General features: G+C 44.1%; 1 long non-coding RNA gene across 1 annotated transcript; it reads left to right on the forward strand.

Annotated features, from left to right (window-relative positions):
• Window positions 1-20,193: 20,193 nt before the first annotated feature.
• LOC144825287 (uncharacterized) lies at window positions 20,194-152,960 on the forward strand. Its single transcript, XR_013609377.1, has 3 exons — window positions 20,194-20,295; window positions 54,066-54,123; window positions 152,884-152,960. It is a non-coding gene; the product is annotated as an uncharacterized LOC144825287 (long non-coding RNA).
• Window positions 152,961-288,358: the final 135,398 nt, after the last annotated feature.

Below are 288,358 nucleotides of genomic sequence, written 5' to 3' on the forward strand. Positions count from 1 at the left end.
GTCTGAGGCTGCAATGGGATGGGCAAAGAATGTGGCAGGATTGACTGTGTAAGAACAAAAAGTATTGAGTGAAAGGAGGGTCCAAGGGAATATTTATAGACCCCACAACAGTTAAAGCCCCCTAAACAGAACATACAAATACACAAGAGTAACTATGGGTCTAGGCAGAAAAAAACAATATTATGTCTCTTGGAGCTGTGTTTAGATACCTAGATGTATCAAGAGATGTGGTATGCAACAGGATGTCCGCACAGTGTAACAAGTTGCCATCAGTTAACCATCCGATAACGCCCATTCCATCATTTGGACCACTACACAGAGTGGAGAGTCCTTGTTGCGACCACTTCACTGGAATCTATCTGTGATGTGTGTAGGGCGCAATGAGATGTTAGATAAGCAGGGTATGGTTACTAGAAACAGTGCATAAAAGATAAGTGCAAAAAAAGAGAAGGGTGTGCAGTTAAAATTGGAGAGTGGATGCAAAAAATACTTTATTCTATGAACGTACACTTCCAATGAATAAAAACAGAATTAGTGCAAAAAATCAGTAGGTTCAACAAATAACTACTGACTGGATGTAAAGGTCGGCATGTTTCTGCAGTTAAACGATCCTAAACAGGTATCTACTGCTTCTTCAGGACCAAATAATTTTTGCTACTGTTTCAAAAATGGATGTGAGTGAAAATATATAAAGAAGATATCACCTGATTCATCCTCTCAAACCTTAGATGCGAGAGGACCGTGCTTCTCCTCACCTGGCTACAGCTCAGGTTCAAGGGGCACCGCTCTCTCCGTCGGTACTCCACTCTGCCATCTAGTTAGCAGTGTTAAAGTGCACAGAGTCTTAACCTCTTCAACGCTCATGATGAGCTCAGCTCGTCATGAGTTACACCCCTCGTATGCTCATGACGAGCTGAGCTCGTCATGAACTGCAGGATTCCGCAATCTTCAGCGCACAGCGGGAAAATGGGCTGCACCGATGCGGTTAATGTCAACAAAAACAGGTTCAGCAACAGAAGGCAAAAATCTGGGGAAAGACACTGCCAGGTCCAACAATTATGTTATAGGTAAGGAACGTGTTACATTGAGAATAATTCAAATCACATAATTGCAGTATGAATCACTGAAGGTCCGCTTAGAAATATGCCTTTCAGTTCTGGTTATTCCGGAAAACTATCATGTAGGATTAATTTATATTTATATTCTAGGATGCCGCAGAGTTTCAACCAACTGAAGGGAATCCATTAAACAGAGATTTGTCTCGAGGTATGTCATATTAAGAATAGTGAATTAGAATGCAAATGATAAAACACTGAAAGGGATATAACTTATTGTAGATATCAATGCTTCTCCACTGCAGGTTGCATCCAGATGTAAGAACAGGCAGAGTGAATGAATCAAGGGGCATATTTAATATAGAAGTGGCGGACTTAAAGCCACGCTCGACCACTTCTAAAATGCAGGGCTGCACCATATTTACAACAATTTGGAGTAGCCCTGCATTTCTCCCTGTGCTGGTGGTAAATGTATCTGCCTAGTGCCAACGTAGGCCCCCTTGCACCATAAAGCATCGGTGTCTACATTGCAGGGGAAGATTGCTTATGTGCAGGACACCTTCCTGCACATAAACAATCTTTAAATGGCGTTTTTTAACTTCTATGTGTGCTGCTTAGAGTAGCACATATAGAAGCTGTAAAACATAATTTTTTAAATGATTGGTTATGTGCAGGGAGGGACGCCTTCCTGCTCATAAACAATCAATGTCTTTTTGCTGTTTCCGTGTGTGCTACACAACGCAGCACACTTGGAAACAACAAAAAGAGGGAGAAAATTAAACCTTTGTCCTCATTGCGCCAAGGTAAGACTAGGCTTTTCCTGGTCTTAATTTTGGCAATGCCCAATATTTATGCCACTCTTGTAAATATGTGGCAGCATCAAAATCAATAGGTGTTGCAGTGGAACACCTTCCCTTTCACGCTAAGTATAGCGTGAAAGGGTGCCTTATTCACAAGGCAGCGTTAAGCCACGTTAAGTGGCTTTACAATGTTGTGTAAATAAGGAGATGCCCCTATCGCCATCACACATTGTGAAAAGTGACGTTGTGATTGCGATATGGGCTTGTAAATATGCCCCCAGTGTCTCGGTATCTCTCTATTTTGTCACATTCCAATTTCCTTGGTCCGCTGCATGCTTAAATAAATATCCTTGGCGCTGTTGTCAGTGGTTTAAGGGGGGTGTGAACATTTGCATCATGCTTGTTGGATCTGGATTATCAGAATAGTACAATCTGTCAATAATTTTTCCTGTCATTTATCCTGCTTCGCTCATGATTATTTTATATGCGCAGTATTTCGAAAAGTAGCACAATCAAATTAACATTTAAAGAGGAAATGCCTTCATGCTGTTGTTTGTAAATCGTTAGCTTATGGCGTGCTTGCCTCTCTTGTGCTTGCTTAGTGCCCTGTAGATACATTTACCTAATTTCTTCAGCTGCCACATTGATGGATGGTGGCACGGTAGAACCTGCTCAGCCAGAGCACGTAAAAAGACTTTCCCATTCATCACCCTTTCTTTTGTCAGATTCACGATCCGAAGTGTGGAGCAAGTCCAGATATGTCTGGGACATGATGTCACAGGAAAGCCAATCAGTTCGTCATCCATATACATGTCTCACTCTTGGGTATTTGACATTCGTAAATCAGATTCAAAATATAAAATTCTTCAAAATGCTATTGTGCGTTGTAATATGTGTTCACACCTACGGAGTGAATCGAGAAACCAATTGGACTGAATGTAACTCTGATGTACAAAACAATTGGTGCAATCGTGAGAAATGAGTTTGCAAAATAAAATCACATCTAAAATAGTAGCCTTGTGTTAGGTTTTATACCAGTCATTAAAAGTCAGTATATGTCCCGATGCTTTGCTCTTGGCACCAAAACAATAACACATCAGACATAAAGGAGCAGTAGAAGAATTCGCATTTTAGGATGCCTTTGTGGAAAAAGACAACATTATAGCTCTCCGAAACCTCAAGAAGTTATCGCTGTGTTTGATAGGTTGAAATTATTTCCATTGTTTTAGATCTGTGTGACACCTGAAGCAACGAGCCCTAGCCACTCCTACAAGAGGCAAGGGGAACAAATTCTTAAAAGAAGATTTCAAAGAGCAGGTTTGGCTGCTGAAGCGGAACATACTAAAAGGCAGATGCTCAGTGCATAATGCACAGAACCTTGCATTTTACTCTCTGTAAAACCATGCAAAACTCTCAGCACTGGCTGATTCTGCATGTATTATTTCCATGTAACAGCTGTCTCGTGCTACTAACGAAAGTGGTGGCTTAACCGCTATGGAGGAGGAGCCTCACCCCACTGCTTTCAAGCAGTACAAATAAAGGAAAGATAAAATGATAACTTTGAATTATTATCATTTTATCTTTCCATGCTGCTTTGCGGGCGGGCAGTTGGGTGGGGCTGCTTTTGTCTCTGAGCACAGCAGGGGAGGAGTGGTTTGCCCACTCTTCAGTGCACATGACTGTTTGGCCAGCCCACTGGGACCTGTCATGTACACTTTCCCTGTTCTCCACGAAGGATGCATTACAGCCTGAGTGGAGAACATGCGAGGTTCCCATTCCCTGGCTAAGCGTCGAACCACGATGCTCAGACTAGTCACAATGCTGCATTGCAACGTGAGCTTTGTGATTGGTCAGGGGAGCCTGGGTGTTTTCCAATCACAATGCTGCATTGCAGCATTGTGATTGGTCAGGGGAGCCTGGTTGTGTTTCCTGTTCCTGGAGTCTGACGGAGGAGAGCATGAGCAGAGATGTGGGTAATAGTTTTATCTTTTTTAGTTACATTTCAACCCCCTGAGCATCCTCCCCACTCCTGTGCCCACACTGCCACCCACGAGCCGTGCCGGCCACCACTGCTACTAACCCTTTAAAGACCATTGCAGGATGCTTTGTAAGTCACCTCATGAATGCTACATTTGTGTTTTGAATTTCATGAAAGGCCATAGATCGGTTACACAGCAGTAACATTTCTAAAATTGTGAAAAGCAAATTCCTATGCACACACGGTATAAATTGAAATACAAAGTTTTGTACTCTATTATATATTCAGTATAAAACAAGAAATAATTTTCCACTTCTTCTCATTTGAGCAATTCTTTCTTTTTATTGCTCAAGCAATCTCACGCCAGCAATTTATACCGTGTGTGCATAGGAATTTGCTTTTCACAATTGGGTGAGGGGGACGAGCTGGGCGAGCACTCTAGTGCTCAGACCCGCCCGCCCCTGACGCTACAAAAGCTCCTCGTACCCGTGCCTCGCTGATTGTTAGCGCGGTAAGAGTGCTGTCCTGAGGCGGAAAGCCGGGACTGTTTTATGTTCCTAAATTGCTGCTATTATTTTAAATTGTTGCCATTTGTTTATACAGAGTGCTTGTATAAAACTGCTCCACTGTGTTTTAAAAACTTACACTGTAGTTAGCAGGGCGCGAACCCCCGTTCCCTCCTCACCGGTCCCGCCATCTTGGGTGAGGGGGATGAGCTGGGCGAGCACTCTAGTGCTCAGAACCGCCCGCCCCTGACTCTACAAAATGGTACCCTGGCCTAGGAAGCGCAGCGGACGAGCGCAGCGGGCACACTGGGCGCGCGCCGAAGCCGCGCCAAAGCCAAGCCCGTCTGCGCCCGTCCGCGACCGGACACGGCCCAGGGCCAAAACCCCTGGTCCTGTTAACCGGATCCGGTGGAGTAGGGACGAGCTGTTGAACCTGTCCTCCGCCACATGCAGTCACGGCCTCCACACCATGCATACAGGGGTGGACACAGGCTGCAGATTCTGCCAATTCCGGTTCTGCACTGCAATGGCAGATACCCGGGACAGCCCCACCCTTTCGTGCGGCTTGCTTAATGTGAGGTCGCTGCGCTGCCATAAGTTCGACATCCACGACTTACTCGTGGACAGACAATTGGACCTGCTATTTCTTACAGAAACATGGCTGGATACACACTCTGACCCTGACATCATTCAGGCACTACCGGATGATTATCTGATGGTAAGACTGGATAGACCCGAGGGCAGAGGAGGAGGCATAGCGCTTGCATTTAAACACCACCTTGCCTGTCAAATTGAATCAGTCCAGCTGGCGGCAAGTGAGGTGGGGATGTTCACGTTAAAAATCAATGGGGGTACAACTGTGAAGGGTTATTTAGTCTACCGCCCTCCTGGCCCCCTGGCAAGGTTTAAGGGCACTCTCATAGAGTGTGCCACAGAGATGGCGCTGCGGAGAGACAAGTTTCTGCTACTCGGAGACTTTAACATGCACCTCGAAGATTCACTAGACAAGGGAGCGATGGAGTTCCGGCAGGATCTTCAAGCGTTACAATTAGAGCTAAAGGGCCACCTTCCTACACACCAACATGGTCATCTGCTTGACCCAGTTTTTGCGAACTGGCAGGAAGTTAGGGTGGCTCCCCCAGTGCCTCTCCCGTGGACTGACCATTTCTTGGTGCCTTTTGAAATCTCTCTCCCTAAGAACAAGGTCACCGCTCCCACTCCCCTTAACTATCTCAGGCGCAAATGGGCTAGGTTTTCCCTGCCCAAATTTAATGAGGCTCTTACTGCCAATGGCCCCCCTGGAGGCGATGATGCGGATTCGGTAAACAAACTACTTAACGACCGAATCACGGCTGCGCTGGACCAAACGGCCCCTTTAGACCATCCAAAGAAGGGTGGTCGTAAACAGAGATCGGCACCATGGTTTAACGAAGAATTGCGTGGCGCCAAGAGGGAGTGCAAGCGAGCGGAAAGGAAGTGGAGGGAAGCCTATGACAGTCAGGCGAGAGAGAGATATCTCATCCACAGACGAGCATATCATAATCTTATCAGGATAACGAAAACTGCCCACTATGCCGAAAGAATTTTGGATACAGAGAACTCAGCAAAAGAACTGTTCTGTATATACAAATCTCTTGCTGTCCCCAAATCCTCAGCAGGATCAGAGGACTGCTCTATGGCTGCTTGCAATCGCATTGCCGACTACTTCAGCGACAAAGTGTCCAAAATCTATTCTGCCTTCCCTGCCCAACCAGCGGTAGATGGAAAGTTCGAGGCATCAGTTAGAGAGGTAGATGGTCACAATCTACTGCTTAATTTCTCTACCCCGCCAGCTGAAGACCTGATCAACATATGTAGATCAGTGAAATCAGGTTCCCCACGGGACCCAGCATCTCCTAAACGGCTGGGGGACAGCCTGACAACACTAGAGCCATATATTAGGCACCTGTTGGACATTTCCTTTAGGTCCAGCACTGTGCCTTGGGAATGGAAACAAGCAGTTGTGCTCCCCCTCCGCAAGAAGCCTAATATCAGCTTCGAAAAGCTGGAGAACCTGCGCCCCATCTCCCTCCTTCCCTACTTCTCGAAAGTGGCTGAAAAGCTGGTGAATCGGCAGCTAATGCAGTTTGTGGAAGAGTCAAATCTCCTTCACCCCACCCAATTTGGATTCAGACCTCGACATTCGACTGAGTCGGCACTCCTCATGGCTTCCGAATCCATCAGGCAGGGGGCCGACGAGGGCCACACTATGGCCCTGATCCTGCTGGACCTCAGCGCCGCGTTCGACACTGTAGCACATTCCATCTTGCTACAGTGTCTGAACAAAGCAGGGATGGGTGATGCAGCGCTAAAATGGATCCAGTCGTTTCTATCGGGTCGAGGTTTCCAAGTCAGGCAGGGCGACTGCTATTCCAGGCGAGTGGCATTGGACCAGGGGGTACCACAGGGCTCGTCCCTAAGCCCAACGCTTTTTAATCTATATGTGGCCCCAGTCGCCGCCATAGTGGAGAGCTACGGGCTGCGCATGGTGTCATACGCTGACGACACGCAGCTGGTCATCTCCCTATCGCGTGCACCCGGCCTTGCGGCTGACATCTTCAGAGCATGCATGCAAGATCTTGCTGCCTGGATGTCTGCCAACTGCCTCAAACTTAACGGCAACAAGACTGAGGTGTTGGTGGTAGGGGGAGACCGGGCGGCGTGGACGTCAGTGTGGTGGCCTCCTTGCTTGGGACTAGCACCCACCCCCTGCCTGGAGGCGAGGAATCTAGGTGCCTGGTTCGACTCCGATCTAACCTTTGGCCCCCAGGTCAACCGGGTGGTCGGCACCTGTTTCGGGATCCTCAAGACCCTCAGGAAGGTTTTGGAGCTCCTTCCCACCAACGCCCGCCGAACACTAGTGCATGCTCTAGTCACGTCCAAGATGGACTATGGCAACCTTCTCTATTTAGGAACCCCCGAGAAGAATCTGAGCCGCCTACAGGTCTTGCAAAATGCCGCGGCCCGGCTAGTTCTCAGACTACCGAGAAGATCAGCCTCCAAAGCCGCGCTCCAGGCCTTGCACTGGCTTCCGGTCAGGAGCAGGGTAGAATTCAAGGCCCTCTGCACCTGCCATCGGATCATTAATGGCAGGGCACCCCTTCCACTTCAGGGTCTCCTGACACAATATGAGCCATCCCGTGCGCTAAGATCCTCTGGCTCAGGGCGCTTGACTATTCCAAAGGTGTCCAGAGCAAGGATGGGTGGCAGATCCTTCAGGTACCTCGCCGCATCCTGCTGGAATAAACTTCCGGTAGCGTTGCGTTTGGAACCATCAGAGTCTATTTTCAGAGCCAAGCTGAAAACATTTCTCTATGCCAGATAGCGGGCCTTCCCCTCGGAACTCCCTCTGAACACGCTCGCATTTCAGCGCGGGGATACGCCGTTGTGCGTCACCATTGCGCTCTACAAGACTGCCTATTATTACAATTGTCGGGTGTTGCGCCCAACACCTTTGGTAAGGGTTCAGTGGGTTTCCCTTTTTCCTGTGGCACCACTAATTATAATTGCGAACCATACAGGTAGACAGAAACAAAGTGGAGTGCAAATATTCCCTGTAAATCAAAACCCGGTTGCTTTGTTAACATACGAACATTTCTAAAATTCTCTTGTTTTATGTCCTCTGAGTGTATTGTATTGTATTGTATTGTGATTTGTAAAGCGCGATTGCTGCCCAAATGGGCGTCCAAGCGCTGGAGCATGGATAGCCGAGCTGAGGGTGGCGGAGACTGAGATTTAAGTGGGCCTGGCAAACAGAAAGGTTTTCAATTGTTTGCGGAATGAGAGTAGGTTAGGGTTGGACCGGATTTGTAGTGGGAGTGAGTTCCACATTTTAGCGGCCTTTAAGGAAAACATCCTTCCTCCGGTCCTGGCTCTCCGTACTCTTGGGACTACGGCCAGAAAGGCCTCCGTGGACCGAAGGGGTCTATTAGGGTGGTATTGAGTGACCAGTTTGTTAATGATCGCTGGACCTGACTTCCAGAAAGCTCGGTGGGCAATACATAGTGCCTTGAAAGCCACTCTCTGTCTCACTGGGAGCCAGTGTAGGCTGCTCAGTGCGGGTTTAGCAGACTGTGTCCTTGGAATCTGTAGCAGGGCGCGGGCTGCGCAGTTCTGGACCACCTGTAGCTTTCGCATGGACGTCTCAGGGGCACCCACATACAGGGCGTTGTTTGAATCCAGCCGGGACTGAATCAGGCCCTGAACTGCCACTTGTTTGGCTTGAGTGTGGCCTTCCTACCGAGTTTTGTGCTTCTATTTCACTGACGATTTGCTTTAGCCAGGGCACACATTGTTGAATGGTTTCAATTTCCCTAATTTCATTAGTAACATCACATCTCTAGCCTTTATGAGTTTCGAACCTACTTAACTGGGAAAACAAATTTCTTAAAACACATACTGGTATATGCCTGCTGTATCCCATATATCTGCAAACCTTTTAATCATATCCCCTGCAAGTCTCATATTTTTGAGTCACAACCAGTGTTTGAATAGAATTTAAGTAAAAGAATATAAATTAAGTGCAATGTAAATGTTAGGCATAGGGTGCTTTGCAAATATTAAAGATCCTAGATATTGAAGAATGTTTAGTACCTTCTTATATATTTGAGTGATTATGACATACAAAATACATTTTCGGCGTCAGATACAAAATGTAACCACCTAGGGGATTTCACATTCTTCCGCTTTTGAAATTGTATATAAATCATTCGGCAAAAAACACTTAGAGCATGCTCTAAAAGTGTATGCTGTAAAGATTTTTCCACAGCTTTCTATGGTGTCTAATGAATGCCTTGTTCGAAAACCTTCATATTTGAGTAAACAAGAAAGTATAACATTAAGATCATTACTAACAGTAAGAGAAAGTGTTCAAATAGAACTTCTGTGCCTTGAGCTGGGTTCAGTCGCTGTCAAATATATGGGCCAATTCTAAGATGAGGATAAAAGATTGTTATAGCTAGTCAAGACACAATATGTGCAGTTATTGAGAGTACCCTATAAACAGATGAATTCCCTAGCTATACTTTTATTAATATTTTGAGTTTTGCATTTACAGCTTTAGGTTTGAAATCTGGGCAGAAGTTGATACTTCTTGCAAAATTATTCTTCCTTTATATAAAAAAGTTGATACTGAATGCTAATTTTACATAATTTTGGAATTATATGAAATAGAAGGAGCAATATAAGTACATTCTTTTTTTTTATAAAACTTTTTATTAACAGACATCAGCTTATCAATTACAGTACAGAGGATGTAATACATCCGGCAACATGGGGACAATAGGTAAAATCAATCATTACAAAATATCACTTGGAATGTCTAGGGTGATGGTGGGTCATAACTGCCGATGGCAAGGGGCGGTTGATATACGTCCCCAAGATAGGAATTCCACAAGCCCCATATACAGGCCCACTTCTTAGGCCAGCCTCGGCCCACATATACTGTCTTTTCTTTGAACATTGACCAATCCATATGTTTCTTCCAGTCTCCCACTGTAGGAGGATGTGACGATCCCCACAGCTGGGCAATGTTTCTCTTAGTGAGCAGAAGCCCCAAAGTGACCCATTGTGTCATGCTATCAATCAGATCTTTCGGCCCCCCAAATATTCAATAAGCATCTATGAGCTTCAAAGCTGAGTTGCATGGACAAGACTGTGTTAATGATAACTTTTCAACCAAAATAATGCAATCTTATCTCTAGCTTTCTGTGAATCATGATTTACGTAGGTTAACTCTAAATCTCAGATTACAGGGTCATCCATTGCAAATTAGTGAGGAAAATAGTACTAAAATAAAGTCTTGGTGGACTTTGAGGCTGATGCATGAATGGGCTCCCTTCCAAATAGCAATTGCTTATGGTATGTATTGATGTTTTGCAACTGAAATCCGGCCACAAATCGTTAATATTTTACCAACTACTGAAAGGTAGTAGTAGCAGGTTCGTAAATGGGAAAGATTCTTCAAGGGACCCCTACCCCTCTGGGAATGATCATAAAATATGTTTTTGGAGTAGGCAGAGGTCCATGGGATCAGTGCCTATGCTTAAAATTTTGTTTTTAAAAACATTTTTTATTTAAAGACATCCCATTTTCCTTTAAGGAAATTGCATTGTATTTATTATTGCTTTACTTATAAGCACTAACAGACATGATGGTCTGCTGATCCTAGCAGACCACCCTCCCTGTAATTGCAGTGAAATGTATAAGGTCGAAATTTGTGACCTAGCTCACTATTATTTATAAGGTAGGTAGGTCAAATTGCGACCCACTGCCATTCGGTATGTTGTGATCCGACCTATTGATACATAGATTGGTTTGCAAACACCATACAATTTACAAAAAGTTAGTGCACAAATTGCAACCACATTTTGTAAATCCTATCCTAGTTTATCTGGCCCAGAAAATGTGATTCCCAAATTGCATTTCAAGATGTAAGACATGTTTTATTTAATTATCCTGCACTCCAATATTTATAGGGTGACGTCACTACTTAAAAAGAATGTTTTCATCCCACCAAACATATACTGCAGAAAATCACATTTTTCTTCATTCCTGAGGATGTTTAAATTTTATAACTATTTTCCTACTTTACAGTGCATTTTATGTGCTGTTCAAATCAGTTTTAGATATTTATTTATTTGCAAAATTTTATATAGCACTGGCTATACCCGGGGGTATCAGAGCGCTTTACATGAAGATCAATGATTTACAGGTTTCATAATTACATAGACAAGTATAGACATAGGAGAAAAGAAAAAATATGAGATTACACAATAATGTGAGATTATTAGCGCATACTCACGTCCTATGGGGAGTGAAAAGGTTGAGGGGGAATGGTAAACAGGGGTAGAGAATGCAGGTAGGAAAACACAACGGGGAGGCGAGGAAAACGATGTCCGATGTCCGGGGCTGGGTAGGTTGCAGGCCAAGGAGTGAACCAGAGCCAAGATCCTCTATAGCTAGATACGACAGATCCATCGGGCATCAGCCAAAGTTGCTCGGGCACCGCGGTAGGTACAGACAGTTCTGGTTTCCACCCAGGGGGACATCGTTAAAGATTCATCAAGAGCATCAGTCAGGGTGTTGCTGGTAAACGCCGTCCACCTCATCCTCCAGCTCATTCCCAGGTCAAGAGTGGAGAGAGGAGAGAGGAGAGGTGGAAGGGACAGTTCCAAAGTCCGCAGATCTTCCCCATTCACAGCAGCAGTGGTGAGTGTTGGGCATTTGAGCAGGATCCTGTTGGTAGGTGGAACATGGGTGCTTCGGAATATGCCTCCCGTACCTAATCTGGAGCAGTCTCCCTGCATGCTCCTGCAGCCGTACCTCTCTCGGAAGCTCTGCTGGGCACCCTTATGTCACGGCATAGAAGCGGTCGTCTCCTTCTCTTCAGCTCGCCCCCCACCGTATCTCTCCTTTTAGGGGTTTGTAGCGTGCCCTTGTGTGTTGTCTTGCTGCCCCCCCTGCAACTTTCCAATGTGAATTAGAATTAGAATTCATTGCCAGGAAGTGAAGGTCAGTGCGATTTAAAAAGCCAACCTGATAGTGGCTTGGAAGAAAAAAAGAGTTTCTTGCTCATAGAACCTTTTTTTAAGTTTTTTTTTTAGGTGGTTTCAATTCAGTTAAGAAGGCACGTAGGAGTATCAATTTCAACTTAATTAGCTTTCAGAAGTACTAGGTGAGCTAACCTTTGAAGTTCTGACTTGCATATTTCACTAAGAAATGAAAAAAATAAAGTGAAATATTAGTTGCTTAGCCACATTACTTAGCGAAGTAACAGGAACTCATCTGAGAAGTAGACATTTTATATACCCTGTTCAATCAAATTGTTTCCCAATGTGAAGGATACCAGCCGTAGAGCATAAGTAAAATCAGAACAAATGAAGTATGGAAAATGGGCCTGCTGATGCCACGTTCGTTAATAAAACTCAGCCATTATAGGGATGTAGAAGGTCTGTTAGAGCCAGCAACTCTGGTGCCACTGCCTCTGCTGTAGCAAAGGCATACACTGTTCTGAAGGACAACCACCTTAAATCCAAAGCCGCCTAGTGAAAAGGAGGCAAGACTTGATAAAGACAGTCTTGCCTTTAAAGTTTATATAGGATGGAACAGTGTAAGGCAAATATTTGCTCTGTCGTGGGTGCCTGTATACATTCTGAGAGGCTCCCAGCCTAACCTTTGTGAGCAAATGTATCTCCTTTGGCAATCCAGAAAGTTCATATACCCACAAGCTATCCGATCTTTCATTCCAGAACCAGATGAAATGCAACAATTATATTTCACCCCATTACTTACTAATTTACTCGTGTTCCTTGGAAAATTATTTTGAAAACATACTTTGCTCCATCACATCTTAATTTCCTTTTATCCTTAAAATTCTGTCAGCTGCTGACAGAAACCTGTTTTTGTTTGAGGGCTCTTAATTATATTTTGTACAAGAAGGAGTGACATTAGGGCTTCTCCTTAGAAATCAACAATTGAATTAGACTAGATGTTCTTCGTCAAGTTCAGCTATTTCAGCAGATAAAGCTTACAATACATTTGTAGTGCATGCGCATGTAAGTTTAAAGTCAAAAATACAAATAATCCTGCAAAAAAAGAAGCTACATTGCGGATCAATTAATCTATTATGAGAAAGTTCGGGTTACATTTCGGCACAATTTTGCGTAATTTCCTGTATTTTGCATTACAAATGTTACACAAATGGCTGAGATGACTCTATTACAGGACAAAATTGACAGTTCATTTTAGTAAAAATAATTTAGCAGGAGCACAGAAATAATAAGAACGATAGGAACACAAGAGGATGCTATTCATGTCACATGCGATTTTATGCTATTTCCTTTGATCAAAATGCTTCCTCATACCAAAAAAGGCCATTAGGATGCATTTTGCACAAAAAATAATGTTAAGTGCTAGAGCCAGCATGTCATATAATAATGGGTACGTTTCCATAATTTTTTGGCATTTCTCATTATTTCCACAATTTTTCCCAGGCTTAATTATGATTTTATGGAAATTGTTTCTGACTATGTTTTGGTAAGCCAAAATAACTACAAGAAATTTCATCCCCTGACTATTCTGGAACACCGCAAACATGATTCAGAGGTTCTTTATCACAAGGAGATTGCTTGCTTCCTGCCATGTGTTTTGCTTTTCCATAAAGATTGAAGAAACCCCAGTTCAGATCATGTGGTTATAGGAAGTAGAGTATGGTCTTTGGCATTGGAGTAAATTGACGATCTTTTCCTTATTCCCAAGGAACAGAAGGAACATGGCACACGTGCACAACACACTTCATCTATTGCTCAGGCAAAGGGGAGCATTTTCTGCTTACACAGACAGGTTGTGATACCTCTGGTTAAGGTGACCAGATCTTGAGCACCAAAAACGTGTCTTTTCGCAAACAGAGAAGTAGAAGTGCCTCAAAATGACTTATTTGACAATGATCACCAACATAGAAAACACAGTCAGGCACTCAGGGGAATTAAATGCAACCTTTACATACAGTATCATTAGTGTTAACTAACCTACTATTGTGCTAGGGGTGTCTAACTAATGCAATAGTGGAACCCATGAAAACGTGCCTCCCTCTGTGTTCACTACACTCTGAAAACCCTGAAATAAGCTGAATTTACTAAAATGTGCCATGACAGATGTAAAATGATGGGATTGTCAAGGTAAATGCTGGGTGCCAGTTGTATGATGTTACAACGCGATCAAAATGATTGCGGTACATCACAACGCATCTTTTACAATGCAAGTCGTTACCACGACTTTTGCTGTAGGGTGCTGGACTTAGGAATAGTAAGATTTACTATTCCAACTCCAGCCTACGTACAGTAGGGTAGGTGTTGGCATTGGTGCAGATAAAAAGAAACAATATTTTAAATATCATACTTAACATTAGAGAAGTTACCTTCTTCCATGAGATAATCTAAAACTAATAAGTACATTGTTTCCAATATTGTTTATACAGATTACACTGGGAACATTTGCGAAAGATACATATTCAACTGCTTCATGGTGGTATTTATGTGACTAATAAAGAAAATTGGTGTTACAGATGGTTATAATGACCCTAAATGGACATTGTTACAAACAGGTAATATCAAAATCCAGAATTCCAAATTTCGAATGAGTGACACACCAACACGGTGTATTTGGGCACAACCAACTGATTTGCACAAATAAGGCTTAAACCATCTCTGATAAACAATCCTGTTTGATGATACAAATGTTAGTAGCTAACTTGAAAGGTTTTTGGTTCAAAATTACCATGCTGGGTTTCTATCAGGAAAGGGTCTTTCTTTGCTATTGTTGGACATGGCCCTCTCTGTATGCTCACCCTCAAACCTTTCACATGTTTCCTTCCAGTTTCTGCTGAATTTGTTTTTGTTGGCCGTGGGACTCTGCGCACTTTGCCACTGCTAAGCAGTGTTAAGGTGCTTGTGCTATCTCCCCAAAACATGATTTGATTGGCTTACACCTGATAGGCATATTTAATGTACTTGTAAGTCTGTTGTAGAGTGGCATACCACATACACAGGGCCTGTAAATTAAATACTACTAGTGGGCCCGCAGCACTCATTGTGCCACCCACTTAATGAGCCCTATCATTGCAGCCTGAATGCAGTGTTAAACTGTCATGTTGACTTGGCATTACACCCCCACCGTGACAAGCCTTAAACTTAAACTTTCCTTTTATTACATATAAATCACCCCTAAGGTATGTCCTATGTAGCCCATAGGGAAGGGGGATGTGTAATTAAACGGTGGGGAATGCACGTTTTAAGTTTGACACTTCCTGGTAGTAAAAAACTCCTAAATTCATACATGTGAGGCATACCCCTCCCATTGGATAATATTGTGGATTCCCCATTATATTTACTAAGCTGTAATTTCAAGTGTTAAGCTGGTGGTAATGTCCTGTTTTGTGTCAATGAAATTGTAATGCTAAACCCTCTTTAATGGTAAAGTCGGATTTTTAATTGCAATTTTAAAAATTACACTTTCAGAAAGTTCTAAAGACAAACAGGAGCAAGCTGTAATTTTTTACCTACTTCTTTTTGGAATCAAGGACAAGAAAATGAATTAATCTTGGCCCATGAATTTAAACACATATCTTTCATTATCATTTTAAAATGATAATGAAGGATATGTGATTAAATTCATAGGCCAAGATGAATTAATTTTCTTGTCCTTGAATCCAAAAAGAAGTGGGTTAAAAATTACAGCTAGACCCTGTTTGTGGATAGAAATATTAGTGGCCCAATCTAGCTGGTTAGGGGCCAACACCTTGGTATGTTACTTTTAGAAAGTTACAATTTTCCTGCCTTTTTGTGCCTATTGTCTGTCTTGGGTCAAATGACTGAGTGTAGCTGACAGTTAGACTTTAAGAATTCCTCCCCAGACAGTCACAAAATAGAGGGATTAGGTGTGCCTGAATGAGCCATCTGCTGGCAGGATGGGTGGCAGGGCTGAGGACAGCCCCACTTACCACTAAATAGCCTGTGCTCTGCCTTCAGACAAAGGGCCTAACAACTCTGCATTTTAACGCCATCCAGCTTGAAGGCAGGGAAGGGGAGGCAGGGAATCCCATGCCCTTCAAAGACACTATCTCGAAGCTTCCCCAACATTTTAGAACCAGGGCCCGGTGTATACAATTCTCTTCAGTACACTTCTGCACCTGTGGATTCTCTGCCAGGAAAAGAGACTGCTGTGCTGCTACAAAGACTACCACTCTGCAGTACTGCTGCCCTGCAGTGCTAACCTGCTGCCAGCTGCCCACTTGTCTGGGTAAAAAGAACTGGATCTACATCTTCATCTTGAATCTAGGACCACATGGCGACTCAAAGGGCTAGTTTGCTGCCCTCCTGTTCTGAGTCTTGAGGACATAAAAGACTCAACAACCAGCTCCAGGACCCAGCTGCCGCGAGCTTCTGACCCTGGGTCCTCTTAGATCTTGGACCTTTGGTGTAGCTCACAGGCTCTTTAAATCAAGCTTTTAGGCTCTTCAATACTGAGAACAGGTAAATTCGTACCAAGACCCTGCTGCTCGCACAAAGTAGCGGAGGTAACACTGCCAGCCCGTCTTTTTGCACAGTAAGCATTGATCGCCCACGGACGACCACCAATGCGTAGCTCCAGTCTGCCCATCCGCGATGCCCGACCTGCTCTTCGCAGCATGCCATCCACTGCCCGCGGTGCTCTCCTTGGTTCCTGCAGCCCTCTCCAATGTGAACAGGACTCTTGTCACAAAACTTGAGAAGGTAAATCTTCAGTGGGGCTTATCTGGGACTTTATTCGACCAGCGTTCCATCACAATCAGCTGGAGCATTTTACTTCGACCTGATCCAGTACGACCAGATAGTCCCAGATGACGCTTTATGTTTTTGGGTGTTATTTTATACTTTATTCTTTAAAAAGTAATAACTCCGTTTCTACTGATTGCTTTTTTGTTGTTTTGGTCTTGTTTTATTTATTAAATTAAGCTTTATTTTTCTAACCTGGTGTGGGATCTCGTTGTGGGATTTTTTCACAAATACTTTACACATTGCCTCTAAGTTAAGTCTGACTACTCTGTGCCAAGCTACCTGGTTGGCTGAGCACAGGTTAGCTTGAGGTTTGCTTGTGCCTTACCCTGACCAGGGATGTGGTTTCTGCTTGACCAGGGCTGACACCCCAGTCAAGCAGTAACCCAATTTCTGGTAAATATGTCACAATCAATTAGAAAGATTAGAGAGTGTGAAGAGTGAACAATTGCAGGATGAGGTTTATACAGGATCTGTGGTGACTGTGTGTCTTGATGACATGCTTAGGTAGATTATACTGTCCTGTGTAGTCAAGACCGCCCCTCGTCATTCCATGTATATACAAAGTGATATGGATGACAAGCTGGAGCTCTGGGAACCTCGCAGATGACAGAGAATGGGGTGATCTTTAGGTTTTCACTTAGACTAGTTGCTGCTAGAGGGAAGAGTGAGATATCAAATAAATCCTATACCTTTATGAAAAACAAAATCCATTGTCATTTCGTCAAGAGTAACAATTGTTTCTTCCAGGTATAGTTACCCCATTACAGTACCTGAATATGTCATATATCCCACCCTGAAGACTGCTGTTATACACTGCTGCCAGTTAACTCCCCTAAGCCTATCTGTGTTCCCAAATCTTCTAGTTTCAAATGCATGGGGTATAATGATTTAGCTGCAAGCTCTTGTGAGCCTGCTTTAATGGGAATACACAGTAATGTTCATATTTTGATACCCATTTTTTTAAAACTGCCTCTAATTGGTTACCTTGACCCAGATGTGAGAACCCTACTGCAGCAGTTCTGATTGTACTGGGTTCAATTAAATTACCAAGCACAGCATGAAAAAACTCAATAGGGAATATTTTATAAGTGAATGTGCTTCTTGATCCATGAATTCGTTTTTATGTGTGGTTGAGTGACTTGATGACTATGTTCAAGTGATAATGAATCAATGATTCGATGAATGGAAGGTTAGTGAATGCAATGAGAAATGAATGGGTGGCCGTTTTATAGAGGAATAGGTGACTAAATGGATAACTAAGCCTCTGAATAGAAGACGGTGCACGGAGGAATAGATACGATTTAAGCGTCTCATGTTTCTCAACCAGTCCAATATTATCACAACCCTCTCCAGCTTTACTTGCTAGTAACTGATTGTATTTGTGAATGGCCCAGCAAAGGTCTAAATTACCATCACTTAGCCTGGGTCTGAAATTTGAGAAACGTGGGCATCATAATGCCGTGGATACCCACATTATGCTAAGAACTACCACCATTATGCCACATCCAAAATTAATCCTGGGATAGGCAATATGCTGGCAATGTGGTGAGAATAACCTCCAGTAGAGCAGGGCCAGCATTTTGCCTGTAAAAGATTGGCACAAACCATGGGTATCAACTGCTTAACAAAAATTATCCTTATTGTACCTGAGCATATCAAGCATTTCCGCAGCTATGCCATGGCATTGTTCAAGCCAAAAAAGTGGACCTTTATCCTGACCACTTGGGTACAAAGCCTCTGTGAAGGGGAGGGCCATCACTCATTCTAAAAGCATTATTATTATAGCAGAAAATGGTGCTTTACGCAAAAAGAAGGTGGTAGTCATTTTTAGGTCTCGCCTACGCAGTGCCCATGCGCTGTTTGGAGGAGAACTTTAGGAATTGATTCAGTTTTTTGGCCAAAAACGTGCACGCTTTGCACTGCTATCAATGGCAACGGGTGCACATTTGTTGATTCCCTTGCGGGAGCGAGCTTTGAAACCATCTGTTTGTGATCAACTTTCAAACAGATGGTGCCCCGGCTCACTCCCGCAAGGGAAACGCTGTGTGTGGTCTTGGCCGCACTCCCCCCACCCCTCCCACTTGTTAACTCGCAGGCTACGCCTAGAGAGTCATCTACTTAATAGCCTTTAGAAACGTCACCGGTGATCTAATTCATAAAACGCTGCATTGAGTTGACATGGCTATCGTTATGAAGCTTGGAAAGATTTTGACTGAACTTTTGTGTTTTTTTTATTTTTAATTCTAATTTAGCTCCTGTTCCTGCACGTAAATAAGATGAAAACTTGGTAATGCATGCATGCATGAGTTCAGGCTGAGTTGGTGATTGCCACAGTGCACCAGTTTCCTTACGCCACCATTACTCTTACACAGCCTTGGAAAGACTAAAAAGTAAAATAATTTTAACAAATATGCTGTTTTATGTGCGGATGACAAGGTTACTCGCCTTTCCAATACTTTGGAAAAATAGCAACAGTTATTTTAATTACTGATTATTATTTTTTTATTTACAATTATTAGGAGAGGTTTTATGTCCAGTTCCAACGGTTTTTTCCCCGTGTACGTTCTGTGTCACATGTCTTGAGATGTCGCACTTCTCTAATGTCATACGTGGTTGAACGGGCTGGTAATGCATTACCCTACGAGTTTTGTAATGTAACACCTGTTAAACCTTGCTCCTACCTTTACTCAGCAGTAGTGTAAGCAGTAGCCTCTGGCAAGTTGGTAAAAGAGGAACACTGCACGCTTCTTTGTTGAGTGAAGCTCGCTGAGCTGCCTAAGAACCATTTCTTCTTTCCAGTGCAGGTTCGCAGTGTATCCCAGGAGCCGGAGGTGGTGCAGGGCGAGGCACCCTTGCAGCGAGTTACTCCTGCGCTCACAGCAGGCTCTGGTGTTTGTTGTCTACACACTGGGCTTGCACGGCTGCTAGGCTGTGTCAGATGACACCTGATCACATGACACCCATTACAGAGAAGTGCGTGGCCAGCATTGGAGCACCCTTGCAGCCGGGGGCAGGGCAGAGCAGCACATACAGGATAAACCTACCACAGCACAGCCGTCCTGGCAGGTCTTGTGACCGAGGGACTGACTGCATAATCCCACCCAGGTAGACACTGTTATCGGGGGCAGACATCATGTGCTGTGGCTGTCAGATGCCCTGGCTGAGATGGCAACGGTGCCCGGAGAATGCACGCAACTGGTTGAAGTTTCTTTTTGTTTTTAGTGCACGTTTTTGGAGTTCTATGGGTTTTTCTCTAATTGCAGACATATCTGTACGCAGTAAACTTCCATTTCCCACATGCCTCTTGAAAGAAGCATGTTTTTTCAGCTGCCAGTGGCTCTGCATAAACTCAGTTGAAGAGATAAGCACACACGCGAGATAGTCGCCCAGGGAGCTGGAGTAAGAGACGGCTCGCGCAATATGTGGGGTGATCACTCAGACCCACCCAGGTGGGCAGCTGGAGGGCCCGGCGGGGTATGGCCATGTCTCCTCCGCTGTGAAAGCTGTACATGCACGCGCCGGGAATCTCAGGATTACCTCGACAGATTCTGCAACAGGGCTGGAAGCTCCTGAGCACAGCAGCACAACTGAGACGCCGTAGAGGTAGGACAGAATGCATAATTAACATTTTTTGCGGTTGGAATCTTTCTTAGACCTTCATTACCTTACTGTAGTGGTTTGAAGTTTTTGAGTGCTGCTTTCACATTTCTACAATTGTACTATAGCAAACGAGGTGTCATTTTGGAATTTCACTTTGGTTTCATTTTGGAATTTCACTCTGGTTTCCTTCTCATTGACAATATGGCACACTCGTCTGTATTACAATTATTGTTTTACATGTTTTGTCCTGTCAGTCAAAGACAAAGGCCACAAGGCTCCAGTGAGTAGACCTGATAAGGCAGTCCTACCTTACAGAACTTTGTTTTTTCTTAGCAATATTTAGCATACTGAATACATTTTCATTAGCTGCATCTCCGACTACTCCTTAAAGCTTCAACCAGAGTTATTGTACAGTATGAATTATGCTACAATACTAAAACTATGTTCTACCCCCTACCTAACTTACTTTACCCAAGTGAACCTGTGCCAAACATGTGTGCCAGGAAGTAAACAGCAACGGTGTGGCAGTGTACAGGGCAGGTGTACATTGAGTCACTTGGGCCTGATAACCAAGAGTTATTCTAGGGTAAGACCATTTAAGTATGTTTTACTGCAGAAGACAAGTGTGAATTCTATTTTGAGCCTGTAGTAAACCTTCGTAAATCGGGCACCCATGTGTAAACCACTAAGCCCCAAGATTTGTTTGAGTGGTGAAATAACCCCTTATTGTTCATTTTCCCTGTCTCTGTTTCGCCCGTTCCTTTCCGGTTCACCACTCCGATTGCCAAAGTCAAAAGCTCGCCCATGGGCGAGACCTATTGGCTATGCCAATGCTTGTTATATGTGGATGTTTCTTCTTATACTACAGTAGTTGCTGCAGAAAGGGGTGTCAAATATGAACATATATGTGTTTAGTTTAAAAAATATGCCAGACGTTGGTACTACCCTAATAAAAGGACTACTTGAGCACCAGCATCAAAATATTATGAAACGTGGTACCATTCTAATAAAAGGACTACTTGCGCACCATCACCAAAATCTAATTGAACACAATATTACAATGTATTCCTCCAGGAAATGTTCTTAGTAGGCTGTCTGTCTAAGCAATGCCAGGCCATTTAAATCACATGAAAAACAATGTCTGAATAAGGTTGACCCTAAGATCACTCTTTTTTTTTACTTCTTATTGTACTTTTTGAAGAGTTGGTGACATACGGTTCACTAGACAGCCAAAGCTGTCTGCACCTAGATGATGAAAAATTGATTGGCCCAGTATTCAGTGCCGAAATCTCTGGCACCAATAATAAGTTCTAGCCAAGTGGCGATACACAATTAAAAACCAGTTTTCTGGCATCCAGTTTTCATATGTGCAGATCACCAGACCCAATAAAACTGCCTGGAAAATCCGACCGGTAAAATCACATGAGGTCTGAGTGACTGGACACCCAGACCTCTTCCTGTGGGACAGGGAAACAAAAAATGCTCCACGCCTTCACACAGCTACTGCTGTCTTATGAGTCTCTCCGAAACTCCACCTCCTAGCCACTGCTCCACACAGTACCTCAATCCCCTTTGCTACCTTTCTAGAGTGATTGGTAAATGGAAGTAGATTTGTCCCCAAAATGGGTATATGGCTTGAGGATTTGGGTCTGATAATTGAGGTCTGCGTGTTATTCCCCATTTCAGGGTCAAATACTTTCAATAGCCAGTATTCCTGAACATAAATCCAACCAACTTGTAATCAGAACTTAGAGGCATGACTAACAAATGCATTTTTGGTCATGAGCATATGTTTAAAACTACAAATAAATTCAATTTCACCTGTGAGAAACACGAGTGGGTCTACTAAGACGAATTTCTCCGCCAGGATTGCTGAGAAAACTGTAGAAGTAAATCACACTTAAGGATGGAATGTGGGAGGAACATAGCATGGTTTGGCTTATAAATTTGTGAACGTCCATAATACAGTCACCTGATTTAGAAAACCAAAAAATATGACACTATAAACGTAGAAGAAGGAATCCAATTTTGACTGATGGGCACAAAATGGCTTGACAGCACTCACCAACATAGAAAACACAGGCAATGAGGCACTTAGGGAATTAAATGCAACTTTTACACAAGGTATCACCTTGGTTATTTAAATTGCTGCCAGATAAAGACGGCTATCTAATCCTCAATTAAAAACATGAAAACTTGTCTCTGTGTGTGTTCACTGAATCCTCTCAGAAAAATGGAAAACTATGACTATCTAGGCAAATACCGGAAGCCTGGTCACCATAACCCAAAAATATGTATGTTTGTGGATATTCAAAGAAATCTACCACCACGGGCATATGCTTTAGTAAGTGGAAAATGCTATCCACAACCCCTGTTTCAGTGGATCAGAATGGTCTTTGCCCAGCCACAAATTCATCTTTTGGTGCAAATTGTTTTAATTTGGCACTAACTGTCGAAGAAAGTACTTTGATTTGAGGTTGCTTCAGTCACCAGTATCCACAAACACTGTGACATTTTTTGCAAGGGGCATAGCTACCACTAATGCAACACGTGCAGTGGCACCGGAGCCCAGAGCCCGTAGGGATCCATTGAATCCTGATAATTGTTGCATTTTCCAACCCACAACAACAGACAAGGAGGCTAGTTTTCTTGTTTGCATCTGGGCCCATGGCACCCTTGTTATGTTACTGAACACAACAGAAGCTCTAATGTAGGAATCGTATTATTCTATTCTTAAAACCCAAATTCTCTCATAGATTTGCATTTTGCACAGAAACAGAAAGTCCGTAAATCAGTAGATAGTTTGGAAGACTGCCACTTAAACGGCACCCACCCCCTCGGGGTCAGTCTCCTGCTAACTGAGATCCAGTGACTGACTTTATTGTCTGTCGGTCCGCCTTATTTCCCAAGTGAAAGGGGATTAAGTTCACTATGAATCATTAGTAAAATATTAATAAAGTTCAAGAGCCGTGGCTGAGCTGAAAAGCGCTGGGTTAAGTAAAAGGTCTCGCTGTTAAGGCGGGGTGCAAAGGCGGTCAGTGCATGGTGCAGAGACAGACAACTCTCGCACAAGGCCCAAACTGTCTGCTCCTCGACACAAAGGCCGTCTTGTCCTTGCTTGGCTGACCGCAGGGAAACGAAGCTCGCGGGGCTCCCCGCTGGCTTCACTAATGCAGGCTTCTGGTGCATTTAATTACATTCTGTCATAAACGTGGGGATCAGGCTGTCAGGCACAATGAGCACCTCACTACTATTGTAATCACGGGGGCACTCGAGCACTGAAAGGAGGCGACAACCTTTAGATTGCAGAAGAGGGGGCAAAATGCATTTCATTTTCAGCATCACAATGCCTCTTCTTTATCTAAACAATTGCAAATGTACAGGCCCACTGACACTGCAAAACACACAAAAGGGGCATTCATGCAAACCCTCGCCGAGGCAAGATGGGGGGAAGGGGTCAGGGGACGGTGACCTTTGATCCATGGATTCAGATTTGGCAGGTCTTGGAAAAGTTCCTGCTTCAGTAAATTTCTTGATTAACCCAATAGGAATTAGATCCGAGGGGCTGTGATCTTAGCACCGCGTCGGATTAGCTGCCTGCACAGTGTGGCACGAAGCCGAAAAATCCCATCATGGAGAATAATGAGCAAAAAGTCGACAGGAATAGCGAAGGAAAGGCCTTAAATTGGTCGTTGAACAGGAAATTACCTGGGATTCTGTCTTCCGTAAACAAAGAAATTGTTGCCCAATTGTTTTTTGTGAGTACGTTTGTTATTTCTGAATTGAATTGAAACAAATACTAATAAAAAGGCCATTCCGTGTAGCTTTATATCCACTGGAAATAATTCCCTGTAAGACTTGAGTTTGCTAAGAAATGGCAGCCGTCGGTAAATGAATAGTGTTTTTGGTAGAAATGCGCTCTTGTGAAATAACATCATTGTGAAATATGTACTTGACATGATCTGCGGTGCAGGACCTGTTCGGCCCACTTTTGCTACAGTTAAAAAAAACATAACTCCATGATCGTAAAAGATGCAGCTAATACTTTTTTTACCCCAAAGCCTACAAAATGTACAGTTATTCGTGCTTTTAACAATGCACGGTGTTGCTCCTTCTCAGTATTATGGGAAATAGTGTTTAAACGAACGTACATTTTGATCGGAGTTGACATGAGTTTATAGTACACAGCCATTTAGTGGTCGCATACACTGCGAATCACCAAATCACAGAGCTTGCGATTGCTAAAGGGCTTTTCAAGGCAAATAAGGTGCAGAAAAAATACCACATTTAAATGCATCATGCTGATTTGCTGGCTCCAGCAAGCCATAAAAGTCAGTGTGGACATTTGTGACCATCTTTTTGCGAAACGATTCTATTTTCATCAGGACCCCTGTCCTTCATTCCTTTCAAACATAAAAAACAATCTGTAGTGTACCAACCTCTTCTGGTTTTCTCTGCCCTCAATATTTTTAGAACCCACATTTGAGCACAAGCAAGTCTGGGAACTAAACTGAATAACAGGGCTGTAAAGTTATTATCCTCGAATCACACAATACAAAAATCCGAATTTTTTTTTTTTTTTTTTATTTAGAATTTTTTTTTATTGGCATACAAAAGAAGGTCGTACAAAATTATATATATACAGGTGTAAGTACAATGGTGGCGGTCATATCTATTGTTCTCCCTCCACTGGAGAAGAAAAAAAGAAAGGAGAGGAGGAGAAAAGAGGGGGGGGGGGTGCGCACGCACGTTATTGTCCTTAATTGTCCTTTATTGGGTCTTCCTCAGGAGCTCGTCGAGCGGGTCCCACATGTGCAGCTTGGCTTTATGTTCTTTTGAGAAAGTGCCTGTAATGTTGTCGGCTCCTCTCAGGAAGGTGACCCAGTTGATCCATGTTTTGAAGTTTGCTTTGGCTGTGTTTTTCCAGTTCGTTAGGATTATTTTAAGGGCTGCTGTGAGTAGTAGGTCTAGGAATTCTCTCTCTTCTCTACTTTTTAGGTTCGCTGTTAGGTGCTCAGTCGCCAGGCTGACGAAGCTGATTTCCAGATTTGCTTTGAGCATATCGTTCAAGAAAGTGTTGATTTGTGCCCAGAACTTCTTGACTTTCACGCAGGTGAAGATGAGGTGTTCGAGGGTGCCTTCCTCTTTCAGGCAGTTCCAGCATTTGTCTGAGTCTGCGATGCCGACCTTGTGGAGTTTGGATGGCGTCCAGTAGGCGTTGTGGAGTAGCCAGTATTTTGTTTGCGCTAGCTGTGGGGTGATTTTGTTTGTTGTCGCTGAGCTCCACATTTTTGCTCGCTCTGTTTCATTCAGTTGCCTGCCCAGGAGCGTCTCCCATGTGTTAGTTGCTTTTTTGTTCTGCGCCAGCTTGGATGGGCTGAGGAGCTTATAGATCTTTGCCGTTTGGTGACCTGCTGAGTTGATGAGCTGCAGGTACTTGATGATTCCCGGCTCTCCTCCGCACAGGTTGGCCTTTGTTATTGCTGTCTTAATTTTTAGGAAGTTATAGAACTCTTGGTTCGGGAGGTCATGTAGCTGCTGTAGGTTCTGGAACGTCAGCGGTTTTTGCCTGGTCTCCATTTGGCTGGGCGTGCTGATGCCTTTCCCGATCCACGTGTCGTTGTGCAGTGTCGCCCCCTGGTAGGTCACTTTAGTGTTGAACCAGATGGATTCCCAAGCAGTGCCTTTCAGTTTCTGCGCCATGTGCCTGTCCACTTTCAGCAGGGCGTCTCTCGTGTGTTTTAGTATGGCGCTGGCTTTCAGTGGGTGCCGGTTCGCTGTTAGGAGTGCTATTGGCTTGAGCCCTCCCAGGATGTCCTGCTCGACCTCCAGCCATACTGGCATGTACGTTTGTGTGGCATCTACCCAGGCGATACCCTGTCTCGCCAGACATGCCGTCTGGTATGTCTTGAAGTTCGCCAGGTTAAGGCCTCCGAGGTCTCTTGACAGTCTTAGTTTTTGTAGGCTTATCCTTGGTTTCTTGTTTTTCCATAGAAAGATGTTTATGAGTTGGTCCAATTTTTTGTGGAATATCTCTGTCATTGGGAATGGTAGCATTGTTAGCGTGTAGTTTATTACCGGTGTTATCATCATTTTGATCGTTTCAATGCGTCCCCACCAGCTGATGTACTTTGGTGACCATAACTCCAGTCTCTCTTTTATCTTCTTCAGCGTGAGGTCTTCGTTGTGTTGCAGCGTTGACGTGAGGTCTCTCCCAAAGTGGAGCCCTAGATATTTCAGTGGTTTCGTCTGCCATGCCAGGCCGGATTCGCCTAGGACTTCTCTTGTGGTGTGGACATTCATTGGCTTACACTCCGATTTCTCCTTATTGAGCTTGTAGCCTGAGGCTTCTGCGTATTCACCTATTGTGGCCATCAGAGCTTTTATCAACGTGGAGGGGTTTGCTGTTGTGATTAGGATGTCGTCGGCGTATGCCGCTAGTTTGACGGTCTTCCTCTTGAGCTTTACGCCCGTTATCTCAGTGTTGTCCCTGATTCTGGCTAGCAGGGGTTCTAGAGCGAGCAGGAAGAGTCCGGGGGAGAGGGGGCATCCTTGTCTGGTGCCTCTGCCCAGCGTGAGCGTTTCGGATGCGCTCCCGTTTACCACTATTTTTGCCTTCGGTTTGTTGTAGAGGGCCATGACCATCGCCGTGTACTTCCTGCCTAGGCCAAAGGCTCCCAAGCAGTTACCCAGGAAGGGCCACGAAACTCTGTCGAAGGCTTTCTCTGCATCCAGCGCTATCATGACCGCCTGTTCGTTGCTGCTTGCTGTGTGGTTGATCAGGTGGCACAGTAGCCTTGTGTTGTCCTGCGACAGTCTGTTTTTTATATATCCCACTTGTGAGGAGTGGATGATGTTCGGCAGGATCCTGTTTAGTCTGTTGGCTAAGACCTTTGCGTAGATCTTGCAGTCGACGTTTATTAGCGATATTGGTCTGTAGTTCTGGGGATATTGTGGGTCTTTCCCCTCCTTGGGAATTATGGTGATGTTGGCCTCGCACATGGACTCCGTCATCCTCCCGTTCTGGATGCATGTGGAGTATGTTTGTGCCATCAGTGTCTTGATGTGTTCGCTGAAGGTTTTGTAGAATGTCGCGGAGTAGCCATCCGGTCCTGGCGCCTTGTTCCGTTTCAGTTGGCCTATGGCTGTTTCAATCTCTTCCTCCGAGATGTCGGCTTCGAGCGACTCCCTCTCCGCCTCCTCTAGCTTCGGCAGATTGGTTTTACTGAGTAGATCTCGTCCTGCATCTTTGCTTAGGTTTTGATCTTCAGTGTACAGTTCTTGGTAAAATTGTCTGAAGACCTCCAGTATTCCTTTGTTCGTTGTTTGGGATGTGTTCGTGCGATCAGTTATCGCTGCTATCGTGTGTTGCCTTTGTTTTGCCTTTAAGTAGGACGCCAGCTGCTTCCCTGCTTTGTTTGCTGCGCATAGGTTGACTGACTTGAACTTCGTCAGCCAGGAACCCGCTCTTTCGCTTAGGATCTTGTTCAGCTCGTATTTCCTTTTTGTGAGCAAGGTGAGCGTGTTTTTGTCCGTTGTGTTAGCACAGTGACCTCTCTCCAGTGCTGTTATTTCCTCCTCGAGCTCACGGATTTTCTTGCTCCTTCCTCTGTTCATCCTGGCCTTGATGTTTATCAGTTTCCCCCTTATTGTCGCTTTGAGGGCGTCCCATACGGTGTCTTTCCCTACATCGCCATTGTCGTTGTGTTCGAGGTATTCCTTGATTGTAGCTTCAATTTCTTTGACGTTCTCTCTGTTCTGGAGGATGTCATCGTTCAGTCTCCACCTCCTCGTTGGGTTTTCATTGTGTTTCCCACTTAAAGTGAGTGTTATGTGAGCATGGTCCGAGACGGTGATTGTGGCTATCTCCGTTTCTTCTATGAGGTGCGTGTGTGTGTTGGACATCAGTATGTAGTCAATCCTGCTGTAGGAGTTATATGGGTGTGAGTAGAAGGTGTACTCTCGCGCTGTCGGGTGTTGGAGCCTCCACGGGTCTGCCAGTTGTTGTTTAGCGCATAAGTCTTTCAGGGTGTTGTTGTTGTTGTTGGAGTTATGACTTGGTCTGTTTGGGTGTCTGTCTGTTGCCTGGTCCATTGTCTTGTTCATGTCCCCAGCTGTGATCAGGAGGTCCTCTTGGGGGAGGTCTGATAGCTTGCTGTCCACTCCCTGCCAGAATTGCTTGTCTTCCGAGTTAGGACCATAGATATTGACCATGTGGATTGTGTCGCTTCCTCTCTGGACGCTTGCTATGAGCATGCGGCCATCTTCGTCAGTGTCCACTGCTAGTGTTGTTAGGTTGGCCTTCTTGCTCAGGATGGTTATGACTCCTCTTTTTTTCCCTTTTGCCGGTGAGCTGAGTACCTCCCCTATCCATCTAGCTTTGAGTAGTTTCGCCTCCTCTTTGGAGAGCTTGGTCTCTTGGAGCATGTATACATCTCCCTTTAGTTTGGACAAATAGTCCAGGATTTTCCTGCGTTTGACCGGGTGGTTCAGTCCTTTAACATTCATGGACACTATCTTCAAGTCAGTGGACAGGCCCGCTCTTGTTGGGTCTGTCATGGTGGTTTTGTTGCGTCGCTTGTGCTTTGCGTTCTGCGGCCCCCCCCGGGGTGTTGGATGGGAAAAAAGAGATAGGAAAAGTATAGGGTGCCTGTGAAGAAAGGCAACATTCTAGGTCCTTTGTTCATAACACAACCGGCGGCTCTGCCATGTACTGTCATATCCGCCGACTTCACTCCCCCCCTGGCCCTCCCACCTCCCCCCCTCCCCCCTCCCCCCCATCAGTAGTAAACCGGGTGTGCGACAGCAAGGGTCCTCACACTCCCCCCCCCCCCAAGTTCTTCTTGAGTCTTTAGTCTTTAGTGTGTTGGCCAACCCCCCGCCCCTCGTGGTTGCTTTAAAAGGATATGGTCGTCGGTGTCTTGCCTGTTCTTCCCGTGGCCACGGTGGCCTTGCTGAGGTAGGTATGGTTGTTTTTGCTGTGCGGTAGCTCACGGCATATTTCCGTGTCTCGGTGGCTGTGGTCTATCTTGTTCTGTGACTGTCTGAGGTAGAATGTTGTTGTTGTTTGAGGTAGGTTGTTTGAGGTAGGTTGTTGTTAATGTCAGAGTGTCCGTGCATGGCTGCGCATGCTTGTTACTCCAAGCCTATTGTTCGTTGTAATCAGAGTCTCGGTGGCTGCGGTTGCTCCTGTACATGGTTGTCTGAGACAGCTTGTTACGTTCAGAGTCTCGGAGCTTAGTTGCACATGCGTGCTACTTCAAACATTCCTTCTTATTCACCTCCTTCGTGTGTTTCGTCAGAGGATGCCCTTCTCTTTGCCCCAGGGCTCGGCAGCTCCAACTCTTCTGGTTCCGGGTCTTGTAGGTATCGGTGCAGGTCGTTGGGGTCATCGAAGATTCTGCTTCCGTGTCTATCTGTCACTCTCATCCTGGATGGGCCTGCAAATGTAAATGCAATGTTCTTTTTCCGCAGATGTTCCCTTTGGGCTAGGAAGCCTTTCCTCACCTCGACTGTTAGTTTGGAGAAGTCTTGGGTGATGGTTACTTTGCTTCCGTTTATCATCATCGGACGGCCTTTCCTGGCTACCGCAAATATCGCCTCTGTTTGATTTTCTCTTAGTGGTTTGCATATTATGGGTCTGGGGGCGTTGCTGTTCATTTGCTTCCTGGCCGGTATGCGGTACGCTTTGGTGATCTCCAGCGGTTTGTCGAAAGTGAGTCCCGTTATTTTAGGTATTAGGGCCTCCAGCATCAGGGCGCATGCTCCCGGTGTATCTTCTTCCTCCTCGGGCACTCCCAAGAGTCTTATGTTCCCCTTGCGGCTCCTGTCCTCTTGCTCCGCCACGGCCTTTTGTAGTGCCGTTGTTCTCTTTATCACAAGCCCCATGTCCTTATGTGTTATGTTTGCGTTGTCTTCTAGCGCACCTATTCGCTTCTCTGCCTCGTCAATTCTGCCATTGGCTCTGCTTTGCTCGGCTCTGATTGCTATTAGCTCCATCTGAATGCTGTCTACTGTTTTTTTCGTGGCTTTTGCCAGCTCGTTCCCTTCCGTTATTTTCTTCAGGAGCATGTCCAGCGTTATTGTGCCATCCCCATGGTTGTTTCGCTCTTTGCCCGGTGAGGGCGGTGTCTCATTCTTGCTTTTCTTCAAGTCGTTGGCCCCTTGTTTCCCGTCCCTGCCTGCCATGGCTTCGGTCCCTCTTTTGGCCTGGTTGAAACTGAGCCTCCCTTCTGTTTGCGGATGTCTTTTTGCGGCTTTGTCTCCTCTTTTTCCCTCCTTGCCCCTCGGGGTGCTAATCGACGTTATGGGGTCGTCTCTGAACCTGGGTGGCCACCTGACCACTCTGGTTTTAGTCCTAAGCTCCGCCAGCCTCCTGCGCTGTACTTTGCTCTGGCGGTGCACCCTTACTGTTTATGCTCCAGCACTCGCCGTCGTCTGCTCGGGCTTGTTTCTCACAACGTTAAGATATATAAAGGGGTCCCTGACCAAACACACAACACTTAGAAATATTATTTAATTATTTAAATAAGACACAAATGATGGTGAACAGTGTTTTTATTATCACTGTACCAGAAAAAACATGTATTATTTTTGCGATTGCTAGTGCAGTATACAAAATTACAGTGCGCCCACAAAAGAAGGGGGAGGGGGGGGGGGGTGCAAGGGAAGGGGTGTGTTTCAATTAGTTAACATCACTAATCAAAAAAATCATTAAGCACCAATACACAAGCTGAAAACATTATCATTGATCCATATGTTGGAGATCAAGAAAACACACATGTTGAGCAGCAGAAACATATCACATAAAACAGAAACTCCCGTGATGATTATTATTATCAATCTTGGGTTAAGGAGTTCTTGTAGGTAGATGGTGGTCTACGTTTCGACCCAAAGGTGTAGGATACTTGATCCTTACTCGCGGGTCTTCATCAGGACGTGGGGGGAGGTGAAGGATGGGGTGGGGCTGTGTCCTGGTCTTGATGCCAGGACAGGATATATGGATTTATAGCCGCTTTACTGGGACACGGGCGTTCATCCGAGGGGATTAGTACATCAAACCCTCAGAAGGAGCAGTCACAGCACGTCACCTTCGCAGTACAAGTATGCTTCGTAGTCGACTTCCTGGTTGACACGCGCTGACGCTGGCTCATTCTCTGACCGACCACGGACGGCGGTCTATGGTGCGCGATCCACCTTTTGGACGCGCTACGAAGCATACTTGTACTGCGAAGGTGACGTGCTGTGACTGCTCCTTCTGAGGGTTTGATGTACTAATCCCCTCGGATGAACGCCCGTGTCCCAGTAAAGCGGCTATAAATCCATATATCCTGTCCTGGCATCAAGACCAGGACACAGCCCCACCCCATCCTTCACCTCCCCCCACGTCCTGATGAAGACCCGCGAGTAAGGATCAAGTATCCTACACCTTTGGGTCGAAACGTAGACCACCATCTACCTACAAGAACTCCTTAACCCAAGATTGATAATAATAATCATCACGGGAGTTTCTGTTTTATGTGATATGTTTCTGCTGCTCAACATGTGTGTTTTCTTGATCTCCAACATATGGATCAATGATAATGTTTTCAGCTTGTGTATTGGTGCTTAATGATTTTTTTGATTAGTGATGTTAACTAATTGAAACACACCCCTTCCCTTGCACCCCCCCCCTCCCCCTTCTTTTGTGGGCGCACTGTAATTTTGTATACTGCACTAGCAATCGCAAAAATAATACATGTTTTTTCTGGTACAGTGATAATAAAAACACTGTTCACCATCATTTGTGTCTTATTTAAATAATTAAATAATATTTCTAAGTGTTGTGTGTTTGGTCAGGGACCCCTTTATATATCTTAACGTATTACCCAGGTCCCATTGATCACATGGGTCGAACCCCTCTATTCATAACAAACATTGTTTCTCACAACGCCGCTTGCTGTTCCCTCAGGATGGCCACCTAGAGCTTCACTTCTGTCTTGAGATGTCTCAAATGGCCGCTGTTGTTGTTGTTGTGGAGCCCACTGCCTGTGTCTGCCACTTCCTAGTTCCCGTGGTTACGTCCTCCGCCTGCCTCTTATTGCTTCGGCCAGCTGCTGGGTGGTCGCCCTCTAGACAGCCGCTCTGCGGCGGTATTGTCTGAAAGCTCACGGTTTGCTCCGCGGCGATATTGTCTGAGACCACGATTTGCCCCACGAGCTTGCGCCCTGCTCCTTGCTGCTGCCTCCGTCTGCCCTGCTTTGGCCGCTGTCCCACTTCAGGGATGCTACAGCAAGATGGCTGCCCCATGTTTCTCCTCCTCTACCAAGATGGCCGTCTTATCGATGGCCTTATCGATGGCCTCCCTGCCGCCGCCGCCTGTGGTGTGCGTCACTGGTGCGTGACTGATTGCCCCTTAGTTCTCCGCTGCGTCGGAAAATGCAAGTTTGCCGCTCTGACCTGCTTGCACTGTGTTGTCGGGCCGTCTATCGCCAGGAGTGTTCCGCCGTGAGGTGCTTTTAGCTTTAGCAAGATGGCCGCCCCTGCTCACTCCCCCTCTACCAAGATGGCCGCCTTGTTGTTGTTGTTGTCTTCCCTGCTGCCGTAGCAGCTGCGGTTTATTACTGCCGTCTTGGCCCCTCGTCAGAATTGTGAGACCGTGACTGGTTGCTCCTTAGTTCTCCGCTGCGTCGGAAAATGCAAGTTTGCCGCTCTGACTTGCTTGCACTGTGTTGTCGGGCCGTCTATCGCCAGGAGTGTTCCGCCGTGAGGTGCTTTTAGCTTTAGCAAGATGGCCGCCCCTGCTCACTCCCCCTCTACCAAGATGGCCGCCTTGTTGTTGTTGTTGTCTTCCCTGCTACCGTAGCAGCTGCCGCTCCCCGGTCCGCGGTTTGTTACTGCCGTCTTGGCCCCTCGTCAGAATTGTGAGACCGTGAGAGAAGCGGCCAGCTCGTTCCTTGCGCTGACCTGCGCGCGCTGTTCCGCTAAGCCGGTACTCACTTGCTCGGTCACCGCACGCCGTGACTGCCTCTCTCTCCCTCCTTCCTGAGACGGGGGGGGGGTGCCAGGGCGGTCGGGTATTGCGTTCTGGGTGGATCTGCCCGCCTGTCTTTTGTGCGGCTCGCTGTCTTCCCGGTCTTCTGACTCACGCCGCCATCTTGGGATCGCTCCTCTCCCCCCTGGCCGTTCGCCTTCTCCCCCGCCGCCGCCTCGTTCTTGGTTCTTTTTGGTCGCGGAGCCTCTCGTAGGGTGCCGGTTTGGTTCCCTCACACCTTTTTTTGATTTTGGCTCAGTTTCTCTCCGTTGGACTATGATGCGCGCCGCTCGTTGAAACTTGGGGGTCGGGAGCTCCGGACTTAGGTCTCCTGCCTCCTTGCCATCCAAGCCACGCCCCCCCAAAAATCCTAATTTTTATTTTAATCGAAAAGATGGAGCTTTTCAATGTTTGGTTTTATTTCTAAAAGGCGCAGCAATATGCTAGACTCTAGCATATTTCTTTATCCCTTTTGCTCTTTGTGCATGCTCTCCACTCGTTGGTGTGTACCAAATCTTCCTTTAAGGCCACCAGCCATCCAGACTACATTCTGTTTGAAACACCGCTCTCACACAGTTTGGCTCAGGATACCAACTTAATTTTTAGCCTCAAATTTAAAATTCTTTCAAATGCATTGTTTGCTTTTTTAAGTACATATATTAATCTGCTAAAAGTATTTAACTGTCTTTATGCTCTTGGATCTTCTGAGTGGTCATTGTGTCCAGGCTGTCTTATACAGATTGTTGCCAGTGTTAGTCAAAAGTCAGATCCAATTGTCACAATTGTCAAACATTTGAGATTTGACTTGTATCATTTGTATTTAAAATATGCAAAATAGAAAAGCTCGAGTTAGACTAGATGACCAACAGTGTCCTTTCCTTATCACAAAGGGGTTCTAGATAATGTACCTGCGCCACATGCAGGATAGCATTTAGCCTCTGTGGCATGCCTGTGGGTGAAAACAAATTATTGGGCCTTTCGTTGGAAAAGAGTCCCTCAGAACCAGTCTTTTTTTTTTTTAAGTAAGTAAAGTAAGCTTTATTCGATTTTACCAATAAAATCATAAAAGCACTACAGAGAAAATTTATATACAACGATTAAAATATCATATACATGATTGATACAAATAGGCGCTTACTTTAACATTTGAAAAACAATCATTTCGAAAACAGAAATAAAACACCATGATTTACAGAAAAAACAATATAACAGATAATGATATTACAAGAAATGAGGAGGTTTTAACCCAAAGATTTTCTGTACCTTATAACCAATTTTAAGAAACATGAGACGGCAAATATAACATGGTCATCTTCTAGCTGTAACATTTTTAAGAAAGCTAATCTGCATTTTCGTAGCCCCCATCGTTTTAAAAACGGCTTCAAACATTGTTGTCTGGGGTTGGTATATAGTTTGCAAAAGAACATTATGTGTATGTTAGATTGCACTGAGATGTTGTCACATGGGCAGATCAATTTGTTAGATGACCAGTCATTGATGTTAGGTAAAGTAACCATGCGAAAGAAGGTCCCCAGGCGCAGGCGGGACAAAAGCATTCGATGGTATGGGCTAGGTACCACAACCAGGTAGGTTTGCAAACCTTCTTTGGGGGTAGTTTCCTGGTAATTTAAAACTGTTTGTTTTGATTTTTCAAGGGTCCATCTACCAGTTTCTTGATGGATGGTTGTCATTTTTTTTAAGGCCGATCTCGAGACACCCTCCAAAGTTCTAGGATTATCAAAGTACTCCGGGTGACCCAGATCAGTAAGTATAGATCTTACATACGACAACCATCTGACATTGGCAACCCCATCTAAGGCCAAGCAGTCTTCAATTAAATCTCTGTTAAACCTAGCTTCATGTGTAACCCACACTTTATGCCAGAGCAAGATTGGGGACATCTTAATGATGTCGCTAAGATAATTAACTCCTATCTCGATATGTGACATGTACGTTGAGGTACTTTTGGCCACTCCCAGTAGATACCGAATAAATTGGTTTTCTCAACCCTGCAGGGAGTGGTCCTTCTCAATGCCCCATAAGCCCGCACCATAGGTAGCTGTTGAAGCGCATTTAGCCCGATAAATCTGGACCAGCTCTTTAATAGGCTTACCGCCAATTCGATCAGAAAAAGCGCGCAAGGCGCCTATGGTGCGACTATATGCCAGTTTTCTGGCTGCTATCGCAGCCTGCCAGCGACACCGTCTATCAAACAGAACTCCAAGATAACAAAATTTATCTGTAGATGCGATTTTTTGTTTATCTAGGTATATGGTGCATGGGGCTCTATTAAACTTTCGAGTACATGACATGGTAAATGTTTTCGAGATATTGATTCTGAGACCTCTGTCCTTCATATAACATGCAAAATTGGTTACCACCCTTTGTAAACCGACTTGGGTCTGGGACATTATGGCCGCGTCGTCGGCATACAATAGAATTGGAACAGGTAAGCCTTTAACGGTTGGGTAGTCATTTGGTAGAGAAGAAAGGTACTGTCCAATTGAATTTATATAATAGGAAAAAAGCTGCGGGGCCAAAATGCAGCCTTGTCTCACCCCTCGGGAAATCGAAAATTTCTCAGAACATTCCCCCTGTTTGCCAAACCTCACTCTTGCCCCTGCCTCTTTATAGAGTTGTTTAATAAAAATAATAATGTGATTGTCAATACCCAGTTCGCCCAGTGTGGCCCACAGTAATGAATGATCAACGCAGTCAAAGGCGGAGCTTAAATCAATGAATGTTATAAAAAGAGCTCCGCCTTTGACCTCGGTATACTTAGACATAAGGAGGGACAAGTTTAGACATTGTTCAATTGTCCCAATTCCTCTTCTAAAACCATATTGTAAATGGGACACAGCATTATGGTCTTCCTCCCAGAGTTGTATTCTCTTTAGGATAATTCTTCCTGCCATTTTCATTAAACCATCCAATAAGGATATCGGCCTGTAGCAGGTAGGGTCGTCCCTGCTACCCTTTTTAAATATAGGGACCACGATAGCATCCTTCCAGGATTCAATGAACCCGTTTTGGTTTCCTTTATTCAAAACATTTGTAAGCAGGGGGGCCCAGAAATCCGGTTCTGTTTTGTAAACATCTACCGGAATGCAGTCGGGTCCTGGGGCTTTGCCTGGTGCACTTTCCCTGATGGCATCGTGAACTTCCTCTATAGTAAAGAGTAAGTCTATAGGAAATGGGTGGGTTAAGGGGTGTTCAGGGCCAATGTTGTCTACTCTATTTTCTATAATAGGACACGCATCTAATAATGATGTAGTGTCTCCAACCATTGTGTGATTATACAGTTGACTAAAATGAGTTAACCATCTTTCACCAGTTATGGCTAGGTCAATAGTGTTAACACTTTCCCTCGGTTGGTATAGAGTTTTTACCGCCCTCCAGAAGAGAGAACTATTCTTCTGCCTAGAAGCCTCAGTCAGTGCTTCCCACGCTTCCTCTTTCAAAGCCAATCTTGTTTCTTTGATAGCTGATTTATATAATTTCCTGGTCTCACGTATTAACGGGGGATTTCTTGGTTTTAAGGACAAGGCTCTTTTTAGGTCTTTCAACGCCTTCGTGCACTTCCTGTTGAACCACCCATCAGGATTTGTTGGATTTCCTTTTGGGCACTCAAACCAGCATAGTTTTGATGTAGCGTTGGATGTTTGCAAATGCGGACATAACGTTCCTAGGAGCGCCATGTTCCTCCAAACAGACAACAACATCAGCAGCACATTGGGTGAGCACATTCTGTAGGAACACTCGGGGCACAATTTTTTCCCATTTGACGACATATCCATTAGTTCTGGATAGATTGATCTTATATGGATAAGTGCGGGCAATCCCCTTTTTACCGTGGCACCCAGTCACGTTTACTCAATTATCAGAGGATAGTGGTCACTCGATAAATCCTTTCCAAATTCCCAGGAGGTTATAAACCCTGGGTTGGCAGGGGTGATTAAAACAAAGTCAATTGTCGAGTTACAACCTCTGCCATAGAAGGTTGGCTCGAATGTGGCAGGTGGTGAGCAAGTCTGGTTGGCAAATGAAAAATCAAAATTGAAAACAATGCCATTCAAAAGGGACCCCATCTTGGTGTGAGAGAAATGTATTGGACCCTCCTCCCCATAATCTGACAGACCACACAAATCTGTTTCAGAGGGTGAACAGATGGTGCAATTAAAATCCCCCACCCAGACAATCTTTTTTGCCCCCACGCAGTCATCAGAAAAACGGGTAATATAGCTCAGCATATTTGTCATTATGGGCTCCATTTCACTATTAGACATATTATTGTAAAAATTCACTAGTAGAATATTCTCATTGAGGCCCCATTTAAATGATAATAGTTGGAAATATTGACTAGAGAAAAATGTATATACCTTTACATCCGCGGTAGTTGAAACATAAATACAGAGACCACCCTTGTTGTGTCCCTGTACTGATGGCATAGCCAGGGAATGAAAGGTCTGGTAGCCTAGCAGATGTACTTCTTCGAAAAGCCACGTTTCTTGGAAGCAAAGTATACAATGATTTTGTATAACATCTAACCAAGCGTTATTGGCAACTTTGCTTCCCAAACCCGCCACATTCCACGAGAGCAGAGAATGAGATACCTTACTAGGATCCCCTTGTATGCTTCTAGCATTCTCTACGGGAGTCCGCGGAAGTGGGAGAAGTATAGTTGATGTGGCCACTGTAGTCGTGGGAATAACAGAGCTACAGTGATTGAGGGTTAGTTGGGAATGATAAGGGACAAAGTTAGGGTCCGGAGAATAACTAGGTAAATTATTCCCAACGATCTTGTTATCCCATTGCTCCTTTAACGTGCTAGGCAAATCATTTTGGACAGTAGTACCTCCACACATCAAATACCCATCAGGCAACTTTTCCCTATTACCTGTCACATTAAGTCATTCATTCTCATCCATTCCGGACAAAGGATGGAATAAATTAGTCAACGGTATATTCCAAGTATCCTTGGGGTTATAGGTTTGGGGATGATCCCAGGGAATATAGGCAGAAGGATTATTATGATTAGGCAAAGGTTGGTTTGGGTACAAAGATGGAAAACGAAAATCATTATTTCTGTTATAAAAAACGTGGGCCATTGGATTCATCAATGAAACTGGTCTATGTGATGCGTGAGGTCTATAGTTCTTAGGCTGGTGAGGAATAGGTGTTGGCTGGAAAAAGGGAGAGTCGTTACCATTATAATATCTTTGGGCTGGGTTCAGGGTTTGAATGGGTCTGTGTAGGCCTTCAGGTCTCCAATTATTTCTGGAGCGGAGATTACTCTTCCTTATTGATAGGTTATTAGGGAGTGGAGGTTTCATGAGCGCCTCCGGGTAGAAGTAGCTCAGGTTATGCGTGGCAATCCCCCCCTCACCATTCCCAGGAAACCAATCACTAATATGTGTGACCAGTCTGTGGTCTTTTAAGTTGACAATGATCACGTCCCCTTCGATATCCTTGGGTCTAGATCCCACCCAGTTGCATCGCCTAACCGAAACTATGTCACCATTAAGGTGTGTTGGAAGTGGTCTGTTTTTCCGCAGCCAGTAGATAACCTTGTTTTTTAAACTAGAGTAATGTTCTGGGTTACCATCTGGCATAGGCGGGACACCTGTGAGGACGATGACATAATTTAGGCATTCCGGCGGCAAATCGGCGACATTTCTTGTTTTAGTTATAGGTGCAAGGGTTGATCTGCCCAAGGGATCTTTAATAGTGGGGCATCTTTTTTGTATCCCTGTATTAGAATGGGGCATTTCTTTGTTGGTTGTGTCAATAGCTAAAGAGGATTTCTTAGAAGATTTAATATCCAGCACTGGTTTGGAGCACCCTGCTGCGGGCTTTATGGTTAATCTAGGAGTACCAGTTAGTTGCTTAGATGGTTCAATGTGAGATTGTTTAACACACTGATTTACATTTCTTTGCTCATCAGGTTTGTGACAAGATGTTACCTTTTGCCCTAAAAGGATCTGGTCAAATTTATCCCCTAACCTTATGACCCTTTCGGTGAGTGGAAGTATCAATGCTTTAATAAGACAATTGATATCATTTAATAGACCTTCATAGCTAGGAACAGATATCGATTTCGCACTCAAATGCCCTGTTAAATCTGCTTTCCCTACTTCTTGGGGAATCGTATGCGGAATGTGCATAGGATTGATGACAGGTCTGTTCCCCTTTTTAAATACTCCCTTCCTGCTTCTCTTCCTCGGTGGTGAACCAGAGGCACTATTGCAACCCTTATTGGTTTCCCTAGATTTTATAGGCTTTCTGTCAGGTACACTATGGGAATGTTGGTCAAACCCCAAGGGTGTAAAGATAGGGGAAAGTACATTTATATCATGGAGAGGTGCTAAGTCGTTAAGGGGAGTACTTAAATCAATAATCTGATTGTCAATAGACTCAGAGGGGATAGAGTCAGGGATAACTATGGTGTCAGTTTGGACTCGATAATTGGTCTGGAATATAAGTGGGATATCCTCTGTGCTGAAAGACTCACTATCAGATGCCTTGGATTGAGTTGAATCAGTCAAAGTGCCTGTGACTACATTCAGAGATGGTAGCGGTCTTTGTTTTAGCAGCTCGATGCAAAGGCGTTGCCCAGCTCGCTTCTCTGCGAGTGTAAGCTCCCTATCAACTTCACTCTTAATTTTTGAAAAGAATTTGTCCAGTGGGCCTAAGATGGAAAACCCCGCCGTGCCCGACAGAGAGTTCACTTCAAGTGATGACATTTTAGTCATAAAAACAGTTCAAGGTAACGAAATGACTAATACCTAAAAAATTAAATAAGATAAAAAATAATGGCAAACACTACTAGGGTTGGAGTGATGCGAGGCACGAAAAAAGAAAAGATGAATAGTACTGGGCATATAGGTCTATGGTCAGAGTCATAAACACAAAGATATTGTCAGTACCATAAGACCGCTGACACGATGAAAGGGTGTAGGCCCAACCCAACCTTGTCCGACCACGGACGGCCACAGACGGTCCCGCCCTAGTCCCGGGCTTCTCCCGGCGCACTCCCGCGCGCTCCCGCGCAGCGGGATCACGTCCACCTTTAAATGACTAGTAGTGCGACTAGCGGGTGGGCGGGGCCGGCAGGGAGAGCAGCCCAGCTGGTCCAGGGGCGCGCAGGGACTGCTGGTCCTCGGAGTCCCTGCTGTTGATGCTCGCAGCCCTGCCGGTCGTGGAGTTCCTGCCCCCTTTCAAGTGGTCCTGTCACCAGTTTCAGGACGCGCTGCGGGACCCGCGAGCGGGTCCGGCAAGGCGTTGCTTCCCGCAGTTACCGGGTCCTAAAAACAGAGGGTGAGCTGAGTTGACGTGCGGCGTTTCAAAATGGAAAATCAGCACCAGTCTTCTTTTCACGTTTCTTAACAATGTATCTCAAATGGCGATGTAACCATTATGGTATGGGCACATTTTTTACATTGGATGATGTCACAGAGTACTCTCATTCTTCCTTTGACACCAGAGCCCACATCATACACTTTCAATGTTGGTGTGAGGAGATTGTAAACTAACCAAAAATAACTGAACATGGATTAAGCATGCTTCATCAGTGACATGATTGAACTATGATGAATTATTATACTAAACCTTAGCTGCAATTCCTTATGGGATTATAACATGTGGTAGTTGTATGCATTACCATTTGCATTTTTTATAGGAGGTCTCCAAAATATCAGTTTTTGGAATTGAATTTGTTTAATTTTATTTACAATACAACAAGAAAGAAAACAAGACAATTTAATAGTTTGACTTGCTTCCTACAAATTCATTTTGAAAATCGTACAATACGTTGCCTTCGCTGGTTAGCCTGTATGCATTCGCAGCGTGATTAAAGCTGAAAACGTCTACTGTGACAAATGTAATAAAGCCTACCCAAATTACATGGTCAACTAACAATAGAAAAATAACCAATCACTCCTTACTAAGATTACTTTGTAATGAAGACAGTAACATATTTGTCCATACTGCATCAAAACAGTAATCTATATAATGACATTACACTGGGCACCTAAAGATCCCAAAGGATGAGTGGTCTGCCGGTGATCCATCCTTCCATCTGGTATCTTGAGCCTCTAGGAGAGGGCCCTTGTTGCTTTACTCACAAAAGGAAGCATCAAAAGTCACCAGTATGACAACTCTACTTGGAAGTCTCTTCTGATCCAGGCATCCAATGCCTGGATTCCCCTCTCGTCCAGAAAGGTTCCTATTCAGTCGCTTCTAGTCAGTAGACTAGACTATGGGAATTCTTTACTGGTTGGGATTAGGGAAGATCTGTTATCAAGGTTAAAAGTCGTCAAAAAACACAGCAGCACGCCTTGCCCTCAACAAACCTGCACAAACCCCATCATTGCCTCTGCTACGAGAACTGCACTGGCTCCCAATTAGGAAAAGATCGTTTTTTAAACTTTTATGCCTGGTATTTAAATCTCTCCATGGGCTAGGGCCGGCATATCTAACAAAAAAACTAGAATGGTGTACTCCGGGATGCCAGCTGAGATCCAGCATTCAAAAGCTGCTCTGTCCCCGGAGAATCAAGAAAGTCAAGATTGCAGGGGGTGCCTTCTCCCACCTAGCCGCGAAACACTGGAATGGTCTGCCAGAGGATATTCGGGCATGCATCAATCTGGCACAATTTAAGAAACGTCTTAAAACCTGGTTATTTCAATGAGCACTGTTCATCCATGTTGTCATTAGCTGTCTGCCACCCGGGCACTGAGAGATCCCCCTGGGGATTATTCGTTGCGCCATACAAATACTAAATTAAATTAAACTCTGACTGCACCTCACCTAGGCATGGATATCTAGTGCATACCTGATGCTCAACTCCACCAAGATAGAATTTCATTTTTTTTGCCAAGAAGAACAAACAAGAAATGGAGCAAACCTGGCTCACTGACATGAACCTTGCAGGTTCAAACTACAACTTTCGCTGAATGTGAAGTCGCTTGGGTTCACCCTGGACACCATCATCATCCATCAACACATTGCCAAACAATAATGCAATGGAATGTCCTGGCTGGAAGCAGCTCTGTCTTATAAAGAAAATTACATTATTTGTGGCAGAAAGTGTTTTTCAGAACTGGTGCTCAAGTCCTCATACTCTTGCATCTGATTAATGGTAATCCTCAAGACTCCACATTAGCTCTCCTTAAGGGCATGCTATGTAGTGCAGCATGACATCCACGGGTTACAGAAATTTGATCACAACTTCCTGGCTCCCGTTGATGGGCAGCACAATCTTCAAAATCAGTTCCATCATTTACCTGGGCTGTCTGGGCCACCCCCTGGTTTCCTGGAATTCTTAATGCTAGGGTAGTGAAACCCCTCTCGTAATAGGGAAGAGAACATCTACACAAGGGACTGGCGATATCAGGGGAACTTCCTCTTTTGATAATTTGTTCCCTGGCAATATGGGCTTCTTCAACGATAAAATTGTGATGGTAGAAAAAAGATTGGTGGGCACCCAATTTGCCACTTACCAGAATATAGAATATTCTGAATCCACACTGACAAATCCCCTAACTTGGTACTTGGAAGTTGCTGGAAAATCTGAAATAGTTGAAAGTATCACCAACCCTGTGGTTTCGGCAGGGAATTCATTTGTATTTAAGGGCACTTTGCAAATTATTTTGGACACTATTTCTTTAATGTGAGAGGGTTGGTGTGGGAGTGTGAGTTGGTGTGTGCCACTCAGCCAAAGCCCAAACCATATCCAATGGAAGCATTTTTGCATCTAGGCCACTGTAAGCGGGGTGGCAATGCTGCTGTTAATCTGCAGGAAGTTGCTTGCACTGGCAAGGACATTCTGGATTCATTAACTCTATCCATCAGCGCAATAAAGGGCACTAGTTAAAGGTTTTTGTAACGCGCAGACAGGAAAGCTAAATCTTGAGAAACAGACACATTTCATATCCACCAATAAAGGGACAAGTGACACTTTATTGGACAAGACACATGCCCAGTGTAGAACAGATCCCATTAAAAACAAACCTGCCGTACATGAGAATGAAAGGGTTGGGGAGGTCCCCTCAGTCCACGAAATTTATATCTACAATCACTCTGGCAGAATGACACACTCTGAGGCTTATGGCACCTACGAAGTATCAACTGAATATGCCTGAAGAGGAAATACAAACTGACAAGACCATGCCTGTGTATGTGCCTATCAATCATTACAACTTCCCCAGAGACCACCTCCTAAGTAGTGGTTCTTAAGGATGCAACACCAGTAAGGAGCTAACTAAAAGAGGGCTAAAGGGAGCGTAGAATCAATTGACCCACTGGCTAGCCAAACACCTAGGGCCCTCACAGCAGTGCACTGAAGACTTTAGAAACGTGCCGTGGGTAGGCATCGTACCCAAGACATCTGTAGGTGGTTGTGTTGTTATTAATTTCAAGAATCCGACCATGGCAGGCAACATTTTATATAGGCTGCTTCAAGGAACTGGTGGTCCTACTGGATGAGGGCTGCTCCTATGAGTTATTTCTACTAATGTCCTACATATGACAGGCCATTACCACCTCTTAGCAAGGACCTTCATAACTGTGCCTCACTACCAACTATTGCCACACATAATCCTTTTCAGCGGCTAGCATTACTTGAAGAAAGCGACTGAATTGGCAACTCTGAAACTGCCTGTGCAGGAGATAATAGTACAAACTGTGTGGCTCAACTGGGCATTTCATTTAAAATTGTTCAAGGTAATCACAAACCTGAATTGGCAAGAGTACTTTACAGAATAAGGAATGGATGAACTATGTTAAACAGTTCGACCTAATTTGCATGCATGAAACCAGTGCGTTAAGCACATTTCACTTTGAGAGGTTTTCCTCTTTTCATAATGTAGCCACACCATCAAGAGTCGGGAGGGCGAAAGAAGATTTGGTAAATCTAAAATCTGTTGTCTGTCAAAGGAGAGTGATCTAGTCTTATACTGACACAGACCAATTCCAGCTGGTGCATATTATATTTGAGACAGGCATGAATGTCCTGATCATTAACTTTTATAACAATATTTTTAATAATAATCATATTTATATACCCCACATGCTTGAAAGTGCAGTGATACGTATATTACAGGGGGGCATGGCCAAGCAAGCGACCAAGATGGCTGCTTGCTGTTGAAGCTCCGTCGGCTCTCCAAACGCTACCAGCATTATCTCTGACTCTGCCTGTGGCATTGGTCATGTTTGGAATGGCACCGCATAGATGAAACAGTCCTGGTCTCGGCGGTCCGACTCCGAAGCCTGAGGGTGCCTCAAGTATTGAGTTGCGGCAATCGAGGGCTCGAGACACCGGGAGGCGGGGCTCATCTTCCCAGGCCCTGCTTCTGTGGGCGGACGAGTGGCGAAACGACACCCGGCATTCATGGTGGTGAGTGGGGGCCTACAGCTGCAGTGATGGTACCGGTCGCAGGGCGGTAGTGGTGACTCCCCCTTGATATGCTGCTAACTGGGCTGAACGTGAGAACAACTGGCTGCGCCCATTCACAAGCGCACACGCCCGCCATGTTCTCGAGGCCGCGCTGGGGACAGGGCCCACCATGAACCTTATTGGTGCCCATCTATGGATGTGGAGGCGTAAGAGAAGGCGGGGGGCATCTCTGTGCTAGCCCCGGACTCGTTGCGGCTGGCTGCCCGGTTGCGTGGTCCCTTCTCCTTAGCTCCCCGGCTGCACAACCGTTGGTGATCTGCCCCAGTGCATGGCTTCGTGAGACGTGGGGGGGGCCTACATTCACATGCGGTGGTTCCCTGCTACAAGGAGGTTTTGAGGGCGCTACATCTTTGCTCCCTGTACCCACTGTGCTGGCCAGGCCTGGCCCTCTTGCTGGTTGTCTGCATTCATTTGGCCAATGTTCCCAGATCCTGGGTCGGGGGCCTGATCTGGCTCTTTGACAGGCTCATGGCCCATTTCTCTGCTCTCCGGCTAATGGACGATCCTCCTGGGGCTCCATAAGCGGTGCAGTGCCTTCTGGTTTGGGACAAGGGTGTGTAGACACGAGGGGTCAACGGGTCCGGCCTGCGGGACTTACCCCTGTCACTTGCTGCACTACAGCTTCCCCCGCTCTTGGTATCATTCCCTTGTCAACACACTGGGCCAGCGATAGCTTGCGCCACCTCCATTATTACTTCAGGAGGTACGCTGCAGGCGGCTGGTTTAACTTTAGGTAGCTGCATTAGCTGCGAATACAGCAGAGTATTTCCTGGACACCCTGCGATTCCGTCACGATGCGGCGCCGTGAGATGGGTCGCAAAGACCCCAAACAGAAAACCCAACTCTTTGAACAGCTCACAGACAAGCCTGCAGAGGAAGACCTCACAATGGCGGAGAGTGGGCAGAATACGGAGCCTGTGGAGGACCTTCTTGCACTATTGGCGTCAATGCTTCAGGAAATGAGGGCAGGTTTCAGAGCTCTGGATGGACGGTTTGACGCGCTAGACAAGAGCTTGGCGGACATGGTGGCTAAAATCCATGATCGACGCCTGGACATAGCTGAAGCTCGCATCTCTGACATCGAGGATGGCACAGCGCAGTCCCTGAAGAGTCTAGAGCGTGTCGAGCGTATCCTCAAGGAGGTGGCTATAAAGAATGAAGACCTCGAGGCACACAGCAGGCGCAATACCATTTGCATTTTGAATGTCCCCGAAACTGCAACCGCGGGCCAGATTGATCTATTTGTAGAGACCCTGTTGTCTGACATTTTTGGAAAGGAGCCCTTTAACCCCAGATTTGTGATAGAGCGAGCATATAGGTCCTCGGGCCCCGGCCCAATCCTGGCTCCCCCCCAAGACCCATCATTGCGCGAGTCATGAACCTCCAAGATCGAGATTCGATATTGCGACTTGCCAGGGAATGAGGAGACACCATATGGCAGGGCTCTAAATTGTTCTTCTACCCAGACTTCACTGTGATGGTGCAGATGCCCACCGGAAGTTTAATGGGGTGAAGGCTACCCTTAGAAATACTGGTTTAAAATATGGGATGTGGTATCCTGCCAGACTAAAGGTCGATATAGCTGGCCGAGCTCGCATCTTTGACACTCTTAGGGAGGCTCAGGAATTCTGTCACTCCTACAAACAAAACAACAAAAGGTCGGGCCCAGGAGTGGGGGCCCCTCCCCTCCGCACAGCGGATCGGACCAAAGTGTTGAATTATTCTCCAGCTCTGGTACCGGTTAGCGACATGGCAATGTCTCTCCATCCTGATTGATAAATGGACCAGAGTTAATGTACATTATACTTCTGTGCTATTTCATTTAATTGGTCGGCTGACGTGGCGTCGCCACCCCTCAAGGTGTACACCTTGGATTTTTTCATGTTTTGCGATAGTGCCCTTCTCAGGGTACGTCATTTGAATGGAAAGTTACTTGTTACTTCCAGTTCTATGTTTTGTTATGGGATTGCCTCGCTTGGGTAGAGGTGAGTTTGGGGGGGGGAACTTTTCATTGCTTAGATGTATCCAGTCACGGCATTGATGGTCACTGTCATTGTTTTTCTAGTTCTTTTCTGCTGTCACACAATGATATGTCTGCTATGCAATTTTTTTTTTACAGAGTTTTATATAGTGCGAACTTGACCCGAATTGGGTATCAGAGCGTTTTACATAGCACCAGTTGCATTACATGAGGAGACACATTCATTTTTGTTAGGCAAGGGGAGATTTAGTGATTTGCCCAGAATCACAGGATGTTTAGCGTCATTGCCAAGACTCAAATCCAGTTCCCTAGATTCGAGGGCGACCGCCCTAGCCGTTAGGCCAACTCCTCTCCCCTATGAGACGGTTAGGTAACATTGAAGGTCCCTCTAGCCTGTCCCTAATGTCATGGAATGTCAGGGAGCTGAACAACAACTGTAAAAGTCGACAGGTTCTTACTTATTTGATGCGACACAAAGTAGACATTGCTTATTTGCAGGAAACACATTTGCCGAAATCGGACACAACCCGCTTTGCTGCTAGCTGGGGAGCACACAGATATTTTGCGAATTATAATACCTATGCCAGGGGCATGGCCATCATTATCCACAAGAGAGTTCCCTTCAGCCTCATCTCAGTGGTAGGGGATAGTGAGGGACGCTTCCTCATCGTCACAGGCAAGCTCTTGGGACATTACATGGCTTAGGTGAATGTTTATGGTCCGAATACTGACTCCCGTAATTGTTTTCACTCTTTACACGCCCAGTTGGCAAGGTTGGAACCCAGCTTTATTTTGGTAGGGGGGATTTCAATTTACTATTGAACCCAAGCCTTGACAGCACTTCCACCTTTCCAGACACCAAACCTTGTGTGCGCCGCGCTCTGTCAGATCTCTGTGAGCAACTCTCATTGCTAGATATTTGGCGCAAGCGCAATCCTGCATTTACGGAATATACCCACTACTCGGGCCACCATAATGCTTGGACCAGGAATGATTTTTGACTAATCTCCCCCAGGGTTGCTGGCTGAATTCAGATCACTGGCGACACTGCCGCGCACTTATTCGGATCACACCCCAGTGCAGCTTCAACTGAATGTCCCCCGCCCAGAGGGTTTAGAGAGACAGTGGCGATTCCCGAGCCGCGCCTTCCATGATGATCTTTTTGATGTAGAGGTTCACAAAGCCATAGAAGACTACTTCTCTATTAACACTGGTACAATAGATACATGGGCCGTTCTGTTGGAGGGTTTTAAGGCATATATAAGGGGCATATACATCGCCAAGGATGCTGGAGTGCTTAAAGACCTGCGTAATACACTTGCACGCATTGAACGCCAACTCACAGTATTAGATGCCACATCACTAAACACCTCTGACACAGATGCAGAGGGTCAACGGTTGTCCCTACTTGTTGAATTTCGTGAGACAGTGGACTGGGAATTATTATTCTTGTGCAAATACCAGTCTGCCAGACGGTCTGGAGAAGCTGAGCGACCCAAGAGGGTACTTGCACAGATGCTACGCCCCCCCCGTACAGCAGGCCATACATCACTCTACTACGCTCATCCAAGAATCAAACGCTCTCTTCTATTCCAGCTATTCGAGATGAATTCCTGGACTACTTCACAACTTTTTACTCTTCTAAAATAGGGAGTGATCTTTCGGCAAGTTATTTGCTGTAATTCATAGAATTAACCCAAAAGTGCCAGCTGCTGCTATTCTTTTGGATGTGGAAAAAGCTTTTGATACTTTGGAGTGGCCCTTTTTTTTCAATTATGTGCCGCATGGGCATGCCTGTGGGCTTCGTAGCCACTACAGCACTACTGTATTGTCGGCCATCGGCGAGACTCCGATTGAACGGCACTCTATCCTAGCACTTTTCGTTGTCTCGAGGCACCCAACAGGGCTGCCCCCTGTCCCCACTTTTCTTTACTTTGGCCATGGATCCCTTGATTTGCCATTTTCAAGAATGTCATTTACACAGAGGCTTACAATTCAACACTGGCCCCTTATTAGTCTTGTTATACGCAGATAACACTATCCTTTATGTTCGAGACCCCCAGGAGAACTTAGAACCACGTATCAGAGAAATACTCAGATTCAGCTGTTTTTCTGGGCTGGGCATCAACTGGCACAAGTCAGTGATCTTCCCATTAACAACAAGCATGGTCCCATTGGACTGCGGATTCCCCCTTGAATGGTGTCAAGACTCGGTAAAATCTTTAGGCATACATATCCACCTGGACACTGCGCAAATCCTCAGTTTGAACTATGGGCTTGCAGTATGCCCCTTGGAACCCCAAGTGGAACGCTGACTGCGTCTGCCGCTGTCCATAGCTAGCAGAGTCACTCTACTTAAAATTGTGGTGCTTCCTAAAGTATTGTATCTTTTTGATAATATCCCGGTACCCCTCAGCTATGTTTTTCTTTTACACTATGTACACACCTCATCAGGCTGGTATGGAGGGGTAAGAGGGCACGCATCCTCTGGCAAGTGCTTACCCTTCCTTGCGACAGAGGGGGATATGGTGTCTCAGATTTTCATCTGTATTATTTAGTAGCTCAATGCTGCTATGGCCTGTTTTCATCCCGATGCAAGGATCCCATTTTTATGGCTGGAAGCGGATTTTGTTTTACCTGACACACTAGCTACTGTACTTCTGAGGGGCGTTCCTAGAGATCCGCACGACATACAGACTGTCTCCGCCACCAGCTGGACATGGGACGAACTACGAAGGATAGTTGGTGCCACCACATTATACTTGTCGGCCCTACCCCTCCCCAACCCCACTCGGCTGCCAATAACCAGGAAAAAATTGGTGCAACGCACTTTAGCTAAATTTTATATCACAAAAATGGGGGACTTATGAAATGAAATGAAATTAAATGAAATGAAAAAGGGTTTTATTAAGCGCGGCTGCTGCCCTGAGGTGTCCAGGCGCTAACAGACTAAGTCAATACCCTCCAAAAAAGAGCAAGAATGGAGTTAAACTGATTTATTAAAAAGGAAGGTTTTGAGCTGTTTGCGGATGGTCGTCAAATTAGGATTGGATCTTAGGTGAAGGGGGAGTGAGTTCCACAGTTTGGCTGCATTGTAGGAAAATGACCGGCCTCCCGCTCTAGATCTCCGATTCCGAGGGACTACCGCCAAAAAGGCGTGAAGAGAACGGAGCTGTTTTGTGGGTCGATAGGGGGTGATCAGCGTGTGATTAATTACTGGGCTGGATTTCCAATATGCTTGATGTGAGATGCACAGGGATTTGAACTCAATTCTCTCCCTCACCGGGAGAACATATTTTCTCAGTGACTGAAGACCCCCGGTTCCAGTCAATCACCTTTATGAATGGCTTATATATTTGGATGCATCCGCTCAGCTCTACGTGCCACACTACACACTTACCCAGTAGAACCCGTCTCTTTTGCACCACTCATGAGTATCATAGAAAGTGAGACAGGTACTCACCTAATTTCCAAGATATACAAAGCATGCGCTAATGCGAGACAGGTTAGAGATGACGAGGTTCGAAATGCATGGAAGCAAGATCTGGGCCGGGCCATTACAGATGAACAATGGGAGAAATGATGTGCGGTTACAAGGGAAGTTTGCCTTAACAATCGGCATAAGCTCCTGCATTTCAAATTCCTATACCAAATTTACTGCACTTCCGTCAAACCACACAGAATATATCCGTCTAGACCTCACAATTGCCAGAAGTGCTCAGCACCAAATGCAGACTTTGCACACCTCTCCTGGACCTGCCCCAAACTGCAGTCTTATTAGGAGCAAGTCCACAACACACTAGGCATTGTGACTAAGATGACAATTGTTCCAATTTGAAAAGTGGCGCGGCTGGGTTACACTGTTAATTTTCCCAAAAAAGTGAAAAGATTTGCATACCTTGGATTATTGCTGCCCAAAACGGAGATAGCTTTATTATGGGGCTGACGGATTGCCCCTACCCTGCACGGATGGTTATGCAGTTTGGCTTATTGTAACAGTGAGATCTATGCCAGCATCATGCCCAGTTTGTCGCACCGAAGGACATATGGGGGCCCTACCGGGCTTATGTTGAATCGCTGCATCAGACGTCCAACTCACAACTAAAGAATGGCATTGTCCCAGAGGGTGTGGGGTGATGGAGTATATTCCGCAAGCTTGATGCTGTTGCCATACAGCTCAAAAATTCAGGACTACTGTAATATCCTTAGACTGCAAGTAGTTGTATATAAGGTCACGCAGATTCAAACACGGAGGCGATTACATGCAATGGTTAGAAGAGAAGCTGGGACTGACAGAGGGTAATGTAATATCAGGAATGTGTAGATGGTGACTGTTTTTCATGTAACTGATGTGTTACATTTTCTATAATTGACTGTGTTGTTACAGCTCTTATGTGTATGATGCGTCATAAGACGGTGTACCACCAATTGTATACTGTTGATATGTGAGAAAACCTGGAAAATAAAGTGTTAAAAAAAAAGTATATCCCAGGGATAAGGTATAGCTTTTTCAATATATGGGCCAGTGACCTCAATATAGGTAATTGCATGCATTTTCATGACAAGAAAATTCGAAGAGAGGCGTACCCGTGGAGGCGACGTTACCTACAAACCGAGAGAACATATCGAGTTCATCCAGAGGGTACTAGGACGCGATTGCCAGTCCGAACATACAGAGGAACCACGGGGAAGTAGGTGCCACGAACTACATGAGGAGACCTTAATTGGAAGAAGGGAAGTAATCCAACTCAAGTACTTTATCCAGTGGCCTATCGAAGAAACAGGGGAAGGAAACAAAAGATCTGTCTATAACAGTCTTACACAAAGAAATACGACTGAATATCGAGTTGGCAGAATAACCTGATCTGCTGACCATGATACTCGATTGAACATGAATGCATACAGAGACTGGAAAACCTAGAATTCTAAAGTGTGAGAAAGAATACCAGTCTATTGATCTTGACGACCCCAAGCGAATATGTACTGTCCTGATGAAGGTGTGACCACATCTGCGGGCCATAACACCGAAACGCGTCGACGCACTTTTTTAATACAGAATTCAATAAGAGCCTAAGTGACTCCAGATACATTGTATTCTAGAATACTGGTAGTCCTTACGAATTTATAGGAAGCCTATTGAATCAGACACTCTGTAGCAACATTAGGTGCTTCATTCATTATAGGGGGTTACTGTTGCTTATATACAATTTATTTTGTAATCTACTGTACGATTATTTCAGACAACTTGTAAAATGTATTTCTTCTTTTTTTAATATGCTGCACAAATGTATTTTATTGTGTTTTTTTAAAATAATTTTATACTATGGGATGTTTTTATGTTATATGTTTTCAGTGGATTCGAATTGACTTTATACCGAAATTTTAACGAATAAAAAGACTGTTAACGTTATAATTTAGTTTGTGACCAGTGATTTGAGAAACTGATTGAGTACCTGCCTTGAGTGAATGAGATAGGAATATTGTAATTTGAGTGTGTATATTCCCGGCCATTAACCTTTCCAGGGATAGCCCTTTGACTTTCTATTTTCATGACAGAGTCTGCGATTCTGAGGGCCCAGTGGGAGATGTCTTTCGGAATCCCTATGCCTAAAAGAGACTGGAGTAATATCCTGACAAGAGTATCTAAAATTTCCAGAAATGCACAATTCAAGCTGATTAAATATTTTTCCCTTCATAGTGCATACCACACCCCAGGCCGCATCGTTAAGTATTTTCATGCAGAGGGAGCGACCTGCCAGAGATGAGGGACCATAGGTGGGGAGTTTAAACACATAAAATAGGGCTGTCCTTCATTAGTACAGTAGTAGGAGGAGGTCACAACAGAAGTAGCAGACACAATTTCCAAGGAGGTCCCCTGCACTATGGGCCATTGCAATAAATTGGTTCCCCCACAGAGCTCAAACGAAGGTCACCAGCAGATTTCAGGACCTAGCCTTCATATACCCGAAACGTGAAATAACAAGAAATTAGAAAGCCCCCAGGGAACTCAGAATAGCCGGATGGCAGAGGGAACTGGAAAAGTGGGCGGGTTACGAAGCTAGGAGGGGCATAAGGTCCATACAAGTAGAACGATCCTGGGAGATGTTAGTGAACTCCTTGAAAGACCCAGAATCGAACACAAGGCACGCCTCTCCTGAGGGCTCACTGGTGCCGACACCGCTGACCACCCGAGAAAATAGTCCATCCCACCCACATCTGATGATACATGGAGGATAATTATCCCTGTACTGCTTAAGAGAGGCAAATTGATCTCAGACACGCTGCCCTCATCACATTTCTTATGCACAAAGGTATTGACTCATGTAAGGTGGAGGTGGGGAAGTTTTACATTTTATTGTATATGCAGTTGATATTGTTTTGAAAAAGAAAAAAGAATTGTTGAATATTTTGTACAAGTTAGGCCTTTGAGGCCAATGTAACAATAGTGACCCTACACAATTCTTTTGTCAATGCTTTTAATAAAATGTGTTAAATAAATAAATACATAAATAAAATGACAGTCTGTGATTTCAGCACTATACATGGTGAGGCACAGATGCACTTCATACACAATCCCTATGGACAAGTACTCAATAATTTAGAAATGAATTACAAATTCCATATCTGCACTTCTGTAGTGCTGTTAGCCCCAACTTTCATTGGAAGGGGTGCAGAAAGCTCAATTGATTTTATTCTTTTTTCAGAGACTCAAAAAGATCACCTGGCAAATGTTCCAGTTGATTAATTGTAAAAGTGATCGTAACCCTTTGTTAGTGACTTTGTAGTTCATCTCGAGACCAATATCGAGGTTAGAAGTGGAGTTTTCATTAAATTGAGGGGGTTCAGGATCAAGTGGTCCAAGTATATTATACTAAATCGATATGATTGGTTTCCTTTAAATACAGCAGCTTGCTGGGCATGTGAGGATGATAAAGCTGAGGCCATATTAATTTTACATCCTTTTGATTCTATCTGTTGGAAACATCATGTGCCTTTTGGACCGAAGCACTCCAAGTTATTTTCCTGATTTGACTCTGCCTGTACTAAGGCTCTTTAAACTCATTAAACCTTTGAAAGCCACACCACACATACTCTCCGAGGTGAAGTTCTTCAGGAGTTGTTACAAAGTCGTTATTGAGATAAGAAGGTCCCTGATTAGAGAGGAAACATTGGTTAAGGCAAATACACTCAGAGATAGTGGCACCTTTTTAAATTCACCCTTGCTCAATCAGTTGGCAATATCTAAAATTGCCAACTAACCAGGGCTAATGAGGGAATACCCAAGACTTAAACTTACCAATTGATTGCCCTTTTTGTTGTAACAGATTTCACTTCAGCAATTCAGTCGAGTCCCAGTTGCCAGGCGATGGTTACACCCACATGGTAAGTATGTATTTTATTAGCACAGTTAATTAAAACCAATGCAAGACAAAAGCAGAATGTATAAAACAAAGATATAAAATGGCATGTATTTTAAAAACATAGCGTGGACATTGTTGTTCTCAAAAAGAATGGAGGCAGCACCAAGTTCAAAGTCAATCAGCGGAACCAAAGTTTGTTCAAAAAATATATTTTTATTTTTATTTTCTTATTCTCAAAGTGCACAAGACAGCCAACGCATTTCGCTCCCCAACCATGGGAGCTTCGTCAGGGCATAAAAGGTTATCGTTCGAGAGAATCCGCCGCGGGCCATCTTTGCCGGACACATTCTCGTAGCACGTGTGTCAGCAGCTTATCAAGGACTGCACATACGTCGCTTCACGTCCAGTGTACCTAGGATACTAATATATACCCTGCGGGATAACCTTTTTATGAAATCTGTGTGAACTACCCGACGGCCCTTCATACTGTCTGATATCTTTATTCCCACCTTGGAATACCTGTACTAGTATCTGTTCCATTACATTGGCCAGATTCTTTTTATTCAACTTGACTACACTACTGAAAGACCAACCGCCCATTACTATTGCCCTGACGAAGCTCCCATGGTTGGCGAGCGAAACGCTTTGGCTGTCTTGTGCACTTTGAGAATAAGAAAATAAAAAGAAAAATATATTTTTTGAACAAACTTTGGTTCCGCTGATTGACTTTGAACTTGGTGCTGCCTCCATTCTTTTTGAAATCTTTTGTCTGGAATTCCAGTGGGACCGAACCACAGCAGGTCCTGGAGGTTGACAGCACAACTATATGAAATACTTTAAGGGACTTTGGAAATCTGAGGTGCTTGCTGGCTGATCCGCTGTGGGACATCTTTCTTTGGACATTGCTGTTCTGTTCGTACTGGTAATAAGGTGTATTGTTCTTTCATTTTTCACGCAAAAAGTACTTTGGCAGTGGAGATAGTTTTTATTTTAAAAGCGGTTAAAAATCGGTTCTGGGCATTTTTTTTTCCACTGCCTTTATAAATTTTACCAGGCTGCAGCTCAGCTGGGGGTCCTGAGATGAAAAACAGGTGAGAACTGCATTCCTTCGTGTGCGTATCCCGAATCGGATAAAATGGCGCTTCAGCAGGAGTTTCCGCTCGTCTAGCAGTTTCTCGCAGGAGCATAGCAAGTATAGCATATCCTCTTGCGTAACGCCACATAGCCTGCATAGCGTGCCTGCTTTCTCTTTTAACCAATGTGGAAAATGCTGAATGCAGGGTAGCAGACCTAACCGGTACCTTAGGAAGCACATTTTGGTAGTTTTGGCGTAGCCCAAGCCGAGATAGTTCTGAGGAGCTATTGCCGAATACGAGTTTAGAATCATCCAAGCGTGCGTTCTTTTTGAGAAGTCAGCTTTGTCTTGAACCCATGACAGTTGGTTGATTGACTTCTTGGCCAAATTTTTGAGCGTTGTGTGATTTGTGGAGGTGGTCCAGAGCTGTTTCAACCCAGTGTTTACAAGACTGTTTGCCAAATACTTAGCTGCTGGTGAGGTTGGATGCTGCTCTAGCTCCCTCCATAGATAGTCGTTCAGTGTTCCTTGTGCGGATTTTCTCACTTTATCCCATGCACAAATGTAGGCCCCCTGTCTTGCCAGGAGCTGTCGTTGGATGCCAAACTCCAGCCTAATCTGCGATGGAGAGGTTCGCTTGGGAAGACTGAAGATGATTCTATATGCAGCTGTAATCGTACTATCAAGTGTTGTTGCGTTCTTGCCTCGCTGCACCTCGCTCCCGTAGGGAATAGTTGGCAAAAATTTGGCGCGAATAACTTGTGTCAAAGGTTTTAGAGAAGGGCCAGAAAGTTTATTGTTGAGTGCTTTTAAAGAGATTGCCAGTGCGAGTCCTTTTCCTCTGATGCTTGATCTTTGCACACTGAATCGACCACCATCGTCAATCTTCACACCTAGGTATTTGTATGTTGACGTATCTTTGATGCGAGAGTTGTTCCAGAACCACGAGAGGGATTTCTTTTTACTTTTGCTAATCGTCATCGTTTGGGTTTTCTCAAGGTTTATTGTTAGATCGTTTGACTTGGAGTAGCTTTGCATCGTATTCACAAGGTTTTGCAGCCCAACCTTGGTTTGACTTATTAGGACTATATCGTCCGCGTATAAGCGACATGGTAGGTGCAGCCCTACTAATTTGGGAGCATGGGAGTTACAGTTGTCCAAGATTGGTACCAGGTCACCTAGGTACAGGTTGAAAAGAGTGGGGGCCAGGATGCAGCCCGGCTTGAGACCCTTGTTGGTCTGTATGCGCCTCGACAGCAATGAGCCGTCCCCTACCTTTATCTGAACCCAAGTCTCCGTATGCAGATTTATCAGCAAGTCCAACAGTGGTTTTGAGATCCCCCAGCCGTTTAGTTTTGACCATAAGATGTTCCGGTTGATGTGGTCAAAATCAGCTTTGTAATCTATGTAACAGAAGTGTAGGGGCATTTTTTTTATTTCTGCCTTGTCTATTAGCATGCCCATAGTTAGAATGTTGGTCATTGTGCCCACTGATTTGACAAAGCCTGTCTGATTGATCGGTATTAAGGATTTCTTTGTGGCCCATGCCTGTAGCTCCTCCAGCAATATGCCTGCAAAGTACTTCGCCTCATTGTCAATTAGGGCCACTAGTCTGGAGCTTTGTGGGTGGGCCCTGTCGCCTGCCTTATATATTGGGGCGATGATAGAACCCTTCCAGGAGCCTGGCAAGATGTTGAAGTTCCTGATCTCCAGGAAAAGGGGTTCAAGTGCTGCTGCCCAGCTGTCCGCGTCTTGTTTATAAAGGATTGGCGGGATCCAATGGATAAATATGTATATAAGGACCACTTAGATCTGTGCATTCCATCATTATTAAGTTATTTAAGGCAGTTCTCAGGAACATTAATTCATCATCAATGTCGGAGTCCTTAATAGTACCAGTATTAAAGAAAGATGACCCTGATATTCTGAGGTGCAACTGGCCGAAATCCCTGTTGGACCATACCATCAAAATATTAGGCAGAATGTTACTGGTAAGGTTAAAGCAAAATACCATCCAGGTCAGTGTGCAATACGGCTTTAGACAAGGTTTGGGCACGGTTAGCCAGTCTTTGAATTTATGCCTTCTTATCTCCAAATATAAAGTGGTGAAAAAAGGGTCCTGTGCCTTTGATTATGTCAGATGGATCAAGCTATTGGCTATAATGTCACACTGTGCCCTTTATTGTGTCAATTGACCAAGCTACTGGCTATAATGACACCCACGGGGCTGGAAGAGATAATCGTCAGGTTTTTGAGTCAGTTTCACTCAGATGTTTCAGCGACGGTCTGTTTGAGACCACTGGCAAGTGATCTGACTGATCTAAAGTGAAGAGGGGTGTCAAGCAAGGATGCATTTTACCCCCTTTTTCATTTGCGCTGTACATCAATGGCTTAGAATCATCATTTTTAACAAATTTCAGGTTGTTGTTGATACTGTTTTATGCAGACAAATCAGTTTTACTAACAAGTACGGCCATAGGCTTCCAAAAACTGCTTACATTCTTTGTAGACTTTAGGGCCAAGCTATCTATATCTACTGACAAATATACCTATGCCATATACAATAGTTTATGGCCCAAAGCATACAAAGAAGTGTCTGTATAGTTTAGGTGACTCCCTGCTGGGAGATATAAACACTTTTGCCTACCTTGGTATCCCCTTTTATTCAAGGGTAAACTGGGGGCATTTGTGTATAAAATGGCACAACAACTTATTAGAATATTAGTTTTTTCCTATATTGGGAGCTAAGCCAGTTAATGTATTGATTATGGTCTATATTAGTAAATATATTTCGGGGACAACATAAGGGGTAGGCCTCTGGCAGGCTACTGCTGTAGCACAGATATGTTCAATTTACATTTGTCATGATGAGCTGGGGATGATATATTCAGACATTGTAATTAAATTATGCCACCTTTTTCTTTGGGTTTCTGTATGAGCAAAAGAAGAAGCAACTCTAACAAGGAAAATCTTGCAAGATTGTATGACACTTGTGTAATTGTCAAGAATTCCCCTACAGCTGTACAGCTAGAAAGTGTCTGCAAGGTTTGGTGCAAGTGACATCTTTATAAATCCTGCCTCTATCAATGCACATACTAAAGATCATGTGAAGGTAATGTTTTTGAATACCATGACAATATGACACCTTTAGATTACAGAGCGAAAATGAGAAACCCACTGGAAGTGCTCACTTGATTGTTTCGAACCCTGATGTAATGGAAAATTAACTACAGTTTGTAACCAACTCGCATCACAGATTCTACTCAACTCGCTTTATGTTAAACACCGTGCACCTTCTCGTTGTGTTCCCTTTAAATGGTTCCTGTGCTGCGGAACTTCCATGATGCCCTTGTGACAATTTGTCACTGCAAAGCACATAACCTTGCATTTCGTAGGTCGAGCATCAGCGCGCATGCGCTTTCTGCAACACCTGCTGTCTTCAATACAAACCACTTTTTCCCGCCTCCTGCTTGCCATAGGTTCAGTCCAGTTTCACTCTTCTTGTCCACCTTCTAACTCGTCGCTTGGCCATTTGAGGCTGAGGAGCACCGGCTAAGTACAGGTTCCATGTGCATGCATCCTTATCTGAACTTTGGGAGAACTCTTTTTTAATTATTGCTTTCCACCTGTTGGGGACTGCTATTCACACTGCCTCCCCATCTGCTTTGTAATTGTTTTATCCGCTGCCAGGGTGCATCATGCAGGAACACACAGCGTTATGCATGGGGCGCCATGCTTTATGTTTGAGCAAGATACCTGATTTTCTGTTGAACCCCGTCTGCTCGTTTCCTCTCAGGGAACCAGTGTTTCTTGCCCTGTTCTGCCTGGGGGTCAAGGCACTGTGGCAGTGTGCCCACTAACACGTCTCCACTGTTTTGTATACACTTTAGGGTGGGTGCACAGAAGGACAGAGCAAGCAATGTGTAGGCAGAGATAGGGTAGATAGTGTGCTACTGCTCGAGCTAGGCGTGACCCCGACATGTGAAACAGAGAATGGAACATAACCAGCCACGTGCCTGCTCCGAGACCACAAGTAACTCCACAAGTAACTCTCCCATCCCCCAATCTGGACAAGTATTCCAGCTGCCAAGCAGAGGCAGGCCGTCCTAAAACATGTAAATGTAAATGTATGAAACTTATATAGCGCAGGACTTACCCTGGGGCATCTCTGCGCTTGCTTAGTGAACCCGTCCTGGTATTCCCCTGTGAGGAACCCCGGCAGGGTATCCACAAGGTGAAAGCCAGGCATCCCGGCGCGAGGGGCCGATGTGGAGATTAAGCAAGCTATTGCCCAGAGTCGCAGAGTGTGACCCCGTGAGTCGAGTAGGCACCTGAGCGAGAATTGTCGAGACCGTGGAATTTATGAGCCCGAGACCCGCCGAGGCGGGGAATCGAACCCTGGTCCACGGTCGATCTCAGATTCCGGGTCTGCCGCCTCTAACCACTGAGCCACACTTCCCCACTGAACAACAAACAACCTGACCATGACATGGTGACTTTAAAACACAGGATTATTTAAAATGTAAACAACTTTGTCGTTTACTTTAAAATCAGCAGGGAAAAGAAAAGCCAGTTTCAGGAATTGTTTACATCTAGTTACAATAGCACAACATTTCGTTACATCTGATAACAGGATATTATTTCCTGCTGATTTGTAAGAACCATTTACAGGGACAAACGTGTTTCAATATTTCCCAACTTTTCTTGTACGCTTGCCTTTTTTGTAGCAGGCTGTGTATGCTTTCGTTTGCTGAGCATTGTGAGGCACCACATTTCCACATGCTGTTTGTATTTGCATGTCTGCGTGAAATGTTTGGCCATAACCAGGGCTTTAAGTGGGATGAAAAAACGGTGGGGTCTCTCAAAGAGGCGTGGCTGGTGTAAATAAGGGTGTGGCTTAAAAATCTGTGCTTAGCATAGTGTGCCATCTGACTGGTATTTTGCTTTTTTGTCATTGTATCGAGATATATATTCGAACATGTAACATTATGAGACAAGAAACACAAGAGTGTGAGCGTGTAAATGTGTGCATGCATGCCAGCATGTGTGTGTGTGTCTGAGTGTGCACATATGCGTAGGTGTGAGTGCCTGTATTTGTGTGCCTACATACATGTGCATGCGTGTGTGAGTGTGTAAATGTATCTCCTCTTGGTAATGCTGTGTATGTATATATGCATGCTTGCTTATGTGCATGTCATTGTGTCTGTCTTTGTATGTGCTTGTGCCTGCATGCATGTGTGTGTGTGTGAGTGTGTGTGTATGCTTGGGTGGCTGCATCTATCTGTGTATGTAACTGCAGCTGAATGATTCCAAATGTGTTCATGTCTATGTGTGCGTTTGTGTCTGTGTAAGAGTGTTTCTTTATATCTGTGCTTGCACGTTTGTTTGTGTCTATCTATGTTTATTTTGAGGTTTATTTTTCATTGCACATTAAAGGCCCATGGGGTGGGTGGGAGGGCTTTACTGAAAACAATATCTGTGACAATTACTACTGGCTGGGAAAATATTAACCTCATTCGTACCAGTTTATAATTTAAATTCAACAATCAGCAACTGTACGGTGAGATTAAACTTTTCGGAGAGCATGCCAGTGCCCAGCACCACGTGTCATGCTTTTCTCTGTTTGAGCTACACTGTGTTTGTTGTTGTAATGTGAGATTATGCAGTAGGTTGTGGATTATGTGTCATATTCGTGAAATACATAGTCTTGCTTAAATCTTGTGGCTTCAAGAGAATTTAATTCCATTGTTACTCTTGTCTCCCCTCCGTCATAACCAATTTCTAATTTTCTGGTTCTCCAGGACCACAACGTCATATGAATGGCAATAGCGCTATGCAAATATCATCACCCCACTACATACTAAAAACAAAAGTAAAAAAGATTGTCATTTCGGACACCAAGAGCTCTAGCTTTCACAAATGCGAGACCGAAAGCATTGCAAATGCTTATTTATCTCCTGCCCATGTTACAAACTTTAGATCTTAGGCAATGTAGACAAGCTCTTTGCACATCCAACAACTTTCTTCTGAGTGGATTTGTCTGGCAGTAACAAAATGTGATCAGACTGCATATTAGATAAGAAAAAAGTGTTGATGCCTTAGTTAACCCATATGCTGTGTTCAAATTATTTTACTGTTTTTATTATGTTAATAGAATGTATTTTAGCATTCTTATAACGATTGGCTTTGTACACATTACTTTTTTATTTGTTGCACTTTTATGACTTTTAAAACCGAATACAGTATATAATGATTGATTAGTGGTATACATTGACTATTGCTTTGACTAGTCTTTAGATTGCAGCCAACCTATACATTCTGCAGAGCTTGAGGTTCACACACATTACATATAAACACTCACAAATATGTCTTCCTGTGTGTCAAAATCCTTACAGCAGCAATTTCTGTTCAGATATCGAGTTAAGATGTGATCCTTGCAAAGTCGGTGACTATCGCTTGTTCCTTGTAGAATGGGTGTTTAATCACTGTTCAAACAGGTTCATATACCTGGGGAATTTAATCGTGTGACCTGTTTTTTCCATTGGATAGTTTGAACATTAAATGTTGTACTTGTCAGGGGCGTAACTGAAAATGATGTCCCCCGCAGAGTATGATGAGGGGCAGTTCAGCCTCCCATATCTCACACATTTTCATTGCACTTGTGTTGAATTGCCCCCCCCCCCGAAGAGTCTGGGGCTGTCCCCCCTCAATGCCACAGAAGATGCAGGAGCCTTCCTATGCATCTGGTTCTTGTAGAAATAATTTTCGAAATCCAGATTTATGTAGATTACAACTAATCCTCGCCTGTTTCTCAGTGATAATCACTCAGTCACTAGTCAATATGTCTAGGCATTTGTCAGCCTCTGCCTTTGTCTTAGCAGAGTTTCATATGTTGTAAAGCATTTTTCTTACTAAGCTTCTTTGGTGCAACTAACTAGACTCGCGTTGGGCTGCGTGCGCTCACTGTCCTGTCATAGGCCATGAGAGAAAACAGGACAGTCATACTCGTATTATTATTTCCTTGCCCAACGATCACTAAAGTTGATCACTGTTAGTTAGCATCATCAGTGCAACTCTTGGCGAATTTATGTCTTCAATTTATCTTGCAAAATATCTAGAGTATCATTTAGGAAGCTGGAAATGGCTGTAGCTCTTTAAAATTATTTTTGACCCACTCAGCAGAAACCTCAGTGGCCATCAGCCTTCCATGACCTGCACTCGACGTCATCCTTGATGAGCGTCTTACAGCTAGTGGTGGTGGGGGGAGGTTGGAGGGGCATGTGCTTCATTTTACAATTCACCTACTATCCACCATCATGAAGGGAAAAGACATCTGCCAGCAATATTTACAAAGTACTGTGGGGCCTGTATGAGAGGTGTAAATAATTCACAGGATATCAAATGTAATTTAAGCCCCTGGCCCATGCCGTAGAAAAGCTTGTTGCTATTATATTCAATTCAATTTATTTTATTTTGATATGGAACTCCAACAGAGGTCCACAAAAGTGCACAAATAAATTATGAAAGAAAAACATTATGTACAATACAAATATTCTTCCATATTCAACCAACAGATATTACAATGTGAAAAAATAGCATTTACAATTATCTAATAAATAACCAGAAATGTTCTAAAAAATTGATATATCTTAAAACAGACCATTTAATTTGGAGGGGGCAAAACAAATGAAGAATGTATATTATATTTGCTATAAACAGGTCTTGGAAACATATGCCTGGCGCTTTGTAGCTTTGTGCAAACAAATAACACATGATACAAATCTTGAATTTGCAATTGGCACATTTTACAGATTCTCTCCTCACTAGGAATTTTGTCCCAAATACCGGCAACATCTCTTAAGGGCAACAAATTAATTCTTAATAAAAGGATTAGCCTTCTGATTCCATGAGTAAGGTTCCATGTTAAATAGGGCTGAGGTCTATTCCCCAACGCACTCCCACAAACCACCTCATTACGAGTCTTAGACTGGCTCAAGTTGATGTCTCTAGCCAAGCTGATAGATGCTGCAAACATCTTTTTAAACAGCTCTAATGCAGTATTTAGCCTGGGGGAATCGAAATTCAAAGTAAGCCCAAATTAGTCATTTGCTTGAACGAAGGACCTAAAAAATGTTGAATGTTCTCTCAATTTATCAAAGATTTTCAATCTCAAAGCAGCCCTGAGAGTACCGTCCTCCCCCAACACAGAGAATTACCCCATCTCAAAAACGCAGCCCACGATAGAACATATGAGGAAACTAAACCAAATTCCAGGCGTAAGACATGTTTGGCAGCCTGAGAAATTAGGTTGCAAATTTGACGAAGGATTCAACATCAGACCTGTCAAAAGACAGCCAGTGTTTTGTGTCCAATACCTCAACAGTGTATATTAATGAGGGGGGAATTTTTACCTTTAAAACTGACAAAACATGATCAAAATGGTGTTTCCCACAAGTTTTGTAGAGTCTGTTTAAAGCTCCCACCTGGGAGACAGCCTTGCTAACACAGAAATTAATGTAGTCTAGATCTCACCCAGCTTTCGAAAAGACCTTACCCAGATATAAGTCCACCAACTCCAGTTCTTCGGACCCCAGTGACCACGTAAAACATTTCTTTAATCTATGGCTTTTCTTACGGAAGACCAAAATTGTGCTTTTAGCAATTTAAATTATTTTAAAAGTGGGCTTCTGCATAACTAGTTGGGGCATCCCGACGACGCTGCAGACCAATAGGTGTTAAATCAAAGACCACAACGTCATCCGCATATAATAAAGTAACAACGGACATTGTGCCAATCTTGGGGGCATCCCCCCTCACTGAGTTCATGCCAGCGGGGAGATCATATATGTACAAAGAAAACAATAAAGTTGCCAACAAGCAACCCTGCTTTAGCCCATTGTACGTTTTAATCTTACATGATAGCCCAAGTGCACCTCCCATCAGTACCTGACACCAAGTATCTGTGTGTAATTCTATAACTAGACATAAGAGGTGCTGCAAGTTTGGCGATCAACGTAGTCAAATGCTATGGAGAAGTCAATAAATGCCGTATAAATTGGCATGCTTTGCAGGAAGACATAGTTCTCTACAATGGTCTACCATTATTCTTTCTAAAGCCAGCTTGCTCAGGAGGAAAAATGTTCTGATCATGGGCCAATGTTGCAGATGACATTAAATACTTTTTGCAAACAACTTGCCCAAAGCATCCAACAGAGCAATCTGTCTAAAACTAGTTGGTGTATTTTTTGGTCCCTTTTTTATAAAAGGGGACAATTATACTCCCTTTCCAATAGGGTGGAATGTTACTCATTAGAAAACAATGTTTAAACGATGGCGCCAGAAAAGAACCCCATGCAGCTTACTCCTTTTTAATTAACGCAATCGGAAATCCATCTGGCCCCTGTGTGCCAAAGGTTCTGGCGTTCTTTATAAATCCTACTACCTCATTCCCTTACAGAGGCCCATATTCCAGAAGAGAAGACTCCTCCATGCGTATTGCTACTGGAGCTACTGAGCCATTGTTTTTACATAGTAAAGAGATATAACCCACCGACTCCTTCTCTGGAATTGGTGTGGGTAAAGACCTTTGCCTTGACTCACAGTGTTCTGCAATCAAGTGCCAGTACTTTCTTGAGTCTTTGGGCCTTGCGGCTTCACTCAACCCAATCCATTTGTCGTCAAACTCCCTTCTCTTTTTGCTAAGTTTGTGGCAGCATCTTATTCGCTTGAGGCAATTGATTTCCTGCTGTTGACCTATTGAAAATTAAATTTGTTGATTACGAACCAGATGATTAATTTCCTGGTTTAACAGTTTCAAAGCTGACTTGCCCTGGATGAGCAGACTGGGACTTAGATTCTGTATCTCTTCCATTTGGGCCTCAAAATGCTGTATAACATTCGCGTATGCAAGGCCCTCCTGTTCTACATGAACCTTCTTCACTATTGAGCTCACTTCAATAATATTTTTGAACGTCTAGAAAGAGCATCCATTTATTTAATTATAGACCACCCTGCCCTAGTCCAAGTTCTTCGGATCCATTACGGGAAGAGCAAAAGCCATTGTCATAGCCACTGTACTACGGACACTCCATATTGCCATTATATGTTTAGAAATATTGTGACTAAACATTACATTAGGCAGCTTTCTCCCCTCACTAGGGAAATAAATCAGATTACAGGGATGTGTTACCTTAATTCCCCCTTTCAAATATGAGTAATTTAAATGAAAAATGAATATCTAACCAAAACTTTCACCTCTATGTTCTATATTTTCATCAATATTGTCGGTAGTAAAACTCTAATATGAAAGTACATTACTTCTATTTCTCGCTCTTTGGTAATGCTTAATTTATATGCGTTATGGGTTATGAATTTGAATCGTATTATTCCTACAGTTTTATTAACCCCTTCCATGCTCATGACAAGGTCAGCTCGTCATGCAGTGCACTGGAGCTGTGCTAATGACGAGCTGACCTTGTCATGAACAATGGAATTTTCCATCATCAGCACCCAGCGGGAATTGCCTTAGCACCAATGTGGTTAATGTGGTAGAAAATCATTTAAAATTGTTTAATGAGCGCTTGCACTTGTTGTTTTATCTGGCACAATCGTTTTTACACTCGTGGTTACGTTGTTTTTATATCGCTCGCACTACTTACACTACAGCACCTAAAACTCCACCTTGACCATAGAGAGGATTGTTCCTCCTCTCGGTCATAGAGTGGATATGTTAGCGATCTAACTGCCTGTGCTTGCCTATTTATGGCAGCTGCAGCGTGGACAAGCTGCTGACACGCCAAATGCAAGCCTGCCTGCGCCTGTCCGTGCCCGACCGGGACCAGGGGCCAGGAACCCTGGGCAAATCCCACACAGCACTTTAATCTCTTAAAGTACAATGCTGACAAGCTGTGTCAGATCAGGCCTGCCTTGCCCCCACAGTGCGAGCATACCATTCAGCTGGACAGTCTCCTTTGAAACAGAGCGCTCTGTCAGAATCGTGGTTTCACCCTGGACAGGAACCTACATTACACCAGCAACCTGCAGGACATGCAGGAAAAGATAGTACACTGGAAAATGGGGCTCATAAACAGCAGATCCCTCCCAGGGCATAAAATGGAGATGGGCATGCTTCTTGAGGAAGAAACAATTGACATACTGTTCATTACAGAAACCTGGCTTAAAGAGAGCTGAACTCCTGAAATTATTATGACCCTCTCCCCCGGGCTATAGCATTAGCAAGCAGGACTGGTTGGGAATGCCAGGTGGAGGGGTGGCCATCATTTATAAAGAACAGTTTAGTTGTTCTATCATGCCCCTGACACTAACCAATTGCGATGCCATGAAGTTCCGAATTACACCCGCCATGGCATCCTCATTTTCTGGAACCCTTGTCTATAGACCCCCAGGCCCACCTACATCATTTCTAAATGCCCTTTCTGACCTCCTAGCCAGCATTATTATAGGGTAAGGAGCTTTCACAGCACTTGTTCACTTTAATATTCACCTCGATGACTTCAACAATCCAGGTGCCAATAGACTGCACTCAGGCTCAAAGCCTTGCAACTCTTTCCGCTGGTGAACGTTGCCACTCTTGAAAAAGGGCACATTTTAGACCCCATCTTCTCCAATGACACTAAAATACAGACGCTCAACCCGGTCCAAGTTCCTTGGTCTGACCACTGCTACATCCCTTTTTTGTACGTGAAATCACTCAGTCATACACTGTCAGTTGGGGACATGAAGTCGAGCAGGAAATGGCCAAGGGTCACTCCAGGAAAATGAATTAACTTCCTAAAATCCATCACACCACTCCTAATAGATGACCCTAACAAAGGTCATGCGTTGGACTAGATTAATCATTCTGTGGAGAAATGGAGAAATGCTTTAGATATCAAAAACCAAAGCACAATGTAAGCCCATAGGGGCCATCTGGTTTAAAAGCCAGCTAGCCTCTCAAAAAATAAGTGTAAGAGACTAGAAAGGGAGTCAAGGAAGAACAGAGCTCCAGGCCTTAAAATGCTGAATAAAAGCGCCATACGGCAATATCATAATGATATCAAGGAAGCCCAGGCTAAATACTTTGAAGAAAGGATTAGTATGGCCTTTAATTCACCCAAAGTGCTATTTAAAATCATGAAGCCCCTTACCACGATTGAACAGAGTATCCCCACGCACAAATCCTCCAAGGAAAGATACAATGAGTTAGCCACTTTCTTCAAAAACATAGTGGAAAACCTTTATAACACATTGCACCTGAGCCAAAGGGGTGGCCCCGAAACTAGGCAGGATACCTCTGGTAGGACAGGCCAGCACTCCAGTCTAGTCCATTGTGGCATGTAAACTGCACCAGTACTAGACACCTTTTTGGTCCTAAGCAAAGAACATGCGAGTCTTCTTCTGAAGAACATTAAATCAGGTTCCCACTTGATCCAGCCCCCCTTACACACTTCTCCACAATGACAGACCTTATCTCATTATCTCTGAGCACTGGGATAGTATCAAAAAGTGGAAACACGCCATTGTAAAGCTCCTGCTTAAGAAGCCTCATCTTGATCCGCTCCACTTCATTGCTACCCATTTTGGGTAAAATAGCAAAGAAACAGGTCAACAGCTTAACGATTAGAGTCACCAGGTTCACTCACGACCACCTCTCAGCCTTCCATACCAAATGAAGAGTAGGTCAGGCAGTTGATAATACAAATCAGTAACTGTTTATTCAAAGTTCAAAGTACACTCGGAACGGAGCCCTGTCTGCCCAATCACTAGGAGTGCTGCAGAGGGACTACATTCCACAAGCATAGAGATACATTTAGTACATTTCGTAACTAGGCTAGAACACGCCCATAGTGGAATTTTCCAGGCAGGTGCTGCAAAGCAATACAAACAAGAGAGAAAAGAAAAAAAAAAAACAATATCAGTACTAATATCTTACAAAGTTACAGAGTCCAAGGCCACTGCATGAGTGCCCGTCTTCAGACTAGTTGGAGAAGGCCCGTATATTATGAGAAATGTATGCGCTAATAAGTACAGTACAATCATTAGTGTAGCAAAACTCAGCTCCAAAGAAACATAATGAAGAGACGGTTGTTTCTTGAACGTGACAAAGGATAGGTTTTGATTATGATAAAAGATGGCACCCATACACAAAATGATGCCGTGAATGCTAACTTACACAAAGCAATGCAAAAACATGATTTTTAGTTCAACAGACCCTCCTTTTAGCATGAGCTAAATCATTTTGTGTGATAAGGAATAAGGCACATAAATCAACAAATCATGAACACATATCTAAGAGCACTCCATATTTTCATTTTTGGGAAGAGGAATAGTAAAGAGGAAAGAAATCTCCTCCCTCTCCATGACCCGACAGGTCAACGCCGTCTCCTCCAGCTGCTTCAACACCCTCCGAATCCTCCAAAAGGCTTTCAAGTGGATCACCTCCAAATCAAGGAAGGCAGTCACCCAGGCACTCATAACCAGCAGACTGGACTACGGAAACGCCCTCTATGCTGGGATCAACCAGTCTCTGCTCCGCAAGCTCCAGACCATTCAGAACCCTGCAGCCAGACTCGTCCTTGGCATTCCTCGTCACAAGCACACCACCCAACACCTACAGAACTTCTACTGGCTCCACATTGAGAAGAGAGTCACTTTCAAGATACTCACCCACGCCTACAAATGCCTCCACAACACCAGAACACAACACCTAAATGAGTGAATCTCCTTCCATGTACCCAAGAGAAACCTTCATTCTGCCGACCTCACCCTTGCCGAAACCCCACGAATCCACAGAGCCAGAACAGGTGGAAGAACCTTCGCTTACATCGCGGCCAAGACCCGGAACGAGCTCCCGATTGACATCAGACTTGCCCCCTCCCCTAACATCTTCAGGAAGATGCTCAAAACCTGGCTCTTCGACTGAATGGAGCTTCTTATCCACCCTGCGCCTTGAGACCCTAACGGGTGAGTAGCACACTTAGTTAGTTAGTTTTTGTTGTTTATTTAATTAAAACCTTACAATATATATGCAATAATTCTTTATTATGAAATCAGTTATAAAATCAGTTCTATAAACATTATAAACTTCATGTTTGTTACACTATTTACATTTTATGTACTTCCTAGATTACATTCTTTCAATTTTGATGTTCTAACTTAATTCTCAATTGCGTTAGAAATCTTACAAAAGCCGAGCTTAAAATGATATCGTATGGAGGCATCTTATCAGTGCTTGTCTGCAACTCCTTATTCCACGAACATTAAAATGCCTCTTTAGAATAGATATTCTTTCAACTTTCAGTTCTGGACAAACACACAGCATGTGCACAATATTCTCTTCACCAAGTTTGCATGGATTACAAGTCATTGGTCCCTCTGTTCTCAACCATGGCATTAGATGACATGTGCCCGGAAATGCTCCAAAGCGAGCTTTTATAAAAATTTGTTTGAATTTCTCAGACCAAGGAATTTCGAGGTACGGTTGCACTTTTACCTTGGTATAACCATTCATGAGAGGCCATGCATGTTTTCTTTTTGAGAAGGTATCTTTATCCAGGAGTAGTGATAAATGCTTAGTTGTACTATTAATGATTTTTTTTAAAGAGTTCAAGGTAATTGGCATTTCCCAGACTGAGTTTACTGAATATTCCTCTAATGATGTAAATAGATATTTCCACGCCTGGGCTTCCGAATTTAAATTTATTTTCGGCCACAATAGTTTGGACAATTGATTTACAGTATCCGTTTTTATCCTTTTCCACACTTTAATAAAATGTCCTTTTCGCGCAAGTACCTGATTAGTTATCCCAAATTCCATTTGTGTCTGCGTAGGTGATGCATTATGTGGGATTAAGAAGAGGGCTTTATAGATTTTCGTGACTGCATTGTTGATTAGGAATGAGTCATTTCCACACAATGCTTCACTTCCATATGTTAAAGTTGGTAAAAGCTTTGCTGATAGTACTTTCAATAATGGCCCATAACTCTGCCCTCCTAAGGATTTCTGTATAATTCTGAATGCCACTAACAAAGTTTTAATTCTCCGTTGTATATCAATCTTATGTGGTTGATACGATCCTCGTTCATCAAATAGTACTCCTAAATATCTATATGTATTCACTTGCTCTAGTTGCGAGTTATCCAGAAACCATTTATACTTATGCTTGGACCTTGAGTATTTGTTTATCTCCATAATTTTTGTCGATTCATTTATCCCCATTCTATTTTCTTTAGAATAGGTAGGTATCCTATTTAACAGGCATTGTAGTCCAACCTTAGTTTGGCTGAGAAGGATAACATCATCTTCATATAGCAAGTTTGATATCGAAGTATTGGCTAATTTAGGTGGGCAAGCATTCACCTCATCCAAGGCTTTCGTTAGGTCAGCTAAAAATAAATTAAAAAGCAACGGGGCCAATACACAACCTTGTTTCAAACCTGATGCTGTTGGTATTCTTTCTGTTACTGTTAAGCCATCTCCAATCCGAACGCTTACCCATGTGTCAGTGTAGAGAAGTTGGACTAATTTTAAAAGGGAGGGTGGTATACCTTGATCTATTAACTTCTGCCATAAAAGATCTCTATGCACACAGTCAAAGGCAGCCTTAAAATCTACAAAGCACAAGTATAGTGATTGCTTCATAGTAATGTATTTATCCATTAGGACTGATAACACAAGGATATTTCTTGTAGTGCCTAATCCTTGTGTAAATCCAGTTTGATTAGGCGGTATTATCTGCTTTTTTCTTACCCATTCTACTAGGTTAGATAACAGTACACCTGCAAATAGTTTAGCATCAGTATCCTGGAGCGTACTGAGTCTGTAATTTCCCGGCAAAGACCAATCTCCTCTTTTGTAAATGGGGGCTATCAGCGCTCCCTTCCATGTTTCAGGTATCGATGATGACCTTACGATTTCCTTAAAAACTGTCGTCACATATCCTGACCATAAATTGGGGTTGCTCTTATAAAGTGCAAACGGGAAACCATTTGGGCCTGGGGCACCATTTTTTTGTTTCTGAATTAATTTACAGATTTGTTTATTTGTTATATGGATTTCTTGAATCTTAACATTCCTTATTGGTTCGAACATATTAGCCCAAGGTTTCAATTGCTTTGTATTCCCACCAGGATTTAGATGTATAAACAGGAACCTGATCCACTCGTTCTCGGTTAAGGATGATATTACAGCTGTTCTGTTTGGTCGGGCTAGGCTGTTTATCAACATCCAGAATTTTCTGGAGTTTGATTGTTTACTACAAAAGAGTATTTTAGCCCAAAAGTCATCATTTTGCTTTTTATTCTTTTCGTCCCACAATAACTTCTGTAGGTTACGATTGACCCTTTTTAGTTTTAGACCCAAATCCATATCTTTAGGATTCTTTTTTATCTGTCTTCTCAGTTGATTACGTGATCTTTTCAGAATCCTTGTTGTTTCAGTTAGAGTAATTTTGTTATCTCTTTCAGCTTGAACCTTTTCTTTTTTGAAAATGTTTTGCTTGTAGGGTTTAACAAGTTTTTGTATAAAATCAACCCATTGTTCAATTACAGTTACGGTGTTATCTTCAAAACACATTCCTACCAATTTAAGGGCCGTCTTGTTAATGTGTTCTTTATTATGGTCCTTCTAAATTAATTTCTTATAGTTTACTGTGCCCGTCTGACCTGGCAATGTTCCATATTCGGTATGCTTGTTAACACTCAAATTAGTAATAAGAATTTGTTGACTGTGATCACTCTCCGATGCTTTTACAATTGAAAATGAGATCACGTTAATAAAGATATTCAAGGATACCATGGTATAATCGATTCTTGATTCATGATCCTGCGATTGAAATGTCCAAGCCGGTTGGGAGTCTTGGGGTAACCTCCCATTTAAGATTCTTAGGCCCTGCGCTTCTAAGTCTTTAACAAAAGTTGCGGCTATTTGGGTTTTGAAGGTGTTAGAAAAAGTTGGAAGTGTTTGCCGCGGGATTGGCCAGAGATAATCACGTTCCTGAATTAACCCATCTCTCATATTGGGTACAAACAGATTTAAATTAAAATCCCCTGATATAATGTACTGTGTAAAAGGGTAATCCATCATCAGCTTAGATAGTATTGCAATCAGGGTGGGCGTCATAGTGCTTCTCGCGCTTGACGTGGGATGTATGTATACATTTATTATAAGCAGGTTTTTTAAGTGATTATTTACCATGTACCGCATCTTTACTATCAATAAATTTGGGTTATTTATATCGATTTGCTCGTGTTCCATTCTTAATTCTAGAGCAACAAATGTGGCTAAAACCCCACTAGGGCGCCCCTGATTACTTTGTTTGATTGCAGGCTCAAAGTATCCTTGTATCCCTCAAGCAGTACAGGATTAGTAGACCAGGTTTCTTGTAGAAGTATAACTTGGTAATAACTGGACATTGGTGATAAATAAGCATTGCTTATTTTTCTTTGTAGGCCATTAATATTCCATGAGCATATTTTTAATTTTTAATTTTCTTCATTTACTTTAGCTCTGGACATTACTTTTGTATTCTGTCATTGTGTTTTACTGCCATGGAGAGCCATACCTATCCATTTTTTATTGACTCCAATTGGTTTTTCTATTTCCACTGGATCCGACAGTGGTTTGAACTGTGATTCTGTAGTGTAGTTCCTATATTCCCAATAGGCTCTGCGCTTTTGAATAATATATCCTGCAGCTTAGACGTAGGATTTAAGTCGACTAGGTCTGTGCCGAATATATTAGACTTAATTGTGAGTGGCAGCTAGCTCAGAGGTACTAGAAACTTTCTCGAAAGTACAAGAAGGGATTAGTCTCTGACAACCATATAATATGACAACTTTGTTTCCCCAGAATGAAACGTATCTCTAGAGTCGCGGAAACAATAGACGGCTATTTCACTCAGTCAGATGTGCATGCTTCCTTTCACCAGAGTTGCTTAGAAATAGAGAGACGGGCGTTTTCAATAAAAGTATTTATTGAACAGTCTTATTTCTTAAGAATAAGAAATGCACTGCTACAATTGAAATGCTGGTTAAGAAGTACAATGCATATAATACGAATAGTATTATAAAATAGTACTGTAAGAGCATGATATGGTTTCTAAGCCATAAACATAGAATACATAAAATGCATAAAATACATACAGTGATAAAATAGTGGCTAAAAGTACTCAACTGGTGCTTCTAAAATATGCCTACCCCGGTGTACCTAACCTAGGTCTAGTACGAGGGAGGAGTAAGTGTGATGTAGCTTAAGTCTAGTAATTTTTTTCTGCCAAGAATCTGTACCAAGAATTCTCTAAGGGTCTAATCAGCTCTGTACCTTGGTTTCAGAATGATAGAGGTCTTGTATCTCTCTCTCAGGACTCGATCTCCCAGCAACCCGCAAGGGTAGCCTGGAAATACCGGAGCTGGATTTCTCGGCAAGAGAAAAGACAGCGTCTTCTCAGTGCGTCCGTTGGAGGGTCGGCTTCCTTCGACACTTGCAGCAGCAGGGTGTCGGGCAAGTAGTCAGTTGATCTGCTTCAAACCACCGTGTATTTGACTGGGAAAATGTAGGCATATTTATACTTTGAAGGTGCCGAGTTTGACGTAAGATTGGACATAATATCGTCACTAGGGCCTCAGTTCCTTGAAAACTCCAGGAGTTCTTGGATAAATTAGTATTCAAGCAGAGGGAAGTCCCTGACTGCTGAAGGCTGGTTCCAAGAAATCGTTGTGGATTCTCGGAGTTTAGTGGAAGTAGCCATTACTGTATTTGAGCTGCACAGTCTAAGACTAAATAAGGTAATATTAAGGATTGGGTGAATTATACCTATGTATGGGCAATTAGGAAAATTTCACTAGGGTCCTAGATTCCCACATAACACCCACTCCACGATTATTAAGTTCAATAATACCTAAGCACTGAACAAATCTAAAGACAAATGTACACAATCCCACCCCAAAATACAAAAATGCATTTGAATAGGCTTGCTCACATGAAATGAGTATATACTGTATGTAAAAAAGTTATAGGCGTCATCTGAAATCAAGCATAAATCATGAGCATATATTCTCTCAATAAATAAAACGAAAGTACATTCATCAATTGATACCTGAAATCTGTCCCATAGCATAAGTTCTTTAACTGTGTGTGTTTTCGAGGTTGAAACCAAATATTGTTATTTTAGGAAGTTCAAACACGAAATCTTGTTCTCTAATAATAGTTCTACTTTAAGCAGATAATGCTGTGCCAGCATTTGGAAAAAGTTCAAAATAGTAGATTGTTTTGAAAAATGAAACCCGAATTTCAGAGTTCAGAATGCTGTGTGAAATAATCAAAAGTTATTCTCAGGAGTGTCAGGAGAAAACATCAGATCGTCTAGCTGGCAAAGAAACCGTTTACCGTAGTAGGTGAAAGTGGAACCACTTCAGTTAGCAGATCAAAAGTGCAGAAGCGTGGATCATTGCCGTCAGCGTTTGATGCATTAGCAATGTTCGTAGTAGATGGTAATGTAATGTAATGTAATGTAATTGGTTCTTATATAGCACAGCTTTCACTCCAAGGAGCATCTTGGCGCTTTGATAAGACAGGGCAGTGCGGACTGAACGCTCTAAGCAGCTGGGGGTAGGGCCAAGAAAAAGAATCATATCAGGTTTTTACATAAGGTGTCGGATTGGCTATATATCCATGTTTTGAGGGGTTTTTCAAAGACTGATTCCACAGAGATTTTGCGGAGGTGCAGGGGTAGTTTATTCCATGCCTTTGAGCCTAAGACCGCCTGGGCCTTTCCTCCTCTGGTTTTAAGTCTGAAATTAGGGATGGTGAGGAGGTTTGCTTTGACAGATCTGAGATTACGTGGGGGAGTGTAGTGTTTGAACATGTTCTGAATATATGGTACCTGTATTCCTGTAGTTTCTTGTATCTCACCCTCAGTTAGATTTGCCGGTGAGACCTCAATGAATGCCGTCATCAGAATAGGCAGCCGTTGGGGGCAACATGATGCATGAGCCATTACTGGACCTAGCAAAGCGTCAACATCCGATGGCAGTACTGATGGAAGTGTAAGACAAATGTCCAACACGCATTCCTGTCCGCAAAGCAGGCATCGAAGAACAGGTAAGATCCAATCTTGCCAGACTGGTCTGAACGATAGAAACCAGGTTGTGTTCAGATCTCTTAAACGAAACAAGCCAAGAATCTGTGAAATTCTCTCACGATACCTCATGGCAAGGAGGCATAGTTCCATGGTAGTTTCGGTCTTGCTGGTGACTGGACTTGCCATATCGGAGCAGAAGGAATAAAAATAGAATTCCTGCTACTGGTCCCAAGATGAGAGGCAGGCCGCCGAACACAGAGTGCACACATTTTTGAAAAATGCAGAGGACTGCTTCAAATGGTGTTAACAGTCCCGAAAAAATCGTCTTAAATACATGTGCGATGCCGCTGGTATCAGACATGTTTAAGATTGGACTTAACATTTCTGCGAAATGTACTGGGCAGTTTGTTGATAATAATGCATGTATCTCTGCAGAAGACCTTGCTACTTGCAGATCATACGTTTCTCTAGACGAGGTCAGTGGCACATTTTTTTGTAAAAGAATGGCTTTCATTCTGCTTAAAGTATCAATTCGTATAGAAGAGATATTCAGTGAAGGCCATAAAGCCGTCTCCCTTCCTGTCTCGCTTTTTGGATACAATACTTGCATACAACAAGTGACCGTGGATGACACAGTTACAAGATAACTTTTTCCTGGCAACATGCCATAACAGCTGTGATCATTGAGCATAACGTAGCTGCCATTGGATAGCTGCCTGAAAATCGGTACTATCGCTGTGGAGGGCGAACTATGCAGGTGGCAAGAGAGGTTATTTGCAGAACCTTTGCAGGCTCCATGCAAATTATTACCCTGGCACAAAAGTGTACCACTCAGTGAGTTTTTACAATTCTTACCACTAAGGAATACTTCATGTCCCCCATTCCAACATTTGTGTGTGTGTGGTAAAACCCAGATTGACTTAATGTATTCTTTACCCAACCTTTCATACAGGCCCACTGGTATATGCTCCAGACAATACTTAAACAGGAAGGACTGGTATCGTAATGGTGCCATGAATTATCCATTCAATGACATGCTTCTCAGAAACTGTTAATTGTAATCTTTCGAGTTTTTCAATGCTCAGCAGCATATAGTCTGCTCATCTTTGTGCCAAAGAGATTTGTTTATCCGTAAGGTTAAATACAGCAAACAATGACGTGGTATTGATTAGATGCCATGGCACATAGCTTGAACGCAGATTTTGCAATGTCCAGCCTAGCAGCATGATAGAACGTAATTGAGACTGGCCATGTTGTAACATTAACAAGTCTTGTTCTATGATGTCAATGGCAGATGGCACAATGCTGTCCAAAGAATAAATTCTGGAGGACAGAGTCGTTAACCCATTGTCCACTACAGAGAGGCTTTTTTTTAATTTATACGATCAATTTCTCGTATTCTTTCTGCAGTTTCCATTTGTGTCACTTTCCATATTTGTATGCTGCATATATTCCGGCGTATATGAAACACTTTTACCGTGGTTTGCGAGGCCCCATTAAGAAATCTCGCAAATCATTGCTTTCTTTAAGTAAAGATAAGTGTTGTTTAATTTCTGGAAGTGTAGATTTCTGTGCCACTCAAGGCACAGCTTCGCCACACTATAAGTTGTTACTATCCCTGGATGTTGTCTCTGGGAATATCTTTGATCTGGCCTATTCATTTTGAGCCCCTGTGTTTTGTTCAGGAATCTATCTTGACAGTTATTTGTGTCTGTGGGCCTGATTAACCATTTTTTCCAATCAGGATTAGTTCTGTTTTGTTTAATGATATATGGTACGTCTACCTCCTCATCTGAAGTGCTATTAATGTCACTTGTGGGTTTAGGTGTAGACGGTTCGTTTAACTCTTTAATCTTAGCCAGGCCAAGACAAGACGTTTGTTGAACAGTGTCATTTAAAAACATTATTTGTTCTGGTATAATGCAGGCTCTGAACAGGGCTTCTAAACCTTGCACCTTCCAGTCTTTCGTGCCCAGACAGTTTTTGTCTCAATGTTGTCTTTCCAAAAGTCAAAACCTAATGTAGACAGCTGAGCATAAAAGTTTGCAGAATAAATTTGTTTAGTATTGGTCAGCATTGTTTTCATACCTGTCTTATTTATATTTTTAAAATAAAACGTCTCTGGATTGGTAAAATTAAACCCTGAGAAGTACGAAAAGTTTTCTTGAAATGTTTTATAGCTGCCTTTCGGTGGAGTAGGACAATGTTCCCATTGATTGTAATGAAACACATTTCTAGGGCTTGCAGATTTATGCAAATAATGGTGACCATAATGATTAAAACAATACATTTGTTCATAAGGATGTATGACGTTATAACGCATACATTTACAGCGCGGTACATTACATCGCTGTTTTTATAACGCAAGTCTAACGCGATGTGTTGGAGGGTGCTGGACTTAGGAGTAGTATAATTTACTATTCCAACTCAAGTCTACATACAGTAGGGAAGGTGTTGGATAGTAAATTATACTATTCCTTGTCCTAGAGCGCCATCCAGCGCAGGTCGTTGTAACAACTTACGTTGTGAAAACCGCAATGTAATAGCATCGCGATGTAATCCCTGCGTTGTAAACGATGTTCCCAGTTCATGATCTGATGACCCTTCTAAGTAGTCATCTTCTGTAAATTTAGCTGACATTTCTAAATCTTTCATCATATTGTTAACAGTCTCAAAGTCCCAATCATCAGAAAATTTACTGGGTGCGACAAAGTCACTCAAAGAAACCTTAAACTGATGTGAAATCTTCAATAATTCCACCGGACCATAGATGTCATAATCAGTTCTGTGAGTAGGTATTGTGATAATATTATCACTAAGGTCGCGCTCCTTTAACATAAAACACAATGTTTCTTCACAGGTTAAAGTTTCTTAATTGATTCAATGAATACTTTATGCTTTTTTCACATTCTTTCTTTATTTGATGCTCGAATTTTCTTTAAATCAATATTTTTCGGCAATTCATTTTAATCATGAATGAGAATAACGTTTCATTGTGCCCAATGCATTTCGGGTTATCACATTAACCCTTCATCAGGGGTCTGTAAAAAAACATACAGGACCTTAGCGTTCAGTTCATAACAACATAAATTATTAGTCCTATCATACATACTCATCGTATATCATACTAAGTACTGTGCAGTAAAATGATAATGAACAGGGACTTCAGCATAGCTAGCTTCAAGTGTATTGGTTTTAACAACTCATAGTCATAGGAAAAATAACATCGATGTGTAAATGTGTGAAACCTGCATAATATGAAGGTCTTCCTGTGATCACATGCAGTGTTTAAGGATAAATTCATTTCTACATCTTATTACCGTAAATAACAAAGTTAAAGTCAATATCCATGATCTAAGCTTCAAATTATGGGCTTAACGTACCCACATGAAATATTAAACGGTAAAAATAACCGTCGATATTGAACTAAGAGGACAAACTTACTTGTCGAGACGCGTAAAGGATTTCCGGGTTTCTGAGGAGGTTAGTTCTATGAGTGGCCAATGAAAGTATTTCTTATAGGCCGCGTGAATGGTCACGTGCTCAACAGTGTGGGTTTCGCGGGTAAATAAATCGTACTAATTCCAAAGGCAAGCTTAAATCAGTCGGGACTGTTAAACGTTTGGATAGGCTGCTGAAGTGCAGCAAGTATAAGAGACGAGCTCTGATTGGAACAAGTTCTGCCTGTGTGTTATCTGCAATATATATTTAATAAACGTTTGTGGAATGTAAATTAAAAACTTTTCTAGACGATGTAATAAATGGCACATTACTGCAGGATGTATTTCGTCTGAAGACCAATAGATCTATTGTTCGGAAAACAACTAAGGTGCGGCAAATATTAGAGTCACATTCAGATTGGATAAAGTTCCGATCACGTGATGACGATCTCTCCGTAAAGAACAATAAAGATTCCGGCATTTGAATGTTTGTGTACAGCTTGGTTATGAACTACATGTATTGAAAAGCGCTAGCTATGAAGATTATGCAGAAATGGAAAACATTAATAAAAATGTGAGGTAAAATGAGAAACAAGTATTTAAACAAACATCGGCAGTGAAACTGCATCAGTACTTCAACTAGTATCAATATTATTGCTGAGCTGCATTAGTGTTCTGCAGCAGTATGAAAACATTATGGACAGTTCAAATTTGCCAGTTATCAGTTCAAATGATCAGTTCAGGTGATCAATGCAAAAACGTCTGGTGATGCTTAAGGTGGGTGGAGAGGAGTTTGAGCTTGAGCTGTGGATTTCTCTGTAGACATAATATGGTATCATAAGAAGCACGCTAACTCTATTCGGTCATTCATCCCTATGGGTTGTAGGGAATTGAGTTTTTTGATCCACAAGAATTCAGATTTCAACCGTTGTTTACCAGGATCCATGCCACACCGCTGTGGCAGTATCTCAAGTATGGTGAATCTTAACTGTGAGATTTGGTGATGAGCTTCAAGCCAATGCATGGCGATGGTGGATTTCGTGTTCATAGTACAGATATTACTCTTGTGTTCTGAAAGTCTCACTTTGATTTTTCGTTCTGTCTGTCCGACATACATCTTGACACACGGGCATTTGATAGCGTAGATGACATTGGTACTATCACATGTACCTGAGTATTGTAGGTCTATTTTGTAACCTTTTGTCGGATGCATCAAAACATTTCCAGGTATCACATTGTTGCAATGGATGCAATTTAGACATTTCATCATACCTTTGAACGGTGGTTTAATTTCTTTTTTAGTGGATAGAATTTCTTTAAGATTCTTGGATCTTTGGAAAGCAAAGGTAACTTGTTCATTGTACAATTCTTTTAGGTCAGGCTCGGTTCTAATTAGATCCCAATGACGATTGATGGCTTTTTTGATTTTGTTTGCTGCTGTGGAATATTTCAAAACACATACAGTTTTTTGTGTTGCTGAATAGCTGGATGTTTTAAGCAAACTTTCTCTGGTAAACTTCTCTGGTTTTTTTAATGATTAATCTAGTATTTCTTTGGGATATCCTCTTGCGATATATTGTTGCTGTTGCTCCATTAGAGATGTTTTGAGAGTATTATCATCAGAAGTAATTCTTTTTATACGAATAAATTGTGAAGTTGGCAAATGTTTTTTTTTTAAAACCTCAGGATGAAAGCTTTGGAAAAGTAAACTAGAGTTACGATCTGTAGCTTTCTTGAAAACCTTTGTCTGTAATTGATGATTCGTGATGGTGATGTGTACATCTAGAAAGGAGATGGATTCTTTTTCAATTGAATAGGTAAACTTGATTCTTGGGTTCACATTATTCAAATTTGCTATGTTTTTTGTGAGTTGTTCTTTATTTCTTTTCCAAATTAGGAATATATCGTCGATGAATCTCTTGAAGATTACCAAATTGTCAGTCCAAGATGTATTGTGTAAGATGTTTTCAGTTTCGAATTTAGACATATACAAATTCGCATATGAGGGGGCCCCCAAAAACCCGTTGAGGTTCCATTGCATTGATTATAGTAATGTTGTTTCCATTCAAAATAGCTATGGTAAGAGGGCGTGGCTTGGCGAGCGGCAATGGCGGTCGCAGCTTCCTAGAGCTCCCGCTTGGCCGTGACTTATCCGCTCAATTATCCTGATCCCCGAACCTCTCCGTCTCGCCCAAAGTGAGGCGATCACTGCTGCGAGTGCCTGAATTCCTCCGGTGGGGTTGGCGGAGCCCCGGGCGCCTGGATCGCGGCCGAGAGACAGCGAGGAGTGTGCGGCCTGACGCTCCGCTGGGAGACGGAGGACTCGATTTTGGCGCACCCAAGGCCGTGGATACCGGTGCGGCGTGGCCGCCCAGCAGCTTGCCTGGCGCCGAGTTAGCCCAGTGGGACACAGAACAACAGGCGCATTCCCCCCGAGAGCCCGGCGAGCCTGGTGGAACCGGCCGGGCCGGGGGCCTCGGGTTTAGCGACTCCCGCCTGGAGCTCGCTGTAGACTGCTGCCGCCTCCGGAGTCGGACGGGGCCTCGACGTTGTGCTTGGCGGAGAACCTCCCTGCTGTCCCTACACAACGGACGACCTGGAGCACCGTGGGTCGACGGCCTGTGGGCCCCTGTGGCTGACGGCGATTCGTGAGTGCCCGCGTCTGTGCCTGGACGCGCGGAGGCGAGAGACGGAAGAGTGAGGCCTGGCATTCCGGAGAGGCGCCGGGACCTCGATTTTGGCGGTCCCCGGCTGAACGGCCTGTGGGTAGGTCGGCTGGCCCACCAATCGCCGCTGGACTTCTGCTGCCTTGGGACTGAGGGACAGTCGATAATTCTACACCTGTGGCCCTGCGAGAGGGGTGTGCTTTCCTGGTACCATAACACTGCCTGCTCAGCTGCGGCGGCCTTGTGATCGGGCTGCTGCCGCGGCCTTGAGTTCTGCGCACCCCCACTGATTGAGCCTGCGCCTCCACCTGCGGATGCCCTGCAGTGCTCGGAGCTCACCTGCCCTGGAGGCCCTGGCGGTGGCTGGACGGCGGCGAGCAGCTCGGAGCGTCTTGGCTTGCCAGGAGCCCGGGGACAAACCGTGAGTACCCCTCCCCCCTGGGTCCCCGGGCCCGGCTGGAGTTTGGGCTGATGCTGTGGAGCCCGGGGGTGGTGTGGAAGGGACGCCACACAGCCCACGGGGATTGGGGGTCTCTGATTGTCAGCGGGTGGAGTGCTGGTCTCAGGGCCTGTCTGGACTTTGCTTGGCCACAGGGCTTCACCACAGATACAGATATCCGGGCCCCGCTGAGTGACCAGCTGCCATCATACGGCCTCCCCTGTTCTACTGGGTGGAAGGGGCTTGGGGTCCCTGACGGCCGTTCCCGCGTACGTGGCGGACAACACACAAGAGACTTGCAGCCATGACCAGGGGAGGTGGCGGTCCCGCCAGGCAGGTGACGATCGACAAGTTCACCGGGCCAGGTGGGGGCCCTTGATCGTCAGGAGGTGGCCAGCAACAGGGAGGTGGGCCGGACAACGCGGCACTAATGGCGGCCATTACCCAATCAAGAGATGCGCTCGATGCCAAGATAGGAGCGGTGGGCGCAGATGTCACCCTCTTGCGTCAGGATTTGCGGAATGCTGTGGCACGGATCACGGAGACTGAATCCAGGGTGTCGGTTGTGGAGGACGATGTCGGCACACTTAAGAAGAAAATGGCGGCAATGGAAACGGCGCAACGTGGCCTGGCGCTTCGAGTGGAGGATGCTGAAGGGCGAGCGCGCCGCAACAACCTCCGCTTCATTGGCTTTCCAGAACGATGTGAGAAGGGTAACATGGAACAATTTCTCACGCGGTGGCTGGAGACCTGGCTACCCCCGGAGGCTTTATCTACCTGCTTTGTTATTGAACGCGCGCACCGCGCCCTGTCGCAGATGCCGCCGGAGGGTGAACGGCCTAGGGCAGTGATTGCTAGACTGCTGAATTATCATGACCGGGATGTCATTCTAAGGGAAGCGAGAACCAGGGACTTCCTTCTTTATGAAAATCGTAAGATAATGATCTTCCCTGACTACACGAAGCTAGTACAGCAGCAGCGCCAATCCTTCATGAACGCCAAGGCGAAACTGCGCGGCCTTAAACTTCAGTACTCTCTGCTGTACCCAGCGCGCCTGAGGGTGATTTTTCAATCACGTACTCTGTTCTTCGATACTCCGGAAGACCTCTTCAAATGGACCGACGAGACAGTTAGGGTCCGGCCGAATCCCCAGCCGGGGCTGAATCCGGGGCCCTCGAGGGAGGTTTCACAGGAGCGGACCAAGCCCAAGAGACACCGACGATCCAGGTCACGTAAGCGGTCGGCCTCCCTTGGCGGCGCCCAGGCCAGTGGTAGGACCGAAGAATCAGACCAGTCTGAGGTGGATAATGGCAAGATCTGATGATTCTGCGCTCCTCTGAACACTTGTAACTGCAGGTTTTGGCCACAGGAGTACGGGCACTTGGGGCTCGATAGACTGGTGGCATCAGAACTGCCTCAATATTGCTTTGCGGCTGATCGCTGAACGTAAAGGGGTATTGTGAGTGGGGGTTCGGGGATTACACATAAGGGGCTACTGCTCTCCTGTGAATGTGGGAGGTTTAGGGAGGGGAGGGTTGAGATTACTGTTTTCTGGGGGAGTTGGGATCCATTGGCATGGCTGGCTCAGGGCTCTCTGTTCTGGACTCGGAGTCACCCATGCCGCGACAGGTACTTCATGGTTTTTTGAGGTATAGGGTGGGGGGTGGAGGGGTGCGGGTGGCTGGAGACAGGGCCACTGAGTTGGGACTGTACTTTGATCGAGACTATGATGACATTCAGTTGATGGTTGGTTCTGGGGTTCAGGGTGGGACGAGAGTTGCTCGTTGTGTTTTTCTGGGGTTCTGGGGCGGGAGGGTGGGACTGCACGTGTGTTTTGCTGTAGTGTACTTTACTGTGCGTGGTACGTGGCAATGGCGAGGACGCTCTGTTGGATGGGTCCCACTGGATTATGGCTGATGAGACTCATAGACTCCCCGAGGCGTCTCTGCGGGTGATCACATGGAATGTCAGGGGGATGCTTGACAAGATCAAGCGTGGTGCAGTGTTGCGATGGGGGAAAAATGAGAGTGCTGACATTTTCTTGCTCCAAGAAACCCACATGATGGGCTCGAAAGTGCTGGGCCTACAGAGGTTTGGCTACCACCAGGTGTTTCATGCCGGATTTTCCCGGGGATCTAGGGGTGTGGCCATTCTGATTCATCGCCGGGTGGCATACGTCCATGAGAAACAGTGGGTTGACCTGCAGGGTCGTTTTATCTTTGTCAAGGGCATGGTGGGCGCTGAATCTGTGGTCTTTGGGAGTGTCTATGCCCCCCCTCCCCTGCAATGGGCCCTGGCTGAGAAACTTTTCACGGTGTGGGAGGACATCCCTGATTCCTTGGCGATAGTTGGTGGTGATTGGAATGACGTGATGGATGCGAGTGTGGACCGCCAGCGGCGCCGGGAAGTGATTGACACGGCCCCCCCCTGCCCACACCAGACTGCATGCTATGACTGAGGGACTGGGTTGGTCGGATACCTGGAGACATATGCATCCTACCGCACGTGAATATACGTATGTCTCTGCTGTGCATGGCTCCTATTCAAGATTGGACTGTGTGTTTGTGCCTAGTGGCTGCCTGTGTAGAGTGAAGAGTGCTGACATCTTGCCTAGGGGTCTGTCCGACCACTCCCCGGTATCGATTAGGGTGGAACTCCGCCGACAACGCCAACCATTTCGGTGGAGGATGTCCTCGTGGCATCTACAGCAGCCGGCCTACGTGACGCACTTACGGGAAGCGCTGGACCTATATTGGTGGGAGAATCTCGTAGGGGACATAGATTCCGGGGTGGTATGGGAAGCCATGAAGTCCACTATCCGTGGAGTGGACATTGCGTGGTGTGCCGCGGCGCGTCGGAAGCGGCGAGAAATGATTACAGACGCGGCCACACAGGTAGCAACTTTAGAAGAGCAGAACCGCGCGGGAGGAGGTGACGCCGGGTTGCGACTACTTCTTCAGGCTCAACAGGCCTATGCCTCTGTCCTGCTGGATGAGGCTAGACAGGCGTGGCTGGCCATGCGTAGTAGAATATACCAGTGGGGGGACAAGTCGTGTACGATGCTTCATAGACTCTGCCAACGCCATCTCCAGCCGCTTACGCTGCCGGGACTCACGTCCGCCGACGGTGAGGTCATTACTGATCCAGTCGAACTGGCAGCGAGTTTTGCCGCTTACTTTGCTGCCCAATACGCCCCATGCGACCGCCTGTCCGCTGACGAGGTGGCTAAATTTATTGAGGACCTGCCCCCCAAGGCAGTGTCTGAGGAAACCAGGATGGCCCTAGATGCGCCCCTTACGGCTGAGGAACTAGGCGATGCCCTGGGACAGCTTAATACTGGGAAGGCCCCTGGCCCAAGTGGCTACCCGAGTGAGTTCTTTAAAAAGTTTCATGTACAGCTGGGGCCCCACTATCACCGCGCGCTTGAGACTGCGCGTGAACAAGGCACACTGCCCCGGGACTGGAGACATGCCGAAATCGTGGTCTTTCAGAAGCCAGGTAGACCCCCGGAGAGGCATGACTCATATCGCCCCATTTCCTTACTCAATTTTGAGGCCAAAGTTCTGGCTAAAGCTCTAGCGAATCGTTTGTCCCCGCATATAACAGACCTAGTGCATCCGGATCAGGCCGGGTTCATGCCTCATAGAGCGACGCGACACAACATCAGACGCGCACAGGCGGCGATTGACGCAATGGGAGCCACAGGGGAGCGGGCGGCTTTGTTGCTAGCGGACATTAATAAAGCCTTTGACTCTGTCAGCTGGACATATCTCTTTGCACTATTGCCCCGACTAAATCTAGGCCCGGTTTTCCTGTCCTATATCAGGCTACTATACACTGACAATACGGCCTCGGTGCGGGTTGCAGGGGCGGTATCGGAGACGTTCCTAATTGGTCGAGGGACTCGACAGGGATGCCCGCTCTCCCCCTATCTCTTTGTTCTACTTATGGAGCCGCTGGCTGCCTGGGTACGTATAGATGCGCAAATGCGGGGGTTTGTATGGAATGACAGCTTAACTGATAGGATAGCGCTTTACGCGGATGATGTCCTCTTCTTTCTTACCGAGCTGCAACGCTCGGGACCGCGCGTACTGGAAATTATGCAAATATTTGGGGAAGTCTCAGGTCTCTATTTGAATCTGCGTAAATCCACCCTCTGGGTGCTGGATGGGGGCGATATGACAGATCCCTGGACGCTGGGGCTACAGGTGGTTAGGCACGGCCTGAAATATTTGGGGGTGTTCCTGTCGAGATCGGCGGACGTTGCTTGGGAGCGCAATGTCGTGCCAGTTTGGGATCGAGTACAGTCAGATGTCAAGACTTGGTCTCGAATGCCCCTCTCTATATTTGGCAGGTCCGCAATTTTTAAGATGGTGGCACTCCCACGTCTCCTCTACCAGTTGCAGAATCATCCCTATCCGATTGCACCCCAGTGGTTCCGGCAGGTTAATTCGATCTTCGGCCGTTTTCTATGGGCTGGGGGGACGGCCAGAGTGGCACTTCGTACGTGCTTCTTGTCCACTTATTGCGGAGGCCTGGCCACTTCAGACCTGTTATCCTATTACCAGGCCGCTCACCTGCTCATCCTAAACGACTGGTGGTATAGCGACGGAGGGGATCCGGCCTATGCCTTGGAACGCTCATTGATGGGCGACAACACGCTCCACACGGTCCTTTACTCGGCCCGCTTGCGGCGGGGTCTGCCGAGGGTAACTTGCCTCGTTTTTGCCATATGGAGACAGGCCTTGCGCCGTATGGGCTGGTGGGGTCGCTTGACCGCGGAGACACCGCTGTGGCATAATGGTCTCTTACCTGAGTTGTCGGCCGTAACAGGATTCGACGGCTGGGATGCGATTGGGATTTCGCGACTGGGCAATGTGATGTCCGGAACGACGCTCAAGTCCTTTCAGGCACTTAGAGTTGAGTTCGTTATGCCCCAGTCCCAATTTTTTCGGTATTTACAACTTCGCCACGCACTGATGCCCAGCATTGTCAACTTGGATTCCCTTCCCGATTTTAGTCCCATTGAGGCGAAAGTCTTTATGGGGGATCTGGGAGATAAGAAAGTCTCTCGCATCTATCAGACTTTGGTCACTCATTGCTCCTCCACCCTTCTTCCATTAAAGGCGACTTGGGAAGCTGATGTTGGCCCCCTTGACGAAGATGACTGGAGGATGGCTCTGGAGTCCCCTAGGGGAGCAGCTATTGCTATGCGGTTTAGGCTAATCCAGTTCAAAATTCTCCATAGGGCCTACTTCACCCGTGAACGACTGTGGAAGGCTGGCTTGATTGAGTCCCCGGAATGTTTGCGCTGCGGGAATGCAGTGGGCGGTTTGCTTCATACGTTATGGTCGTGCCCGAGGCTGGTAGGTTTCTGGAGGGGTGTGTGGGGCTGCCTGTCGGAAGTACTGCGTTGGACTCTTCCTCGCACCCATCGACTAGGCCTGCTCCACATCTTAGAGGGGGTTGGTGGAAACATATATAAACGACACCTGCTGCTCCTGGGCCTGGTGGTGGCCAAAAGAGACCTGGCCCGGGCTTGGAAAGATGTGAGGGCCCCCCCCCTGTGTGCTTGGAAGGCCGAACTAGACTTTTGCATGGGACTGGTACGGCCGATCTTTGAAGCACGCGGTTGCCCCCGCAAGCATTTCAGGATATGGAAGAGGTGGGCTGAGTATAGGGGGCTGACTCTTGACCCTCCAGCGGAACTGGAGGAAGACCTCTAGAATTATGTTATTGGCTAGTTCTTGCATTGTGCTACGAATCTTCTATCATGATGAGACACAGCGGCGATTTATACACACGTGCAAAGGGGTGGGGTGGGACATTGGGATGGAGTTGGGAGGAGTGGGTAGTTGGGGTTTATAAGGGTGGGAGAAGGCATAGTGCTGTTCCTATATATCTGTCTTTTCTTGACTGCTTGGTTAGACACTTGGTCCTGTACTGAAATAGTGACATGATGCTTGGTGGTGTTCTCCTGACTGTGGGGAACCACGCGTATTTCTTGCTTGATCCTACCAATAAAATTTGTTGTGAAAAAATAGCTATGGTAAAGCGAGAAATGCATCAGTTCTATTAGGAACACTTTATTGGCTTCACAGTCATCTTCTTTCAGTAGATTCCATTCTGGGTCTTCCAGCCCCTCATCGTGTGGGATTGAGGTGTATTGCGACGACGTCTACTGTACATAACCAGTATTCTGTGTAATACATGTAGTTCATACCCAAGCTGTACACAAACATTCAAATGCCGGAATCTTTATTGTTTTTTACCGAGAGATCGTCATCACGTGATCGGAACTTTATCCAATCTGAATGCGACTCTAATATTTGCCGCACCTTAGTTGTTTTCCGAACAATAGATCTATTGGTCTTCAGATGAAATACATCCCGCAGTAATGTGCCATTTATTACATCGTCTAGAAAAGTTTTTAATTTACATTCCACAAACGTTTATTAAATATATATTGCAGATAACACACAGGCGGAACTTGTTCCAATCAGAGCTCGTCTCTTATACTCGCTGCACTTCAGCAGCCTATCCAAACGTTTAACAGTCCCGACTGATTTAAGCTTGCCTTTGGAATTAGTATGATTTATTTACCCGCGAAACCCACACTGTTGAGCACGTGACCATTCACGCGGCCTATAAGAAATACTTTCATTGGCCACTCATAGAACTAACCTTCTCAGAAACCCGGAAATCCTTTACGCGTCCCGACAAGTAAGTTTGTCCTCTTAGTTCAATATCGACGGTTATTTTACCCGTTTAATATTTCATGTGGGTACGTTAAGCCCATAATTTGAAGCTTAGATCATTGATATTGACTTTAACTTTGTCATTTACAGTAATAAGATGTAGAAATTAATTTATCCTTAAACACTGCACGTGATCACAGGAAGACCTTCATATTATGCAGGTTTCACACATTTACACATTGATGTTATTTTTCCTATGACTATGAGTTGTTAAAACCAATATACTTGAAGCTAGCTATGCTGAAGTCCCGTTTCATTATCATTTTACTGCACAGTACTTAGTATGATATACGATGAGTATGTATGATAGGACTAATAATTTATGTTGTTATGAACTGAACGCTAAGGTCCTGTATGTTTTTTTATAGACCCCTGATGAAGGGTTAATTTGATAACCCGAAATGCATTGGGCACAATGAAACGTTATTCTCATTCATGATTAAAATGAATTGCCGAAAAATATTGATTTAAAGAAAATTCGAGCATCAAATAAAGAAAGAATGTGAAAAAATCATAAAGTATTAGTTGAATCAATTAAGAATCTTTAACCTGTGAAGGAACATTGTGTTTTATGTTAAAGGAGCGCGACCTTAGTGATAATATTATCACAATACCTACTCATTTGTATGAAGGCGCTGATAGACACAGTGCGACAAGGCCTGCGCCAACACGAACTATAGGAGTAATAACCACGAACACGGTGTGCACGGAGATAACACATTATTTTAACAATAATCAGTTCTGTCCCATGCTATACCCCCAGGTATAGGAACAGCTGTGATGTTCACTACTGACAGGCCTCTTCTTTCACGATGAGCTGATTTGTAAGGTTTCAGGACCAAGTTGATTTTCTTACTTGCTGTGTCCATAGTACTATATTTTCCATCAATCATCCTTCCCAAGCTTAACACTAGTACGAGCCAGAGCAGGAGGAAAAATATACCTAATCCGATCCAAAATTCAACCCATGGTGAAACCGGATTAGTTTTTTCCAGTAGATGAAGGAGTTCTGTTACTTTTTCCTTGAAGTTTGTCTTTTCTGGCTTATCCTCAGGTTCACTGGGATCCTCAGAAAAGTTATCGAAGTTGATAAAGTAGCCAGAAGCAGTTCTGTCAATTGTTGGGATTGCATCAGGACTACTTGAAATCACTGGAGCTGTTTCTTGTTTCGCCATATTTGTATAGTCAGATGACACATCATTGTAGACAGGCGTGTCTTGACGAACTGTTATTTAGGTTTCCAGAGGTACAAGTTCCATGGCTTTGTTGCATAGTCCTTCTTTTCTTACTGCAGGTTTATCAAAGGTGATAAGTCTTTCAGTTTGAACCTCTTGGGTTGTAGCAAGATTTGGTCGTCTGCTACTTCTCGGGAGTACACTGGGCCTACTAGTTATTATCGGCCACATGTTGTGGTTTGACCAGGTTGATGGATACAACTCTGTTCTCCCTTTTAACAGCAAGGGGCGGTAGCACTACTGATCTTGTTCCTTGGATTGCCAAGACAGGTGCTGCTTTTCTGTAAAAAGGCCCAAATTCCTTCTTCACCGTGATTTTCTCTTTGACTAGATCCCCAATCTTTGGAATACAGACAGGCCTTGCTGGGACAGGTGGTTTTTCTTCAGTGGGTGTTTGCTTCTGTATTGTATTACTCAGACTTCTTGTTTCATTTAAGTCCTGTAAAACAGTCAAACGATCTTTGACATCAAAGGGTTTTTGATCCACCACTGAAGTCTGACAATCGAGGTCTTCGATTATCATTCTAGTACCAAACATTAGTTCATACAGAGTGACTCTACCCAGAGAATTTCTTGGCAGATTGTTAAGACTACGTTGGACACTTATTAGATGTTTGACCTACCCATCACCCGAACCTAATACCTTAGCTGTTATGAATTGATTTATGTCACGTTTTTTTCTTTCCACTACCGCATTACCTTCAGGATGGAAGGGACTAGAATCCCACAATGCAATGCTCAAACTCTCCATGGCCTCCTTGTAAGCTCGAGAGGTAAACGCAGGAACCTGATCTGAATGCAGCGTGCCAATTGCGTATGTGCCGATAAAAACTCGGAAAACCTTTATAACAGTTCTGGTGCCAGCCGAGTGCTGGGGCCACATCCAAATAAATCTTATCCTAGTAGTTGTGGGACCGCATTCGTCCATTATGAAGTTTGCGGGTAGATAGTCTAATGCTGTCTAGCAATGGTATCTGAACTGGGCTGGCTAATCTGTAGTCAGGTATCTGGTGGCTTTCGCTGCTGCCATTTCTGTTGCAGTTAGGGCAATAAATTGTGAAATTGTATACAACTCCCAGTCCCGGCCACCAGTACATCTTTTCTAATTCTATTAGAGATTTCAAGATCCTTTGATGTCTCAGACCCTCTCCCATATGTGCTTCGTGTACCAAAGCAGCTCTCCGATTCCTGTTTGGAATTACTCTGTCCCCCACTCCAGGGATTTGAGCAAAAGGAACGGAGTTTGCATCAATTATGTATGTATTTGTGAGTGGATAGTTTAGAGGTAACGCTGCATAGCTGCCTTTCATTGAGGTTTTTACTGCTAGTAACGTTTCACCATCTATTACTCTTTTCAAACGAGTGATTGTAGCTACGGAAGCCGTTTGCACAGCTGCCTTCGCGGCTTCATCAGCCAATGAATTCCCTGTAACGTGAACACCATCACGTTGATGACTCAGTGTATGAATCACGTGAGTCTTTTGTAGTTCTTTCTGCAAAAGAACTACTTGTTCCCAAAGCGTTTTATGCTTAATTGTGCCACCTTTTGAATTTTTGAAACCGTTTTGAACCCAGTTCTGCACGTGTTTGTTGTAAGATTCAATGCAGAAATTCGAATCGCACACTATTAGTTTGGGGAATTCGCGATCGGTATTTTCAAGCGCCATCTTGAAACCCTGTAGTTCAGCTCGCTAAGCTGTACAGTCTCCGAGTGATTGAGTTTTAGTCACCATAGGTCTGAATTTACCTTCGCGCCAACGACCTTTAAAAATCGCGCATGCAGCACTATAAGCTTGTTTACCCCCAATTGCGGGCTGTGCTGATCCGTCTGTATATATTATACAGCCGTAATGTTCTAGAGGCAGAATTTCGGTCGGTAGAGGACATTCGTATTCACATTGTAGGAATTCTTGTGTCTTCAAGTAGGGGTCAAAAACGTATTCAACGTCTGTTGCAGCAAGAGAGTTAACCCATTGTATCCATCTCGGATGTAAAGCTTTTGCATTTGGAATGCTCGCTATCGTCACTGCCTCTAAGGCAGCTACAGGTGTAAAGATCATTATGCGTTTACCCTGCGCGAGAGCTCTCTCTTTTGCTACAGCAGTTTGAACCGCAGTCAGAATGTTTTCTGTTGAAGTGAATTTCATTTCAGCTTGTGTGTACAAGTGTGATTTGTATGCAATTGGTACCTTTTCACCTTCATTATAGGTCAGGTATGTGAACCCACATTTCCCTGGGATGACACGGATCACGAGATTGCGCGCATTGTTGCGTGTATCTAATTGTGTTTTTGCTAACATGTCTGTTTGTACTGACCGCAAATTTTCTGTATGTTTCTGAGTCGAATTTGTTGGTTTGAAACCAGGTTTGATTAGTTCGTAGAGAGGTTTAACCCTTTCTGCGTAATTTAGAACATAAGTTCTTCCAAAATTCAGGAAACCTAGAATTGACTGTAAGGTTTTCAGCGTCTTTGGAGGTTAGAGCAGCGCACATTTTTCAAGTTTGCTGCCAGGCTTTTGCCTTCACTTGACAACTCGTATCCTAAGAAAAGGATGTTGAGGTGGGCAATTCGTGATTTCTTAAAATTGAATTTGTACCCTTCAGAAGCAAACCCAAGTATTATAGTGTTCCCTCTTTTCAAGTACACGTCCAAATCATCGTCTGGAAGATATATGTCATCGACATACGATAATGTTTCATCATCGTACATTTGTAGTATTTCTGTTACTCTGGCTGAAAATAACCCTGGACTATTCTTGAATCCCTGGGGGAGACGGCAAAATTGTCGATGTGTCTCAAAGATTGAGAAAACGGTCAAGTGCCTACTTTCCGGTGCAATGTTTTGACAGAAAAACCCATTTGAAATGTCTAATGTGGTTTTATATTTTTTCCGCACGATGTTATTCATCAGTGCTGCACTATGTGCATTTTGTACTGCAAATGTTTTGCAACAAGAGTTTAGGTGTCTGTAATGCAAAACTAGATGATATGAATTGTCTGGCTTGGAGACAGGAAACAAAGGATTGTGCATAGATAAGGTGCATGTTTCAATCACCCCTTGATATTCAAGTTGATCTAAGATCTCCCTGACTTGTGTTTTAGCTTCTTGCTTGACTGGATACTGCCTCTGAGCTGAGCTCGCCATGACCACACCCGTTTTTATTGTTGTCCAGCACAGCAGGGGAAAAACTCTAGCAGCGATGAGGTTAACTGGATTTTGTGGTGAAGAGAATCCTCTTCCCATCCTACGTGATTTTTATATAATGCTGGAGCCTGAGCTACTGCCCATTTCCTGGCATATGTACATTTTTTATGAATTGGAATGTGATTTGAGAAGGCTGGCATAATTAACTCTTCACCGTGTGGGCACTCTCTAACAACTGCAGGTGGCCAGTCTCTTTCAGCTAGAAGTATGTCATAACCCTTGGAAAGCTTGTCCCAAGAGAGAGCTTTTATTTTTCTAGTTATGTCCCCCTCCATTCGGAGTGTTACTTTATATAACTTGTGGGGTACACTAACCTTGGTGTCGGCAGTTTCAACTTGAATGCATTCATTCAAGTCCACCGTCTCCAGATGATCCTTCAGGATCTTGCGAACTATGGTTACTTCTGCTGCGCTGTCTGGCATTGTCTGAGCCCATTCCCCATTCTTGAGTTGTGTCCTCAGAATCCTCGGCATGTCTGATCTTTACACTTGCTACCTTCTTTTTGGTGACTTGAGTTTTCTTATTTTTTGGAACGTGCTGTTCATCTTTGGGCTACACGCGTTCTTCTTTCTGTTCTGACCGTCCTCTTCTTTCTGATTTAGCGGTGAAGTCTGAAAGGTATGAGAGGAACGTGTATCATTATCTTGATATCTATCAGGTTTTCTTAAAGAACCCTTATTTCTGAGGTTGTACCTCTTTTCAGAGGGCTCCCGTTGGGGAGACCTACCTCCTCGTTGGGAAGATCTTCCTCTGGACTGGGAATGCTTCTCTTTAGAAAGCGTTTGTTTAGTGTTCTCCCACTTCTTTTTAGGAGTAGTGAGATTATTTTTAATAGAAGTTTTTTCAGGATTCTCTGTTAGTTGTGGTTTTAGTGGTTTCCTACCCAAACTATCTCTACCTAGTTCTTCATAGGATTTTTCAATTATTCTGGCAAACTCATATGGTTGCTCAGTAATATCTGTTTCTTTTAGTTCCTGGCGGATTGCCACTGATGCTGCTTCACCTCTAATGTCGGCTAATAGTATAGCCGAGACCTGCTTGAAATCCTTCAGTAATTTCATACCTAGATTTAAAGCCGGTTCTGGACCGTATTAATTTTGAATCTGTCTTAGAACGTCTGGTATTACCACCATGGACGGAACACCATGTGTTTTAGAGTAGATTGAAGCAAAGACTGTGCCCCAAGTGTCATAATCCTCTACGTGTGGTGCAATCCCCATAGGTAAACAGATTGTCAGAATCCTGTGTTTCTCATGAGGCGTACTATCAGGAAATACTGCCTCTATTTGAGTAATTTTTTGTGCTAACCAGAACGGAATTTCTTGTCGTTTTGCTAGTAGTTTACCAATGACTGACTGTATAGTCTGTGGTGTGATTTTGTTTGTATTCCCCTGGTGAGGGGTGTGCTGTGGAATTCTTACAGCTGGTTGGACTGTTAATGTCCGCATGACATATTGAACCAATTGTCTATGTATTTTAATTAACTGTTTTAGCTGAGCTAACAATTCTGCATTTGACATTTTTTCAATGTCTGGATGTGGTGTAAAGCTGGCTAGTACCGGCCATGTTCCTCCTCGTCTACCTAATGGACCGAGCCTGGTAATGTGATTTTGATGTTGTAGGGCGCCTTTAAACCAGAGCTGATGCTCTTGGTAAGTTAATGGAATTTCAATATCCTCGAAAGGAACGTATTCCGCTGGAGGTTCTCTGCTTTGTAGTAGTGGAACTCACGTGTTCCCGCATTAGCTGCTGGAAACTGAATCCATGAATAGAATACCTCCGTCTGCCGATATTCATGATCCTCTATGACAAAGATTACTCTGCCACCTCTTGCTGATACACTATTGTTTATTAGTTTGTAAGCTATACTTTTCCTTACATTTACCGGGAGCAGTATAGCATCCGTATAATTTTCTATGATATTAGCGTCATCTAAGACCGCCTGAGCTGCTGCTGCAGCTCTCTCCAATTCGGTATCACTATCCGCCATTTTAGTCGGCTGAGAGTTTACAGAACAAGTTTCAAGGAAACAAGGATTAGATGCACAATATTTTGGAACACTGTATCCTTCAACGTTGAACAAACCAAAAACTAATACATAGGATTTTTTGTCCAACTCAGTTTTGGCGGATATTATCCTTTTACCCACTCCAGATGTCTTTTGGAGTTTTTACGGGAGAAAAGGGGTCTGTGTGAAAAGCACGACTGAGTTACTTTAGTATCTAGTGGTAAATGATCGCCTTACCAAACGTTGGGCGCCAAGTAGTGTAGTTCCTACATTCCCAATAGGCTCTGCGCATTGGAATAATATATCCTGCAGCTTAGACGTAGGACTTAAGTCGACTAGGTCTCTGCCGAATATATTAGACTTAATTGTGAGTGCCAGCTAGCTCAGAGGTCACTAGAAACTTTCTCGAAAGTACAAGAAGGGATTAGTCTCTGACAACCATATAACATGACAACTTTGTTTCCCCAGAATGAAACATATCTCTAGAGTCGCGGAAACAATAGACGGCTATTTCACTCAGTCAGATGTGCATGCTTCATTTCACCAGAGTTGCTTAGAAATAGAGAGACAGGCGTTTTCAATAAAAGTATTTATTGAACAGTCTTATTTCTTAAGCATAAGAAATGCACTGCTACAATCGAAATGCTGGTTAAGAAGTACAATGCATATAATACGAATAGTATTATAAAATAGTAATGTAAGAGCATTATATGGTTTCTAAGCCATAAACATAGAATACATAAAATGCATAAATACATACAGTGATAAAATAGTGGCTAAAAGTACTCAACTGGTGCTTCTAAAATACGCCTACCCCGGTGTACCTAACCTAGGTCTAGTACGAGGGAGGAGTAAGTGTGGTGTAGCTTAAGTCTAGGAATTTTCTGCCAAGAATCTGTTCCAATAATTCTCTAAGGGTCTAATAAGCTCCGTACCTTGGTTTCAGAATGATAGAGGTCTTGTATCTCTCTCTCAGGACTCGATCTCCCAGCACCCCGCAAGGGTAGCCTGGAAACACCGGAGCTGGATTTCTCGGCAAGAGAAAAGACAGCGTCTTCTCAGTGCGTCAGTTGGAGGGTCGGCTTCCTTCGGCACTTGCAGCAGCAGGGCGTCGGGCAAGTAGTTATCGATCTGCTCCAAACCACCGTGTATTTGACTGGGCAAATGTAGGCATATTTATACTCTGAAGGTGCCGAGTATGACGTAAGATTGGACATAATATCGTCACTAGTGCCTCAGTTCCTTGAAAACTCCAGGAGCTCTTGGATAAATTAGCATTCAAGCAGGGAGAAGTCCCTGACTGCTGAAGGCTGGTTTTTCCAAGAAATCGTTGTGGATTCTCGGAGTTTAGTGGAAGTAGCCATGCCGTATTTTTGCTGCACACGCTAAGACTAAATAAGGTAATTATTCCAATGCCTATATAAGGATTTGGTGAATTATACCTATATATGGGCTTGAATTGGGAAAAATTTCACAAGGGTCCTAGATTCCCACATAACAATTCTGTCTTTCCAATCGTGTTTTTTAACACAGACTGAACCTATGAGTTTAATTTACTTTGTTGGTGAAGATTCAAAGGTAAAGGTATAGCGAGTGGTTTTGGATACACTGTAGGCTGTGGCCTATTGATTGTTATTCCCCAGCTGAAAAAAACGTCTTTTACATTTATAATTAGTTCAGCTACAAATATAGTGTCCAATGCTATCAGTGTCATTTCCTTACTACTATCGGGATTTGTAAGAAATTCGATGGATTCAATGTTTTTACTTGAGATTTTTTCTAGTGAGCGAATAGATTTAAATAGTTGGAGAATATTTCCTCTATTTAGGATATCGTGCCTGCCTCTTGAATAATATTCTGGGACAAAATTCAATTGCGGTTTATCATGTACTGTTATCTTCCGACTTCCCAAATCTAAAGCAGGTAGGAGGTCGTAATTTGAGGGCTGCTGAGGCTCTTTGTCGTTATCCCTTATACCTTCGTAGCTCCTGTTTTTTGCCTTTGGAGATCCTGAGAACTATTATAATGTATGCCCTGAGTTGATCCTAGCATTTTATTAGCTAGTTGACCGTCCAAGTCTTCTTTCCTCATATCATAATTTTTTTTCGTTGTAGCTAACTTCTTAACAGTATCCATCTTTTCACATATACTGTGTGACAAATTATATTGAGCTTGAATTGTCCTTTGAAATATTGGTTGTATTTGGTTTTCACTCTCATCCTCTCTTCCCCTATTGATCCTCGCATTTATGGTTGGAATTTTTTTATTATCCATCTTTTCCACCAGTACCTGTATTGTTCTTTGAATTGTTTGTAGGGGATGTCTATCTACGTTCACCATCTGCACACTTACAATTCCTCTAATTGATTGATTGTTTTGAAGATACCCTCATCTATCTCTATGAGGTCTTTGATTTCCTTTTGAATCATAATTGTTGCATTGGTATCATGAATTGACATTCTCTTAGGAGCAAGAAGAGTGGAGCAATAAGAGCAACATAGAGGGAGACACTGGACTAAAAAACAACAGGCGATCAGTATCACAAGGATTAAAATCGACTTTTCACGAATCAATCCCCACCCAACAAAGAGTGACCAACTCAAATTCCCGCTCTCCATTCCTTTACCATTTTCCAGGATATCCAAAATGTGCTGGGTAATGTTCTTTGCCATATTAGTGATCCCGACTACACACTGGTCTCCTACTACAGTGCACACAGTACCACTCTTAGCTAAAATAAAACAACAGTATATCTAGTCTGTTCAGAATATATCTGCATACTTTCAAATTGGTTGGTGATATCACGCAAGGCTTCTACTGTGGAGTTCGACAATATCTGCAGTTTGCATCCAAAATATTCTCTGGCTCTTTCACCCCGGGCCATTGCAGTACCACCAAAGGTAATAATGGAAGAAAGAATATATCCAGAAATTATAACATTGCTATAATTATTGACTTCTACATCTGTCACTCCATTGCAAAACTCTGCTGTCAATGTTCTTTTCACCCATCTTATACTAGGCTTACTGTACTTACAGGGTACACCTAGGGGAAGCACCATTCCTAAGGCTACCTCATCTGTACCATTATGAACATTTAAGTACGTACCATTAGACAAAAAAAAAAAATCCTGGATGTGCATATATTGGGCCTTGATAATCCATAGGAGCATATCTAGTATTAATTCCGGAGGTATTCAGATCCTCCTTCCTCGCTAAAAACATTGTGTTCTTAAACAATATTACTCTAGAACAGTTAACATACAAAAATGTGTCAGTGCTATTTATTATCTGGCAACATGCAGGGTAATATACATTCTTTTGGGTAACCGTCAAATCTTGGTAATGCCAGCCCACCAGGGTGATATTATGCTCTTCCATACACACGTTATCACAATACATGGTATGATCACTCCCCAGATACCCTTCCCCTCGTGGCTTTCGGTAATACAGACAAGGGCCAGGATATCCCATATCAAACTCACCCCTTACCTCTATGAAGTGGACTGGGCGAGTATACGTGTATTTAACAAGTGACAATGGGTATGCAGTCCATAAACTTGTAACAGATTTAGTAGGATACCAATTTATACCTGTCCCAAAACATCTTTTGTGCATGAACAAAAATACATTACTCAGGGTTGTCCTTTTTGTGCAAATTGGAGAAATTACCTTATTCTCAATATTTGATGGGGCAATCTGATCTTGTTCAAGAACCCATGATACTCCACCTACAATCAATAGCAGTAAAATCACAAAAATAGTACACAGCATTTTTCTTTTAGTTGACCAAAATATCTCTGTATGAACAGGGGGAATCACTGGCTGCTCTTCATCAGCAACCATTCTGCCAAAAGGATGCATAACCAATGATAAAACAAAGGGGCAGAATGCCAGAAAAAGTAATACACAAGTTCCCAGTGTCCGTCAGAGCCTTCATGGTACAGGCTCCTATTGTTCATCAAAACATTGTCGCTCTTGAGCACCCGCAGTGGAGCTTGCTCTGTCATAAGCTCAAGTTCCCACGTTGAGCAGGATAAGGCACCCCAAAAGAGATACCATTCATATATCCTGTCCAGTGTTCAAACAGTGCACAGATCTCACATCGCCCTACACTAACTCTGTTGGAAATGTAGCAAAGTACACCCTAACATACACAGTCCATCCCTAATTAATCTGAATTTTCCTTTGGTGTACTGTCTTTCAACCGGGTGCACAAATTGTACCTAGTGACTCCAGGCACAGAAGGGTCAACAAAAAGAGGTTCCTGAATTGCTCATATCTCTGGAGGAACGGCTGTGTTCAACTCTTCATCATTTTCCTCATCTGTTTTGGTCCAGGTCAACCTTGCATCACTAAAAGGGACAAACCCGGGCACTACCTCGAACTCAGAGTCCCCAACTCCATCCCTCGCCCATTGATCACAGGGCAGAGGAAGAGGGACCTTACGGCAGTGGGTTATATGCACTGAGTTCTTCCGGCCGGCGACTTTAACAACAGTACGCGTTGACAAGAGGACCTGTTCCGGTCCCTTCCATCTTGGCTCCAAACTCTTTTCCTCTGGAAGTTGCATATTAAGATGTGGTTGCCGGGCTGGATATCATGCCTGGGTCCCTCTGGTCGAGCTGGCAAAGCGTACCGGATCTGTTGGTGAATAGAATGCAAACTTTTAGTTAACTGGCAAAGGTAATCTATCAACAATGGATACTCAATGTTGAACAACCTGCAAGGGCGCGGGAAGCCCCAGACATTTGCCGGGCGTCCAAACACAAACTCGTTGGGCCAAATGACAATCTGTTCTAGAATGAGCTGTCGTTCTGGTAGATAAAAGAGCTAGTGGTAAAGCATCTGGCCGCTGTAACCCTGTAGTCTCTTGAATATTTACCAATTTCAGCTTGAGAGTACCATTGTACTTTTCAACCAAACCTGCTGACTGTGGATGATTGGCAGCATGAAAGTTTTGCTTGATACTCAAGCCATCACAGATTAGCTGGATTACTTTGGCATTACAATGACTTCCGTTATCACTCCTGAGCAAACGGGGCATGCCAAAACGAGGAAAGAACTCCTTCAGGAGTACCTTTGCAGTCATAACAGCTGTATTATCTTTGGTGGGATAAACCTCAACCCATTTACTGAAGGCACAAAAAAAAACTTACTTTAAATTATTGCACCTCACCAGTTCGATGTAATCCATCTGGAGAACCTCAAAAGGAAAAGTAGATGGTGAAAAATTACTGGGAAGTGTAGGGGTACCTTTACCAGGATTGTGCATCATGCACACCTTACTATACTTCACTAAATCTGCGGCCGTTTTCGAAATGTTATCATTCTGCATACAGGGTCTAGTAACTTGCAAATTCACTTAGCACTAATATGGCAGGAAGAAAATACACATCTGATAACATCCATCTCTGCTTTCCTGACTTGTCAATCCAACACCTGTCATAATTCAATTGTGCTGTACTTTCTTGCCAAATTGCTAATTCCTCTATTGTGGCCTCACTTTGCATTTCTTTCACATTTTCAAGGGTAGCCTTAAACATGGTAACTTTAGGCACCCACCTAATGGGACCTGCTACAAACATTCTTTTCATTTTAGCTTGGGCTGTTTCCTTAGCTGTCTGATCCACAAGAGCATTTCCCCTACCTACATCGTCAGTGATTTTCCGATGGGCACTACACTCTACTATAGCCAATCTCTTAGGAAGCATCAAAGCAGACAAAAGCCTCAATATGAGGTGCCCATGTTTTCTCTTGGTGCCATGCGAAGTAAGAATCTCTCTCTCTGTCCAGAGTCACCCAAAATTATGTGCGACTCCAAAGGTGTACTGGCTGTCAGTATAGATATTAACAACCAGTCCCTCAATCAATTCGCAAGCTCGTATTAAGGCAACAAGTTCAGCAGCTTGGGGTAATTGATAGGGAACTTGTGATGTCTCAACTACTGTATGCAGCGTGGTGATAGCATACACAGCAGTTGTAGTGCCATCTGGTAATTTAAAGCAAGAGTCATCAACATATAGTTCCCTGTGTGGGTCAGATAAGAGAATATCAGCCAAGTCTACCCATCCTTTTGTCTCTTTTTTCCTACGGAAGATACAATCATGTTTATCAATTTCATCATTCTCGGAAGGGAGGGGCAGTAATGTGGCTGCATTCAGAGTGGCACATCTTTTAATCGTGATGTGTTTTGAAAACAATGTTAATTCATAGCCAGTCAGACGTGCACTGGTGAGGTGCTGTGTCTTTGTTTTGTTCAAAAGCGTGTTCACAGCATGGGGTAACATGACTGTGAGATCAGAATGAAGTACGAGTTCAGCTGATTGTCTTATTAAGATGGCCGTGACTGCTCTTAGACAACTCGAGAGGGCTTGTGCAACAGTGTCAAGGACAGCAGAAAAATAAGCACACAGCTGTTGCTTATTGTCAAATGTATTTGTTAAAATAGAAAGCGTACAACCATCCATTTCATGGACGAACAATACAAACAATTTAGTATAATCAGGGATGCCAAGTACTGGTGCTGAGCAAAGTGCAGTTTTCAAATGCTCAAAATCCTACTGACATTCAGGCATCCAAGGCAGGGGCTCATTCAAGTCTTTAGTGGTTAGAGCAAGCAAGGGGTTGGTTAGTAAGGAGTATGTAGGTATCCACTGCCTGTGGAAGTGATAGCTATAAAAGCGCGCACATCTTTCTGAGTCTGTAGGATGGGCATTTTTCCATTGATTCTAATACGCTCTATGGGGTCAGCCTCCTAACCGCCTTCGACAGTAGGTAACCTAAATAGGTGACCTCCTGTAGGCAATACTGATATTTAGAAGGAGAAACTTTGTGTTCATGTTGGGCCAAATGCAACAACAATTTAATAGTTCTGTCTCTACAACCCTGCTCAGTATTACAGTGCCATATTCAAAATAATTGAGGGGAAGAGGTAGACCAGGTTTTTTTTGGAAGTCTGCAATCGGGTCGCTATTTCAGGAAGCAGATTGTAAATAAATCTATTAACAAACAACTAAACACCTCCCTCAATAGACTGATCCTGTCCACTGTAATCCAAAAATGTGCCTTCAAACCGAGTGAAGAAATCAGATACACTCTCATCTTTCTTTTGTCGACAAGCCAATAATTTATCCCAATCCACCTTTCTTTGCGGGATAAGAGAATGCATATAGGTGATAAATGAGTCTGGCAACGCCAAGATTTCTGCCCGAGGCTTATCACCTGGCTTTCTCTCCCGGTCCCATACTTTAATTTGATCCCATGTACCTCCCAATTCCACAACATGATCTTGTGTGCGTACTTGCTTCCAAATATCAACTAATAAACCAAAGAACATTTCGATATTACAATGGAAGAAGCAGCTTCGGTCTATTCTCTATAATATGCAGTAGGATTTTTCCTAGGGTCGGGTAATTGAGTCTTAAGAGACAATACTTCACTTCTTTTCCACAGAGTATTAACCCATTGCTCTTCAAACCTGGCTGCTGTTGCGGCTTGTGTAACAATGCAGCAATCATCTGTTAATTCTGGTATCTCATGGTGATATATGGGATTAACCTCTCTCATAGGCAACTGAGACACTGATCTGGGACTTTTCTTATGCAATGTTATGAGCTATTATTGTCGCAACATTAGAAAAAAACCTGTTCTGGTCTCAATTTACTAATATACACCGATCTCTAATATCATAAAATTTGAGGTGCTTCCACTTCAATACACTGTGTTATACAGAACAAGGGGAACCCAAAGTAGCAATAGGTCTGGGACCTTGGGAATATACAGTATTTCAAGAGACAATGGTCCTAAACATCAGTTCGAATATAAAAGCAAAGATAAATATAGACCAAAATTGAAATCTATATTTAATGTCCAGCCGGACAAATTTTAATAGTTAATACAATCAAATGTGGCAAAGGTGTCGAACAATTTCCAAGTGGGACACAAGCCTGTGTCCAACTACCACATATATACAAAAACAGAAAAACAAACAAATACAAGGCAAGAGAAAGTCTGTAAATTAATCATAGTTAAAACAGACAATTAATAATTTGCCACATTTGATTGTATTAACTATTAAAATTTGTCCGGCTGGACATTAAATATAGATTTCAATTTTGGTCTATATTTATCTTCAATACACTGCTGCCAAAGACCAATTAAAGTTGCACACATATGTTTAAAGGCATGCTGTTGTATGAAGGGCTCAAAATCCCTCATAGTTGCCCAGACGTCCTCTACACTATAAATGGGATTACAGGCCCATTGGGCAGCCTGATTGGCTATTACCTGTTTCTCATCATCTCCCACATCAAATCACACTAATGGTCCCATGCGCTCCTTAAATTTCATCCAATTCCTATCCTCTAATCCACGTACCGGTGTCCCACTACTCACTAATGTGAGAGGATGAAGAACCATCGTAGGTTAAGCAACAGAGTAACATGCACTAATGTCGCTGATGATTGTATCACTGGCGAAAGAGGTGTAGTAGGGGTACTAACGGTCACAGTTGCCACAGACGGCAAAGACACAGCAGGAAGACGAGGAGGAGGAGCAGAAGCCACAGCTGTTGAAATAACAGCAGTAGATACTGAGACAGAGACAGTAGCAAAAGGCTTATTTTTTAAAGGTCAACATGACTGCTTAAAACAACATACACAGACTGCAGTGTTAGGCCTGTGACATGTTTAAAAGGCTATTTAAGTGAATGGTGCCATCAGTGTTGCAGGATCAGTCACATTTAGTTTACAGGCTGTGGGTAATTGTTGTGCCACTTTACTAGTGACTTATCAGTAAATTAGATGTGCTGATTGGGTGAAGCCAATTTTACCATATTTAGGGAGAAAGCACAAGAACATTAGCACTGTTTTACAGTGGTAACGTGTGCAGAGTCCTAAAACCAGCAAGAATGAAGTCAGGAAAAACAGGAGGATTGCAGGTAAAATGTTGGCAGAAAACAACGCCAAGGATGTCATGCCCAACAAGTGACTTACAAAAACAGCCACCCCTTTTGAGTGCCACACCGCCACATAGACACTGCATGTTTGCATACAGCTCCAGCTATCTGTTGCAGACAGCGTTGCACACAATGCTACAAAGTCAGCCATTGGTTATGATTTGTCTGTGTTTTTGTGAATCTCAGTTCCCTGCTCTTTATTGGAGGTTTCCTCCTATTCTGCGTTTGTCCTTCCCATATAACACAGCTTGTTTTCCCTTCCTTCTGATTTCAAAAGGTGTAGCCTTCCACTGCCAATGTCATAGAACAACTTTTTTTAATCCTCTTACTTGTACAGCACTTAAAATGAGTGTATGTCTTGTTATTTAGAGTGCGCTCACACTCTTTACCTAGCGACCTCTATCTTTCCACCCTTCATTCCCGAAGCTTCTCAACATTATATCAGACAATGGCTGGCAGCCTATGTATTGCCCAGAAGATTTTCTTAACTTTTATCTTAACGTGATGCTCCTCCTTTTAGCTCCTGGTGCATGATGATGGCAGTCTTAATGAGGTCCTGGACGTTGTCTCACTCCACTATCAAGTGCTGCACATTCAAATGTTAGTAGCTGTCGACCACTTTGTTAATGCTGAAGGCTTTTAAATTCTGTTGGCATTGGCGAAGCCAATAGCGGCGACTTCCCATGTTAAAACTGGAGAGTTTTCTATATTTCCAAGATGGCCACTGTGTTCTGTGATATAACGATCATTGTGTCACCATGTAACGTTGCATAATACAGTCCTGCATCCATTTTGAAAGTGTAAAAAACACGTTTCCATGGCCTAATGGCTTACACCTTGCTTGGCAGACTGTGAGATCCTGTATTCCAAAGTGTAGTGTTGGACCCTGAGTGTTGGTTTTGGTAATAAAGAACAATAATTTGCTCCCTATTTGTGAGGTGCGAGAGAGTAGTATATTTAATCTAAAGGGATCGTTGCTAGATCCCGACGAAAGGATTTGCCGATATTATTGATTTTTCTAAAGAAATCAGCATTGCATGTTTTCTTTATTCAGTAATGTGTAATTTGTGTGTCTCAAGAAGCATACAAATGATTGAATGATGTGATTTGTTTTCCAGACACAATTAAAGCTAGAATCTAACCTGCTTAGAGGTTTCAGAATCTCACTACCTCATTACGCCAATTTAGAATTTAGCAATCTGTGGGTATTTGCTTTATAAACAGCGCTGTAATTTGCATTATTAGTATCTAAAACGAAAACCCTCATTAGCACTATATTTAATATAACATGATTTGGTATTTCTTCACATAGCGACTTGCATTCAGGAAGTGTTGGAGAACAGTGTGACAGGCATTTGCAGAAACATGTACTTTACCAATTGTGTATTGGTTATTGTTGTAACAATTTAGAGAACATGCTGTTTCTAAATGATAGCTATGATAATAAATATTTTAAGTGTAGCTGGTCTAGGCGTATCGTAAAGGGGCTGTTTGGAGTAAAACGTCCGCTAAAATCTTTGCAGTCTGGCCACCTCTTGCATCCCTGCATCATGTTTCACTTCATCGGAGTTACGAGGTTGAACCAGGGACTCCACTTCCCAGGCTCTCCCGCACCGTTGACAGTACTCTTCGTGCCCGGAGGTGCATAAATCCAACCGAGAGTCCCCGCTGCACGGGACGCCCTTTCTCAACATTGGGGTTGCGAGCCTCAACCAGGGACTCCACTTCCCAGGCTCTCCCACACTTTTGACAGTTCTCTTCGTGCCCAGAGGTATATAAATTCAACCGAGAGCTCCCTCTGGCGGGGATGTGCGCAGGCGTGGACTGGGTCAAGGGCGGGCCCTTCTGCCCCCATCTGCGGCTAAACAGGGCTGGACCCCATCTCTTGGCTCGGTGTTACGGCCTCGCTCGTCCCCTGGTGGATCACCTCATACCAAAGGTAAGAGGATGGGGAAATGTAAACTAGCAATGCCATCAGCTAAGGACCGCCACTAACCTCCACCATTACCAGCTTCCTCACTATGGCTATGGGGGCCATGAACAGCGAGATGGAATGTGTGGAAGAGAGATTGTGGATCACAAAGCGGGCACTTCACACAACTTCATTAGTAGAATCAGCCAGTTCATCACAGAGTCAGCAACCCAGGGGCTCTAATCCACCCACGGACTACATAAAATCCAATGACCTACAAGATTCCAACATTACTCAACAAGGTCGCTCCCTTGACACCTTATGACCCTGATAACGCGGGATTTCTGGTCTATTGTTATCTTACCAGATCACAGCTCAGGTCGACTGATTCGTTGGTACCTGTCATTGAGTAAAAGGCAATCCACTACTAGGTTAATCAAGAAAGAATTTACACCACTCTAAAGAACCACTTACCACTGGAAAAGGTTAAAAAGTTTAATTTAAAGCCAAAAGTATCTGGAGATACAAACATCTCAGAATAAGATTCAAAAGATATACAGGTATCAATATAAAAAGGTACTCTCTGAATGCTCTCAATCGACAAAAGGAAATTATCAAAAATATCTCAAATACCATGAGAGTTGCAAGAATCGCTGTGAGTTGCAACTTGAGAGTCATTTACAGAAAAGAAAAATACAGGTTAGTCTGTCCCTACACTAGACTAAGTGACATCCCTACTTAACAAGATCTTTACCTAAAAAGGTGTCAGCAGTGGTGACTTCCAAAGAAGATCACACACTTCCCTAAGTCTTTGTCTCAAAGTCGAAGTCTTTCAGCTCTCTATCTGCCTACCCATCCGCTCTCCTAAGCTCCTCAGATCATCTGCTCTAACTCCACCCCGGGGTGCTATCCCTAATACAAAATCACATTTCCAATAGGAACGCCCCTGTAGACGCCTCTCACGTGGTGCAGTTTTGAGCGGCAAATTCCGTGCTGGTGCTCCACTGGACTCTTCATTAAAGTTGATCTATTTAAAACATACACTTCAATTCTATGCTTAATAATACATTTGCAGTAAAATGACATTAGAATCCAAGTCACTAAAAGTGTAGCAGCATCTTTCATTTCTTGTGAAATGCCATGTGGCCTACACATTTTCATGGTTTGCAGAATTACATTTCGTTTTCACTTAGCCATCTAACGTGTGACTCCAACATCATTTTAACATTTCTACAACCTCTACATTAGTTTTTCACTCTTATATATATGCATCTATTCTATTTAAACACTCATATATTTTCTCTATATAGGTTGACACTCTTGTATATTCCACACTAAACTAATACTACGTGCTTGTAAATATGGTGCACTTCTACATTTTCAGATTTGTGCTCTCTCAATCCCCCCTTTGATGACTTACAGTAGTCATCATCATCACAACACCCTTCTAAGGTACAGAGTATCAAACGGAAGTCGTTGCAACCTTCCCTCGTTTCATCTCCTCTAGAGCCCTCAGACTCCTGTACTGATTCTCCTGCATCGCAGCTAATCTCCTCCCCTGCTCTCGCATAGATCTTTGCAACCTGTTTGCTCTATACCATTTGTACAGTTTCACCAATCCACACAAGGTGATTATACAAATCACTATTATGATGATAGGTTTCAGTATGTACCAAATGATATTCTTCCCTAGGTTGGCAAACCAACCTCCGACTTTACCCATTCCTTGACCTACTTTTTCCCACACTGTTATCTTCGTCAAATCTTCTATCTCGTTATGAATTTCAGTAATGTTTCGAATGTACTTTTCGAGAGGTTTTGAATTGTCTGGAATGTAAGTGCAACATTCCTGGACCTTCAAAGCCTTACAGACTCCGCCCTCTTTGGCCAACAGAACGTCTAGAGCAAGTCGGTTTTGAAGAACCATTGCCCTTATCGATTGCATCTCTCCCTCCACCAGCATTAAAGATCGAGCAGTACTGGCGGACAACCTATCTACAACTGTTGCCAATCTTCTTATCTTAACATCATTTAGTGCTATCCCTAAAATAGGAAACATAGCACCAAACACATCTCCAACTACCTCCTCAGCGCTTACACCCCTTCTTCCTCTAGCTGATGTTTCTCTCTTTTTGGTTTCAAAGTTCTCAGCATGGTATATTTTGGGGAAGACAATTGCTAAGTAACATGATCCATACCAATTATCTGGTAGTTTCACGTATGCATTTCTTCCACAGACAAAATACACATTTGGGATCACCTGCCTTTCCTTCAGGAAATCCTTAGAATAGTACTCTAATTGGAAAGCATGTTCACAATGAACTTCTCCCACAAACACATTCTCATAATATGTTCGACTTCTGTGTATACATAGCTCTCCCCTTTTCTCCCGGTCTAAAGCTATTGGACCACTGCTACCCTTTCTTTGGTGTTCTCTTTCTTCCCGGGTCCAATCTGTTTTCCATTGTCCTGAAGCTTTTAGGATCTTTTGTCTCCTATATCGATCATCCACCTGCCCTATAAACTTTTTCTCAATTTCTGACACTTTACAAGTCAAATTATTTCTTCGGGCATGTGAAGTATCTAATGTTCTCCATGGAATGAAACATTTCTGTAACCTGTCCTCACACTTATAATAATCCCACTTGTTTAGATGTTTATAATTCGGCACTTCTGGCAGTACCGAATCAAAATTCGAAAAATAATACTCAAACCCCTCTCGTTCATAAAATATGCTCAGCAACAAACTACATGAGATTCCATAGGTCAATGGAAGATGATGGTATCTGATGCCTTCATCTACAGAAGCTGGCAACTGCATACAGACGTAGCAGTTCTTTGCCTCCATGACATCAATATATTCATAAAGCAATTTGGCATAAGCATTCGTTTTAAAATTCCCCTGTGACTCATCTGCATGTAATCTTTTTATTTCAGCATCTAATAAAGTTTTCTCTTTCGCTGTATTTTCCCCCTGTTTACCAACCACAGGAGGCTTCTGTGTTGGTATACTTTTTGCTTCTTTTTCTATTTTCACATCATTTTCATGTCCCACTATATATGATACAGTAACTACTAAAACTATAAGAGAAATCACTACCCCTAAAAGTGTGCCTATTATACATTTTGCCCTGCGGTTCGGGTTGCCAGCCTCCATGGTCTCAAAACAGTGTAGTTCTGGGTTTCTTTCACAGCACAAGTCTCTTTTCTTTGCTTCTCCAATCTTTCGAACCACACCTCCTGGAAACTGAAAAATCCCCTCCGCAAAACAGTCTCTGAATTCTGTAGCAATAGGCAACCCTAGCCCTTCTCCATCCACTAAAAGGGAAGTCCCTAATTCTTTCTCCTTCCACTCGGCGCTAGGTTATCTTTCAATCAATATTTACAAGGTTCTTTACAAAGTCTTTAACAGTCCAAAACTACGCGTGTTCCCAGAGCTTCTACCACTAGCTCAAATATTTCCATACGAAGAAGGACTCCCTCCAGTATTGGACTCCTTGAACAGCAACACGGAAACTCAACAGTCTCAAAGATCAATTTTCTTATTCCGCTCAGGAGAGGAGGATAGACGATGTTGAGTGTCAGCAGTCTTTCGACCTCCAATCCTGGCAACAGGAATCTTACTTCCACTGTGATGATTGGGTCAGTTCTGGTCAGGGTCACTTCCCTCACCCTCCCAGTTCTGCGTCCCGCTGAGGACATCTGTAGCGAGATAGGTCCACTCAGGAGTAGCGTATCTTCTGCAAGGCACTCGCACCCTCCTTGATCTTCTCGGACCTTCCTGCTCTTGTCCTGGTGCACTTTCTTCTGGATCTGAGTCTTCGGATATAGGAGCAAGAGTTTCCTCTCGAGCTGGCTTTAAGCTTGGCCTCCTTTTTCTTTCAGGCCAGGTAGCCGCTCCACGCCTTGTTCTCCTATTTCTTGTCCGTTCACTCAGTTCTGGATCACTCTGAACTTGCTCTGTCTCTGAGTTGGTTTCACAACAGCTTTCTCCTTCAGTGGCAATTTCAGTTTCACTGCCGTCCTGTTTTCCTTCCTCTTCTGGATCTGTGACACTCCCAACTTCTTCAGACACCCCCACAGCTTGACTGATCCCCTCTTGTGCTTCTTCCTCCACCACTGGATTTTCATCTGCGAGAGGAGCTGTTTCTTCCAGGGGTGCTGGAACTCTTCGAGTATGGGAAGCGTGGATCCAATTTGGCAGTCCTCCGCACTTCACGGCGGTGTTAGTGATTAGGACTATCTGGAAAGGCCCCTTCCAGCGCACGTCCAAGCAGTTCTTCCGGACGTGCTTCTTCACCAACACCCAGTCCCCTGGGCACAGGTCATGGCACTGATTTCTTGAAGCTGGAACTTCTGCTGCCTGTACCTGAAGAGACACAGAATGAATGGCGTCAGATAACCCCTTGCAGTAATCCAGGATCAGGTCATCTGTAATGTTTAGCAATGCAGCTGTGGGGATAGTTGGAAGTCTCATTGCCCTCCCCATCAACACCTCATGTGGAGAGAGACCTGTCCTCCTGTCGGGTGTGCTACGCATGCTCATAAGGACCAAAGGAAGAGCATCAGGCCAACTTAGGGAAGTTGATGAACACACTTTAGCAATTCGACATTTCAACGTCCCATTTATCTGTTCCACGATACCTGAGGCCTCTGGTCGATAGCTACAATGCAATTTCTGATCAATGCTCAATGCAGAGCAAAGCATCTTCACAACTTCGCTGTTAAAATGTGTCCCTCTGTCCGATTCCAGAGAGGCAGGCACCCCGAAGCGCGGTATCAACTCTCTAAGCAACAATTTTGCTACTGTGAGTGTATCGCACCTGCGTGTAGGGTACGCTTCAACCCATCTGGAAAATATGCATACTACCACCAGAACATACCTAAGGCGGTTGACCCTTGGCATTTCAATAAAATCTAATTGCATTCTGTTGAAAGGCCCCCCAGACCTCCCAATGTGACTCAGTGTAACTGGTGTTCTTTTCCCTATGTTCAACTGCTGACAAGTGACACATCGCTTACACACTGCTTCTGCTGCAATCCTAAACTTTGGGCAATACCAAGTCTGCCTGAACACCCTCAGCATGGCATCCCTTCCCAAATGCACTGGACCATGTATCTGTCGTGCCATTGGGCTCGCTAGCTCCTCAGGTAACACAGCCCTTCCATCTGCTGAAATCCAAAAATCCATTTCGCTTCTCACACACCCTGCTGTTTCCCACGCCTGCTTCTCAGATTCAGGTGCATTGTCTTGCATTTGTTTCAAATCTTCCCAAGTATCGACTGTTTCTAACATCATGCTCAATTCTGTCCTTTCCTGAGCCCCACTTACTTCCACCTCCGTGAAAGAGTAATCATGCTCCGCACAATAGCGGGCAACTTCGTCTGCATATCTGTTTCCCTGTGACACAAAATCCGAATCTTTCGTATGAGCTACACACTTTACAACTGCTATTGCAGCTGGACCCTGTAATGCTTCTAACAACAGCCGCACAAATTCTCCATTTCTGATTGGCGAACCAGAGGAGGTCATGTAACCCCTCTGAGACCACAATTGCCCGAAATCATGAACTACACCGAAACCATATTGGCTATCAGTATAGATGGTGACTCTAATTTTGCTACCTGCTATACAGGCACGGGTCAATGCAACAATTTCTGCTACCTGAGCGGAGTGTACTCCTTCCAGGCAAGCGGCTTCCACAACTCCAGTAATGGTGCAAACAGCATAAGCTGCTCTCAACCGACCAGTATCGTCTCTTAAACATGAACCATCGACAAAGTAAATTTGATCGGGGTCGATCAATGGTTCATCCACAATATCTGGTCTGGGCTTCGTGCATAGTTCAGTCACATCAAGGCAATCGTGATCTTCACAGTCTTCGCTTTCTATGTCATTAGGAAGTGGCATCAGAGTAGCAGGATTTAAGACAGAGCACCTCTTAAGGGTCACGTTCTCTGCAGCAAGAATAACTTTCTCATAGTGTGTGAGCCTACTGTTGGTCAAGTGCTGGGTCTTGGTCCTGGTCATTAACAGTTCCACAGAATGAGGTACATACACCACTAACTGGTGTCCCATCACTATGCTTTCACAACGCTCAATGCTGACACCTGTTGCAGCAACGGATTTGAGACATCCGGGCAACGCTGCGGCTACTGGATCTAAGGTAGCCGAAAAGTAAGCAACTGGTCTACGGGCATTTCCATGGACTTGCACTAAAACTGACAAAGCACAGCCCTCCCTTTCGCAGCAATAGAGGGAAAATGGCCTCTCATAGTCCGGCATCCCCAAAGCCGGAGCACGACACAAGTCATCTCTCAGCTGTAGGAACGCCATCAAGCACTCGTTGTCCCATGGTACCGGATCACTCACCTCCTTGTGCGTCAGTTTCTGTAAGGGCTTTGCTTTCAGTGAAAAGTTAGCTATCCACTGTCGGCAATAACCAACCATTCCTAGAAACATCCTGACTTCTCTCTGTGTTGTAGGCGAGTTCATCTTCATGATTGCCTCTATTCTATCTGGTGACACCTTACGCTTTCCCTTTTCTATCCGATGACCCAAGTACTGTACTTCTGTCAGACAGTACTGCAATTTACTCGGAGATACCTTGTGTCCATTTTCAGCTAAATGGTTCAGCAAGGCGATGGTGTCTTCCTTGCAAGCCTCTTCCGTTTCTGACGCAACAAGTAGGTCGTCTATATACTGGACCAGAACCGAATTCTGGGGCAGTACCAGACTTTCAAGATTCTTTTTCAGTAACTGATTAAAGATTGATGGGCTATCTGTGAACCCTTGTGGGATTCTACACCATGTTAAGACGCGATTCTCCATTTTAAACGCGAAAAGATACTGGCTCTCTTCGTCTAATGGGATTGAAAAGAAAGCCTGACAAAGATCTATCACTGTGAACCACTCAGCTTGGAATGGTATCTGAAACAGTATTACTGATGGATTCGGTACCACTGGACAACATGAAACAACAATGCTATTAATTTTTCGCAGGTCCTGTACTATCCTAAACTTCCCACTAGGCTTCTGCAAACCCATAATCGGGGAGTTGCATGGACTTCCCACGATTTCTTTCAGTATTCCCTGTTTAATCATGGAGTCGATCACGGGCTTTATTCCTGCAATCGTCTCTTGGGACAGCTTGTATTGTGGCGTTCTTGGATAATCGACATTTGGTTTCACTATGATCTTCACTGGCTCTACCCCTTTGACTAATCCTATCTCTTCTCCTGTAAAATCCCATACTTCTGATGATACTGCCTCGCGTAAGTCCCAAGGAAGATCCTCCACAGTTAGAGTAGGATACAGTTCTATGCATGTTCTGGAGTTCACAATTTTGAAGGTAGCATCATCATCTGTCGTTTCTACCTCTACTCCCTGAGGCGTGCAGTATATGGTACAATTTAGTTTGCACAATAAGTCCCTTCCTAACAAACACACAGGACTTGAATCACATACTACAAATTGATGTTCATTCATATAATTTCCGATCTTTACTGACACTGGTTCCGTCAAAGGGCTAGTCATTCTCTTGTTTGCAACTCCTACCACCTGGATTGTTTCCCCCGACATTGGTAGATCCGGAACCACTGCTGACCTCAAAGTTGATCGAGTAGCTTCAGTATCCACCAAGAATGTCATAGGACACCCTCCACTTCAGCCTCAACAAACGGTCCTCTTTGATCCACTTCCAGAACTGCCCCGAGGGTACAGTCCTCTTCTTTGCTTACACGTTGGCCAGTCAATGGATCAGTGTAATAACCTTTTTCCTCGTCTATGAAAAGAGGCATTTGTCTAAAAACCTTTCCCCCGGTCGAAATCTTTGGTGGCTGCGGAAACTGAGCTCGTGGGGCCGAAGTCCCCCCTTTGGCCACCTTGATTCTCGGCACTGGTATCCCTTGAACTGGAACCTCTGGAACCTCCTCCTCTACCTCTAATTCTCCATTCTCAGGGTTATAGGGACACTCGCGTCTCCAATACCCCACCTGCTGACACTGGTGGCACTTTGTCGTTTTCTTTAAAGTAGCAATATCAACTCTAGGTCCTACGCTTTCCTCACTGTTCTTATTCTGATTGCTTGATTTCCGTCTCATTGTCCCTGTACCTTGCTGCTGCTGTCCGCCCTTTCCAGCTGACTGCATCTGTACTACCATCAGCTTCTCTTTTAGCTTCTTTGCTTTGGAATCTATTTCATCACTGCAGTACCTGGCATACCTCAAAATCTCATCTAATGGTCTGTTTTGCCAACAAATCAAATGTTGCTGAATCATCAAACAAATATCAAGTCTCAACCCCAAAACAAACTTTGACACAAACTGTCCTATATCCTTGGGGTCCATTACATCGAGTCCACTGTATTGTTTGAATGTTTTCAGCAATCTCTCATAAAACTCATGAACTGTCTCCTTGGGTTCCTGTCTTGTTCGGTCTATTTTTACCCAATCTATGTCTTGTGGTGGGACCTTTTCCTTCAACCAAGTTATTACTCTTTCATATTTCAACATTACAATTTCAGACGGTCCATTTGTGGCGGCATTCCTTTCTGGTTCTACCGTTGGCCACTCGACACTAGTCTTGCATGCTGTCCACAAATCTCCTGGCACCACAATGTCAAACAAGGTGTTTAAATCAATCCACAATACCTTCGATATTTTCACAAACCTTTCTACCTGCTTATACCACTCAACAGGATTGTCCCTTAACTTTGGAAGTTAGTTGGTAAATGCAGCCAAATCTCCTCTACTCCAGGGCACATGTACATAGTTCCCATTCGATATTTCCCTCAAAGGAAATGCCTCCATCTGCATTACCCTTCCCTCCGGAGACATCACACTCGTGCTCCTCCTGACAGTACCCCGTTTGGACCATCTCTCTTCCCACTTGTCCAGATCTCTCCACACTCTTATTCCCGCTATCAGTTCTCTTATGTGTGTCTTTAACCCTGTAGTTATTTTCTCATCTAAGTCTTGATCTGAATACTGCAACCTATGGTTACTCTGTAATGTCCTCGTTCTGGACAAGTCTACCATATACTTGTCTGCCAATCCAGACAGTTTCTCATGAATTGCTCTTGCCTTTCGGGTAACATCTTTTGCTATGAACAGTAACTCATCTTGTTCATACAGATCAATCCTTTCTAAGGCTAACGTCCCATCTATTATCTCATCCAGGTCAGATTTTAAGCTAGTGACATCGAGTCTTTTGGCCTTTACTGCAGCTCTCAGTATGCTAGTTCTAGGGGGTCCATTCACATCTCTCCCATCCCAGCTCCGAGTCCTACGTCTAGGCTCAGGCGAGTTATGGGGAGTCCTCCCTTGTTCCCACCTCTCCAGGTCCCATGCAGTTCCATCCTCTCTGGGTGTATGGTGAAACACTTTCCCATTTCTCGTAATCCCACCAGTCCCATCCTGCATGATTTCCCTAGATTCATGGTATGACATTCCATTATTCCCCCTTTCTTCACAATTGGTCTGTGACCTCTGATCACCCGATGTATGGCAAGATCTTTCATTGTTCCCCCTATTCCAGTGTTGCACATTCTCCCCTGGCGCGTGATGAGTGCACCTAAACCTATCTCTGTATGCTAGTACCATTTGGTCTCCACCCTTTTCAAAGAGCCGAGACATCTCTTCACACTCCATGCTTCTACCATCTCGCTCCTGCTGGTCTCTCCCATCATTAGGACGTATTACTCCTCTGTTCTCTGGCCTGTTACCATCCCACTCCTGACTACTTGCACTAGCCCCGCAGTGAGACAATGTTCCGTTGCCTCGGCTTCCCCATTCTGCTTCTGTTCTTGGCCTGCTGGTTGGTGCTTCTGTGGACCCCTCCCATTCTCTCAAATCGGCCCTCAACTCCTTAAAGGATTTCGGCCGTGGTCCCCTCAGGTCCATCGGTCCTCTCTGACCCCCCTGTTCTGCTACGGGACCCACTGCTGGATCAGATGGGGTGCTCCACGTCACTGGTCCTGGCAATTGTCTCCAGGCATTTGTCGTGTTATTTCTCCTTTCCATTTCTGCTCTCTCTCTATCTAACCTCATCTGTTCTTCCTCTCTGTCTCTCTCGGGGTTGTAAATCGATACTATAGGACCTATGGTAACGGGTACTTGTAGAGCGTCTGGCAACCCATAGGACTCAACTCTCTCTGTTTCCGGTACCTTCTGCACCACAAACCTTCCGACTACTGTCGGTACTGTACTAGGCTGAGGTGTCTCCTCTCTTTTGGGCGGTGTCCACTCTGATATAGGGAGTGGTACATATCCCTCTATGGCAGGCCCATCATCCCTTGCGAGTCCCCTATCCTCCATTCTCCCAACGTTCGGAGGCGGTCTATCTATTAGCAACCTATTTATCAAGTTGTCCTCCGACTCGCTCTCCTCATCCTCTTCCATGAGCCTCTGTTCTCCTGTCACCTCTCTCACTGGGTATAACTTATCCACCTCAATAGCCTGTACCCTCCATCTCTTGGCGTCCGCATCCCATTTGGCATCTCGCACTGCCCTTACTGATCGCTTCAACCTGTCTTGGCGCCTGTTCATATTTCTGTCGTGTGCCGCCCTAAGCCACGCATTAAGGGCCTCGAACTGGGTTGGTCTAGGCTGAGGATTCAATGAGGACATAATTGATTTCAGCCGATGTAACGCCTCTAACTTGAACGTTCCATACTTAGGAAACGTCAGTTCTTCATTCCCTTCCGAAATCTTATTCCATTCACTAATCCATAGTATCGTATGCAAGCCAACATTCGTTGCCATATAGTAAGCTGGTGTACCCTCTGGCGGTGCCTCTTCCCCGTAATAAGAGTTCCTTCTTTTTCTCTTAAAAATCTCTCTCAAACATTTAAAACACTTCATGTTCAAAACCTACAATATTTCTATTTTCTCCGCGTTTGTTTACTTCCCGATGACAATCCACCAATCTCGGCTCGGTTCTCGCTAACTGGCCTATCAGAACGCGACTTCTCCCTGACGTCACACCAGCCGCCCAATCGCGTCGCGGCTCCTCACTAACTGCCCTATCTCAGCGCGACTCTCGCTGACGTCACTCGTCCCCCTTTTGCAGCGTTACCCCTCCTTTCTCAGCTCGTCTCCGCGTTTATGCATGCGTCCCATTCATACTTCGAAAAATGATTACTTCCGACCAAGCGATCACTTTTCTTTGACTGTACGCCCACAGTCAATCTGTAATTGTCACCTTAACTGGCGAAATGTCTTTCCGTTTACGTCCAGACAGTCGCCTTCTCTGATAGGTTACTTACACACAGTAACTTTCGACCAGCGTCCGTTACTCACACACTCACTCTTACATTCCCCCTATCTCGGTCCTGCGGCGGTCAATGGTACCTCATGACCCCCTTACTCTGGTCGACAATTACTCTGGATGTTCGATACACCCGAACCACTTAAGCTCTCCCCCGAACTTAAGATTTTACCAGGTTGCGCGCGCTCACAACCTTCTCACAATCAGGCAACAGGCATTCAACTCCGCAAGACATTACAATACAAATACAACACAAAACACCGCAATCTGTCCACGCATGACCCTTGTTATACTCACTCTCGTCCGATACTGCTGCTTTTCTCTCCCCGTCAGCGCCTTCTTCGGCAGGCCACCTCTCGAACTCTAGGGACCTTGGGGTAAACTAACCTAGTCTAGATTACCTTCCTCAAGAAGATAACCATCCTCACTCTGCTACCAACTGATAACGCGGGATTTCTGGTCTATTGTTATCTTACCAGATCCCAGCTCAGGTCGACTGAATCGTTGGTACCTGTCATTGAGTAAAAGGCAATCCACTACTAGGTTAATCAAGAAAGAACTTACACCACTCTAAAGAACCACTTACCACTGGAAAAGGTTAAAAAGTTTAATTTAAAGCCAAAAGTATCTGGAGATACAAACATCTCAGAATAAGATTCAAAAGATATACAGGTATCAATATAAAAAGGTACTCTCTGAATGCTCTCAATCGACAAAAGGAAATTATCAAAAATATCTCAAATACCATGAGAGTTGCAAGAATCGCTGTGAGTTGCAACTTGAGAGTCATTTACAGAAAAGAAAAATACAGGTTAGTCTGTCCCTACACTAGACTAAGTGACATCCCTACTTAACAAGATCTTTACCTAAAAAGGTGTCAGCAGTGGTGACTTCCAAAGAAGATCACACACTTCCCTAAGTCTTTGTCTCAAAGTCGAAGTCTTTCAGCTCTCTATCTGCCTACCCATCCGCTCTCCTAAGCTCCTCAGATCATCTGCTCTAACTCCACCCCGGGGTGCTATCCCTAATACAAAATCACATTTCCAATAGGAACGCCCCTGTAGACGCCTCTCACGTGGTGCAGTTTTGAGCGGCAAATTCCGTGCTGGTGCTCCTCTGGACTCTTCATTAAAGTTGACCTTGCTTCCCAGGCTTCTCTCCGTCCAAGCGGTACCCCCTAAAATTCCTGAAGACTCCTACAGGCCTGTGCCTGGCGCCTCTGAACAAGGGCCTATTCATTATTTCTGATTTAAGTTCCCCTTGCACCTGCAAACAGACACTCTCTCGGTAGGCCCCAAATTCCAGTCTCTACCATATCTAAGAGTCATAAAACATCTTGAACAGACCTATCGTTCGTGCTCTGTGCGACTTCTCCTTAACGAGCTCATGCAGATCAAAGAAGCTACTTTATCTATTCAGGCCTACTAAAATTACATGAAACGGGCCTCTGCAATATGCACATTTAATTTCTTTGTTCAAACAGTATTTTAACTAACACACATTACTAAAATATAACACATCTATTTAAAACATACACTTCAATTCTATGCTTAATAATTCATTTGCAGTAAAATGACATTAGAATCCAAGTCACTAAAAGTGTAGCAGCATCTTTCGTTTCTTGTGAAATGCCATGTGGCCTACACATTTTCATGGTTTGCAGAATTACATTTCGTTTTCACTTAGCCATCTAACGTGTGACTCCAACATCATTTTAACATTTCTACAACCTCTACATTAGTTTTTCACTCTTATATATATGCATCTATTCTATTTAAACACTCATATATTTTCTCTATATAGGTTGACACTCTTGTATATTCCACACTAAACTAATACTACGTGCTTGTAAATATGGTGCACTTCTACATTTTCAGATTTGTGCTCTCTCAACCCCCCTTCCAAAAAAGGCAAAGCCATGCAGCAAATCGAAGAGAGAGGTATTTCCACCTGTGACCCGGAAAAAAACTTTGGTTCCCACTGCAAGGAAGAGTGATAGGGCACCTGATTTGGAAGCTGACTTGGGATTCAAGGGCAAGGGAGATTCACTGTTGCATGCTCAGTTTGTCAGTTCCTTGGAAACAGTAGTGAAATCCCTTCTTGACCCCTTTTTAAGCATCCTCAACAGCATTGATACCTCACTGAAAATTCTGATCGGCTCTAGCCTCTCGAGCTTAACTACTGCGTTCAAAAACGCAACAGACTTTGACCCTTTCATCTAATAACTCTATATTGCTCTTCTCAATCTCGAGCACATGTCGAGCACTTCAGTGGCTGGTGAATGCCACCCAAAAATCTCAAATGGGTCAAACAATGCAGGAACCTCTGAACAAGTTGCCAAACGTCACGTTCAATTAAGGAAATTTCGTGATAGAGTCTTTCACCTCTCAACGGAAGCAGCTCCGCTGGCCATGGTCCTCAAGAAAGTTCCACCTGTGTCACCTAACAAAGAGGAAGCTTTGCCACAGTTAAGGAATAAAACTGTGCATTGGCTAGCAAAAGCCACAGACTGGTCAAATAGTGAAGAGTTATTTAGGAACATAAATAATGTTGAACAAGTATCTTTGGGGGGGCTCACAACCTACAACTGATGTAGGCGTCTGTGTTGTTGTAATTTTTAAAAACATGTCCCTGCTACACTCTCTTATGGAAAGGCTTTCTTGGGGGGTCATTACGATGGCGGTGAAACCACCACCAGCAGCCTACCGGTGGTGGTTTCAACGCCAACGTAAGGCCAGCCGCGGTCGGTAACGGGTGTACCTGCCAGTTGGTAACATGGGGAGGGGGAGGGGCAGGGTGGGGAGTAGTAAACTATGGATTAAGGAAGTTTACACGTAAGTAAACATATAAATAAATAAAACAAATTTTGTTGTGCGCACTGCATCGCATTTGGGGATGCAGTGCACCCAACGAACTTCGTTTTATTTATTTATATGTTTACTTACCTGTAAACCTTCGTAATCCATAGTTTATTACCAACCACCCTGCCCCTCCCCACGTACCGCCTGGCAGGTACTCCCATTAACGACCGCGGCTGCGTAAAGATCTACTCCACCCGCCAAATTACAATGGCGGGTGGTGTGCTGGCGGACGCCATTCACAGGCTGGCGGGGATTGCATTGTGTTGGGGGAGGTGGATGTGCACTGTGGGGGTATCTATGTATCCCACCACATTTCCCTGTACCAGGTGGCAGGCACCATCTGGCGCCTGCCACGTAGTGTAGGGAAATGCAAACAGTGCTTCTGACATTGCTGCGGGTGCCGCAGCCAGCAGCAACCTCCGCATTGTCAGAGATACACGATGCAACCGCCACGGTGGTGGTCGCATCACAATCTGAAGTGCGGGACCGCCGCATTACAGGTGGACGGTCTCAAGCTCTGGCACGATGGCGGACGTATGGAAGTCCGTCCACCATCGTAATGAGCCCTAGGTGTGGAAATGCCAGTGACCCTATTGAGGCAGTACCCCTTGGATATTTTTATAAACCAAGCGCACAGGCAGAGCTGTGGTCACATTATGTAACTCGCAGTGCCCCACAAAACGTTGCTATTTCAATCTTTATTCGTTTTTCTCCCCTAGATGAGGTTGAATGACTATATCATATGGGGCGCTCAACTGTACTGATCATTAATTGTGACTCAGGCACATTGAGGGTAGCACTGGGATAACTGACATTTTAGCGACTAATGATCCACCACATGTAGGTAGCCCTGTCCTCCCCGACTTGGTAATGATAGCTCTGGTGGAGCCCATTAATACAACACTAGCAAACAAGGACCAATACATGATGTCGCTAAATATAGCCCAGTAATCCCGGGATGATTGCCAGATAACTGCTAACACAAGTAGTGGGGGGATCACCTTTTGGCAACAATAGTACAATTGTTCATGGAGACTTGTTTTGGAACATTGCAGGTTTATCAAATAAGTTGAAGTCTGAAACTTGGCATGACCTCATAAAAGACTAAGGCATTATATGCCTCAAAGAAACCTGGATGAGAGAGATAGTTCATATAAACGGTTATGCTTCCATACACACTCCGGCTGGCGCAGCTTTGGGTGGCCATCTCAAGGGTGGCCCACTAACTTCAGTAACAATAACATTATCAGATAGAGTAGGCAAGACTCAGCTTCACTCACCACATTTCCAAATCATTAACATCATTTATGAACAGAATTTAAAGCTGGTTATTGTCAACTTTTATCATAATAACTTTGTCCCCAACAAAACTGCCATTGCTGAAGATAGAGAAATCACTAAGCAGGCATATACAGGAACTAAACACTAATTTTATTGTTCTTTAATGGGCTGATTTCAATTGCAAATTATGTCCCTTTCAAAGCAGTCTGCATTTTGTGTAGTAGACGGGGTCAAGGATGGTGGTTGCCATTTTTATCACAATCCATGTGGGGACATCTTTAATTCACTGCTCTCAAAATTATCTCTTTTTTTCACAATAGATCTTATCCAACCACTAGGCCCAGATCATGTCTCTTTCACTGGCAGAGGTCAAGGCAGCCTCATTGACTTAATTGCCCTTTCGTAATACTCTAAACCTACATCTGTGGCTTTTTCGCTCCTTAAGTCTTGCCTTAGTGATCACTTTCCCATGGCCATTCGCTTAGAGACCCAAACTGGCTATCTCTCTGGGAAAACTAATCTACATCCCATATCTTATAAAAAACAGTAAAGGCCTACCACGCAAGTGGTCCCCTGTAGATCCAAATTCCGTTCTTCAATGGATTCTGACCACCAATATGGGACAAATTTTGGAGTGTCTTGAATGTAGTATAAACCTCCAATCTATGTTAAAGGATTTTGCCGTAATACCTGAGACCATTAATGCTGCCTCACGAAGTGACAATAGACCGAGACAGCAGAAGTTATGTAAGTGGTTCAACAGTGACTACTCACAATAATCTTATGAAGGCACTGAAAAAAATGCGGGATAATTTAGTGGTAAAACATCTCAGAAACCAATATAAACGGGCTCTGGGGAAACGTAAAATGGACATAAGAAAAGAGGCCTGTGAACAATTGCATAAAGCAAGTCTAAATAAAGACCCTAGAGTCTTCTGGAAAACTGTAAATTCAAATTTTTTCCAAAGCTCCCACAACAGTAGCACCAATGCCACAATTATGCTAGATGCTTGGGTACACCACTTTTCCAGCCTATATAGTGTTAATGGTGAGCATTGTCCCACTTTAAATTATGGGACCTCAGAGCTGGCGCACCCAACGTTCGACGAAGTTGAAGAGGCACTAAATCAAACTGTAAAGAACAAGGCATCTGGCCTGATGGTGTGCCTGCCAGTTTGTTTTTGTCCAATCCCTCCCTATGGCTCCCCCTGTTGACCAATGTTCTAAGCTATATAGCTTCCCAGGGCCCTCCAAAATAATGGGGCACCGTGATGATAGTTCCCATTTTTAACAAGCGTTTGCGATGCAATAGGTCTCACATTAATTAAGGTTGAGCTATTGGCATTGCTAAATATTGCAAGACCAATTGCAACAAAAGTCTATAAATTGTTGGCCAAAAAAATGTGTATTGATTTTTGTAGCAATGATGGCATGTTGCGCTTTAGATGAATATGTTTAAAAGTAAAGTACGCCATACTGCGATTGCTACAATAGTTAATTGTGGATGCCTTAACAATTGATGTGGTCTGTGGTTGTGTGTGTTGGTTGTGGTTGTGGGTGTAGTTGTCGGTGTGTGGTTGTGTGTGTGTTTGTGGGTGTTGTGTTTGTGGTTGTGTGTGTGTGGTTGTGTGTGTGGTTGTGTGTGGTTTGTGTGTGTGTGGTTGTGTGTGTGTGGTTGTGTGTGTGGTTGTATGTGTGGTTGTGTGAGTGGTTGCGTGTGTGGTTGTGTGTATTTATGTGTGTGGTTGTGTGTGTGTGTGTGGTTGTGTGTGTGTGGTTGTCTGTGTGGTTGTGGTTGTGTGTGTGGTGATGGTTGTGTGGTTGTGTATGTGGTTGTATGGTAGGGTATGGTTGTGGTTGTGTGTGTGTGTGTGGTTGTGTGTGTGTGGATGTGTGTGTGGTTATGGTTGTGTGTGTGGTTGTGTGTGTGTGGTTGAGTGTGTGTGGTTGTGTGTGTGGTTGTGTGTGTTTGTGTGTGTGGGTGGGTGTAGTTGTGTGTGTGGTTGTATGTGTGTGGTTGTGTGTGTTTGTGTGTGTGGGTGGGTGTGGTTGTTTGTGTGTGGTTGTGTTTATGTGTGTGGTTGTGTGTGGTTGGGTGGTTGGATGGTTGTGTGTGGTTGTGTGTGTGGTTGTATGTGTGTGTGGTGTTGTGTGTGTGTGGTTGTGTGTGTGTGGATGTGTGTGTTTGTGTGTGTAGTTGGGTGTGGTTGTGTGTGGTTGTATGTGTGGTTGTGGTTGTGTGGTTGTGTGGTTGTGTGTGTGGTTGTGGTTGTGTGTGTGGTTGGGTGGTTGTGTGTGGTTGTGTGTGTGGTTGTTTGTGTGTGTCTGTATGGTTGTGTGTATTTGTGTGTGGTTGTGTGTGTGGTTGGGTGACTGGGTGTGTGTGGTTGTGTGTGTGGTTGTGTGTGGTTGTATGTGTAGTTGTGTGTGTGTGTGGTTGTGTGTGGTTGTATGTGTGAGGCTGCAGGGAATATTGCCCGACCACTTGATCCAGTTTTTAATGACCGGATCCTGCTTGCAAGTAGCAGTGCTCCCAGTGCGGTATTTGCACATGCTCTCTCCACGCAAAGTCCTCACGCTTAAATCCGATCCTGGCATCTCTGCTTAATCACACTGTGACCCTTGGCAAATAACCCCCCCTTTCCGTGTTCTTATATAGTACGCATTTAAGGGACATATGTATGAAGGTACTGATTTGCGATTCTGAAATAGCGATTTTTACGAAATCGCTATTTCAGAATCGCAAATTGGTATGTATGTACAAATTCACTTTTTTTTAGCGAATTCTTAGTATGCCTTAATTGTGATTAGCAAATTGTGAATCGCAATTACGGAATACTTTCCCATTCATTTCTATGGGCCAGGTGGCCCATTGGAATGAATGGGAAGGTATTCTCAATTTTGTGATTCGCAATTTGAAAATCGCAAATTGAGAATAATTTCAAGGGTGCAGGGGTGTCCAAAGGACACCCTGTTGCACCCCTGAAATATGCATGGGTGCACATGTGGCGCAAATACATGCCCTAAGGGAATGTATGTGCGTCACATGGCACTTTGAAAAATGCTGAAATGTGCATTTTTCAAGAAAATTGCAACTTACCACCTACTAGAATTTGGTGGTAATTTGCGATTCCTTAAAGGCATTTTGCAGATTTTTTTGGCTTCATACATTGCATTTAAGGAATCGCTAAATTTGTGATTCCTTAAATGCAATTGCAAAATAAGGAATTGCAAATTTTGCGATTCCTTATTTCGCACTAGATTTTACTTCATACATATCATTTTGCTAATTCGCATTCGCAAAGGCCAAAATTCTGCGAATTTCGGCCTTTGCGAATGCGAATTTGCTTCATACATATGGCCCTAACTGTATTATCATTAACTAGAGAGTCATCACTTGATCCAGGAAAGGAGCACGTTTATCTGACAGCAAACATGAACTGCAAAAGCTCTTCTATGGCAAGTAGTAATAATTACCAGCACTTACCCTCAGATTATATGTGGTGTCAGGCAGTGAGTCACTGCACTTTTCACCAGGCTACACACCTTGTCAGATAGAACAGCAGTTCTCACCAGAGAATGAGCATGCTCAATAACTGCACTTGTCACCAGTGAGCAGGCACCGTCAGATAGTGAGTGCCTGCACTGCTCACCAGACCACAAGTTCTCTCGATATGTTCCCATATGTCTCATCGGACTGCAGATGGCACCAGATGCGGCGTTCCTGCACTTGTCACCAAAGACCATGCATCGTCAGAGTGCGCTATTTACTGAACCTCGAGCACTGTCAATGTGTTACCTGCACTCCTCATTAGACTACGGGTGGTGGTGTCAGACATCAAGATTGTGCACTTCTCTCCAGAGAACAGACACCGTTAGATAGTTAGCGCCTGCACCATTCACCCGATTACATGCACTGTCAGTGTGTGTCTTCGCATTACTTAGCAGACTACAGGTGGTGTCAGACATCAAGATCCTGCAGAGAACAGACATCTTAGATGCTTGCAGTGTTTACCAAGCCACAAACACAGTCATTGGACTACAGATGTCCTCAGACACTGTCAGCGTGTTCCTGCACTCCTCATTAGACTACGGGTGGTGTCAGACATCGAGATTGTGCACTTCTCGCCAGAGAACGACACCGTTAGATAGTGAGCGCCTGCATCATTCACCCGACTACATGCACTGTCAGTGTGTGTTTCGCATTTCTTAGCAGACTACAGGTGGTGTCAGACATCAAGATCCTGCAGAGAACAGACACCTTAGATGCTTGCTGTGTTCACTAAGCCACAAACACAGTCATCGGACTACAGATGTCCTCAGACACTGTCAGTGTGTTCCTTCACTCCTCATTAGACTACCGGTTGCCAGACATCGGGATTGTGTACTTCTCTCCATGGAGAACAGACACCGTTAGATAGTGAGTGCCTGCACCATTCACCCGACTACATGCACTGTCAGTGTGTGTTTCCGCATTTCTTAGCAGGCTACAGGTGGTGTTTGACATCGAGATCCTGCAGAAAACAGACACCTTAGATGCCTGCAGTGATCACCAGGCCACAGACACAGTCATCAGACTACAGATGTCCTCAGACACTGTCAGCGTGTTCCTGCACTATTCATTAGACTACAGGTGGTGTGATACATCGGGTACATGCGCGTCTCTCCAGAGAACAGACACCATTAGATAGTGAGTGCTGCAGTATTCACCACACCACAACCACAGGTGTATTCTGGCACTCCTCATAGGACTACAGATGTCCAATCACTTGTGTCACCAGAGACCAGACCCGGAGTTCCTGCACTTGTCACCAAAGACCATGCATCGCCAGAGTGAGAGCACAACCAAAGAGTGAAGGTCTGCACTATTCAACGAACCTCAAAGACTGTCAGGGTGTTCCCTCACTTCTTAGCAGGCCTACTACATGTGGTTTAATAAAACAATATCCTGCACTTCTCAACACAGAACAGACGCCGTTAGATAGCAAGAGTCTGCACTGTTCACCAGAGCCGCTGCACTTTAAGTGTGTTTCCGCACTTGTTGTCAGACTGCAGACAGCATCAGACATCAAGATCCTGCACTTCTCACCAGAGAGATTTCAGACTACGAATTGTGTCAGACACCGACTTCCTGCATGTCTTTCCAGAGAACAGAATCTGTTAGATAGTGGGTGCCTGCCCTTTCACCTGACCCCAATGCCCCGTCAGTGTGTTCCTGCACTCCTCATCAGACTACAGGTAGTGTCAGACATCAAGTTCCTGTACGTCTTCCGAGAGAACAGACTCAGTTAGATAGAGGGTGGCTGCACTATTCACCAGACAACAAGCACCGTTGGTGTGTTCCTGCACTCCTCAGTAGACTACAGGTGGTGTCAGACACAGCCATCGGGTTACTGCACATCTCTCCAGAGAACAGACACCGTTAGATATTGGGTGCCTGCACTATTCACCAGAATACAAGCAGCGTCGGTGTGTTCCCTGCACTCCTCATTAGACTACAGGTGATGTCAGACATCGAGATTCTGCGCGTGTCTTCAGAGAACAGACACCGCTAGATAGTTAGTGCCTGCACTATTTACCAGACCCCCATGTGCTGTCAGTGTGTGCCTGCACTCCTCAGTAGACACCTGGTTCTGTCAGACTCAGACATCGGGTTACTGCACATCTCCCCAGAGAACAGACATTTTCCACGGGCAGAAAGTGTGATGCTCTGTGGCAACAAAGGGCCAGATGTAGGTAATGAAGATTTACCGATTCAAAAATACCGAATTTTACCGAATCGGAATTTTAGAATCAGTAAATGGGATGTAGGTAAAAATTCGGTAAATATTACTGAATCAGTAATATTCGGTATCATCCATTCGGTATTTACCGAATCGGTATTCACCGATTCGGTATTTACCGATTCGGTATTTCCCATTCATTCCTATGGGCCTCCAGACCCATAGGAATGAATGGGAATTACCGAATCGGTAAATACCGAATCGGCTATTCAAAATAAGAAAAAACCCAGGAGTCAGCCAATCAGGTACAACCACCCCCCTCCCAACCAGGAAGTGGCCACACCCAGGTAGATGCAACCAATCAGAAGCTTCTGGAGAGACTGTGAGAGCCCCTTAGCCACAGGAAAACTTTACTGCTTTTCAAAGAGAAAAAATGGCAAACAACTCTGAGTAGGAAAGCGCAGAGTGGAAGAAGAAAATCAAATCCAGGACCATGGAGCTGCAGGTCCTCGTGGAGGAGGTGGTAAAGGAACACCAAACATTATTTAGGAAGCAGTCCCTGATGGTGGCAGAATCTGTCAAAAGGAAGATTTGGCTGGAAATACAGTCAAAGGTAAATGCTGTTGGAGTGACCCCATGGGAGATAGACGACCTGAAGAAGAGGTGGTACGACCTCAGGAGCTTAACAAAGCGAAAGTTGGCAGAGCTCCACAAACAGGCGAACCTTACTGGAGGAGGAAGGAACAGGGCACCTGCCCTGACTGAGCTGGAGGAGCTGGTGCAGTCCACCATTGAACCAGACAGCGTCTGTGGACTGGGAGATGCAGACAGCTCAGCCAGAGCTGCCACCAGAAAAGGTAAGAAGCATGCACAGCAATCACCCCTACCCATCCCCTTCCCTTTTCCCTTCCACAATGTGGCAGTGTTAACCCCACTCCAATATAGGTAGAAATATACACCAGCAATGCATTATGGGAGATGTAGTCATTGAAACACCTACCATGTCATACAGCACACCAAGCAACAAGGCATGCGACACGCATCAGTGATAAGCAAGCTGAGGCAATAGCGACAGTGTTTCAGTGATTAGAATTTAATTGTATGAGCAGTGCTGCAGGAACACAGAGCTAATGTACGCTTTTCTGTCCACAGGCGAGACATCTTGCAGGCGTACCAGGGAGAAGGAAGGCAGTGCACCACAGAGAGAAGACACACAGGAGGCAAGCACAAGTGCAGGGAATACCACACAGGACACTGGTGCACCAACAGCACAGCCAGCCTCTAAAGACCTTCAAATGTCACCACAGCTGCAGGCCTCCCCAGAGCGTTTTGGCTCCCCTCTACTCCTATCCTCACCTGAACTGCCTGCGTTACCGGCTAACATAACACCTGCAGTTCAAAAAAGCAAGAGGCATGTAGTTGCCACATTAGTGCAAATGGAGCCATCAGCAGGTGACACGGTGGGGGGTGATACACCAACCTTGGCTGGTGAAGAATGCACTGCCATACAGCAGTCCAGCGCTGAGGGTGCCCGCACAGGTGCCAGACGCCCCAGGCCCAGATACAGCAGTGCTTCGCAACATCTGGAGGGTCCCAGTGTCTTCCGTGGACTGGAGGGTAGCATGGTGAAAATATAGCGTATGCAGGGGAAGGCCATCCAGTTGGTGCAATGCCAGATGAGGCACCTGAATGAGAACAAGGCAAACATAGGAAAGGGCATCAGCTCATTGGTGGATGAAAACAGAGAGATGGCATCAGGCATGAGAGAGATGGCTGCGGATACGGGGCATGTCCCAGTCTGTGCTGCTTTTGTGCACCAAGCTGGACCAGGACAGGACAACAAGGCGGAAGGAATGGCAGCAAGCACAACAACACACTAAGGCAGTCAACTGCCTGGCTACAGCCACTTCCCTTCTTTGCAGGCGATGCGTGAACATGCAGGAGGGACTGGCACACAGCAGCAATGAAGTGTCCAGGGGCCTTGCAAGGGTAACGAGTGCTGTTGAGGTGCTGCTTAATGCGCAGTCAGCACATACTACTGCTCTGGATGTACCTGAGAGTGGGGACAGCACCAGTAGGAGCAGCATGACAACCCCCCCTATTGCTGAAACATTGAGGAGCAGCAGGCTCCATGGTGCTCCCACTGCCCACACACCCAGTGAGGACAGCCAGCCAATTTCATCTGGCACCGGTGGCGTGGCCGCAAATGACTAATGCTGCCCACACTCCCTGACCTTGAATGGGGAAGTGACCCAGGACTCCCATCAATGATGGATACAATTTGTGTTGCACATTTGTGCCTTTGAGTACTTGCGTAGTGCCAAAAATTAAACTACGTTGGGTACATACTCCACCTGGCTGTGTCTCTTTACTTACTTAAAAGTAGTTGCATGTGATCTCTGCCGTCTCTGTCTCGCATCTGTTGCTGGCGCCACTCCTGCTGTATTGGGCTCAGGCTGTGCACATTCATCATTGTGGTCCTCAAAATCACTTAATTCCACTTCTGTACCTTTCTTTGTAGCAAGGTTTTTGCAACATTGCGCAAGTTGCAATGATCTTACTGCAGATGAGTGGTGAGTACTGACGTGCGCCTTCGCTTTTGTGCTTTTTAACAGCCCAAAGGTGTGCTCCACAACGTTCCTAGTAGATTTGTGTGCCATGTTGTATCATCTCTAGCTTGGGGTTGATGGGTTCAGGTAGGGTGTCAGGATGAACGATTGGACGGCATATGCGCTATCACCTATGTGGAAATGAGAGAGCCATAAATCACATGTGCAACAACACATACATTTTCAATATCTATCAAAGTATGTCACAGTGTTTTACCTAGCAGGTATCCTTCTCCGAATTCTCCCGCTGTCAGGCGTGTAGATCTCACTGTTCTGAAAGATGTAGGAGTCGTGGGTGCTTCCTGGAAATTTGGCCACAATGTCTGTGATTATGTTGTTGGCATCACAGATTAGCTGCACATTGATAGAGTGGGTTGACTTTCTGTTTCTGTAAATGTATTCTGTGGCTGCAGGTGGGAAGATTGGGATGTGTGTCCCATCAATACAGCCAATGACGTGTGGGAACTGTGCCAGTTGATAGAAGTCAGTCTTGGGGCCAGATGTTGGTAAAGCACATTTACAGATTCTTAAATACCGAATTTTACCAATTCGGTATTAAAAAATCGGTAAATGAGATGTAGGTAAAAAATTGGTATTTTTTACCGAATCGGTAAAAGTCGGTATCAGACTTTCGGAATTTACCGAATCGGTATTTCCCGAATCGGTATTTCCCGAATCGGTATTTGCCGAATCGGTATTTCCCATTCATCCCTAAAGGCCCGTAGGAATGCATTGGAAATACCGAATCGGTAAATACCGAATCGGTAAATACCAAATTGGTAAATTCCGGATCGGGAAGCAAGCAATTGTGAAACTAATGAAAACAGCCAATCAGGTGCTACTGATAGAGCGCGCGAGGCCACCCGACCAATAGTTTTCGCCGTTTCCGGCTTCAGGGCCCATATACTTTTCAAATCACCATATACATCGATCAGGTGACTTCACGAGCTCTACCAAGTTGTGTGTGTGTGTTCCCTGCTAATAATTTTCAGTACACCCGACTTACCATCCACCGATGCGGGTACCTAATGACCACAATGAATCAGGGAGCTAGCTGTAAAAGAAAAGCAGCAAAATACAAACCCAACCAATAACATTCAAATACTGTTTAAATGACCACGGACAACTGGAAGTTTTAAAATGTTTATCTAAATTCAATATTTTCTTGCATGAGGTACAGTAAAATAAGGCAATCAATAACCAAGATAACGTAAATCACATAGGCATAAAGAAATAATGACAGAGTAATCATTCAAATGTAATATGAAATGCAGATGGGAAATATTATAAAATCTCAGAAATGTTTAAGCATGGACATTTTATGCATGAATAACTATGGGAGGGCCTATAAAGAGTAGCACGCTTCACTTAAGGTGAATGGGCCTTTGAACAATCTAGGCAATGAAGTTCTAGACCATATCATAAAATTACAGACTGCAATGCAAAATATAATTTCTAACAAGTGAGAAGACATAGGAACAAACTTATGGAAAAATATGTAATTGACTTTCAATAGTTGCGGAAAGGCATGGAAAATATAACATATGCAATGATGAACTTTATTAAAGCAAAAGTCAGAAATTTAGAAGGTGCAAGATTTAAAGAGTTTTCAGAGCAATATTTACCTAGAAAGGTGTGGAAACCAAACCCTGGCCACGGGTCAGTTAAGGACAGGAAACCCTCAAGGAAGGATATCCCTCAAAGGACAGCAGGTGCAGAATGGACACCCAGGACAGGACAGGATACCCTCGGAATAGGAATCAGGACAGGACCCTCAGGACAGGACAGCAAACCCTCAGGACAGGACCCTCTTCAGGACAGGACCCTCTTCAGGACAGGACCGGAACCCACAGTTCGGAAGCAACGCCTGCGCTCCACCCGCTCTGCAGCTATCGATCAAGACCCCGATTGGGTCAGCAAACTCCCAGCTAAGTGCTTGCCAGCACTTTAAGGTTCAGTAGAATCTTAGCCTATGGTCAAATTCGGACAGAGTGCTTCGCAGCGCTCTGTATCTTCAGTCACTTATTGAGTGCGTTGGGTCAGTGACAGGTCAGCTAAACCAGACAAGTCGGACGGTTCACTAGGTGAACCCAGGGTAGATATACAGTTTGGGGACAGTGTACCACCCCCCAATGTTGCAAAGTATCAGAATCCCTCAATTTCGATTGGTCCTAAGGTAGGATTTGGGTAACACACCAATCACAATACAAGATTTGAAGCCTTCATTAACATACTTGGGTACCGCCTAGAGAGATTGGGGTTCTCATGAGAACTGTGCAGAAATACGAGTGAAAATTAACATTGTAACACATGAGGAGCAACATTCGCCGTTCTCGTAGCGCAGAGGTGGCTTTCCCAGGCGCATCTTGACTGTGGCTGCCAGCTGGCTGAGTTCCACTGTCCAAAGTGGCCACCTTTCAATGCTCCCTGGTCATGCGCAGAAGAGACCGTCAATATGGCTCCCAATCAGTTTGGACCCCCATTCCCCGCGGTACATGAAAAGTAAGCGAAAACAAATTAATACATAATAATGTCATTATGAAAATACATCATAGGGTTTGTACTTTTAACTCATCATCAAGAAATAAAACTATTGCATTAAATGTTAGCTACATTGACACAATCACAAGAGCAGTGGCACGAGCAGTACCACATGATAAGCACAGCTATGAATTACGCATGCGCATAACTTTCCCTCCACTTCTGCAGACGCGTCAGGACACGTGAGTGTGGCTGACGCATGCGCAGTAACTAAAATACAAGCGGCGGCCATATTAAAGAACACGGATTAAATTCATTAGAAATACACATAGGCAAGCTTCGGGAACTTTGCCTAAACAAAAATAAATGTTAGTAAAACATACGTTTTGTTACCTTATTACACATAAACGAGGTTCTTGACTTCGGCAAGCCGCAAAATATGCGAAGCTTTGCTTCATCAATCCCCTCTTTGATGATATTTACTATCATCACAAATTATAATGGAACCAGATGCCAACTTTCTTTCACACTTTATAAAGTTCTATTTCTTCCAGCAACCGTTCTAACTTTTCTCTCTCAGTTTTAGCAGGGTGAGAAGTCTTCACCTTTTTGTATATCTGATCATTCACTTCCTCTAATTCAATCTCATCCACACTTCGTTTCACTCCTCTTGCATTTACCTCGTGCTTTTTGGTGCGCTTGCGGCATTTACAGCATAAGAAAATGGAAAGTATAATAAGACCTATAATACCAATTGGCATCAGAATTTTGAATAATAAGCTTTTACCTATGCTAGCAAGCCAATGACCTACATTTGAGAGACCATCTACCAGTCTCTTCCAGGCACTATCAACCTCGAGTGGTTTGAGTTCCTTTGCCAAATTAGTAATGTTTTTCACATATCTTTTGATCTGTACACTTTTATCCGGAATATAAGTGCAACAATGTTGCGCCTTCAACATCCGGCAGACTCCGCCCTCTTTCGCTAATAAGGTGTCAAGAGCAAGTCGATTCTGTAAAACCATTGATCTGATCGCAACCATTTCGGTATTGACCAGCAGAAATCCATGAGCTGTTTCAGTAGACAGCACATCTACTATAGTAGACAATTTGCAAATTCTGTGAGTGTTCAGAACCACTCCCACTCCAGGTATCAGTGCACTGAAAATACTACCCATAATTTCACCTATACTTTCTCTTTTACTACGCACTAAGCCATTAGTATCTTCATTGCTTCCAGCTTTCCCATTCACATGGTATATTTTCGGGAAGACAATGCCAAAGTAGCAGCTTCCATACCAGTGATCCGGCAATTTGAAATAAGCCTTGTCCCCACAAATATAATAAATTCCAGGAAACACAGGCTCTGACCCATTTTTGAAACCCCAACCTCCAATTACCTTGTAATTATGTTCGCATTCACTGGAACCAATGAAAACATTATTATAATAGCTAGTCTTCTCGCGGTGAAGACATAGCTTGCCTTTCTTTTCAAAATCCAGCAACAGAGCAGGACCCGCTCCACCAGATGAGGTGCCTTCCATGTTCTCTGCCCACTTTGGCTTTTTCTGACTTTCGTCATTAGCCTTCTTTTGAATTTTAATTCTCCTTTTCTCTGCCATGTTCAGGAACATCTTTTCCTGCTCACGCAAAGAACAAGTCAAGTTATCTCTGTGTGCGTCTGCTATGTCAATGTTACCTATAGTCAGAAAGTAGTCTCCCATATATCTTATGGTGTCAGTTTTGGTATGTACAGGATTCAAGTTCCCACGTATAGGAAGTTCAGAAAAGATCACGTCATTGTTAGAATAATAATACTGTAACGGTCCCCTTTTGTAAAATAAACTAGCTAAAATGCTACAGGAGATTCCATATGTCAATGGCAGGTGATGGTATGTCACGCCTTCAGCCACAGAAGTAGGTAGCTTCATGCAGACATAGCAATCTTCAATTTCCATAGTCTCTACATAGTGTATTAATAAGTTTGCGAAAACATTTAAGTGTGTCTTGTTCTTAACTCCATGATAATGTAGTCCTCCCTCATCTGGTGCTTCTAAGTTCTGTTTTGTTTGTCTCAAAGCTCTTTCATGTCGTGCTACACTCTGTGTTGTTAGCTCCTCATTGTCAGTATTTACAACTTCAGTAGGGACAATGTTAGTATCTTTACTTACGGCAAAGGGAATGAAAATTGTTAATCCTATCCAGATAACTATCAGTACTACTACACTACATATACACACCTTGCAACACGTCTTAAAACGGCTGCAACTAGGTCTACCATTCACTGTTGAATCAGACATTTTGGCTCAGAAGGAGTCTCTCGAACCCCTCTTTTTGGCTTTACACAATTAGCTTACTTTGTGCAAATTCACGGTGGTTCGTCTTCTTCTTCAGCTGAGTACTCAGAAATGTTTAAGCATGGACATTTTATGCATGAATAACTATGGGAGGGCCTATAAAGAGTAGCACGCTTCACTTAAGGTGAATGGGCCTTTGAACAATCTAGGCAATGAAGTTCTAGACCATATCATAAAATTACAGACTGCAATGCAAAATATAATTTCTAACAAGTGAGAAGACATAGGAACAAACTTATGGAAAAATATGTAATTGACTTTCAATAGTTGCGGAAAGGCATGGAAAATATAACATATGCAATGATGAACTTTATTAAAGCAAAAGTCAGAAATTTAGAAGGTGCAAGATTTAAAGAGTTTTCAGAGCAATATTTACCTAGAAAGGTGTGGAAACCAAACCCTGGCCACGGGTCAGTTAAGGACAGGAAACCCTCAAGGAAGGATATCCCTCAAAGGACAGCAGGTGCAGAATGGACACCCAGGACAGGACAGGATACCCTCGGAATAGGAATCAGGACAGGACCCTCAGGACAGGACAGCAAACCCTCAGGACAGGACCCTCTTCAGGACAGGACCCTCTTCAGGACAGGACCGGAACCCACAGTTCGGAAGCAACGCCTGCGCTCCACCCGCTCTGCAGCTATCGATCAAGACCCCGATTGGGTCAGCAAACTCCCAGCTAAGTGCTTGCCAGCACTTTAAGGTTCAGTAGAATCTTAGCCTATGGTCAAATTCGGACAGAGTGCTTCGCAGCGCTCTGTATCTTCAGTCACCTATTGAGTGCGTTGGGTCAGTGACAGGTCAGCTAAACCAGACAAGTCGGACGGTTCACTAGGTGAACCCAGGGTAGATATACAGTTTGGGGACAGTGTACCACCCCCCAATGTTGCAAAGTGTCAGAATCCCTCAATTTCGATTGGTCCTAAGGTAGGATTTGGGTAACACACCAATCACAATACAAGATTTGAAGCCTTCATTAACATACTTGGGTACCGCCTAGAGAGATTGGGGTTCTCATGAGAACTGTGCAGAAATACGAGTGAAAATTAACATTGTAACACATGAGGAGCAACATTCGCCGTTCTCGTAGCGCAGAGGTGGCTTTCCCAGGCGCATCTTGACTGTGGCTGCCAGCTGGCTGAGTTCCACTGTCCAAAGTGGCCACCTTTCAATGCTCCCTGGTCATGCGCAGAAGAGACCGTCAATATGGCTCCCAATCAGTTTGGACCCCCATTCCCCGCGGTACATGAAAAGTAAGCGAAAACAAATTAATACATAATAATGTCATTATGAAAATACATCATAGGGTTTGTACTTTTAACTCATCATCAAGAAATAAAACTATTGCATTAAATGTTAGCTACATTGACACAATCACAAGAGCAGTGGCACGAGCAGTACCACATGATAAGCACAGCTATGAATTACGCATGCGCATAACTTTCCCTCCACTTCTGCAGACGCGTCAGGACACGTGAGTGTGGCTGACGCATGCGCAGTAACTAAAATACAAGCGGCGGCCATATTAAAGAACACGGATTAAATTCATTAGAAATACACATAGGCAAGCTTCGGGAACTTTGCCTAAACAAAAATAAATGTTAGTAAAACATACGTTTTGTTACCTTATTACACATAAACGAGGTTCTTGACTTCGGCAAGCCGCAAAATATGCGAAGCTTTGCTTCATCACTACCACCCTCCCCCTCCCTACCAGGAAGTGGCTACCCAGGCAGCTGCAACTCATTAGAAGGTTCTGGAGAGGCAGTCAGAGCTGAGCACAGACACAGAGCAGCAGGGAGTGATTTTTTGGACTTTACCTCTGTGAAAATGGCTAGCAGCAGTGAGAGTCAGAAGGCAGAGAGGAAAAGGAAAGTAAAGTTCAGCAGCATGGAGCTGCAAGTACTAGTGGAGGAGGTGGTTAGAGTCCACAAACAACTGTTTGGCAGGCACTCCCTCACTGTAGCAGAGTCAGCAAAACGCAAGATGTGGCTTCCTATTGGAGAAAGGGTCAATGCTGTGGGAGTTACAAGCAGGAGCATTGATGACCTCAAGAAATGCTTCTACGACATCAGGAGCCTCACCAAGAAAAAGATGGCAGAGCTACATAAGCAGGCTGGTGTCACCGGTGGAGGCAGGAACCCAGCGCCCCCCCTGACTGACCTGGAGGAGTTGGTGGCATCAACCATCGAGCCAGACAGTCTTGTGGGACTGGGAGATGTGGTCAGCTCAGCCAGAGCCAAAGGAAAAGGTAAGACGCATGCCCAGCATGACACCCCATACCAACCTGCTTCCCTTAACCCTTTGTGCACAGGCCAACCCCAGTCCAGTACTGCTAGCACTATACAGGAGCAATGCATTATGGGAAATGTAGTCAGCTAATATAAGACCATGTGTAACTGCACAGACATCAGCAAGGCAGTGAAAGTAATGCTGAATAATGACAGTAAAATGTGTAAAGCATTTATTTTAGTGACTGTGACACAGTAGCACTCAGTTGACATACGCTTATTTATACCTAGGGGCAACATCAGCCAGTCAAGCCACAGCTACAGCAGGGACTGCACCAGCGAGGGAGCAGAGTGACGAGACAGGGCCAAGCCATGTCCATGCCTCGCAGGAGGAAGAACACACAACTGCCATCTCCCAGGAAGAGGAGACAGTCCAGACACCCGAGTTTCCCCACTCCCCACACCTCTCACAATCCCCTTCATTGCTTTTCTCTCCTGAGACCTCCCCATCACTGTTACAGCCTGCACCGGCAACCTCACCAGCCAGGAGGTGAGTCGTGGCCCAACTGCCAGTGATGGAGGCAGCAGAGGGAGAGGCCCAAGCCACTGCACCTGAGAGTCCTGCTGCACTGCAGCCCACCACAGAGTCTTTAACCTCGCGCAGACGGCAACGCAGGCCCAGCAGTGAAGGAGTACCTGGAGATGGCACTGTGTTCCGTGGGCTGGAGGGGAGCATGGTGCGCATCCAACGCATGCAGGGGAAATCAATACAGGCCTGCCACCGCCAATTTCGTGTCCTAAACCAACAAATTGGAGAAATGGGGAAGGGCATCAGAGACATGGTAGAAAGCAATAGGGAGATATCAAAAACCAATGCTGACCTAGCTGCAGGAATGCAGCAAATGAGCACTTCAATAACCCAGCTGTGCTCAAAACTGGACAGCCTGGAGCACACAAGGCGCAGGGACGCCCGTGTAAACAATAGGGCCATGAATCGTCTGGCCACTGCCACATCACAGCTATGCCGTAGAGGAATTAACATGCAGGAAAGCCTCACTCAGAACACGGCCGAGGTCACCAGGGGAATGGCCAGGATCACCAGTGCCCTCGAGGCAATGATAATATCACACACTGCACTGGATCCTGCCCTGGATGTGGCTGAGGGAGTGGACAGCAGTAGCCGCAGCAGCTTGGCAAGCGCTGTGGTTCAGCCCCATAGGAGCAGCAGGCGCCCAGCTGAGCCTGCAGGCCATGAGGAAAGCAGTGAGCAACATACCAGTGGCTCTGGGAAGCGCGGGTGCAAATGACTTTGCCGGTGTGGGTGATGTAACCCAGGACATGTAGTCCCCACCTTTCTTTTCTTTAATTTGTTGCACTTCAGTGCATGAACATTGTGGCAACATTAAATGACGTTATTCTCATTCACAACCTGTCTGTGTCTCATTACTTACTCAGAAATAGTTGCATGTTATTTCCTCACGTCTGTATCTGCCATCACTTGGTGTTGTCACTCCAGCAGGTTGTCTTTCAGGCACAGCATTGTCGTCGTCATGATCCTCGTAGTCAGACAACTCGAGCTCAGTACACTTCTTAACAGCAAGGTTGTGCAACATGGCACAGGCAGCAATTATCTTACAGCAGGTGATGGGGGTATACTGCCTTGCACCTCCACTCTTGTGCAAGCATCTGAATCTGCTTTTCCAGATACCAAAGGTCCATTCGATGACATTCCGTGTGCTTTTGTGGGGCGGGTTATAGCTCCTTTGGCTGGGTGTTGCGGGGTTGAGGTAGGGGGGGAGTATAAATGAGCGGAGGGCATATGCACTGTCTCCTAAAAGGAAAAGGGAATACATTACTCACATGCATACATGTACTTCTTACTGCAATAGGTATTATGGGGGTCAGACACTGTGTCTTACCTAGGAGGTATCCTTCACCAAATTCCCCTGCAGTCAGCCGTGCATAGATGCCACTGTTTTGAAACATATACGAGTCGTGGGTACTCCCAGGGAATTTTGCCACAAGGTCAGTGATGACGAACTTTGCATTGCAAATCACCTGCACATTGATGGTGTGGGTGGACTTTCTATTCCTATAGATATATTCCGTGGCAGCAGGGGGACAAATGGGAATGTGCGTGCCATCAATGCAGCCAATTATATTTGGAAATCTAGCCATCTGGTAAAATTCTGATTTTGTTTGCACCAGTTCAGCATGGGTAGCAGGAAAAGATATGTAATGCTCCATCCTCTGTAACATGGCGTCAAGGAATTTGTGGAAAAACCTTGAGAGGCTGCTCTGGGTCACCCCACCCACCACAGCAACCACGCTCTGATTGCTCCCAGACGCAAGCAGGTGGAGGCTGCACAGCACCTGCACATGGGGTGGAATAGCATGTGCCCTTGGGGTAGTGGTTTGAGGTCCCTGATGAGCTCCAAGATGGTGTCTGGATCCAACCTTTACCTCTGCAGTATCTCTGCCTCTGTGAGCATGAACAGGGTAACCCTCTGCCTATAGACCTGCTCCTGTCTCTGCCATTCCCTCTCTCCTTCCTCCTGTAGCCGTAGCCGTCTTGCAATGACATAAAATGCCGCCATTGTGCAAGATGAATTGCATTTTGGGTCCATTTTTATAGGTTGCACCTGGTTACCACCTGATTTCAATCCATGGTAAATACCGACTCTTAAATACCGAATTTCATGCAAATTCGGTATTTCAGAGCTTCCCTACATCTCAATATCCATTTTTACCAATTCTTAATTACAGAATCGGTATTTTACCGATTCGGTAACTTTACCGAATCGGTAAATTTACCGATTCGGTAATATTTCCGATTCGGTAATTTAATGAATCGGTAAATTTACCGATTCGGTAAATTTACAGAGTCAGAGGATTTTCGGTCTCCTACATCCCGAAAGCTCAATACCGGTCGGTAACGGCCGAAAATACCGATTTTCGGGCGTTACAGACCGGTAAAGGGCTACCTACATCTGGCCCTTGGTCTTTAACAGATCCGCATGTGTGTCAGGGAAGCTGATGTAATGATGCATTCTCTGCATCATGGCCTCCAGGAACTTCTTTAAGAAACGGGACAGGCAGCTCTGGGACACTCCACCTATTGCAGCTATCACCCCCTGGTAACTGCCAGATGCAAGCAGGTGCAGGCTACAGAGCACCTGCAAATGGGGTGGGATGGCGTGTTCCCTTGCTGTTGGGTGCTCCAGGAGTGGGTGCAGGTCTCTAATCAAGTCCAGGATGGTTTGGGGGTGTAGCCTGTACCTTTGCAAGATCTCTGCCTCAGTGAGTTGGAAGAGCGTGATCCACTGTCTGTAGACCTGCTCCTCCCGTCTCCAGATCCTCTCTCCTGCTGCCTGTAGCCATAGCCACCTTGCTATCACATAGAATGACGCCATTCTGGTCACACTGTTGCATTTTGGTGCCTTTTTTATGGCCTGCACCTGGTTACCACCTGCTTTCAATCCATGGTAATTACCGACTCTTAAATACCGAATTTCATGAAATTCGGTATTTTAGATGTTACCTACATCTCATGTCTAATTTTTCACCATTTCTAATTTACCGATTCGGTAAATAAGAATTCGGTATTTTCGGAGTCGGTAAATACCAAATCGGTAAATACCGATTCATATTTACCGAATCGGCCTTTTGTGGACTCCTAGGGCCAGATGTAGGTAGCCCAATACCGGTCGGTAATGGCCAGAATTCAGTCATTTTGGGCGTTACCGAACGGTATTGAGCTACCTACATCTTTCGAGGTATGAGAGAAAGCCGGCGAAACTCCTCATATCGTTACAAATTACGGAAGGAGGTACCACGTGACTCACGAAGGGAGTTAACTGGAATTTTTTTTATCACCTCTCAGCTGGTAGGAGAGATATCTGCCGACAGAGGTGCTTGCAACCCTGGTGTCCAATGCAGTGGCGTAAAAAGTATATGCCATGAAGAAATTGCCTGAAAAGTACCTAGGCAATGAAACATGTTGGCAAGTAGAAAGTGGCTCTATAGGTAGTAGCCATATTCACTTTTTTAATGTCCGCAAACAGCATAAAGGAACAAGAATAAAGTTGTCTGTTCCTGCTGTATGCGCTTTTATGTTATATGTTATATGTTGTGTGACATCACTATTTGTGTTATTTGTATCGTTTCCACTGCACTCATCACTGTTAACACAGTGGTTTTCATTTGGACACCATTTCTATAGGCACGATAGCACCAATGATGATAACAGGGCCGTCCTGGTGAGTACCTACCAGGGGTCCCATTGGTGGTGCGCCCATGAGGTGCTATCGTGCTTGCTCACAATTTTTTCCATCACATGTTGGTGTGGGTTGTTCTACTGTTTTGGATAAGGAGACGGGCTTTTTAAGATGGGCTATTGACTGGTGTATCCCCTACCCTGCATATAAAAAGTGGGAGGTTTTTGTAAGTGACTGTGACATGAGATACCCAAACTCGATGAAAAATTGATTGCCCTAGACCTAGGTCATTATCGTAGTTGCTACCTATATCTGGCCCAATGTTCTTTTCGACTTAACTGCTCAAGCTGTCCTTCGGCACGTGCTGGTTGCCATTCATGGCACCCTGCTGCAGAGGCTCCTACCTAGGAGCAGGGCGGTGAGCGGCGTCCCAGCATCTCCCGACCCCTGCAGGGGCCGGTCCGGCGCGGGGGAGGGGGCAAGGGAGGGAATCCTATGGCACAGCGGCAGAGAGGAGGGGGCAGAGGGGAGGGGACCAAAGGGGAGTGGGGAGGGAGGAGAAAGGCGATCGCGAAACCGAAAGTGATCGCTTATGGGAAAAACAAAACCGCGAGTAATGCGCGCGCGCCATATGCTTTCAATTATCGCACCCGTGTCTGGGCACGATAATTGAAACCATATGCCAGAAATGCACGTAATAGACACCAATAGGCCAGGGGCCGAGCTATGCACCCGCCTATGACCTATTGTATGCTCTCTTTAAGCAAACATGCAGGCAAAGGCCAATAGCAGGCCTCAAAAGTAAAAACACACGCACAAGCTTGCTCATTTTCAGGGTCTATTTCTGAACCCCTGACAAAAGGACTCTTGCTGCGTGACACTGCTGCGCAGAACAACGCTAGGCAAGAGACCTAAAAAGGGGAGAGGTCGGACCCAAGATGCTACCTCACAATCTCATTAATGGATGCACTTGTAAACTGATGGCCAGGGTCATATTAGATCGTCTGGAGACCGGAGTAGCCGAAAGTGGGATTTTTTGGCTAGAAAATATGGCTTTAGGAAGGGCCTGGGAACTGTTGAATAGTGTCTTAATCTGCACCTGACCATAAGCAAGTATGCAAAGCTAGGACCGGATCCCTCTATCTCGGGTTTATGGATCTTACATCAGCTTTTGACTGGGTGGAGAGAAGAAGAATATGGGAAATAAATGCTGGATCTGGGCATTGATCTATCATTAGTCTATTTCTTAGACCAGATGCATCGGGATATGACTGGGAGGGTCAAGTACAGAGCGGGCAGGGAACTTACAGCTCCTATTAAAATGAACACTTAAAGTGTCTTAATGCTGCCTTGTAAATAAGGCCCCGTCTCACATTACACTTAGCGTGAAAGGGGCGGGCAATGGGTGTTGTGGAGGGCGTTCCACAGCAACATCCATTGATTTTGACGCTGCCCCCTATTTACATGAGCAGCATAAATAGGAGGCAGCACCATAATTAAGACAAGGGAAAACCTGGGGGTATATGTACAAGAACTGCCGCTAACTAGTAGCAGTTTTCTTAACGGAGCCTAGCACCAAAAACAATATGTCACTACATGGTGATAGTAATAGCTAGCTGCGGTGAAAACTGCCACTAACACTAGTGTCAAGGCGATACACGTTTTGACGTTAGAAGGAGAAAAGTGACGAAACGCCTGTTAGCGGCATAAAAACTCACGATAGTCAGTCCAACATGTCTTTTTTGCCTCTAGAGGCAAAAATAGCCTTTGAGTCCACTTCCAATGAAAAATAAGAAATAAAACCAAACAAACGCAGAATGGAGCACCCAGGGCCAAGTGCAGCACAGATCAACAACCCCTCTCCTAAACCCCACAACAGCCAATATGACCAGTCAGAGTCCCAGGGGAAGAAGAAATGCAGACTCAGGGCTACTGTTATGAAACGAGGTGCATCGCTGGGAAAAACAGTGATGTATCAAAGTGCCCTCCTTGCAACACCATGACAGCCAAAACCTTGAAGGCGGGGACAGTCCCTGGGGCCCAGAGGCCTCGCTGGGCCAGTGTCTGTGGCCTGGAGTGGGAGGCAGAGCTGCTGTGGAGTTGCTGGGCTGTGGTGGTAGACATTGAAGCCTTGGCGATCACCCTTATCTGGTGGTAAGTCTGGCAGGTCGCAAAGAGACACATTGCTGACCTGTGTGAGAAGACCGCCTGGTGCACCTTGGAGTTTTGCACAGTAGAGATACTCCTGCGCACTGATGTAGGGAGGTCTGCATCATATACCAGGCGACATCACTACACCAGGGTGCACAGAGGAGATTACCAATGGTGGGCCGTGCCTCTCTGCATCACAGGCCAGAGGATGTTGCACTGGCCGGAAGCTGTGGAGGGTGAGGCCCCTGGGCTGCGTCAAACTTGTCTGGTGGGAGGGCTGAAATTTCATGCCTTACGGGGCCATGTTGCATCACTTGCATCGGGAGGTTCACCAGCAGATTTGGGGTGACTGCTGTTCCCAGGCTTGTGAAATCCCACCTGGTTAAGGCTCCTGCGGGCTGAGTCACAGATTTGGAGAGAGTGCAGTGCATTGAGCCCTGGTGTCAATGTCCAAGAAAGGAGAAGGTGGGGTGCGTAGTGGAGGAGGCCTGGGGGTGAGTTGGGCCCATGCCCTTGGGTATGCAGCTTTATCTGCCGTTACTCGCTTGGGAATATGGAATCTGGTCACCACTGTTAGATCAGAAGAGACAAACTGGTTGTGCTGCCTTACCTTGCCCCTGTTAGTTTGCTTCTGGGTGTACGGGTGACTAACCCTCAGTGGACTTCCTCCTCCCACAGCGCAGAACCGTCTGGTTGCTGCTGCTGCTGTCCCCATCTGATGTTGCTGGTTCCTTTGACGCAGAGGTCAGGTGTTCGAGTCCCTCGTCCACCTGCAGGCTCCTGCCTGCGCCTCATCTCTGGTGGTCCAGTGGTGGAGCATCACTGCTCTGCAGCTTGACGGCCCTCCTGTCCCTCTTTTCTGCTGTTCCTCTTCATCTTTCTGCTCTTCTCTACCTTTGTCTTTTTTATCTTTGCTTTGTTTGGCTTTGTGTTTCCTGTGCTTTATTGCAGTCCCTTTTTCCACATCCTCTCCGTAGTTGCAGCAGCGATCCCCGCGTCCCTGCCCCCTCTAGATTTCTTACCCGCGTTTCTCACCTCACAGCTGTCCAGCCCCCCTGCAGCACTACTTAATGGCAGACGCTGTGCGGCAATGCGAAACAGGTGTGCCACTGGTATGCTGAAGGCAAGCCTGTCTGTGTCCGTCTGCCCCTGTACTGCGCCCAGCACCAGGGACCATGCCCCTCGGATGCTCCACTGCTACAACACCAGCACCTTCTCGCCCTCAACCCTGAACGCCATGCTGCCTGCCATCTAGCATCACTGAAGAATACCCTTGCACCCTGCTGAAACTGCAAATGCACCTCCTGCCAAATCATCACACTGACACCTCTTTCTGCCCTGCCGACCAACAGCGCACCCGACCGGCTCAACTGCATCATCCTCATCGTGCGGTCCCTCCATAAATACACTACAGAAATCTGAGACTTCCTTGACGCCACCTCTTCAGACATAGCCTTTTTCACGTAAACCTGGACCATCCAGTGCTCCAGACAAGATATTGCCAAACCCATCCTCTATGGCTGCAAATTCACCTGCAAGGACCACACCAACCATCCAGGAGGAGGCATTGCCATTGTCTACAAAAACACACTCGGACAGACCACGCACTCTAATGACCCAACGGCCACCATGGAACACCTCCACTTCCAGATCAGGACCAACCCCAACATCACCCTCTGCGGCACCCTCGTCTACAGCCACCCCGGGCCATGAACCCCCATTCACCAATGCGATTGTAGACCTCATCGCACCCCAGGCTCTACCATCAACTGACTACTTCCTATTTGGAGACCTCAAGTTCCACCTGGACAACCCCAATGACCAGAAAACCACCCCCTCCAACATTGGACTCAAGCAGCTAGTTACTGCTCCAACCCACTTAGCCGGACACATGCTTGAACCCGTCTTCTCTGCCAAGGGGAACTTTAACTACAGCCACACCACAAAACTCTCCTGGACCGAATATCATTGTATACATCACGCCTTCACCACGCCCGCTGTACACCACCACCATCATCGCCCCCCTGTCGCAGCTGGATCAAGGCAACCAAAGTACTTCTCGTCAACTCTCTCAGCACCACCACTCCGCCTATGCTTACAGACGCCAACACCACAATGTGCAACCTCCACTGACTGTTTCTAGGGTCACATGCTCTTTTGATATTATCTTAAAAGTTCTTCGTATACATAAAGGGCTTTATTTTAAAACCTTTACATTTTTATCCTTTTAATGTAATGAGATTGATTTTATTGTTAAATGTACTGTATGCAACGGTTTTAATTAATCATGCATAATAATAAATACATTAAATATACTGTGCACTGATTGAACTCCAACTACGCCGACACCCTGGCACCCCTCAGGAAAAGACCAGACAAACATTACTCCAAGAAGGTCAACGGGTTCACTCCTGCCCTCCACTAGTCTAGATGCACCTGCAGACATCTCGTGTAGAGATGGAGCTGAAACATCAAACAATTTCGCAACACAGTCACCCTTGCACCATGGCACAAGGGTGCTTGCTTTGGTGCATGGCAGCTATTGTGAACCAGCGTAGGGCAAAAAGACGGGGGGTTTAATCCTGAGCCCCTTCCGGTAGTTTAACACCGTCGGTGCATCATTTTTTTGATGTACTTGTTGCATGAATCTTGCACCACTTTGCGCCATATGTACAAAGTGACACCTCTAGGCATCTGCGTGACCTTGTAAAGTCATGTGCCACACTTTACCTGCGTCTGATACGATGTATGCAGGGTGGGCGTTCCCACGCAACAAAGCTTTGTAGGACTAGCACAGTGAAGTCTCTCAGATTTCACTGCGACAATTCTAGCACACCACTGCGTCAAAACCTTATGCCTGCCTCATGGCATGCATAAGGGTGATGCAGTGCCATAGGGATAGGCTGGCCCCATGCATTGCTGGAGTTGCATGATGCTTCAACACAACTGTAGCAATGCGTGACTTTAGCGCTGCCAAATACGTCAGTTTTCTAGACGTATCTGTCACTGATTGTGACATGGAGCACCGTACATTGAATAAAGCACATCCATGGTGTCGCAAGGAGGGCGAAGTGAAAAGTGTTGCAACTCTGTTTTGTTGCAGCGATGCAACACTTTTCATGAATGCGGCCCAGAAATGTGCCCTATCTTAATGATAGTGTGCATTCCTGCCCTTTTGCTTAAAAAACTGCCTCCTACTATAAGTTGTTTATCTGTACCCCTTTGACTTTGAACAAGCAATAAATAAACTAAAAGATTTTTACAAAAAACTTTATTACTCCTTGTCTTTATCATCTCATAATTTGGATGTTCAAGCATTTAAGTTGAATTGAATATCTTGTCTTGTGTAATTAAATGACAGATTTTTTGTAGCAGTCTCTGGTTGTTCAGAATAGATTGAATGGTCATTTCAAGACAGAATATTAAACTGGAAAGAAATTACTCTAAATAAGGTCCCTTGCTGGCATCATTTATATACTGTGTCTAACTGGACTTAGCTGTAGTTTTGGGGGGTGATCTCCATATAGAAATTTCATTGTAAATTTCGCAAAGTGGGGTTAGCAGCAGTTTTTGCACTAGAACGCCCACCTTGCATCTCATTTTCATTAAGTCCTGCTAACAGAAAAGGGGATCTTAAACATTCATGTTTATACCGGAAAAATGCTGCTAACTGCAAATAAAAAAAAGCTGCCATAATGTCAATAAATAGACACTACGGCGGCGTTAAGTTCTTGTACATATGCCCCCTGGTCTTAAACTGGTGAAATGAGGAGAAATGCTTTGTTTCTCCTCGTTTTTGGTGTTTCCATGTGTGCTGTATTGTGCAGCACACACAAAAACAGCAAAACGCCAATGATTGTTTATGTGCAGGACGGGCCCATTTCCTGCACATAAACAGTCATTTTGAAAAATGCTGTTTTGCAACTTCTATGTGTGCTGCATTCTATGCACACATAGAAGTTACAAAACGGCATTTAAAGATTGTTTATGTGCAGGAAGGCGGACCTTCCTGCAAATAAACAATCTTCCCCTCAACACAGGCACCCTTGCACTATGGTTCAAGGGTGCCTGTATTGGCACTAGTCAGCTAAATTTAACACCAGCACAAGGGTAAACACAGGGCTGCACCATGTTCCAGTAAATATGGTGCAGCCCTGCGTTTCTAAAGTGACAAAGCATGTTGTTAGCCTTCTTGACTTAATAACACGCTTTGCCACTTTCTTTTAAATATGTCTAAGAGTGTCATGTTTAGGTTACCACAAACATATTTCATCCCAGGAAGTTGGAGGAGTTAGATGAGTCACGGTGAGCTGGCCAGGATTTCAGCTGCTGGTTTCTGATGGTGTGGAAGGACTCACAGTCCCCCATATTCTGAAGTTTGGCCATCCGAATATGTAGTCCCATTGTCATAGTAGGAACCATATAACATGGCACCACCAACATACAAAGGTCAGGTCTTATTTAACAGGTCTCCTGAGTAGTTTTCTCTTGTGTGCCCACTGTTCACCTTAACCACTTGGGAGCTAGTAAACAAACCTCCCCAGTGCTGCGCTGTCCATTATCCGGTGCTGAACTGGACGTCCAGCGGTCGCACGCAGCACTGGGGAGGTAGTGCCCGTGACGACCGTTGGCCGACGGCAGCACTTAAGGGGTTAATACGAAGATGTTCATGGTGTTAGGGATTGTATCCTCCTCATTATTATAGGAAGTACCTTTTTTGTCAGTAGTTTGTTCAAGCATGAACCTTAAAAGGATCTTTCAAATTAGTACTTTCCTTCTCCGATTTCCATGATCAAAATGGCGAATCCAGTTAATATCCCTGTCAACTGCAGACATGTTGTTACACAACAATTACTGCAAAATGGGCTAGTTAATGTGGGTAGAGCTGTTTCTTCAGGGTTGAGGCACACGGTGCGTACAAAACTGACATTTTTTATTCATGGGTCACTTTTCCTGAAGTTGGCGTCAACATAAATACATTTCATACATACACAGCGGCCAACCTACCAGACAAATACAGACCGTTGCAGCATTTAGAAATATCATTAACAATTTAGGACCACAAAAATGTGTTCCACGATGCCCTACCACACATTGTAGACAACATTAGATTGGGTCTCTTGGCGATGACGGGCCAAATGGCCAGTTGTAGCTGAACAGGTTGTGGGCAGTGACTCTGCTAGACAGTGCGGCAGAGGCCACCATAGTTTGCCAGAATATTCATGAGTTTCTTGATTCAAAAACAACTAATGACTCCATAGAAGTCGAAAACCCAGATCGACCAGTCGCCCCTCCCGATAAAAAGTCCATAAACTAAATATACAGATTGAGTAGAACATAAGACACACAATTAAAGTAATTTTCCGGTGAACACTAACGCTTAGGGGGTCATTAGGATCGTGGACGGACTTGAGTCCGTCCGCGACCCCAGAGTAGGAGGGAACGTCCGCATGGGCTGTGGCGTTCCCTCCGTGCAGATTAGGATGTGACCGCCAGGGTGGCGGTCACATCCTCTATCTTTAACATTGCGGCGGGTGCAGCTTCAAGCTGCACCCGCCGCAATGTTAAAGATGCATGCACCGCATATGCGTGCACAAAGTGGCAGGCACCGCGCGGTGCCTGCTGCTTTGTTCACACAAATGCAGGGGGGTACCATAGGTACCCCTCATGTGCACCCCCCCACCCCCTCTTCACCCAGGGGGCCCGCAACGGGCCCCCGAAGTGAAGGTCTGTATGCTTTTCCACGGCAGAAAAGCCGCCGCGGAAAAGCATACATTTTACACCATCCTAATATGTCTGGCGGTGTCTGAGAGACACCGTCACCATATTAGGCCTTTTCTGCCGCGGTTGTAAGCCAACCGCGGCGGAAAAGCGGCAGACTGAAACCAGGACCCACCAGCCATCCTAATGTGGCGGTGGGTCTTTGGTGGGTCCGCAGAGGATTTTCCGCATCCTCCGGGCCGGCGGTGGCTTCCGGGCCTAATTCCGGGCTCCTAAATCACAGGTATAACATTTCACTCTCGTCTGCAGAATCTCTGGGTCCTCTTGTACAGTGTCATAGCATGTCTGGTAGGTCAAGGAATCACATTATTAAATGTTTATTGATTTATAAAGTGATAGCAATTAGATTAGAACCTTTTTATCAATTCAATTACCACCATCAGTGGAGTGTTGACCCCAACGTCCTTGTTGCTTTAAATATTTACATCTGAATTTGAAAATTCTTCTTCAAGCTATAATCTTAGTTACCTAATGCTCTATCACCCCCTCTGCCATCTTTTTTCTGCACTGGTGCATCCCTTCCTTCTGAACTGGTCACTTATCCCCATCCACTCTTCCTTGTCACTCTGCCCAGCTCCACGTACATTCTACCAAATGTTAATCTATAAGATGCTGATTTGCTCGCCGTTGACCTTCATGAATGTGAAATAGACACATATTTGAAAGGCACCGATATTAAAACACCTTGTACACATGAGCAACAAATTTGTGATAGACGAATTGACAAATGAAGCAGCACTACTAAGGCAAAATGCTTCAGCAAGCTCTGATACCATTTCTCATGACACATTACCTGCCATGCCGAGGGGATGTGTGGCATGAGTAACTATTAGCTACCCCTTCATTCTGCATCAAGGTGGGCGTGGCAAAGGGTTTGTGACCTGAGGGCTCGATTCACAGAATGAACTTAAGACTAAATCCTAAACTTACTACAATTTGGTATTCACAGAATGCACTTACTACAATTTGGTATTCACAGAATGCACTTACTACTTTCGGAATTCACAGAATGAACTTACTACTTTCGGGATTCACAGAATGAACTTACTACTTTCGGTATTCACAGAACAGACTTACAACTACTAACTTTACATCCTTACCTGGGCCATAATTTCCGCCACCGGGCCGGAATTTATGGCTCTACGGCGGAATTTACGATTCCGGCCTGCAATTTCCGGCATACTGCCGTAATATATGATTCCGGGCCGGAAAATCCAAATTCGGGTCGAAAGATACAAATTTTGGCAGTTGGTCATGTTAGCCAAGGGCAAACACCTGTTTAAGTGCCTACCATCCCCCACAATGGGTCAGCTGTCACACTGCAGCCAATCCCAGCCCTGCAGCATGTATGAATGCAGAGCAGACACAAACAAACCCTTTCAGGATGTCACTGAATGTGTTTGTAGCAATGCCCCTTGCCATGGGGCAAAATTACTCGAGGAGGAGGAGGAGAGCAGAGAGGATCTTCAGACAGAGGATCAACCTATTTGGAATGTCCAGTCCAGATGTAAGGGCCAGGTACCGTTTCCCTCCAGAAGTCATCTTAGATATGGTATGTGACTGGGAGCAGGAACTTGACTCTGTGACCTGCTGCTCACATGCAATACCAGCATATCTCAAGATCCTTTCTGCTCTCCACTTCTTTGCCACTGGGTCCTTCCAAAGGGTCTCCAGTGACCATGTGGGCATTTCCCAGGCGAGCCAGTCACGGTGCCTGCATCAGGTACTGAGATACATCACTGCTAGAGCCCCCAACTACATACAAATGCCACATACACTTGCCATGAGATAGACGGCAGCAAGATATTTTTATCTCCTTGCACAATTCCCACATGTGCTGGGTGCAATTGATTGCACCCATGTGGCCTTTCAGCCACCCCGCCACATTGCACACATCTTCTGCAACAGACACAGATGGTATTCGATCAATGTGCAAGCTGTCTCTGATGCCAGTGGGAGGTTCATCAATGTGCATGCAGTGTTCCCAGGCAGTACCCATGACAGCTTCATATTCCGCATGTCACCTCTTGCCTGGCGTATGGCTGCTGGAGAATTTGGTAACATGTGGCTACTGGGTAAGTACCAAGCACAAAAAATGATTGATTTGTGTCATTGAAATGTCTGAATGCCCCACAATATTAACCATTGTACAATAAGAATCATGGCCCAACAGACACTGCATTTATGAACGTCTAGATCATGTTCTGTGCAAGTCAAAGAGGGAAATGTTAACAACTGCCCTTTCTTCCCTCCTCAGGCGACGCTGGGTATGCACTCTCTCCACATCTCCTCACCCCTTACAGGCGTGCAAACACTGTACCTCAGCGTAGGTACAATAGGGCACACATACGTACTCGAGCCATCATAGAGCGCACTTTTGGTCTGTTGAAGTCGTGATTCAGATGTCTCGACCGTACAGGGGGTGTGCTTCCGTACTCCTCAGAAGTCATGTGCAAGATCATATTAGCCTGTTGTGTTTTGCACAGCATTGCTTTAACGCATCTATCTCTGCATCATCATTAGATGCGTTGGGCCAGACTTGGATCCACCATTCGTATCCCACGTGATGATATTCCGCCATAAGGGTGGGCTGATGGGAATTTTTCAACCCAGTGTCATTTCTTGTTGTGGCTACGTGGTCCCTCTTGGTTTCTAGTCTCAATACGGCACACAACAGTTCTTTTGACCAGACATCTCTTGTTGTTTTTCTAGACTCACAATGTAGCTAGAGGAGTCGTCCAGACCCTATGTAGATGTGTGACCCACATTCGGCTTGTCCCATACAATGCTACAAAGCAGATGACACTTGTCCAGACGTTAAATAGCTGCAAATCCATATCAATGGCCAAAATATATTTAATCTGGACTCTTCATGTTCTCCTTTGGTGGACTGGTTTTTGAAATGACACATGTAGCAGTGACAGGACACACAGATCACAAGACTGCCAAGGTTGAGGTATGGCCAATACAGTTGTGTAAGCCACAATAATACACATGAGATGTCCATGTAAAACTCAATTCAGTATATGACAGTGAACATACATGTAATGTAAGTTCATAAACAGAATGGGGGTTGGGAGCACACTGCCTCACAGTCCCAGCACAGATCGCCCCTTTGCATCCTGGTAAATGCAGTACACAGTTCAAACGTACTTCAAAATTATCTGGAGTTATTCACCAAAGTTGGTGCAGACATTGCTGTATATCTCTAGACACGTGTTTCTGGATTGAGCGCTTCATCAGTATAAAGCAGCAGTTTTAGAGAGCAAAGAAAAATCATCTGTGGTTGCTGTGTGCCTGTGAGTGGTACTGTGACCTGAGAGGAACTTGGCAGTATTTCCAGCAACCCCAGATGATTTTGAAGTAAGTTTGAACTGTGTACTGCATTTACCTGGATGCAAGGGGCGAACTGTGCTGGGACTGTGAGGCAGTGTGCTCCCAACGCCCATTAAGTTCATAAAGACTGCACTTGCACCTCTCTTACACCGCCATTGTGTCACTTTTGTGACGCAGCGGTGGAGCAAACAAAGAGCCATGCTGCTGGGTAATTACAACGTGACCCATCCGGTGCAGGAACGCCTCCTAAAAGTGGCTGAGTGAAATCTACAAGATTTCACTCAGTCACTTTTAGGGCCATGCTGCGTTAAAGCTCAGCGCCTGCTTGAAACAGGTGTAAGGGTTGACGCAGCTTGTTAGCGATCGTGCACCCCTGAGCCTTGCTGGAGCGGGGTCGCACTTGCCATGCCACTCCAGCAAAGCGCCGCTATTCCACCGGGGATGCGTCACGCATCTGCCCACCCAAGCACCATGGTGTGCTCCATTGTAAATGCGGGGCATCAGGGGTGGCGCACGGGTGGGCAGATGCGTCGCAACTCTTCTGACACACCTCTGCTGATTAGCAGAGATGCGCCAGAAGTTGTAAATCGGCCCCTGACAACTGTAGAGTGTGATCAGAGGAGAACAAAATCTGACCTTGGCTCATCTATTTATGTGTATCGTCCTGCATGAAACAACCACCACATCAGGATTTTCCTCACACTTCTGCAGGCACGGTTGTTGAGACAGAAGACACGCAGGAACAAGTCCGGAGCAGAAGGACATCAGTTTGCCGGTGGCTCCACCCTATTTCCACCAGCGAGGAAGAAGAGGAGGAGGAGGGGACCTCAACATCTGCAGGCCAGGGGGTTGTGCCAACCAGGGATGAGGATGAACATGACTCTGGTACTATGTCCCGGGAAGAGGCTGTGGACATTGTAGGGGGAGGTGATGGAGCAGATTTCATCTGCAGTCATGCATTGTTTTATTTTTGTGCTACAGACAGGCTGCATTTAAATTGCCAAGCACATTTTGGTGCAGGTTAAAAACATGGCACATGAAAAACATGAAAGTGAGGCCTGAAAATGCTTTTGCTGAATTAACATGTGGTTTACAGTGTAGAGAAAAGTGGCCTTTTTAGCTTTGAAGATTAATAGAATGTGTTTCTCTCTTCCCAGCTCATCCATGTAATCTAGATTTATTATTCCTGTCTTAATAGACTTTGACTTGTTGCATATTTTGATAAACATTTTCAGTTAATAACACCTCTTTTTATAATGTGTGTGAATTAATAATGCACGTGGGAAACATAATGGACTGATTTACATGAAATTAATATTATCTTTGTGTTTGTTTTATTTTTGGGGCCTACACAAAACATGGCTGCCTGTGAATCCATCAAGGCTATGGCTTGCAATTTAATGAGAAGGGAGCATGCGCAGACTGTGGCAGCTTTCCTAAAGGAGTCAAGGACAGCTTGAACTATACATTCTTGTGATTCTGCCAATGTACCAGTGTTAGTTAAAAGTGTCCATCTGACTACGCTGTGGAAGGAAGGATGAATTAGAATGAAACATTTTTCCTAGTAAATGTTGCAAACATATAAAATGTATTAAGTCATTTGCGCTTCTTTTGTTAAAACTGGTGAAGTCAGGTTTTTAGAATGAGTCAGGGGGAGTGAGAACTCATGCCATCATGACTGACCAATCACGTAAGGTTCTCCTGAAAGATGCTACATCTTTGTGTAATCTGCCAATAATTAGGGTATAAATACTGTCCTCTCTGGATGGGGGCTGGCTATCTCAGCTCAGCTGGCTTCTAGGCTCATTAGGGGTGTGTGAGCCCTTGAGAGAAGGAACAGATTAGGCCAGACATCCTATGGGTTAGGTACGAGAAACGTCCCGGGAGATTGCTGAAGGGGCAGAGGTGCGTCCGAGGAGATTCAGGGGGAGGTTTCATGCTTCCATGTCATATCTTGGCACTTCAGGCCACATTCCTTTTAGGCCAGTGAAGGAGGGGCTGCTTTCCTCTTTTAGACACAGACAGACAGAGAGTGCAGTGGATCAGGATAGAATTAGATGCTAAACTTTAAGTTTATGCTTTGACTAATTAATTAGGTCTAAAAAGATTTATTTGATTTATGCATTTATTTCTCTTTATGGGAGATTTTTGCCAACTATTTAATTATTGATTAGCTTTGCAAGACTATTTTTCTTAGAAACTCTTTAAGAATTGTGACTGAAATTTTGCGCCACATTTTTCATAACCACATGTAATGCTTATATGCAGACTGTAATGTGTTCTGTATTATTGATATTTTTCCTGTTTTCCAAATTCTGTAACCTGATTGATATTTTACTAATGAATAAAGGGTCAGAGAAAAATTAACTTTTTGACTAGAAAATAAAACCCTTTAAAATACTCAACAACTCTCTTTATTGGCTTGAATAATAATTGCAGTTTTTACTGTTCATGATTATTTAAAGTCTCCTGAAGGTAATACATGGTGTGAAGGGCCCAACACCTTTTGAGCGGTAAATTAGAGGTTGCATGAGGGTTTTGCATTGAGAAACTACCAGAAGAAATTACCGCTCCATCAGTTTTTGGTAAGCAGAGGATGGTCATTATTGATTAGTTTGGTGATTAGTAATTATTGATTTCACCATCAACTACTCAACTAATGGATCGTTGACCTTAAGAGGGAAATAAAATAATTGCCCAAGTTAGATAAATGTCCAAGTCCTGATTCCTGACTCCAATGCTCAGAACCTGAAGACTGGCAAAGCAGTACTGGCAGGTGATGCAAGAAGTGGTGTGAGTATCAATAGGGTTGTGAAATGTTGTTAATATGCTAGCATGTATTTTTGAAGTGTTGAAAATAGTAAGGATTTTTTATTGTTGGTTACATTTTGCTCGTCTTGAATTGATGGTGTTATTGATTATATTGGTAATTTCATAGGACATACTTTTTTGGTTATTGATTACATGTTTTAACTCTTCATGTTAAGTTAGTGTCTTGTTCTATGTTGTCTGGAACACGCAGGTATGCACACCTGTGGAATCCCGGGAAGGAATAGCGGGTGGTAAATGGAAGCCACACTGCACTGAGGTTACTCGTCTGTTGGAATAACACTGAGAAGCTAGGTAGGGCTGGCAGTGTTAAATTAGGGACTATTTTCTGTGTGAATGATTGATAGCAAAGAGTTCGCTGGTGAAACTTTGGTCTGATATCACCTAGAAAGGGTCACACTAAAGGAGTAGCAGGTTCTTCTGAGCTTGATTGACAGCAAAAGGGTTCGCTGGTTAAACTTTGGACTAAGATATATCCCGGAGTGGATAAGTCCAAAGGAGTAGCAGGTTCTTCTGAGCTTGAGTGAAAGGTAAGCGGAAGGGATTTACCTGTAGTGTTTGAAGAGTAAACGGAAAGTCTTACTTTGTGAAGGGTAAGCAGAATGTGTTACTCGCAGTGAATATAAATCTATCCTTTATTTAGCACAACAGACAGAGCAGCGAATGTATTTATGTTGTAACTAACAGAGTTATTGATTAAGAGAAATATTGCAGTAAGATTTTGTGGAGGGTCAGTGGTAGGAGTGAAACTGACTAAAAGTGAGACTGACAGCTTTGGAAAAAAGAAATTGCATTGAACTATTGCAAAAATGAAAATGTTTGAAGGTTTAAAGAAGCTGTTAGGAGGTAAAGTGAAAAAATCGTTTTTTATTGGTGATGCTCCTGAAGGAACACCTGTGCATTTTATGTCTACCAATTTGGGACAAAATACATGTATGTGGGTTCACCAATGGTGCAAGATTACTGAAAAAGAAGGTGCTTTGAGGTTTCCAAAAGATGGTACTTTTGAATTGCAAATTATTGACAAACTAAGGGAAGTGTTATGTGAAAAAAAGACACCATCTAAAGCTGCACAATTTGAGGCCTTAAGCCTGTGGGAGAAGACAGCAAGAGAGAAAGCAAGTGAGGATAAAAAGTTAAAGCACCAGATACAGGAGAAGGGAATTAATGCTGACAAAGAGCTTCCAACAAATAATGATTCAGGGAATGAAATAATGGATGCATTGTTAACTGAGTGTCCACCACTTTATGTGGTTCCCATGAAAAATACTGAAAATAGTGCACCAGTAAATACTACAGGGGCTACTGCTTCTGTTGAACAGAGAGAAATACAGACTGAGAGAACTGTGCAGACATTTTATATTGACCCATTACCTGTTGATTCAGTACTGACAGTGATACCTCCAGGTGTTACTGCTTCAAATATGACTGATTCAGTTCAAGAATTGCAAACTGCAGATGCACAGATAATGCCTAGAAAAATTATCACTGTCCCAATTAATATGGGCCCTACTGAAAAGGTGCAAAGAGCTGCAGAAGGAGTGATTATGGCAGGGTTTATTTCAGAAACTCAGAATACACAGATTATTGAACAGAAATTACCCCAAGCACTAAAAGGTGAGGGAAAAATGGTATTTACAACTTCTGCAGCCCAGGATAAAATTAATGTAATTGAAAATGGGATTTTTCAAACCTGCTTTGAGGAAGCAGCAGTGATTCAAAAGATAGAAAACATGGGAGAACATATTAACACAGGCCCTGGAAAAGAGAGACAGCCTAGTGTTTTAAATGGAACATGTGAACATGAAGAAATTAACAGTCCTTGCTGTTTAAATCATGAAAATGTGAACCAGTGTCAGGAAAAAGTATTAATTTCCCTGAGTAAGGAAACAGCTGCATGTGCATTAACTACACATAATGGACTGACAGATTTGGCTCAAAAATATGAAAATGATGTTTCAGGAAGTTTTCCATTTCAGAAAGGTTTCAGGGTACACATGGATGATGAAGCAAATGAGAAAATGTGTTCTTCAGGAATGCAATTGCACATTGCAGAAATAAAATATTTTTTTTAATGCAATGGGCTTGAGCAATTAGGAGACAATTGGGCAAGAAAACATGAGAAGAAAAAGAAACCACCAGACCTAGCAAGGAAACTGGCTAAGGAAAGGAAGCCACCAGATATAATTGAGAAAAATAATAATAAGCAGAATGAGGGAGAAGCTTTTGCTTACTCATTGAGAGAAATGGTGGGAGAAGTGCATGTTCCTATGCCACAGAATAAAAGTGAACTTGCAGCATTTCTGAACACATTCCCACAATTGAGAGACAAGATTGTGCTGTGGTACCCACAAGTTGATGGATTTGATGAAATATTGAAAGAGTTGTGCATTAATTTGGAAATGTTCTTTTATATTGCCATGCTGACTAAATTGTGGTTTGAATCTAAAGTTGTTGTTCAAGGGTCAGGTGAGGAGACAGTGAAAAGGGTTTGCAGGAATGCACCATCATTTTTTGTTGTTATGGAGGAAAATATAGCAGTGATTATTTTCCTGAAGGGCAGAGTGCTAGCAAAGGATGTTGATTGGGTACAGATTAAAAGAGCACAGGATGGAAGTAAAGGTGTTTTGGTTAGTGCAAATTCAGGTATGGATGTTGTACTGCTGGAAAATGTGTCCTTTTGCCATCTTTATAACAGATTTGAGCATTGGAAGAAGAAAAATACATTTAAACATGATGCACAAAAACATGGAGAAATGCAGGTGCAAAATATGCCAGTTAAGCAAATGCAAATGTCAGTACAGGTACCAATGGCAGGAATGTTTCAAGCACAGATGGTCCCACAAAATATGGAAAATGCTAAAGTTAATTTAAATAAGGTGTCCAGAGCAAATGTGAATTATTTCCAGAGACAAAAACAGAACCCAGTCCAACAGGTTGCTCTGTTTGCAAATGAGAGTTTTAACACTCACAATTCTGAATTTGCCAAGTCCATTGTGAAGGCAGTGGAAAGTCCAGATTTAATTGCAGGAGTTTTAAACAAAGAAATTACAAACCCAGTATCAGAAAAATGTGCACCAAAATTAGGCCCATTTGAGGAAGATTGCAAAACTGTTGTCTGTGACTCAGGCCTAGCAGGAAAACAATTATTTTGCAAATTAAGCAGCACAGATTACTGTACACCAGATCATGTTATTTTTCAGATTCCTGATGAGGATGTACATTTTAAAATGACCCAACAAGAGACAGCTGTAGCATTATTTTCAGAAACGACAGTTGAAAAATTACCTTCTGCTTTGGAAAAAATAATAAACACAGAAATAAGAGAGTTCACAGAGAAGGATGCCAGATTAATAAAATGTGCAGAACATGTCTTATTAATATTTGAACAAAATGACATGTATTCAGGAACACAATCAGTTGCAGGAATTTTACCAATAAAAGGATTTTTGATGGAATTGATTAGAAGTTTGTGTAACTTTCTGATCATAGGTTCACAGAAAATAAATGAAAAGAACAGAATAGTGCAGGAGATTAAAAGCATATTTTTTCCATGTTGTCCTGTGGTACCGAATCCAGCCAATATATTTTTTCACATTCCATGTGGTGAAGAATGGCTTATTTTTATTGATTTTTGCCAGGTTCATGTCACAGTGCCATTGGATGAGAATAGTCAGGAGTACTGTCAAAAAGAAGATGAATACCTGGGACACAAAATTGGAAAGGGAGGTAGAAAGGTGTCACCAGAGAAGGTGGAAATAATTCACAAGATAAATCCACCTCAAATTCAGAAAGAAGTCAGGACATTTTTGGGAATGGTTAGCTGCTGTATAGAGTGGTTACTAAACATTTCCCTAGTGGCTAAGCCTTTACTGAGGCTGACACAATCTGGTGTGTCTGATCCGCTTCCATTGGACAACAACTGCACAAAAGCATTCCTAGAGTTGAAAGAGAAAGAATGTCGCGCCCCAGCACTAGGAATGAAAGTTTATTTGAAAAAAAATCCACTAATTTGCAGTGAGAGGGAGGGCTGCGCTCTCTCATTGCCTATTGAAAAAGGTGACTGTGTTCAAAGGTCTGTGATGTATTGCCCAATGACCTTTGACCCTAACTTCACAGAAATGTCATCAAATGAATTGGATTATGATGAAACTGAATACGAGTGTCTAAATATCATGAAAATATGCATAAATCCAAATTCAGACTTTAAAGATGAACGTCTGAGTCAGCCCAGCAATGTCCATTTTGTAGATGGCCCATGTTTGAAAGGTGACACATTAAAAGCAGCACATGCTGTGCTCCTTATACATGATGTTGTCAAAGCTTCATGGCTTTTAGTAATTACCCCAGCCCAAAATTCGAAATTGATTGCCCTTACCCTAACATGCAGTATATCTGCTCAGTTGAGAGTCACTGTTGTCATGGGAGAGAGAAATGCTAATTCAGTTGCACAAAATTGTGTTCTGTTAGCATATACATTCTATGGAATCTTCACAGATGAATTACAAGAGGCTCAAGAATTTTTTTTTGAAGCAGAACAACAGGGTTGCATCAGAACTATTTTTGAGAAAAATGACAACTGCAAAGTGGCAAAAGTGTTATTGCAAAGACTGATGCCCAGGTATAGATTGCCAGTTTCTCTGAAATCAGATCATAATGTGGGCTTAAAGATAATAAGTGCAGAACAACAGATTGGACAAGGAATGGATTGTATCTATCTGCCTGAAGTGTCAAGCATAATAAAGCAACACAATGGCAGCACTGAGTTACCTTTTGTAAAAGACTGTTTTTCAGCATCACCAAAGTGGCTTGAAAATGCATATGCAAATGCACTTGTGGAAAACAGTGAGGGGAACACTAGCCATTGCTGTGTAGGTCTGGTTGATGTACAGTGTGCAGTTTCTCACCAGATTGCAGCTGCTACACAAGATCTGCATAATGGATGGTGCAACGGCTTTGATCTGAGAGATGCTGTGGTGAAACATCTGAATCTGATCAAAGTGAAAATAAGAGTGAAAGGCCTTGGTTGAAAAAAGTGCAAAGGATTGATGGTGCTCTGTCAGAGTTTCTCAGCACCTAAGTAGTCCAATTTGCATGGAAAGTATGAGCCATACTAATGACAAGCTGATGACAAATGAGCAAAGAAATGCTGAAACTGTCCTGTTAAATTCCTTTTTTATTATTTTAGTTATTTATTTTAAAGAAGACTAACTGTTCCAAGAAGCTACTTACAGATCTACATTTGAGCTTGGCTATATATGATCTGATTACAGACCAAACTTGTGTTTGCCTTAGAAATAGAAGTAACATTGTTATATGCTCAGCTTTTGCAATAAAAAAAAAAAAAAAAAAATACTGTCACTTGTGAAATTAAATATGTGTGATGAATTATAAATCATTTTATTATGATTTGAATCATCAGAAGGGTGGATTTGATGGAGCAGATTTCATCTGCAGTCATGCATTGTTTTATTTTTGTGCTACAGACAGGCTGCATTTAAATTGCCATGCACATTTTGGTGCAGGTTAAAAACATGGCACATGAAAAACATGACAGTGAGGCCTGAAAATGCTTTTGCTGAATTAACATGTGGTTTACAGTGTAGAGAAAAGTGGTATTTTTAGCTTTGAAGATTAATAGAATGTGTTTCTCTCTTCCCAGCTCATCCATGTAATCTAGATTTATTATTCCTGTCTTAAGAGACTTTGACTTGTTGCATATTTTGATAAACATTTTCAGTTAATAACACCTCTTTTTATAATGTGTGTGAATTAATAATGCACGTGGGAAACATAATGGACTGATTTACATGAAATTAATATTATCTTTGTGTTTGTTTAATTTTTGGGGCCTACACAAAACATGGCTGCCTGTGAATCCATCACGGCTATGGCTTGCAATTTAATGAGAAGGGAGCATGCGCAGACTGTGGCAGCTTTCCTAAAGGAGTCAAGGACAGCTTGAACTATACATTCTTGTGATTCTGCCAATGTACCAGTGTTAGTTAAAAGTGTCCATCTGACTACGCTGTGGAAGGAAGGATGAATTAGAATGAAACATTTGTCCTAGTAAATGTTGCAAACATATAAAATGTATTAAGTCATTTGCGCTTCTTTTGTTAAAACTGGTGAAGTCAGGTAAATTTTAGAATGAGTCAGGGGGAGTGAGAACTCATGCCATCATGACTGACCAATCACGTAAGGTTCTCCTGAAAGATGCTACATCTTTGTGTAATCTGCCAATAATTAGGGTATAAATACTGTCCTCTCTGGATGGGGGCTGGCTATCTCAGCTCAGCTGGCTTCTAGGCTCATTAGGGGTGTGTGAGCCCTTGAGAGAAGGAACAGATTAGGCCAGACATCCTATGGGTTAGGTACGAGAAACGTCCCGGGAGATTGCTGAAGGGGCAGAGGTGCGTCCGAGGAGATTTAGGGGAGGTTTCATGCCTCCACGTCATATCTTGGCACTTCAGGCCACATTCCTTTGAGGCCTGTGAAGGAGGGGCTGCTTTCCTCTTTTAGACACAGACAGACAGAGAGTGCAGTGGATCAGGATAGAATTAGATGCTAAACTTTAAGTTTATGCTTTGACTAATTAATTAGGTCTAAAAAGATTTATTTGATTTATGCATTTATTTCTCTTTATGGGAGATTTTTGCCAACTATTTAATTATTGATTAGCTTTGCAAGACTATTTTTCTTAGAAACTCTTTAAGAATTGTGACTGAAATTTTGCGCCACATTTTTCATAACCACATGTAATGCTTATATGCAGACTGTAATGTGTTCTGTATTATTGATATTTTTCCTGTTTTCCAAATTCTGTAACCTGATTGATATTTTACTAATGAATAAAGGGTCAGAGAAAAATTAACTTTTTGACTAGAAAATAAAACCCTTTAAAATACTCAACAACTCTCTTTATTGGCTTGAATAATAATTGCAGTTTTTACTGTTCATGATTATTTAAAGTCTCCTGAAGGTAATACATGGTGTGAAGGGCCCAACACCTTTTGAGCGGTAAATTAGAGGTTGCATGAGGGTTTTGCATTGAGAAACTACCAGAAGAAATTACCGCTCCATCAGAGGAACGCACACCTCGGACCATGATGTGGTGGAGAGCCACTCACCCACACACTCATCACCAGTGGCTCACAAAGAGGTGTCCCCGGGGCAGGCCAACATTCAATCTGGGCCTGCCATCTGCCCCTCCCTACCTCTAGAGTCCCCCATGCTATCGGGGGCTCCAGCTCGATCCCCTGAAACCTGTCCCCCTACTCGTAGCCACCAAGCCGAACACATCAGCTCCAGACCACAGGCACCACATCCCTTCTGTCACCCCCGACCCCTCCCGGTGTTGTTCCTCCTGTGGCTGTGCCAGGGGACTTGAGTTGGATGGTCGAGGGTCAACCTGACATGTCCGCTCGCATCTTGCTACAAGTGTGTCTCGAGATACGCACGATGTGAGCGGACCTTGTCAAATCTATGGACAACCTCGGCACTTACATCCAGTCCCTGAGCACAGCCATGTCATCTTTTGTCTCCCAAATCCCTTCCCATACCACCGTCAATGTGTCCCCCTGTCTGTTGCTCCCACACTGTTTCCCCCGTACTCCCCGTGTGTCACGTACCCATGTGGTGCCTGTTCCTGCACAAGCCAGACGTGTGGATGTGTCAGACCCTGAGGATCTAGACATTGTGGTACTGGAGGATGACCAGAAAGACACTTGACTTTTGGACTGAGACATTGTTCTGGATGAGGATTTCATTTCCCCCTTGTTAATAGACTGGTTTCCCTGACGCTCTCTGACATATTATATTTGTTTTGCCCCACCCCAATCCAAGTTCCCTTCTCCTTCTGCATTAAGATCATCATTTGTTTTTCTTTCTCCCTTCGAAATGGACGGTTAGTTTTTGTTCCTACATAAATAGGTACTCTACTTTGTTTAACTTGTTTGACTTCATTTTGAATGTCTGTTTCCAAATATGGACACATATTTTGTGAGTCATATGCTATGCACATAATACGTGTTGCTATGATGTGTTATACTTGTAACTGTCTCACACACACACACACATGCCTACATCGTTAGAAAGGGCATGATACACAACAGAATATTACTTTTGTAGATCTTTATTTTGACTATACACCTAAGGACCCCAAGACAAATTGGCCACGTGAATGTCACTGGCGATCGTGTTTGCGTCCCCGCAATAGTGGGGGTGATGAACGCGGTGAGGGTTGAGGTTGAGCTTGTCACCTTCGTGTATGTGGATGTTGTACAGGTTGATCAAGAGGTGCAGGTGCAGATGGTGTCTGCACATTTGGTGTCTGTGCCTGGACAAGGGCTGGTTGTGCAGGTGGTGGAAGTGACTGTCCAGTGGTTGGTGGTGTTTGTGCAGGTCGTGGGGGTGGTGGGGGTGACTGTCCAGAGGTTGGTGGTGTTTGTGCAGGTGGTGGGGGTGGTGGGAGTGACTGTTCAGAGGTTGGTGGTGTTTGTGCAGGTGGTGGGGTGGTGGGGGTGGTGGGAGTGACAGTCCTGAGGTTGGAGGTGTTTGTGCAGGTGGTGGGGGTGCCTGTTCAGGGTGCCGGTGTGTTTGTGTACATTTGCTGTGGTGCTGTACAGTTGGTGTTACAGGTGTGTGGATGTACTGTCCTGCAGGCCGATATGATTGTTCCCCTCCCTGCGTTGGCCGTGAAGGGAGACTTTGGATCACTCTTACCATACCCTCCATCATCTTCATGGCCAAGGCATGGTGTCTTGCACTCTCTTCCCTTTGGATGGATATCAGGTCTGTCATATTCCTAGACATTTCCTGCCAAGTGCTATCCATAGCTTGGCACACCCTGTCCACCACCTAAGGGAATTGGACCATGTCCTGCAGGGACCCAGACATGTCTGTCAGGGTTGCCCCTATGGCACGAATGTCCTGCCTCACATCTGCCTGCTGTTGGTAGAAGTCCTGCTCCCACTGGCCACCATCGCCAAATGAAGGCCCCCTCTGCAGGTGTCTGCCAGGGATGAGATGAGCAGGTCCAACAACGGGGGGGGGGGGTCAGGTGGAAGACTGTGGGCAGGAGAAGGGTGCCCAGGGGTTACCTGCACCACAACAGGGTTGGTACTTCCCACAGATGGTGGAGAGGATAGCAGGGATACACTGCGTAGGGGAAGAGCGGGTAGGGTATTGTCTGTTTGAGAGGAGGCAGACAAGCGTTGCATGGCAGAGGATGTGATGCCGTGACATCAGTATCGTCATCCACGGAGTCAATGGATATGTGGTCATCATCCTCCTCAAAGTCAAGGTCCTCATGATCTTGATCCTCCTCTTGGGCATGACTTGCTGCCGATATCACTGCCTGGAGGATCAGGGGATTCTCCCCTCTGATTCCCCGTCGGCCAGCACTGGTTGTCAGTCTGTCATCCTCTCCCTCAGCATCATCTCAAACACAGAGGTTGCAACCGTATTGGTGATTGACCAGCTATTACATGTGCTACAACACCAGGGTTGTATTAACTGTACTTTGCATCAGCAGATGAGGATCATGTGATCTGGTTAGGGTACCACCACAAATGACCGCTCACACCATAGCACTGAGATGTTACACGGAGATGTACATAATACTAGCAAACTCACCAGCTCCATCCACAACTCTCTGTCCCTTCGCGTTCCCCCCTGGTGTAGCTGTAGAGGGTAGAAACAACATTCGCAATGATCTGCCTCACCAATAGACAGACAGGCATATGTGACACTCCTGGTTTGTATTTCACTTTGTAAACAACAACTGTTGATTCCATGCAGAAGGGGATCTCGATCTCTGTCATGGCTTTGTAATCTAGGCTGGAGACACACCTCCTGCCCGATTTACCTGAAGGACAGATGTGCAACAGTTTCACAGCTGCAGCCAGGATGTCATGCATCACCCGGGATGGTGTGCGCTGCAGTGGTCTCATACTGTCAGCACCTGTGATGAGAAATATTTGTCCATATTTTAGTACAACAGATTGTAGCTATCAGCCAACATGTCATTCTCATTAACCATTTGCGGATAATCAAGGACGATGTGCAGCATGTTTACCTCATTGACTTTACATGTCGGCACCTGCTTACTAGCAGCATTTGCCAGCTGTTACATCCATACAGCACTGACATCAATAACATGACACATCAACTGACAAACTTGTATGAGAAGGTTACTGATATTTCAAGGAAGGGGATAAATGACCCAGACTCATCTGCATCCCACTGATTTCACCTTTACCATTGAGACTAACTTTTTTCATGGGTGTAATGTTGTCTGTTAACAAGTCAGAAAGAGATGTGCAGTTGTCAGGAACATGATGTTGCCCATTTGTGCTTCCCTACCCATGAGGTCACACAGCTCATTTTTGAATGAGAGAACACCGATTACTTATGTCCATCCTTTGAGTGTTCTCTGTTCCCATACTCCATTTCCAACATCATGGTACTACTTACATGACAACGGATGGTGTCTTGTGCAGCAGACATCCAAACCTCATATGTCAAACACTCACCTATACATGTGAATACCATAGAAGGGAGGCAAGCAGAAAACAACATTCTGTTATGATCACACTTTACAGATGAGGTGAGAAGCTCTGAGGACTCCCGTCTGCACTGGATTATCATGTTGCTCATCAGCCAATTCATTTTGCAGGTGTAACTGCATGAAGAGTCACCTTAGCAGCCCTTACACCCATCTCAAAGGTACACAACTGGCACCAGTGTGTGCCTCAGCCATACCAATTTCATTTTGATTTAACCATGTACATTTTGCTAGGGATTTATCCTATCATTGAATTGCAAGCCTGTTATGTTTTGGTCAGTTCATATGACACATTGTTCTATTGTATGTCCATTCTGTACACACTTGGCATACATTTTGTGTCAGCCTCTCATTTGCCACCCGGGTCTGATCGGCCATGTGTTCAAATGCCCTATGTGAGCATATTGTGATGCAGGACAACAATGTTGTACAACACATACGGTGGAGGTGAAAGGCACAAGTAATGAGCATTAAGCCAGGGTGACTTACTTTGGCCCAGCACCGGAGCAGTGTATGGTCCCTGGACAGATGTCAAGTCCAACCTTGTAGCAGTGTGCATCTTTGATTCTGGGGGGACCGTATTGTACCTACAATGATAAGTGTGTTTTGCAACTTTACATTTCTGCTGCCACATGTGATGCACTCAATTTCAGGCCGAGCACAAGCAGTTGTGGGCACCACCGTTGCCGAAGTGTGTCATACATAATGTGATGAGTGATCCCACATATAACTTAGAATGGGCCCACTACCTTGATGCTACCTATATCACAATGACATGCCTATGAATCCAGAGGTAAGTTCCATTATCGTGTTTTGTTGATGCCCAGAAAATTAGCCATTCAATGTACGCAGTACATGACCAGCTGTGTGGACTGTGCAATTTAGTGTATGTTGGAAAGATTTGAATTTGGACAGTGTATGCATTGTCAATACTACAGGGACTGGTATCTCACTGTTTGTTTTTCATTTCCATATCAGTACAAATACAATTTCTTGATTAGGTCTACAGACACTATTACAATATAGTGGGTACACCCTTTTGACTAGTTCTGGCCCTCGATTACAGGATTGGTTTCCCCGGTCTGGGTCTGTTGGTGAAATACATGTTGTGTACCACAATTACAAAGGTATGATGAGCCAAGACATTTTATATTTTGTCTTTCGCTGTTCACAAATGTCATATGGTAAAGGTGAATGTCCATTGACATCTCCAATTGTTATGAAGCATATTTTGCATCACTGGTTGACTGACATAGGTGGGCACTATTTGTCCCTCTGTCGTCTCCTGACAATGTATGCATTTTGACCATCTCCTGGCCAGGTAGACTTACCAGTTAGTGTGGTTGTCATGCCTTCCTTTGTACGTTGCTGATTCCTCCCATTAGATGCGGTGACCTCTGCTACTGCAGTTGTCTGCTACTGCAGTTGTCTGTGCTCTGGCTGGATGTGTCAATGAGTGAGAAAAGAGAAATGTAAACAAATGGGAAATGTGCTTGTGGAACTTTTCGGGGATTTTCCCATATCTTCTGCATGCTAACAGTGTTGTGCAGTACTGCCGCAGACGGGGCAGGTAGGAGCAGTGGTGTGTTGGGGATGTAATGGCGTGGCAGAGTGGAAAATGGACAACAGAATATGTGTATGCCATATTTACATCTGATGATACTCTCACCTTCTGCTTTGTGATTTAGGCTGGCACAGGGAGATGTGGCAGGTTTACAAGCCGCTTGAACAAGATTTACACTGCTGTTGCATCACTTCTGTGACACAACAGTGCTGTACAACAGACGACACGTTTAGAATTATTCGCAACACGACGCTTCTATGGTGAAGCGTCACATTGTGAGGCACTGCGCAACATTGAACCTGCGTTAGCTTTGATGTAGCCAGGGTGGGCATTCCTTTGGGATATGCTGCGCACAATTGATTCAGTGAAATCTACAAGATTGCACAGAGTCACTTTTCATAGGCCGCTGCGACGCAACCTTACGCCTGCTTGAAGCAGACGTAAGGAGTGGCGCAGCACGTTAGGTATGGGCAGTGCATGGACATTATTGGAGTTGCATCGCTCATGCGACACGACTCCAGCAAAGCCCCCCCACACATCATCAGATTCAACACACATCTGTCTATCCCTGCGCCCCACTGCACCACCATCTAAATGCGATGCGTCCGTGTTTGTGCAAGGGTTGAATTGCATGTCACATTGGTACTGGTGCTTCCCTGCTAATATTTGTCAATTGCTACTTTATTTTTTTAACTTTATTTAGCATTTCCATATATCATTGCACATTTTTAGTCAATATGAACAGTTATTGAAATAGCAGTGTTGTGTATGTATGGCAGCAGTACTGTGCCCATGTTTTTAATAGGGGGAGGGATTAGCCTTTTCTGATGCAAAGGATTCTGGGACTTGTGGTGCTACGTAGAGGGTGACACAGGAGTCTCCGAATGACAACATTTTTATATACACTTTGGACAAGTTCCATAATCACAATGACAGTGTAACACAGACAATCTTTTCATGCACTTTTTCTTTTCATTCCATTTACCTGGTACCACGTAGCGGACGTCACTGACAGGCAGCCCATGGACCAAGTGGGGGTGTATTGTTGTGAGGATATCCTCCTCCAGTGGGGTGAGACGGATGCGGGGTCCAGGGCATGCAGTAGGGAGGATCCTGCTTAATTCGATCCTGGAGTATTTCTCCTTCACCCTCCGCCTTTCGTCCTGCCACTTTTTTTTATGTCCTGTACTGTGCGCCTCTCCTCCCTCAAGGCTGAGACAGCAGTGGCTATCTGCTGCCATAGGTCTGCCTTCTGTGTCCCACTGGTACAGTAGGGTGGGAGTCCGTATAGGCGCTTGTGGTGCCTGACTATGAACTCCACAGGCATGGTGGTCTCCTCTGCTGTATAGTTCCTTTTTATCCTTATTTCCATTTTCCTTGGCACTGTGAGTGTTGTAGACACAAACTCTCTGTGGCCAAACCTGTTCCTTCAATGTGTGCTGCTTTTATGTGTTTTGTGGTGCTGGTCAATTAGTGCTGATTGGCTTCAGCTGGGGGGATGGTAGGCACTGGCAACATTCACGTTGGCAAAATGGAGCTGTTGGCTGGGATTGGCTGCAGTGTGTCAGCTGATCCATGGTGGGGTATGGTAGGCACTTGGACAGGTGTTTACCCTTGGCTAACATGACCGACTGCCAAAATTCGTATCTTCCGGCAAGGAATCGGATTTTCCGGCATGGAATCATAAATTACGGCACATGCCGGAAATTGCGGGCCGGAATCATAAATTCCGCTGCAGAGCTGTAAATTCTGGCACGGTGGCGGAAATTACGGCCCGGGTGCGGACGTAAAGTTAGTAGTCGTAAGTCTGTTCAGTGAATACTGAAAGTAGTAAGTTCATTCTGTGAATCCCGAAAGTAGTAAGTTCATTCTGTGAATCCCGAACGTAGTAAGTGCATTCTGTGAATACCAAATTGTAGTAAGTGCATTCTGTGAATACCAAATTGTAGTAGGTTTAGGAGTTAGTCTTGAATGAATGAATGAATAGGATCTTATAAAGCACAACTTAGCCCAAGGGCATCAAGGATTTAATTACCGAATCATACCGATTCGGTAAATAAAAATCGGTAAATCTAAGGGGTGGAGATGTAGGAACATCCAGATGTTCCTTTTACCGAATCGGTAAATATCTGTATTTACCGATTCGGTAAATACCGACCGGTAATGCCCCATTCATTCCTATGGGCTTTGAAGCCCATAGGAATGAATGGGGCATGGTAAATACCGATTTTGACAAGGGTGCAGGGGGTGTGACTTTGACACCCTCTAGCACCCCCAAAAAAGATTCGGGGGCCATGTGCCAGGCATACCTGCCCTAAGGGCAGGTCTGCCTGTCATATGGCACAGGTGTGCATGCACACATGTGCATGCACACCTGAATCGGTATTTTACCATCAAATATATTTGATGGTAAAATACCGAATCGGTAAGGGTTGTGGGACTCAGAAGAGTCCCACCTACATAGCAAAAATACCGAATAGGTATGAATACCGATTCGGTATTTTACAGATTCGGTAAATTTACAGATCGGTAAATTTACCGAATCTGTAAAATAATGGGCCCTACATACCAATTCTCATTTACCGGTCGGTAACGGCCGAAAATACCGATTTTCGGCCGTTACCGACCGACCTACATCTAGCCCTAAGTCTTAAGTTCATTCTGTGAATCGGGCCCTGAATGTTTATCAGCTGCCCTTATGATGTTCATTTTTGTGAACAAATCTCTATTCTCCTGCTCATGTAAATATATCAACATATCATGGGACCTCCTCATTCTGCAGGTCCTAAGCTTTCCACCGTTTTCTCAGATTATTAAATAGTACATGTTACAGAAACACCCAATTTCATTGACGTGAACACAAAGCTACTCCAGTGGCTACCACAACACTAATGTAAATCAAGAAAATAGGATTAGGCGTCAGACATGCACTTGTGGCTTAGATAGTGTGTCATCTTATCTGGTCCCCGGGGGCACTGTGGAGCCACCATTTGACCACTAAACATGATAACTTTTTCAACAACCTCCTCTCGAATAATTTATTACAGCACTACACTTCTCCTCCATGATTGAAAACGAAAAGAACAATTACCGTCCTCTGCCTTCCCACCGACTCTTCCCATTCCTCTATGAATTCGGAAACCAAGCATTTTGCTCTGTAGAAATTGTTCTTTTTTTTTCTTTTTTTTTACTTTTTGTTTTATTAAGCCACTAAACTATTACAAATAAGCTGTTACAAGAGTAAAGACAAAGGAGTACAAAGAGACCAAGGCAAAAAGGAAAACAGGAAGAAACAAAGAAAAGAGAAAAGGAAACACACATTATGTTCATACATGTTTGGAAATGAAAAGTATATAAATCCCAAAAAAATTAAACAAATAAGACGCAGTGTAAACACAATATACATAGAACTCTATGTAGCATCATAATACAAAATTCTCCTGCATATACGATTGTGCCCCACATATGTATCTGTCTATTTGGCATCCATTCCGGGGGCATGTCCACCTATACATTATTTACACATTATTTACACGTTATTTACATCCATATTCCCGCTAGACTAGCTAAGAATCCAGCATATTTCCCATGGGACTGTAAGGAACACTTATTTACAATTTATTTACAGTTTAGAGAGTAGAAAATAGAGTCTTTTTTTCCCAGCCGGGCAGGGGCTTAACTACTTTCTTATATTGCCGGTGACAGGAAATCTGTTAGAGCCCCCCCAGATCTTCCGACCCAATTTGCGTTTCCGTGGACTTTTAATAGCGTATAAACTAGTCTCAAGCTTAGAGATAGAAAATAGCCTGCCTCTCCACATCTCAAAAGTAGGGTTCTCCTTCTGACGCCACCTTGAGGTTATACACAGCCTTACTACTGCGACTGCAATATAAATTAAGTATCTACAAGCATACATTCCTTGTGTGGGTGTTTCATCCTCTATAACCCCAACAACATAACTAAAGGGGTTATCTCAATCTGTACACCTGTCACCTCAGTTAAGAATGTCTGCATCCTATCTATCAGTGTTTTCAAGTCTGGACATGTAGCAAACATATGAACTATGTCTGCCTGTTCCCCCCCCACATCGGGTGCATTTGTCCTCATTTACACCGCTCCAAAGCGCAATTTTAGCAGGTGTATAATATAGATTGAACATATATTGAACATAGTTTTGTTTTTGCATTTTCAGATTTGAGGATGTTAAAAGTTTTTCAGCTAGGTAAATAGACTCTTGTAGGATATTCTCATCTACCAACACTCATATTCCATTTAATATTCTGTGCCTCCACATCATCTTTTTGCACATCAATGAGTGCCTGATATATTGTACCAATTTTGCCCCGAGCCATCACAGTTTCTAAAAGCTTATTTTTTTCCGCTAAGCATAAGATATCCCCCCCTCCAACACAGAAAGTCCCGGATCTGCAGGTATTTAAAAATTTGATTTAGGAAGATCATATTTGCTCATTAGTGAAGTTTATGTTTTCACACCATTACTGTGTACCAACAGGACCAAGGTTGTAATGCCTTTGCGTCTCCATTTATTCATGATACTATCTAAAAAACTAGGTGGAAGAAACACTGCTGTGTCCGTTGGTGTATGGTGATTTATTTTACCAATATTTAACTGTCTCTTTATTTGGTGCCAGGCCTTACAAGCAGCCTGAAGCACCTTGAAACGGGTCTTCTTATAGTAGCTTGGCTCTAGAATTAAAAAAAAGATTCTTTCTGTCCTTGCGCCCAATAATAGTTGATATATATGAGGCACATCCCCTAGAGTTTCGCCATTAGTTCCCACCATTAGTATTCCTATATGCTGAAGTAAACATGCCCAGTAATAAAATTGAAAGTTTGGCACTGCCCATCCCCCTCTATCCCGTGGTAAGGTCATAAATTTCAATGCTCTCCGGGGCTTTCCCTGTGCCCACAGAAAACTATTGCAGATTGATTGTAGTCTCTGCATTTGTTTACTAGTAATTTCAAGTGGTACTGCCCTACAAAAGTAAAGGACCTTTGGGAGCACATTAATTTTCAAGACATTACATCTTCCCAGCAGTGACAGATGCAAGTTTTCCATCCTATCCAAATCTATCTTACTAAGCAGAGGTTCCCAATTAATTGTAACCATCATATCTAAACAAGCATTCAGACTCACTCCCAAACATACCGCTTCCTTTAACACTCTCTGATCCCTAAATTGTGTCTCTTCAGTACAAATTATCTGTGTCTTGGCTAAATTTAATTTATAGCCTGCGCTCCTCCCAAATGTTGTTGCCAGTTGTTCCATTTGCTCCAATGCAATTGTAGGATCCGTTGACAGTATTTCAATATCATTTGCATAAGCATATATATCAACCTGCTCCAACCAGGGGCCTAATATTTGTTCATTTAATCTATGCTCTAACAGGTTTAGGAACGGGTTGATATACATCGCAAATAGCAGGGGGGAGCACGGGCATCCTTGACGGGTGCCTCTTGATAAAGTTAATACATTTGATTCTAACCCTAATGTACATATTCTTGCCTTTGGAGATCTGTAGATTGTCCTAATTTCCTGGACAAACCCTGCGCCAACACCATGCCACCTAAGTGTAGCCCATGAAAACTCCCATGAGACACGGTCAAACGCCTTTTCCGCGTCTAATAATATCACCCCACTTGGCATCTTACGTGTATTAGCAATGTCTAGCAATGCTGTTACTCTACTTATGATTGGCAGTGTCTCTACCTGGTATGAACCTGTGCAGGTGAACTGAAACCAGGGCCTTAATAACCTGCGATAGTCGTGTCGCTAAAATTTTCGCGTACATTTTACAATCGCAGTTTATTAGGGATATTGGTCTAAATGACCCTCGGAAAGTGGAAGGTTTTTCCTTTTTTTAAAAACACAATAATGCTTGCCTCATCCCAGGATAGCGGAGCAGCACCCATTTGTGCCTCCTGATATACCGTCAGCAAATCTACCTGAATTTCAGACAGCAATAGCTTATATATCTCTAGTGGAAGTCTGGCGGGCACTGCAGCTTTTCCCATAGCCAATGCACCCACAGCATCTATCAGCTCCTGCATTGATATTGGCTCCTCTAATGCCCTCTTATCTTTTTCGTCCAGGATTATCCTATGAGGGTCCTTATATAGGTCTTCCTGGCCATCTATACTCTGATCATCCTCAGTACAGCTTTTCATAAAATGCTGTGAACACCTCTAGGATACCCTCTGATGGTTCTGTTATATTCTCTGTTGAATCTTCAATTGGCACTATAGTGTTCCTAACCTCCTTGCATCTAATCTTTTTCGCTAGGCATATGCCTGTTGTTTCCCCAAACTCATAGCAGTCTTTTCCAAAAAGATGGTAGTTTTTTGGCGATATCTTTAGCCCATTCCTCATTAATTTTATATTTGCCCCACACCACCTCTGTTTGTGCCTGCACAATGTCAGCCTTACCCCTTACTGCCCCCATTAGTCTATGTTCTAGGTGACGTAGCTCCTCATATAATTGCATCTGATGTTGTCTGAGTTGTTTCTGTATACGTAGGCCAAAGCAGAGTATCTCCCCCCTGAGCTCTGCTTTCATTGCATCCCAGACCATACCTAATTCAGTGCAGCCACGATTTATAGCCAAAAATCCTGCCACCCATTTGCGAATATGAGCAACAAACTCCTCATTTAGTAGTAATTTCTTATCAAAAGAAAATGTGCTTCTAGGCCACGTTAACCCAGGCATTGCAAGTTTCAATATGACTGGATTATGATCCGATGTTCTACGCGGATAAATCAACATTTGTGCATCTTTTAGGAGTGTTCTAGCTGTGAAAAAGTAATCTAATCAGGTGAGTTTCTGATGAGGACACGAATAGTGTGTATATCCTGATTCAGAGTGGTTTAATCTAGGCCATACATCAGTGAGACCATGTTCATAAAGAAGCTGATGTAGAGCTTTATAAACTTTGGGTTATTTACCAACATATTTGAACCTCTAGGCCCTTTAATGACATCCTCAAGCTGAATATTAAAATCACCAGTCAGAATCAGTGGAGTTGCCCAATTAACTAATCCCATATTGAGGTATGCAATAACTTGCTCCTCATCATGATTAGACCTGTAGACAGAACATATTGTGCAGTTCTTATTAGCCACGATACACTACATCATGGCCCATCGCCCGTATTTATCTGCAGCTGTTTTAGTTACTTTTAGGAGACTCCTTTTAGACAGTCTAGCGACCCCTCGGGTTGTGGTCATTTGTGTGGTACAGACCTCCATCTCCAAACCAAGCTCTCTCAGATAATTATGTTTGTTCCAAGGGACATGCGTCTCTTGGATACAAACTATATCGGGTGACATGTTTTTAATTTCATAGGCAACTCTTTGCCACTTCCCCCTATCATTAAGTCCCAGTATATTAAATGCACACACTGTTAGCCCTGCCATTACCATGGTTTGAGTCAATATGCCACCTTCCTGCCCCTCTTAAGTGACTCTTTTTCCTTCCTTCTCTTCCCATCTTTCCTTCATAAACCCCAAAATAGCTACTGGCTTTTTCCCCATTTTACCCCACCACACCCCCCTCTGGCATCCTCCCTCCTCCCTCCTCCCCAGAACTTGAACAACTCCCCCCTCCCCTGTCCACCCTCCCATGCCAGTGGAAGGCACACCCCCTCCCCAGCGTGAAGGCTAATAAACTCCACGGTCTACAACGATGGAGAGCCTTGTTGCTACCCCTACCCCCCTTGTCCTCTCAATGCAATCTACCTTGCCTCAAACGTATGTAACACAAAAAAAAACAACCTTCAAGCATTGCAAAAGTTCACATTAGACATACAGAGAAAATATATTACAAACTTAATTATCTTAGAGAACCAGCGCCAACCACTTGTTGCTTATAATAATGCTTATAATATCTGCATATAATCATCCTTACATTACATGTTTTCTCTCACTATTATTTGATCTCTTGCAAATACTCTTTCGCCTTTACCTCAGAGGAAAAGAATCTCGTCTTATCTTTATAGATAACTTTTAGCTTAGCAGGAGCTAATAGAAATGCCTGTGCCCCCTTCTCTTGAAAAGGCGCAATTAGCTGTCTAAGATGCCATTGTTTTTCCACGGTAGTGGGGAAAAAAATCAGGACGAACAAAGAATTCAACTCCCACAGCTATCCTCTATCTGTCTGGTCTAGCTAAACAAATAATGCTTGTCGTACCAAGTAGTTTGAAAGACATATAAATATAGCCCTGGGTCTTGTATTGGCCTGGTTGTGTTTTACTTGGAACGGGAATCTATGGGCCCGCTGTACCTCAGTTTACCAAGACCATTGGGCTAACTCGGGAAATATCTCAGTAAAAAGTTTAACAACAAAGCTTTGGTTGATCTGCCCCCTTGACTCCCTCTGGTACACCAAGAATTCTTAAATTGTTCCATCTTAGGCGGTTTTCCATGTCCTCGATCTTACAGGATAGATCATCCCTGTGTGTCGTTAAAGCCGCCGTTGTCGTCCTCTGTGCCACCATCTCGTCTTCTAGTGTGGATATGTGGGTCTCTGCCTCCGTTATTCTTTCCCCGGAGCACGTTTTGGTCATCGGACAAACAGAGATCTGTAATTTTCTACAGGCGCCTTGTGTTTTCAAGCTTTCTGCCCGGCTTTCTTCCCTATGGGCCATCATTGTCTCATATATGAGAGTTAGGGAGATACTGTTCTGCTGCCCTTCCCGCAGGATACTGGTCTGAGCCTATTTGGCAGTTAGCTACAGCCTCATTGGTTGGTCCAGCATTATAGCCTCCTCCCGGATCCTGTGGTACCCCATCATCAGCTGCAGTCATCACTCCCATTTCCGGGGGGGCCAAGTTATCTGGATCTCTCATTATTGACAAACCCCCACTAATGTGATTTGTCATTACACCATCAGGGAGACCCTCGGATTCCTCCCTCCTTGCTCTCATTATCCCTTTTCTCATTATGTCAGTATCAACATCAGTCAAGCTTAGCACTGAGGCTCCGCTCACCAGACAGACATCTCCAACGTCTCTGCCCCCTCAACGGTGTTTTGATTTTGGGTTCTTCCTCGCCTTGCCGTTAAAAATATTGCAGGGGTAATTTCCTTTTGATTGTCAGCATTGCCAGCCGAACAATCTTTTGTAGTCGATCCACCTCGTTGTTTGTTTGGATCATTTTGGTTGGTTTCCACTGCCTTGCTTCGTAGTGGTGTGTTTCCCCCTGCAGCGGTAGCAGCTCGCATCCTTCCCGTCCTGGAATTCTTAGGCGGCATTTTTTCGTGTATTGCAGCCAACGTGTACCCCTGCCGCACCAGGAAGCGCTGTAGAATGCACCAGACGCCGTGCGACCGGGACCGCAGCAGTCATGGAGAGCCGGCCACTGATGGACGCCGTAAGGTAAGGAGCTCCCACAGCATTCGCGCAGTAACATTTTGGGTAATCCCTCTCTCCTCTCCCGGGTCCCTGCCGTGACTTTCGGTCTCTATGTCAACCCATTACATCAGGGGTTATACACGGGAGGTAGGCATCGAGCGCTCACTCGGCCGAGTGACCAGCCACCATCTTGCCTTCGTCAGGTCAGGTCCGTGTTCAATCCGAAACAAGACAATTGACAAAGAAACAAGACCCTGTCGCCTTGTGCTAATCAGCAGTTTAGTGAATCTGTAGTAAACCACATTTTTACTTTTAAATGTCCTGGACATCTACTTTTCTGCTATGATGCCTTCATCTGTTTTCTTGGCATTTCCTTATGCAAACAATATTCCAAAACAGGACACCATATGGATCACTGACAGAATATCGACAGTCAAAATATCGACTTGCCAAAATATCGAGGTAAAAATATATAATGCCAGAATATCGACTTCCTTTCTACAAACAGGTAAGTACAAAAATATCGACTCCAAAATATCGATAGGAAAAAATATAGACAGTCAAAATATCTAATTTTTTAAACATCTTAAAAGTAATTTTAAAGTAATATAATAATAAACATAATTAATTTAAACATACTTAAAATACTTAAATAAACGTAAAATTAATAAATAATTAATGTAACTTAAAAAAAATAATAATTTTAAAACATATATATTTTCCGTGTTCGATCACGATGCTGCATTTAATTAAGTAAATAAATGGATTTGGAAAAGCGCACCTCGTACTGAATTTGATCCCTGGTTTCTCGAGGAGAGTGCAGTAGCGTAGCGCTGCTACGCATTGTGGACCTGAATATATATATATATATATATATATATATATATATATATATATATATATATATATACATATTATTAACAAAACATATACAATATTTTTTCCGTAGGATAGCGAGAGGGTTAAATTTACTATTCACACTCCAGAGAGGGCAACAGTAGGGAAAGCGTTGGATAGCGAAGGGATAAAAATTACTATTCCCACTCCAGAGAGCGCAACAGTAGGGAAAGCGTTGGATAGCGTAAGGTTAAAAATTACTATTCCCACTCCAGTGAGCGCAACAGTAGGGAAAGCGTTGGAGAGCGTAGTGGTAAAAATTACTATTCCCACTCCAGTGAGTGCAACAGTAGGGAAAGCGTTGGATAGCGTAGGGGTCAAAATTACTATTCCAACTCCAGAGAGTGCAACAGTAGGGCAAGCGTTGGATAGTGAGAGGGTAAAAATTACGATTACCACTCCAGAGAGAGCAGCAGTAGGGAAAGCATTGGAGAGCGTAGGGGTAAAAATTACTATTCCCACTCCAGAGAGTGCAACAGTAGGGAAAGCATTGGATAGCGTAGGGGTAAAAATAACTATTCTCACTCCAGAGAGTGCAACAGTAGGGAAAGTGTTGGATAGCGTAGGAGTAAAAATTACTATTCCCACTCCAGTGAGTGCAACAGAAGAGAAAGCGTTGGATAGCGTAAGGGATCAAAATTACTATTCCTACTCCAGAGAGTGCAACATTAGGGAAAGTGTTGGATAGCGTAAGGATAAAAATTACTATTCCAACTCCAGAGAGTGCATCAGTAGGGAAAGCGTTGGATAGCGTAGGGGTACAAATTACTATTCCCACTCCAGTGAGTGCAACAGTAGGGAAAATGTTGGATAGCGTAGGAGTAAAAATAAATATTCCCACTCCAGTGAGTGCAACAGTGAGGAAAGCGTTGGATAGCGTAGGGATAAAAATTACTATTCCTACTCCAGAGAATGCAACAGTAGGAAAAGCGTTGGATAGCGTAGGGGTAAAAATTACTATTCCCACTCCAGTGAGTGCAATAGTAGGGAAAGTAAATACTTCATATATAAATATAAATAACATAAATATTAATTTCAATTACAAAATAATTAAAATATTTTACATTTTTATCAAATATATTAATTAATCAATTAAAATTACAAATAAAAATTAACTACTAATAAAAATTACCTACTAATACTAATTATTTACCAATTACCAATACATTAATTTACAATATAAAAATAAATAAAAATTAGACACTAAAAAATATTTAAAAAATATAATTACTTACAATTAAATTACTTCCCAATCTATTCCCCTACAAACACACAACCCACTACATAAAATAATGTAATAAAAAATATGTAATAAAAGTAAAATATTTATCAATTAATCAATTACAATAAATTACAAATTATATTTTATTTAATTACCAGTTATTAATTAATTAACAATTAATTCTAATTAAATAACAATAAATAAAATAACATATTTACTTAATTATAATTAAATTACTTCCCACCCTATTCCCCTATAATTCTACAACCCGCTACAGAAAATAAATTACTAAAATTAACATATTTATCAATTAATCAATTAAAATTATTTACCAATTATATTTTTATTAATTACCAATTAATAAATATTTAACAATTAATTCTAAATAAATAACAATAAATAAAATAACATGTTTAATTAATTATAATTAAATTACTTCCCACCCTATTCCCCTATAAACCCACAACCCGCTACAGAAAATAAATTACTAAAATTAACATATTTATCAATTAATCAATTAAATTAATTACCAATTATATTTTAATTAATTACCAATTAATAATTAATTAACAATTAATTCTAAATAAATAACGATAAATAAAATAACATATTTAATTAATTATAATTAAATTACTTCCCACCCTATTCCCCTATAAACCCACAACCCGCTACAGAATTCTATTACACAAAAAATAAAAATTAATATTAACTTACCTTAAATTCGATATTTTTGCTGTCTATATTATGTCTAGTCGATATTATGTCCATTCTATATTTTTGATTCGATATTATGTCCATTCTATTCGATATTAAAATTTTCTAGTCGATATTTTGGTAGTCTATATTATGTCTAGTCGATATTATGTCCATTCTATATTTTTTACTCGATATTATGTCTAGTCGATATTAAAAACTCGATATTTTGACTCTATACCACACCATATACAAATCTACTTTTCAATCACACTTCTAAATTCCAGATTTCAATTATACTGGACAAGACATCAGCACCATGAGTCCCCCACTAGTGGTAGGTGTGGACTTTACAAATATCAGATGATAATAACATATGCTGGCCTGCCTTCTTGCATGATTTATAAGTACTATGTTTCTCCTACAGTTGTTGATTAGTATGTTTTCAGGGGCAATTCAATAAGTTTCTCTGGGCACATATTCTGATCCAACATTAAGAGACTTCCTTTTGGGTACATTTCCCAATTATCATAGTATTTGATAGACTCACAGTGCATTGCTGTTTTTTTTCTTCTTAACAGTGCTCATTTGGTTGGTGTGAGACAGTGGTTCTCTATTAGCCAGCAGTTTTCACCCTGTCAAAGTAGGGGCCACAATCCTAGTCAGGATAGGTCAAATACACAACCTAAATTAACCTGTGTTCAACCTCTGGTAGCTTGGCACAGAGCAGTCAGGTTTAAATTAAGAGGCAATGTATAAAATATGTGTGCACACTTTAGTTACATTAACACAATGAAAACACCACAAAAAGACTCCACACCAGTTTAGAAAAATAGAGAATATTGTTCTGAGTAAACCAAGAACAAAACAACAAAAATCCAGTCAAAGTCGAGCAATACATTTCTAATGGTTAAATCCCCCAAAACAGTGCTTAGAAGTAAATAGTGATACAATGTTACTTGAGGTCACACTAGACCTGAGTAAATCCTAAGTACAGACTAACCGCGTTGGAGGGCAGGCCACCTGTAGGACCCACGCAGGGATCGCAGAAAAAGTAACTGTGTATGGAACAAACTCCCACATCGAAGACCCGATACTTCAGTTCCACTTCACACAGCCGGGTCAATGCTTCAAAGTCGAGCCTCGCAACAATGTTTGACAGTTGAAACCCACGCTGTCATCAAGTTAATACTGAGTCGGTATAGGAGGGCACTGCGCCAGTTTCGATTGGTGAAAAGTGGTCACTGCATCAATTTTAGCAGAAATCAGCTGCTGAACCCACTTCTGAGGACAGAACTGGAGGGGGCACCTCAGGCAAGGGCAGGACTCACAGATGGCAGAGTCCAGTAGCACCAGCAGAATTACAAGAAGTCTTTTGTCACCCTGAGACTTCAGAGGGCAGGAGGCAAGCCAACAAGCCCTTGGAGAAACTTGGATTCATGGATATAGAGAACAGCTTTGGTCCATCTCAGTCCCAGCTCAAAAGCAGCAGGCAGCAAGTCAACAAAGCACAGCAGGTAGAAAAGTGGCAGTTCCTCCTACAACACAGCAATCAGCAGGCAGCAGGCCAACACAACAATGCAGGTAGCAATGTGGCAGTCCCTCCTACTGCACAGCAGCTCTCCTTCCAGGCAAAATGTCCTTGGTCCCAGCAAAGTTCTGATTTTCAGATGTCAGGGGTCTAGTACTTATACCCTAATGTGCCTTTGAAGTGGAGGGGATCTCAAAGAGGCATTTGAAGATCTCAAGGTCCTTACCTTTCCTGCTCTGGCTTCGGACTCACTATAGGGGTGTATGCCGCTCTTTGCTTTGGAGCAGTCACAGCCCTATTCAGGTACAAGTGTCCCAATCTACCTCAGGAAACCCATGAGCCTGGTGATGGGTTATCAGTATGCAAATGTCACACCGTAGCTCCTTTTGTGTGACTGTATAGAGGGAGTGCACAAAATACAGCTGTCACCCTACCCAGATGTGTATTCAGAGACAGACTGAGGAACAAAAAAGTTAAAGTAAGAAAATGCCAACTTTTTAAACGTTTCAAAAGGGGGTGGTGATGGACGGAGCATCTGAACCAATCAAACACTCAGACCCAGTCAAAAGATCTGGGTTTAATCCATCACCGTTCTTTAGCCCACTCTGCCACCCCAGTTCAGACATGGCTATATGCAAATCAGTCTGACCCTGGCCTCATGGGAACAGTACAGCCCGAACTGCCAAGCCATGCCTTCCCTGGACCGGAAACAAGCTTCAGAGGACCGGTTTCTGGCATTACAGCCTTCTACAGCCCGGCTTGCTTGAATCCAGCGGCAAAGTGAGCAAGGGACTCACGTCTGAGCATACCCAGCCCTGTCGGGCACCTCCCCATTGTAAATAGCCAGAGGAGTAAGGAGCAGAGACAGGTGTGAGTAAGATAAGACATAGTTGTGTGCAATAAAAGGGTTTATGATCTCCTGTGCCTTGACTCTCAATCTTGATCAGCTACTGGGAAAGGAACTGGCCTAACAAGTTCGGCTTCAGGCAAGAGGGTCATTCGCTCGGGTCATTCAGAAGTCAGCTAAAGTGTACGTGTGCTAGAGACTCGTGTGGCCGAAGTCATCGGCCTATGTGAGGGCAACCACAAAATGGCCGCCGTATACAAAATGGAACCCGAGGGTTCAGAACGAATCCCTAAATACGTAGTGAATTCATTGGTGTAACGTGAGGAAAACACTCATGCTTGCCGTACTAACTGGTTACGGTTCGCCAATACCAAAATCGTAGCGAAACAATGACTTTTATGAAACGGGCTCAGGATTCACGGAACCTTAGTCCCTCCTTTTGCCCTTACATAGGCAATTACCTAGACTCACATTAATCTGAGTCCAGGTCTATATTCATCAGATCATCAAGATGTTGCTGAATCATAATCCTGCTGCTTGGTACCTCTCTTGAGACAGGGCTCCTTGCGCACGTTGTAGCACAGAGGCCACATATAGGAGGAGCCCACTGTACACAAAGACAGAACAGAAACAGAATCGCTAAAGCCATCCCAATGACCATCAGAATCTTCAATCCCCAGGTGGATAACAGTTCCCAGAACCATCCCATTAACGACCAATCTCCTTTATCCACGTGTATAGAGTCAGAGATCTTATGTAACTTGGAAATGGCCTGGTATACTGTCGGAGCATTGTCTGGAATGAAAACACAGCAGCTCGATTGGATCACTTTACATACCCCAACTCGATCTGCAAGTATGACGTCTAACGCAACTCTATTCTGGAGTGTCATAAGACGATTCGACTGGAGCTCAGCAGTCAAGTTACCAAGGGCACCGGCAGCTTCAATTACGGTGGACTCAACCACTCTTGTCAGTTGCCGTATGTTCCTGCTGTTAACCATCGGTTCCCAAAACGGCAGAAAACCCTTCAAGAAATCTCCAAATTCTTGTCCTGCAGTATCTTCCTTATTGAAGACACCTCTAACAATTCTTGTCTTGTGGTAATCTGCCGCTGCTGTATAGGTAGGAGGCAGCAAGAACGAGACAAAACATGTGCCCGAGAAGTCAGAGGGCAACCATGTGTATGCCCTATCGTAACAGACAAAATAGGTACCCTTAGCTGCTAGAAACGGTGGGGAAGTCTGGGACGCAAAAACATACGTCTCCGCACAGATACTCTTCCCTAGCTGAGCTCTCGGATTCTTGCCATTACCTTGCAGACAAAGATGACCCTGATGGGGTACGATCCAAATCGGAGAGGATCTTTTCGCTCGCTGGTTCTCACTCAGACTAACTCCATATCCAGTCACGTTCCATCCAATATACGCTAGTGTCTCTTCTCTCGGGATCGTCTCATAGGAGCTAAGCCCTCTAATCATGTTGACTATCCCTTAACTAGAGCACTATTCTTTGGATTATCCTTCACAGAACGTAGGGGGTATACTTCACGAGCATAGATGAACATCGTTCCCTATGCCCACACAAAACCATTGTAGCTGAATGGCAAGACCAGGTAAGGAATACCTTTATCAGTAGTATGCGGCATAAGGCCACACACCCAACAGTTAGTCGTGTTTACTACCAGTTGGTGTTGGTGCAGGAGCTGAACAAAGGAGTTATTAACGAATTCCAATCTTCTAATGGATTCATGTTCGGGCAGCGGATGAAAAGAATGTAAAGAAACAGTAGAAGAAGGTATAGGTTGTGTAGTGGGTGCAAACGTTACTTGAAAAGAGAATACAATGTATCCCATTAAAAACATCATTAAACTAAGTAACATAAAAAGACACAGTATTAAAAAACATTTTCTGCTCATAATTTTGCACATTTTGCGTTTAAAATTAGTTTCCTTAACAGGTCCCTCCATCTTGAAAAACTCCATCCTCTAATCGTGCTGCTCGCGGCGGTTGGGTGTTCCGTGCTAAGGAATGCGCCTGTCAGTTCAGGGAACGCCCTAGGACCAACCAGAACCGTCGACCTTGTGTCTTCGGCTTGCACTCCAAAGACTTGACACCGCGACCCTACAGCTGAACCCAGATGGCGGTTCGAAAAACAAAAATCGGTCAAAACAGTTTCTCAGATGGGGGAGCTGAGTTTCAAAAATAGCTAAAGGAAATTTTGGTCATTTTATTTGTCCCATGGCTCTTGGTCGCAAATTATAACGGCCTTTATCAGGTAATGTCTGGTCACAAAACAAAAGTTCAGGCTCAGTAGTGTCCAATCGAACTGACGGTGGCACAGCTTCTTGCAGAAGATCGTCGCTTTCTCGCTCAGAACTTGTCCCAATTAAACGTGCATCGCTAAAAGGCAGAAAACGAGGCACAGTGTCAGTTTCCGAATCAGGAATGCCTTCCTGGACCCACCGGTCGTACGGCAGAGGCAAAGGGACCCTCTTACAGTGTACACCGTGGATCCAGTTCTTTTTCCCTTGCACTCGCACTGCAGATCGCGTTGACAAGAGTACCAAGTAGGGACCAATCCAGCGAGGCTGATCGTTCTTTGTCCGCTGGAAGTTTTTGATCAGCACCCAGGAACCGGGATCGATGACATGTCCCGGATCGTCAGAAGCCTGAGGCAATGTATCATGAACCCGTTGGTGTAAGACACGCAATTTAGCCATCAAATCATACAGATAGTCAAGCAATAAAGGGTGTTCAATTCATTTTATTTCGTCGGCCTCGGCACTCCCCAAATGTTTGCCGGGCGACCAAAAATTATTTCATAGGGACTAAGTCCCACTCGAGAATGTACATTCATCCTAGTTGACAAAAGTGCTAATGGCAACGCGTCAGGCCATTTAAGACCAGAGCTCGCCTGTATCTTTGCAAGTTTTAACTTAAGAGTGCCATTATAGCATTCTACTAGTCCAGCTGATTGTGGGTGATTTGCAGCGTGGAACTTCTGTCGGATACCTAACCCTTCACACACTTTCTTCATCACTTGACCCACAAATTCACTCCTATTGTCACTCAAGACCATTCTCGGCAAACCAAACCTAGGGAAGAACTCCTTAACAAGGGCTTTAGCTGTGGAGAAGGCAGTGTTATCTTTTAGGGGATATGCTTCTACCCATCTCGAAAAGGCACAAACAACTACGAGTACGTATTTCAGGTTGTTGCATTTCTCCATGTGGATGAAATCTAATTGCAAAACCTCAAACGGATACGTTGGAGGCGCAAAATGACCAGCTGGAGTTGGGGTTCCCTTACCAGGATTGTACATCAGGCAAACCATACAATTCTTGACCACATTCTCTGCACACTTAGGAATTCTAGCATTCTGCCATACTGGATCCAACAACTTACAAATCCCTTTCATACTGATATGAGCCATTCCATGCGCCATCGTAACCACTGCAAGCACGTATGCATCGGGTAACAACCATCGTTGATGCTCTGACAACTCAACCCAACAACCATTCGCATCCAATTTACCCGTACTCTCTCTCCATACGCTCAACTCTCTGTCTGTAGCTTCAGCTTGAATAGACTACACACTTTCTATCGTATCCTCACACATTCCAATATCACCAATCCATCTTGCAGGGCCTGCAACATACATTCGACTCATCACATCCTTCGCCACATCTTTTGCAACTTCATCGGCAAACGCATTACCGTGACCAACGTCATCGGTAACCTTCTTGTGTGCACTGCATTTCACAATCGCAACTTGCAACGGCAAGGTAAGTGACTCAAGAAGCTCGTTCACCAACTGACCATTCTGAATTTTCGTTCCATGAGACGTAAGGAACCCACGTTCTTTCCACAAACGTCCAAAACTATGAGCCACACCAAACGCATACTGGCTGTCGGTATATATGGTCACTTTCTTTCCTTTCGATAACACACACGCTCTCGTAGGTGCAATCAACTCGGCTGCTTGAGCTGAATTATGTGGGATACGTGCAGTTTCAACAATTGTATGCAAAGTCGTAACAGCATATGCCGCAGTCGTATCACCATTCGGAAGCTTGAAGCATGAACCATCCACCCATAAGGTACCATCACACCTCACAAGAGGAGTGTCCGTAAGATCTACTCTCCCTTTTGTTTCTTCTTCTGTCCTGAGAAAACAATCATGCTGTTCAGAAACATCTGTATCTACTGAAATCGGCAACAACGTCGCTGGATTCAACGTATTGCATCTCCTTATGTGTACATGACTCGCTAAAAGTGTCAACTCGTAACCTGACAATCGAGCACTAGTTAAGTGCTGTGTCTTGGTCCTGTTTAACAAGGTATCCACAGCATGTGGCACCATTACAATCAACATATTATTCATGACCAAACCAGCAGACTGTCGAATGGAAACAGCTGCTGCCGCTGTAGCTCTCAAGCAACTCGGTAACGCTCTAGCTACCGGATCCAAAGTCGACGAGAAATACGCGCTTGGACGTTGCTTGTCCCCAAAAGATTGCGTCAACACTGACAACGCACATCCCTCTCTCTCGTGGACGTACAGCGTAAAAGGCTTACTGTAGTCAGGGGTACCCAACACAGGAGCCGAACATAATGCATTGCGCAATTCGGAAAAACCCTTCTGACAATCATCAGACCACGGGAGGGGATTCGGCGTATCTTTGCGAGTCAATGCCACCAGAGGTTTGGCCAGCAAAGAAAAATTCGGTATCCATTGTCTGCAATATGACGTGATACCCAAGAAAGCACGCACTTCTCTCTGTGTAATTGCCGCATTCATGTTCGCAATCGCTTGAATTCGTTCTGGAGTCAATCTTCTTCCCTCCTTCGATAAGAGATGACCTAAGTAGGTCACTTCTTGTCGACAATATTGTAACTTCGAAAGAGATACCTTGTGATGGAGGTCAGACAAATGACGCAACAACGACAAAGTAGCTTCTTTACAAATCTCCTTAGTATCGGCGGCGACTAACAAATCGTCAATGTACTGGAGAAGAGCAGCACCATCAGGTAAAGCAATCGTATCAAGCTGTGTTTTTTAAGCCTGACTATAGATAGAAGGACTCTCGCAGTAGCCTTGAGGAGATCTCTTAAACCGGAAGCTTCGGCCTCCTAAAGAGAAGCCAAAGATATCCCTACTCTCCTCCGCAATCGGGATGCTGAAGAAAGCATTCTTCAAATCAACCACCGAAAACCACGTGGCCGATGCTGGAATCATTGTCAATAAGGCAGTGATATCTGGAACAACAGGAAACTGTGGCACAACTATCTTATTCACCTCTCTAAGATCGATCACAAACCTGTAAACATGTGGCTGCGAAGAGTCAGTGCGTTTCAAGATAGGCAAAACAGGGCTGTTGCAAACATTACCTCTTGTTTCCTCAATTACATCTTTCTCAATTAGATCCTTGATAATCGCTAGCAACGCTCTTTCACCATCACTGGATATCCTATATTGAGGAATGCGTGGCATTTTAACCTTTGATTTCAGCGTCACAACATACGGCGGTATCTCCAAAAGACCCACATCATTAGGTCCAGTAGCCCAAATAGTATCAGGAAGAGAAGATAATTCTGTCGGAAGTTGATCCCTCGACAAATACATCGGAGAGACCACTTTCTTACCCAGTGTAAGTTGTACTCCCGAAGGAGAACAATACAATGTCGCATACAATCTTTTCAACAGATCCAGTCCAAACAAGTTCTCACCACAACCTGTCGTCAGAATAAGGGGTGCTTCGAGTTCACAAGGTCCAACAGAAAGAGACAAAGGATTAGAAATCGGGTTTCCAACTGGGGCGCCAGAAAAACCTACTGAAACGTTCGTTAAGCCAGACAAAGGTGCGCCAGGGAGTTTAGAGTGCATAATAGAACTCTTCGTAGCACCAGTATCCAACAGAAAAGGTTCTGACACACCTGATGTAATCACTTCAACATAAGGTCCACTCTGATCTACTGGAACTAAAACAAGTCCCTCTCTTTGTCCATGGCTGTCCTAGCAATCATTACCATCCACATTCTCACCTTCTACGTAGTAGTCATCGGCATAGTACTGAGGCGTTCTACCAGACGCATTATTCTGCTGATCGAAACACTTAATTGAATTCTGCTGAGGGAAGGAACGCGCGTTCTGGGGAAAACCTCACCGTCCCCTACCTCTAGATGTTTGCGGAACACTCCGACCTCTTGCGCCAGAAACACCATTCATACGCTTTAACAGAACAGGGCAACTATGTTTTAAATGACCCTCTTCTTTGCAATAATGCACATTGATTAGGGCCTACAGAAAAACGCGGTTGGGAAGGCTCAAACCGTTGCGAGTTTCGCTGAAACTGTTGAGGTTGCTGATAATCACGTTGGTTATTATGAGGCGGGTACACTTGCTGTAAAAGAACCTTCGTCTTCAACTCTTTCGTCTTCTTGTCTGCTCTATCCTTCTCATCCTTATCCCTATTTTCGTAATATTGTGCAGTAGCCAATATCTGTGCCGACGAGGAAACAGCCCAAGAACTCTCTGAATCCTTCAACTTAGTACATAATTCTGGAAGTAAATTATGCACAAATGTATCAACAAACAACCGTTGACCACCCTTGGTACTCATGTCTTGACCACTATGGTCAATAAACGTTTCTTCAAACCTAGTGAAGAAATCAGATACGGTTTCATCCTTCTTTTGCTTACATGCAGACAATTTGTCCCAATTTACTCTCATAGCAGGCATTAACGTTTTCATGTAAGTAACGATCCTACCAGGGAGTTCTGCGACTAAAGGCTCAGGTTTAGCACCACCAACTTGTCACGCATCCGCAGCACCAATATTAGCCCATGTATCACCTAACTCCGGCGCATGGTCAGTATGACGAATCAAACCCCATAAAGGCTACGGGACCACATTACCAAACAACATGTCTATATCCGCTAAATTCATGATGCATGAGTCTGCAGTCTGTGATAATTCCTTATAATACCCTGCAGGATTTTTACGGGGGTCAGGTAAAGTCTGCTTAAAGGCCAAAACTTCAGCTCGTTTTCACGGAACATGCACCCAAACACGTTGAAAATGAGCCGGTACGGCATCAACGTTATGAGCGGCATCAGCCGCAACAGCTTCCTTCCATACAGGAGGAACTTCTCTCATCGGGTACTGTTTCACTTTCCTCCTAACTGAAGGGTCAGGCTCAAGCAACGACCGAGAAGGAGACTCATTCCTAAGTGAAAGCAGCGTCGCTACCGCTCTTTCAATGTCGGGACCCACAATTGTGCCTTTTGCAAACTCGGATTGTACATTGGACAACTCAGACGGAGCAAGTTCCAGGTCACTATCTTCCCATTCCTCACGAAGGGACGTGCACATCTTATCGAAGACATATCTCTGCTTCGGCGCTTCCCATTGACGGAGGACATTCATAACAGACTCTACATCATATCTTAAAGGGCGAGTGACCCATTTCTACGCTAAATGATCCAATACTTCCCTCTCTCGGGAATCAGGCAGTTGACTACGCAACTGTTTACGCTCTGAAATGGGGGTCGCACTAAATGACCCAAAGAAAGGAGACAAAAGAGTAGTGACAGTATCAGTCATCCTCTGTCGAACAAAAGGAGAAGTTGACAGGACAGGAGATAAAGCGGACTGAGAAAAGGTCAACGTAGGAGCAATAGCAGAGGAGGCAGCGAGAACAGGCGGAAAAGTCGCAGGAATTAAAGGCGGAGCAGGTAGCAAAGTCGGCAGCCCTTGGGAAGGCTGCACCAGAGGAATAGGAACCACCTGAAGAGGAGCTGGTGGCTGTGCAATAGCTTGAGGCAAAACAGACGGTGGTTGTGCAACTAAAGGTTGCGGAGGTGCTGTAGCATTCTGAGCATAAGGGGGTGGCGAATTCAACAAATGCGACATCAAAGGATCTTTTACAAGATCCTTCATCGCATCTTGCTGAAGGGGCGGCAGAACTGGATAGCATTTATCTATTGCCATTTTACGTTGTCTTTGCAACTGCTCACTTGCTTGTTCTTCTTCATTATCTTTAAACTGTCTAGCAGCTTGCATTATCGAGATACCCTTTTCTCTTTGCTAATTTAATTTCTTTCTGTTTGGCCTCCTTTCGCCATAGGCGGAATGAGTCAAACATCGCCGGCCGGGCTTTCTTCTTAAAAAGTCTAACTTCTAGATTATCTAAAACTTCAGTGTCAAAACTACTATATTGGGGCCATTTGAGGACACCGTCCTTTCTTGTGTACCTAATCCATACTTCATTATACGCGATGGGGCCCACGCCATGTTTCACATAGAGCTCATAGGTTGGAGTTCCAATCGGAGGAACCGGACACGAATCCTCCAAATGGGAATCCCTATTACGACCATAACAAAACATTCTTCCAAGTCTGCTAAGACCAGGCATCTTCGCTCTCTAGTCTAGCTTCAAACTTCAAGGGAATATCGAATAAGATAGTCTCGTGAATACACAAGTCCCTCGGCTTTGAAGCTTGCAAGTCCCAAATCAAAGATCAACGAGTTCCAAATCAAAGATCCCAAGGGATACCCAAAAACAAAACTAAGGACTGGGAAATGCTCCACTCATACTTAACTGAAGTATCGATGATGTCGCCAGAAGATCCGTCTATCGTCTCGCTCTACAAATCATCAAAGGCTCCAAGACAGGGCGACAGTCAGGGCAGCAGTCCTTCGTAGCCGTCGGAAAGCGGGGAACCTCGCAGCAAAGACTTTCGGACCACGATGACATACAGGGGTCATTGAAGTGGCAGGCCTTCCTCCAGAATTTCCACATGAAGCTCCTCACGATCTTCAGGCTTGGACCGGTAACGCTGAAGTCGCCCTACGTTGGGCGCCAAATGAAGAACCGGGTTATTTAAGACCCAGCGGCATCAGGGGACACGCCCAAAGTCTCCAGGTTCACCTGTCTTCTAAACACAGAGACACGGAATCTTCTTGGTGACGTCAAAGATCGAATTTATTGGCTGCAACCAGAAACAGAGGTCCACGAAGTACAATGGCTGTATATTCGTAGGAGACTGCTCAACTTTTACAAAGCAAGCCATACTTTTTATGCCAAAAATCACATTCCAGACAAATACCTTACATTTACCAACTGTCCAATCACATGTATCCAAATCAGAGGTATCGCATGACGGTAAAGCCCACTTTTCAGTTGCCCAGCCCACGATCGGTCATTTGTTGAACCCAACATTTTTCATCAGGCAGTTCGATCGAAAAGCATCATAAAATCGGGCACCTCCCCATCGTAAATAGCCAGAGGAGTAAGGAGCAGAGACAGGTGTGAGTAAGATAAGACATAGTTGTGTGCAATAAAAGGGTTTATGATCTCCTGTGCCTTGATTCTCAATCTTGATCAGCTACTGGGAAAGGAACTGGCCTAACAAGTTCGGCTTCAGGCAAGAGGGTCGTTCGCTCGGGTCATTCAGAAGTCAGCTAAAGTGTACGTGTGCTAGAGACTCGTGTGGCCGAAGTCATCGGCCTATGTGAGGGCAACCACAAAATGGCTGCCGTATACAAAATGGAACCCGAGGGTTCAGAACGAATCCCTAAATACGTAGTGAATTCATCGGTGTAACGTGACGAAAACACTCATGCTTGCCGTACTAACTGGTTACGGTTCGCCAATACCAAAATCGTAGCGAAACAATGACTTTTATGAAACGGGCTCAGGATTCACGGAACCTCAACTTGCCTTGTAAAAACTGTGTCGTAATGGCATGCGTTGTAAAAGCATGTGTTGTAGTGTCATACATCCCTGATTACATTCTGATTATGTGCAAACACTGCTTCTTAAATCCTTTTTCATCAATAGACAACATTATGTGTTTATATATTTATTTATAATTTTTATAATGTGCTATTTGTTGGTATTCACTTACCTCTGAGCATCGATGAATATAGTAAATATCTAAATGAGCCATTTGAACGTCTGAGTAGAGGGCATGCCGCGGTTGTGTCAAAGGCATACCGAAAGCAAGCCTATCTTTGCCTCTCGGGGTCAAACAATACTGGGGGTGGGACACTATGCCGGTCTGCCACAACAACTCAAAACATCAGGTTATTTTATTTCAACCAAAATAATGTACTCCTCTGAAGAACTCCATTTTTGGGACCTCACTTTCTACACTCTCAACCCACTCCGAAGGTACCCTTACATTCTTGAATATTTTTCACAAATATTTTCTACTGAGAGTTGGTTTGAATTTCAACTTAATACTGAAACACTTACAAATGTTTTACCTTGACAGCCAGTGTCCGCCTTTTAAGATAAAGTTGCTGCGGCTCATTTTGGCTAAAGGGAACTTGGCTGGTTACATGTAAACATATGTGCCCACACGTGTGTGCACATGTGCCAGATGTACGTGTGAAACTACCATTGCACACAGTATCCTGGTGCAGAAGGGACTCTGCCAGGATAGGTTCTCACCTGGTGTAGTCCTTATAATGTTAGTAGGCATTCATAGGTATGACAGTAGGATTTCATGGAAAATCGGTAATGTTTCACTGCATCACACAGAGCTGAAATCTGCCTTAAAGTGCAGTTTCGCTCCACGTAGGCCTACACAGTCCATTGGGGTGTCTAATGAGGGTAAAATATGCACACCAAGTTTGAATAAGCAGGTCCCAAAACATACATGTACATCTTACAGGTCATCAAGAAAAGTTATATTCTTCTGGCTCAGCTCATAAAGGGCCCTTGTGTCACCTACTACGTCAAGTTAATTACTCTGCTCCCCAGCAGAGGGAACAAGGTCTCCCTATACAGAGGGAGCAATAATTAGTGTTTGATTCATTTCCTGAGAAGGAAGGTGTGGGAGGAAAATCTGCATCTGGTAGTTTGCTGTCACACTGCACTTGGACTGGATCAGCCCAGGCACAATGATCAAAGAAGAAAGCTGAGACACCTCGAGCTGACCCTGGAGGGGCTCCCCTTTGAGGATTTGGTGGGAAGCTATCTGGCAGTGATATGAGCTATGGGTGGAACTCAGGCCCATAGAGGAGCACTTCAAAAAGAAAGCTTGGCAGCACTATTTTGGATTGTCCCCGAATTTTGTGCTGAAGTGTTGGAACAGCAGTGGAGGGATGATGTGGTGCCCTAGGATTGACCAGGGGCACGTGTCATCCAGAGCCCTCCATTCACACTTATAAACACCTGCACAACTGAGGGACAGTGACCAAGACCCTGGACCTGGAGTTGATGGCAGTGGAACCATTGACAACTGGAAGGAGAAGCTACCTGACGCCATAAAGACATTGTCTCCATCTGACTCCCCAGGTTTAGATGGGTCTTTCCAGGAACCCCATTTCCTGGAGCCTGCCACACAGAAATAGAGACATGGGGCCCCCATGCCCCAGGAAAGCAGCAGGAGGGCCATTCTGCCAGAGGTCTTGCCCCCCTGTGTCCTTACACGGGCATTGGTCAAGTCAGCCATTTAACCCACTGCCCCCACTCACCACAGGCAGGGGAAGGTGCATATTCCCACCTATGAGAGGGATCAACAAAGGAACTTTTTCCCGACTTTAAGAGGTGTGGGTGCCCTGGGTGAGACTGGGACACCCAAATAAAAAGAAAGAAAATAAAAGGATCATGACTCTGGGGAAACTCCTAACTAAAAATCTGCTGCTCTAGAAGGAGAGCCCCATAATGCCCTTGTAGGCCTCATTTACATGTTGTTAGGGTTCTGTGGTGCCCAGATCTAGGTAGGAGCACCACCAACTTAGTGACAAATTATGGTGGCAGGTTTCAAGAGATGCTGCAACCCCTAAAAGAAGTTTTTAAAAAATGCCCTACGTTTCTAGAGAAAAAAGAGCATGACCCCCGAAGGCCAGGTTGCATTCTTTTCAAAAGTACTCTCAGAGCTGAACATTTGTTTTGGTGCTTTGAAGTACAGGGGCATCCAAGCATTGGTCCTATGGCTGCATTCTATGTGGCCTGATGAGTGTGGAGAAAACTCTTAACATGTTTGTGATTACATTTTCAAAGTGCTCTATTTAGATTATTGGTGAAAATTGCAATGGTTGTAGTAATGATGAATGGACTTAAACATGATTATTGATTCCGTTTATTGATGTGGTGATGCCTTAACAAAGCCAATAGGCTTCTACATTTTACGTGATGATCCATTGACAAAGCCATTAGGCCTGCTTTAATTAAAATGGCACCCTTTATATTGTAATATTGCATCTAGGGGTTATTGTAATTATGGGGTCATGACCTACTAGGAGGCAAATGTGATGTAAAGTTGATACCAAAGGAATTTCTATCTACCTGATGTTCATTTTTATAAATTAATGCATAGTATTTAGTTGTGTATTTGTATAATATAAATACCTTTCCTTTACCAATTAAAAAAACTGACTGGACCATGATGTATTGTGCATTGTTGCTGTGTGTCAGAGAATGGAGATTACTAGTTTACACCACCTCCCCTGAGTAATCCTTGAAATTCTCTGAGTTGCTACACTGGGGAAGTCAAGTGCTACAATGAAGTACTTTGTTCCCAGTAAGGAGACAATTGTGGACCTATTACGTGTGCCATACTCAAATCCTGCATCACTGATATTCCAATTTCCAACAATTGTCAATGTTACCATGCCATTAAAATTGCCAAACTACTTTTTTTATATGAGTTAAACTTACATTGCATCACTGAGACCTTAATCAAAGAAAGACACGGCACAAGTATTATCAATTGTATTCTACAGGGTTACTCTTCATAAGGCATGACTGGCCAGGATTAAAATAAGATAGAGGACTGACATTGATTTAAAAAAAACTGTTACAATGATTTTCTTTCTTAACATACATTCATGGGATCCAAAATTACAATAACCTCCTTTTGCAAGTTTTTCCAACCACTCTATTTCAATAATGATCTTTTATCACCTCCAACTACTACAGCTTCTTTGATATCCAAATATATTGACATAATCCCAGCATTTGCCTTAGATTAAAAAATAATTGTTTAAAATTGTATCACATCAGCCTACACGTAAATTTTATTTTGACATATTTTTATTTTATAAATTAAAACAACATAGCAAACAAATAGCCAAAAAAGAAGTGAGAAAAAAAATGGAATAAATGAACTAAAATAGAATCAAAGGAAGAACACGAAGTGAGCTACAACACATAAGGAGGCATTGGGCATATCTCAGGGTGCAATTGAAACACCATGCCATTACTAAAATAATTATCAATCTTAGGTTCCTAGTCAATACTACTTAATGGGACAGTGTGAACCTCACAGTTACAAGGCCACAAGAATCAATTCACATCCACATATTCTTTCAAGTTAATGACTGGATCTTCAATCACGGAGGGTGTAGGTCATCCCTCGCCTCCAGCTTCTAAACATATGTGCCCCAGATCACACTCCCTGTCCCATCAGTCCCAGAACTGTAAGTTTCCACAATGGTGTTGGCTTTAACTTGTGCCCATTTAAGCAGGAAATGGAGCCAGCACAGTTTTTCAGGTGGGGCATGTGATATCCAGGTCATATCAATTAACCATTTAAAATGAAGGCCAAATAAACAAATCTGTGTAAATATTTGTTTCCCTTAGCACTTGTGTGTAATCCCAGTACACAGGACTCAGGTGTGGTTGGGAGCACAGTGTCCACCAATGTAGAAGTTATTGCCACTGTCTATGCCCAGGTACCTGCCAACACCGGGGACTCCCAGACCACATGTATTAACCCCGCATTCACAGCCCCATATTTGGGGCATTCGGCTGAGGCAGATGGGAACATGTGTATGATCTGTCCGGTGTGAGGTACACATTTTGCACATAATTAAATTGCATGATGTAGAAGTGTGGATTCCATTACATGTATCAAACTTGTTCCAGGGCCTGGGCACATTGCTTTTTCGTTAATGGCACATGTAGATCGTGTGCCCAGCATTCTGGGGTCTTAGTGTCCAGTTGGCAGCAGTGGGTTAGTAATGCTATGCAAAAAGAACAATTGATGGACAGGATCATGTAAAATGTCAAACATTCACCCCAGTACAGAGATCTGGACCTACAGCCATTGCTATTTTGCTCCCTAGGCAATTCCAGTTCAGACCCAGCCATATGCAAATCAGTCTTGACCCTGCTCCTCATTGAAACTGTCGAGCCCGAACTGCCAGGCCAGGTCCTCCCTGGACTAGAAACAAGCATCCTGGGACTGGTTTCAGGGCACCACCCCTTATCAGCCAGGCCAGCTTGACTCCAGTGGCATGGAGAGCATGGGACCTACGTCTGGGCATATCCGCCCCAATTTGGGTAACAAATGCAAAAAGAACAATTGATGGACAGAATGCTGCACAATGTCAAACATTCACCCCAGTACAGAGATCTGGGCCTAAATTCATTGTTGTTTTGCTCCCAATGCCATTCCAGGTCAGACCCAGCTATATGCAAATCAGTCTTGAACTTGTTCCCCATGAGAACAGTTGACCCCTGTTGCAAAGTCATCCTGTGCCCTGGGCACCCCCCAACTTTTTGCTGACTGAAACTGGTGTTAACTGACTCTGACTGACCCTGGGCTCTGTTTAACCAGGCCGAGGGCCAGTGCCAAGCTAAAAGGAACACATTAGAATGCAGTTAAGACACCCAACATACACTAGGGTACACTATGGTATGGTGGGGTACCTCTGTAATTGGCATGACCTACCCCATAAGCCCTTAGTATGTAATAGGGCAGGGGATTGAAACTACCTAGAAGTCTCCAGTATCCTGGGGCATGGCAGTTTAGAGGCCAGCAGACTTTCTGCACTAGCATGTGTGCAGTGCTGAAGCCTGAAGTCAGTTTAAAAGCATCCCTGGTGGCTAGGACAGCTTTTAAACCCTTAAAAATAAAAACAACCACCATGTTTTGCATATTAGGGACCCCCAGGGTCACCCCTAGGTAACCCAGGGGTGGGGGGTCAGTTATCTATAAGGTACGCACTTATAAAATGAGTTTTTATATGCCTGGGTAAAGTGAAATGTTACATTTCACTCCTCATATTGTGTTAAAGAGCTGCTCAAATTCGACTTTGATGCTAAAAGAATTGGGTAAGGATAATCTGCATGATTTCTGCAGATTCAGAACCCCTGAAGTCTCCCCTAGTTGCACAGGGGGTGGGGGTCCTGTAGAAATTAGGGAAATACTTATTAAATATGGTTTTATAAGCCCTAGTTCTTAAAAAGTGGCCCATGTCATTTTCCCCATTGCAAACTCCATGGCGCATAGGTTAACATAGTAGCAAGTGATTGATTAATAAATATTGATAGGAGAGGACTAGCCAGACCATTCAAAGAATTCCTAGAATGGTAGAAGTAAATCCAACATTATTATATTGTTGAATTTCTCCTAAAGTGTACATACAAGAAGTTATGAGACTTTCTTGTTTGTTAGTCCAAATTCAGCCTTTCTGTGGTCTGCCCTGATTGGTCAGAGTTAAGTGGATTAGCCAGGCTGCTGGGAGGGCAGTGTGCTTGTCTATAGGAATGCCAGGCCAGGAGGTGGCGTCGTAAACTATGCTCTTCAAAGGCAGAGGGGAGGCCTGGGTTTCAGCTCCACTCTGGCAATCTTGACCCAGATTCAGGGCTAGGCTTAAGGAAGGTATGTGCAGATGGTAGGCGGAGAGTCCATGAAAATAAGCCATCCCAGGGGGTGTGTTTAGCCAGCTCTTAGCTCCTTGCTGGAAAATCAGCCATTATGGATTTGGAAGAATGATGCACTCTGGGACAAACTAATGCCACACTCTACAGGATGTGGTCATAACTATGAGGAGCTGCCCTGCTCTCATTGGTCAGCAGTGACCTGGTGCTTGACCCAGAGAATTTTAAATAAGTATCTGAGAGGGGCAGAGCCCGCCAGATCTGCTGCTTGAAACTGAATTAAGCAAGAAGTGCCCGGCTGGAAAGATTTTGCTGTGCAAGGAACTCTAAGGCCTGACCTATGAAGACTGCACCATCTGAAACTACAGCCTCGTGGATTACCTTGCTGCCAAAGGACTAAGAGTTGACTCCCTGCAAGCTACAGATTAACAGAGCTTGCCTGGACAGTCCCACAAAGAATTCAAAGCCTGGAGTACCAGTTTATTTGTAGGGGTTTTGTTCAAGCGGATTGTGGAATTGAAGTTTCACACTTTCAAGGACCCTCTTGGAGATTCCAGAACCTTGGATTGTGTGTTGGATACTTTGGGACCCGCAAGCAGAACTCCAGGGAAGTGTTCTAACTGGACCCCGCTTGCTGAAGAAGGCGGCCCACCACAGTGGCGAGAAAATTCTTCACAACAATTTAAAAAGGTGTGTCCCTGACAGAGAAAACGAAATGCCTAAAAGGGGCACTGCTGGTTTCTAAGCACTAGAAAGTGACTAATCTTTAAAAATTCATACCTCTTGTTCCCTACAGTGGATTTTTTTCGTTTTGTTGTCATTTAATAGATAAAAATATTATCTATGTTTATAAATTGGTGTTGGATTTTTATTTTGTGTTGTGTCTTAATTATTTACTGAAATGTTGTTTTTGAATGCTTTACATACTTGTCTTTGAAGTTACGCCTGTCTGCTCGCAGCCACATTACCAAGGGTTGAGCAAAGGAATAATTTTCTAAGACCTATGCTGAGTCCTATCATGTGTTAGTGGCCTTATTGCCAGTGGCAGTCCTACATTTGCCCCTACCAATAACCCACTTTCCAACAAGCCCTAACTGCGAGGCCAGGTCCTCCCTGGACTGGAAACAAGTATCCTGGGACTGGTTTCAGGGCACTACCCCTCATCAGCCAGGCTAGCTTGACTCCAATGGAATGGAGAGCAAAGGGACCCAATCTGGGTGACAAATACAAAAAGAACAATTGATGGACAGAATGCTACACAATGTCAAACATTCACCCCAGCGCAGAGATCTGGGGCTACATCCATCATTGTTTTGCTCCCGAGGCCATTCCAGTTCAAACTCAGCCACATGCAAATCAGTCTTGACCCTGGTCCCTATGGGAACAGGCCTGCCCGAATTGCCAGGCCAGTTCCTCCTTGGACTGGAAACAAGCATCCTGGGACCGGTTTCAGGGCATCACCCCTCATCAGACAGACTATCTTGACTCCATTAATGCTATGTAAAGGATGGCTATAAGTCTATGCTCACCACCATGTCTGAGGGCTGTGTGCAGCAGGGTAGCCGTGGGAGGTTCCATCCTATCTCAACCCCAGTGTGATGTTACTGTTCCAAATATTGCACGGTATGTCAGGAAGTGTCCAGTGACAAACCCACAGGGGTCTTGGAGGTCCTTAAAAGCTAGAAATCACCCCTCCTCATACAGGTCCCCGATAAATGTGAGGTCTGCTTTCCCCCAGCTTTGAACCCCATGGTTACGGACAACCTCCTGAAGTGTCACTGCCTCCACAGAGGAATCAGAGGGCAGTATGCTGTTGATGTCATTGTGCCATACCACTGCCAGCAGTATCGCACAACCTGCAACTGATACTGCGGGTGGATGGGCTGTATTCCTGATGAGAATAGGAAGGTATACAGGGGTGTCCTGGCTAATCCTCAATTCACTGACATTCATTCCACACATGGGGCTGCCCCCAACAAGCAAACTGGCCACTGTAGTTGCCCCGCTAAATAATAAAGTTCAAAGTTAGGTTAGAGAATTCAAGTCTCCCCTCTTGCATGGGTCTATAGAGTCGGGAATGCACCATCCAACACCTACTAGAGCCCTATATTAACTCCATGAGGAGCCTGTTGAGGTCTGTGAAAAAACAAGGAGGAAGTCAGAGAGGCAGTGCTGCAAAAACTGCAGTGCAGCAAGCGGGGGAGGATAAGCATCTCGGAGATCACTATCCTTCCCACTGGAGACAGAGGCAGCAATGCCCAGGACATCAGGAATCCCTGTATACAAGACAGGGCATTACACAGATTCTCATCAAGTAGGTCATCATCTTTATGATACACCCGGATACCCAAATATTTAAATGTGGTGAACTGCCACACCAGCCTGGAGATAGGTAGTACCCCCATCATATTCTGGGATATGATATAAGGGGAGCAGACAGAATTTGGACCAGTGAACTTGGAGGACTGATAGCATTCTAAAGACTTTCAGGTTGTCCATAAGGTCTTGGAGTGATGTCCTGAAATCCCACAGATACACAAGGGCATAGTCTGCGTAAAGTGAGATCATGTGGTACACCCCCATTATTCTATACCCCATGCATGCTCACAAAAGCGTGGTATATTGGCTAACAGCTCCATGGCTAGAGTAAAGATAATTGGTGACAGAGGGCTGCCCTGATGAGTGCCACTCTGTATTTCTAAGCTAGCAGAGATCAGCTTTCCCATCCTGCCCTACGCCTGTCGGGGGTCACAGAGAGCTCTAAGCAACATCAAATACCCCAAAGTGCATCGTATCGAGGGTTGCAAACAAATAACTCCATCCCAGGGTATCAAAAGCCTTTTCGATGTCCAGTCACACTACCACTGGAATGCCGGTGCTAGCCTGGGCATCACCTATCAAGCCAAGAAGGCAGTGAATATTTTAAAAAGCTTTACGGTTAGGGATGAACCCATTTTTATCCATGTGTTCTAGGTGTCTAATAACGGGCAACAGGCAGTTCACCAAGTCCTTGCCCAGTATTTTATAACCAATGTTGAGGAGCGACAATGGCCAATACGACTGTACGTCTGAAGAGTCCTGCCAGGCATACGGAGCATCACTATGAGGGCTTCCATCAGAGTGTCTAGTAATCTGTACTTTTCCCATGCCTCATTAGAAAGCTCTCGTATTCGGGGTGACAGCATAGCCGACAAGGCATTGTAATAGCCAATGGGTAGTCTATCTGTGCATGTGGCCTTTGCTGAGTCCGTTTGTGTAATGGCCTATCATATCTCCCTGGTCTGTAGGGGGCATTGAGTTCCCATTTTTGATGCGGGTCTCATCAAGCCAGATGGAGTCCCTGGAAAAAAGCCCCTAGGGCTTCTGCAGACGGGGCGGCTGACTCTGAGTACAAGGATCGATAAAGCTTAACAAAGGTATCGTTGATTTCTGGCTGAGTCTTAACAATGTGTCTTGTATCTAGTCCCAGAGCCCTGTTCCGGTAGCACGAACGATCCTACTTGATCAACAATGCTAGGAGCAGTCACACCCTGTCACACTCGGTATGTAGCTGGGTCAGGTAATGCTTGTAATCCAGTTTCTGGAGTCGAGCCTCGGTATCCTGATGCTCTTCACTCAGGTGGCAAAATCTATCAATCTCAGCAGCACCGCACAGAGGTCACACCTCCAGCAGCGGCATTTATTCTTTGCTCATCTGCAGCTCTTTGCGCAGCGACTGCCTGACTCCCCAGGTCATGGCAATACAATGGCCCCATTCGACCACCTTAAGAGTGTCCCTCTTTACCACTTGGCTTGAAGTGGATCCCACATTCAGAGTAAAGTATTGCATAACTAGTGTCGCCAGTGCACAGTGGAAAGGGGTATCATTACATACATTACATAACATACATAATATACATGATTAATATCAATCGCATACTTAATAATTAATAATTAGTTAATAATGAATTCTTACTTAATTAACTCCCCACCCTGTCACCCTACAAACCCAACAACCCACTATGACAGTACACATTTCTATTAGCAATTAAATAAAACATTCTAAATCACTTACATTTACAAACTATATTAAAGAACATAATAACTATACAGGAAATAGTAACACAAAAAATCATTAATTAACTAAAACATACTAAAATAATTCAAAAACAATATTTTTTACAACTATATTATTGAAAGTTATATTAACAACGATATTCTTAACAACGATATTGCCTGAAAAAAATAATATTCTTGACAGTAATATTTCTGCATTACAATATTTTTGTATCCTGATATTTTTTTCCAATATTTCTGTTTCTAGATCTTTACAACTCAATATTTTGTCCAAACACACTCTAAATGGCTATCAACTCTGCAAATCATTTGAATAATGATCCCTATGTGTATAGGGTTACTCAACATGGACGTTTTTTCAATCCACAGCTTAAATGCTGTCTTAAATTTGTAAAGTCTCGTACAAAGACAATTCAGGTACATTGTATGGTTAATTTAGAGTGTGAGGAGTGGGTGTGCAATAAATGTGCTGGAAGGTGTTGTATACTGTGAATATGTCCCTCATCGGTGGAATCGAAAAAGTAATTTGTAGTTGTTGTATTACTTCCTGAGCACTCTTCCAAAATGAAGAATTGCAACTAGGGGGAAACAAACGATTTAATAGATCTTTATGCTGGCACCTCCCACATATTCAAAGATGATACCTTGATGCTGAACTTACCACAATCAGTACACATGACTCCAATATGTGTATTGTATTGCAAACTTGTGCATACATTACCCAGAGTAATGTATTCAAGGCTTTTAAGAAGTTTGGATAGTGGTCTACTATGTATACCTGGAGTATTGATGCAAGTTTTATGCTGAGTCTACAAGCTTATATTCAAATGTATGTAATGCCTCTGGTCAATGCAATACATGGAAATACATTCTGGTGACAAAAGTAGTTAATTTTAATAGCCTGTGGTAGCCATTCTAGGAACTTTATTTTGCTGACCCCATCCACTTAGGGGGAATAAGTGCACAATCTACAAGGGTTCCATTTTTTGTGAGTGTTCCATTTAGCTCATCTCCTCGGAGCAAAACATAGCCCTTCGTCACTCTCAGATGTGCTCCCACAACCTTCTCTTTTCGGAACCGTCGAAGGTGATGCGTGGATCGTGGTTTGACCAGGATTTACAGACTATAAAATTGTATAACACAATAATTTAAAACACCCCCCTACAACGTCATCACAGTGTCAACCCCCATATAGTTACGTTTTTCTTCTAACTACTAAAGCGTTACATACTGTATTTAACATTTATAGTCACCGTAAAATATGATTTGCCGTGTTATTTGTAATACTAATTATCCATACACTGGTGAAATTATAATCTCCACTTCATATTTTATATAATACAGGTGAGCTGTCAATAACTGTTTTCAGCAAAGAGAAAGAAATTAAGTTGCCCAGATTCTAATGAAAATGTCTTGCCATTTTTTGCCTTTCCTCTTATACAATTGAGTTAATATTTAAATGAGCATATTGTGAAATAAAAGTTGCTCAGGCAAGCAAACATGGAATGCATAGATGCTCGAAAAGTCTGTTTGCCGTTTTTAAGTATCATTTGACAGTAAACTTTGGATTTTCTGGCTCTTTCTGCCACTGACATGTCATGTCAGATAATTTCAGCACGTCGCTCGGTGTAAGAGAGAATACAAAGCGAGTGGAAGTGACATGTCATTGCTCATATCAGCCGTGGGAGAGTTGCTCCGCCAGGCTTCACATTTAAATGGCCACAGTGAGTGTTAGGAGCAGGAGACAGGTCTTTGTTTTATGCGAGGCCCGTGGAGAGCGCGCACTAATGAGATGGATTTTAGGAGCATGCAGCAGTGTTACCTGCTGAGTGCGCCATCCCTCCTGGGTAGAAGCATTTACACTGCTGACTGCTTGCTGCTGGAGCCTTTAAAAGGTTATCTAACATTTCCATTCTATACACAATCCCTGTACAATTTCAGTCGCAATTCGGCTTGACTAGAATTAAGCATACAGTTTAAACAATTAAAGATAGGTGTCCAGAAAAAATAGACAACATAACGTTAAATCAAACAGCCATGTTCAGTGATTTAATACATATTTATTTTTTCGTTCCTTTTTTTAATACAGCAGCAATTATAATTTTAACAGAATGTTGTGCTTGGAAGATTAAATCATCCTATGATACCCACAATTGGCTGGTCTGTAGTAATTGTTCCATAGCAGAATCAATTTAGCTTTCACACCAAGGGCTGGTCATACACCAGTGCACATCTTGGAAACAGCTAATTATGTCTCTGGTGTCCAACATCCTCGCATTTGATATGGTCAATCAAATTACTGCAAAGTAAATAGCAAACCATTTGTTGATACACTGAACACTTTCACAGGAAATTAAGTTCTTTTCATGAAAGTGCCCTCCTGGGAAATAGGCACATGCTGCTTGCAATATTTTAAATGTTTTCAGAAGTGTTGTTAATTTCTGAAATGCGTTAGTAACCAGTTCTAATCACCCTTGGCCACATGCAATTTCTAGCAATTTCGACCCAAAACAACATCAAAGATGAAACCAATACAATGTTTCATAAATTAAAGTGATTTTTGTAATATTAGAAATATGAATCTTAGAGGCGTGAATTACCTCAAGAGATGTCAAAGCGCTCCCTGAATGTCTTGTGGTTCTCGCCTTTAAACATCTGTATAAATGGCATGCGTTTCAAGTACGTTTGAAGCAGATTTGTACATTCATCTGTGCCTGCCTTACGAGCCCAGCTCCTCCTACGTCTCCTCTACCCTCGTTCTACTGTCCCCTACTACCACAGCTCCTCATTGGGGTGATCCTCTTCGGCTCCGGTATTGATGATCTATTTCCTGTTCTTACAACTCTCATCTTGGGGCCGATGAAGGCGCGCAACGCCTATTGGGCTCAAAGGGCTTCAGCCCCCCCACCTTCGGGTGTCAGCCTGGACTGAGACAGCTTCCCTGGCTGACACACAGGCAGTTTTTGAGCTTATCGCAGCAACACCCAAGTACTTCACAGGTCTTTAAAAGACCATTTACGTGTTAACAATGCTTTTTTTTTGGTCCTCATATGCGACAATCCATAAAGGCGATAGCTATGGTGTGGTCAAGTTTTGGACTCTGGCCTGGTTCCACACACTGCTAGATATTCCTGCCCCTGTTACACCTACATTCAGCCTTTATTTAGAGGTGATGAGGTTACCCCCACTTTTACCTCTCCATGGATTTAGATGTCTTAATCCTTGGACCATTAGCATCTTACTCTCTAATTGGATTGGAGTTATGAAGTTCAAGGGATTCCCAAGTGCTAATTCTCTTAGCTGAACCATTGACACAGTCCAACTTCACAAAACGCCTAGCCACCTTTAGCCATGCTGTATAGGAAGGTATGTTGCTGGAGACCCAATTGATACATATTTCCCTGCGTGCTAATATAATTTAAATTAATAAAGTTGCTCTAGTAGTTTCTTGTGTTTCCCAATAAAGCCAACATTATCCAAAATGCCAAAGATAATCCGAGAAAGGCTAACCTCTATCTTCCTTTTTAAAATAACCGTCAGTATCTTACCCACTTCTAGCCAGTAATCATGATCTTGTGCACATCATCTGCTTTGTCCATTCGGCACTTCGCACCACTCCTGATTTCCCCTCCTATCCTGGTAAATTTCTTGGGGACCAATAAACTCTATGTAAAGTAAAAAGATGATTTTTCTTTAATGGAGCATATTTACTAATGACCATAGCATGTTCAGAGATACTTGCCACAGAGAAGTTAGGTCGGCGTCGGGTAGCTCCTTTTTCCACTTTCCCTCCAATGGTATGTTACGGCAGTCTTCCTTCTGTACCATTATCCAGTACCATTTAGAAATTTCTTTTTTTGGAAAGGGATTGCTGTCTCCCAGTTATTCAGACCACTGAGTACTTGGCTGTGAGACCATCTTGTCAATTGGAAGTACCTAAATCTGGACAAATGGTTGTTGGTGTCCTTCGATAAGTGCTCCCAAGAGATTGCTCCATGTGTATCCATGAAATGACCCCATTCTCCATTGCTGCATTCCTAAGTGGCAGAGATAGGGAATCTTGTAGGCACTCAGGAGTCCCAGGTTATGTCCAAATTGGGGCCCTGTGACTATAGTAAGATAAATCTAATATTCCCCGAAAGACCTTTAAGCTGACTTATTTTTAAAAGTATTGCATGAGGCAGTTGACCCAAATTTAAATAAGGAGATCCAGACAAAAATAGACGAGGTAAAAAAGATCTGCAGAGTATTTAGAAGGCATTGTTAAAAACAAATCCTATGCAAGCAAACTGTCAAATTATGAATATGGCAAGGCATGTTTGAAAGTCCTTGCTTGCAAGACTAGGGGAGATTTAATATGGAACTCAATAAAAGAAATAGTTGTGGAGGGGTCGAGTGAGAGTTGCTGTGATGACCAAGATATCGTAAATGCTTTTACTGATTTTTTCCAGCATTTATATAAGGAAAAGATACAAATATTTGATGGCCAAACATCAAACTGGATCCTAAATGATTCCCTGCCGAAAATTTCTCCTGATAAGCAACTTCATTTTAATAGATTAATAACAAGCGAGGAAGTATCTATAGCTATAAAACAAAATTACAAAATGGGAAAGCACCCAGGCCCGATGGAATCCCTATTTGTAAGGCCTTAGTAGATTAAATAACCCCAGCACAACCTAACTACTTAATGCGGTGTATATAGAAGAAGTTGGCGTCCCTGAGTCCTGGAACGATACCACAATTACACTAATTTTAAAACCAAACAAAAACCCTAAAAAGTGTAAGTCTTATAGACTGATCTCTCTCCTGAACAATTAATATAAACTATACACTAATATTCAGGCTAAAAGACTAGAGACTGTATTAGGAGATCTAATAGGGCCTCACAGAAAGGATTTATGAAGGGCTAACAGCTAAAAGATCTTACCCATGACTTGGTGTGCGCCATAGACTTGGCTGTAGACAAGAACCTCCTGTTAGCCATTTTGACAGTTTTCACCACCAAGGCATTTGATAGGGGGAGCTGGCCTTTTCTCTACACGGTCATGAGACTGAATGGGCTAAGGGACAAGGCTTTGTTGTGTTTTCACCCCTTCTTAGAGCCCCTGCATCTCCACTCTGCCTATTGCTGAAAGAATTAGCCCCCCCTCTGATCTTTTTAGTAGCCTCCCCCGAAATTTGGCTCTAGTTGCGCCTCTGGGCCGATGTACAGTACGAGGATGATAAGAGCACTGTGAGGCCTTTCCTGTGACTGTCTCTGCAATGTTAGCAATCCCTCCACTACGCAACCATCACTGTTTCGTGTCTATGTGTGTGTACGAGTGTGTCTGTGAGAGCTTGTGTGAGTCTGAGTGTGTGCCACTGTTGAAGTCTACGTGGTTTCAGGTCTCTGCAGGTGCCTATACTACTGGAGCTGTATTATCAAAATTGCTGCTGTGGTACAATGGGGATGCACACCCAGGTTTTACACCAAGGGCACCTTGGTATTACAAAAGAGTCTGCAGACTATTGAGTGGCTCTTTCCATAATACACATCGCTGAGACTCTCTTCAGCACCAGCACATTGTCAAAGGAGCATCGTCAAACGGGTCAGTCAATTGCATGGGGATGAGGTCACTTACAAATGAAGAAACACTCTGAGCCAGCGAGAACTTCAAAAATACCTAGCCTCCTTTCACTCGTGCACTGCCACAGGTAGATGCATGTTCACGGCTGTGCTGGGAACAACATATTAATTGTGATTGAGTGTACTGACCCGCTGTGCATCCATTGCACCAAATTGAAGGCGCGCTGTAGAGCAGATTTTCCTACCTGTAAAATGGAATCTGATGTGCATGAGGTACCTGTTTATTGTGTGAGGAGAAAGGTTGCAATGCTGATGCCCCCTCAGTACCCGTACTTTGCATGCAACAGAAGCTTGCACTTGTGATGTTCATGTGAATCTAGTGTTTATGAGGTGGGGGGAGTTTTGACTACTAAAGGTCAGTCGCGGCCAGCATGACTAGTCGGTCGCATGCGCGGGTGGGGCGTTTAATTTAAAGTTAAAAAAAAAGGTTACTAACCTTCGCAGGCCCGATTCTGTATCATCTCTGATCCTCTCCGGCTCTCCTGCCAGCAGGAACATGAAGCAGGCAGCAGGCAGCCTCCCTCCCCTCCCATAAGCCAATCACAACGCTGCAATGGCAGAGTTGTCATTGGTCGGGACGCCAACCAGCCAGGCGCCTATGGGGATGCCATTTTATCCATGGAGGCTTCATGCAGCCTACATGGAGAAAAGGCAAAGTGCACATGACTGGTTAGGTCGGCTCCATCCAGATGCCGACCAAACAGTCAGCGCCCTCAGCAATGGGCAAGCCACTCCTCCCCTGCCCTAAAGCAGCCCCGCCCCAAACTAAAAACTTCTGCTTTCTCGCAGTGAGAGAAGCAGAAACATAAAATGGTAGTTTCTGCGAGAAAGCAGTGGGGCGATGCTCCTCCGCCCTAGTGGAGGAGCCACCCCTGCTACTGGCAACTTTATACTTGATCTGCGTGTAAAAGTGGAACGTAGATGGCTGTGGGAGCTGACCCCAGATAATCATAGGACCCCAATATTTACCTAATCATTTTAACTCCAAAATCTTCGGTTGATCTAGCAGTTAGAGACTACACTCCTCATTGGCAAATACATAAGTTAGCAGAGTAAAACTGAATAAAATATGAATTAATAAAGAACTGAGTACTAGATCAAAAAAATAAGAAAACAAAAATTTGATTCATTACAAAATAAAAGAGAAATGCGGCACAGAGAAAAATAAATGAATCACAATCAAGGCCCAAATACAGAAATACAGAGTCAAAAAACCTTGCAAAACTCCCTAATTAGACAACTTCATGTAAGATACAAAAGTTAAACTCATAAAGAGTACTGACAGCATCCCAATAGAAAATCTAAGAACAAATGTACAGAGTCTCCGGAGGGAAAATAAAGTGCCCAACAGCATGAGCCCACAGAAATCTAAGAAAGAGCTTCCTAGATCCCCAAGACCTAGAGGGTTTTATATAAAACTCATGCAAACTATAAATAGATTCTGCAAATTCAGCATGGTATGATCATGGTTAAGATTGCAATGGCAAATCAGAAACAGCAATGTAATATTCTAATTATCTAGTAGTAACCTATTTCTTAAGGTAAGAGAAACAATGAAACAATGAATGAGTCATCAGAGCCAGCACAAATAAATGAGTCGCATAGTGAAGCCCCTTACTGGCATGAGTGTTAAGGCGTACAAAACAATAACCCTTAAGGTATTACAGCAGTACAATCTATCTTGTTTAAGCATTGGAACATTATTGGTACCAACATGCAGATGAGATGGACTTTTAATACTTGTTTTAATACTCGTGGCAAAGAGTTTGTAGCACCCACACAATTTGAGGCTAGGGTGGGGACGCCGGAAATTCCAAGCACTTCTGGGGGTAGAAACCTCCAGAACCTTCCCCTACTTCAAAGTGGGCACCAGCCATAAATCGTGCTGCTCTGCAAGAAGGACTGCTACTCTTCTGCCCTGCTGACTGAGTGAAAGGACTGAACCTGCATCTTGAACCCAGGACCACCTGAGTGACTCAAAGGGCTACCTGGTTGGTATAGAGATCGAAGCCTTAGGGACAGTAGAGGCTCCAACCAACTTGAACCTAGCACCTGGACTCTGTCGGTTATGAGCCCTACCACACAGGTGGTGCAACACCAGTCCTTGACCATTGGAAGTGGGCCTGAAGGTGCTCTGCCAGGCCAGGTGTGGCACAAGCAGAACCAAGGCAGTGCAATGCATTGCCTTGCAGCCTTGCATCGGAACTACTGCTGGATGACTCATCCCTGACACAAGACCCTGGAGCTCTTCAGAACCATCGCTGCACGATCTTTCCTTGATGCAGGACGTTGAAGGGTGGTGCTGTAGTTCCATGAAATTGCCGCTGCACAATGCACGTTTGGCGGAAGACCAAGCATCGCCTCCAACAGCCCAGAAGAACCGCTGCTGCTTAACTCAGGATCTCACAATGCTCCGTAACCAGCATTTGAGGTACTTTGTTCACCGGGCCAAACTTGGTTACTGTATCCAGCCTGCGCTGCACCGTGGTCAGTCTGAACTTGTGACTTTGTCCCAGTCTGGTGCGACCAGATAACCACAGTTGCCATTTTGTGCTTATAGGCACTATTTTCACTTCAATCCTTGAATTTGCATATCGTTGTTTCTTTTCATTGGTTTTTGTCATTTTAGTCTCAATTCATTTATTGAGTGGAATTTGTCAGTGGTGTATTTTTACTTTAGTACTGTTTGAAGTGCTGCATAAATACTTTACAAATTGCCTCTTAGTTAATCCTGACTGTTTTGTGCCAAGCTACCAGAGGGTTACGTACAGATTAATTTGGGGTTTGCTTGTTTCTTCACTCTGACAGGAGTTGTGGTTTCTGCTTCAAATGGTTCCGCCCTCTACCAGTAACCCCATGTCCTGTATCTATCAAAAAGGGCTATTTTGACAGGTCTGCCTGCAGGTCAAAAAGCTGCAAAAGACAGTCTATATGTGTATGTCTAAAACCATGTTTTCCTTGTCAGTCTAGTGGATGGCATAAAATGTCCTTCAGCTGCAGGCAGCATTTAACTTTCCATGCTGTTTAGGTACTTTCCTGCACCATACACTGTAGAACTACTGAAAAGTCATATATGCTATTTGGGGATCAACCAATTTTATCCTGTTTTACGGACCAGAGTATTTACACTGGCGATTGGTCAACAGTGCCCCACTGTATAGAGTTCAAAAGTAGCAATACCAGTCAGTTAAACATAGGGGTGACCATGCAAAAAGAGGCATTTTCTAACAGCCGTAAAATCATAATATTACAACAACAATTCTACTCTGGGCTAGCTAGGTATGCCTCATACCATTTCTTGTACTATAGAAATCATTACACACCCTTTTTATTGCTATAGACATATGTTCACCATGGTAAGTAAGGTATTCTGTTGCTGCAAAACTCACTGATAGTCTAATATGGTCCAAACACTGTTACCAATTGGTCATACTCTTCAAACCAGCTCTGCCAGTACGGGTCCTTCCTTCCTCCTTCCTTCTGAACCTTCTATCTTGTTTTATTTTTACTCTCACCTGATCACTGATTTCCATCTCTCCCTCAGAGCACTCTAAGGTTTTTTTGGGACACAAGCGTGCCTGGCTCCCAGATGGCCGCAGCCCACAGGAGCGGGCTGCACTAGATAGGAGCAGACTAGAGGTGGATCACCGCTCACACTAATGATGTAGAATGTGCACAGCCTCAATAACCCCAGTAAGGCCCGGCAAATACTAGCTTACCTCGACCAGCACAAAGTCGATCTGGAATTACTGCAGGAGACTCACATGGGAAAGGGGATGTGTTCCCGTACCATTGCCAAATGGTGCACCAATAGAGCCCTGACATCTTACTCCTCTTCTGCAAGAGGGGTGGTACTGTTAGTCAGGCATAGGACACCCTTTAGATTGCTCCTCAAGGACATCGACACCCAGGGGTGCCCAATCATTGTTCATGCTTTGGTACATCATAAACATTTCACTATTATAAACACTTACAGCCCCAACACCTTTGACTCTGAATTACTCGCACAGGTTTGGGGTAAATGCTCTCTCTTGGCCCCAGATGGCATCCTGTGGAGGGGGGATTGTAATTTAGTGAACAATAAACACCTTGACTACTCAAATGCTGCCAATTGCTCACATAACACTGCTGCTACCAACCTTTAAGAAATAATGCAGACTGAGGGTTTAGAGAACATATGGCACCTGCAGCACCCTACCCGATGGAGGGCAAACATGTGTCCTTCATCCACAACTCCTGGGCACGACTAGACTATTGGCTTGTGTCTAACCAAATCTGCACGTGGGTGAAAGCAGTAGGCCACCTTCCCCGCACAATCTCAGATCACGCCCCAATCACACTAGACCTCGAGCTACTCCACTTCCAGCACTGTATATTTTTTAGAGGCTGAACCCTGCAGCCTTGCTAGACACTGTATACTATAACAAACTATGAATAGAGATTACAAACATTTTCAGTATAATTGACAAATCAGTCAGATGCAGATGGAGAACCCCAATCACAGACTTTATGAACATTGGTCAAGTGATGTGCATGCACACGAGACTACTGGGATGAAGTGTTCAACCATATTTCAGACATGATGGCCATGCCCCTACTGGCATCCACAAAAATGGCCTTGTTTGGACTTGCGGGGCTGTGTCTTCCTTGCTCTATTTTCGGCAAAGAACACGTATGGTGCAGAGAGAAAGCTCAGACTGTGGAAAGCTGGCTAAAAGACGTGGTATACTGTAATGCTCAGCTGGAACTATCAATCAATCAATCAATCAATGGCATTTATAGAGCGCACTACATACCCGTAGGGTCTCAAGGCGCTGGGGGAGGGGGGGTGCCGCTACTGCTCGAACAGCCAGGTCTTCAGCTTCTTCCTGAAGGAGAGGTGGTCTTGGGTCAGGCGCAGGTCGGTCGGGAGGGAATTCCAGGTTTTGGCGGCCAGGTAGGAGAAGGACCTTCCTCCTGTAGTCGCTCTTCGGATGCGGGGGACGGCGGCGAGGGCGTGGTTGGCTGATCGGAGGTGGCGTCTGGGAGCGTAGAAGTTGATTCGGCTGTTGAGGTAGCTCGGGCCTTGGTCGTGTAGGGCTTTGTGTGCGTGGGTGAGGAGGTGGAAGGTGATTCTTTTGTTGACGGGGAGCCAGTGAAGGTCTCTCAGGTGTCCGGAGATGTGGCTGGTTCGTGGGATGTCAAGGATGAGTCTGGCAGAGGCGTTCTGGATCCGCTGGAGTCTCTTCTGGAGCTTGGCGGTGGTACCGGCGTAGAGGGCGTTGCCGTAGTCCAGTCGGCTAGTGACGAGGGCCTGGGTGACGGTCTTCCTGGTCTCGGTGGGGATCCACCAGAAGATCTTCCGTAGCATGCGTAGGATGTTGAAGCACGCCGAGGAGACGTTGTTGACTTGCCTGGTCATGGAGAGGGAGGAGTCCAGGATGAAGCCCAGGTTGCGTGCATGGTCCGTTGGTTTGGGTGCGGTGCCCAGGGCGGGAGGCCACCATGAGTCGTCCCAGGCGGAGGGTGAGGAGCCCAGGATGAGGACCTCCGTCTTGTCGGAGTTCAGTTTCAGGCGGCTGGTCGTCATCCACTCGGCTACCTCTTTCATCCCTTCGTGTAGGTCGGCTCTGGCGGCGGCTGGGTCGTTGGTCAGGGAGAGGATCAGCTGGGTGTCGTCGGCGTAGGAGATTATGCTGAGGTTGTGTTGGCGTGCGATGGCCGCGAGGGGGCTCATGTAGACGTTGAAGAGGGTGGGGCTCAGAGAGGATCCTTGAGGGACGCCGCAGATGACTTCGGATGCCTCTGACTTGTACGGTGGGAGGCGGACTCTCTGTGTTCTTCCGTCGAGGAAGGAGATGATCCATTCCAGCGCCTTGTCCTGGATTCCGACGTTGCTGAGGCGCTGTACTAGGGTGCGGTGGCAGACGGTGTCGAATGCCGCGGAGAGGTCTAGGAGGATGAGGGCCGCTGTTTCTCCGTTGTCCATCAGGGCTCGGATGTCATCGGTGGCGGCGATGAGGGCGGTCTCGGTGCTGTGATTGGCTCGGAAGCCGGACTGTGAGGGGTCGAGGGATCCATTCGTCTCGAGGAAGGCGGCCATCTGCTTGTTGACGGTCTTCTCGATGACTTTGGCTGGAAACGGGAGGAGCGAGATGGGGCGGTAATTCTTGAGTTCGGTGGGGTCCGCTGTGGATTTCTTGAGTAGAGCGCTGAGTTCGGCGTGCTTCCAGCTCTCAGGGAAGGTGGCGGTGTCGAAGGATGTGTTGATGATGTCTCGCAGGTGGGGTGCGATGACAGCGTCGGCCTTGTTGAAGACGTAGTGAGGGCAGGGGTCAGTCGGTGATCCGGAGTGGATGGAGTTCATCGTTTGGATGGTGTCTTCGGTGCTGATCAGGGTCCAGGCGTGGATGGTGGCGGTGGGGGGTGGTTGTTCGGTCCTGGTGTGCGTTGGTTGGTTGCTGAAGCTGTTGTGTATGTCCGCGATCTTGTTGTGGAAGTATGAAGCGAGGGAGTTGCAGAGGTCTTGCGATGGGGTGATGTCGTTGTTTCCTGCGCTGGGGTTGGATAGCTCTTTCACAATGTTGAAGAGTTCCTTGCAGTTGTGTGCGTTGTTGTCCAGTCGGTCCTTGAATGCAGTTTTCTTGGCGGCGCGGATCAGCTGGTGGTGCTTCCGGGTGGCCAGCTTGAAGGTGGTCCTGTTGTCCGGTGTAGGTTCCCTTCTCCAGACTTTCTCGAGGGCTCGGCAGTTCTTCTTGGAGCTCTTGAGTTCGTCGGTGAACCACGGGGCTTTCTTGCTGCCGGGTCTGTTGGGCGGGGTCCTTAGCGGGGCGAGCTCGTCCGCGCAGATGCTGATCCACTTCGTGAGGTTGTCGGCAGCCTGGCTGGGGTTCGCTGAGCTGGCAGGAGGGTGCTGGCTCAGGGAGGTGGCGAGCTGGTCTGCTGTGATCTTGTTCCAGCTTCTGCGGGCGGTCTGTTGCTGGTGGTGGTGGGTCGTCGTTCTCTTGAAGGTGAAGTGGACGCAGCTGTGGTCCGTCCATTGAAGCTCTGTGGCGTGGTTGAAGTCGATGTCTGGGCTGGAGGAGAAGACTGCGTCGAGTGTGTGTCCGGCGAGGTGGGTGGGGGTGGACACCAGCTGCTTGAGTCCAAGATTGGCGAGGTTGTCGAGCAGGGAGCTGGTGTTGCGGTCGTTGTTGTTCTCCAGGTGGAAGTTGAGGTCCCCCAGGAGGATGTAGTCGGCGGAGGGGAGGGCGTGCGGGCTGACGAAGTCGGGGATGTCCTCGCTGAATTGTGTGCGTGGTCCCGGGGGTCGGTAGATCAGGGTGCCTCTGAGGGTGGTGTTCGGGTCGATGTGGATCTGGAAATGCAGGTGTTCGGCGGTGGTCAGGGTGTTGTCGGTGCTGGTCGTGAGCCGGATGGTGTTCCTGTGGATGATGGCGATGCCTCCTCCCATCTGGTTGGTGTTGCGGTCCCTCCGGACGATCTTGTAGCCTTCTGGGATAGCGATGGCGATGTCGGGCGCTGAGGAGGCGTTCATCCAGGTCTCCGTGAGGAAGGCGACGTCAGGGGCAGTGGTGTCGAGGAGGTTCCAGAGTTCGATGGCGTGTCTGTGGACGGAGCGGGTGTTGAGCAGGATGCACTTGAGGTGGGTGCTGCTGGTGTTCGACTTGGCGGGTGCAGGTGTGCGGCAGGTCCGGGTGCAGGAGAATTTGCAGGCGTGGCAGCTGAAAGGTCCGTGGGTGCGTCGTGGTGAGGCTTGGTGGCATTCTGGGAGTCGGCCGGTGTTGAGTGCGATGAGGGTGGCGGCGGTGTACGTCAGGCGGGTCGGTCGAGGTCGGGGTCCTCGTGGGCCAGGGGTCCTGGCGCTGGGCGCGGTCCAGGCGCGGACGGGCGCAGACGGGCTTACCTTTGGCGCGCCTTCGGCGCACAATCGGCGCGCCCGCTGCGCGTCAACGCTGCGCGTTCGCACGGTCGCCATATAAGGCGAAGTGCACGGGTGGGCGGAGCAGCTGGGAGGCGGGAGCGGGGAGGGAACAGAAGGAGAAAAGGGGCGGGGTCAGCGGTGGTGGCGGGAAGCGGGGGGCGGCGAGGAAGGCGGGAAACAGGAAGGAGAACGCGAACACGGGCAAAAACTACTAAAAAACAAGCACAAATGGAGAACAAAACAAAACAAAACAAAGGACAGCAGGGTCAGCCGGCAGCGAGGCAGGCAGCGAGGCAGAGGGCAAGGCAATGGGGCACACGCAGCAGCTGGTGGCCGTGCGGCGCGGGGGTGTCCCACAAGTGGGTCACACTCACCTGTGTCGCACGGTCGCCATATAAGGCCAAGTGCGCGGGTGGGCGGAGCAGCTGGGAGGCGGGAGCGGGGAGGGAACAGAAGGAAAAAAGGGGCGGGGTCAGCGGTGGTGGCGGGAAGCGGGGGGCGGCGAGGAAGGCGGGAAACAGGAAGGAGAACGCGAACACGGGCAAAAACTACTAAAAAACAAGCACAAATGAAAATCAAAAAACGCTTAACACGGGCAAAAACTACTGAAAAACAAGCACAAATGAAAGTCAAAGAACGCTTAACACGGGCAAAAACTACTAAAAAACAAGCACAAATGGAGAACAAAACAAAACAAAACAAACGACAGCAGGGTCAGCCGGCAGCGAGGCAGGCAGCGAGGCAGAGGGCAAGGCAATGGGGCACACGCAGCAGCTGGTGGCCGTGCGGCGCGGGGGTGTCCCACAAGTGGGTCACACGATTTAGCCTCCCTTCACACGGCCACCTAGTGAGGAGCCGATATCACACGGTGGCAGGAAAAACCAGCTGAAACCCACTGTAAGCAGAATAAACTACGCTATTCTATGCTGCCAGTGGTAAGTAGGCTCAGAGATAGGTGGGGCCCCCTACAGATGTGTTTGGTGAATACATCAGCCTCACTGACCTAGACCTGGTGCTAGTGGAGGGAGGGGTTGGTTCCACGTCTATATCTTGCAACATAATGGCGTGGTTGAATCTGACCCAATTCTGATGCTGCTGCTGTCCCCTGGCAGGGAGGGTACTATGTTGCCCACAGCGACTGCAGGTTGGGTTGTGATCAGATGATTTGAATCAGGGTTCCCCCTCATCGGCCATGTACACTTGATGTGACGTAATTACTATTTCTTTGTGATCTTTCTTTGGCTATTTCTTTCCAATTTTTTTGTTTCTCTCCCATCATTACTCATTTGATACTGTAATGGTCCCAAAATTGTGGGGGGTTCTTCTATATGTATACCTGCATTTAAAAAAAAAAAAACTTTTAAAAAAGGAGACCTTTTTGTGGTGTAAAGTGCGATAAACAAAATCTATGACCATTATTATTATTTTTATTATAAGTATTATGTTATTATGTTTTGTTGTTACATTGCTGTAGTGTGGCTTGTCTTCATACAAATATGGATTTATATTATTGAACATGAGATTGCTTTCCTGTAAAGCATTGACCTCTTTGGCAGTTTTTTAATGGGTCTCCTTTTTCAACCTTCGCAATATTTCCACCAAGCCTCCAACTTTGCCTCCTGCAACATTGCAATCTTGCAGTTCTGGGCATACAGAGTGCTGGTTTAGGATTTATAGTTTACAGAGGCTTTCTTGCAGATGCGTATTTATCTGTTAATTTTATGTCACTCACAGGCGTAGCATCATCCTGTCTGAAACACACGGTGGATTTGGGCAGAGTAGACCTAAACATGGCTTTGCATTACTTTGACACATTTATCATGTTAAAAGGACTGCAATGAGGTGGTCACGGAACAGGGGTATAAGATCTATGGAGACAAAAACAAAACAATGAAAGTTAGGAGGAATTGCTGGAAAAGACGTGAACAGGACCATCTAACGATATCAATGAACATGCATGCAGAAAATCATCAACATAAAGATACCAATAAATGCAACAAATATTTGAAAAACAGGATGCAGCAATTCATGAAATACCAAACATTATGAAGAAATGATGAAGCTTAGAGAAACCTAAAGGGAATTAAAAGCAGTCTCATGTAGTAAATGAAGAAGAAAGACCTGAAGAATCCATATTAGTTGTCTTGCAGGAGTTTATGAAGCTTTGTAAACTCACAGGATCCCCATACGTTTTTGTTTTGGTATTATGAGTAACTTTGAAGAGGCAAGGATGAAAGAGGCCGTATCAAGCCCCTATTACACGTACGTCAGCTCTCATATTAAGAAAAGACTTGCGTCGGTTAGCCGTGGCCTTGGCATTGTCCTGCGCAAAGAACAAAGATGAACCTGACCATGTGATTTTTGGAGAGGCTTTAACCGCTGATAGCACCTTCAATAAGTCTGTATACTCTAGGAAGTCTAGAATGACTCCTCTTCGCCTTTGTGACGCAGATGCTTGGGTTGAGATTCGACCCAAATAATGTGTGTGTTGAATGTTAATGATCGTTCCAGTATATATGTTCTTAAATTGCACTATTCTGGGAAAATTCTCTCAGTTTAAGAATTTATGTGTGGACTAATCCCAATGAGACTTTTCCTACTTCAATCAGATCGAGAACAAAAATAGTGTGTGAAATTACGCACTCATGTTCTCTTCCCTCTTTTCACATATTTTGCACACTGAAACACTGCATGTGTTGTTCAAATTAGGCAAGCATAAGGAACAGTTTGCATTGGTCTACTTCTATGACTTCCACCAATGATTCACTTGAAGTTTCTGGCAAGGTGCAATAAAAGGTATACCAAGATCAAGGAGACAGACCAAGGTGGTCATTTTGAGTTTATCAGATACAGAAGGATTGATGATGTTTCTACACATAATTGAATTGAATTGAATTGTGGGACTGCCTTTGTCCAGGTTATGAGCTCATCATTTTAATGAAGTACTTGACACCCCTTTCTTATAGGCTTTTCAACTTCATATCCAGACCTTGCTTCAAATATATTCTATGAAGTTCTACAACTAGGTAGATGCACACTGGTCTTTATGAAATTCACAGTTTAGTGTCAAGTTTTAAACAAGGTAGTTGCAAATTTGATTTGTGCTTTCTGGATTATCCATGACAATTCCAGGAATTTTAGATTTCACCCTCTAATGACACTAAGCAATCTGGAACAAAACATATCATCACACACAAATTCATTCTTGTAAGACTGTAGAATTTACACATTATTGAGCATAAATTATGAGAGGAGAAAACCTCAGGGGGAAACACTGAAAAATCATACAGTAGCACTGAATTGAAATGCAAGAACATCAGCAGAGAGAGTATGCTAAATAAGTTTTCCTTAACATAATAATTAAGACTTCTTAATTTAGCATGGAAGGCAATAGGACAGGAATAGAAGTATTTCAGGAGGACAGGCCTTCCCTTTTGAAAATGTGTAAGAAAAACATACAATACAATATTATATGCTAGAAAGGATTAGAAAACTAGATAAGCAGTGCTTATTGTATAGTCTAGGGTCCAATTATAACTTTTCATGGAAATCAGTTAATTAAGTACTTGTTTTTGCTCTGAAAATGATATGTTCTGTAAGACATTGCCATTTTTTTAAAAGAGGATGACGAATGACCAATGAAGTGGTATGTGCATTCCTGGATGTATGGCACACACCTAGATTTTCAGAAACTATTAGACTAATTCACAAATGTATTCATGAGTATGTGAAGTAGTACTCCTGTAGTTAGTTCACTTAAAATGGAAATATTCCGGGTATTAACCAATACAACAAGTACAAAAAAATGGTGCATGCTCCCTTTCAAATTTAACCAGTAGGGAATTAGATATTTCAGAGCTAATTCACAGGCATTTATGAGAATGTTAAGAAATACTTATGTAGAACTACTTCAAATGCTCTTAAATTCTATTGTAAATTCGTTGCACAACATTTGAAATTGTAATGTTCAGAGAATATTCAGTTAAAATTGGTACACATGAAAAGAAATTTGTCCTCTTAGCATTTTTATTAGTAGGAAAATGGACATTTGGGAGCCCATTCAAAAAGGAGTGTGTGAAGCAGCATCCTGCATTACTACTTCACACATTTTTAAATGGCTTTGTGAACTCGCCCCTATGTGTAGTTTACTCAATCACTAAGCTTCCAGGCATATGTTATCCACACTTACATTTAATGCTTTGTCTATCAAGTCCATTTAGTATTTTTGGTAGTTCAATATGTGAAGTTTAATGGGTGTTTGGACAAAACATCAATTAAAAAATAGAGAGAGGCAGAATTATCTGAATTTAAAGATCGTGATACGCCAATATCGTGATGCACAAATATAATTGACAAGAATATTGTATTTTTAAATTAGTAAATAATATCGAAGTTGTTAATATTGTTTTCACTAATATTGTTGTTAAAAACATTGGGCATTATTACGATGTACTGTTGTGGATTGGAACCACTCGACCATAGGTCACTGGTTTCAACAACACAGTTTGTTTGCTACCGCCCTATGGGCCTTTTGGGAACATTAATTTCCCAATGGCAGCTTGTGCGGTGTGCAGAAAAGGCCCACCGTGCAAGCTGCTATTGGAAAATGGGTGTTGTAGGCATCCCTGCCCTGTGTGCCCCAAAATCACTTTCTGACAGCCTTTCTGAAAGGCCGACATGGAAAGGCTGTTGGAAACCAATATTGAAAGCCTGATGGCGGGGCCGATTCTGGCTCCGCTTTCATTCATGGGATTACAATTCCGCTCCTCCTCCGATGGGTTCTTTGAGTCCATCAGAAGAGGAGTGGGATCTCCCTGTGGTTTTACCTCAGTCTGCTGTCATTGTAATACGGCAGTTGAAGGGAAACCCTTGATGTTGGTTGGAAAGCCTCCGACAGTCTGTCAGATGGCTGTCTGCCTAAAATCGAAATCGGGCCCATTGTTTTTAATTATTTGTATGTGTTTTTATTTAATGTGTTTTAGTTAGTTTACCCAGACCACAGAGGAGAAACCTTCTGCATCGCAGAGGGGTGATATCCTGACCCTTGCCCAACTGGACACATGCCTTTAACACACTCCTCCACCCCACCAGATTTCCAGGAGGTAACCCCAGCCAAGTGACTGAAAGCTACAACTCCACACTCTCCACTTCAAACTGAAATCTGAGTCTACACCACAACCCATATTGAAATATCCTAGCATAATTAATCCTATCTGACCACTTCAGTGCTATTGTAAATCTAATACTGTAAAGAAGTGCCAACTTTAAAATTAGTAGTTGGTGTGACATGTTATCTAGCTGCCCCATGACTAAATCTAGGGTAATGGTGGGTGAGAATTCACATTAGTTGTGCTCTTTCCAGCAGCTTCAGGTCCTGAGGTGAAGGGAGCAGAGAGAGGGAGCCAAAGAGGAAGGCTCCCTAAAAGACCCCCCTCTGGCCCCATCAGGATCCACTGTGACACATTACCCCCAGGTCCCTCTAGTCCTCGTCCCCTTCATAACTAATGAGATAACCCTATCTCGCTGACGGAAAAAAAATAACAATGGAATGCTGGACGTACCCCTCCCCCTCCCTCTGGGAGTACATAAGCATACTAGCTCAAGCATTCCTCCTGTTCTTGTTTCTGTCTCTGCCTGTCGGAGAGAGAACGTGGCAGGAGCCTGGTCGCTCCTGTCTGTGCTGGTACTTACGTGGGAGCTGCCGGGCAGTGTCCACATGTCTTTACGGTTTCCTCACCCTCCCTGCCGGGCTTGGGGGGTGTGGTTCGGGCCCCGTTACCTCCTGGAGTTGCTGGGGTCTTCTGGACGCCCCTCCTGGCTTGCCAGGATTTGCTGAGTAGCGCAGTGTGTCCAAACGTCGGAAGGCGGGTTGTTGTGGTTTCCGTCCTCCGGGTCGTGTGGCCTGTCTGCGGGGAGTGGAAGTCAGGCGAACCGAGGCGGGCTCCTCCACTTGGGGATTTAGGAGCCCACGCGCGTGAGTACCGCTTAGCGGTCTGGCGTGTGTCGGTTCATGCTGCCTGTTTTTTTTACCTCTCCAGTTTTGGGGCTCCTGGGGCTATCTATGTGTGAGCACTACAGCTGGTGTGCAGGTGCTTGATTTCCTTTCAGGATGAGAAAACACGCTCGCAAAAGCCGCCATAGGGAGCACTCCTTCTCCTCTGACACTTCGTCCTCCACTTCTCCTGCCAGGTCTCGGCATCACAGGGAGAGCGGTGATGCCAGGATTAAGCGTCTCATCAGGGAGAGTCTGAGCGAGATGGGAGGTGATGGTGCTCGTTCTAAGGGCACGAGCCAGTGTCTTCTGGTTCTTCTGACGGCGAGGCTGAGTGGTTGGGGGCCACTGAGCACAAGGGAAAGTACATTGATAAAGACATGTTGGCTGGGCTGCTGAAGCGTGTCAGGGGAGAGGGGTTGGCCTAACCTAGTCTCGGTAACGACGCCAAAACCCCCCCGTGATTCTGGGCAAATCACTTAATCTCCCCGTGCCTAAAAAATGAAAGTGTGTCCTCATGTAACGTAACTGGTGCTATGTAAAGCTCTCTGATAACTGATTCGGTTCGGTTCTAGTTTGCGCTATATAAAACTCCAAAAAAAAAAAAAATCAAACATGGGGTTTTCGGATGATGAGGCTCCAAGTACTTCTGGTGGTCCCAAACTTGCGCCAGTTTCAGAGCACTGCTACTGTTGATGTCCCTATTCAATACTTTGCTGGCACGGTTCTTTTACCTTTTAAATGCATATGGTGGGCGTCTGCATAGCCTATATCCTTCTGCTGCAACTGCCCTTTCCAACGCTGTATTGGGTGTTGTGATTGATGCTGTGGTTACTGAGATTACCCGCCTCAAATGTTTGGGCTCTCTCTTTATAATATTAGTATGGATGAATGCTGGTGTCTGCTTGGGTATTCTCATTAGTTATGATGGGGACGAGGACTAGAGAGACCTGGGGATAATGTCCTATTACTAACCAGTAATCTTCATTACTCCTGGTTCCGTTGTCCTTGTCCCCTTCATGGCTACCCTCCTTCCCTCCCTGCCTTCCCGGCCTTCATCTGGGCTTGGTATTGTCAGGAGTAATGCTGGGACCAGTTCGCTTATGTACTCCCAGAGGGAGGGGGAGGGTAGGTACAGCATTCCTTTGTTCTTTTTTTCTGTCAGCGAGATAGGGTTACCTCATTAGTTATGAAGGGGACGAGGACAACGGGACCAGGAGTAATGTAGATAACTGGTAAGTAATGGGACAATTATCATTACACACAACTTTCAGCTGCCCACCCCAAAACCCTTGTTAGACAACCAGACAGAAATGTCCCTGGAATCCCATGAAACCCCTTCCTCTTCTCTGTTCTGGGCTAACGAGTCATGAGGGCAGGGGAGGGGAAGTGATACACAGGTGCCCTGGGACTAGTGTTGTGCCCCCCCCTTGTGGAAGGTGCACTTTATTCACAGTTTCTATTGTTGAAAGAAAGACAATATGATCATGTGGGGGCTTGCTAGAGGTGAATTTCAATATATTCACAATTATCTTCATCTTTGCACTTTTAAGTGTGTGACATTGGATTTTTAGGCCTGCTGTGGTGGCATTGGTTAGGATGGCATAACAATACATAAAGGTTACATAATTATTCAGATTCTTTGTCATATTAGATGAGAAGGAGAACGATGAAAGAAAGACTTTGTAGATATGGATTCAAGTCATAGAATTGAATATTGGCAAACGATATAATTAGTGCTCATGTCTCATACAAGAAAGAGCAAATGGATGCTGAATATCTCTGTTATAGCAGATTAAAGCTTGTATTATATAAGTATACGAGTACAAACTTCAGAGGAAAGCCAGGGGCACAAGGATGTAGTAAAATTTGGAATCTTAACGCCTGTTTATAATGAAGAGGAAAGGGAATAGGCAGTATAGAAAAGTATGTTATCAGGACTATATCATATTATTCTGTGCTATGTTATATCATCATATATTACGATATTCTAGTTCAGCCAAATGCAACTTTGATGCCTGGAGTATGATAATCACATAACTGAGAAAAAGCTTGGTAAAGTAGCACAGATGATAGATCTACCACTAGCAACAAAGAAGGCCATTTATGTGTAAAATCTTTAAATCACTGGACAAGTACATTACCATAAAGACTGCTTTTTATAGGTCCAGATCTTTTCATGTCCGAAACAAGTTTTAAAGTACAAATTGAGAACTGATGATGTGTTCCACTTGTCATAGAACTCACAATTAAATTCTTACATGGAGACAGGCAGGATGAGATTGAAAGATAAAGATTTCTCACACTGCTTCATGATAATTGTTTTTTTAATTAATATAATTGGCCTTTTTCTTTGTGAAATCGAAAAGAAAGGAATAAGGTTTTTTTTTACAGGCTCGTAGATGTTCTAATTAAAGAACTAGATTGATGCCACTTTAACATTTACAGGCATACACCTTTCCAGAGTGCACCATAAATTACTTGTGGTCAAATATGCTGTTCAGACAGAATGTAAACGTGATAAACAGCAGGTCTGGAATCCATTATGTGCTCCGCACTTGCATAAAAAGCATGAGTTCAACGAGTGGGTATAAAAAGAACATGTGCTGATGAGTGAGCCATCAGGGCTCTGTGATTGTGGAACCTACAAAGATGGGAAATTCAACCAGGAACTTTCAAAACAGCTTACTAAAACTTGGAAATGAGTTTTACGAAAATTATTGCATGGGTATCCTATTTATTGCACATTTTAATAACAACTGTAAATATTTGCTGTGACTAATATGGCAGTGAGACCACATTTTCACTACATATGCTTTAGAATGGAACACATTTTATAGCAATTGTGAGGACTATTTGTAGATGATCCAGATTACACCTCTTATCAGGTCTAATTTCTTTAACATGAAATTCATTATTTCAACATTAGTACGTGCCATAAAAACTTCACACTATTTACTTAGTTAACTCTGTCGCCTCGCTGCGTTCACTATGACACATATTTTTTGTTCATAAGATTTCTGCACTTCAGTGGCTTCCAGAAATACAACCAAAATTCTTCCCATAATTATCGATGTAAAAAACAAATTAGCGACATGTAAATTTCTGCAATTGTATTGCGTGCTTGAAAAATAAAATGGTTATACCTTGAGCTCCTCAAATTATTTTTCAATTACTTATGTCTCTTTATACATAAAGAACTGAAGAGACAGCATGTAACAACACAAATACTCAGAGACCACCGTTCCTTCCAAACATTCACGTAATGCTGGATATGGTAGGCAAATGTGGACAATAAAAAAGTGAAAATAGTGCACAGAAGAGGAGCATACATTAATTAATCACAGGTATAAAAAGTTTGACTCTAGGGCGGTAGCCCTTTCTGCCTTTGACTTACACCACTCCCTCACTTGTCATTGTAAGGAAACAGGTTATATATAAGAAAAATATACATATTTTCACTTTTGAACCTCTGGTTTTGGATCTCTGTTCTGGTGTAGGATTCGCTAGTTAAGATTTAGTTGCAATTATTTCAGGGCCTAATTTTATTTACAATCTTGCTGACAGCTTTTATATGTTTTTAAAGATCACAGAGGTACAGAAGTATGCATCATAGAAAGAACCATTTTCGCAGTTGCTGATACAAAAAGGAAGAGTGGGCCCTAGCACTCAGACCAAAGAATCACATTTGGCAATTACCTTCATTAGAGTGAACTCTCTAATTTAATTTGCTTCAGCACAAGACTGTTCCCAAATATACAAAACGATGCCCCCAAATAAGCACCTTAGCTTCCCTCGATTTACTACCTTACTTCAAAATAAAAGTTAAATTGTCAATGAATAAAAAATCCCCCCTTTTAAAAACAAAGCTACTCATGCATGATTTTATTATGACAAGTGGCGGCTGTTGGACTCTAAAAGTGGTGAGGAGGAAAACTGAGATCTGAGTTGAGCACACGATACAGTGCAGCAAGTGAGTTTGAACTGAAGGAGAGGTAATGGCGGGGGATGTATTTCAAGTTACATGTTACAATCCCTGAATATTAGGTGGAAACACAGTTAGAACCTATACAATATCAGTGACCTGGCCACAGAGAGCATCAGAAGAGGTGCAATTGTATCATAAATTCAAAGCTGTTTCCAACAAGGGTCCCCAATAATGCATATGGTCCAAGGCCCCAAAATCCTTAAGCTGTCCCTGTGCAGGCACTACAGAGTGTGAGCAATGGGGGACTGGTGTTGGTTCCCAATGTTGTTGTCTGTTCTCAGCACAATTGCTTACTGGTTGGGGCATGTGGATTGTGGAGGGCAGGCAAAGGAGGGAAGGCACTGATGCTGGCAGAGTGGCAAACACAGTGGCAACTGTGGGACAGCGCAGCAAGCAGCAGACAGTATTGGAGTGACTTACTCAGTCACTCAAGTGCTGGTGTTTATTGTACTCACTGAGTTGAACTGTAACACTAGCCACACTTAATGCCAGTAAGTGTGCAATGAGTGCTGCAGTATCTTAATATCACAGTGAGTCTCAAACAAATGCCCATTTCAACAACTGCAGAATTCTGTTTGTAAAGGAGAACACAATGGAGTTCTTTCATGGGTAGGAGGACGAGGACAATCATATTGCTTCTGAAGCTTAAACATGGCAAGGGTATTACACAGGTACTTAGAAAGCCATCAACAGAAGCATTCAACAGGCTCAGTTGGCAAGTTAATGAACAAACCCCTTTGTAGAATACCACCTTTTCAAGATAAAATTCTAGCTACTAGAGTCAACGATAGTAGCTGACATGCATGCTTCTTTCCAAAGGAAGGACTCGTTGCTCTGGATATATAAACACAACATGTTCCAGTCAGATCTGATACATTTACAAAGTGTGTTCTGCTTTGCAAACATGTGCATCTTAATGGGAAACTCTTCTCTTTTAAAGCATGGCACCCCAGAAACCCCTTGTGAATCAATTGCATGGAGTTGCATCCCAGACGGGCCCCGCAGTTTAATGATCGGGAAAAGTCTGATTTTCTCTGTGTTTAACTTCAAACTTTGGGGCATATTACCAAGCAATAGCGATAATTATCGCTATTGCTTGGTGAGAGACAAAAATTTACCGCTGAGCTGCGGCGATTTTTATCGCAGATAAACCTTGGTATTACCAAGGTTTATCGCAAATGCGATAAAAAACGGCCGCAATGCATGAATATCGCTGAAAAGTCCGCGATATTCATGCATTACCGAGCAAATGCTCTTAGCCATGTTATCCACCTCCCATTGGATAACATGGCTAAGAACTGCTCAGGGCAGGTGTTAGCTTTTGGAGATATTCGCGCTTAGCGCGAATATCTCCAAAAGTTGGTAATAGGAGATAGCGATGTTAGCGACTGTTTCCAGTCGCTAACATCTTGGCACGCCCACTTTGCATGTCATTAGTGATAAATATCACTGACATGCAAAGTGGGGCCCAAGATGGTCGCTATCTCCTACTAGCTGTCGCTAACTGGTGTTAGCGACAGCTAGGTAATAGGGAGATAATTTTATCTCCGCTTTCTTGGCTTTTAAAGCCAAAAAAGCGGAGATAAACCCCCTTGATAATATGCCCCTTTATGCCTTACCTTAGGTAATCCAGCCAGCCATCATGAATGATTGAGGGGTCTAACTGGATGGACAAGATGTTTTCAAGAACGATCCCGATCAGGCTCTTGGTATTCATGTTCAGCAGGATTAGGGTGTTACCCTTTACACCTTCAGGCTTGCACGGGAAATGGATCCTCCTTTCCCCTGCCTCGGAGGCAAGCATGTGAAAAGCCACCAGAGCTGAGAATCTAGATGTGCAGCTGCTGGACCCAGGCACGGTGTGCACTGGTCCCCATATTGGGCTGGGCTGGGCTGAGCATGGGAGAAGCATTCCATATAAGAAAAAGGTATGGCTGGAAGGGACCAGCGGGACGACAGGGGAGCTGAATACTGCTGCTCAGTTCTAAATGTGTCAAATGTCACATGATTCAAAAGTGGAGTAGGCGCGATATGATGCAAAAGTTTCAATAGTTAAGGCATCCCTTGGTGCACTCCGCAGCCTTGTGTCATTTTTTGTGTTTGATCTTTTTATTGACATTTTATATTGTTCATTACAGTAGTCTGTGATACAGCTGTATACTTCTACCGTGTACATTGCCCAATTAACTATTCTGCAATCAGCTATGATCAAGTAAAGCAACATGATCCGTAGATTGTTACAACAAAAAACATAGAAATTGTAACGTTTGTAATGATTATAAACAATCACTTTCATCTTCTCCTGTTACAATAACTCTACAGTATCTTCTATTCTTTGCCCATCTTTACAACTCTGTCATTACATTATCTCAAGTGTAATTCGTAGATCAATTTGTATATTTACCCAACAACTTAAACTTCCACAGAATACATCAGTAATCAAAGGCAACCCCCATGTACATACCATGCACATATATAAAGTGTCATCTGTATTATTTATTCCTGGTTCAGATTGTTTCCCATTCCACTAAAGTATCACTAGTTTGGCACTAGCCTTTCCATCCCTACCTCATCGATTGTCCAGCCCTAACCCTGACCCACCCCCAGCCCATCCCGCTGCGTGGATGAACTCTCAGGATCAAGTTGTATCATGTGCCAAAGTACCATGAGGATTTTGTCCCAGCTTTCCGAAATCGTGAAATTTCGCAGCCCTAGAGTGTCCTCCCTTCTGAGGGACGCACCGTCAGACGCTGCCAAGTTCAACATAGAACAGACCCACGCTAAAAAGGCAGACGGCTCCCCTGCCTTCCAATGCCTCGTGATGAGTCTTTTAGCCACCGCATAGGCATGGGCAATAAACCTGTTCGTGGCCCTGTGTGTTTTCCCCTGCGGAATCAATCCCAGTAAACATGACTCCCAGGAGTGTGGAAGCTTCCTATCAGTGCACCCCTCCAGGTGCTCAGTCACCGCATCGAAAAATTACTGAAGTTTATGGCATATGTAAAATGTCCGCATTTAAGTGAGTGCAACGGGAATAGTGGGCCTCCATCCTATGGAAATAGCGATTGATCTTTTCAGAGGTGAACTATGCACGATGCTTTATATAACATTGTATCAACTGGAACCTCGCATTCCGCAGGACTTGTGTTGGACTCTCTAATACCCTATTCCATTCTACCTCTGTGAATGCACAATCAATATCCCGCTCCCATTTCTCTCGTAGTGGGGCCAGATTTATTGCAGTATGCTGCCACAGGTCATCTGCAAACCGTCGGATTAGGTGACTACTGTTCCCTATTACATGAATGTACTGAATTATCATGTTTGTTGGAAGTTCCCCATTGGCCACGTAACATCATAAACCAGGACATGTGTAGAAGAACGTGTCCTGGGTGTATACCCTCCTCCTGCGCCAAATTGTTGAAGGGTATCAACCCATCATCATTATATAAGTCCCCAAGAGTGTGTATTCCCGCCACTAGCCATTCAACCAAGTCAGTAGGGGTGATATATCCTGCACCTCAGGGCAGCCCCACCAGCGGCAGCGCCAATGCACAGAGCTTTGTGTGTCTGGTAGGAAATAAAGCCCTGCATTAACACCTGTATGCTACCTGTGACAGCAGTAGAAGGGATTTATTATGCCTGTGGCATGGGTGAAAGACAGCCAGAACAGTGTGTATTGTCATAGGAACCCCTCTTCCTCCAGTATCCGATAGGTGCCTACCTTCTGCCCACTGGGCCACCCACTGCAGATGGGACGCGAGGTAATAATGTTCTAGTTTCGGCAGCGACAGCCCTCCCTGCCCTGTCTGGAGATACAGCTTTGCAAGTGCCACTCTGAACCGAGAGGTGTTCCATATAAGTCCCTGTACCATTCGTTTCAATGGCTTAAAGAAGGAGGGTTGCAGATATATCGGCAGATTTGCAAAGTAATATAACAGGCGGGAAAACACCACCATCTTGACCAAGGAGACCCTACCAGCTACTGAGATGGCCAGTGTTTTCCAGACGGCCAACTGTGCAGACACAGCTGTGACTGCTCTGGTGAGGTTGCCATCCAAGAGATCCTGATCACTATGGTATATCCGGATACCCAAATAACAGAGCACCGAGGGCTGCCACTCTATGACTATGTCACCAATAGCAAACCTCGGATCGGGCGTAGTAGGCCTGAACAGGAACAAACAGGATTTGTCCATGTTGACTCGTAGGCCCTTGAGGTGAGCAATAGGTCAAGCAGATTAGGTATAATTCCTGGAATATCACCTAGATCTTTTATATATACCTGGAGATCATCTGCGTATAGGGATATTACATGAATTGAGTCACCCATACTTATACCCCAGTGTTCCGCAGATGCTCAAATAGCTAATGCCAATGACTCCACACCCGAGGCAAACAGGAGAGGGGAAAAAGGGCAGACTTGTTGAGTGTTGAGTATGGGACCCGACAGCAGCTGGCCCATTCTCACCTTCACCACTGTCCCCTGATATAGCAATCTAATCAGCGAGACTAAATATGGCCCCAATCCATATTGAGGCAGCACATTAAAGATGTAAGGCCAGTCCACCGTATCACAAGCTTTTTCCAGGTCCAGCCCCATACATCCAGACATGGGGCAAGTAAGTGGAGCCGGAGCCTATTATATAATACCGAACAGGCGCCGTAGATTCAGGGAGGTAGATCGATCCGGGACAACACCGTTCTGGTCCTCATGGATCAGCAGGGGCAACACTTCCGCCAGTCTCGCAGCTAATATATTAGCCAATACTTTGTAATCTACATTCAGTAGTGCCAGTGGGCGGTTTGATCCTAATCTGATGGGGTCTCTGTCCGGTTTTAAAAGAGCGATCAAGGTGGCCTCACATGTTGAGGTCGGCAGTTTGGACTCTTTTCTTGCTTCCTCAAACATCCACAACAGGTTGGGGGCTAGTAAGTATGCATTGGTTTAGTACATTTCAGCCGTCACAGCCTTGTGTCATAACTCAAAGGATCTTCGTGTGCACTAGTGGGCAGGGCTCGTCAGCGCAGGAGCATGCAAAGTTTGTACTAATTCACACTTCGCATATAGTTCAGTACCAACACTGTGCTTAATCAGGTAGCTTAGCAGTTAAATGAACAACATCCTCAGATGCTTTAAAAAAGCAATTTTACATGCTTAAAAGCATATAACCAATTCACAAAAGTAATCTTTTACAATGAAAACATTAGTCAATGAGAGAGCTGATGATTTTTGGGGTCACCCCTGACCTACGGGGTGGACCAAGCAAATGCCTTGAACATAAAGAGCATAAACAAAAAGCCCATTTCGTTGAACTTCAGTGGTGGTCCCATCCTCTTAGGACCACCCCAAGCACAGTTATTGGCAAAATAACAATCCCAGCCAAAGGCCCTGCAAAGCATTATGGGACGAGATTAGCAGTGGGCAGTGAATATTATAGTATCCAATATCAAAATAATTCTACAAAGAGCTGCAGTTCACCTAGTCCTTACTAGATGTCCCTCACGAGTCAAATGCAAAGCATTGAAATTATTCTTACATCAAGCTGCAGTTCCACCAGTCGTTAATAGATGTCCCTCATGAGTCAAATGCAAAACCATTGAAACCCTTTTATCAAGCATTTGCATTTGACTGGTGAGGGACATCTAGTAACCACCAGTTGAACTGCAGCTCTTTGTAGAATTATTTTGATATTGGATACTATATAATATTCACTGCCCACTGCTAATCTCATCCCATAATGCTTTGCAGGGCCTTTGTTTGGGAATGTTTTTTGCCAATAACTGTGCTTGGGGTGGTCCTAAGAGGATGGGACCACCACCAAATCATTCAATAAGACGTGCTGTATTGTTTTCAAGACATCTGTTTGGTACTCCCGCTAGGTTAGGGAGTATCCCAAAATCATCACCTCTCTCACTGCTTGCTAATTTTTCAGTTTCACTTTTGTGAAAGTATATGCACTTTAGTATGTAAGGATAGAGATACTTATTTTATCCTAATTGGCACTGTGCAGAATGCCATTGGCAATTTTTTCACAGTGCATTAAGTACACAGTGTATACTATGTGAAGCTATGTGTAGTGCTGCTATGCAAACTAAGCCCAGGACTTTGTCACACAGACACCACAACAGACTGTTACTGAGTGTGACATCTGACATAGCTCTGCCAGCGCGCCTTCCCTTCAGCCCCCGAGTGCCTTGAGCGCCTGGGCTTTGTCTGAAGTGGACCTTGGTTTTCTTCCTTAACCCAACAAGTGCTTCTGATGTAAACTCCTCCATTCTCTTGATATAACGAGAGCAGATGACGCAAGTACCAGCACCAATCCTGATGCGATTTTCATGTTGTTTGGTTTAGTGCATGACAGCAGCATCCGGATTGGATAGGACAGGCAGATACGGTGCTCACATAGGGACCAGGAGGCTCACTTGTCATTATAGGCTGAGAAGAGCTGAAGTACACACGTGAGGTTGGCCTTTGAAAATAAAATGGCCAAACTAATACGTGCACTGCAGCCTGCCAATCGTTATGCTTGGACCAGCCCACGGTATGTCATCAGATGTCACTTTGGTTATAGAAGTCACTGTCAGGTCGTGTAATTATTACATTCAGTTTATTTAAAACTGTAAAAACACAATTATATATTTTATATGTGATGCGACGGCTGGCACGGATGAGGACAACGTTCTGGCACTCCTATGGAAGCACCACCCCTGATTCTGACTGATAAAGCCTGTAGCCTGAGAAAAGTGAAAGCCTTGACTTGTTTAGATTTTCTGGCTAAAACTTGTCTTCCCCAACCCAATGGATCACCTACATTGGTCAACCTGTGTGGTTTTAAGGTTATCATAAATGTAAAATGTCAGTTGTTTATTTTGTTTCCTCTAATGGAAAATCACTTCCTAAACCCCCTTGCTGGTTTCCAGCTTTGTTTCACATACTCTCTCTACCACTCACACCAGTGAAGTATCTTCTGACATAAATATTGGGCTCTAAATTTTGGTACAGCAGTATTGTTCCATAGTGAGTAGATGTTCTATTGTTAATTACACGGCTGTGTTATTATGCAGACAATATTTAGGACACAATATATATGCCAGGCGATATTCAAACAATGTTTCGGTGCCCCACCTCATATCTAAGTCAACCAGGTTTAAGCTTAAAATGTAATAGAAAAATAAGAACGTCAATTCAAATGATAAAGTCTACAGGATTATAGGTTAAGACTTTCCAGGTATTCACTAAATTTGCATTGACCTTTCCACGGACACTACCTTGAGAACAACCATTTCCCCAGAACAAGAGGTCCCTTATAACAGCTCGAAAATTCACGCATCTTTAATATTTCTACAAATATGACATAGTTAAATGTAAAAATCCACACATCCTAATTGTGATGGAGGGTCCAGGTTGTCTGTGCACAGTAGATATTTCTTCAACAAGCGTTATTTTTGCATCCAAAGATTTACCTGAATCAACCTCTAATGCCTCAGAAACAAAGCATGTCCAGAACATAAACTTCAAATTAATCCCAAAATGAGATTGACTCAAGATTAGATTATCATACTTCATAACCCAGGCCCACTGTTAAAAATGCATCTAATTGCTGGGTGGTGTGTAGAGAAAAGGAAGAAAGGTCTATCAAATATCGTTATTTGCAACCATTTAGTAGGTTCGTTAGTAGTGGGGTGAGTACTTTTATGGTAAGCGTGATCCAGCATTCGTGTGGCTCTTCCTCACTGACACAGCAATGATGGTACATCTATGCAGCAAGGAGCGTTTTTTCTGGAAATATTTCACTGCAGACCATTTCTGGCAACATTTGTCGATGCTTCACATCATGAAATGACCCTCGCCACATTTGCCACGTTAGAGAACACAAAGCTCTCTAATTGTTTATTGCAGAGGTGCATAAGAGCAACACAGCATTCTCTGGTGATTAATGCGCTATCCAAATCAATATAATTTACACAATGCATCCCTTTACTTCAACCAAATATCTGCACTGGAGAAGCAGCAACATTGCAAGAACTGGGCCCTAAATTGTAGCCTCTCTTCTCAGTGGACCCCCCTACCCTTACTACTTGCTCTTTGGGAAATTCATAAGAACCACTCCTCCATTTTTATTTCACGCTGAGCTCTGCCTTCACTATATTCTCTTTTCTATTGAATGGCCTCTCAGGACTAAAAAAATGTATTTGTATTTCATTTGTTTACACTCATTCTCGTGTTTACTATATATGAGCCTTTGTAGAATGTGATGTCCAGTTAAATACACACCTAGGGCCACTCCGAGGTATGCCAGAATATTCAAAGTAATTATGCCTGTTTTACATCTTCCATTCCACACGGATGCAATTTGGCCCTTTTATTTTCCTCCATTACCGAGTTGAGCGATAATAGTGCTGATTCGCTCGGATTTACCAACCTTGTTACTACCACATGCAGGCAGGTCCATTGGAATTTTGCCTCAAAGAAGGATCAAATTAAGTGGCAGCGCTGACTAATTTGCAAGAAAAGGCAAATTATGCGCCGTAATTGGTCATATTCTGTGACAGTGTTATTTCACTCTATTAGCACTTTAACCCACATTCATCTAGTCTGGGCAAATGTTTCACATGATTAACAACAGTTTAACTCCTCGATTCAGCAATCAAGAACTGAAAGGTGACGTCTTGCCCTCTGCAAATTGTCTGCAACTGCGTGGTGCCACATGTTGGAATACTTTTGGTAACTTTCAGTTTGTTTGAGCTATAAACAACGTTTAGTTGCGAAATCTGCAAAGTATGCAGAAGATGATAATTGCGTGTTAATTGCAATTTCGTTGAAAACGCAGAAAATTGCATAATTCCAGTGGCCACGGTTAAAAACTGTTGGGGAAACAGTGTAAAAGAGGCGCAAAGAACATTTATACTCGTTCACATAAATCCCTTAATGGGGCATAAAATTGCTGACATCATGGAGTAAATGTATATCACACAATGGCATTTTACCATCTGATTTTACACCTAGGCGTCAATGATGCCCTCTACGCTCATAAACACACCAAATCATAGCAAGTGTTTAGCATGCAAGTTTTTTCTCACTTCATACTTTTGTTTATACACAATACACCCTTGTCACACTTATGTCAAGTCCCTCTACTTAAAGTGAACAATAGACAGACAGTGGACAAAAGTGGGGGCTCGGCACAGATGTGTCTGCAGAGCCTATTGTGAACCTGGGAACCTTTTCTCACCAGCAGGCCTCTGGGCTAACCTCTCTGAAAACCACAAAACGTATTGAGGCTCAAGCCTTTCCAGCAAGGACAGCACAAAGGGGGCTGCAGAGGGGTCATTATAGCAGCTCGGAGCCTTTATGCAAGACACCACGGAAAGTCAGACTACCCAATGTAATTGTCTCTTGGCTATACAGCCCCAACAAAAGGCACGGCATTCCTTATATCGCTCAACTATTTCCCTTTTTTGCTTAGGCCTGACCTAAAGGTTTTAATTTACCCTGGTAGAAAAAACTTTTATCTCGGTTTTCATTTAAGGTTTGGCGAAATCACAATAACGCTGACGCCTGCAGTCTGCACAACATCCCCATCTTCATTCATTGTTAACATAATTAAATGTTCGTTTTGAAACGAGCTTTAGCAGAGATTGTCCGAATCACTTTTTACAGTAATGATCAAAGACAAGTTTATGTTTACCAATTCACAAGTAGTATACTTTTGTATACATAACCACGCTTGGAGGATAGTATATTAAAAAATTAATTAATTTCAAGTATCCTTGAATCTATGGTACCAGAATGTCCTGGTTTAGATATCCTATCCTTTACAAAAACACTGTTCCATTAGAGTTAGTAGTAGAAATTCCTACCCAATATAGCGATGTTAAATCACTGATATTTATGTCACTCGATGTTTTTTCCTTTAATCAACTGAATAATGTTTTTCTCGTCCCACATTGTTATAGAAACATCGCTTGATGGTTTTACCCTTTCACCTCCATCAAACAATCTAGAAATGAGAGCTTAATCAAGAGTTATCTCTCCTAATTTGTTCACAATTAGTCAACTGTCCATTTCATCCCAACCCTACAAATAAGCTGTGGGTTAACTACAAAAAAAGTGTACCTTTTGAGTTGGTGCATCAGATCAAGTCAAACACACACAGGTTGTGATGCAAACTTCGATCTACTAAGTAAGCCATTTGCAATAAAAACCAATGCCTGCTTGAAGCAGGCCCAAACAAGGAAAAATTTGTTTATTGCTTTAAAAAAAAAACAAGACGTTGCTTGCATGCTATAGTGCACATATCCAGTGCATGGGAAACTACAGACTTTGTCAATGCGTAGGAATTTATGATGGAAGGGAATGTTAGATACATACACATACCTGCATGATGGAGTGAGGATGTGCGTTGTACAAGGCAGACTTGCTGGAGGACCGGTGCAGATGATGACACTTGCAGCAGACCAATTCCAGTAAATATAGATCTGTGCTGAGATTTCCTTTGCGAAATGCAGCACAACAAATTAGGATGCTATGCGTTTTTGTATGAAAAATAGTAAATCTAGGCAATCCTTTGCTCTGGAATGAAGAGTACTCCAGTGATCATTTAAAAATTGTACCCAGAAGGTTGTTTGCGGTGTGCCCCCATGTTCTACCATTTTGATAAAATATAAACAGTTCAAAACATATCTTAATCTCTAGAAATAATTAGCTCCTCAACCCTTGCTGAAAAATAAGGCAGATCCTTGCTTAGATGAAATATAAGTAAGATTGTTATACAGGCTACCACATTGCAAATATACTGCACACAACATCTTTAATATAATAATTGAAAACATTGAATTTCTTAATGTTAGAATCATGAGCATTTTTAATTATGAATGCATCATCACACGAAATTAGGAAAACAATCCTTTAGGAATTCTATGGAATGTAAAAATTTTGAATGACTATGCAATTCTTAATTATAGTTTTTTTCCACTCCCAAACACTGTTTCTTGTTCTAATACATCCATGTTTTGGAACCTCATGGAGAAATAAATAGCACAACAGTAGACAGCACTCTCCAAGTGGTAATCGGAAGTGGTGGTATCTAGCAGAATACTGCAAGTGGAGGAAGAAGTGGAACCCTGAAGTGTGATCAGACTGGGAAACCACCTTTGTGGGCTCCAGACTGGTAATAGCTGCCAATTACCACCATAGAAAACAAATCCAAGTGGTAATCGGTAGTGGTGGTATCTAGCAGAATACTGCAAGTGGAGGAAGAAGTGGAACCATAAAGTGTGATCAGACTGGGAAATCACCTTTGGGGGCTCCAGACTGGTAATAGCTGCCAAGTGCCACCTTAGAAAACAAAAGAGGGAATTACATTCAGCTACTGGTAGATACAGTCCATTATGTTGTTGCCCACCTTGCCACCTTAGACAGAAACTAGCCATATGCAAAAACAGAACAGTTCAGCCTGCAGTGCCAGGTCAGGTCATCTCTGAACAAGAACAAAAGCAACCCAAGATTGGTTTCAGCCTGTTTGGGGATCATCACTAGAGTCGAGCTTGGTTCCAGTGGCAGAAAGGGCATGGGCCTATATCTGTTAATTTGTGTTGCACTTAGGGTGCCTCTCTGAGGAAAGCAAAAAAGTAAAGGGTAGATTTCCTGAATTATTCTGAGTAACTGGTAAATTCTCTGGTTCTCAATACAGTTTTATTTTCCACCATGCCACTTCAGAAATGAGTCAGCCAAATTCAACAAAGCCTTGGTGCTACTCCATTAGGAGTAGTCTAGCCCGAACTACTAGGCCAGGCCACCTCTGAACCAGAACACAAGTGACCACAGACTGTATTTGGCTATTTGGGTCTTGTCAATAGAGTGGAACTTGGTTCTGGAGGTACAGTGAGCAAATGATCTGGGCATACCTATTAAGCATGTCACACTGAGAAATACAAAAAAGATTTGGGAGGATATCTTTTTTTTTTGAGTTTTCAAAGAAAAGTTTATTAAGATAAACAAGTAGTGGCATTACAATAAACAAAGAGAAAACAGCAGGAATAGTGTGAATAATAACTGAGCACATCATAAAAAGTGTGATAAGTTAAAATGGGGGAAAGGGCAAAAAAGAAAGGAAGGATAGGGAAAAGAAAAGGGGAAGGGAGATATCTATGAGGCTAAAACTTTAAAAATTACAATCATTGAGGCTATACAACATTAGAAGCAATGCGCAAATATGCAAGTAAATAAACATTAATGAATAAGAAGGAACAAAAGGTTATTCAAGGGGGTTTCGAAACTTCTTGTTGAATTGGGGATAGAGGAAAGGAGCGTTTGGCACAAGCATCTAGGTAAAGGGTGATGGGGAGCCATAACGCAAGTCTTTTCGGTGCTAGGGAAGTGGGATAAACAAATGCAGTATCTAGTCTGTGATTGTAACATACATTGAACCACCAAGCTTTAAAGGTAATGCCCTTGGAGTCTTTCCAGTTAACAGTAATCTGCTGAAATGCAACAGCCAATAACAAATCAACGATATGAACATTTGCTTCAACATCAATCCAAGAAGAGGAAAGTGAACCAAGGAAAATGTCAGTGATAGAGAAGGGGATGGAGGTTTGGAAAATAGAATTGATTTGATTCCAGACTTTAGTCCAGAAAGCATGCGTGAGAGGACATGTGAAAAGCATATGAAAAAGTGTGGCATTAGGGGTGGAGCAAGACCAGCAGAGGTCCGGAGTCAGGGGAAAACGTTGGTGAAGGAGAGATGGTGTGTAAAGAAGTCGATTGTAAAGGAAAAAAAGTGTTTGCGTGAGAGAGGCTGCTCTGGAAGATTTGCGAATTTTAGTCCATATCTTGTCCCACAGAGACGTGGACCAGGAGACATTGAGATCAGATTCCCATTGCTCCTCAACTTTGGATTTAGGCCTAGGTGATGGAGGATTGTAAAAGGAATGGTATATGGAAGACGCTGATGGATTGGAGCGTAGACGGGTGTGCAGAGAAGAGACGGGAGTAGTAGTGGTCACAATCGAATTAGAGGTAATGAGAGAATCATAGGCAGACATAACTGCATTTTTGAGTAGGGTGTACTTGTGAGCAAAGGAGGCAGGAAGAGAGAAGAGCCGACTAAGAATTGGAAAAGGTATGAAGGCAGATCCAGTGAAAAGTTGGGAGACCCAGATTAAGCCACGCTGCCGCCAAGTTTTCCAATAAAAGGGTTTCAATTTAATAAGAATGCTGGTATTATACCAAATCGTGGTAGCGAGAAGCTCTGGAATAGAAGAGGGAGGAGTCGGAGTAATGGCTAAAAGTAATTTCGCAGTATATTTGTGAATTGGACTGGACAGGAATTGGGGCTTGCGAGAGAAGGATAAGTACTCAGCAAAGGTGAAAGGAGAAAGAGAAAGACGCTCGAGTTCAGCCCACAGAGGAAGAGGGTCAGCAGGATCTGTAAGCCAAACGGCTGCTTGCTTCAGGAGGAAGGCTTTATGATAAGCAGGAAAATTTGGGAAGTTAACCCCGCCCTCCGATTTGGGGAGGCGGAGGCGTGATAAGGACATACGCGGTTTCTTTCCAGACCATAAAAATACGGAGAGTATGGAATTAATTTTAGTGAAAAATTTAGTAGGGATGGAAATCGGTAAATTAGAAATTGTGTAAAGGACGATTGGGGAGAGCATCATCTTAATAGTGTTGAGGCGGCCCCACCAAGAAAGGTATAGGGGGTGCCATCTAGAAGTAAGGTCAGACAGTTTTTGAGAGCATTTAGTAAGGCATAACGAGATAGTATCTGAAACGGAAGGAGTAATGTATAAACCGAGATATTTGATATGAACTGGACTCCAAGTGAAATTGGATGCAGCAAAATCGGGTTTAAAGGTGAATTTGGTGAGAGGTAGGATTTCGCACTTATCGCTATTAAGCTTATAACCAGAGAGGTAGGAATAGGTATGAACTTCAGCGAGGAAAGCGGGAATGGAGTCAGACGGATTTGAAAGGAAAAGTAAGATGTCATCTGCATAGGCAGCAACTTTAATTTGCGAGTGAGCAAGAGGGAAGCCATGAATGCTCGGGTTTTGGCGTATTCTGGATAAGAAAGGTTCCAGGGCAAGATTAAAGAGAAATGGGGAGAGAGGACAGCCTTGTCGAACGCCTCTACCGAGGCGAAAAAATGAAGAAATGAGACCATTAGCACAAACCGCTGCTCTAGGATTTGCATAAAGGAGGGATATGAGGGAGATGAAATTAGGGCCAAATCCAAACCATTTTAACACGAAAAAAAGAAATGGCCATTCTACCCTGTTGAATGCCTTCTCGGCGTCCAAGGCAATGGCAGCCAAGGAGCTATTGAATCGTGAGGACTTAGATAGAACATTAAAGAGGAGTCTGGTATTGTCGGAAATGAAACGACCCTTAACAAATCCAGATTGTTCGGGGCCAAGGAGATCTGGGAGAAAAGGATCAAGCCTAATGGCTAAGGATTTAGCATATATTTTATAGTCAATGTTGACAAGGGAAATTGGTCTGTAGTTCTTGCAATGTTGAGGATCCTTGCCTTCTTTCGGTATGATGCAAATGTAAGCATCCGAAAAAGTACCTAAGGAGGCATCATTGGTCTGGAAGGAATCAAGAAGGCGGAATAATTTGGGTAGTAAAAGGTTGGCAAAGTGTTGGTAAAATTCGACGGCGAAGCCATCTGGACCGGGAGCCTTATCTTTTTTAAGTGAATGGAGTGCAGTATGGAGTTCGTGAATGGTAAGGGGAGTCTCAAGGGAGGCCAAATCAACAGGAAAGGAGGGAGGAGGATGTATGCTGGATAAGAAAGTGGAAATAGAGTGATCAGAAGGGTGAGTGCCAGAAGAGTAAAGTGTAGAATAGAAGTGAGAAAATACCTCCAGGATGTCAGCATCTTTATGTTGCAATATTGAATTGACATCAAAAACAGACTCAACATTCAACTTGTTTTGTTTGACTTTTAAATAATTGGCAAGAATTTTCCCCGCCTTATTTTTCCCACCATAAAATTTCGAACTGGATTTCAGGAGGTATAGGGAGGCATCATCAGTGGATTGTTTATTATAGTTCATTTTCGCAGTAATAAGAGCTGTCAAAGTCTCCTGAGTATGAGAGGTATAGTAGGAGTGCTCTAGGAGTTTAATCTGAGACAAAAGATCATGAGTGCGTTGACGAGCAAGTGTACGTTTTGCCGCAACATGTCTGAGGATAAAGTCTCTGGCTGCTGCTTTGAAAGCGTCCCAGACAGTGTGAGTGGGAAAGGATGGAGTCTCATTAATAACAAAAAATTCATTAGTAAATTCAATAAAGGAGGCGGTAAATTTGGGATCAGTGAGGAGGGTATTGTTGAAGCGCCACCTTTTAGGACCATTGGATTTAGGTAAAAAATCAACGTTGATGAGGACAGGGGCGTGATCGGAGAATACAATGGGACCAATCTCCGCTTGGGTAAGGGATTGGGAAATATGGTGAGAGAGAAATATGTAATCAAGACGGGATTGGGAGTGATGGACCGGGGAATAGAACGTAAATTCTTTGTCAGTTGGGTGACAAAGTCGCCATGCATCAATTAATTTGTGTTGGGAGATGGCGTGAGTAAAAAGCTTATGGGATTTATTAGGAACAAATGAAGATTTGGAGCGTCTATCCAAAAAGGGGTCTAATGGAAGGTTACAGTCACCTGCTAAAATGAAATTATCATCAATACAATCAGTGATACGAGAGGCAAACGCATTCCAAAAAATAGGACTTCCACCTGCAGGGGCATAGACATTAAGCAAAGAAAAAGGGACACCTTTAGAAGAAAGTTTGACAAATAACCATCTGCCCTCAGGGTCGAAGTCAGAATGTAGCACTGAATGAGTGAAAGATTTCCGAATTAACAAAACAACGCCATTTCTTTTGCCATCACCAGGGGCGGAAAAAACCTTACCCACCCAACCTCTTTGGAGCTTAGCAGCCTCACTATCAGATAGATGGGTTTCCTGTAAAAAGGCAATGTCAACATTGAATTTAGCTAAATGAGAAAGTATCTTTTGCCTCTTAATGGGCGAATGTAAACCTTTAACGTTCCAAGAAACAATACGGACTGACATCAAGAAGAAAGGAAAGGGGATAGCGCAGAACAAAGGTGAAAGTAAGCCTCATAAAATTCGAGAGGGGAAAAATGAAAAAAGGAGTAGAAGGAGGATGGTGTAAGGAAGGAAATAGTCAGAGAAGTGCTAAAAAGGGGTAGCATGAGATAGAAAAATTCAATGAAGAGAGAAGAAAATCGCATTGGGAAAGCAAGAGGAAATTGTGCAAGAGAGGAAACAGTAAAGGGAGGAGTTGATATAATAGAAGTTAAAGATAGTATGTAGAAATGGCCTAAAAAGGAGCATAAAGGAAATAGAGATGGTGTCTGAAGGAAAATGAGAAAGGAGGATAGAAAAAGAAGAAGAATGATAAAAGACAGTCGGCTAATAGGAAAGGAAACTGAGAAGAAAAATGAAAAGCAAAGCAGGAGCGATCTAAAGAAGATTGATCTCATAAGAACCAGCAATAACAGGTAAACAGTGAAGACAAAAACTAGCGGAAAAGTAGGGATCATGTCAACAATGGAGAAAGAAAACATGGGGTAGTACTTACAAAAAATGATGAGGGATGGGTGTGTTCAAAGAGCAGGAAACAGAAGGGAAGGAGTGGAGACGAGAGGAGGGGGGAAAGGCCAACCAACGGAGGACAAGCAAACGGGGTCACGGGACGTCCCACCGGAGAGACATGACGGTACACAATGAGATGATCTGTGAGAAAAAGAAAAACAATGAGATTAGAACATGCAAACGACTAAATAACAGGAAAAAAGCGTAAGATTAAACAATTGGAGAACAAGAATAAGCCAGCACGGGCTGAGACCGATAAGGTCATGCAATAACTGAGGAATCTGTGGAAAAAAGAACATAACGTTATAAGAACAACAGAATATCATAAATCAACAGGATATCATAAATAGCAGGAAAGGCAGGAAATATTAGCAACAGAGTCATGGTGGAAAGGAGGAAGAAGGGCCAGAGAATTCCATATCAGCTGGACCACAGGAATTGAGGAAACTGCGGAGTCTGAGAGGATCTTCAAAAGTCATTGTCTTGTTGTTATAAGTGACTTTGAATAAACAAGGGTGAAAAAGTCCATATTTGGCTCCGATGGACCGCAGTTCCGCTCTCATGTCAAGAAATGCTTTGCGGCGAGAGGCAGTAGCTTTGGCGTAATCCTGGGCAATAAACAAGGTGGAATCCGACCATTTCAAATGAGGTATTGCTTTAGCCGCGAAAAGAACCTTCAGCAGATCTGTATACTCAAGAAAGTACATTATGACGCCTCTTGGCTTTGTCTCAGGAGAAGTGTTGGAAGGAGCTCTACCAAGCCTGTGTGCGCGTTGTATGTTAAGAGAGGTGCCTTCAGGAAGATGGAGGAGCTTGGGCAAGAAGGACTTGAAAAAGGCGATGGCATCATTCCCCTCGCAACCTTCCTTCAGGCCGTAAAGACGTAGGTTATTGCGCCTATTCCTGTTTTCAAGGTCCTCCACCTGCTTCTGGAGGGTGGAGAGCCTCACATCCATATGTACTGACTTGGTAGCGGCTTCCTGGAGAGAGGACACAGTCTTTTCCACATTAGAGACCCTGGTATCCATTAACGACCAGTTGTCAGTTAGAATTTGCAGCTTTGAATTGGTCTCCTCCATAAATGGGCGTAGTGCTCGTATTTCCTCAAGAAGAAGTTCCATGGAGATAGCTGACGGTGACTTTGGGGGAGACGGAGGATTATGTTTCAACCTCTTAGGAGTGGTTTTCGCTCCCGGCAGGGGGAGGGTGTCCATATTGAGAGAAGATTCGCAACTGGAGGGGCCTGCAGAGGCTTCTAATTGAGCCAACGCAGTAAATAGCTTTGAGTTTTTAACGAAGTTGCGTTTAGGGGTTTTGCCAGGACCCTCCGCCATGGAAGCGACAATGAAAGGCAATCCCCAATAATGGATAGAGCAAATATACACCACAGGAATGAGGAAAAACCAGCAAAGTCAGTTATAGGAGGAGGTGAAGTAAAGTCCAGTACAAGCCAGGAACAAATGAGAAAGAAACGGTCGCAGGCTGAGCAATATCAAGTGAATATCAGAGGTGGTAAGTCAACAAAAATTGTAGAAAGTTCAAAATGGCCGCCAAAGCTGAGGAGAGTGCTAGAAATCGAATAAAAAGGAAAAAAATGATTCCAGAAGAAAAATAAAGTCACCTTTCGATGCATTCACGAAGCGCCGTCATTTCCTGCATTTGTAGGCTGTGTTCGTGAATTGTGCTCGTTGCTGCAGGCGACAGACGCGTCAGGCGCGCTCCTCAGTCAAGCGCCGGCAGAGGCATCAAGATGGCGGTCGCGGCAGTGGCAGAGCCGCGACCGAAGCAAAACGGAAGCTGCCGGGCAGGGATGAGGAGCCGAGTAACTGCGGGTGACTTTCCAGGTGTTCCGCTATCGCTTGCTGTTAAGCATGTCGGCAGGGGAAGGCTGGAACCACCGAATATCCCCGGTGGAGACGGAGCCTCACCCCGATGCGACCATCCGTCACGGGCGCTTAGCCACGCCCCCCCCCTGGGAGGATATCTTGAATTAATCTCAACCACTGGTAATTACTTGGGGCAACAAACAAGCATGTCATTATTTGATCATCCTGAAACATGAGACAGAGCCTCAGATAAACACAAAGCCTTATGCAAATCCGCCTAGTGCCTGCATTAATAGGAACTGTTCAACCCCATGCCTGAACATGTTCCCTCTGAACTGAAATGCAAGCAATTCCAGACTGGTTTTGGCCTGGCCCTCACCAATTTGGTTCGGGGTGCAGTTTAGCTCCAGAGGCACAGTAAGTGCTGGACCCACATGTGGGCCATACATGTTGAACATAGGGCATTGCTGAGAAAAACAAAAAAAAGTGATGGGCATAATGCTTTAATTAATTTCAGCCAGTGTTAAAGAATCTGGGCCGAAATCCAGTCCATCATTTTTTGCACATCATGTCATCTCAGAATGAGCCATATACAATTTAGCCTTGGTCCTGGAATTGTCTGAACAGGAACACAAGCAACATCGGATCAATTTCGGCTTATTTGGGCTCCATGAGTAGGGTGCTGCTAGGTTCCAATGTGTTATACAACACAAGGCTTACCCTGAGATCACTAGGGACTCAAGGTGTAAATTATATAGCAAAAACAGTGGTCCCTAATACAAAGTGATAAGCCATATATTCACAATAAAATGTGTCTCCATTTAATAATCCATCATACAAATCAATAAGCATTAACCAGCAGTAAAGAACAAAATTGCAGTGGGGCGACCAGAGGTGTTTAGTTCTCAGGCAAAGTGTGATACAAATGTGGTATACATAAATATGCATGTATCACATATCATAAGGACACGGCCCACAGAGCACACCATCAAAAAGTGGGTCCACTTTTGTAGTTGACTGTTTAGTAATAAGGATAAAGCCAGGCCAATACACCACCTGCCAGATTATTCCTGAAGATGGTAAGCAACAGACAGGCAAAATAGCAGTCACAACAAAACATTTGAGAAGTTTGTTTTCTGAATGCTGGGCTAAGAGACTACAGCCAAAGACTTAATGGTGATGATCATAGGAAATACTCAGGCAATAGTCTAATAAAAACCAATAAACTTTCTCTATCGTACAGGGTGAACAGTAGGGTAAAATAGGCACACCTGAGCTTAACATATGGAGCCTGGACATTAATGTGTTTTGAACTGTCAGAAAAGGCAGAAGGTTATTAAATATATGCATTATAGAGGTGTGCATTAGACCTATCAGTCTTGCTGTGATATTCCCCCAAAAGGTTTGCCTTCCTCCTCCTTTTTTGCTTATCTGATTTTTGCTAGCCGAACTAGTGCTAAAGTGCTTGTGTACTGCCTCCTAAACATGATAACATTGGCTTATCCCCAATTGCCATATTTAATTTATTGTAAGTGCCTAGTTAAGGGGCACTACATTTGCCCAGGTCCGGTAAATTAAAAATTTTACTAGTGGGCCTGCAGCACTGATTGTTCCATCCACTTAAGTAGTGCTTTAAGCATGTCTCAGGTCTGCCATTGCAGCCTGTGTGTGCAGTTTTAAACTGCCGTTTCAACTTAGGCCCAAACTTTCCTTTTTAATACATATATGCCACCCCTAGTGTAGGACTGGACAGCCCTGAGGGCAGGGAGCAATGTATTTAAAAAGTTGGACATGTACTTTTAAGTCTTACATGTCCTGGTAGTGAAAAACTCTTAAATTCATTTTCTGGTACTGCAAGGCCTACCTCTCTCATTGGATAACATTGAAGTTACCTTATTACCTTTATTAAGATTTAATGTCTGAATCGGAGCAGGTAATCAGTTCATGCTTGGTGTATTTGGACCTGTAATGAAAAATCCTAACATATGGTGCAGTTCAATTTTGAAAATGACACTTTTAGAAAGTCGGCATTTTTATGACTTAGCTATTTAGTGCCTACAGCCTGACTCTGGGTCACATGACTTGGTGCAGAAGTCATTTGGGCTATGTGAATTCCTCCTTAACAGCTGCAAACATTAGAGAGCTTAGATGTGTCTGAATGGTCAATAGCTGGCAGATGGGAGGGAGATGCTAGGCACATCCCCACTTACACTTGAATAGGCTGTGTCCTGCCTCCACAAAGGGCTGAATACCCTCTGTAGTTAGTCTTGAGCCAGGACAGAGAATGCTAAATTCCTGTGGACTTCAAAGGGAATATCAAGAACCTTCTCCCATCTTCCAGAGTATGGGCACTAGCTATAAATATTGGTCTTCAGACACCAACTCTTCCGTAAACTTTTTGACCTGCGAGAGAAGGGCTGCTGTAAGGACTGCCACTCTGCTGGACTGCTGCTCTGAAGGACTACATTACTGTGGAAAGACTAGACTTGCATCTGTGGAAGGACTAGACTTGAAAAGTGTCTCCAAGGGCAGTTTGCTTGCCTCCTGACTAGAGCCATCTGTGATTCTACCCTGCCAAGTGGGGCTACACCAGTCCTAGATACTTTGAAGTAGGCCTAAGGTGCTCTGCAAGCCTCTGTGGATCCAGTGGAACTGATGCCTTCCCGCTTCTACGTGGATCATAACCATCACAAAGACCCACATTGCAGCCTGTCGCCTCATTGGAATCACAGCTGCATGATGTATCCTCAGCACAGGTCCCCGCATCTCTCATTGAGGGTTGCTTCGACAGCAATGACGGGCTTCTCACCATAGCCTCGTAGCTCCTAGGAACTGACGCATCACCCGACTGCACAACGCATCCATGATGTTGGACTTCGGATCGCAAGCCTTTGTCAACAAGATCGTCAACGACAACTCAGGACCTCACACTGCAACCCGCCACATCACGGAATCAACGCATCACTTTGGCTGAGTGGCACATCTTCTGCACAGATAATTGCAATGCCCCGCAAACTACGATATAAGATACTTTGTTCAGAAGGCCACCCTCGATCCCTGTAGCCGGCCTAGGCTCCATCTGCCTGAACTTGTAACTTTGTCCAAGTCCAGTGCACCAAGATATCCACAGCTGGCGCTTTGTGCTTTTGGGAGCTATTTTTACTAAAAACTTTAAAGTTGAATATCTCCAGTTCTACTGATTGGAATTTTGTCGATATGATATCTTTTTATTTATTAAAAAATACTCTGTTTTTCTAATCTGGTTTGGCATCCTTTTGTGGTGTGTTTTCACTGTGTTACTGTTTGAAGTCTTGCACAAATATGTTACACATTGCCTCTGAGTTAAGTCTGACTGCTCTTCGTCAAGCTACCAGGCAGTTGAGTACAGGCTAATTTAGGGTTGGCTTCTGCCTCAATCTGACAAGGATTGTGGTCGCTGCTGGTCCAGGCTCACAATCCAAAAAATCTAAAATCTGAAAAATCTATATTGCTTTATTGTTAAAACTGTTGCAATATAGTGCATAGTAAAATGCATTTAAAATACATCAAGATATATAAATCAAGCAGTCAACATTTAATGGGGTTTATCTCCTATAAATCCTTTTAAATTGGCACTTAAAAAGTTTAAAGCCCTCTTGCCCAACTTTAATTGATCAGATTTAAGGGAAAGGACTCACTGCATATTCTACTACTCAGGATTGGTGGCCCCATACCTATGTGTACCCTATTGCTTGGCGGCCTGTACATACAGTTTAAAATTTCTAAAAGATAGAAAGCGTTGTCTCAGAACACACAGCCTTGCCCTGTCAGGCGTACACCTAGTGCTTTATCCGGATTCAAATGCCAGTACTCATTTTAGTAAAAAGAGCAGGTCCTGAACAGTTTTAAGCGCATCATCAAGGATCAGAAACAGGTGGCTTTAATGATCTTTTCATAAGCTCCCCAAACAAGCATCCCCTTGTGCTTAGTTATACCAGGCTGGGGGAATTGTTGGTGTTACAGCGGCTGTAACCTCACCGGTCAGCAGTTCCAAGTAAATTATTTAACATGTTAGAGCTGTTTGCACTGTTCCTTCCTCCACTACATCGATAAAACCCTGCCACCAGACAACAACCCAATTTCTTACAGTGTAGATAATATTGTCTCAACAGAACATATTTGCCAGACTGTGAGACACGAGTTCTAGTCTGTAGTGAACAGAGTATGTTATCTATTCCAAGAAATAAACTTGGAGAAGGGGCACTGATATTTTATCAGGGCATGATAATAATTGTGTCTTGATAAACAATAGCCAGATCCTGGTGGAAGATTCATAATTGCTCTAGTATTAATTCAGGGCATCCACATAACTCTAATGTATTTTGAGCATCCCTGTGTAGCTGTGCTGGAAAGCCATGAAAAGCCCCTATCAATTCCTAGACATCCTAATTTAATATGGCTTGAGAGTTTAATGTCACACTAGATGATGAACTAGATAAATCTAATAGCAGATTCTATTCTATAATGGTCCAGATAGACCATTCTCAAAATATGTAGTGCAAGAATCTAATGTAAGGGATATTTGAAGGAAAATAATAGAGACATAGTGGCAAACTAAGAATTCACCTTTGAATCAGAAGACAGATTAGATTGCTTTTTCACTGATTCCTACCAAACAAAATGAGTGAAAGTGGTCAATCCCTCAACTTATCAGCTATCAGTTCACACAGTGAGAGAGATAAGAGTCAAGACAGACTACTCCTGTTAGATGCAGGATTCAATGAATGTCTGCATAACACCACACAATACATTTTCCTGTTCAATTCAGAGACCTCAGATTTCTCTACAGTCTGAAATGTCTATAAGGTTTTTGTAGCAGGGCAAAATAACTACCTGCACTTTTCAAAGAAAACAAGATAAGAAGTAGTGTAATACAGTACCTCACAGACCCACTCACTCACTCACTCATACAGTTACTCATACACCCACTCACTTAGTCATACATATACTAACACATGTACTCACTCACCTATACAGGCATTAACACAAGCACACACTCACCCAGACACCCACTCTCATAATTGCTTATTTTCCCACACAGTCACTCACATACCCACTCACTCACCCATACAACACTTATGCACCCACTAAATCACTCATACAGCTACTCACACACCCCATCACTCACCTTTACAACCTCTCACATACCCAGTCACTCATCAACACACCACTGACTCACCCACTAACTCACACACAGCCACACACAGTCACTCACTCACCCATACAGCCACTCACACACAATAGACACTCACTCACCCAAACAACCACTCACACACCCCTAGAGCCACTGAGACACCTACTCATAACTGGATACAGTCACACATCCACTCAAAAAATATGTGTTACAAATAGTATCACTCATTAATAGTACACACAATGTACTGATTTACCATTTGTAGTATCTTACGATATATATTTAACACTCTTTACTGGATGATGTCATCAGTTATGTCATTTGAGATGTCATAAGAAATGGCATACGTGATGTAATATATGGCATACTATAACATCTCCCATCAATAAGTAAGTCCTCTGTACTCCCCAACCCCTCCAAGGCACCCTCTGGTGTCTCCCTCTAGGGGGCCAATTTCTTCGACAATCTTCCATGAGCCCCAAATTTTCTCAAACCTACTCAAGCAACCCTGCACCTGATACACTATTTTTTGCACCCTCGTGCACCAGTCCAGGTTTGATTCCCAGGTTTGTAGGATCAAACCCTTCTTTTTGTCCTCACATTCTGGCCACATCTCATCTTGCCAACATCAAGGCAATATTACAGAAGACTATGGCGGTCTAAGGTTTGGTCCCTCCATTACCCTGAGTTATCAGTTGCGGTTTAAGCTCTACTGTAAATTCCAAGACTGCACACACCCTTCAGCTTATCTTCCTCCAGCATTCCTAGATCTTGGTGCAACCCCAGAAGGTGTGTACCTGTGAGCCTTTCTGTCTGCAACCCCTTAGGTAGTGATCCTAATGAATCCTTCCCAACCTGGGCAATCTTGTCCTTGTGAATGTGGCCCTATGAAGATTTTTCAGTTGGATCAATTGGAATTAGGCCCTTATAGCTACCACCCCTGGGATACTGACAGACTAACCCCCAGTCATTGTCTTACAGTCTGTTTAGTTTCTCTCCCACTTCTCCTTGAGGCTGTTAAGGGGGAGGCTAATATTTAGAAACATGGAATACTGTCTGGGAACTGCATGACTGGTCCAGACGGCTCTCAAAACCCTACATGGGTTTGCAGGAGGCATCTTAGTTGCTGGTACCACAGACCTCAGGACAGCTCATATTGTTCCTGAAGTTCAGGAAACAGTGTCATCTCGTTACCTCTCCAGATGTTGCCCATCTTGTAGATTCCCAGCAGATACCATTTCTGGTGGCCATTTGCCACATGCAGTCTCGTCAGTTTCTCTGAGTCTCAGATCATGGTTTCTAATGTCGGTCTAATGTCAGTCTGCTCCTCCACCCCAGGGCCTTGATTGCATTGTGCCATATCTTAACTGACTCTGCTGTATGGCTGTGGGGGTCGGTAACACCATCCTCCCTCTTTCCCCATATAAGCATCAGACGTATCCCTCCAGGTCCATCAATCGTCTATCAGCCTTTACATTGGGTTAATGCTGGAAGGAGAATGTCCAATCATTGATCGCATGCAACTGTGTCTCCCAGTGATATAGGTGCAAGTCCAGAAGGGCGATTCTGCCTTCTGTGGATTTTCTGGTGAAGGACACCCAGGCAATTCTTGGCACCCCAACCTCCCACAGTATGTCCCTCATTACCTCTGCGGCTGCCCAAAATAACCCATCTGGATCTCAAACAAGGTGTTCTGTATAACACAGAGGAATTTTGTCAAGTAAATCATTTTGTATAGGGTAGTTTTACACATTAAGCGGTGTGGTAGTTTCTTCCATCGTTCGACATCTGTTTTGTATGATTAAGGATTGTTTCAAAGTTTTCCCTAAGACACATGTCTCAGTCTCATGTAATAAAGAAACTGAGATATCACAAACCTTGAGGTAGCCATTTCAGGGGGTGGCGCCAGCTCCTCTGATAGAGGGAAGGCAATAGACTTTTGTCAGTTGATGTTGAGTATAAGGTAAATACTTCCAGGATCTCTAACACCAAGCTGACGGAGTGTGTAGAGTCTGCTAAAAAACAAAAGTATGCCATCACTGTGTAATCTTCCCTGTCAGGGTCCCATCGTAATCCCCATATCAATGCTTCCTTCCACAGCCAGCAGACCAGATGCTTAACTGCCAATGCTTAGAATGAGAGGCACACTTTTTTGGTACCCCCCGTCTATACTGAACTGTAAAAGACGCCACTTGCCCTGACCCTGGCTACTAGGTACTTGTATAACAATTGTTACCAAGGGGCATATGTATGAAGCCTATTTCCCGTTCACAAACCGCACGGGAAAAGGCCTTTTGAGATGTACCATCCCAAAAGGCTCTCGCAAAATAGGGAATCGTAAAATTTGCGATTCCCTATTTTGCAAATGCATTAAAGGAATCGCAAATTGCGATTTCTTAAATGCTATGTGGAAAGCACCCAAGATGTGCGATATCTCCTTAAGAAATCGCAAATTACCACCAACTTCAAGTTGGTGGTAATTCATGATTTCTTTGAAAATTCACTTTTTGGCATTTTTCAAAGTGCCATGTGGCGCGCATAAATGCCATTATGGAATGTATGTGTGCCACATGTGCACAAATGCTCATTTCAGGGGTGCAACAGGGTGTCCTCATGACACCCTTGCACCCTTGAAATTGCATTTGCAATTTGCAAGTACCTAATGGGTACTCGCAAAATGCGAATGTCTTCCCATTCATTCCCATGGGCCAATAGGCCCATGGGAATGAATTGGACGATATTCCTTAATAGCGTTTCGCAAATTGTGAATCGCAATTAAGGAATTTCAAGGAATCGCAAAATATTTGCAAATTGTTTATTACATCCCGTTTTGCGATTCTCAAATAGCGATTCTCTAAAAATCGCTATTTGAGAATCGAAATAATGGCATTTGATACATATGCCCCATAGTCATGAACTCCATGCCCATTCCCATTTTATCCAGTATTGCCATTAGTTGTGGCCATTCCACCAAATCAAATGCTTTTTCAGTATCAAGAGAGAGCAAGTCTGCCGGCTCAGCAATCTAAGCACATTGTACGAGGCATTCTGCCAGTCTAAGACGGTTCCGTCTCATGACCCAATGAGGCATTAAGCTTAATTGGTCTGGGGCCACCAGTGTATCTACACCTAGCAGTAGGCAACTGTCCAGATCCTTTTCCAGGATCTTGTATCTGTGTTAGGTGATATTGGACAGAAGGAGGCATGCTCCTCCTTTGACTTAACTGGCTTGTATCATGACTATTCTTGCACACTTGAAGCCATGGGATAAGATGCCCACCTTCCTTGCCACGTGGAAAAGGAAACTGCCTTCAGCAGGCCTGCATGTTGTGATTTTGCCCATTCAAAGGGTATAGTTATTTCCCACTTTTTATCTGACTGAGGGCCTTGGCGATCTCGTACTGAGATAGGTCTGGGTCCAGGGATCAACTCACCTCCCCCTATAGTCTGGGTGCAGGCAGGTCCTTGATAAAGTCCCCTAAGTCGTTGTTGATTCCTTACATACATAGCATTTTGCGATTACCAAATAGCAATTCGGTAAAAATCGCTATTTGGTATTCGCAAAAGGCTTATTTGATCCATGTGGCCCCTTGTGATTTGCTTAATTAATTTTAATAAGCGAGTGGGCTATTTGTAACCCTCATGAATAGCTTCAAAAGGATAGATGGAGGTCTGCCAGAAGCAGTGGACCTCAGTTCTTGCTTTTGTATTCCTTACATATGTGAGCATTTTTGTAAGTCAGGCTAAGTCCTTTAGAGGCATAGGGCGTGCTTTAACAAAATGTTGAAATGAAAGAAATGACAATGGTGGAGAATGTTGTGGGCCTTTGCCTGCTCTACCTCCCGTCACTTATCAGCAGTCAGTTACTGATAGTTGTCCTTCCAGGACAGCTTTCACTTTGTGAATTGGTTACCACTTCAAGTAAGGGTGCTGGTAAACTTTCAGTTGTTTGGCACCACAAATGATTGATACATGGCATTGCAAGTCACTATTTGTGAGATGGAAGTAGGAGTTTGTGACTTACAAAATTACACTGTGATAGGTCTGGGTCCAGGGATCAACTCACCTCCCCCTATAGTCTGGGAGCAGGCAGGTCCTTGATAAAGTCCCCTGAGCTGTTTATGTGTGCCCCAGGATTAGGGAGGTCAGCCAAGTGCTCCGCAAAAGCTTGCGCTATAGCTGCTGGGTTTTCGGCCATCACGCCGGTTCCCATTATTTTAATCTTTGGGCTTATTCTTTCTTAGCCAGCCACACTAGCAGTTTGCCCACTTTGCTGCTAACCTCATAAAGTTTCCCTTGTTTCACTTTATGCAGCTCCCTGGCCTCCTGGTGGACCAGAGTACCCATGGCCTCCCTTACCCCTTATATCTTCTGTCCAAACTAGGAGTGGGGTTAGTCACATAGTCAGCCTCCCATAGTGCCAGTTTTGTTTCAAGTTCTCTGTTCCTTTAGTTCGCCCATAACATGTGCAATGCGTTGTCTTGTACATGACTGTCTTGTATACCTCACAGCGGTGGGTCTTGTACTCTACCAAATGATTTGCTATTTTGATGGGCAGGTATGATGTAGACTTCAGAACCATATTGGAATTGTGTACCCTAGATTTTCGAAAAATGCTGTGATGCCATACTAATGGCAGATTGCACATTTATGAAATGTCAGACAATAATGTATAGTTGTATAACTTTTTATCATCAGGTAAAGGAAATAATCTCTTTTTATTATAGGCAAATCTAACTCTTCTGCTTCCTAAAATAAGAGATCCATCTCATCTAATGAGACAGAGCGCTTGGCATTGTGTTAACTTTTTATTAACACTTGATAGGGTTAGAGTATTTGGTATCTTTTTAAAACTCATTATGAAGTGCATATACAGTGCTCCCATACACTATTTTAGGCATATAACAATAATACACAAAATGCTATCTTTATCTTAAAATGGTGTTTCATTTGACGTCCTGTAAAGAATTCCAGTCCTCATTCTATAGTGTCTACCACATGGCACTTTGAACAGGGCCAACAGGTGGGTTCTCTCGAACAGCACGGATCCATTAAAAAACAGATGACCCACTCCGATGCGGAGGAGAAGCAACTCTGCTGTGTTTCATTCGCTGCTCTGATCCCTCTGGACGATGACGCCAGCCGAGGCCACTGCAGGTAAGAGCAGTGGGGCCGGTTGGGGGGAGGATTTTGAGAGGCGACCACGAGGAAAAATTAATTATTTATTTAGTTTTCCATTGTGGTCATCTCTCTAAAACCCCCAGATGGTCCCACCACCCCACCGCTCTTACCTGAAGCGGCCGCGGCTGGACGTCACTAGATACTATGGCAGAGGCCCTGTGGCTGTGCTTCCTGTGTCATTTTCACTTTTAGCAGAGAGCCTGAGCCCGGTGGTGCAATTGGTGGTTGTAGGCATCAAGAATACATTCATGGTCTTTACGACCCTCCCGGTTCCCGCAAATTGCATTCCCGGGAGCAATGCATATTATCGACCATCCGTTGGGTGGATTCCAACATGCACCCATTATAGAATGGGTAATTACCCCGGTGCAAGTTGTATACTAGTACACATATAGCAGCACAACAACTGTGAACCCCTTGGATGCACCACAATGTAAATGTACAAACTCCTGTATTTCAAGTTGTTGAAGGAGGAGCTCTGTTTGCATAGCCCAGATTACAGGTGGGGCCCTGATTCATCTTCTGTAAAATCATACTATGTTGCAAATGCAAAAATTGTGTAATGGTTACATTTTTTATGATTTTTGTAGCAAATTGCTCAATGGGCTAAGTCCAGGTATTTTGCTTCAGGAGGGCTTTAGGCCCCTGGGCACCCTTGGCTTTGCATGACCTAATTTGCGATTACCAAGTAGGTAATTGCAAATTAGGAAATGCAAAGTATGCAATTATAGCGCTACGAGGCCTTCGGGTAGTAATGCGCTTTACAAATCCCACTTTCATTTCATTTAATTTCATTTCATTTCAAAACCATTCACACCTATGCGCCTTAAAGACCATAGGACTCAATGGAGTAATATTAACTAATAGCGATACGCAATTTACTGAGGCGTTATTAGGTAATACTAAGGAATTCCAAAGTAGTTGTTGATTCGTTACATACATAGCATTTTGCGATTACCAAATAGCAATTCGGTAAAAATCGCTATTTGGTATTTGCAAAATGCTTATTTGATCCATGTGGCCCCTTGTGATTTGCTTCATTAATTTTAATAAGCGAGTGGGCTATTTGTAACCCTCATGAATAGCTGCAAAAAGATAGATGGATGTCTGCCAGAAGTAGTGGACCTCGGTTCTTGCTTTTGTATTCCTTACATATGTGAACATTTTTGTAAGTCAGGCTAAGTCCTTTAGAGGCATAGAGCGTGCTTTAACAAAATGTTGAAATGAAACAAATGACAATGGTGGAGAATGTTGTGGGCCACTGCCTACTTTACCTCACGTCACTTATCAGCAGTCAGTTATTGATAGTTGTCCTTCCAGGACAGCTTTCACTTTGTGAATTGGTTACCACTTCAAGTAAGGATGCTGGTAAACTTTCAGTTATTTGGCACTACAAATAATTGATACATGGCATTGCAAGTCACTATTTGTGAGATGGAACTCGGAGTTTGTGACTTTCAAAATTACTTCTGTACATTGTGACCTTTGTTTTTGTGGTTGCTTGGTGTGTAATTTTGCAAATTACAGGCAATGCACCCAAGGAATCGTTTAGACCTTTAAAGAATAACTACATTGCTAATTAGCTGCTCAAATGAATATTTTCACATTGCCTGCTTTCTTTATGTTCAGTTTGCATTTCCACAGATGTGCATCAGGTTTGGATAACCAGTGTACGCAAAAACAACATTGACTCTGTACTCACCCACAAATTCTGCAGTTCTATTGTTTTATCTCACTAGAAAAGTTTGTCAATGTTTGTTTGGGGCAGATAAATTGAAGTTTGCTGTTTAAGTTTTTGACAGTTAAGAACCGAAGTTATTGGAGTATTTATGTAACTGCACTTCGGGTTACAGAGATTCCTGTTCGATTTAACACATTTGTTAGAATGGATTAAAGTAAAATAGTATTCTCCTAGGTTTATTATTTGTCTTTCAGCATTGAAAGCTGTGCTCCATTAAGTCCCCAAAGTGAACATTATGGCTGGAAAAATCTATTTTCCTTGCTCCTTACTGCGGCAGTTTTAAGCAGCAGATGGATGGCATTTTATGTCGAATGTACTGTAGCTTTTAACTAAAAAACGAATGGTTTCCACTAGCTTTCATTAGGAAACATAGTATTTCAACATAAAAAGTTGAAAGATATTTGGAAATTCTAAGTTGTGTGACATTCTAAGAGGACTGCGGCAATCTCCTTTATATTAAGATAGTATTGTCAGTATTAATACGTCTAAATATTTCCATCCTGTGCACGCAAATAGGTTACACTTAAAATGAGAAATAATAGTTATATTTCCAAAGACATGTTTTCATCTCTATAATGGGGTTAAATAACGGCGCAAATTACCAAGCGACAGCGATAATTATCGCTGGCCACCCTCAGCATGAAAATGTTTATCGCCGGCTATCACTGAATTATCTCCATGCTAGCGCTGTATTAACAACGCATAGCGATAATTATCCCAGTGATAGCTATGTCTTCCATGGAACATCGCTGGTTTTTCAGCGATGTTCTTTCGAAAATGGCGATAACCTTGCTGATACGACCCTGTGGTCGCATCAGCATAATTCACCCCAATGATAAGTATAGCTAAATAAGCATTTTAGCAGATGTTAGTTTTTAGCAAAAAAACGCAGTTTTTGCCAAAAACTAATGCCTGCAAAAACCCTGAGGGCCACCTTGTAAATACTGCGATGTGTATTTAGCAATAATTTACAAGGTAGTTCATCAGGGGTACGCCCAGTGATGCCCACTTTGCATCTCATTAGAGATGCAAAGCGAGGCATCGGGAAAACTGGTGCTAACATGCGCTAAAGCATGTTAGCATCCCCTTGTAGATAGGGCAATAAACTTATCTTCGCTTTTTTGGCTTTTAAAGCCAAAAAAGCGGAGATTAGGCCCTCGTTAATATGCCCCAACATCTCTTCAGTTTTCCTAATGCTCTACTCTGCTGTCTAATTTCATTGACCACACCAACTAATCTTCAATTAAGCTTCCCATTAGTTTCAAAGAAAATAATGCAAATATATAGTATGAATATGACTCAATACAAATTATGTTTTGGAGACCCTGACAGTCAGCAACATACACATTGTTCCTGCCTCCTTTAAATTGGTGCACCGGGTGTAAACAGAGACTGTGTGCTACATTAACGTCAATGTGCCGCCTCTAATGCAGCTGCAACCTCACACTGGCCTTGGCAGCAGAGAATAGTGAAAGACGTAGCTTCTGCTTTAAGCAGGTGCTCCACCTTTCACTGTGCAAGAAGCACCTGCCTACACTTCAAAAGAGGGGGGCGTCGATCCCCCTGCAAGGGGATGCAGTGAGAGACTGCACCTGCCTGCAGGGGATGTTTGGATGGTCCATGGACACCCTCCAGAGTTCTGCCTTAGTGGGTTGCACTGACTGCATCACTGTTTTGTGGTATGGCCCCTTTGAGCCAGGAAGGTAATACGAAGTATAAAATATCATTTACATCCCTCACTGGTAAAAGTGTCCAGTGTGTGGATATTAGGAATCTTAGTTCAAGCAGTAGTCCCTCACTGCAGATCCCAAAAGATGCACCTACATCACTGAGACCCTAATGGAGATCTCCCTACAAAGCTTTCATGGTTCTGTGGGGGATCTTCTGTAAGGTTTAGAGCATGAACCAGGCATCTCCTGCTCTAATCTTGCAACAGTTTTCTGTACTTTCCTCCCGCTCTGATTCCGGTCAAAAGCGAGAGTCTCCTTTTTAGTTTGTGATTGTTTTTAACATTTGTGTGAAAATACTTGCTACCTGCATTTAATTCTGTGGTGTGAAATACTTCCTTAGTACATTTTACTTTGTTGGGGCACTTTAAGCTGGTTGAAAGGCTTTGTGAGAACTTCCGCTCTGTCTTGCAGTAATTGGAGTTAGCGCTCTAGTTGTTCCTGCTGACACACATTCACGCACTCATTATCGGCGTTAAATCAAGCCGATGATCCTTCCGCGCAGCCGACACTCGCAGCGAGTGCTCCGGCGGCATGCTGAAAGCGCGCCAAATGGCAAGCCCATCTACGCCCATCCGCGACAGGACGGGGCCAGGGGCCAGAACCCCTGTCCAACATGCCTCAGACATGTATGGCTATGATAGGGATCAGTTGTTTAGAGTTAAAGGTGAGAGCAGGAGTGAGTGCGTGCATAGTCTGTCTTTAGAGGAGGAGAATATATGTTGCCCTCTGTGTAACTATAATTTTAAGCCCCTCCAAGCTGCTCCCCCATTGACTACCAGTAAGGGTAAAGTAAAACCAATTTCCATTCTTTTACTGAATTGTCGCTCCCTCCAAAAACATTCTATTCAAATTCACCTTCTTCTTGAGGAGAGGAGTCCTGATGTACTCTTTCACACGATAACATGGACAAATAAGGATTCTGATGCGGATATAGTTCAAGCTCTCCCCCCAAACTACGCCATTTTTAGGCAAGATCGTGCCATTGGTCGGGGTGGGGGGGAATTGCTATTATTTGTAAAGACATCTATGGATGTAGAGCCACCAACGGCCATATATCTGATTGTGAAAGCCTTTCGTTTGGCATAAGCTTCTCTCCAACTTGTATTTTCTCTGGGATTCTTATATATCGCCCACCAGGAGCATTATGTAATTTCTGTAAAGATCTCCCAGAGGTAGCTACCCGTGGGGCGAGTCTGTTGTCCAATTTTTCTATCTTGGGTGATTTCAATTTATACTTTGAGGATTTCGATTCCTCTCCAGTGCATGATCTTATTGAATGTTTAGAAACATTTCAATTCAAGTAAATAGTGATTGTCCCTACTCATAAACTGGGACATTTGCTCGATCCCTAATTGACAAATCTCACAGACATCACTTGGGTTGAGTCTATGGAGATTCCTTGGTCTGATCACTTCCTCTTATCTTTTATCTGGATTCCTTAAGAGTCCTTACAACCATCTGTCAGAACTAAAACAATTGTTGGTATATGGTCTAAACTTCCAGTGGAAAGATGGGCAACTAGTCTTATAGAGTCCACTCCCACTCCTCATTCTGATCCAACTAAGGCAAATGAGAATTTTAACAATTGGCTGCAGTCCTCGCTTGACCTAGTTCTCCCAAAGAAAGAGCTTTGTTACTGTGTAGGCCTGAATAAGAAAGCCTGGTATACTCATACTCTGGGACAGCTTATGAAATCTTGTAAACAACTTGAAAGGATATGGAGGAAGGACTTTAGAGCCTATAAAAAGAAAATAAAGGCTGCCCAAGCCAGCTATTATCACGGAAAAATCATTTTAGCATCTAATGCCCCTCTGGAAATTTTTTAAATCATAAAGTCTCTTCTTACCCCCCTAGTTTCCCTATTGATGTTGATAATGCTTTAAAGCGTTGTGAGGAGTTAGCTAACTTTTTTTCGACTAAAGTTCACAACATCTATTCTAGTTTTCACCATAGGATCCTAGATATAAATATTTCACTGCTTGCACAACAGGCTATGTTGGAAAGGTTCCCTCCACTTTCCCTGCCTGTACTGTAGGATCTTTTGAAGTGGCTAAAATCGGGAGCCAATGTTGTCGGGTTTTTTTTTAAAATGTTTTTAAATTTTATGCCCTCTCACTTATCGGGGAGAATATTTGGTGACAGTATTCTTTACACTTTTTTTAGGTCCCCTGGTCAAATGGATTCTATCGTCTGTTAGAGGTCCTGAAGAAGGTGGCCTTGAGCCACCGAAACGCGCGCCGACCCAGTGCGGGGTCTCATCTTTGAGACCGTTCATTTGGCATGACTACTCTGCCATTTGGATTCCAGTTACCTTTTTCAGTCAATTTTGTAGTGGATGTAGTGTTTGTATGATAGTGTGAGTTGGTGTATGATTGAGTGTGTTTTCCCAGGGGTTCATTTAATGTATTTTTTGCTAATTGTGTATATCGACACTATTATATTGACTGATTTCTTCCTTTTGTGTAATTGTACATATCTTTATAACTGTATTTGTATGTGTGTAAAAATGATTTCTCATAAAAAAATGAAATTAAACTGAAAAATATGAAAGTGCCTACAAGATGAAAATGATGAAAAAAATAAATATCTTATTTTTGAAGACTAATTAATTAGTATTTTTTTGTAATTGTCACCTTTTCTGAATTTAAATTTGTGATATATACGTGAGTTAAAAGAATATGGCCTATGTGGAACACCCTTTCCTAGTGTTAATTTTCTTTGCCCCTCTGTTCCTTGGCCGTAATTAATTTTTGAGGGGGTCCCATCAATTGTGCCGCTAAAATCGGGATCTCCTGCAGACCCTGCCCCACCGGCCACTCTGAATTTGGTCTTCGAAGGTAGATTGCCCAGTCATGCAGGATGTAATAAATGCCTCTCTTTTAACGGACCAGGTGCCCTGTTTTTGGAAACAGGCTAGAGTCAGGGCCCTCTTGAAAAAGAGCAATTTGGATCCAGAGGACTGGGCCAACTATCGCCCCATTTCTTTACTGCCAGTAACAGAAAAATATGTGAATTCCGTATTGGCAGATCATCTTGAGGAAAATTACTACTTCCACTCGACTCAGACTGGATTCAGGCATCATCTGGGCACGGAGACGGCCCTCCTTGCTGTGGTTGAAGAATTCAGAAACATCTTGGAAGATGGAGGCTGCGCTGCTAATATTTTATTAGATCTCAGCACAGCCTTCGACACCGTGAACCCTCATATATTGATCCAAAGACTCAGGGAGGTGGGAGTCACAGGCACTGCCTTAAAGTGGCTGCAGTCCTTTTTGACAGATAGATCTTTCGCCGTCTCTGATGAAGGAGCCCTCTCTAAGCAAAGACCTTTGCAGTATGGAGTTCCCCAGGGGTCGTAACTGAGCCCTACCATGTTTAACAACTAGATGAGGCCTTTGGCGGGGGTAGTACACCCCTGGGAAATACATATTGTGACCTATGCTGATGACACCCAATTGGTGGTGTGTCTTAGTCAGCAAGATACATCTGAGATGGGCTTAGCTGCCTGCCTTGCTATAGTATCTGAATGGATGGACCTGTCCTTTCTTAAGTTAAATGGGGCCAAGACAGAAATCATGATCCTGGGCCATGCATCCCCAAACAATTTAGATCTTATTTGGCCCAGTTGTCTTGGTTCTCCGCCGGCCCTAAAGAAACAAATTAAGAGTTTGGGTGTCTGGTTGGATTGCAACTTGAACATCTCTGCGCAAGCATGTAAAGTGGCGGGGACCTGTTATGGTCTTCTTGGGTGGACACGTAAGATCCTTCCCTTGCTCCCATTTGATGCCAGGCGGTTGTTGGTTCAGGTTCTCATCTTGTCTCGGCTGGACTACGCAAATGCAGTCTATTTTGGTGCACCACAGGGAACTATTAAGAGATTACAGATTACCCAGAATTGCGAGGCCCGTCTTTTGTTGAACATCCCTAAAAGCAATTCTGTTAAGTTGGCGCTTGGTCGGCTGCACTGGCTCCCTGTTCAGGAAAGAATCAGGTTTAAGGCCATGTGCATTGTCCACAAGTCCATCCCTGGTAATAGCCCCCTTTGATTCAGCCCATGGTACAACCTTATTGCACCAAGAAGACCTTAAGATCTAGTGATAAGCAACTGCTTGCAGTCCCTAGGATTACATGGGCTCAGGCTGGAGGCAGGCTGTTTTCTTATAATGCAGCCAATTTTTGGAACTAACTCCCAGATTACACCCACCTTGAACCTGACCATCTAAGATTCAGGAAGCAGTTAAAGACCATCCTCTTTCCGTGATCAGTGGTGAGTGAATGGTGTCACAGGAAGCGCCGGGAAGCCCTGGGGTAGCCATGCGCTATATAAGTGCGTATTCATTAATTCATTCTTCACCACCAGCTCAAACATTTGGTTCAACATTTGGATGACATTCCTGTAAGTAACAATGCCTGCCAGTATGGTTGCAGGAATACTGATTGCATTGCTCCATACCACCATATAGATATCACATGTGGTAATATTCCATACTACTGAGATGTATATCAGGGCACTGCAATCTTACTGTTGCATAAGAAAATTCATTCATATGTTGAGGCAGTGGATCGAGAACGCCAAAGAGAAACAATTTGGGGGTGGACTACCTCTACCAGAGATCTGAGCAGCAACTTCCCACCAGGATGCAACCAGGCCATTTGGATTGGCCCGGGAGATGCCTAACAACTCCGCAGCACTCCCCCAGTGCGGGAATGAAGAAAGCCACGAAACACCAGTTTGGCGGGCAGACTACCGCTACCAGAGGTCAAAGCAGCAACTTCCCACCAGAAGGTGTCCAGACTGTTTGGATTTGCTGGGAACTGCTTATCAACTCCACATCACTCTCGCCCGGGCTAAGGCTGAGCCGGGCTACCCATCTGTCAAGGCCGCTGAGTGGATTACTGTCTTTTAAAGTAGTTCCTGGTAAGCACAATGTTTCACTTTAATCAGTACCATGGGCAAACGGAAAACCATTGGGAACTCTGCATTACCACGTACGTCTACCAATATTGATACAATGCTAGAGAAATCCATAGGAGTTGTCGTCAATGAAACAGAACTAACCAAATGTAGACTGTCCCTGGGGTCGAGGGAAATTATTCAGGGGCCTGCTGTGCTGACTGATGCACTACACAGTTTGTCGGAGGACATTGAAGAAGTGGACACTAGGAGTTAACTTTTGACCACACCCAAAAATGGTCGCTCCCATATCCTCCCAGCCCCTGTTACTGTTACAGATGATAGCCCTAACACATCTACTGAACCAATTGCAAAACCGAAGAAAACAAATAATCAGGCCTCACCCACGAATATCAGATATAAACAGTTACCTAATGGGAAGGGTCCGAACCCACTGTGATTGGGCGGTATAAACATTGTAGAATCATGTGCAACATTTTCTGATATTCTAGTAAAGAATCTAAATTCCCTGACTGATCACCTGACTGTTATTGAAGGCCAATTGGCAACCATGCAGCATTTCATACCCTGTCAAATGGCTTGTCTAGGCACATGGAGGACTTTTCAGATTCTGTCACTTTTCATTAACAATTGGAGCCCACGGCAAGGTAACTTTCTTTGGAACCACCCACTTCCTGTAGTGCAAAATCAAAGGGTTGTATTAGAACTAAGGCTGCTGTAATGATATGAACACTGTAGAACATGGCAGTGTCTGTGATGTATGACCACTAATCCCTCAACTGCTATAATTGGATCAAATTGGACACCCTTAGATGGGGAGACGCAGGATCTACAAAGAAATACTGTGGTTGATCGTCTTCCCTCTGAAGCATGTCCTTATGCCCTGGTAATGACAGGCATGCTGCTTTTGAAGGAAAACCAAACTAGGTAATATGATCAGGTCTGCAATAAAGTTCTTTTAAGGTTTGGTGAACACCGTGAGTTTAATGCTGTAAATGTACACAACATTCTAATGACACAGCGAGTAGATTGGGTCGGCCCCTTGGAGAAAGATATCCAAGGGGACTGTATACTTAATAGTTATTAACTTTAGGGGGGCGTGGCTTGGCGCCCAGAGGTCATGGCAGCGTCGGTGTGAGGCTCCCAGACCGACGCAGCGGAAACGCACTCAAGGATTGCCATTTCTGGAGCTGCTCGAAGGCACTTGAGTCTAAGACGGTGATCATCACTCAGGGACTTTGCGTGCCTTTTTTCCGGTAAAACAAACTGTTTTATTTGCGGTTAATCGCGCGTCTGGAAGGACGAGATTAGACGGCCGCCATTTTGTTTCTCTCCGCCTGACGCGCGTGCTATCCTCCCTTAGGAAGTGGCCTCTTTGTCCTCCACCTCATATGCATCAGACCTCCCTAAAGCTCTATGGGTGGTATATCTTTCTTCAGCAGAGCTTTTTAGTGGTGCAGCAACCCAGTTTCACCCCACCTTTCTAAAGTGCTGGGGTGATGTAGTTGCAGCCGTCATTTTGTGGATCACCTCATATTTCAGCATGATAATCTCGCAAAACTTATAAGAGCCAAACTTGCTCTATTTTTATGGATTTATGAGGTTCTTAATGAAGCATTCCTCTTTGCTTCAGGATCATGATTTAGTAGTTTTACACTGTTTTCGGCGTGTACTTTACTTCAGCATTTATTTCGAAGGCATTGCGCTTTCCAGTTGTGCATCCTCTCAGTGGAGTTATACTTCTCTGTGCCAACTTCCTCATATCTAAATTTTGTATATTCCCTCTAGACTCTCTATGTTACTTTCCTCACAAGTTGATGAGCAGAACAAAAGGTACCCTCTCTGTCACCTCAAAACCAAAACGTGTTTTCATCAAAAACTCAACACTTTTTTCAGAACTCTCTAATTTGGAAAATTTGGGGGTTCTTGACATAGACAAGGAAAACACAGTTATGGATCCTATGCAGCTACCAACAGGAAAGTCAAATAAGAAACGCTTAAAAAAGGATCCCCCTTTGCCACCTAGGCCGGCCTCTCCAGTCTCAATGGAGTTATTACTACAGGACATAAGTGCCCTCAGGCCCTTTGTTGAGGAAACAAATGCCAAATTACAAGTCCTCTCAGATAATTGGTCAAAACTGGACGCTAGAATTACAACAGTGGAGCAGAATGTCTCCTCCCTCAATGATCCACCAAAAACTGTACTTTCTTGCACTCTCAGGTATAAACACTACAGAAACAAGTCAAGGATCCTTAAAATAGCAATAGGAGGAATAACATGCGCATATATGGTCTGGCAGAAGGGGTTGAAGTTACGGATACTATTGCCTTCTTCAAAACTTTTCTTCCCTAGGTTCTTCATTTACCAGAAGAAACTACATTGAATATACAACATGCTCACAGATTAGGTCGTATCACTACTAACACTTCATCTCCACGGAGACCCAGAGGAGTCATTCTGTACTTTCTGGAGTGCACAGACCTGCTAAAATTTCTGGCAGCTGCTAGGACCATTCAACGAATGTATTAGTCCAGTTCTACTTTATTCTTTGCACAAGATTATTCCAGAGTTACTGCGTCCAGACGTAAAGCTTTCCTCGACATGAGACCAGACCTCCGTTCCATGGGAGCAAGATATGGTTTATTCCATCCATGCTTATTTAAAGTTACTTATAACAGAACTACTTCATACGAAGATCCAGTTTGTTTGCAAAGCTTCAAAAATGCGCACAAGACGGTGCTCATGGATTCTTCTTAACCTTCCTCCTCACACGATACTTAACTCTCCTAAGCCTCTCATTTGAGTTGTCACTTTACCGCTTATTGCTGATTTTATGCGGTTATGTATCCTAATTAGATTTATATTCTGGTGTTTTCTTTGAATATATTAGCCAATGCTCTAAATTTATTGCTACTTTTATGTTCATTGTTCACTATATAAACTATAGTTATATATTTTTCATCTCTTTTTCTCTATTGCTTCCACAGTTATGTTTACATTATGGCGTGCTTCCCCCCTTGTCCAGTCCGGCTCTAACTAGATGTCTCGCCTGTTCCATGTGGTTCCACCCACCCCCACATGCATGTTCCCTCTGTGTAGGGATGTTATTTGTCTAGTCTTTTGTTCTTTGTTTTTTGCACCTCAGTTCCCTATTTTTTTCTCTTTGGATGTCTGTATTTTATCTAATTCTTTCCTCATTCATATAATTAAAAATGTGTTCATCATTATATTTTTGAACTTACCTTTATTTATTTTTTTCACCACTTCTGTACACATTTTCTCTTTTTCTGTGCTGCTCTACTGATGTCTCTTTTTTAGCTCCACTTATCTGGTTTTCCTAATCTTTTTTGGTTTAAGAGTAATCTACCCACTCACTTATTTCTTTTGTATTTCTACATTCTTATCCATGACTTTATTGAATTGGACTCGCATCTTAGCTTGCTTTATCAATTCATTGTTGATACTCCATGTCACTAAAATTATTCTCTTGGAAACGTGAGAGGATTACATTCTCCTATTAAGAGACAGAGAGTCCTAACTCATCTTGCTAAACTAGTTGCTGATATTGTTTTCCTGTAAGAAACACATCTTACAGAGGCTGAATCCTTGAAATTAAAAAAAGGCTGTGTAGGGCAAATTTTCCTTTCTCAAGGAGATGGCCAACGTAATGGAGTTATGATATTGTGTCGTAAATCTCTTCCAGTTACATTTATAACGCAAGAATCAGACGCGGATTGTAGATGGTTAATTGTTAAAATGTTGCTGAAGGGTGTTCCAGTTTCTTTTCTTAATGTCTATGCCCCCACTGGAGGAGATGTCTCTTTTTGGCCCACACTAGCCAGACAAATTTCCCATTGCATTGAGGACAATTTTGTGTGAGCAGGTGACTGTAATCAGGTATTAGACTCATTTATATATAGGAATTCCAAAGTGTCTTTTATCCCCAACAAGCTCCGCAAATCCTTTGTCCACACTATCAACCAACATAAACTTCTGGATGCTTGCCGTCTTTGTAATCCGGATACTAGAGAATACACCTTTTACTCCCCAATGCATCAAACTCAATCAATTTTATCTGATCATGCCCCTGTTTCAATTGGCCTAGATATATTACCCAAGGTTAACGCTCCTAGAAGGTAGCGATTTAGCAATCCACTTCTTTTAGATCCTAAATTTACTGCCTCCTTTGCTGCCTTTTTTAATGAATACTTTTTAATAAATCAAAACGAGTCCTTGCCTTTTTCTACTGTTGTCAGGATCCAGTTCTGTTGCTCTGCTATTATGGACTCTTCCATCATGCCCAAGTTGTTGTTTGTTCTCTATTATGCCAAAGCTGTATGTTTATGTGCCTATAAGCATGCACTATTACTTGTGGACTCTTTTACTTGCTGATTATGCAAATGTGTACTCTGTTTTATATAACTCCCGTCTTTTAGCGTTGTTCGCTTATTGTGGACTAATTGCTTTCTTTCCTCCAGTTGTAATTCATCTGCATGCTATGTTCCTCAAACGTGCAAGTTAAACATCAGGGTTTATTTCAGTCATGACGCTTGTGTACAAAGAGTTCGCTAATCTGTTTTGTTTTTTGACTCGCGGTTAACACACACATGGAAGGTGTGTTCAGCCGCGGCTTCCGTAGGACTCTTTGTTGCCTATAAATAGAAACCGCACCCATCTTCCAATGCGGATTACTCTGGCATGAGTGTAAGGACGCGTCTGGAGGTTTCTGGGTCCCGGAGCATTCACAGTTCTCCACGGCTTTGGCGGTTAGAATTCCTGATTTGCTGAGACCTTGCATGTCGCTGGAAACAGCAGATAAGGTATCCTGCGTCTTTTAAAAGACTTTGGAACAGAGAGGCTTCTCTAAACCATAGCGCATTTGGACATTAATGCACACATACTTGTACTTGACTAAGGATTGCATTTGATGTGATGTAAACACTTTTGGACATTATTATATATGCACTTGAAACATTGTCAAGGAGTACATTTGGACCCTATTGAGAGTGGTTTAAAAACACGATTTATAAGCGCTTTTGGACGCCTTGTTTTTTGAGCATTACTATTCGTTTTATTTGGAATTCAGAGAACTAGACTAAATAGAAACAATATCAGAGACGGGATTATTATAGAGACTTTTTCTAAGGATTGTATTTGGAGACAAGTGTTAAAATCTTCAGGTGAAATCAACCCAAGAAGATACAGTTTTATTTAAAGCACTTCATTTAATTCAAGACATATTATTCCAGTTGTGCATTGTGCTGTGAAATATAAAGCGGTACAAAAGGGGGTGGTGATGGACGGAGCATCTGAATCAATCAAACACTCACAACCAGTCAAAAGATCTGGGTTTAATCCATCACCGTTCTTTAGCCCACTCTGCCACCCCAGTTCTGACATGGCTATATGCAAATCAGTCTGACCCTGTGCCTCATGGGAACAGTCCAGCCCGAACTGCCAAGCCATGTCTTCCCTGGACCGGAAACAAGCTTCCGAGGACCGGTTTCTGGCATTCCAGCCGTCTTCAGCCCGGCTTGCTTGAATCCAGTGGCAAAGTGAGCAAGGGACTCCCGTCTGAGCATACCCTGCCACACTTATGGCGGCCAAAAGCGGTACAAAAGGGGGTGGTGATGGACGGAGCATCTGAATCAATCAAACACTCACACCCAGTCAAAAGATCTGGGTTTAATCCATCACCGTTCTTTAGCCCAGTCTGCCACCCCAGTTCTGACATGGCTATATGCAAATCAGTCTGACCCTGTGCCTCATGGGAACAGTCCAGCCCGAACTGCCAAGCCATGTCTTCCCTGGACCGGAAACAAGCTTCCGAGGACCGGTTTCTTGCATTCCAGCCGTCTTCAGCCTGGCTTGCTTGAATCCAGTGGCAAAGTGAGCAAGGGACTCACGTCTGAGCATACCCTGCCACACTTATGGTGGCCAAAAGCGGTACAAAAGGGGGTGGTGATGGACGGAGCATCTGAATCAATCAAACACTCACACCCAGTCAAAAAATCTGGGTTTAATCCATCACCGTTCTTTAGCCCACTCTGCCACCCCTGTTCTGACATGGCTATATGCAAATCAGTCTGACCCTGTGCCTCATGGGAACAGTCCAGCCCGAACTGCCAATCCATGTCTTCCCTGGACCGGAAACAAGCTTCCGAGGTCCGGTTTCTGGCATTCCAGCCATCTTCAGCCCGGCTTGCTTGAATCCAGTGGCAAAGTGAGCAAGGGACTCACGTCTGAGCATACCCTGCCACACTTATGGCGGCCAAAAGCGGTACAAAAGGGGGTGGTGATGGACGGAGCATCTGAATCAATCAAACACTCACACCCAGTCAAAAGATCTGGGTTTAATCCATCACCGTTCTTTAGCCCACTCTGCCACCCCAGTTCTGAAATGGCTATATGCAAATCAGTCTGACCCTGTGCCTCATGGGAACAGTCCAGCCCGAACTGCCAAGCCATGTCTTCCCTGGACCGGAAACAAGCTTCAGAGGATCGGTTTCTGGCATTCCAGCCGTCTTCAGCCCGGCTTGCTTGAATCCAGTGGCAAAGTGAGCAAGGGACTCACGTCTGAGCATACCCTGCCACACTTATGGTGGGCAAAAGCGGTATAAAAGGGGGTGGTAATGGACGGAGCATCTGAATCAATCAAACACTCACACCCAGTCAAAAGATCTGGGTTTAATCCATCACCGTGCTTTAGCCCACTCTGCCACCCCAGTTCTGACATGGCTATATGCAAATCAGTCTGACCCTGTGCCACATGGGAACAGTCCAGCCCGAACTGCCAAGCCATGTCTTCCCTGGACCGCAAACAAGCTTCCGAGGACCGGTTTCTGGCATTCCAGCCGTCTTCAGCCTGGCTTGCTTGAATCCAGTGGCAAAGTGAGCAAGGGAGTCACATCTGAGCATACCCTGCCACACTTATGGCGGCCAAAAGCGGTACAAAAGGGGGTGGTGATGAACGGAGCATCTGAATCAATCAAACACTCACACCCAGTCAAAAGATCTGGATTTAATCCATCACCGTTCTTTAGCCCACTCTGCCACCCCAGTTCTGACATGGCTATATGCAAATCAGTCTGACCCTGTGCCTCATGGGAACAGTCCAGCCCGAACTGCCAAGCCGTGTCTTCCCTAGACCGGAAACAAGCTTCCGAGGACCGGTTTCTGGCAATCCAGCCGTCTTCAGCCCGGCTTGCTTGAATCCAGTGGCAAAGTGAGCAAGGGACTCATGTCTGAGCATACCCTGCCACACTTATGGCGGCCAAAAGCGGTAGAAAAAGGGGTGGTGATGGACGGAGCATCTGAATCAATCAAACACTCACACCCAGTCAAAAGATCTGGGTTTAATCTATCACCGTTCTTTAGCCCACTCTGCCACCCCAGTTCTGACATGTCTATATGCAAATCAGTCTGACCCTGTGCCTCATGGGAACAGTCCAGCCCGAACTGCCAAGCCATGTCTTCCCTGGACCGGAAACAAGCTTCCGAGGACCGGTTTCTGGCATTCCAGCCGTCTTCAGCCCGGCTTGCGTGAATCTAGTGGCAAAGTGAGCAAGGGACTCACGTCTGAGCATACCCTGCCACACTTATGGCGGCCAAAAGCGATACAAAAGGAGGTGGTGATGGACAGAGCATCTGAATCAATCAAACACTCACACCCAGTCAAAAGATCTGGGTTTAATCCATCACCGTTCTTTTGCCCAGTCTGCCACCCCAGTTCTGACATGGCTATATGCAAACCAGTCTGACCCTGTGCCTCATGGGAACATTCCAGCCCGAACTGCCAAGCCATGTCTTCCCTGGACCGGAAACAAGCTTCCGAGGACCGGTTTCTGGCATTCCAGCCGTCTTCAGCCCGGCTTGCTTGAATCCAGTGGCAAAGTGAGCAAGGGACTCATGTCTGAGCATACCCTGCCACACTTATGGCGGCCAAAAGCGGTACAAAAGGGGGTGGTGATGGACGGAGCATATGAATCAATCAAACACTCACACCCAGTCAAAAGATCTGGGTTTAATCCATCAACGTTCTTTAGCCCACTCTGCCACCCCAGTTCTGACATGGCTATATGCAAATCAGTCTGACCCTGTGCCTCATGGGAACAGTCCAGCCCTAACTGCCAAGCCATGTCTTCCCTGGACCGGAAACAAGCTTCCGAGGACCGGTTTCTGGCATTCCAGCCGTCTTCAGCCCGGCTTGCTTGAATCCAGTGGCAAAGTGAGCAAGGGACTCACGTCTGAGCATACCCTGCCACACTTATGGTGGCCAAAAGCGGTACAAAAGGGGGTGGTGATGGACGGAGCATCTGAATCAATCAAACACTCACACCCAGTCAAAAGATCTGGGTTTAATCCATCACCGTTCTTTAGCCCACTCTGCCACCCCAGTTCTGACATGGCTATATGCAAATCAGTCTGACCCTGTGCCTCATGGGAACAGTCCAGCCCTAACTGCCAAGCCATGTCTTCCCTGGACCGGAAACAAGCTTCCGAGGACCGGTTTCTGGCATTCCAGCCGTCTTCAGCCCAGCTTGCTTGAATCCAGTGGCAAAGTGAGCAAGGGACTCACGTCTGAGCATACCCTGCCACACTTATGGCGGCCAAAAGCGGTACAAAAGGGGGTGGTGATGGACGGAGCATCTGAATCAATCAAACACTCACACCCAGTCAAAAGATCTGGGTTTAATCCATCACCGTTCTTTAGCCCAGTCTGCCACCCCAGTTCTGACATGGCTATATGCAAATCAGTCTGACCCTGTGCCTCATGGGAACAGTCCAGCCCGAACTGCCAAGCCATGTCTTCCCTGGACCGCAAACAAGCTTCCGAGGACCGGTTTCTGGCATTCCAGCCGTCTTCAGCCCGGCTTGCTTGAATCCAGTGGCAAAGTGAGCAAGGGACTCACGTCTGAGCATACCCTGCCACACTTATGGCGGCCAAAAGCGGTACAAAAGGGGGTGGTGATGGACTGAGCATCTGAATCAATCAAACACTCACACCCAGTCAAAAGATCTGGGTTTAATCCATCACCGTTCTTTAGCCCACTCTGCCACCCCAGTTCTGACATGGCTATATGCAAATCAGTCTGACCCTGTGCCTCATGGGAACAGTCCAGCCCGAACTGCCAAGCCGTGTCTTCCCTGGACCGGAAACAAGCTTCCGAGGACCAGTTTCTGGCATTCCAGCCGTCTTCAGCCCGGCTTGCTTGAATCCAGTGGCAAAGTGAGCAAGGGACTCACGTCTGAGCATACCCTGCCACACTTATGGCGGCCAAAAGCGGTACAAAAGGGGGTGGTGATGGACGGAGCATCTGAATCAATCAAACACTCACACCCAGTCAAAAGAGATCTGGGTTTAATCCATCACCGTTCTTTAGCCCACTCTGCCACCCCAGTTCTGACATGGCTATATGCAAATCAGTCTGACCCTGTGCCTCATGGGAACAGTCCAGCCCGAACTGCCAAGCCATGTCTTCCCTGGACCGGAAACAAGCTTCCGAGGACCGGTTTCTGGCATTCCAGCCGTCTTCAGCCCGGCTTGCTTGAATCTAGTGGCAAAGTGAGCAAGGGACTCACGTCTGAGCATACCCTGCCACACTTATGGCAGCCAAAAGCGGTACAAAAGGGGGTGGTGATGGACGGAGCATCTGAATCAATGAAACACTCACACCCAGTCAAAAGATCTGGGTTTAATCCATCACCGTTCTGTAGCCCAGTCTGCCACCCCAGTTCTGACATGGCTATATGCAAACCAGTCTGACCCTGTGCCTCATGGGAACAGTCCAGCCTGAACTGCCAAGCCATGTCTTCCCTGGACCGGAAACAAGCTTCCGAGGACCGGTTTCTGGCATTCCAGCCGTCTTCAGCCCGGCTTGCTTGAATCCAGTAGCAAAGTGAGCAAGGGACTCACGTCTGAGCATACCCTGCCACACTTATGGCAGCCAAAAGCGGTACAAGAGGGGGTGGTGATGGACGGAGCATCTGAATCAATCAAACACTCACACCCAGTCAAAAGATCTGGGTTTAATCCATCAACATTCTTTAGCCCACTCTGCCACCCCTGTTCTGACATGGCTATATGCAAATCAGTCTGACCTGTGCCTCATGGGAACAGTCCAGCCCGAACTGCCAAGCCATGTCTTCCCTGGACAGGAAACAAGCGTCCGAGGACCGGTTAGTGGCATTCCAGCCATCTTCAGCCCGGCTTGCTTGAATCCAGTGGCAAAGTGAGCAAGGGACTCACGTCTGAGCATACCCTGCCACACTTATGGCGGCCAAAAGCGGTACAAAAGGGGGTGGTGATGGACGGAGCATCTGAATCAATCAAACACTCACACCCAGTCAAAAGATCTGGGTTTAATCCATCACCGTTCTGTAGCCCACTCTGCCAGCCCAGTTCTGACATTGCGATATGCAAATCAGTCTGACCCTGTGCCTCATGGGAACAGTCCAGCCCGAACTGCCAAGCCATGTCTTCCCTGGACCGGAAACAAGCTTCCGAGGACCGGTTTCTGGCATTCCAGCCGTCTTCAGCCCGGCTTGCCTGAATCCAGTGGCAAAGTGAGACTCGGACTCACGTCTGAGCATATCCTGCCACACTTATGGCGGCCAAAAGCGGTACAAAAGGGGGTGGTGATGGACGGAGCATCTGAATCAATCAAACACTCACACCCAGTCAAAAGATCTGGGTTTAATCCATCACTGTTCTTTAGCCCACTCTTCCACCCCAGTTCTGACATGGCTATATGCAAATCAGTCTGACCCTGTGCCTCATGGGAACAGTCCAGCCCAAACTGCCAAGCCATGTCTTCCCTGGACCGGAAACAAGCTTCCGAGGACCGGTTTCTGGCATTCCAGCCGTCTTCAGCCCGGCTTTCTTGAATCCAGTGGCAAAGTGAGCAAGGGACTCACGTCTGAGCATGCCCTGCCACACTTATGGCGGCCAAAAGCGGTACAAAAGGGGGTGGTGATGGACGGAGCATCTGAATCAATCAAACACTCACACCCAGTCAAAAGATCTGGGTTTAATCCATCACCGTTCTTTAGCCCACTCTGCCACCCCTGTTCTGACATGGCTATATGCAAATCAGTCTGACCCTGTGCCTCATGGGAACAGTCCAGCCCGAACTGCCAAGCCATGTCTTCCCTGGACCGGGAACAAGCTTCCGAGGACCGGTTTCTGGCATTCCAGCCGTCTTCAGCCCGGCTTGCTTGAATCCAGTGGCAAAGTGAGCAAGGGACTCACGTCTGAGCATACCCTGCCACACTTATGGCGGCCAAAAGCGGTACAAAAGGGGGTGGTGATGGACGGAGCATCTGAATCAATCAAACAATTACACCCAGTCAAAAGATCTGGGTTTAATCCATCACCGTTCTTTAGCCCACTCTGCCACCCCAGTTCTGACATGGCTATATGCAAATCAGTCTGACCCTGTGCCTCAAGGGAACAGTCCAGCCCGAACTGCCAATCCATGTCTTCCCTGGACCGGAAACAAGCTTCCGAGGACCGGTTTCTGGCATTCCAGCCGTCTTCAGCCCGGCTTGCTTGAATCCAGTGGCAAAGTGAGCAAGGGACGCACGTCTGAGCATACCCTGCCACACTTATGGCGGCCAAAAGCGGTACAAAAGGGGGTGGTGATGGACGGAGCATCTGAATCAATCAAACACTTACACCCAGTCAAAAGATCTGGGTTTAATCCATCACCGTTCTTTAGCCCACTCTGCCACCCCAGTTCTGACATGGCTATATGCAAATCAGTCTGACCCTGTGCCTCATGGGAACAGTCCAGCCCGAACTGCCAATCCATGTCTTCCCTGGACCGGAAACAAGCTTCCGAGGACCGGTTTCTGGCATTCCAGCCGTCTTCAGCCCGGCTTGCTTGAATCCAGTGGCAAAGTGAGCAAGGGACTCACGTCTGAGCATACCCTGCCACACTTATGGCGGCCAAAAGCGGTACAAAAGGGGGTGGTGATGGACGGAGCATCTGAATCAATCAAACACTCACACCCAGTCAAAAGATCTGGGTTTGATCCATCACCGTTCTTTAGCCCACTCTGCCACCCCAGTTCTGACATGGCGATATGCAAATCAGTCTGACCCTGTGCCTCATGGGAACAGTCCAGCCCGAACTGCCAAGCCATGTCTTCCCTGGACCGGAAACAAGCTTCCGAGGACCGGTTTCTGGCATTCCAGCCGTCTTCAGCCCGGCTTGCTTGAATCCAGTGGCAAAGTGAGCAAGGGACTCACGTCTGAGCATACCCTGCCACACTTATGGCGGCCAAAAGCGGTACAAAAGGGGGGGTGATGGACGGAGCATCTAAATCAATCAAACACTCACACCCAGTCAAAAGATCTGGGTTTAATCCATCACCGTTCTTTAGCCCACTCTGTCACCCCAGTTCTGACATGGCTATATGCAAATCAGTCTGACCCTGTGCCTCATGGGAACAGTCCAGCCCGAACTGCCAAGCCAAGTCTTCCCTGGACAGGTAACAAGCGTCCGAGGACCGGTTTCTGGCATTCCAGCCGTCTTCAGCCCGGCTTGCTTGAATCCAGTGGCAAAGTGAGCAAGGGACTCACGTCTGAGCATACCCTGCCACACTTATGATGGCCAAAAGCGGTACAAAAGGGAGTGGTGATGGACGGAGCATCTGAATCACTCAAACACTCACACCTAGTCAAAAGATCTGGGTTTAATCCATCACCGTTCTTTAGCCCACTCTGCCAGCCCAATTCTGACATTGCGATATGCAAATCAGTCTGACCCTGTGCCTCATGGGAACAGTCCAGCCCGAACTGCCAAGCCATGTCTTCCCTGAACCGGAAACAAGCTTCCGAGGACCGGTTTCTGGCATTCCAGCCGTCTTCAGCCTGGCTTGCCTGAATCCAGTGGCAAAGTGAGCAAGGGACTCACGTCTGAGCATACCCTGCCACACTTATGGCGTCCAAAAGCGGTACAAAAGGGGGTGGTGATGGAGGGAGCATCTGAATCAATCAAACACTCACACCCAGTCAAAAGATCTGGGTTTAATCCATCACCGTTCTTTAGCCCACTCTGCCACCCCAGTTCTGACATGGCGATATGCAAATCAGTCTGACCCTGTGCCTCATGGGAACAGTCCAGCCCGAACGGCCAAGCCATGTCTTCCCTGGACCGGAAACAAGCTTCCGAGGACCGGTTTCTGGCATTCCAGCCGTCTTCAGCCCGGCTTGCTTGAATCCAGTGGCAAAGTGAGCAAGGGACTCACGTCTGAGCATACCCTGCCACACTTATGGCGGCCAAAAGCGGTACAAAAGGGGGTGGTGATGGACGGAGCATCTGAATCAATCAAACACTCACACCCAGTCAAAAGATCTGGGTTTAATCCATCACCGTTCTTTAGCCCACTCTGCCACCCCAGTTCTGACATGGCTATATGCAAATCAGTCTGACCCTGTGCCTCATGGGAACAGTCCAGCCCGAACTGCCAGGCCATGTCTTCCCTGGACCGGAAACAAGCTTCCGAGGACCGGTTTCTGGCATTCCAGCCGTCTTCAGCCCGGCTTGCTTGAATCCAGTGGCAAAGTGAGCAAGGGACTCACGTCTGAGCATACCCTGCCACACTTATGGCGGCCAAAAGCGGTACAAAAGGGGGTGGTGATGGACGGAGCATCTGAATCAATCAAACACTCACACCCAGTCAAAAGATCTGGGTTTAATCCATCACCGTTCTTTAGCCCACTCTGCCACCCCAGTTCTGACATGGCTATATGCAAATCAGTCTGACCCTGTGCCTCATGGGAACAGTCCAGCCCGAACTGCCAGGCCATGTCTTCCCTGGACCGGAAACAAGCTTCCGAGGACCGGTTTCTGGCATTCCAGCCGTCTTCAGCCCGGCTTGCTTGAATCCAGTGGCAAAGTGAGCCAGGGACTCACGTCTGAGCATACCCTGCCACACTTATGGCGGCCAAAAGCGGTACAAAAGGGGGTGGTGATGGACGGAGCATCTGAATCAATCAAACACTCACACCCAGTCAAAAGATCTGGGTTTAATCCATCACCGTTCTTTAGCCCACTCTGCCACCCCAGTTCTGACATGGCTATATGCAAATCAGTCTGACCCTGTGCCTCATGGGAACAGTCCAGCCCGAACTGCCAAGCCATGTCTTCCCTGGACCGGAAACAAGCTTCCGAGGACCGGTTTCTGGCATTCCAGCCGTCTTCAGCCCGGCTTGCTTGAATCCAGTGGCAAAGTGAGCAAGGGACTCACGTCTGAGCATACCCTGACACACTTATGGTGGCCAAAAGCGGTACAAAAGGGGGTGGTGATGGACGGAGCATCTGAATCAATCAAACACTCACACCCAGTCAAAAGATCTGGGTTTAATCCATCACCGTTCTTTAGCCCACTCTGCCACCCCAGTTCTGATATGGCGATATGCAAATCAGTCTGACCCTGTGCCTCATGGGAACAGTCCAGCCCGAACTGCCAAGCCATGTCTTCCCTGGACCGAAAACAAGCTTCCGAGGACCGGTTTCTGGCATTCCAGCCGTCTTCAGCCCGGCTTGCCTGAATCCAGTGGCAAAGTGAGCAAGGGACTCACGTCTGAGCATACCCTGCCACACTTATGGCGGCCAAAAGCGGTACAAAAGTAGTGTAGTGTAGCTCCTATCTTCCCAATAGGCTCTGCGCATTGGAATAATACCTACAGCAGTAAAGGCCTAGACCAGACGTTAACTAGGTCTACTACTGTCGATACTAGACTTAAGTTTTGGGTTTGCCAGCGTAGCTCAGAGTTCGCTAGAAACTTTCTCGAATGTTCAAGGAGGACTTAACTTCCCTGATTAGACAAGAAGGGATTTAGTTTCTGACAACCATAGAACATGACAACTTTGCTCTCCCCTAATCAAGAGTGTATCTCCAGAGTCGTGTGAGCACAAGGCAATTATTTTACTCAGTCAGTACGTGCATTCTTAGTCTCATCAGATTGTAGAGAAAAGGAAGAGACGGGCGTGTTCAATAAAAAGGTGTTATTTATTGATCAGTCTCTTTTCTCGTACAAGAGAAATGGATCGATATTATTGCAATACTTATAGTTAAGTAAAGTGCATACATTAAAAGCAATAGTATAAAATAATACTGTAAAAACATTGATATGGTTTCTGAGCCATATGATGTTTAAAATGATTAAAATATATTTACATACACATATACATTTGACTAAACGTACTCAACTGGTGTTTCTAAATACGCCTACCCCGTGTACCTGACCTAAGTCTAAATGCGTGGGCGGGAATAGAAAGTTACAGTTTAAGTTAAGTTTGTTTTTGCCAAGTGAATAACTAAAGAATTCTCTGTGAGGGGTTATTCAGTTCTGTACCTGGAATTTAGGATGAATGAGGAATGGTATCTCTTTCTCTGCTCTCGATATTCCAGGCCGCCTGCGAGGGCTGCCCGAAAGCGCCGGTGCTGGGTCTCTCGGCTTGAGATAGCAGCGCGTCTCTCAGCGCGTCAGGAAGGCGGGGCTGCTGCCAGCGGGGTCTGCTCTGCTTCTGGGCTTCGGCAAGTATGGCTGCTCCGTCTCGTCACCACGCGTGTGTTTGCATAGGGCAAGATCGGTAATATTTATACCTTAAAGGTGGCGAGATTGACGTAAGGATGGACATAGATACGTCAATAAAGATGTCATACGACTTGCTCGTTAGCACATTCTTTTACTAAAGTTCTCTGTGAAATCAAAACAATGGCCGCACGGATTTTCCAGGTTGTCATAGGTTTGATTTGTTATGAGAACGTCGTATGCCTTATCAGGGGCTGGAGGAATGTCGCTTGTCTAATTAAATCTCAAGCGTTATGACCTAATCAGATAACACGTTCCTGTGCCGTAGTGTGACTGCGTCAGATAACGGTATCTGCATCATGGGGGCTTGTCTTGCCTCATGGGCTGACTGTTAGTTAACTTGATAGTTAGTTTAACCAGAATAGGGTCAGGAATAGGGGGATCGATTCAGAACCTATAGGAATACACGACACCCACTCCACGCTAACTATGGTCATATTTACTAATCTATGCATAGTATAACATAGTACAACATACTACAGAGTATAGTGTATACCTTACCACCCCAAAACACATAAAAGCATTTTGAAATTTTCAAATATACTGAAAAATTGCAGTCATATATATTGTATGCACTTAAGCTATGAATTAAATGCAAAAGTAAACACGCATTTGTATGCATTATTGCTAATTTGGTATTTGAGAAATACACATGAAATGGCTCTTAATATGGCTATACAGAAAGGAAGTCCGAGACCATTTCATCACATAATAAAATGTTTGTCAACATACCAGCGGGCAACTAAAGTTCATAAAGTATCTAAAAATAGAAATCTTAGTTCTCTAGGAATAGTTTCTTACTTTAAGCAGAAGACAAGTGTCCCGAAAATTTTCTAAAAAATAATTTGGGGCTGCTAAAAAATTGCTGTCCGTGAACTGGTGGGAAAATTGTTCATGTGACTTTATTTTTAAAGTTGAAGGCCGAATTCAGGGAACGCCGTGTGCGAGCTTGCTCAAAAGTCTCTATTTCTGTTCTGGAGAGAACATCATATCATTAAGGCTTTCGAAAAAACTGTCAACAGCTTCATGGGAAAGTTCCACTAAGTCGGAAATAGGTGTAACCATGCATTCGTGCGCATGATTGTCTCCATTGACATTCTGATTTGCATTACTGACAGAAGGTCGTACCTGTTCGATGCTGCTTTCATCTTGAACTTCACTACTCTTCAATCGTAGTGGTGAAGATTCCACGAATGCCGTCATCAGGATTGGCAGCCTTTGAGGGCAGCACAAAGCGTGAACCTTGGTAGGAACCAACAGTGTATCTGCATCCACCGGCGCATCTGATTGTAGCGTCAGACAGGTGTCTAACACGCATTCTTCTCCGCATAGCAGACACCTCAATACAGGTAAAACACACCTTTGCCACATTGGTCGAAATGATAGAAACCAAGTCATGTTCAGGTCTCTAAGCCGGGAGAGTCCCAGGATTTTTGATATCCGGTCCCGGTATCCAATGGCTAGGATTGTATCTTCCATTGTCGCGAGAGTTTGATCTGTGACATGGGTTGCCATAACGAAAAATAAGGACTAAGAATAGGATTCCTGCAATTAGACCCAGGATCAGGGGAAGTCCGCCAAAAATCGAATGGACGAAATCTGGAAAAATACCCAGTATGGCTTTGAATGGTGTTAATGCCATCGAAAATACTGTCTTAAATACCTTTGAGACCCCTGTGGTATCAGAAATATTTAAGATTTCGCTCAGGATTTCCGCGAAATGTACGGGGGAATTAGTTGATAATAATGTATGTATCTCTGCAGTCGTCCTTGCGACTTGTAGATCATACGTTTCTTTTGATGACGTGAGCCTTGTAGGCGTCTGAAGAAGCACTGTTTTCATTCTGCTTAAAGTATCTATTCGAATAGAAGTAATTTTCAAATTGGGCCATGCCCTTGCCTCCCTGTCTGGAAAGGAGCTGGGGAACAAAGAACGTCCACAGCACTTGACCTTCGCAGTCGTAGTGACTAGATAAGGAGTCCCGGGCATAAGACTACAACATCTGCGGTCTACAATAAGAACGTAACTCCCATTATAGAGTCTTTGAAAGAATGGTTCTATTTCTGTTGCAGGTGCGCCTTGCTGGTGACATGAAAGGTTGTATGAATTCCCTTCACAGGCTCCATGCAAACTAATTCCGTTACACAGAAGCGTGCCGCTTAGTGACATAGCACAATTGTTGCCACTAAGAAACACTTTCTGTCCTTTATTACTGACACATGCATGTGAATAGGGCAGGTTCCATGTTGTTTTAAGGTACCCCTTTCCCAATTTCTCGTACATGCCAGCCTGTATATATTTTTGGCAGTATTGAAACCTGAAGGTTGAGATAGGAATATTTATGATTCCGTGTATTATCCATTCACTGACAGGTCGTTCTGACATTGTCATTGGTAATCTTTCTAGTTTTTCAATGCTCAAGATTGTATAATCAGCACCCTTTTGCGCCATACCGATTTGTCTATCAGTAAGGTTAAAGATTTGGAATAGTGACGTTGTGTTGATTAAACGCCAAGGCACATAGCCTGAACGCAGATTTTGTAACGTCCAGCCAAGCTGTACAATAGAACGCAATTGTGACTGTCCATGTTGTAATAACAGTAAGTCTTGCGATAATATATCGATTGCTGAAGACACAATGCTGTCCAATGAAAAAATTCTGGAGGACAGGGTCATTAACCCATTGTCCACTACAGAAAGTGATTTTTCCAAATTGATACGGTCAATTTCCCGTATTCTTTCTGCTGTTTCAATTTGAGTAACCTTCCAGGCCTCATTGTATGCTGCATATACAGAGGCTGCTATGAAACGCTTTTGACGCTGTTTGCGTGGTCCCAAAATGAAATCACGCAAGTCAGCACCATCAGTAAGTAAAGTTAGGTGTTGCTTAATTTCAGGCAGTGTGGAAGTTTGAAGCCATTGAAGGCATAATTTGCCCACACTGTAGGTTGTTATTATCCCTGGGTGATGTCTTTGGGGATATCTAGGGTCTGGCCTGGTCATTTTGAACCCCTGTGTTTTGTTCAGGAATCTGTCTTGACAGTTATTTGTATCTGTGGGCCAGATCAACCATTGTTTCCAATCAGGATGTGTTCTGTTTTGGTTTAATATATGGTTTACGTCTATCTCTTCATCTGTATCAGAGCTATTGCTAAACATTGTTGGCTTTGGAATAGACGGTTTATTTAAATCTTTGATTTTGGCTAAGCCAAGACAGGTGGTTTGTTGAACAGTGTCATTTAAAAATATAATTTGTTCTGGGATCATGCAGGCTCTAAACAAAGCTTCTACACCCTGTACTTGCCATTCTTTTGTACCCCAAACACTTTTCAAATCAACATTTTTGTCCCAATAATCAAATCCAAAAGTATTCATTTTTTCAAAAAATGAGTCTGAATATAACAATTTTGTGTTGGTTATCATGGTTTTCATCCCTGTCTTGTTTGACAATTTAAAATAAAATGTTTCAGCATTACTTGTGTTAAAACCTGAAAAATATGAATATTTGTCATAAACGGTTCTTGAGCTCCCTTTTGGAGGTGTAGCACAATGTTCCCATTGATTATAATTTAAAACATTTCTAGGTTGTGCAGATTTATGCAAAAAGTGATTACCATAGTGGTTATAGCAATACATACTGTCATAATTTGTAGAACCTTGCAAATAATCATGTTTGGCAAATTTAGCAGACATTACTAAATCAGACATCATGTTATTAATGCTTTCGAAGTCCCAATCATCAGCAAATGAGTTCGGTTTTGCAAAGTCACTCAAGGAGATCTTAATTTGGTGTGGATATTTCAGGATCTCGACCGGACCATAAATTTCATAGTCAGTGTTGTCCCAGGCTACCCCACCAGGTATCGGATTGGCTGTGAAGTTGGCTGAAGAAAGTTCTGAAGAAAGTTCTCTTTTCTCGACGTGTGAAGATGTGTGTGGTTTGAGGATCAAGTTGATGTTCTGACTTGCTGTGTCCATTTTAGCATATTTTCCCTCAATGAAGCGTCCCAAAGTAAATACCATGATGAGCCAAAGTAAGAGGATAAATGCACCAAAACCCACCCAAAATTCAATCCATGGAGAAATCAGATATGTTTCTTTCAGTTGTTTCAAAAGTTCCTTAGCTTTGTCTTTAAAGGATTTTGATGATGGCTGTGTCTTTGATTCACTGAAGCCTTCAGAGGAATCATCGAAGTTTATGAAGTAACCGGATGCAGTTCTGTCAATTGTTCCAATTGGTTCAGGATTTTTGTTTCTTGCATTGTCACTCGGTACTTCATTGTAGATTGGTGTGTCTCTGCTAAATGTTTTTATTTGGGTTTTCAGAGGTCTGAGTTCTATTGCATTGTTGCATAGTCCTTGCTGTTCTTCTGTAGGCGTTTCGAATGTGATGAGCCTCTTCGTTAGGACCTCTGTACTGGTAGCAAACCTGGGTGTTCTGCTACTTATTGGGAGTCCACTTGGCCTACTGTTTGTTATCGGCCACATGTTGTGGTTTTACCAGGTCGATGGATACAACTCGGTTCTCCTTTTTTCCAGCAAGTGGCGGTAGTACAACTGATCTTGTCCCGTTGACAGACAAGACAGGAACTGCTTTTCTGTAAGAAGGCCCAAATTCCTTCTTTACCGCGATCTTCTCCCTGACTAGATCCCCGACTTTTGGAATCCAGACAGGTCTTGCTGGGACAGGTGGTGATTCTTCAGTGGTTGTTGGCTGTTGTTTCAACTGTATGTTGCTCAGGTCTTTTCTTGTTTTGTTTAAGTCCTGCAAAATAGCCAAACGGTCTTTGATATCAAAGGTTTTTTCTTTCACCACTGAAGTCTGACTATCAAGGTCAGAGATCATCATCCTAGTTCCAAATAATAATTCGTACGGACTGAATCCCTTCAGAGAATTTCTTGGCAAGTTATTTAGACTATGTTGGACACTTATTAGATGTTTGACCCACCCAGCTCCCGAACCTAATATCCTTTCTGCTATAGATTGCTTTCTGCCTTGGTTTTTTCTTTACACCATCCCGTACCCTCAGGAAGGAAGTGAGAAGATTCCCGCTGGGCTGTGCTCATTTGGCCATGTTTCCCCCCAGGCTGGTGGGCCTGAGTGAAAACAATGGTCGAACGTAGCATGCTCTTAGCGTATATGCCATTTAGACTCGCAAATCTTGTATAACAGTCCGGACGTCAGCCGAGTGCTGGTGATCTACATTATAAGTGGAAACTAGCCTGTATATGTTAATCGCAAGCCATTCTTTTTACTGGTAATATTATCTGCCTTGATACGACGAGGTATTAAACTGTTTCTCTCCCCACTGCGATCTCTGTTGCAGTTTGGGCAGTTTTTTACAAACATGGTGTAATGCAGGCTCATGCCTGGCCACCAGTACCGTGATTGTAATTCTTCCAGAGAATCTTTTAATTTAAGGTGTCTGAGACCCTCGCCCATGTGTGCGTCTGCGATTAACAAGTTTCTCCTGTCCATGTTTGGAATCACTCTATCCCCCACTCCAGGGATTCGAGCAAAAGGGACGGAGTTTGCATCGATTATGTATGTATAATTGAGTGGATAGTTGATCGGTAGTGCTGAGCAGTCGCCTTTTGATGACGTTTTCACCGCCAGCAATGTTTCACCGTCAATGTATTTTAATGTACGCTTTTTTCGAACTACGGAAGCCGAGTTAGTGGCTGCCGCTGCGGCTGTTTCAGCCAATGAATTCCCTGCAACGTGAACGCCATCACGCTGATGACTCAGTGAGTGAGTCACGTGAGTCTTTGGTAGTTCTTTTTGTAAAAGAGCTATTTGTTCCCAGAGCAGTTTCTGCTTTATTGGTGCATCTGTGTCATCTTTGTAACCGTTTTGAATCCATGTCTGCAAATCCTTGTTGTATGATTTGACGCAGTAATATGAATCTGACACTATAAGTGTCGGGAATTCGCGATCCGCATTATCTAGCGCCATTTTCAATGCTATTATTTCAGTTTGTTTTTCTGAATTAGTTTCTACCGAGTGTGATTTTGTTAATAGAGGTCTCAGTTTACCTCCGCGCCACGCTTCTTTTGTAATCTCACATGTGGGGTTGTATGCTTGTTCTCCCCAAACGGAGGGTTGAGCATGTCCGTCTGTATAGATTACACAGGCGTAATGTCGTAGAGGCAGAATGTCGATTGGCAGAGGATATGTTTTTTTATATTCTAGATTTTCCATGTCTTCTAGTTCTGGATCAAAGAAGTAGTATACTTTGTCCGTTGTGATTGAATTTACCCATTGTAACCATTCTGGATCCAATGTTGTTGATGGTAAATTACACGGTGTTGTTAATGCCTCAAAGGCTGATTCAGCTGTTCTGACTGTGATATGTCTACCGTCAGCTATGTCTTTTTCTCTAGCTATTGTGGTTTGAACTGCATGAACAATTTTTTCTTTGTTGCTGAATCTCTGTTCAGCTTTTGTGTACAAGTGTGATTTGAATGCAATTGGTACCTTTTCTCCCTCATTAGAGGTTAGGTATGTGAATCCGCATCTCCCTGGGATGACTCGAATCACAAGATTGCGTGTGTTATCACGTGTTTCTAATTTTGTTTTAATTAGCATGTCCGTTTGTAAGGATCTCAAAATTTCTGTGTGTGTTTGAGTCCAACTGGATCTTTTTAAAGTCTGGTTTAATTAGATCATAAAGGGGTTTGACCCTTTCTGCGTAATTTGCAATGTATGTTCTTCCGAAATTTAGGAAACCTAGAATCGACTGTAAGTTTTTTAGTGTTCTAGGTGCTTGGAGTACGGCACATTTCTCTAGAAAAATGTCAGCCAGGCTTTTGCCTTCACTTGATAACTCATATCCTAAGAATAGGACCGTCAGATGGGCAATTCTGGACTTTTTAAAGTTGAATTTGTAACCCTCTGCAGCGAACCCAAGTATTATGGTGTTCACTCTTTTCAAGTGAGTCTCTGTTAAGTAAATGTCGTCGACATAGGATAATGCTTCATCATCATATAGTTGTAGTAATTCTGTTACTCTCGCTGAGAATACCCCCGGGCTGTTCTTGTACCCCTGGGCTAACCGACAGAATTGTTTTTGAGTGCCATTTACTGAGAATGCAGTTAAATATCTGCTCTCTGGTGCTATGTTTTGACAAAAGAATCCATTGGAGATGTCCAAGGTTGTTTTGTATTTTTTGCGCACTATGTTATTCATTAGTGCAGCACTGTGTGAGTTTTGCACTGCAAAAGTTTTGCAACATGTGTTAAGGTGTCGGTAATCCAAAACTAGACGATATGAATTGTCTGGTTTGGAGACCGGAAACAAAGGATTGTTCATTTGTGAGGTGCAAGTTTCAATCACCCCCTGGTATTCTAGCTGATCTAGTATTTCATTTACCTGTTTTTTAGCTTCTTGCTTAATTGGGTACTGCCTTTGTGCAGTTGGTTGTGATTTTAACTGGATTTTGTGAGGAGGAGAATCCTCATCCCATCCTACATGATTTTTATATAAAGCAGGTGCTAGGGCCACTGCCCACTTTCTAGCAAGTGTATATTTTTTATGAATCGGGATTTGATTCGAGAAGGCAGGCATAATTACTTCTTCGCCATGAGGGCACTCCCTGACAAACTCTGGTGGCCAGTCTTTTTCAGCTAGGAGGATGTCATAGCCCTTGGAGAGGTTATCCCAAAATAGTCCCCTTATTTTCCTAGTCTTATCTCCCTCTATACGTAATGTTATCTCGTATATCTTGTGGGGTTTGCTAACTCTGGTGTCTGCAGTTTCTACTTGAAGATATTCATTCGTGTCCACTGTCTCCAGATGATTCATAAGGACTTTGCGAGCTATGCTCACCTCTGCTGCGCTGTCTAGCATTGTCTGAGCCCACTCTCCGTTTTTCAGTTGTGTCCTCAGTATTCTCGGCATTGTTAACTAACTTGATACTGGCTACCTTCTTTTTTTGAAATTGTAATTATAAAATATTTTTTCTGGACTTTCAGTCAGTTGCGGTTTTACTGGTATTCCACCTAGACTATCTCTGCCTAGTTCCTCATAGGATTTTTCTATGATTCTGGCAATTTCAGCTGGTTGGTCTGCTATATCTGTCTCTTTTAACCTCTGGCGGATCGCCACGTTTGCTGCTTCACCTTTTATATTGGCTAATAATATAGCCGAGACCTGCTTGAAGTCTTTCAGTAATTTCATACCAAGAGTTAAAGCAGGTTCTGGACCGTATTCATCTTGAATTTGTTTTAGCACATCTGGTATTACCGAAATGGATGGAACACCGTGCGTTTTTGTGTAGATGGAAGCAAAGACTGTACCCCAAGTGTCACAGTCCTCAATGTGTGGTGCGATTCCCATTGGGAGACATATAGTCAGTATCCTGTGTTTTTCTAATGGGGTGGTGTCAGGAAACACCGCCTCTATTTGGGTAATTTTCTGTGCCAACCAGAATGGTATTTGTTCCCGTTTAGCCGGAACTTTACCTAAGCAGGATTGGATGTTCTGTGGTATGATTTTATTTGTGTTCCCCTGGTGAGGGGTCAGCTGTGGAAGTTTAATCGCTGGCTGAATTGTTGAAGTCCGCATTACATACTGAACTAATTGTCTGTGAATTTTTAGTAATTGTTTTAGCTGTATTAACAGCTCTCCTGTAGACATCCCTTCGATGTCTGGGTGTGGTGTGTATCCGGCTAAGACCGGCCACGTTGCTCCTGGTCTACCTAAAGGACCGAGCCTGGTGATGTGATTATTGTGTTTTAGGGCGCCATCAAATAAGAGCAAATGCTCTTGGAATTTGAGTGGTACTTCCACCTCCTCGAAAGGAGTGTACTCATTAGGAGGTTCCTCTATTTTGTAATAGTGGAAGTACTTTGTTACAGCATTAGCTGCTGGAAAATGTATCCATGAATAATATACCTCTGTCTGCCGATATTCGTGTGCCTCAATTACGAATATGACTGTGCCACCTCTAGGTGTCAGTCCATTTTCTATAAGTTTTAAGGTTATAGATCTCCTTTTGGTGACCGGGATGAGTATTATATCCCCGTCCGCATTTAGTGCTGCAGTATCAGCTGCTGCTATTTCAGCTGCTAATCTAACTGCTTCTCTTTCTTCATCATTGTCTGACATTTTACTGTCAGGATGGTATTATGTTTGTTTGCAGATCAGGTTTCTTATGGAAACAGAGATTAGATGCACAATATTTTGGAACAGTGTATCCTTCAACGTTGACTATACCAAGAACCATACATAGGAGTTCCCTCCTGCGAGGTTTTGGAGGATATAACCTTTCACCCACTCCAGACGTCTTTGGAGTATAATGGGAAAAGGGGTCTGAGTGAGAAAGCACGACTGAGTTACTCTAAATGTCTTACGTTAGTTTTATCGCCCTTTCCAAACGCGTTGGGCGCCATGTAGTGTAGCTCCTATCTTCCCAATAGGCTCTGCGCATTGGAATAATACCTACAGCAGTAAAGGCCTAGACCAGACGTTAACTAGGTCTACTACTGTCGATACTAGACTTAAGTTTTGGGTTTGCCAGCGTAGCTCAGAGTTCGCTAGAAACTTTCTCGAATGTTCAAGGAGGACTTAACTTCCCTGATTAGACAAGAAGGGATTTAGTTTCTGACAACCATAGAACATGACAACTTTGCTCTCCCCTAATCAAGAGTGTATCTCCAGAGTCGTGTGAGCACAAGGCAATTATTTTACTCAGTCAGTACGTGCATTCTTAGTCTCATCAGATTGTAGAGAAAAGGAAGAGACGGGCGTGTTCAATAAAAAGGTGTTATTTATTGATCAGTCTCTTTTCTCGTACAAGAGAAATGGATCGATATTATTGCAATACTTATAGTTAAGTAAAGTGCATACATTAAAAGCAATAGCATAAAATAATACTGTAAAAACATTGATATGGTTTCTGAGCCATATGATGTTTAAAATGATTAAAATATATTTACATACACATATACATTTGACTAAACGTACTCAACTGGTGTTTCTAAATACGCCTACCCCGTGTACCTGACCTAAGTCTAAATGCGTGGGCGGGAATAGAAAGTTACAGTTTAAGTTAAGTTTGTTTTTGCCAAGTGAATAACTAAAGAATTCTCTGTGAGGGGTTATTCAGTTCTGTACCTGGAATTTAGGATGAATGAGGAATGGTATCTCTTTCTCTGCTCTCGATATTCCAGGCCGCCTGCGAGGGCTGCCCGAAAGCGCCGGTGCTGGGTCTCTCGGCTTGAGATAGCAGCGCGTCTCTCAGCGCGTCAGGAAGGCGGGGCTGCTGCCAGCGGGGTCTGCTCTGCTTCTGGGCTTCGGCAAGTATGGCTGCTCCGTCTCGTCACCACGCGTGTGTTTGCATAGGGCAAGATCGGTAATATTTATACCTTAAAGGTGCCGAGATTGACAAAAGGATGGACATAGATACGTCAATAAAGATGTCATACGACTTGCTCGTTAGCACATTCTTTTACTAAAGTTCTCTGTGAAATCAAAACAATGGCCGCACGGATTTTCCAGGTTGTCATAGGTTTGATTTGTTATGAGAACGTCGTATGCCTTATCAGGGGCTGGAGGAATGTCGCTTGTCTAATTAGATCTCAAGCGTTATGACCTAATCAGATAACACGTTCCTGTGCCGTAGTGTGACTGCGTCAGATAACGGTATCTGCATC

The sequence above is a fragment of the Lissotriton helveticus genome, chromosome 3_1, assembly GCF_964261635.1.
Source record: "Lissotriton helveticus chromosome 3_1, aLisHel1.1, whole genome shotgun sequence".
In the NCBI taxonomy this organism is placed as follows: Eukaryota; Metazoa; Chordata; class Amphibia; order Caudata; family Salamandridae; genus Lissotriton; species Lissotriton helveticus.